Source organism: Pelobates fuscus, chromosome 2 (assembly GCF_036172605.1).
Source record: "Pelobates fuscus isolate aPelFus1 chromosome 2, aPelFus1.pri, whole genome shotgun sequence".
Taxonomy (NCBI): Eukaryota; Metazoa; Chordata; class Amphibia; order Anura; family Pelobatidae; genus Pelobates; species Pelobates fuscus.
Window position 1 is genome coordinate 321,476,388 of NC_086318.1, and position 287,288 is coordinate 321,763,675.

General features: G+C 42.2%; 1 protein-coding gene across 1 annotated transcript; it reads left to right on the forward strand.

Annotated features, from left to right (window-relative positions):
* Positions 1–51,207: 51,207 nt before the first annotated feature.
* Positions 51,208–188,117, forward strand: PREP (prolyl endopeptidase). The gene is made up of 15 exons (XM_063443545.1): positions 51,208–51,421; positions 54,688–54,762; positions 61,261–61,394; positions 62,545–62,675; positions 63,390–63,599; positions 67,985–68,106; positions 90,856–90,961; positions 107,510–107,701; positions 115,939–116,136; positions 120,819–120,922; positions 167,602–167,738; positions 174,061–174,155; positions 179,719–179,850; positions 182,559–182,715; positions 187,347–188,117. Exons 1-15 carry the CDS (start codon positions 51,368–51,370, stop codon positions 187,639–187,641), a joined length of 2,142 nt encoding a protein of 713 aa, XP_063299615.1. The 5' UTR covers positions 51,208–51,367; the 3' UTR covers positions 187,642–188,117.
* The last annotated feature ends 99,171 nt before the right edge of the window (positions 188,118–287,288 follow it).

Genomic DNA, 287,288 nt, shown 5'->3' on the forward strand with positions numbered 1-287,288 from the left:
AGTGTAATTCGATACTGAGACTCGGGGAAGAAGATCTTATTTTTCCGGCCATTGAGAAATGGGAGAAAGATTTGAAAATAAAGAAAAAATTGGATAAAAGCGAATGGAAAAAAGCTTGGGTGTCTGTGGCTAAACACATTAAATGCTTAAATTTAGTTGAGTTACATTTTAAGATTATAAATAGACTTTATCTGGTCCCTAATCGCATGAATAAAATGGATCATAACATATCAGCTACCTGCTGGAGGTGTGATAGAGCGACGGGAGACATGTTACATATCTGGTGGAGCTGTCCCCTGATAATAGAATTTTGGAAAATGTTCATAGGTAAAATCCAAGAAATAATCGGTAATAAAATACCCTTGTCTCCAGAATTACTCATACTACACTTAAATCTTAGCCAATATAATATGGATTTCCAATACTTTTTTACTCATGCTCTAATAGCGGCAAAGATTTCTATAGCTAGAAGATGGAGAACTAATATTATACCAAATTGGGAAACCATAAAAAATCAGTTAATCTTACAGCTAAAAATGGAAGGAGGCTTAAATAAAAATCTGAAAAAAAAAAAAAAGATGGATATAGATAAATGGCTAAATAAGTTGTGCGTATTTTAATTTAATAAAGAAATTAGGAAAAAAAAGAAAAGTAAGAATAAATGTTAAGATAATCAGCTAGTTACTCTAATTATTACTATGGGAACATTACTGAGGACCTTTGTCACCATCTATGTGTTTGTATTGTCTTCATGTTTTTGTTTTTGATAATGGAAAATATTAATGATGACTTAAGTACCATGGTCCGAACTACATGAACGGCAGCAGAAATTTATCGGCAGGTACTGTCTGAAATAAACAAAAAAAATAAATAAATTATAAATTGATTTGCATGTCAATGAGAGAAATAAGTATTTGACCCCTTCGACAACAAAGGAGTAGCTCAAAAAGAAGCACATTAAGGTCCTGGAGTGGAATAGCCAGTCTCCAGACCTTAATCACATAAAAAAATCTGTGGAGGGAGCTGAAGGTTTCACAAGTTTTTTTCATTCTTGATTAGTGATCCATGTCAGGGTACCTGTGGTCTCTACCTCTGAAAGAGGTAGAGACTTAGCTGTTCCTCCATCCAGACGGCCTGATGGCTCCCTTCTCCACGGTCTATCCGGTCATGCAAGGCCGGCCGCGAGGGAGTGACTGCCTTTTACAGCATCTAGGCAGGAAGTTGTCATCAGGACACTCCTCCGGAACGACCTGTCACTCAATTGCTGCAGGACCAATCAGGACGCCTCGGAGGCGTGGTTACTGCTCTGAACAGGGTATTTAACAGAGCTTCTTTCATTAGCTCATTGCCCTGTCGTGGTTCTAGCTTGTTCTAGTCACTCAGTGCTTGTGTATTCTATTATCCCTTTTGGTTTTGACCCGGCTTGTTTACCTTACTCTGCTTATCTCTGTTACCCTTGATTCGGCTTGTCTCTCGCTTACCTGTCTTCTGTTACCCTCGACCTCGGCTTGTCTTTGACCATTCTATACTGTACTACTTACGTTAGTCCGGCCATTCTAAGGTCCGGTATACATATCTGGCTACTGTTTGTACTCTGCGTGTTGGATCCCTGTCCCGATCCTGACATTACGACAGGGCCAATGGATCCTGCAAGTACAAACAGTCAGCTGGCTTCTCCTGATCCTAGGTTTGAAGCCATGGATCACAGAATGGATCAGATGGCGCTTGCGCTACAGGCTCTATTATCTCGTGCCAATAACCCACCAGAGGAGATACGTAATACCCCTGTTTCTCCTGTCGGTTCAGGTCTAGAGGTAGCCACAGTGGGTGCTTCTTCTCGCATTACCCCCCCAGTACGCTATGGTGGGGCTCCTGAGAAGTGTCGTGGTTTCTTAAACCAAATTAGTATCCACTTTGAATTGCAACCCCGCTCTTATCCTACAGATAGGGCAAAGGTAGGATTTATTATCACCCTACTTATTGAGAAAGCTCTGAGATGGGCCAACCCATTATGGGAGAACGATAACCCATTAGTTTATAACTATAACGCCTTTGTAGCTGCTTTTAGAAGAACATTTGACCCTCCAGGTAGAAAGGTTAATGCAGCCAGATTACTGTTGCGTCTTAAACAGGAGAACCGAACACTGGTGGATTATGCACTAGAGTTCAGGTCTCTGGCGTCAGAGGTCAAGTGGAATGAGCAGGCGTATATGGATGTATTTTTGAATGGCTTATCTGAAGTAATCCTTGATGAGGTTGCCACCAGAGAACTCCCCGAGAATTTAGAGGATTTAATTTTGTTCATCTCTCGTATAGATGAACGTTTAAGAGAGAGACAGAACACTCGAGAGAGGAACCGGAGACCTTCTTTTAGGTTAGCCCCCGCTTTTCCAAGTCCTTACTCCACGGTATCTTTGCTTCCTGAACCTATGCAGATAGGGTATACCCGCCTCTCTGAGGAGGAAAGACAGTACAGGAGAAGAGAGGGTTTGTGTATGTATTGTGGAGCTAAGGGTCATCTACTCTCGAACTGTTCTAACCGCCCGGGAAACGCTTGCACCTAAGTCTCTCTAGAGGACAGGCCTTGGGTGTTTCTATATTGTCCTCTACTCCTAATTATAAAGATCACAGGCTTCTGCTACCAGTTTCCTTAACTTGCGGGAGGGAAGTAGTAAGGGCTATGGCTTTGATAGATTCCGGTGCTGCTGAGAATTTTATCGACCAAGCCTTTGCTAGTAAAACCAATTTCCCATCCCAGCTAAGGGAGACACCCTTGGCCGTTGAGGCCATAGATGGTAGACCACTACTAGACCCTGTTATCTTTCGTGAGACCATACCCATTGATTTAAATGTTGGTATCCTACACGTGGAGAAGTTATCTCTTCTGCTCATTTCGTCTCCTTCCGTTCCCACAGTTCTGGGGTATCCATGGTTGAAAGAACATAACCCTATTATCGATTGGGAGTTAGGGGAGATACTCTCGTGGGGCCAGGGCTGCCAGGATCGGTGTTTGTGCAAGGTTTCTCCATTAGCTAATATTAACATACAGGAGAATCCTACTCAGTCCACAGAAAGACAAATACCAGACCTTTACCTAGACTTAAGGGCAGTGTTTGACAAAAAGAATGCCGATTCTTTGCCGCCACACAGGTCATTTGACTGTAAAATTAAGCTTCTACCCGGGACTATGCCTCCGAGGGGCCATGTATATCCTTTGTCTGTTCAGGAAAACTCGGTTCTAGAAGAGTATATTCAGGAGAATTTAGAAAAGGGATTCATCAGGAGGTCTTCTTCTCCGGCCGGGGCGGGGTTCTTTTTCATTAAGAAGAAGGATGGCACACTGAGACCTTGTATCGATTACCGAGGCTTGAATAAAATAACTGTCAGAAATGCCTATCCTATCCCACTGATTACCGAGTTATTTGATCGTCTTAAGGGCTCCAAAATCTTCACCAAGTTAGATCTCAGAGGGGCTTACAATTTGGTGAGAATCCAGCAAGGTCACGAGTGGATGACGGCATTCAATACCCGGTATGGCCATTACGAATACACTGTTATGCCATTTGGACTATGCAATGCTCCTGCAGTATTTCAGGATTTGATTAATGAGGTTCTTAGGGAGTTTCAGCATGATTGTGTTATTGTTTACCTGGACGACATACTAATACACTCTAAGGAGATTGAGACTCACCATAGACAGGTCAGAAAGGTGTTACACAAACTTCTGCAACATGGTCTATACTGCAAGTTGGAGAAGTGCAGTTTTGATCAGTCTCAGGTAGACTTTCTTGGGTACGTGATTTCTGGGGAAGGTTTTAAAATGGATCCTGGTAAACTCCAATCTATTTTAGACTGGCCTTTGCCCAAAGGACTCAAGGCTATCCAAAGGTTTATTGGTTTTTCCAACTACTATAGGCGCTTCATTAAGGGTTACTCCTCTATCATTGCGCCTATTACCAATATGACCAAACAAGGGGCTGATACTAAGTTCTGGTCTGAGGAAGCTCTTGGTGCTTTTAAGACTCTCAAGGAACTTTTTGCCTCAGCTCCCATTCTAGTTCATCCTGATACGACTCTGCCTTTCTTGCTCGAGGTCGATGCTTCTGAGACAGGAGTTGGGGCTGTTCTGTCTCAAAGGTTAGGGGTGGATAAACCGTTACACCCTTGTGGTTTCTTCTCTAAAAAAATTTCTGGGCCTGAGAGCAGATATGACATCGGGGAGAGGGAACTGTTAGCGGTCATTAAGGCTTTAAAGGAGTGGAGACATTTACTGGAAGGGACACTACACCCTGTTACTATTCTAACGGATCATAAGAACTTGTCTTATATTGGGGAGGCTAAGCGCTTGTCCGCCAGGCAGGCTCGCTGGGCCTTGTTCCTCACTCACTTTAATTATGTACTTACGTATAGACCTGGTTCTAAGAACTCTAAAGCCGATGCTTTGTCTCGTCAATATGAACCATCCACTATAACTGAACCACTTCTGTCCTCCATAGTTCCTAAGGGGAATATCATCGCGAACACGAATCTCAGGATTCACTCTCCATTGCTTTCTGAGATCATGAAGTTTCAGCATTTGGCACCCAAACAGACCCCTGGGGATCGACACTTCATTCCTGCCGCTCTCCAACTGGAGGTGCTACGCTGTCTCCATAACAGCAAGGTGGCTGGGCATCCTGGCATCCGCAAGACTTATGCGCTGGTCTCTAAAGATTTTTGGTGGCCTGACTTACACAAGGATATTAAAGAATTCATCGGGGCATGTGAAGTTTGTACCAAGACCAAGCTACCCCATTCGCTTCCATGCGGATTTCTGCACCCTTTAGAGGTTCCTGAAAAGCCTTGGTCCTGCCTGGCAATGGACTTCATTGTTGATTTGCCTATCTCTAAAAAGCAGACTGTCATCCTCACTGTGGTAGACAGATTTACTAAAATGGCTCACTTCATTCCCTTACCTAAACTCCCATCTTCGCCCGAGTTAGCGGAGATATTCGCCAGGGAGATTTTCCGTTTGCATGGGATACCTTCCCAAATTGTCTCTGACAGAGGCTCCCAATTTGTTTCCCGTTTTTGGAGATCATTCTGCTTCCAACTAGGCATCAAATTGAATTTCTCCTCTGCCTATCATCCTCAGTCCAATGGAGCTGCTGAACGCACAAACCAAAAAGTTGAACAATATTTACGTTGTTTCGTTTCAGAACACCAGGACGATTGGGTCGGTTTGATTCCTTGGGCGGAGTTTGCACATAACAATCTCATTTGTGATTCTACGCATTCTAGCCCTTTTTTCTTGAATTATGGCTTTCATCCTTCCATCCTTCCTTCGGAGTCTTCTTCTCAAGGGATACCGTCGGTGGATGTTCATGTTGCCAATTTAAGAAAGTTGTGGGATCAAACTCGACAAATCCTTCTGCACAATTCTACGCTGGTTAAAAAACACGCTGACAAACGTAGAAGGGCAGCACCGGTGTTTGTTCCAGGCGATAGAGTATGGTTGAGTACTAGAAACATTCGGTTAAAAGTGCCGTCCATGAAATTTGCTCCTCGATATATTGGACCGTACAGGGTACTGTCTCAAATTAACCCAGTTGCGTATCGGTTAGCGTTGCCTAATGCCTTACGCATTCCTAATTCATTTCATGTTTCCTTGCTAAAACCATTAATATGTAACAGGTTCTCCTCCACGATCGCCCCTCCCCGCTCAGTTCAGGTGGAGGGTCAGGAGGAGTATGAGGTCAATTCCATCGTTGATTCTCGAATCTCCCGGGGGAAACTGCAATATCTGGTCGATTGGAAGGGTTATGGTCCTGAGGAGAGAAGTTGGGTACCTCAGGAGGAGGTGCATGCTCCCCGTCTCCGCAGGGCGTTTCACTCTCGATTCCCTTCTCGCCCCGGTGTATTCCGCCCGGTGGGCGTATCTGAGAGGGGGGGTACTGTCAGGGTACCTGTGGTCTCTACCTCTGGAAGAGGTAGAGACTTGGCTGTTCCTCCATCCAGACGGCCTGATGGCTCCCTTCTCCACGGTCTATCCGGTCATGCAAGGCCGGCCGCGAGGGAGTGACTGCCTTTTACAGCATCTAGGCAGGAAGTTGTCATCAGGACACTCCTCTGGAACGACCTGTCACTCAATTGCTGCAGGACCAATCAGGACGCCTCGGAGGCGTGGTTACTGCTCTGAACAGGGTATTTAACAGAGCTTCTTTCATTAGCTCATTGCCCTGTCGTGGTTCTAGCTTGTTCTAGTCACTCAGTGCTTGTGTATTCTATTATCCCTTTTGGTTTTGACCCGGCTTGTTTACCTTACTCTGCTTATCTCTGTTACCCTTGATTCGGCTTGTCTCTCGCTTACCTGTCTTCTGTTACCCTCGACCTCGGCTTGTCTTTGACCATTCTATACTGTACTACTTACGTTAGTCCGGCCATTCTAAGGTCCGGTATACATATCTGGCTACTGTTTGTACTCTGCGTGTTGGATCCCTGTCCCGATCCTGACATTACGACAGGGCCAATGGATCCTGCAAGTACAAACAGTCAGCTGGCTTCTCCTGATCCTAGGTTTGAAGCCATGGATCACAGAATGGATCAGATGGCGCTTGCGCTACAGGCTCTATTATCTCGTGCCAATAACCCACCAGAGGAGATACGTAATACCCCTGTTTCTCCTGTCGGTTCAGGTCTAGAGGTAGCCACAGTGGGTGCTTCTTCTCGCATTACCCCCCCCAGTACGCTATGGTGGGGCTCCTGAGAAGTGTCGTGGTTTCTTAAACCAAATTAGTATCCACTTTGAATTGCAACCCCGCTCTTATCCTACAGATAGGGCAAAGGTAGGATTTATTATCACCCTACTTATTGAGAAAGCTCTGAGATGGGCCAACCCATTATGGGAGAACGATAACCCATTAGTTTATAACTATAACGCCTTTGTAGCTGCTTTTAGAAGAACATTTGACCCTGCAGCCAGATTACTGTTGCGTCTTAAACAGGAGAACCGAACACTGGTGGATTATGCACTAGAGTTCAGGTCTCTGGCGTCAGAGGTCAAGTGGAATGAGCAGGCGTATATGGATGTATTTTTGAATGGCTTATCTGAAGTAATCCTTGATGAGGTTGCCACCAGAGAACTCCCCGAGAATTTAGAGGATTTAATTTTGTTCATCTCTCGTATAGATGAACGTTTAAGAGAGAGACAGAACACTCGAGAGAGGAACCGGAGACCTTCTTTTAGGTTAGCCCCCGCTTTTCCAAGTCCTTACTCCACGGTATCTTTGCTTCCTGAACCTATGCAGATAGGGTATACCCGCCTCTCTGAGGAGGAAAGACAGTACAGGAGAAGAGAGGGTTTGTGTATGTATTGTGGAGCTAAGGGTCATTTACTCTCGAACTGTTCTAACCGCCCGGGAAACGCTTGCACCTAAGTCTCTCTAGAGGACAGGCCTTGGGTGTTTCTATATTGTCCTCTACTCCTAATTATAAAGATCACAGGCTTCTGCTACCAGTTTCCTTAACTTGCGGGAGGGAAGTAGTAAGGGCTATGGCTTTGATAGATTCCGGTGCTGCTGAGAATTTTATCGACCAAGCCTTTGCTAGTAAAACCAATTTCCCATCCCAGCTAAGGGAGACACCCTTGGCCGTTGAGGCCATAGATGGTAGACCACTACTAGACCCTGTTATCTTTCGTGAGACCATACCCATTGATTTAAATGTTGGTATCCTACACGTGGAGAAGTTATCTCTTCTGCTCATTTCGTCTCCTTCCGTTCCCACAGTTCTGGGGTATCCATGGTTGAAAGAACATAACCCTATTATCGATTGGGAGTTAGGGGAGATACTCTCGTGGGGCCAGGGCTGCCAGGATCGGTGTTTGTGCAAGGTTTCTCCATTAGCTAATATTAACATACAGGAGAATCCTACTCAGTCCACAGAAAGACAAATACCAGACCTTTACCTAGACTTAAGGGCAGTGTTTGACAAAAAGAATGCCGATTCTTTGCCGCCACACAGGTCATTTGACTGTAAAATTAAGCTTCTACCCGGGACTATGCCTCCGAGGGGCCATGTATATCCTTTGTCTGTTCAGGAAAACTCGGTTCTAGAAGAGTATATTCAGGAGAATTTAGAAAAGGGATTCATCAGGAGGTCTTCTTCTCCGGCCGGGGCGGGGTTCTTTTTCATTAAGAAGAAGGATGGCACGCTGAGACCTTGTATCGATTACCGAGGCTTGAATAAAATAACTGTCAGAAATGCCTATCCTATCCCACTGATTACCGAGTTATTTGATCGTCTTAAGGGCTCCAAAATCTTCACCAAGTTAGATCTCAGAGGGGCTTACAATTTGGTGAGAATCCAGCAAGGTCACGAGTGGATGACGGCATTCAATACCCGGTATGGCCATTACGAATACACTGTTATGCCATTTGGACTATGCAATGCTCCTGCAGTATTTCAGGATTTGATTAATGAGGTTCTTAGGGAGTTTCAGCATGATTGTGTTATTGTTTACCTGGACGACATACTAATACACTCTAAGGAGATTGAGACTCACCATAGACAGGTCAGAAAGGTGTTACACAAACTTCTGCAACATGGTCTATACTGCAAGTTGGAGAAGTGCAGTTTTGATCAGTCTCAGGTAGACTTTCTTGGGTACGTGATTTCTGGGGAAGGTTTTAAAATGGATCCTGGTAAACTCCAATCTATTTTAGACTGGCCTTTGCCCAAAGGACTCAAGGCTATCCAAAGGTTTATTGGTTTTTCCAACTACTATAGGCGCTTCATTAAGGGTTACTCCTCTATCATTGCGCCTATTACCAATATGACCAAACAAGGGGCTGATACTAAGTTCTGGTCTGAGGAAGCTCTTGGTGCTTTTAAGACTCTCAAGGAACTTTTTGCCTCAGCTCCCATTCTAGTTCATCCTGATACGACTCTGCCTTTCTTGCTCGAGGTCGATGCTTCTGAGACAGGAGTTGGGGCTGTTCTGTCTCAAAGGTTAGGGGTGGATAAACCGTTACACCCTTGTGGTTTCTTCTCTAAAAAAATTTCTGGGCCTGAGAGCAGATATGACATCGGGGAGAGGGAACTGTTAGCGGTCATTAAGGCTTTAAAGGAGTGGAGACATTTACTGGAAGGGACACTACACCCTGTTACTATTCTAACGGATCATAAGAACTTGTCTTATATTGGGGAGGCTAAGCGCTTGTCCGCCAGGCAGGCTCGCTGGGCCTTGTTCCTCACTCACTTTAATTATGTACTTACGTATAGACCTGGTTCTAAGAACTCTAAAGCCGATGCTTTGTCTCGTCAATATGAACCATCCACTATAACTGAACCACTTCTGTCCTCCATAGTTCCTAAGGGGAATATCATCGCGAACACGAATCTCAGGATTCACTCTCCATTGCTTTCTGAGATCATGAAGTTTCAGCATTTGGCACCCAAACAGACCCCTGGGGATCGACACTTCATTCCTGCCGCTCTCCAACTGGAGGTGCTACGCTGTCTCCATAACAGCAAGGTGGCTGGGCATCCTGGCATCCGCAAGACTTATGCGCTGGTCTCTAAAGATTTTTGGTGGCCTGACTTACACAAGGATATTAAAGAATTCATCGGGGCATGTGAAGTTTGTACCAAGACCAAGCTACCCCATTCGCTTCCATGCGGATTTCTGCACCCTTTAGAGGTTCCTGAAAAGCCTTGGTCCTGCCTGGCAATGGACTTCATTGTTGATTTGCCTATCTCTAAAAAGCAGACTGTCATCCTCACTGTGGTAGACAGATTTACTAAAATGGCTCACTTCATTCCCTTACCTAAACTCCCATCTTCGCCCGAGTTAGCGGAGATATTCGCCAGGGAGATTTTCCGTTTGCATGGGATACCTTCCCAAATTGTCTCTGACAGAGGCTCCCAATTTGTTTCCCGTTTTTGGAGATCATTCTGCTTCCAACTAGGCATCAAATTGAATTTCTCCTCTGCCTATCATCCTCAGTCCAATGGAGCTGCTGAACGCACAAACCAAAAAGTTGAACAATATTTACGTTGTTTCGTTTCAGAACACCAGGACGATTGGGTCGGTTTGATTCCTTGGGCGGAGTTTGCACATAACAATCTCATTTGTGATTCTACGCATTCTAGCCCTTTTTTCTTGAATTATGGCTTTCATCCTTCCATCCTTCCTTCGGAGTCTTCTTCTCAAGGGATACCGTCGGTGGATGTTCATGTTGCCAATTTAAGAAAGTTGTGGGATCAAACTCGACAAATCCTTCTGCACAATTCTACGCTGGTTAAAAAACACGCTGACAAACGTAGAAGGGCAGCACCGGTGTTTGTTCCAGGCGATAGAGTATGGTTGAGTACTAGAAACATTCGGTTAAAAGTGCCGTCCATGAAATTTGCTCCTCGATATATTGGACCGTACAGGGTACTGTCTCAAATTAACCCAGTTGCGTATCGGTTAGCGTTGCCTAATGCCTTACGCATTCCTAATTCATTTCATGTTTCCTTGCTAAAACCATTAATATGTAACAGGTTCTCCTCCACGATCGCCCCTCTCCGCTCAGTTCAGGTGGAGGGTCAGGAGGAGTATGAGGTCAATTCCATCGTTGATTCTCGAATCTCCCGGGGGAAACTGCAATATCTGGTCGATTGGAAGGGTTATGGTCCTGAGGAGAGAAGTTGGGTACCTCAGGAGGAGGTGCATGCTCCCCGTCTCCGCAGGGCGTTTCACTCTCGATTCCCTTCTCGCCCCGGTGTATTCCGCCCGGTGGGCGTATCTGAGAGGGGGGGTACTGTCAGGGTACCTGTGGTCTCTACCTCTGGAAGAGGTAGAGACTTGGCTGTTCCTCCATCCAGACGGCCTGATGGCTCCCTTCTCCACGGTCTATCCGGTCATGCAAGGCCGGCCGCGAGGGAGTGACTGCCTTTTACAGCATCTAGGCAGGAAGTTGTCATCAGGACACTCCTCTGGAACGACCTGTCACTCAATTGCTGCAGGACCAATCAGGACGCCTCGGAGGCGTGGTTACTGCTCTGAACAGGGTATTTAACAGAGCTTCTTTCATTAGCTCATTGCCCTGTCGTGGTTCTAGCTTGTTCTAGTCACTCAGTGCTTGTGTATTCTATTATCCCTTTTGGTTTTGACCCGGCTTGTTTACCTTACTCTGCTTATCTCTGTTACCCTTGATTCGGCTTGTCTCTCGCTTACCTGTCTTCTGTTACCCTCGACCTCGGCTTGTCTTTGACCATTCTATACTGTACTACTTACGTTAGTCCGGCCATTCTAAGGTCCGGTATACGTATCTGGCTACTGTTTGTACTCTGCGTGTTGGATCCCTGTCCCGATCCTGACAATCCATAAGTTTAAGGCCGAAGGCCTGTATTTGTGGGAGGAGTTAGCATTACTATATAAAAGCTACTCCCCCCTTCCTAACTTGCCGTACGCACGCTGTTCACTGGTCCTCCTTGATGACCTCGCACTTCCGGTTTCCGGCTGCACGTCCTGCCAGTTCAGAGCTTCCCCCCTCCGTTCGGGGAAACTCAGCCGAAGCACTTCCAGCGCTGGAACGCTGAATAAACGAAGGTCCAGGTAACCGGCGGGAATAGCCAAATTCGGGCTATTCCCACCGTTCGCATATATACAATTTACAGTATGTGCAATTAATCATCCAAAACGAATATCTTTCAGATCTGTCATTTCAGGTCCATTCATTATACAATCGGGCATTGCCACTTAGATTGAATATAGTTTAAAAAAGTTGTAATGCTGGCAGTAAATAGTTAAACCTGTGATGGCACTCAAACTGTGCCACACACAGAGCACGCTCAGAGCTCTCCCTCCAGGCAGAACATAATCACGGTGGGGGTAGATTAATATTTGGAGCCCGGCAAATACCTAATTGTGATTGATGGAGGTTTTAAATCAACCTTACTGCATATGAACATCTGCTCCATTACCTGTTCGGATCCTCCTATAAATACGTTTTTCGTTCGCATTCCAAACAACTGCCTCTACAAGGCCACGTTGTTACACGATTGGGTATTGGGGTACGAGGGCTTGATTCCTGCCTTGCCTCGTCAGACCACGGCTTCACTCAACAACTCGTCATACGTTCATTCAAACTCACTATCCATAACATTCGTCCTATTACTCACTACCTTGCTAATTTCACCCTCCTCTCTCCATCAGGTACTATCACGCTTTCTTGGCACAACGCCTTCCTACATCTCCCTTCAGGAATACATAGCAGCCATCACGAGAATCTTCAGCATCCTCGGGTCTAAGGATACTGTACTATCAGCTATATCTCCAAGAACTGCACTATACTGCATATAATTTTCTTTCCCTCGACCACAGTTCCTTTCCTCTTCTGTCTTCCTCCTTTTCCCTCCCTTCTTTTTTCTTTCTCCGACTGGGAATCTCCAGGTACCTATCATTAACCACAACTTGGGTTTGCCAAGCACATTACGTTACCCCCTTATCAAGCCCCCGTCTAGGGTCAGAGAACTGTCTATCTAGGGTTAGCTGTACAGCGTAGCTGGTCCCGCGAGGCCAACTCCCAAATCTCAACACGGAGATTTTCGCCCCTCGGGCCAAATCATAGTTAGAGCCTCGCATTCACCCACCTATCGGGTCTATAGTTAGGGCCTCACCTGACACAGCCACACGTTTTGGATCTTTTACTGTCACCGAGAGGCTGACACCCCACCACCACGCTAGTGGCTCGAGCCCCACGCCCAAATCACGCCCACGCCCAAATCATAACCACACTAGTGGCTCGAGCCCCACGCCTCTCACCAGCCGCTTGGCAACTAGCAGGGCCTCACTTGTCACGGGGTAGAGAGCTTTTCACTTCGGCACTAGTTAGCCAGCCAGTTCTATATTACTTAACCGTATTGTTGTTAATCAGTTCATTGTTGTTGTCATATTCTTTTTCAGTATGTCCTAAGAAGGCAACATTGGAAAAGGGATTGCAGCATTTACATAACTATTAGGGTTTACTGACCAAGAGACACTCGGTCTCGTACCTCACCCAACTCACAACACTCGAGCATAATCCGCATTTCAGCATCCCCATCCGGTCACCCGGCTATTGGGGCTCGACAACAAGTTAATTCCTATATCATTATTCGTTTGCACTAAGATACATATGACAGTCGTGACATTCTTCCAAGACTCAGTGGAACACAACATCCACAGGCATACCGATCAACTTGTATTCTTTTCTACATTTTGTGCCACCTTTCAGTCAAACCCTCATATAACAGGACATACTTGAAAACGAGAGAAATCTCAATGTATCTTTCCTGGTAAAATATTTTATAAATAATAAATAATAATAATAATAACACTATCGCACTATACCAATCAGAAATACAACAACACATTCTGACATGACTTCCAAACCCCGTCCTGTTAAACGCTTAACATAAGTGTTCAAGGTAAAAATAGTTGCTTCATCACTCTACAATTATATACATCCACAGATGGGAATTCCAGGCAGTATCAGACTCCATAAACAGAATCCGTACCACACATACCCGGTCTTAACCACTTGGGGACACATGATGGAAATATTCTGTCATGATTCCCCTTTTATTCCAGAAGTTGTGTCCTTAAGAGGTTAAACCTCTTTGCCTTTAACCTTCCAGGGTTCAGGGGCCCTACAACTTCACGATCACAGCTAATCAGTCTGGCAAGTCATGTCTCCCCAAGGGAATTAAGAAGGCACAGACACTACATCATGTCACGACAACATTCAAACCAGACAATCAAGACAATTGATCCACTAATATTCCGCTAACTACTTCTAAATGCGGATCTACATCAATACTCCTTGCATTAGATTAGGTTGAGACCTCTGGCTCCTATTTAGAACATCCTATCAACAAGTACAGCATCCAGTAGCAGTACGCCGGTATACATAATAATTAGTCATTGGAATCAGCAACGTTATACAGAAACATTCCTAACGGATAAGAGGTAAGGCAAACAAATCTCATGGGATAATTATATTGCAATAAGTGTGTTTTCTTGCATTTCCTTTTGCCCTCTTTTACAGGCCTACCCCCTACGTCGGTTCCGGCACATCACACCGACTTAATTACAATCACATGGTATTTCACAATACGATATTAACCGACCACAAGTTTAAGGCCGAAGGCCTGTATTTGTGGGAGGAGTTAGCGTTACTATATAAACGCTACTCCCCCCTTCCTACCTTGACGTACGCACGCTGTTCACCCCACCCACCTCTCCCTCTTATACAATCCATTCGGGGGCCCTCTTTTACAGGCCTACCCCCTACGTCGGTTCCGGCACATCACACCGACTTAATTACAATCACATGGTATTTCACAATACGATATTAACCGACCACAAATATTTTTTTTTTACTCTGCATGCTTTTTATTTTGCAGAAACTTTGTATGGGTCTATTTTAATTCCAACAAGTCACACTGCTAAAACCTTTCTGTTTTAGGCTAGTAATGAAAACATAGTGTTATAAAGAAATCAAATTTATTTATCAGTCCCTATCAGTTAAGTAATTTATGTATGCATTGATTTCACTATGCCTGTATAATATATTTTCCCCAACATTATAATTTTCCAAAGCTCTTACAATACAGAACTTTGTTCTGTAATAGAACAAAGTTCTATTACAGAACTACAAAATATGTTGTTGCTTTCTTAATTCGTAATAGCCACATTATTTTCATGTATATTATTCCTCCATTGTGTGACTTCATTCTTCAAACACGATACAGTGCCTTCGAGTAATTTACTCATATCTGATAACAGGCATATACTTATTTCCATTCTCTAACAAAGAGGCGCTTAGTAAAAAATGAAATGTGCCCGTGACATATTTTCATTAGATGGCTAACAATAGCCAGAGGGGTACCCTAATATGTCTTTAGAGGTGTCTTAATTTACTTTCTACTATACAAAGTCCCTATTCTAAATCAGTTAAGAGGAAAAATACTTTAACGCACAAAAAAAGTGTTTGAAGACAGTGCACGCCATTGAGAGAGCCTTGGTAGAGACAGGACATGAGGCATACTGAAGCTTTTGTGATGATAGTTGGAATACCTAAGGGGAAAGGAACAGACAGGTATGTGGTGAGGGATACATGCCAGGAGTAGGAATGGGGGTTAGGTGGGTGGAGAAAGGGCAGTAGTGAATAAGATGAAGGAGATCTGGAAGTCACTGTTTGTTCAAGAGATGGGACTGATATGGTCTCAGTGTGGTATGGAACGTGTGCAGTGACCTTTGAGCCGAGTTCCAATGGAGTCATCTTACAGCACCTGTCATTCTCAAACTGTGAATGCATGTGTAGAAAGTAAATCAACACAACGAAAACAGGGCAATAGGACATTTATATTTCTTGGCAAATGATTAGTTGCTATCAAATATAACTGGAAGTCGGCCCATTTAGGTAATTCAGTCGTTCTTTTCAAATAATTTTTAAGGAATGTAAGTTTATATTAATAACTTCAGATCATTTAAATTGTGTAATAATTTATGCTAGCAGCTATAGATTTATTTTCCAAATAGCCTAAATAAGTTCACTACCCCAAACAATGAATTTGCATTATTTACTAAAATAGCCGAGTTGAAAAATGAAAAAGCCAGGTACATTGTCAATCTGAATGTTTTGGTTTATATTTTGAAAATCATGTTTTTATTACACTATGATGCAATACCAACCAGCTCTGTTTGCCGGGGTCAGTAGGCTTGAGGGAAAGAGCGAGGGCTTGATTATAATGCTCTTGGTGGACTAGAAGTGAATAACAGAACCTTTAAATTTATACACGAGCGGGTCAGCGGTGCTTGACATATAGACTGTCATCTTAGAAGCAAGTCATGATGCCGAATCCCTCTGTGAGCTGACACTCTATCCAAAATTTTGCATCATGGACATACCCATTACCCATATGTAATGTTGAGATTGGCCGTTTAAATATGTTAAAAGTCTTTTAACAGTGTGAGGTGGGAAATGCAACGCACATGGTAGTCTTCACTAAACAGTGGACTGTGGCAAACTGAAAACCCCCCTGCAATATGAGGGCAAAATAACTGAGAACAAAAAATCTAATTCAGCTTTTTTGACTACTTGGGTATGTTACACTAGTTTTCACAATGCAATCAGTTCTCTGCAACTCATATTTTGTGAATAGAATATGCAGAATGATCCACTAAACTGGGAATTGTTGGCAGCTGACGAAAGAATGCCAATTGTATTTATTTTTCCAACATTCTTTATTTTGGTGTGGTTGGTACCACAACAGTTTGTTATGCTTTGTCAATCATATTGTTAAACACAAAATAAAATGAAAAAAGTTACATATGAAACATGTGAGGGCTTACAAGTACGACTCTCAATAATATAAGTCAAACAAAATCATAGGAATACAACCATAGGCGTGCTCAGTCTATTGCATTAGGGTGTGCACCCTAAGGCACAAGCACACACACCACGTGTATACGTATGTGTATATATATATATATATATATATCTATATATATATATATATATATATTTATAGTAAAAATATATTAAAACGTATCTCCTTAATCCAAATCTCAAACATACCATTTCATTCTACTACTTCAGACCAACAACTAGATTAGAATATATGATAACATGGGGAAAATAATTAGACACACAATATAAATTGGATGATTGGCTCAGTTTCCCCCTTGCCTTGAGAGGCATTACACAATGTGTCATCACTTTAAAAATCTCTATAGATGTTACCTAATTCATCAAGATTACATGAAATGAAAAAGATATGCCAGATTTATTTTGGAGAGAATGTGGTGGTTTTGGGCACAATGGCACACATATGGTGGCCTTGTTTTCTCCTACATATATTTATATACACTCACATATACATACATACGCTGCTGTGTGTGTGAGGGTGCTGTTAGTGTGCTCTGTGTGTGTGTGAGGGTGCTGTGTGTGTGAATTTGTTTGGAGTGATTGTGTGTGGGGGTGGGAGGGACAGATTAGGAAAGGTAAGAAGGATTTCCCCTCCCTTCTTACCTTTTGCCTGGGAGAGGGGATCCTTGCTGCCATCCCTGGAGGTCTTAGTGGTGAGAGTGAACTCTAGCCTGCAGGGTTAGAGCTCACTCTCGCAAGATCTGAGCATTGCCACGGCAACGCTTCAACCTCACGAGAGGAACCCGGCGGAGCTGCATGCTAGAGCTTCCTGGGTCCTCTCCTGCCTCTGGGCCTCCCCACCGGCCCATGGAGGTACACAGAGGAGGTATGCTCAGATAGCGCTGGCTCTGCATGGACTGACAGGGGAGATCCTGTGATCTCCCCTGCCAGGCTCGATCCGTGCACACGCCTATTAATTAAACTGAAAATTATAAAATTGGATCATTAATAGTTAATTTTCGTTGCTTTTCAGGTGAGAAAGTAAGTCCCATAATAGGTCCTTAAAGAACTGGTATGGGTGCCTGCTGAACCCCCGTGGCTTCTCCACCTTGGGGAACCCTCTGTAGGAAAAGTCCTACGGGGAATCCCGAAGCCACAGGGATTGTGATTCCTCAACAGTCCATGGCTCTGGGGCCACCACTGCCTGCTGCACTGGGATAGTTGGAGGCCTTTCAGAAACTCTGCATGGTTCTTGGGGGCCGGCAGAACATGTACGGCATCCCCACGTGGCACCACCAGGGTTATGAATGCCAAATTTGAAATGGAAAAAAAAAGCAATGTTGAAGAATATTTCTAAGGTGGTTATTTTGGAATAAATCAATTCATAGGTGAGTCTCCTAAAATTCATACATTAGTTGTTAATAATCCTGAGAGCTGTCTAATAATTCAGAGCAAAGGGGTTTATTCCTTTTCCTGGCACTATAGGGTTATTAGGTGTCCTCCCCTCCCTCGGAACCCCCCTCCCGCTGGGTTGAAGGGGTTAAAACCCCTTCAGCCACTTACCTTAATCCAGCGCAGGGCTCCCTCGGCGCTGGTGGCCTCTCCTCCCCCTGCCGACGTCCTCTCCAAATGCACATGCGCGGCATTCAAACCGCCCATAGGAAAGCATTAAATGCTTTGCTATGGACGTCCAGCGGAAGTTCAATGCGATTTTCACACTGAGAATCGCGGAAGCGGCCTGTAGTGGCTGTCAGAGAGACAGCCACAAGAGGCTGGATTAGCGCTCAATGGAAAAATAGCAGGTTCAGAGAAACTGCTATGTTTACATTGAGCGTTAAAACTAGGGGGACCTGGAACCCAGACCACTTAATTGAGCTGAAGTGGTCTGGGTGCCTTTAGTTTAAACAAAACAAATCTATACAACACCAAAAAGGAAGAGTATAGATCAAAGGAGGGGGTAGCTAATAAATACAGAAACAATACAACCTGTATAACAGGGAATATGGCGAAACAATCTGGGAATAATAAAAAAGCACACAATAGTGAAGTATGTAGAAAAAAGGTGACTCAAGCCCGGAGGTAAAGAACTTACAAGGTGATCTGCGCTTATCTCCCCTGAATATTTGATCTATACTCTTCCTTTTTGGTGTTGTATAGATTTGTTTTGTTTAAACTACATTGGTGTAAGTGAGGTACACTTTTGGGGCGTTAGCTTTTTCTTTTGGTCTTTCCTGGGTTTTATACAGTACATTTTTTGATATATTGGGTGCCTTTAGTTGTCCTTTAATTCTTAAATATATAGCTAAACTGTAAATGTAGCTGTCCTGAATAATTTTTCCTACTTTGGCCTAAATGTTGCAATTCCATTTTCCAATCATTAATCTATAAAATAAACACCAAAGAGATCAAATTAATACGTACATTCGCCAATACTGATTTACATAAATGTTTAAATTGTTTAGATTTGGACATTTTGAGCCTCATAGCATATTTTTTTTTACAGATATTTTTTTAAGAACACACACACAAAAAAAATACAGGATTTCTAAATACTTCTTAAAAAGGCATAATTTATTTTTTTTAAGACAAACTGGGGTTTATTCGCTAACCTTGACAACCTATTTGCAAAAGTTTGCACAAGTTTGCATAAGTTTGTATCCAAGTGAGAATTTTTGTTTTTCCTGATATTTGCAAACCTATTAATTTTGTCACAATGTTTCCATTATATAATTATTGTCAAAGAGAAAGTTAAAGAAAAACATTAAAAAAAAAATTACTCACGTAGGAGGAAGGATATCCTATAAATGTCTGGGAAAGAACTTGTAAAGATACCACCACGTTGCTTTAATAAAGAATGGGGTGTGCTGGACATGACAGATGAGGGGAGAATGCATTACTTACAGGAAGCAGGCTATACACCTTAAACTTCATATAACCTCAGCCATTATTCATCATATACAAGCTAGTTTTACATGTTTTTACTTGGACTGCGGTGTTCAATAAACAATGTTGCAATTTAACAAACAGAGACAAAATGTACAATAAATACAATTAATCACATAGCCTTTTCCTTTTGTAGAGGTGTTTTTTAAAGGGATTCTATAGTGTAAGGACAACAAAGTTGTATTCCTCACATATAGTTCCCTCTGCCCCCCCCCTTGTGCCCCTCCCCCCTCCAAGGCATCGACAGGGTTAAAAATCTCTTTCTATACTCACCCGTTTCCTGCGCAGATCTCTTAGATCTCCCTCGACACCGGGTCAGCACTCTACCTCCTTCAACATCCATAGATGGTGGGTGGGCTAATGCGAATGCAGCGAGCAGTGCAAGGGCATTAGGCCCTCCATATAGGAAAGAATATCTTCAATGCTTTCCAACGGGATTTAGCTGACGTTGGATGTCCTCTTGCAGAGCTTGAGGATGTCCAATGTCAGTTAAGTGATGAAAAGTCACCTAGCAAGCAACAAGTGCCTCAATCAGACAGCCACTATAGGCAGTCTTGGTCCTGCAATGTAATTATTGCAGTTTCTATAAAACTGCAATGTTTTACATTACATGACCAAGGCAGACAGGGACACTGCACCCAGACAACTTTAATGAGCTGAACTGATCGGGGTGACTATAGTGTCCCTTTAAAATCCCAGTGAAGGGGGCGGAGACTGACTGTGGAGCTGAGCAGACACACTTTCTGTGAGCTCCTGAGCCTGGGCCCGATTATCAGCTGTAATCATGGGCAAATCACCTCATCTTGAACCCCAACCTACCGCATCTTGCTACACAGAAGCTGGTGAATCGGGGGATACCGCACATGCCCAAAATGCCTGCTGGAACTGCCTGGTACCTACACTACGCAAAGCAGGGGAGAGGTGGCTGCTCTCCCGGCCCATCAACGCACACAGCATCCACGGTACTCAGCTTCCCCCCCCCCCTCTCAGGACTGGCGGGGGTTATGCCGGTCCCAATTGTCCCAATCCGCATACCTCCGTGGACTCCAAATGCTGGCACGAGCCCCAATCATGTACCATACCTGCAGGCCGCTCGACACTCTAAAATTAGACGCGCAGCCCAATGAGGTCTCTGTGCCTCCGGACTACCGTTACAGCACAAACAAGCCTCTAATCGCTCACTTGAAGAAGCTGTTTGATAAGTTCTGGGCACGGATTGAAGCTCGACACGCTGCTGCACAGACACAGCTGCATGAGAGCTGGAGCACACAATTGGAGAGCTTGTCTGCAAGGACAATTTCGGCGGGAAAATGTGGCATATAAGCCGTTGCGTAGTAACTGCGTGGTGCCAAAAGAAGAAAACATTGAAGTGGGCGCTATTAAAATATTATGCTGCAGTTGCTGCCCAGCCCTCTCTACCTATATATTTTTTTTTTGTGGTCTTTTATTAGTGTTATGGTCACATACCTAAACAAAGGGGGGGGAACTATATGGTATTGGTTATTGATATGTTTAAGTTCTGGCTATTTAGGGCAGATCTATGGTAAGAACTATGGTAAGTCTTAACTATGAGTTAAATCTCTGGGTGGTTTCAGAGGCCAGAGATTTTTGGTTACAAGTTATGTTGTTTTGAAAGTGAGTAAAGTTACGTGTTTGAAAACTAAATAAACGACCACTGCCTATTCTTCCACATATCTGTGTCGGTGTGTTTTTTTTATTACAGATATATATGTGTGGTTTTGATTGTATATTGTGCTAGATTGTATATTGTGTTTTGGTTTTTTTAACCCCTGCAGTGACATTCCGTGTATAAGAAGACCCCCAATTTTAGACTAAAAGCAAATTAGCAAAAAAAACATGGTAATTTTCACCATGACAGGTTCTCTTTAAGGTTCTTTAAAATTTGAAGTTGAATTATCAAAACAAATAACATACCCTAGTTATAAATGTATGTTCCACATTACCTAATAGGAGTCAGGGTTATACTCTAAGTCTTTTTAAAAGTTACTTATATCAGTTTACTTTTCATTATGGTGCTTTTACATATCTTGTAGAAAATGTAACTAATTAACTATTGACTGTCTTATCCTGTTTGTTCTAACAAGACATTGCCTCATTTCCTAAGGAAGGTACACTGGACATGTCCAATTCATAAAGTTTATTACCCTCTCTAAAATCTAGCGTTCTCGATAACGTAATGTCCTTGCACATTACACTTCATGAAAAGTAAACAAAATCTCTGCCGTCGCAAAATGAAAACATGCTGGATACTAATTTTTAAGTAATTAAACTGAAGGTCACTTTTGCTTCAAATCAATGAGTAACCCCAGTACATACAAATATGATGAAGTGGTGAATTTAATTTTCACTTAAAACAAGTGTTCCATCCGTTTCCATTGAATTTCTAACTATGTCAATAAAGATATAATTGTTTAAATCATTACCAAGCAAAATCATAAATTTCACATAAGTTTCACTTCAATATTTCTAAAAAGCATTAAAAATAAATTCTGCATGTTTTACTAAAACATTTTTGACTTTCTTTAAAGAGATACACAATCAGTTTCAACAAAATATTTATTGTGCATGTGTTACAAATAAAGATCATAGTTAGGAAATTGTGAACTGTGTCAAGCTGATGAAATTGTAAAAAGAACAGAATTCAACATTTAAAGTAACACTCCAAGCACCATAAGTACTGCAGCATGATGTAGTGGTTATAGTGTAAGCAGTGCACTGGTGCTCAACCAATATGAGTAGTCAAACAGTTTTCAAATGATTCACCACCTCTACTATTTCAGACAGAGAGCCTCTTAGCTAAGCCCAGCTTTGCAGAGCTTAGCCCATTGACTGAGAGCAATTAACTTGCAAGATTCTGCAGGACTAAGAAGAGCTAGAGGAAGCTTGTGCTTAAGAGGGCACTCATAGCACCATAAGCACTACAGCACACTGTAGTAGTTATGATATTTGGACTCTTCTTTTAAGTTATATTTTTTTCATCTCAATATTTTGGCTCATAGTTTGCTTTTTAATTGTCAGTTCTTGATAACTTGCTATTTTGTGTTTACGGCCTCTATCAAAAATCCTATGCTTTTATACATTGAGAAGGAAACATGGACCTAAAATATTTGCTTTGTTACAAAGCTTGTCAAGGCTTGTGTTACAATAATTTTTTTATTTTTTTAAAAAAAATCAGAAATATTTAATTACTTGCTAAAAGGGACACTAAGCAAAAAAAATAAAAAATAAAATTACTACAGCTTTACATGCTGTTCCTTCAGACTGGCAAATGTAAGCTTTGCCGTTTCCAAGAAAAGGCTGTGTTTAATTTTGCCAGTCTATGTGTCTCTAATGGCTGTCAATCAGAGAGCCACAAAGCACTTCCTTATGAAGACTGTAAATAAGTACAATCTTAACTTTTGCAGCTAAGACTGCCCATAAGGGTAGCAGTATAATGCTTGTTTATGAGATTAATCCTATTGGCATAGTGCATCAGTTGCCACACATGCACAGTATGGCCACCAATGTGTCTGTATGGAGAACCATTTGGCTGGTCCAGATCATCCACCCTTTCAGATGAGCTCATCAGTAGATTGAGTGGCGGCGGTCACTGCAAGACTGGATTCATAGTGCCTTTAACATTATTCATATAGTTTATACAGGGGGTCCCAAAATCTAAATGGGACCAGTGGCACACTAATGTTATGAATTCATATTTTTATTTTATAACATTAGAGTGTTCCTTCAAGAACCAAATTATGTTTGAAATTGTATTGTGGGTAAACGTGCATAATGAACATAATTTTACAAGCCCACAGGATTTCAACAGCAGGGGTTGCTTGGTTCCAAAACCACCTGGGCTTCAGCCCAAAACAAAGTGTCATGCTCAGTGATGGTTGTCATCTCACTGGGAGCAGAAGACAGGGAGCTTTATGTAGGTCCCCCAATTTGTTTTAATTTTTATTCACCCATTTTTCCAAACGTTTTTTTATTTAAAAGTTTTTGCTTTATATAACATGAGTATAAAAAGGGGGAAAAGGAAAATACATTAAGGGACACACAAAATAAATTAAAAAAACAATGACAAAATTACTAAAATAATTAGATAGTCCCACTCCATATCGGTATATATAATGTGGTCTAGATTTCAATGGTGGAAGTATACAACATACAATAGATTGATCATTGTTTGATCCCGTTGCATCTAAACAACATCTAAAAAGAAAAATAATGCATTAGTGGATTTGGTTGGAGGGCCATCAAAAGAAAAAAAATTCAAAAAGAAAAAAGGGTATGAAAAACAACCCCCCCCCCCCAACCCCCACAAAAAAGGTATATACAGAAAAAAGTCCGTAGGTGAAAGGGACAAAACCTTAAACAATCTTAATGTCCCTTCATCATAAACATTTTACAGGCCTCTTTGGGGGGCATAAGATTGTCGATAAAAAAGGTGTATCCTGTATACTGCGCCCAAAATTTATACATACATAGATCTTCAGGGGATACAATACTTTGGACCTCAGAATAATAGAAAAAACAATAATGGTGCAGTACAATATGATAAGGTACAGATTATACAAATAGCAACTATATGAGAACCACTCACATTTGATTGAGCTATCAAAGAGCTCTGCTGTATTTCGCGTGGATGGTATAATCCCCGTCTAAGGATGTATGATGGTATAGGCGGTGCAGGTGCTCCAAATGAAATGCAGGTATGCGTGGTATATAAGGAGGCAAAGAAAAAGCAAGAAAACTCCAATGGTATAGTAAGTACTGATAAATAAAAGTGAATAAGAAGTAATGTACTTACATTTACTAGAGCAAGACTTGCTCTAGTTAAAACAGCATCGGTAGTATAATCCCCACCTATGGATATACTGGTACAAGGTAGCAAAACAAAAAAACTAATAGCTATATAAAAAAGTAACTATTTATTTAACAAAGAGTAAAAATAGTAAGATAATCTAAATATGGGTATTGAAGTCCCACTTGACGCGTTTTGCCTGTCCAAAGGCTTTTTCATATTGTACTGCACCATTATTGTTTTTTCTATTATACTGAGGTCCAAAGTATTGTACCCCCTGAAGATCTATGCACGTATACATTTTGGGCGCAGTATACGCCATACACCTTTTTTATCTTCTTATTTCACAAGGTTTTGGGAATCCTTGTATTGTGTACCGCAGCCCTCACCAAAAAATCAATTGTACTGTAGTGAGCGCCTATTATCTTTGTTTTCTTCATAAGATTTAGTCGCCCATTCTAGATGCAGAGTGTGCAAAGTTATTGTTTATTGCTAAATGTTCTGTGTGCTCTCCTGTCCTGCTGATGCTGTCAATCAACTATGTGGGATTGGCTATGGAGCCTGTTCAGCGCCATCTGTTGATTGTGAGGATATTAAAGGACCACTATAGGCACCCAGACCACTTCAGCTCAATGAAGTGGTCTGGGTGCCAGGTCCCCCTAGTTTTAACCCTGCAGCTGAAAATACTGCAGGGTTAATCCAGCCTCTACTGGCTGTCTCCCTGACAGCCACTAGAGGCCGCTTCCGCGATTTACATGGAGTACATCGCACTTATTTGACGCAGGACGTCCTCACGGAGTCCAGTGTCAAAAAAGACCCTCATAGGAAAGCATTGAGTAATGCTTTCCTATGGGTGGGTTTGATTGCTAGCGCATGGGCATTCGGCTCCACTCAGAGCGTTAGGAATACATATTTGCTATAGTGTTCCTTTAAAACAGCTATAAGGACTACCTGAATAGCAAGGCTTGTAATTTGCATATTCAGGTAGATTTGCATGTTATGATATCTGCAGACATGGGAGATATTTTGTGTTAGTTATTGTCTTCCCCTTTATAAATATGTTAATGTGTTATTATGAGTTTATAGAGGTTAATTCATAAAAGTGTCAATTTCTATTAAAATGAAATAAAGAGGACGCACTCTTCAAACATAACACTTTTCATCAAGCTAAAGAGCTTTAGAGGTCTGGAGTGTCACCAGGGACCCTCAAGACCTCTAAAGGACGTAATCTTGCTGAAAAGCTTTATGTGAGAAGAGTGTTCCCTTTAATGCAGTATCTAATATTATTAATTCATTCCCTAATTAATCTCTCCTTATTATAGATACAGTAAATTTATATCTCTGAATTTACAAACATGATTCCTCCTTTAAAGTGGAACTGCCATGTTTCATGATTTTTTATGTTTTGCTTACAGATCCCTATATATATATATCAAATATGTAATTTGTGAGGTATAAAAATATTAGAATATATAGAAATACACACCTCTTTATCCTGCAGCCGGGTGCTTCCATAGAAGCTCCATGTCGATCATTCGTATAAGCTCTGTCCTTTGAACTTGGCAGTCAGCTAGAGAAGAGGAAAAACAATATTTCTATATCTCCCCTTCATTTGCAATATACAATGTCATTCGCTAATCCTTTAATATAAACTTAAACGAAATCAGAGTATCTCATGAGAAAAAGGCGAACACAAGTTCTAGGTTAAGGTTTTATGTAAATGTCAGAGAAGCGACAGTTCCCCTTTAAGCCCTGAATGTTTGCCTGTTTCTATTTTATCTCGTATCTTTTTTAAGCACTGTGGGTTGAGTTAATTTTTCTTATTGTATAAATAAAGAATAATATTTGTTGTTGGTACAAAGGCCGAGAATGAAATAACCAAGTTGGTTGTGGTGTGCTGAAACCAATGGTCGTGTAGACCTGTAGATAAAGAGGGCTCACCAAGTACGAATAAATGAATAACAAAATGGAGAGGGGTGGGACAATTGGAGCGGTGGCAGCCCTGGGAATGAGGCAGCCTGAAGCTATATAGCTGGGTAACCCCTCGGACAACTTCAGGCTACCATCTTAACTTGTTGTTGGGGACAAAGGTCGAAATTTAAATGACCAAGTTGGTTGCGGTGTGCTGAAACTTACAGTCGGGTAGACCTGCTGTGACGGACCGCCTGCCACCCTGACTGGGCACCTCCGTCAATCGCTGCTTCCTAGCATTTGCGAGCACCCTAAGCACTCTACTGGAACACCATAACCCCCGTAAGCCCCACGAACCGCCGCAGCTTGGTTGGTGTCTTGCTGTCCTCCACTCACCCAGGACCCAAGACCAGGATCCAGCTTCCAGTGGGTAGACCTCTCCTAGTCCAGAGATCGTAGCAGGAACAGCTCTTATAAGAGCTAGTGATTATACTCAGAGGAGTATAATGATTATAGCAATCCCCAGAGTGAATGTAGTTATCCAACCCCCTAAACATGAGCCAAGACTTCATGAAGGGGTAAACAAATCTCAGTTTAATGGGAGCCACACATGAAAACCAAAGAAAAAAAGTTCCTTCCTCTCTCCTTAATCCCTATGTATATTTAGACAAATGGATTTAGTTACTCCAATGGCCATTGGAGGGAATGCCCGCCTGCCAAAGTCAAGGCAGACCCCCCTAAGCGGGTCCTACACTAATCCTTCACCTTGCTTCCTTGAGCTTCTGGCAAAGATATCTCCACTGAGACAGAGAGGGGTATTTTTTTATATACACCCCTATATACTTATTAACCCTTAATAGGGAACACATGGGATGGGTGGCTGCATTGTAACCTAGCTGTGTGATACAAAAAGTTAATACAAATACAAAAAGAGAAGTCCTGCACTCACTTCCATCACTCCTGGGCGGCAGCAATGACCACAGTACACATCAGCCCCGATATATAGTTAAAAACCAAAGAAAAAAAAGTTACCTGCGCTCTCTCCTTAATTCCTATGTATATTTAGACAAATGGAGGTCATTTAGTTACTCTAACGGCCATTGGAGGGAATGCCCGCCTGCCAGCGTCAAGGCAGACCCCCCTAAGCGGGTCCTACACTGATCCTTCACCTTGCTTCCTTGAGCTTCTGGCAAAGATATCTCCACTGAGACAGAGAGGGGTATTTTTTATATACACCCCTATATACTTATTAACCCTTAATAGGGAACACATGGGATGGGCGGCTGCATTGTAACAAAGCTGTGTGATACAAAAAGTGAATACAAATGCAAAAAGAGAAGTCCTGCGCTTACTCCCATCACTCCTGGGCGGCAGAAATGACCACAGTACACATCAGCCCCAATATATAGTTAAAAACCAAAGAAAAAAAGTTACCTGCCCTCTCTCCTTAATCCCTATGTATATTTAGACAAATAGAGGCCATTTAGTTACTCCAATGGTCATTGGAGGGAATGCCCACCTGCCAACGTCTTTTTGTATGGGAGCCACACTTGGCCTTATTTGCAAGGGGTATGCCCACAGAGACCTTGTGGGGGACTAATTTGCAACTTCACAAACCAATAACAATAAGGTTATAATGCACGACACTCCCACACACAGCACACAATCCCTCCCCTCTGCCTTTTAAAACACCCCAAAAGTACTCTAAAAATACATAAAAAATGTCACATCCCCTGATAGCCCTGATCTTTGAGACCAATATCAAAAAATCACCCAGATCAGTTCAGGGGTTTAGGAATTTCCTGAAAGTCATTTATTTGACCGACCACAGGCATGGTCCCATATCCAAAAATGGTTCCAGGGCATTAGCGGCTAAGTTCCCCTGAAGTCTATTCGCAGTTTTGGTCCATGTGAACAAGATGGCTGCCACCTCATGGTCTTCCATAGGAATTGCGGCCACTCAGACAAACACTTAGATCACTGCGGTGGAAATTGCAACAATGTATCAATTAAGCTTAACAAGCTCCAGGGTGGTCTCCGGTTCATGCGGCTGTTTGGTAAACGAACCATATAGTCCCAATTGCATGAACAGGGCCTGTTTAAAGTATTTTAGCCAGGTCTATTGCAGTGTCCATAGTCACAGGGTAGGAGGCTGGCAAACGGGCCTCTCCAAAAAACAGTGGTGAGGTTACTTTTGCCACACCTGTAAATAAAGAAAGCAAAAATATTTAAACTTTATAAATGCAAAGTTACATCCTGAAATGTTTGTTTTAATTCCTTCGCAGGCTAATGGATATATTCATTATAAGTTATTGATTTCCAACAATTTATCTTTTAATCATGTGAACTAGGATGTTTTTGCTAGATGCAGCTAATGCTGCACCAATTCTAAAAGTCTGTCTTGAAAAAGAAGCCTAGTTTAACAAAGAGAGTTATCACATATGTAATAACCGTATATACTCGAGTATAAGTCAAGTTTTCCAGCACATTTTTTGTGCTGAAAAACCCCAACTCGACTTATACTCGAGTCAATGTCTGTATTATGGCAACTTACATTGCCATAATACAGACAAGGACCGCCAGGCTCATTACATGCCCGGCGGTCCTTTTGGGGGCTGGCAGAGAGCTGTTACTTACCTTTACAGCAGCTCCTGTCAGCTCCCTTCTCCTCCGGTCCGGTCAGCTCTCTTCTCCTCCACTGCAAGTCTTGCGAGAGCCGTGGGGTCAGAACGTTGCCACGGGTTACCGCAAGACTTTCAGTGGAGGAGAAGAGAGCTGGAGGAGTAGCCCCCCTCCTACAGCCCATCCACTGGACCACCAGGGAATGAGAGCCCTCCTCTCTGGCCAGGTAACAAGCAGGGAGGGGGAACGAAAATAAAATTAAATAATAAAAAAAATAATATTACAATAAAAAAAATATTAATAATATAAAGAATAAATAAATAATAATAAAATAAAAAAAATACCCACCCCCCAACAAGGCTCTGCATCACACACACAAACAAACTCTGCATCACACACACACACACACACACTGCACTCATACACACACACAGGGCCGGCCTTAGGCCTTTAGGCACCCTTTGCCGAAAATATTCACAGCGCCCCTCCATGGTCACATGCCCTCGTCCATCTTGTAAAAAGTGCTAAGCCTCCATTACATAGGTGTTACGTATTAATGTGATTTCTGGGCATATCATGCATATACACGTATATTAATACATTTGTAAATGTTATAGGCGTAATAACACATATAATAATAATAATACACCCATATTAATATACATGTATATTTAAATATTACTCTCAGAAATCATGCTAAATTGTACTTATTATGGTACACACAATTTCTGGTATTTTTTAAGAGCAGAACATTCTATATATATATATATGGGCTAAAAGAATTCCTCCCACATGTATAGATTTGCATTAGGAGTAAAAACAAATTTCTAACAAGTGTCCTGACTCCCTGAAGTTGCCATACCATTATGTTGTGTGTGGAATAGGGATGCAGTGTGTGTAGGGAAAATAGTGTGGTGTGGGATAGGGATGTAGTGTGTGTGTGTGTATAGGGGATGTAGTGTGTATGTGTGTAGGTTATGTAGTGTGTGTGTGTGTGTGTGTAAAGGGGATGTAGTGTGTATGTGTGTAGGAAACAGTGTGTGTATATGGTATGTAGAGTGTATGTGTTTAGGGAACATAGTGTGTGTGTAAAGGGGATGTGGTGTGTATGTGTTTAGGGAACATAGTGTGTGTGTAGAGGGAATATAGTGTGTATGGGTGCAAGTTCCGTAGTGTGTATGTATAGGGAGCATAGTGTGTCTGTACATTTTGTAGTGTTTGTGAGTTATCTAGTGTGTATGTGTGTAGAGAACATAGTGTGTTTATAGGGGATATTGTGTGTGAGTAGATTATGTAGTGTGTGTGTGTGAGTAGATTATGTAGTGTGTGTGTATAGGGGATGTTGTGTGTGAGTAGATTATGTAGTGTGTGTGTGTGAGTGGATTATGTAGTGTGTGTGTGTGTGAGTGGATTATGTAGTGTGTGTGTGTGTGAGTGGATTATGTAGTGTGTGTGTGTTATAGAGTGTGTGTAGTTAACACAGTAAGGGTGGGATAGTGATTATTTGTGGGTAGGAGGAGGTGACATAAGGCTTTAAATTAGGAGGTGGGAGAGCAATTTCAGGTTTTGTTTTCTTAAATTAATTTATGTTGATTCCCCCCTTCTGCCCCCCTCCCTCTTGCGTACCTTTGGGCAAGGATGGGAGAATACCGATTACCTGGTGGTGCAGCAGTCTCTGCCAGCTCTTGAAGTTCTGCACATTGCAGAACAGGAGCCCTCCTCTCGCGAGCTCCGCGTTGATAGTATGAGAACGTTGCTGCAGCAACAGTCCCAATGCCGAGCTCGCTGAGTAGGGCAGAATCAAAGCGCTCACTGCTTGCTCCCATCATCCAAACAACAGGACCTGGTTGTGCGAGCTGTGTCGGTTGCCCGGCACCCCTGTTGGCATGGCGCCCCGTGTGGCCGCACAGCTCGCACACCCCTAAGGCCGGCCCTGCACACACACACACACTGCACTCATACACACACACACACTGCACTCTTACACACACACACACACACTGCACTCATACACACACACACACTGCACTCATACACACACTGCATTGATACAAACACACTGCATTATATACACACACACACAGCATTGATTAGATACACACACTGTAAATAAATATTAAATTAATATAATTTTGGGGGGATCTAATTTTATTTAGAAATTTACCAGTAGTTGCTGCATTTCCCACCCTAGTCTTATACTCGAGTCAATACGTTTTCCCAGTTTTTTGGGGTAAAATTAGGGGTCTCGACTTATATTCGGGTCGACTTATACTCGAGTATATACGGTAATTTGTAGAATGTAATGGGTTTGCCATGAATAGGCAAAAGAGGCGTGTCTGCAATATTGTGCATGTGTGAGGCAATATTCATCTAGAACCTTCATGGGGCACCAATTATTGTGGGTTGGGTATAACGGAATTTCTTTTGGTGGACGAGTCTAATTGGTTTTAGAGTGCCTGAGTGTGAGGGTTTAGTAATCTCCTGTTCTGCAAATGTCTTGGATTTTTAGACATAGAGCCGAGTCCTTTTCTATGGTAAGTTCATTCGGGCGAAGGAAACCATAGTAAACAAAGTATATAGCTTTTTTGATAATAGAATTAGTATAATTCTGGAATTGGCTTTTGTCAAGCAAATCGAATAGTGGCTGGAAGTTAGGGCCATCTATAGGTTGGCATTTAAGTGTCTGTGGAAAGTCCAATCTTTGAATGCCTTTTAACATGTTTTTAATAGGGTATAAATACATAAAGGGTTTGTGATTGGGATGCATATTTAGCATATGATGTTGGATGCCACTGAAGTAAAGTTTAATTGTATTGTGTGACAAGTTGAGATTCTCATTTGGAATTTGGAGAACAATCGATTAAATAAGTTTACTGCTCTGTTGTAAGGTCTTTTAGTGTGCGACTGATGAGTCGCATTTAGCCAGGTTAACATCTTAATTAGTCTCATAATGGTTAAATAATATGACCGCCCTTTGTTGAATCTCACAAGCTGCTTGACTATCCGAACAACATTTGACTGATTGCCCATGCCATATATTTCCCCATACCTGTGCTGCTGCGACTATGGGATACATTTCAAACAGTGTCGATGTTTTATGAGTCTGGTAAACTAATAGTGTCAGAGGCCATTGGCTACTGAGCCTTTTCTGTTGAAATACAGTGCACAGCCAGTATATGTCCAAATAATAGGTGATTGGTCTGCAAGTGGGGGGATGAACATCTTGCCACATAGCCCTGGCATAGACATTGAGAGTGATTCTGCTGTCATCATCTGGAGGATTGTTCAGTAGGTGAAGTAGACAGGAAATGAAGGAGCGTCCCTGAGGAATATTTTTTTTTGCACATCGCAAAATGCAAGGAACCTAGGAGGGACTGCAGCTCTAAAGCAGGAACAAAGTGTGTGAAGTAGGTTATATCCTCCTGGATTCGCTGAACCGTTTATTCCCGGGAGGCTAACTTGCGACTTAGAGTCCAGTTGAATTCCTAAAAAGGTCAAACTAGTGGTGGGATCTTTGGTCTTATCCTGGAAAAGCATCACTCTTAACTCTGAGAACAAACTAGTAGTATTAGTAATACTTTGAGGAATGGTGTCACCCCTTTTGATGATTTGAAAATCATCTAAGTAATGGATCCCCACCGAATACCTGTACTTTAAGAAGGATCCAGCAGAGGGTTTTTCAAAAGATATCAAGATATCAAAGATATGGGCTTCTTTTTGTCCCAAAGGTAAGCCCAGTGGCAAAGTGGCTTGTGACTATGCCAATCGGTTATTGCACATGTAGAGACTGCAATGTCCTAGCATAAAGCCATTGTGTAATTTCTTATGAAGCAGTACATCTGCTTTGAATGATTTGTTGATGGCTGACTGCAAATTGTCACAGTCTAGTATTCTTGTAGGTAATGAGATAAGCTCCGTGTGAAAACCTTCTGAGAACCTAGAAATTACACTGAACAAAATTATAAAAGCAACACTTTTGTTTTTGCCCCCATTTTTAATGAGCTTAACTCATAGATTTAAGACTTTTTTTATGTACACAAAAGGCCTATTTTTCTCAAATATTGTTCACAAATCTGTCTAAATCTTTGTTAGTGAGCACTTCTCCTTTGCCGAGATAATCCATCACATTTTAGAGTGGCCTTTTATTGTGGCCAGCCTAAGGCACACCTTTGCAATAATCGTGCTGTCTAATCAACATCTTAATAGATTATCTCGGCAAAGGAGAAGTGTTTACTAACACAGATTTAGACAGATTTGTGAACAATATTTAAGAGAAATAGGCATTTGTGTACATAGAAAAAGTCTTAGATCTTTGAGTTCAGCTCATGAAAAATGGGGGCATTTATAATTTGGTTCAGTGTAGGAACTCCACTAAGTGTGTAGAGTGGTGTTTGCATCAGTAAAACATCACATTATGAACGTTAACTACGATTGTTTTGGAAATAACTGATGTGGGCACATGGTTCTAGCATGTGTTCTAAAACAAACAGAACAGACATTCAACAGCCTGCAGGTGCTGAACCCACAGCAACTTGCATCAAAATTGTTTCTCCAAGAACACAATAGGCATACCCAGTTTGTCTTTAAGCTTTTTATGCTCTGTTTTATTTGAAACAGATGAAGCTTGACTGGTAGTTTGTAAGTTAGATTCATTAGGGCACAGGTTTGTAGAGTAAAAACTGGACACACACAAAGCACATGGTGGAGGATTAAGACTGGCAAATGACTACAGAATACCTCCGTGTCAAGTTGGCACCAATCTGAGCAGAAATTATACTTGCCAGAGCAACGGCTGCCTTGGCTGAGAAAGACTTGCGGTAGTCGTAGAAGGTGGAACCACCATACTTATGCCCCAGGTCTACCAGATTCTGCATATATAGATACAGTTTCTTTCCAAATTGTGGGTGTGTGGAACTTATAACATCCCTATAAAGTCTGAAGGCCAAAATGAACTCAGGATGGTTATTTTTATTTTTATGTCCATAACTAGTGAAGTTGGGGTAGGTAAACCGGTAGTGAAAGGGGTCCTAAATAAAATGAAGAACATACGAAAAATAAATATAGGACCTTCACAGAACTTAACAGACACCATGCAATGGGAGGAAATAAGGCTACAGGCTAATTATGAAATGAACTGCAAAGTGATGAAACCCCAAATCTCCCTCCTTCTGGTGGAATTTATATAGTTAATTAACATAGAAAACAAGATTATTTCCACAAAATACAGTAGAGACCTGTATACTTGATATTGCTAGGTAGAGTCCAAATAAGCAGCTAAGCCTCAGCTAAGTTTTTATTTTTGCACTGCTTGATCATAAAACTATTTGCAAATATTAGATTTGTTTGATCTTCTGTGTAGAGGATAGAAATCATTTTTGTGATCTTTAACCACCTTTGCTGCTCCCACAACCTTGGTTTGACTAGAAGACAAATATAGGAGCACATGCCTTCATAAAGTTTTATTAGATTGCCTCAATTATAGAAAACAGGCTTGTTAAATGCTTCTGAAAATACATATTTCTTGAAAACATCCACTCATGGGACTCAGAGATTATATAAATAAACCTTAGATGAACAACAACACATGACATATTACACCTTATTTAACAAAAATAAAGCCAAAATGGAGAAAGCTTGTAGAACCACCTTAAGCAGCAATAACTTAAAATAATCATTCTCTGTATGACTTTATCAGCCTCTCACATCGTTGTGGAGGAATTTTGGCCCACTCTTCTTTACAACGTTGCTTTAGTTCATTGAGGTTTGCTGGCATTTGTTTATGCACACCTCTATTAAGATCCCACCACAGCATTTCAATCGGGTATAGGTCTGAATTTTGACTGGGTCATTGCAACACCTTTAAAGGGACTCTCCAGGCAGCAATTTTTACTCACCTGGTTCCAGCGCCGGGAGCCTCGTGAAGCCGCCCCCCTATTTCGTCAAAATGGCGAAATAGGCGGGCGCGAGCAGGGAGCAATCAGATGCTTCCATTCATGCCGCCCTCTGAAGTCCTGAGCGCACTTGCGGCCTTTGCCCGAGACCCTCCTCTGCTGACAGGCTGGAGAGAGAAGGCGCGCACACAGTGCATGATAGGAAGTCCCTCTGGTGGCCGTCTGAGTGACGGCCACTGGAGGTATTCCTATCAATCAATGTAAACACTGTATTTTCTCTGAAAATACAGTGTTTACATTAGATTGACTGCAGGGAGCTATAGATCATACCTGAACAACTACATTAAGCTGTAGTTGTTCAGATGACTAGTGTCCCTTTAAGGATAACTATAGTGTCAGGAAAACAAAGCGGTTTTCCTGACACTATAGTACCCTGAGGGTGCCCCCACCCTCAGGGTCCCCCTCCCGTGGGGGAGGGCTCTGGTGACCTCAGCGCCGGGCTCTGGTGACCTCTCCTCTCCCGCCGACGTCAGCTCCCCCGTCCGACGTCGGCGGAAACTGCTATGTTTGCATCTGAAGGGTTAAAACCTGAGGGACCTGGCACCCAGACCACTTCATTGAGCTGAAGTGGTCTGGGTGACTATAGTGTCCCTTTAATTATTTTCTTTTTCAGCCATTCTGTTGTGATTTGCTGGTGTGATTGGGATCATTGTCCTGTTGCATGATTCAATTTAGCCCAAACTTTTGCTGTCAGACAGATGACCTCACATTTGACCCTAGAATACTTAGGTACACAGAGGAATTTGTGGTCGACTCAATGACTGCAAGGTTATCAGGTTCTGAAGCTGCAAAACAAGCCTAAATCATCACTGCCACCGTGATTTACAGTTAGGTTTGAGGTGTTTGTGCTCATATGCTGTGTTTGGTTTTCGTCAAACTTGTTGCTGTGCATTATGACCAAACATCTCCACTTTGGTCTCTTCTGTCCAAAGGACATTGTTCTTGTTTTGTGGTTTGTTCAGATGCAACTTTGCAAACCTAAGCCGTCCTGCCATGTTCTTTTTTTTCAACTCTTTCAAAAAACCATACAGGTTCTCTTTTTTTTAATTGTACTGTCATGAACTAACTGTGGAGTCTGAGATGTAACTCTTGTGTTTTTTGTAATTTCTATGAGCATTGCACGGTCTGACCTTGGAGTAAATTAGCTGGGACGTCTACTACTGGGAAGATTGGCAACTGTCTTGAATGCACAAAGTATACAAAACGTATAACGAAAAGGAGAAACCTTAAATAAGTATAACCATGTGAAAAAAGAGGAATAGACAACCTCTATAAATAATAATAAATATGTCTGTAATGTCTATGTTTATGTCTATGTTTATGTCTGTAAATGCAACTTTGAATTACATGTGCTGTTTTTTTGTGTGCAATTTCTTATTTTAGTCATGCAAGAAAGTAACATAGCTGGTCCTGCAATGCCCCAACAGCATGTGCAAGTCTGGTATTAAACTTAACATACCGTATATACTCGAGAATAAGCCGAGTTTTTCAGCACATTTTTTGTGCTGAAAAACCCCAACTCGGCTTATACTCGAGTCAATAGTCTGTATTATGGCAATTTACATTGCCATAATACAGACTGGGGGCTGTGTGCAGTTACTTACCTCTCCTGCAGCTCCTGTCAGCTCTCTCCTCCTCCGCGGCGGTCCGTTCAGCACCTCTGTCAGCTCCCAGTGTAAGTCTCGTGAGAGCCGCGGGGTCATAGTGCGGCTCTCGCGAGACTTACAGTGTGAGCTGACAGAGGAGCTGCACGGACCGGCGCGGAGGAGAAGGGAGCTGACAGGAGGTGCAGCAGAGGTAAGTGCTCTCTGGCAGCCCCCCTCCCCCCCCACTGAACTGCCAATGCCACTGGACCACCAGGGAAGAAGAGCCCCCCTCCCTGCCATGTATCAAGCAGGGAGGGGGGACGAAAAAATATAAAAATAATAATAATAATAAAATAATAATAAAAATAAATAAATAATAATATAACAAAAAAAAAAAATAATAATAATAATAAAAAAAAAAATATTAAAAATGCCCACCCCCCACCAAGGCTCTGCATCACACACACACACTGCACTCATACACACACACACTGCATTCACGCACATACACTGCATTCATACACACTGCTGTAGGCCTGACACACACGCTTGAAGACAACTAACTGCTATTCAATCTATAACCGTGAAAAAAGTTTGGGTTTTTTTAAATGCACGCTATTGTGACACCAGATATGAGTGGCACTGTGCACTGGCAGAGGTTGGCAGAGTACATGCTGTAGGCCTGACACCCGCTTTAAGACAACTAACTGCTATTCAATCTATAACAGTGAAAAAAGTTTTTGGGTTTTTAAATGCACGCTATTGTGAGACCAGATATGAGTGGCAATGTGTACCGGCAGAGGTTGGCAGAGTACACGCTGTAGGCCTGACACCCGCTTTAAGACAACTAACTGCTATTCAATCTATAACAGTAAAAAAAGGTTTTTTGGTTTTTAAATGCAATCTATTGCGACACCAGATAAGAGTGGCACTGTGCACTGGCAGAGGTTGGCAGAGTACACGCTGTAGGCCTGACACATCCGCTTGAAGACAACTAACTGCTACTCAATCTATAACAGTGAAAAAAAGGGTTTTGGGTTTTTAAATGCACGCTATTGTGACACCAGATATGAGTGGCACTGTGCACTGGCAGAGGTTGGCAGAGTACACACTGTTGGCCTGACACACAGACGCTTGCAGACAACTAACTGCTATTCAATCTATAACAGTGAAAACAAGTTTTTTTTTTTAAATGCACGCTATTGTGACACCAGATATGAGTGGCACTGTGCACTGGCAGAGGTTGGCAGAGTAGACGCTGTAGGCCTGACACACACGCTTGAAGACAACTAACTGCTATTCAATCTATAACAGTAAAAAAAAAATTGTTTTTAAATGCACGCTATTGTGACACCAGATATGAGTGGCACTGTGCACTGGCAGAGGTTGGCAGAGTAGACGCTGTAGGCCTGACACACACGCTTGCAGACAACTAACTGCTATTCAATCTATTACAGTGAAAACAATTTTTTTGTTTTTAAATGCAAGCTATTGTGACACCAGATATGAGTGGTGGCACTGGGCAAGTGGGCACAGTATCCACTGTGAGCCTGACACAGAAGCTGGCAGGCAGGCAACTGCAATTAGATTACACAGGGAAAAAAAGCAGACTGATGTTCTAGCCCTAAAAAGGGGTGCTGTCCTTACAGCAGAGATCAGATGAGTCCTTCAGGACTGTAGTGGACACTGAATACACTAGCCTAGCTATCCATTTCCCTATCAAATGAGCAGCAGCTACACTTTCCCTCCTCTATCTAAGAATGCAGGTTCAGAATGAATCTACAATGGATGCTGTACAGGAGGTGGGAGGGTCTGAAAGGGAGGGTCTGCTGCTGATTGGCTTGAATGTGTCTGCTGACTGTGAGGCACAGGGTCAAAGTTTACTCAATGATGACGAATAGGGGGTGGATCGAACCACGCATGTGTTCGCCCGCCGTAGCGAACGCGAACACGCTATGTTCGCCAGGAACTATTCGCCGGCGAACAGTTCGGTACATCACTAGTGAGGAGGGTGCTTGTAGTCTGCGGTTTAATTTTGTCCAGAAGTCCTCAAATATTCTGTCAAGTGTGGTTGCTTGCGAGGTCCGGGTTATGCTGCGCACATGGCTTCTGCCATTTTGGTTAGGTTGCTGTGTTTACCGCTTTGGGAGGCCGAAGTGCGGTTGTGCCTGTCTCCGCCGGGATGCCTCCTAGACCAGAATATCCCCCACTGGTCCAGTGGGGGGTGTTACGGAACGCAGTATATTAGTCCACGATATCCGTTGGTATCCTCAGGAAATCCACAGTCACGACAGAAAGCACGGCAATATTCCCCATCCTCCCAATAACCGGACGAAACACAGTTTGGGAGTCAACTGAACTCGGTTTATTCACAGGCAGTATATTTATACAGTTCCCCATGCAAGGGGTTTCCAGACAGTAATTCCAGGGGATTTCTCCCACCATGCATCGTGACTTTCCCAACAGGCCTTGCTGCACGAGGGAGATACTCCCACTAAAATGGACGACTAAGTGGATTATCTCCTCGTGCAGCGAAACCGACAATTTATATTAAAATACAGAAATTACACATTATTCGGTACTTTGCAATAGTTGAACGTTCGGTAGATAGCTGGGGTCGGGGCGCACACTTTGGGAGAATACCGCTCCGATCCCAGCTGAATCGACCGAACGCCGCACATAATACAACAAAACATTAAAGTGCGTTTAAAAGCACCGAATAAGTACGGGACATACAATGGACCGAACGCGGGACTCCCGAACGTGCTGGAAGTCCAGCGGCGTTCAGGTCATCGAGTAGCCGTTTTCAGTTCCAGGCTCTCGACGACCGAACACCGCTGCAGGGACAAAGGATCCAAGATGGCCGACCGCCGCATGGTCGGTAGTGGATCGACGGCCACCTTGGAGAGCCCTTACTCACCGATTGCAACAAGGTTGCAATCGGTGAATTGGTACCACACGACTTGGGAATGTGTGGTCGACCTGGGGAGCCCGGATTCGTACGGCGAACGGCCAGGATAGCCGTGTTTCGTCAGATGACTGCTTGGTGCGCTGGCCGCATACGGCGGCCAGCCTGCGAACGGTCACAATACGGTACATACAGAGGTTAAACTACACAGTACATATCCAGCCTACGGACAACCTTTAATAACTACAGTCCAGAAGTGGCTAGTTTTGCCACACTGCTCCCCCAGAACCAAGCCGGCATACACAGTCTGATCCAAACGGATCGGCTTGGGGATGTCCGGGAGAGTACTCACAGATCACTTCTCGAGTTCAGTCTGTCTGGATAACCCGTCAGCGTTACCGTTTTGTTTTCCTGGCCGGTAATGGATAGTAAAGTCAAAGGGCTGCAGCGCCAAGCTCCAGCGCAGCAGCCTGGCATTGTCTCCAGACACACGGTTTAGCCACACTAACGGGTTGTGATCTGTGAGTAAAGAAAAAGGTTGTCCGTACAAATAGGGCTGTAACTTTTTAAGGGCCCACACCACGGCCAGGCATTCTTTCTCGATGGCGGCGTAGCTTACTTCGCGGGGTAACAACTTGCGGCTTAAGTAGGCTACGGGATGTTCTCCGCCATCGGCTCCCACTTGGCTCAGCACTGCCCCCAATCCAAACATTGAAGCGTCTGTGTGGACAAGAAATCTTTTAGTTGGATCAGGAGCCATTAACACAGGAGCATTAGTTAGTGCGGTCTTGAGCTGTTGGAATGCCTGCTCACACTCTGGGGCCCAGACAACCAGTCGGGGAAGGTTCTTTTTGGTCAGGTCCGTCAGGGGTTTGGCCAGGGTACTGTAGTCGGGTACAAATTTCCTATAATACCCTGCAGTCCCTAAAAACGCTAGCACCTGGGTTTTGGTCCTGGGGGTAGGCCACTTGGCCACGGCCTCAATTTTGGCTGGTTCGGGCCTCTGCTGCCCACACCCTACTCGGTGTCCTAGATACTGCACCTCGGCCATCCCTATGTGGCACTTACTCGGTTTCAGCGTCAACCCCGCTCCCCCAATACGATCTAGGATCGCCCCTATATGTTGGAGGTGGTCCTCCCACGTCTGGCTGAAGATGGCTATGTCGTCCAGGTAGGCACAGGCATAGTCTTGGAAGCCGTCCAGTAGTCGATCTACCATCCGCTGAAAAGTAGCCGGAGCGTTTTTCATCCCGAAGGGCATGACCTTGAACTGGTACAGGCCAAACGGGGTGACAAACGCCGACTTGGGGATGGCATCATCGGCTAGAGGAATCTGCCAGTATCCCTTACATAAGTCAATTGTAGTGAGATACTGGCCCCGTGCCATTTTATCTAGCAGTTCGTCTATACGGGGCATCGGGTAGGCGTCAGACACGGTCTTGTCATTCAGCCTCCGGTAGTCAACGCAGAATCGGGTTGTGCCGTCCTTTTTAGGCACCAGGACTACCGGTGATGCCCAGGGGCTATCGGAGGGTTCGATAACCCCTAACTGCAGCATTTCATCCAGCTCGGCCTTCATATGAGTCCGGACGGATTCCGGGACCCTATACGGGGCCTGCCGCATAGGTAGCTGTCCCGGGGTTTCAACTCGGTGGGTGGCCAGCGGAGTGTACCCAGGTAGATTAGAGAACGTAGCCCCTTTAGCTACGATCAGCTCCTGTATCTGGGCACGCTCGCGAGGGCTTAGCCGCTCCCCCAGTTGAACCCCCCGGGAGGGCTCTACCGGCTCTTCCTGTTCTAGCAGATCAGGTAGTGGTAAGTTCTCCTGATCTTCCAGGGCTGAGGCACAGATTGCCGTCACATCCTCTATCCGCTCGTGGTAGGGTTTGAGCAGGTTGACGTGAAGCATGCGTCTCTTCCCTACCCCGGAGCAGGGGCCAATCACATAGGTAGTGTCGCATCGCTGCTCCACTACCTGGTATGGGCCTTGCCAGACGGCCTGCAGCTTATCTGTGCAAAATGCCCAGAGGTTCCTCCGCCTGCACACTCCATAAATCCTGAGTGGCGGGGTCCCTCTGGTAATGGTGAGCAGCCGCCCTGGGTGCGGGGTTTGGACGGCCCTGATTCCAGGTGGGCCTGCTGCGATTCTGGGTGCATTCTCGGGCCATATGCCCCCATTGTTTGCAGGAATGGCATTGGATGCTGGCCCGCCCGTTGTATCTGGACGGTGGCGGTGTCTGTCCTTGTGAGGGACGGAACGGGGCAGCGGTGGGCGCTAGGGGTGTTGTGGCGCTAGGTAGTCCTGGGGGTCGGGAGTAGCTTTTGGCTACGGGTCCCTGGGGTCTCCGGGCATCAAAATGTTGATCGGCCAATCTAGCCGCTTCCGTTAGGGTAAGGGGTTTCCTATCCCGTACCCATTCTTGCGTCTCCGGGGATAATCCATTAAAAAACTGTTCCAGCAACATCAGCTGGCGCAATTCCTCCATGGTGGTGGCGTTGCTGGCCTGGATCCACCCTTGGGAGGCTTGATCCAATTTGTGTGCCCATTCTGCGTGCGAATCTCGCTCTGGTTTGCGTAAGTGTCGGAACTTGCGCCGGTATGCCTCTGGGGTAATGGCATACCTCTCCAAGATTGCACGCTTTACTTTGGCATAATCTTTGCTGTCCTCACTGGGTACAGCACGGTACGCTTCGGCTGCCCGACCTGCTAGTTTGCTCGCTAGCAGTTGCACCCATACGGACCGTTCTAGCTCATGCAGATCACACAGTCTTTCAAAGTCCTGCAAGTACCCGTCTATCTCGTCCTTTTCCTCGCAAAAAGCCCTGAAGGCCTGGTACGGGATCTTGGGCTTTACTGGGTTGTAGAGGGACCCTGGGTTTGACTCGGTTACCATATTTAACATGGCATCTGATATCGGTTGCGGCAAAAACGCTAGCCTGGTCCTCATTTCTCTTTCATAGAGCGTTTCCTCCATAACTACCGGGGGGTAGCGCTGCGGGCTTGGTCTCCCTCCATCAGCTCGGCAATGATTGTCGCCTTGTTTTTGCTGCTGGCTACTTTCCCTCTGGCTTCCAGTAGTTCCTTTAACGTCTGTCGCTTCAGTATGGTATAGTCAATATCCATACGAATTGCCTTTGCTTTCCTCGTTCGGTAGTTCCAGTTACACGAACTCCGTTTTTCGGCTGTAAGGTTCGGATCCCGTCGCTTGCCACCAATTGTTACGGAACGCAGTATATTAGTCCACGATATCCGTTGGTATCCTCAGGAAATCCACAGTCACGACAGAAAGCACGGCAATATTCCCCATCCTCCCAATAACCGGACGAAACACAGTTTGGGAGTCAACTGAACTCGGTTTATTCACAGGCAGTATATTTATACAGTTCCCCATGCAAGGGGTTTCCAGACAGTAATTCCAGGGGATTTCTCCCACCATGCATCGTGACTTTCCCAACAGGCCTTGCTGCACGAGGGAGATACTCCCACTAAAATGGACGACTAAGTGGATTATCTCCTCGTGCAGCGAAACCGACAATTTATATTAAAATACAGAAATTACACATTATTCGGTACTTTGCAATAGTTGAACGTTCGGTAGATAGCTGGGGTCGGGGCGCACACTTTGGGAGAATACCGCTCCGATCCCAGCTGAATCGACCGAACGCCGCACATAATACAACAAAACATTAAAGTGCGTTTAAAAGCACCGAATAAGTACGGGACATACAATGGACCGAACGCGGGACTCCCGAACGTGCTGGAAGTCCAGCGGCGTTCAGGTCATCGAGTAGCCGTTTTCAGTTCCAGGCTCTCGACGACCGAACACCGCTGCAGGGACAAAGGATCCAAGATGGCCGACCGCCGCCTTGGAGAGCCCTTACTCACCGATTGCAACAAGGTTGCAATCGGTGAATTGGTACCACACGACTTGGGAATGTGTGGTCGACCTGGGGAGCCCGGATTCGTACGGCGAACGGCCAGGATAGCCGTGTTTCGTCAGATGACTGCTTGGTGCGCTGGCCGCATACGGCGGCCAGCCTGCGAACGGTCACAATACGGTACATACAGAGGTTAAACTACACAGTACATATCCAGCCTACGGACAACCTTTAATAACTACAGTCCAGAAGTGGCTAGTTTTGCCACAGGGGGTTACTGGGCTCTGGGAGGTGATTTCCGCCGCTTCTCCAGGGCTCACAAGGCCGCAGGTAAATCAGTCTGCTCTCCGCATACGTTACGTTATTTTCAGTTACCGCTACAGAAGGTGAGCTGTCGTTGTGGTTATTTGTTGTTGAGTATTTGGGCAGAAATCTGCAATTTAGTGCTGAAAAGTCCGGAGCTTTTGCGAGACATGTCTGTCCGGCATGGCAGTCAGGCCCAGCCCCCCACATGTGCTGTTTTTTTATACATATTGCACTATGTGCCCTTCTCTTGTAACCTTTTGAGGAGCAGTATTGGAAGACACCAGTCCTTTTAAATATCCCTGAGGGGAAACAAGCAAACTCTTCCCAGTCTATTAAACCAGCATTGGAAGAGGATCCATTTGGAATACCCTTTTGGAGAGTGATATGCTTAATATTGAACACTGTCTTGTGAGTGCTCTACCTCCCCCTCCCTTGTCTCCATACCTGTAGCTGTATTACACTATATTTGGTTTTTAGGTTTATTATCAGGTTGTATTTAGTATTATTTATACAGGTTGTCTTTGCCTCTTTTTTCACATGGTTATACTTATTTAAAGTTTCTCTTTTTCATTATACTTTTTGTATACTTTGTGTATTATATTTTTAGGGTGTTGGTGGGACACTTCTTAGGAGATCATTTTTTCATTGTATTATGGTTAGTGGTATCTTATCTGTTTATTCAACTGTCTTGATGGTTTCCACTTCTAAATAATCTTTATCACTGTAGAATAATGGACTTTAAATTGTTTGGAAATGGTCTTATAACCCTTCCTAGTTTAATGGGCAGCAACTATTGCTTCTCTAAGAACATTGCTGACGTCTTTCCTCCTTGGCATTGTGCTAACACACACCTGAATGTTTCAGACCAGCACATTGCTAAAACATTGGCTTTCATATAGGCATTTGATTGGCAGCACCAGCCTACTACTTAGCCTCTTAATTCCAATTGAAGCAGTAAGGGCTTCTCAATTTGGGCTTTATTTTTGCTAAATAAATTATAGGGTGTAATATGTCATGTGTTGTTGCTCATCAGCAGGGACGTTTTAGCCGCGAGGCAAACAAGGCATTTTCCAGGGGGCGGTAAAAAAAGCCGTCCCCAAATGCCCAAGGCAAATACCTTGTTAGCCTTGCGGCTAACTGACAATCCGGGCGGGCTGCTGGGCGGGCGGGCGGGTGGCGCTGGCGAGGGAGCACTTCCCCTGAGCTCTCTGCTCAGCTCCCTCGCACGCCGCCTGCAGAGTGATACCGGGAGCCGGAATATGACGTTATCTTCCGGCTCCCGGTATCACTCTGCAGGCGGCGCGCGAAGGAGCTGAGCAGAGAGCTCAGGGGAAGTGCTCCCTCGCCAGCGCCACCCGCCCGCCCAGCAGCCCGCCTGGATTGTCAGTTAGCCGCAAGGCTAACAAGGTATTTGCCTTGGGCATTTGGGGAAGTCGTTTTTTGACTGACCAGCAGCCACTGGACCCTCAGGGAAAAGGAGACCCCCCCCCCCAGGATTCCCAAAGGTAAGGAGGCTGGGGGGGATGAATTTTTAAAAGAAAAAGTGTGTGTATGTTAGTGTGTGTCAGTGTGTATGTATGTTAGTGAGTGTGTGTGTCTGTTAGTGTGTGTGTGTTTCAGTGTGTGTCTGTTAGTGTGTTTCTGTTAGTGTGTGTATGTTAGTGTGAGTGTATGTTAGTGTGAGTGTGTGTCTGTTAGTGGTTTGTCTGTTAGTGTGAGTGTATGTCAGTGTGAGTTTGTGTCTGTGTCTGTTAGTGTGTCGTTTAGTGTGTCTGAGTGTGTGTCTGTTAGTGTGTGTCTGTCATTGTGAGTGTGTGTATGTTAGTGTGAGTGTGTGTCTGTATGTCTGTTAGTGTGAGTGTGTGTCTGTTAGTGTGTGTGTCTGTTAGTGTGCATGTCTGTGAGTGAGTGTGTCTGTGAGTGAGTGTGTGTTTGTTAGTGAGTGAGTGTGTGTCTGTTAGTGGTTTGTCTGTTAGTGTGAGTGTATGTTAGTGTGTGTCTGTTAGTGTGTTGTTTAGTGTGTCTGTTAGTGTGTGTGAGTCTGTTAGTGTGTGTGTCTGTGTGTGTATGTTAGTGTGAGTGTGTGTCTGTATGTCTGTTAGTGTGAGTGTGTGTCTGTTAGTGTGTGTTAGTGTGTCTGTGAGTGAGTGTTTGTGTCTGTTAGTGTGTGTCTGTTAGTGAGTGAGTGTGTGTCTGTTAGCTAGTGTATGCGTATCTGTCAGTGAATGTGTGTATTTGGAAGGCGGGGGAGGGAGTGGGGCGGCGGGGAGGGGGGTCGGTGGCGGGGGGTCTGAGTTTTGTCCTGCCTAGAGCAGCACAAGACCAGGATACACCACTGGATGTCGGGCTTAGCTCACTGGTTGTGAGTACTCAACTGATGAACTCAGATAAGCCTGTCCTGTTTTGATATGGCTTAGGTCAGGGAGTTTCCAATCTCTAGAGGAGGGGACCACTGGTGCCCATCAAACACAGGTAAATTGTCAAACTGATTCTAAATGGTTTGACTTCTTGCACAAGGTGGGCGTCAAGGGACTCCTAGCACTATATATACTACAGTGGGCTTAAACAAGGAACTCTGTTGGACTGAAAGCATGTAACATGTTGATAACTGTAGTTGTTGTAATGCACTACTGTATATTAGCAGAACACTCTATAAATAAATGGGATTTTGACATCTCTAAACGATAACTACCGTATCTATCGGCGTATAACACGCACTTTTTTCCCCTGAAAATAGGGGAAAAATCGTGGGTGCGTGTTATACGCCGATATCCCATAATTACTTACCTGTCCTGAAGCGTGGGCCGGCTGCACAATAGTGTGCACACTTCCTTTCAGTCCCGCCGGAAACCGGAACCTTAAATTAAAGTTCCTGTACCGCGGTGCGCGCTGTGAAGCCGGCCCACGCTTCAGGACAGGTAAGTAATTATGGGAGGGGAGGAAAGTACACTATGGGAGGGGAGGGGAGGGGAGGGAAGGGGGGGGAGGAAAGTACACTATGGGAGGGGAGGGGGAGGAAAGTACACTATGGGAGGGGAGGGGGAGGAAAGTATACTATGGGAGGGGAGGGGGAGGAAAGTATACTATGGGAGGGGAGGGGGGGAAGTATACTATGGGAGGGGAGGGGGGGAAGTACACTATGGGAGGGGAGGGGGGAAGTACACTATGGGATGGGAAGTACACTATGGGAGGGGAAGTACACTGTGGGAGGGGAGGGGGGGAAAGTACACTATGGGAGGGTAGGGGGGGCAATACTATGGGAGGGGATGGGGGGAAATACTATGGGAGGGGAGGGGGGGAGAATACTATGGGAGGGGAGGGGGGGGAGAATACTATGGGAGGGGAGGGGGAGAATACTATGGGAGGGGAGGGGGGAGAATACTATGGGGGGAGAATACTATGGGAGGGGGGAGAATACTATGGGATGAGGGGGGAACACTATGGGATGAGGGGGGAATACTATGGGATGAGGGGGGGGGAATACTATGGGAGGGGGGGAAATTTCCTGGAATTTCTTTCTAAAAATGAGGTGCGTGTTATACGCCGGTGCGTGTTATACGCCGATAAATACGGTACTACTTTCAATCCTTTGTTTTTTTCTGCACTTATCATCAGGTGTGCACGAATTCTCGTGTTCAGGGCTGAGTACGAATTTTCCATAATATATATATATATATATATATATATATATATATATATATATATAGTTTTTAGTGGACTTCCATGAATTTTTAAATAAAACAAAAGAACATCTCCTTCTCTAAGTCCATGAACCCGCATCTATAGGGGATATATAGTCCACATACAAACAAGCTCATTGGTCCAGTGCCAGGCTCAGACGCTTCGTCCACTGAAAGAGCCTTGGCTAATGGACCCAGCACCCACCCAGTCACTGGGACTGGAAAGATGTAAAAGACCTGTTACCATCAAGAGCCCCTGCTAACCAACTTGAGTACTGATCAAGATTTTGCTCATTACGACAGACTATGAGTGTATTTCCCTGTTTCTGTGTTTGTTACTTTAACATGCCTTCTAACGTCTGTAACAACTGAAACTCTTAAAATAAAGAATAATAAAATAAAAAAAAGATGAAAGATGTGTTTAATGTGTATATGCTAATACAATAATACAATAGGGAGTTTTAAACATTTATTTTCATCTTCATGTTTGTGCATTTGCCCCATTTTCTTGCACATACAGGAACACTCTTGGCACTATTACTATTCCATATCATTGAGTTGGCTATAGTATTAAGTGTTAAACCACAGTTTAACTAACACCGATTGAGAGTTCCTAGACGCCCACAGCCTAGCCTCCATTGGAGGTATGGCTAAAGCAAACTCACTTCCTTCTAGTCATAACAATTCATACCAATACAAGTAACTGTGATAGGCTGAAAGCAGTCAGCTGACACTCTCACTCTTAGCCAACCACCACTGCTCACTTTCCTTACTAGTCCAAGCAACACACAGTATGGAAGGGCAGCGCCACGGGAACCAAACACCATAACAACCGCGATGAAGCGGTTACTGTACCTACAGCGTACCTTCAAATTTGTTACTCTACAGTTATACTTTCTCTATAGTGTGTCAAAATAATCCATCTTTTCGAGAAAAAAAATCCTTTTTTTTTTTGCTGATCATTCTACCCTTTATTACATTAAAAAAAATAATAAAACAAATGAGTAATATTACTTGGAACACTGTGCAGTTGATGGATTCATTTATACATTAAATACAAAAATAACCTAAAAGTTGTTTTTTGTCACAGAAAACCCACTAATATACATCTGTATATACTGTATATTAGGAAAAACTAACTTGTGATAGGTCCTGTCCCACACCCCGGAAGAAAACAAGGAAATATAAAAGGGACATTTTGGTGCAAATATCTGAATAAAAAAGTGAAAGTGACATTATATATATATACATATATATATAGTTTTCTTTTTATATATAACCTTATTGTGTGATGAGTGCAAGGACAAAAATGTCACAACCCCACTCTCTAGTACCCCTATAGCATTGTTGTCCCAGAACTACAGTGATATGGCTGAAGCAGCTGCATATGGCTTTAGAACCCCTTCGGATCACAACAATAGCCATTTTAGTTTTGCACCTAAAGGCAAGTAAGGAAAAATTATAAATAGCAATTCTTAACCCCTTCAGGACGGAGTCAATAGTGCACGTTCTGATCAAAACAAAACGTAAACAAAAACTAGAATTTACTCTATATGTCTGTTCACCCGTAGTTCCCCTCTTTCGTATTATATGCACCCACACTTATTATATATCATTTTGTTCAGGAGAAACAGGGCTTTAATTTATCATTAACTATTCATATATGGAACATAATTTATTATGAATAAAATTAAAAAAAAGTGAGAAAATAAGATTTTTTTTTAAATTTGCATTTCCGTCTGACATTTTAACTGTGAATGTCATAATACTGTTTTACGGTTTTACTGCACAAAAATGCACATATTTGTAATCAGCGATGTCTCACGAGTACAACAGTACCCCCCATTAACAGGTTTTATGTTGTTTTGGAAAGTTACAGGGTCAAATATAGAACGTTCCATTTTCAAATAGAAATTTGCCAGATTGGTAATGTTCCCTTTGAGACGGTGTGGTAGCCCAGGAATGAGAATTACCCCCATAATGGCATACCATTTGAAAAAGTAGACAACCAAAGGTATTGGAAGTGGGGTATGTTTAGTCTTTTTTAGTAGCCACTTAGTCACAAACACTGGCCAAAGTTAGCGTTCATATTTGTTTTTGTGTGAAAAAAGCAAAAAACAAATATTTGGCCAGTGTTTGTGACTAAGTGGCTACTAAGAAAGACTGGACATACCCCACTTGCAATACCTCGGGTTGTCTACTTTTGCAAATGGTATGCCATCATGGGGGTAATTCTCATCCCTGGGCTACCATATGCTCTCAAAGGCAACATAACCAATCTGGCAAATTTCAATGTCAAAAAAATGAAATGCAAGCCTTATATGTGACTCTCTAACTTTCCAAAACACCATAAAACCTGTACATGGGGGGTACTGTTTTTCTCGGGAGACTTCACAGAACACAAATATTAGTGTTTTAAAACAGTAAAACATATTACAACAATAATATAGACCATAAAAGTGCCGTTCGTGTATACTACGTGTATACTAATGTAATCTTTTATGTAATTATATGTATTTATCTATATATATTTGCGGTTATTTGTATTTTATATATAGATAGATATATATAGAATGTCATTCTAAGTGTATTTTGTTACCGATATATATATATTAATAACAAAATACAGTTAGAATGAAATTACATATGCATATATAATTTATATTAAATTTTGTTTCAATATTTTATTTATTTATTTTATTAATGTATTTATTATTTTAATTATACGTATTTATATATAATATATATATACATCTATTATATACATACATATTATATATAAGTAACGTCATTCTAAGTGTATTTTAATATTAATATATATACTAATATTAATATTAAAATACACCTTGTATGACGTTACATATATATAATATGTATATATATATATATAATATATATACATATTATATATATATATATATAAAAATATTTTAGATTTATTTTTACACATGTTTAATATTTTTTTTGTATTACTTCCAACCAGCAGGGGGACTGTCTGACATTTCAGACAGCCCCCCTGCTGGCAGATCCATAGCCAGCTATAGGGGGCCATGTGATCGCTCTTTGAGAGCGATCACATGGCCCCCGGGGGCCTCATTTGCTGGAGGGGGGCTGCCTGGGCTGTCAGGCAGCCCGCCAGAAGAGGATCGCGGCGGAGGTAAGTACACCTCTCCCCCAGGGGCTCAAAGCCGTTACGGCGTTCCATGCCGTCGCAACGGCTTTAAAGCCCATTTAATGCGGGACGGCATGGAACGCTGTAACGGCGTTAACGGGTTAAAGGGACACTATAGTCACCAGAACAACTACAGCTTATTGTGTTTGTTCTGGTGAGTATAATCAATCCCTTTAGGCTTTTAAATCAATGCATCTCTATGTGCAGCCCTGAGCCAGGAAACCCCTCCAGTGGCCATCTAAGGAGTGGCCACTTGGAGGTGTCCCTAGGGGCAATGTAAACACTGCCTTTTCTCTAAAAAGGCAGTGTTTACATGAAAATGCCTGAAGCAAGCTAGTATACTCACCAGAACTACTACATTAAGCTGTAGTTGTTTTGGTGACTATAATGTCCCTTTAATCACATACAGGCGGCTCCCGGAGTGTGTAGCGTGCTATTAACAAAACAGGTGATAAGAAATTTGAAATTAAACATAATTTACAATAAAGGAAGTGTAAACATTAAATGACACTCTTTTTAAAGGAAATGTTTAGGAAGGTTGTATGAGCCACATGCAGGGAGCTATGCCTAGGGCAGCATAAACAAAGTTATTTAACTAGTAAATGGCAAAGAATTGAGCAGTGAGACTGCTGGGAATGATCTATACACCAAAACTGCTTCATTAAGATAAAGTTGTTTTGGTGAGTATAGTGTCCCTTTAAATAATTTAGTAGGGCGACTAGCGCCAATCAGGTAAAAAAAACAAAAAAACAAGAAACAACAATCTTACAGTTATGGCACATCTGTGATCCTTGATTGCGCTCATACCAGCACAGAAACGCTGCACCATGTAATTGTAAACGGAAATAAGTAGAATTAATTACTGAAAACCGTAGTATAATAAAATCACAACTTGTAGCTAGCTAGAGAGCTGAGTAAATACTCTCAGCGGCAGTGACATTCCTGCTTAGAGAACCACATCTGTAGAATAACTACTTTACTCGGAGCCCTGCAGGGGGCGCTCGTTATTTTGCTGTAAGTCCTTGAAGCGCCGGTCTCCCTTCTTGGTGAGATGTAAACTTAGCTCGTCCTATTGCCTTCGGTTCCTTCCTGACTTCCCGGATTGACAGAACGTTCTATTGTCTGTGTTCTCGTGATCCCTCTAGGCCTGTCCATAGCCGCTCTGCTGTCTGTCTCCTGTCCGAGCTGTGCTGTCAGTCTGTCCCCCGCCTCCTATACTCACCATGCCGCAGCAGCAGACCTTCCAGTACCCAGAAGCCGCCCGAGATGAGAGTGCAGTGAGTGCAATGAGTGGGGGCAGCACCTGGACTCCATTCATAGATCCCATCCCCTGCCAGAGCTGGCTGCATTCTGCAATATCTACAATAAAACTCATATCTGATCCACAGCCCAGTCATTCACTGTGTACATCACTGTGTACCTGTAGGGGTGGCTGTCCATCACTGTGTACCCGTAGGGGTGGCTGTCCATCACTGTGTACCCGTAGGGGTGGCTGTCCATCACTGTGTACCCGTAGGGGTGGCTGTCCATCACTGTGTACCCGTAGGGGTGGCTGTCCATCACTGTGTACCCGTAGGGGTGGCTGTCCATCACTGTGTACCCGTAGGGGTGGCTGTCCATCACTGTGTACCCGTAGGGGTGGCTGTCCATCACTGTGTACCCGTAGGGGTGGCTGTCCATCACTGTGTACATCACTGTGTACCTGTAGGGGTGGCTGTCCATCACTGTGTACCCGTAGGGGTGGCTGTCCATCACTGTGTACCCGTAGGGGTGGCTGTCCATCACTGTGTACCCGTAGGGGTGGCTGTCCATCACTGTGTACCCGTAGGGGTGGCTGTCCATCACTGTGTACCCGTAGGGGTGGCTGTCCATCACTGTGTACCCGTAGGGGTTGCTGTCCATCACTGTGTACCCGTAGGGGTGGCTGTCCATCACTGTGTACCCGTAGGGGTGGCTGTCCATCACTGTGTACCCGTAGGGGTGGCTGTCCATCACTGTGTACCCGTAGGGGTGGCTGTCCATCACTGTGTACCCGTAGGGGTGGCTGTCCATCACTGTGTACCCGTAGGGGTGGCTGTCCATCACTGTGTACCCGTAGGGGTGGCTGTCCATCACTGTGTACCCGTAGGGGTGGCTGTCCATCACTGTGTACCCGTAGGGGTGGCTGTCCATCACTGTGTACCCGTAGGGGTGGCTGTCCATCACTGTGTACCCGTAGGGGTGGCTGTCCATCACTGTGTACCCGTAGGGGTGGCTGTCCATCACTGTGTACCCGTAGGGGTGGCTGTCCATCACTGTGTACCCGTAGGGGTGGCTGTCATCACTGTGTACCCGTAGGGATGGCTGTCCATCACTGTGTACCCGTAGGGGTGGCTGTCCATCACTGTGTACCAGTAGGGGTGGCTGTCCATCACTGTGTACCAGTAGGGGTGGCTGTCCATCACTGTGTACCAGTAGGGGTGGCTGTCCATCACTGTGTACCAGTAGGGGTGGCTGTCCATCACTGTGTACCCGTAGGGATGGCTGTCCATCACTGTGTACCCGTAGGGGTGGCTGTCCATCACTGTGTACCCGTAGGGGTGGCTGTCCATCACTGTGTACCCGTAGGGGTGGCTGTCCATCACTGTGTACCCGTAGGGGTGGCTGTCCATCACGGTGTACCCGTAGGGGTGGCTGTCCATCACGGTGTACCCGTAGGGGTGGCTGTCCATCACTGTGTACCCGTAGGGGTGGCTGTCCATCACTGTGTACCCGTAGGGGTGGCTGTCCATCACTGTGTACCCGTAGGGGTGGCTGTCCATCACTGTGTACCCGTAGGGGTGGCTGTCATCACTGTGCTATTTATCTCTGACAATCGATAATCCTCATTAACTCACCTCAGATGACCTTATCCTCAATAGTATAATTCAGGTAGTGATTGTATATTCACTCCCCAAAAGTATAATCCAGGTACCAATGGTATGAATTCGCCCCGAATAATTAAATTCAAGTACCAATAGCATAATTCAATTCAGTATCAATGGTATAATTTAGCCTCAACCGTATAATTCAGCCCCAGTAGGATCATTCAGGTACCAATAGTTTAATTCAGCCCCATGTGTGGGGATTACTATGGAAAATGTGTAGGTGGACCAACATGAAACTAAAGGATATTTTAGCCAATTGTACAACGCTTAAGTCATTAAGTATATGGCTCAATCATTTCCTTTGGGTTTTTAGTAAAGCCCCAGACGTGAGTTACAGGTATTTTAGGTGTGTTACAAGTTTAATCCAGAATCCTGTTTGAGGTCATGATATATTAGCATAAATAAATAAATAAATATATATATATATATATATATATATATATATAGAGACTAGAGTAAGTTATTCCAAGCTAGGATAATTTATACCACCCTATAATAGTTTTCACTGTGGTATCACCCCTATTATATGCAAAGTACCATGAAAGTTGTAAACCACCAACTCAGCTAGACCATCCATCCCCTGCTGTACCCAGTGAGAGTCTTAGAATTTGTAGAAGCAATGAAACCTATGCTATTAGTGTTGTTACATTTCAGCCATAGCGTTAATGCCTAATGATGTTTATGAAATACATTTTCCGCCCATCTGTAACGTGGCTCACAAATATCTTGAGTGGCAGTATCAGCAGTCACCACCCTAATAAATTGTGTATGCGTCAAATCTGTAAGACTGGTTGAGCATCAAGGGAAATTTAGTTTACAAACAGTAAATTTTACAAACATGCCCGTGTTAGCCATTACCACCCATATCAGAGTTTGATTGAATGGTTTTGAAACAACAAAGCTAAGACAATTTTGAGCTGACACTTGTTTAATAAAATACATTTCTTTCTCTTGTGTAACCTGGGTGTGATAGGAAATGTAAGGTGTGCAACATTTGGCAAATCTCATACATTAAGATGTTTTGTTATGCAATATCAAAATCCCTAAAACAATGCTGATAATTCTGGAAATATTTTCTAGTGTTTAGAACATTTATTATTGGCTTTGAAAAAGGCATTATTAGTGCTATTTACACCGTAGCTTTATGTGTTTAAAGGTAGAATTGTAATCAACATAACCAGTGCAGTTTTGTTATGATGCAAATAATCTTTTAGATGCCATTTTTTTTTTTTTTTAGATGAGTGATGTGATGAAACTGGTATCAGCACTGAGAGCCCATCTACTAATGCTCAGTTAACTCTCAATCATCTAGCCTTACCATCTATGCCTTAGCCCATCATTACCTACTAAACTATGTGGAAGAGAAGCTTCCTTATTAGCAGTGTCAGAAGAGGGACCAGGGTTTGAGTAGTAATAGTAGAACCTAGTTTATTGTCCAACATGTTTTAACATTTTTTTTTTTTTTTTTTAAATCCAGCACTCAAAGCCTCTTTGCATCATAACTGCTTCAAAAAGTTGCAGTTGCTGTGGTGTCAGTTTCATGAGCTATTCCAGGATTGAATATGATCTGCTCTGTTTGACATTTTTATCTTGCTTATAAGCTTGAATAATGACTTTTCTTAAATCTTTTTTTTTAGGTTGATGACTATCATGGTGTGAAGATTTGTGATCCATACAGATGGCTTGAAGACCCAGACAGTGAGCAGACGAAGGTAATGTCGAAATACGGTTGGTAGTGGTAAACGGAATATTCCGAAAACGGTGGCTCATGGATAGCTCTATAACAGCATACTAGAAGTGGTAATACAATCACTTGGTATTGTGTGTGTGCGCAGAGGCGGACTTACTGCGGTTGCAGGTGTCGCAGTTGCAACCGGGCTCCATTACTCCAGGGGGCCCAGCCGCCCTTCTGGCCATGTGGTGCGGAACTACTGCGGGGGCCGCGCGTTGAGGGGCCCATTGGGTGGCCCATGCTCTTAGGTCCACCCGATGGCAATGTGTAACCAGGGGCCAGTCAGCGCTGCAGCGTTTTAACAGTGTGACCAAGCCCCGTGTGATGAGGTCAGCCTGGGTGGAAGTGACAGCCCCAGTCACTCCTCCCATCTTACACAAAGCGCTGCGCGAAAGGAGGAGATGCGCTAGAGAGGAGGTACTCAGAGTGGAAACTCTGACTCCCATTAGCCTGAGCTAGCCAGTGGACCCCATGGAAGTCACCCTCCTGCACCTAAAAGGTAGGAAACAAGAGGGTGACTTCAAAAATGTACATTTTGCATGTGTGTGTGCATCTGCGTCTGTATGTGTGTCTGTATGTCAGTGTGTTTCACTGTTTGTATCTGTATGAGTGTCATTAAGTGTCTGTATCTGCATGTGTGTCTATATGTATCTGTCTGTATATTATTTATTTATAAAATATATCTGTGTGTGTATATATATATATATATATATATATATATATATATATATATATATATATATATATATATATATATATATAACAATGGAAAATCCTTGCACACAGGCTGTAAATTTAACGGGTACTTGCCGGGTGCTTACCCTGGGACTTTCAATATCCAACAAGAAATAGTAATGGTAGCACTCACGGTCTTCAGTTTAAAATATCTTCTTGATCCTGATGAAAGTCCTGAGAGAGGACTGAAACGTTGATCCTGGAACCTATGTTTTAATTCTTGCAAAATAAAGAAGATATTTTAAACTGAAGACCGTGAGTGCTACCATTACTATTTCTTGTTATATATATATATATATATATATATATATATATATATATATATATATATATATATATATATATATATATATATATATATATATATATATAAAATTTGTTTGTATCTGTAGGATCTGAATGTGTATCATTCTGTGTATCATTGGGTGTATCTATTTCTGTATGTGCATTTGCATGTTTGTCAGTATGTGTATGTTATAAGGTATGTATGTCAGTATGTGCTTTCCGTTTGTCTGCATGTGTTTCAGTGTATGCAGCTGGTGTCTGTGTATCAGCCTCCTTCACCCTGCCACACTCACAATAACTCAGCCAATTCTGTCACTCACTCATGCTATACTCACCTCCCATCGCTCTGCCATACTCACCCTATCACACTCACCTTCTCTAGCACTCATCCCCCCCAACCCTGTCACACTCATTTTCCATCACTCCATCACTCTGTCACACTCACGCTATCACGTTAACCCCTCCAGGGCAATTTATGCACTGCGGCCCAAAGGTTTCTAGTTACTACCAACAGTAGAGGAAACTTGGTATATGCAGGAAAAAGTTATTTTATCAAGGCCAAACCTGAGCTTGATTCAAGTTAAAGGGACAGACTATGCAACATAACCACTGTAGCTTAGGTTAGTGGTTATGTTACTTAGTCTTTAGGCGCCATCCCCTGGTTTAATGTCAAACTTTTTATAAGAGCCAGTATATGGTGAAACGTGTGTCGGGACTTTTGATGTGGCGGCTTTTCTGTTATCAGGGACGGTGTTGAAATGTTGTAAGCCCACATCATTATTTTCTTGTTTTTTGTTTTTAACATTTCAGTATTATTTGGTTATTACATACAAAATAGATATCTACAAAGGGGAAGAATAAAGACAACTCATAGGGTAATAAATTCTAAATAAATGAATATCTATGGTTCAAGGTTGCACTCACACACATTAGTTGATTGTAGGCATATCAGAAAGGTATAATGCTGATATCGGAATAGTGTAGACTCCTCAGACTTCAAACCAAAGGGCATGTGGGAACAAAAATAAATACAACAATAAGTGCAGACTTAAAAGACCAGTAATAGCGCTGGTATAGATAACACTTACACACTGAAGGTGTAGTTCAGGCACATAGTTGCTCCAAGGATGGAAGATGACTCTTTGATAATAATAAAAGTACATTTATTAAGTATAACAAAGAAATAATAAAAAATGAAAATAAAACATAAATAAATAATGATAGAAGTCCCACAGGGGCCCAACCCTACGCGTTTCGTCCGGCAATCCGGACTTCCTCAGGGGTATCGTCTCAAAGTGAATTCTACACTATTCCGATATCAGCATTATACCTTTCTTATATGCCTACAATCAACTAATGTGTGTGAGTGCAACCTTGAACCATAGATATTCATTTATTTAGAATTTATTACCCTATGAGTTGTCTTTATTCTCCCCCTTTGTAGATATCTATTTTGTATGTATTTTCTGTGAGGACTGGGAGGAGTCCTTTATTTTCTACATTGTGGGAATTACATATAGGTAAAACTATCCTATATATTTTATTCACCAAGTGGTGTATAGAGCTTTCCATTATAAAGGGTATACCTATTTGTTTTGTTATTTGGTTATTGCAATTTGGTTTGGGGTATCCCTTCCTTCTATTAAATTAGGTTTTATTCATATACCTTAGGTATATGTTGAAAGGGGGGAGGTGGTACATTACAAGGGGTGCCCTTGAAGGGACAGATTAGGGATGAATTGCAACAATTGGCTAAAATACCCCTCTTCATATCCATTTGTGTAGTTACCTAGTGTTTTTATCTGTATCCATTTTCATACATATTTGAAGTTATATTGTTCCCTTCTTTTTTACCCTTAAAGGACCACTCTAGGCACCCAGACCACTTCAGCTTAATGAAGTGGTATGGGTGCCAGGTCCAGCTAGGGTTAACCCATTTTTTTATAAACATAGCAGTTTCAGAGAAACTGCTATGTTTATAAATTGGTTAAGCCTTCCTCCTAATCCTCAAGTGGCTGTCTCATTGACAGCCACTAGAGGCGCTTGCGTGATTCTCACTGTGAAAATCCCAGTGAGAGCACGCAAGCGTCCATAGGAAAGCATTGTAAATGCTTTCCTATGCGACCGGCTGAATGCGCGCGCAGCTCTTGCCGCGCGTGCGCATTCAGCCGACGGGGCGGAGAGGAGGAGGAGGAGAGCTCCCCGCCCAGCGCTGGAAAAAGGTAAGATTTACCCCTTTTCCCCTTTCCAGAGCCGGGCGGAGGGGGTCTCTGAGGGTGGGGGCACCCTCAGGGCACTCTAGTGCCAGGAAAACGAGTATGTTTTCCTGGTACTAGAGTGGTCCTTTAAGGGTATAGGAAGTACTTTTATTTGGCAAATTAGTATCTATTCTCTATGAAAAGCTTGGCTGTTACATTGAGCTATTATCGCTCTAGTGATGTAGCCATGTCATGTTTTATAAAATAAAGCAAAAAGCTATGCCAAACAAATCAATAAAAAATAAATAAAATAAAATTTTATTTTTTATTTATTTGTTTGGCGCAGCTTTTTGCTTTATTTTATTTATTTGTGTCCATAGGGTCTTGAGGGATTCCCTTTTAAAGTTGCTGCCTTGTTTTTTTCTGTTTTTAAGCGCTAACCCTTTCCACTCCTTTTATGTCATGTTTTATAACTGGATAGACGGTAACCAGACTCAGCCACACAGTCTGGTGATTATTGCTTCTAAGCACCTGTTCTACATTTGTAAGGATAGGAATTCATTAATTATATTTGCACACTTGTTGAAAGTTATGTTTCATTTCAAAATTTCTTAATAAAAAAGTTATATTTTATTTATTGGGGCAGCTTACATAGAAGGATTTTTCTCCTTTTCCCTTAACTTTTTCTTTTTGTCTAGAGTCTTTGTAAACGAACACGGGTTACCCCCATTTAGAAGCAACCTGACACATGGGTCTCCATTCACTGCCATCCAGGCTGGAAGTCAATAAAATGAAAGTGTAAATTTTGCATTGTCAATGTGGCCAAGGAAGTAGTGTTCTCCAGATGCTGTGGAGAAACCCAATATTTGTCAAACCACTTCTCAATGGTTTGATGTACAACTGGGGGCTACACCCATAGATTTTAATTAACAAAACCAGTGAGCTGTAGATGTGTTGCTGCCTAGTGTGCCCCTTTAACATAGTAACTTAAATATTTGCTTGAGTCAAGGTAGATAGAAGAGGCTGACATACTGTTTGAGAATCTCAAAGGGCAAGTTAGTGTGCAGGAAAGCAAATTAGTTATTGATTTACTATTTGAACATTCCAGTGACAGATTAATTCTAAGCTGTGAACAGGCAACAATACACATGATTGGACTAGATTCTAGTAGATGAGATAAGTTTATCTGTAGTAATTGAATAGCATTTTCCCATAGATATTAATGGGTAAAAACTGCTATTCAATAAGCTTATCTTATCTAATAGAAATCTAGCCCAGTCGAAAAACATACAAGATGCTGCTCAGTTAGTATTTGTCTTGTACAATGGACTATAGATTCTGTCTGCCCTTGGTCTAGATTATCTAGCACTGTTTGGCAGAGTATATAGTCTTAAAGGATATATAAGCCATGTATCAGTGTCAAGGCCTCTGAGATGCCCAAAAAATATATGCCCAAAAAATATATGGGGTAGATGTATCTCTCCTGTATATATGCGTGTATGTATAGATCTTAAAAAAAAAAATTTGTTGATCACCAATGTTATTGCACCAACAAATCTACAATTCAGAAGATGCATCAGTGCCATCCTTCTTTAATTGTGTGTGTGTGTGTGTGTGTATATATATATATATATATATATACACACCATATATTTATTTGGTGCCAAGTTTTAAAGGGTGATTTGTCATTTCTGCATGGGTTGTCAGCACACACTGCATTCTGCCGGCAAATTTAAAAATCTTCCTGTTGCAGGCAATTTCCCCTGCCTTCTTCTCTCTGTGAAAAATGGGGGGGGGGGGGGGGCGGAAGGGGCCGGTCTCTGGGGCTTCCACATACTCTGGAACACCTTGGATTTTTATATTCTTGCGATGGCTCAGATTGTCATAGTTGGTGAGTTTTTCAGATGCTCGTGTGTTGAGGCTAGCAAAGCTTTACTCTGCCTGACAAGATGTGCAGTTCTTCCTGTATAATGGAGAGCTCAGCCTGAAACAACTGGTAAGTATAACAGTATAAAGCTCTTCTTCATCTTATAAGGTGTGGTGAAGTCCCCCCCTTCCCTCCACCATGTTGAGGAAATCATCCAGTGTGTCTAGGAAAGGTTCCTCTGTGAAAGAGGAGTCCTACTCTGGCAGAGCCACAAGTTTAGTTGCTGATTGGGTTAGGCCTCTAACTATAAAATCCCTGATATTTTAGGATCCAGAGCCATTAGCGGGTTTAGACTTCTTGGAGCATTTTCCCATTTGTGGATCTTGTAAACCGTGTCTGTGGTGCAAGCAAATCGGAGTTAGCAAGATAAATATAGCTTATAAATACCACGCTCAAGTGAGACATGTCCATTTAGATCACATATCAGCCCTCCCCCTGCATGCTTCACTCTGAGCTTGTGAGAATGGTCCAATCAAATGCTTTTGATTGGAAATTGCGAGGGTGGTTGTGATGTTAACAGGGGCGTGGAAAACAGCCCGGGAAGCTTCACCCAATGCTGAATTACTGGGAAGTGTATTCCTTATTTAATAGGATTTTAAAGGTTCGATGATACTAGTACTCAATAGGGCATTATAAATTAATTTAATTAATATTTTCGCATAGCAGTATTCATGTTCTGTGACATCATTAAAGTGACAGAACCACCACAATCCAGAGGAGTGTCAATTTTCCGCATAGTCTCTGGGTGCCATACCCCTCCTAAACAGTTTTGCAAAAAACAGGGCTCCTCCATGCACCTGGAGACTGCCTCCTTCCTAGCTACATTGCATTGAATGATCTCATTGATTGCAACATTAATGCAGCCACTAAGGGTCGACTACCAGCCACCATTAAGCAATTGTACCAAAATCAAGGTGAAGGTTCTCAGAAGTCACTGGCCACACGAAAACCACCCTGAACTGCAATGGAGTGGTGTGCAGTACATATTACAGTGTCTTGGATGTGTTTTACAACATTGCGAAAATAATTTTAGTTGTTGAGAAAGCAACATTTGGCCTTATTAACCAAGTCTTGGACTTCAGTGTGTAGTTAGGTGTTTGTTTCATTCACCCTGTAATACCAGTAGAAAATATGTGAAGCTCTGCCAAGTTTAGATTCTGTCATAAGGTAGACTACTGCCCACTATCTGTTCTATCTTTTTGAGTGTACTCACACTTTATTTAATTACATGTCATAGACATCTGTTCACAAACCGGTGTTTTGTTTATTTTAGAACTAAACATACATTGTGATTATCATGAAAATTACTGACCAAATTTCTAAATGTTTTTAGGCGTTTGTTGAAGCCCAGAACAATATTACAGTTCCTTTTTTGGAGCGGTGTCCAGTCAGAAAATTGTTTAAGGAGCGTATGACAGAACTATATGACTATCCCAAGTACAGCTGTCATTCCAAGAAAGGCAATAGGTAACTAGCTTTCAATATAATGCTTTCTAAGTAAATGTTCTCTATCCTGTAACAGTGTTGTTTAAAATAATATGCCAAGCACCCTAATTACTACAGACCACTGAAGTGGTTATAGTGCCAGGAGTGCCTTGGCAACATCCCAGGGTAAATTGTCAAGCCGTTTGAGATTTGTTTGACAACTTTCCCTAGTTCTGTCTGGCAGGCCACAGGTAAGTTGTCAAACTGCTCGGAAATCTGTGTGACTATGAACTCTGAGAAGTTGCCAGGATGCACAGTAGGCTGTAGTGTTTATGGTACTTAGAGTGTTTCTTTAATGGATATGCAGTCTCTGCACATAACATTTCTAACACCGTTGCCTGCTTTGATCTATCTAGTTTGATTTCTTAATGCTTTTAACGAATCCAAGCATCGCGCAAACTTGAAAAATAATAATAATTTGGAATTTCAGTGTCCTTTTAAGGCTTTCTAATATGAGGCTCAGGCTAAAATTGCTAATCTAATTAATTTTCAAAATTGTGCTAATCACAAGTAGAATATTTCAGCTTTTATGATGACTGCCAAACATTTGGACTCTGCCCTGCCCATAATAACTACAGTGTTCTATAGCGAACAGTGTGCCAGTTGCCCCTGTAGTGGTCATGGTAACCATTTAATGTCAGAATTAAATGTTGTATTGTAAAATAAAATCCAATAGATATTTAGGCAGTTCATCGAATAAGACAATGGCTTGAGAGAAAATAACAAAACACACTCTAAAAAGGCACCAGGAGACTATATGATGTCAAAGCGGGACAACAGAAGACCATAGACTCCGCAAGTATTGAGAAATATAGATGTATGAATGAAACTGCAGAAACAACCTAAGAAGAGAACAGCGAACAAAATAAAATAATATGCTTTTGATAATCTATTGACAGCAGAAAACCCAAGAGATGGAAAAAGCGAGGCATATTGATGATCAGGCTTACAACAGTAGAACTGAAATGGGAACATTTACTGTGGTGTCTCAGAGACCTCGGGGTGGATGGAGAGAGGGTTTATAGATCGGTGTATGGTCAGAAAATGTCTAAAGATGACGTAAAGCCATGCAATATGTCATCCTTTCTATGACTGTGACCGATATACATTTTTCTTTCTCTTCATCCTGCAGGTATTTTTATTTCTACAATTCGGGTCTACAGAACCAGCGAGTGTTGTATGTGCAAGATACCCTGGATGCGGAACCCCACATTTTCCTTGATCCAAATACATTTTCTGAAGATGGCACAATTGCCTTGCGAGGTCTGTTATTTGTCCACTACTGCTTATTCACAGTTTGCAAACCTAGAAATGCTTATTATGTTAAGTAAAATAATTTAAAAATACGAACTGTAGGTATTACTAGGTATTGCACAATTTAAGGTTCTCTGTCATCTAGCAGTATTTTATAAAGATTATATCTTTATGAAGTACTGATGTTTTTATTGAAATTCCCATGCAATCCAAAGATACCGTAAGACAAAGTGGAAACTTCTTTGTCATATGGTAAAGCCTGAGGTTGGCAAAAGGCGAAGATCTGTCGTCATCTATTGTCCACTCCCAGCAACCATCACTCAGTTGTGGTATTAAGGAATTGTTTCAGTCATCGAGAAATGGGATCTAATGGAGGGTCTAACAGAATCCTCCATAGACCTCAGTGTTGTACTCTTGTGGCTCCTAGCAGATGAATAGGGTCCCCAGGAAGAAGATGGCATTGGCTGCGAGGGTCAGCTTCAGGTAAACCAATGCACCCCTTCAGGTAAACCAATGCACCGCAATGCCACAGAACCCTAACTATCACCTTTGGAGGTACAATTACCCCTGTAAGTGACAGATCTGCTTTAAATCTTGCCAATGTAAGAATTGTTAGAATCTAATGTGCAGATTTCTCCAAATGTATACAATATATTGCTATTGAATTTTTTATATAAGCCCAATAACGTACGTTTTCCCTGTATTTTATGTGCTTGTCACCAGGCTGTGCTTTCAGCGAGGATGGAGAATATTTTGCCTATGGATTAAGTGATAGTGGCTCTGACTGGGTAACTATCAAATTCATGAAAGTTTCCAATAAAGAACATCTCCCAGATGTGCTGAAAAGAGTGAAATTTAGCTGCATGTCCTGGACACATGATGGTGCTGGAATTTTCTACAACTGCTATCCAAAACAAGATGGTAAAAGTGATGGTAAGTTACAATTTGTGTCTGTTTATTAAATGGAAAAACTGTGCATTTGTACACTAAATTAGTAAAAGGGACACTCCAGGCATTATACCAGTTTGATTCCTGCATAGAAATATTCACAGAATATACATTAGCCAGCTTAAAACGCATGTTGGGGGTTGGTTAATGACACACCGATGTCCAAACCACATAAGCAGCACTTTATAGAGAAACGTTGCACATGCAGACACCAAGTTCCATGACCACTTCAGGGATTTGAAGAGATGGTTCTTGGAGTAACCTCAGGGCCGGTGCAAGGATTTTTGCCGCATTAGGCAAAACATTTTTTGCCATCCCCCCCCCCCAATATGTCCTGCCCACCATGTGACATCACAATGCCCCGCCCATATGCTCTGCCATATGGGCCAACGTCAGTTTTCACAAAGTGTCTTTTATCTGAAAAGACTGTGTTTACATAAAAAGCCTACAGGCACAGGCTATAGACACCAGAACCACTACATTATGCTGTAATCCATTTAATGTGAGGTAAATTAGATATTAGAACCACTAATAATATATTGGATTGCCTACTTACCACCAGATGAGGACAAGAGGCTGATGATGGGCTCAGTCTGGCTCCACAGGTCTGGTGTAGAAGAGGCTCTCTGGAGACTGTTTGTAATAGTGCTCACAACAATTAACGAAAAGGAAGCAGCCCCATTTTTTAGGGCCCCTTACACAGCTCAAGGTCTGGGCCCCCAGGGCTTGACCGTGAGTATGCCTACAATGCCCACCCATAAATACCTACATGGCCCACTCTTGAGTTTTCTCACAGGAAGTAGAGTGTATGTGTGTAGGGGATGTTTTATGTGTTATTGTAGAGGATGCAATGTGTGTGTGTTCTTATGGAATGTAGTGTATAGGGATACCAATTTGTGTAGGGGATGCAGTGTGTGTTTGCGTGTAAGGAATGCATTGTATGTTTCTGTGTGTGTGTGTGTGTGTGTAAGGGGTGCAAGGTGTGTTTGTGTATGTAATTGAATGCAGTGTGTGTCTGTAAGGGGTGCATTGATTGTGTAAGAGATGTATTTTGTTTCTGTGTGTAAGAGAATGAGTGTTTGTGTGAACGTAAGGGGTGCATTGTGTGTTTCGGGTGTGTGTGAGTTGGAATGCATTGTATGTTTCACTGTGTGTGTGTGATGCATTATGTATGTGTGTAATGAAAAAGAGAGGGTTTGTAGGGTAGGATAGGGACTGAGAGGGGAGCAGCTCTTTATTTAAAAAAAAAAAAAATGTCATAGTGCTCTCCCCTCCTGTCAATTATTGATTTCCCCTTCCCTCCTGTCCCTCCGTGTTCTCCCCTTCTGTCCCTTAGTGCTCTCCCTTGGCCCCCTGTCCCTCTGCAGTCCCCCCTTGGTGGTCTTCTCACTCCCCCCTCCCCCCTTAGTGGTCCTCCCTCTCCCAAACTCCTTAGTAGACCTTCCCCTCCTCCCCCCCCAGTGGTCATTACCCTCTCCCCCCCCCCCACCCCTTAGTGGTCCTTACCCTCCTCCCCTCTCCTTAGTGGTCCTCTGTCCTTACCCCCCTTTGGTGGTCCTCCCTCTCCTAAAACCCTTAGTGGTCCTTACCCCCCCCCTCCCCCAGTGGTCCTTACTCCCCCCCCCCCCCCAGTGGTCCTTACTCCCCCCCCCTAGTGGTCTTTACTCCCCCCCTCCACCAGTGGTCTTTACTCCCCCCCCCCCTCCACCAGTGGTCTTTACTCCCCCCCCTCCACCAGTGGTCCTTACTCCCCCCCCACTCCCCTAGTGGTCCTTACTTCCCCCCCCTCCCCTAGTGGTCCTTACTTCCCCCCCCTCTCCTAGTGGTCCTTACTTCCCCCCCCCCCTCCCCTAGTGGTCCTTACTTCCCCCCCCCCTCCCCTAGTGGTCCTTACTTCCCCCCCCCCCTCCCCTAGTGGTCCTTACTTCCCCCCTCCACTAGTGGTCCTTACTTCCCCCCCCTCCACTAGTGGTCCTTACCCCCCCCCCCCTCTCCTCCCCTAGTGGTCCTTACCCCCCCCTCCCCTCCCCTGGTGGTCCTTACTCCCCCCCCTCCCCTGGTGGTCCTTACTCCCCCCCCTCCCCTGGTGGTCCTTACTCCCCCCCCTCCCCTGGTGGTCCTTACTCCCCCCCTCCACTAGTGGTCCTTACGCCCCCCTCCCCTCCCCTAGTGGTCCTTACTCCCCACCTCCCCTCCCCTAGTGGTCCTTACTCCCCACCTCCCCTCCCCTAGTGGTCCTTACCTCCCCCCCCCTCCCCTCCCCTAGTGGTCCTTACCTCCCCCCCCTCCCCTCCCCTAGTGGTCCTTACCTCCCCCCCCTCCCCTCCCCTAGTGGTCCTTACCTCCCCCCCCCCTCCCCTCCCCTAGTGGTCCTTACCTCCCCCCCCTCCCCTCCCCTAGTGGTCCTTACCTCCCCCCCCTCCCCTCCCCTCCCCTAGTGGTCCTTACCAACCCCCCTCCCCTCCCCTAGTGGTCCTTACCAACCCCCCTCCCCTCCCCTAGTGGTCCTTACCTCCCTCCTTCTCTCCCCTAGTGGTCCTTCCCCCCCCCCCTCCCCTCTCCTAGAGGTCCTTCCTCCCCTCCCCTAGTGGTCCTTACCCCCCCCCCTCTCCCCTCCCCTAGTGGTCCTTACTCCCCCCTCTCCCCTCCCCTAGTAGTCCTTAATCCCCCCTCTCCCCTCCCCTAGTGGTCCTTACCACCCCTCCCCTCCCCTAGTGGTCCTTACTCCCACCCCCCCCCTCCCCTAGTGGTCCTTACTCCCCCCCCCCCCCCTCCCTTAGTGGTCCTTACTCCCCCCCCCCCCTCTCTCTTCCCCTCCCCTAATGGTCCTTACTCCTCCCCCCCCTCCCCTAATGGTCCTTACTCCTCCCCCCCTCCCCTAATGGTTCTTACCCCTCCCCTCTCCCCTAATGGTTCGTACCTCCCCCTCCCCTCTCCCCTAATGGTCCTTACCCTCCTTCCTGCCTATGTAGCGTGGCCGGTGGCGGCGGACTTCTGTTTCCTGTACCCGGCCGCCGGCGGACTGACAGGAAGTGCTCACTGTGCCTTCCTCCTGCCGGTCACTCAAACCTGGCCGCCCTCCAGTGCTGCGCCGCCTGGGGCTTGCTAAAGCGCTCAGGCAGCGCAGCATGAGGAGCCGCAGCGGGGACTCGGGCATAGTTCACCATTAAACTTTAAAAGGTTACACAGGTATCCGGCACCCCTGGCTAAAGTGCGCCCTAGGCTGCTGCCTAGGTCGCCTTACAGGTAGCGCCGGCCCTGAGTAACCTTTTAAAGTTTAATGGTGAACTATGCTCCCCAGTTGCCCCTCCCACTTAGTTTAACATTTTATTATTAACCTGAATGGCAAGGTGTGCCGGGACAGGATGAGAGCGTCCCATGACCGCTCTCAGCCAATCACTGATGCCAATTATTTGTATGGATTTCTATAGCCATATGAGGACCGGAGCCACTCCAACCACCATACCCACATTAAAGAGTGTTCTTTCAACGTAGCCTAGGTAGTTATGTTTTTCTGCAAAAAAAAGAGACAAAGAAGGGAATGGGAATAATAGACTCATTATAAAACTCATTGATCTTCAGCACCTCTGTTGATTTGTATACCCTTCATAGAAATGCTTCATTATGAACACACACACCAAATATCCTTCAACAATAATGTGATTAGCCAAATGGAATTTGCTTTGAAGAAAAATCATTAAAGGACCACTCTAGTGCCAGGAAAACATACTAGTTTTCCTGGCACTAGAGTGCCCTGAGGGTGCCCCCACCCTCAGGGACCCCCTCCCGCCCGGCTCTGGAAAGGGGAAAGGGGTAAAAACTTACCTTTTTCCAGCGCTGGGCGGGGAGCTCTCCTCCTCCTCTCCGCCTCCGTTCCTCCCCGTCGGCTGAATGCGCACGCGCGGCAAGAGCTGCGCGCGCATTCAGCCGGTCACATAGGAAAGCATTCATAATGCTTTCCTATGGACGCTTGCGTGCTCTCACTGTGATTTTCACAGTGAGAATCACGCAAGCGCCTCTAGCGGCTGTCAGTGAGACAGCCACTAGAGGAAATAGGGGAAGGCTTAACTAATTGATAAACATAGCAGTTTCTCTGAAACTGCTATGTTTATAAAAAAATTAGTTAACCCTAGAAGGACCTGGCACCCAGACCACTTCATTAAGCTGAAGTGGTCTGGGTGCCTAGAGTGGTCCTTTAATTATGTATGTTCAATTATTTGATAAAATGCTGATTTAAAAAAATAAAATAAATAAAAGTCAATTTTGTTTGTATAACCATTTATTTCATCCACGTTGAATCATTATTGATCATATCTTTTATATATGGTAAAACTATTTTATTTTTATTTTATTTGTTATTATTATTAAAGGCACAGAAACATCCACCAACCTGCATCAAAAACTGTTCTACCATGTCTTGGGAACAGACCAGTCGAAAGATATTTTATGTGCTGAATTTCCAGATGAACCCAAATGGATGGGTGGTGCTGAGGTGAGTAAAACGTTCTCAACATCATTTTCAGTGCCATCATCACAGGTTTGATATATGGTTTAAATAACTGGAAACTCATGCTGCAAGCTGCTATGGCTTCATGGTTAAAGGGACACTTAAAGCAGCATACCATTAATGGGTTATGGTACTTGAGTGACATATCTTGGATGTTGTGAAACTGTTCGCAAGCAGTTTGACAAAAAGACAATACTCAGCACCCCATCTGCTTTAGCATTCTAAATTTGCTGCGCTTACTACAGTGGAGCTTTGTAAACCCTTTTGATACTTGATAATTTTATGGCATTGCTAAATCTGTTGGGTGTTTCCCAGTTTAATATTTGATGTGATTACTAATTAGAATGAGATCGCAGCCTCTTCATAAATAAATGGGAACTGTAGTAAAAAATGCAGTGATAATAAACTGTGTACAAATCTGCATTTAAACTTAAAACGTATGATCCTACATCATTTTTATGAGAAGTAATGAATTTACTTTAATTACGTGCTCTTACTTTTGCTATTCCAAAATTTGCCAGCAAGGGACAGCATTAGTACATAAGCACACCCTTCAGTAAGTGTGTGACATACTCTGCTTGCATCTTGGCATGTTCCACAAAAAACCAATATAACCCCCAGCTAATGGCCATAGAGAATAAATGTGATCAGTGCTTAAGACTTGCTAGTATAAATATTTGATGAGTACATTATCTGTAGGCTTTTTTGAATAAACAATACAATCCATTCTATTACTTCCATGGTGTAGTATTGTTGCTTAGATCAATTTTGCCAGTTATCTCAAAATAAACATCCGCTCCTTTTTCCTAGCCTTACAGGTTTATTCTCCAAAATGGGAATTGTCCAGAATTCAAAGTGAAAATAACCAAACTGAAAACATAACTGGCTGTTGTTGAATTTTAAATTCACTTTGTATTATTTCTGATCATTATTACTTTAATGAATAACCCTATATGTTATCTACTTACTTACTTACCATCGTGATTTTTGAAATAATTTTCCAATTGTTCGCCCCCCCGCCATCACCCATGAGCAACAGGTGGAGGCCAAATGAAAAAATCACCCTTTCCCCCCCAGGTGACTAGGATTCCCCAAGCCTCTTGTCACCCCCTACACACCCCAAAAAAAAAAGCCCTACCTACCCCCCTCACCCTAAAATAGTGAGGGGGAACAATAAACCTGTAAATAAAAATAAAAAAACTTACCATTTGATGTCTTCTTTTTTCGAAACCTTCTTTTTTCAGCCTCAAAAAAAATCTATAATACCCGTCGAACTTATAAAATAAAATTAAATTAAAAACCCAAGCTTAAAAAAAAATAATCTTCACCCAGCAAGGGCACCACGCAGACTGAGCTCCGCAGGGTGGGGAAAGGCTTATAAAGCCTTCCCACCCCCCGCAACTTAACTCAGAGGGCTCTGATTGGTTGGTTTAAGCCAACCAATAAGAGTGCTCTGATGGGTAAATAGTGAGCCTTACCTGATTGGTATGCCCCCCATTGTCATTTAGGGCCCCCACCCGCCGCTCATGGGTGGGGGGGGGAGGGAAGGACAATAGGTCCACCCCCCCCGTTTTCATTTAGGGCCCCTACCCGCCGCTCATGGGTGGGGGCCGGGGGGAGGACAATAGGTTCCCCCCATTGTCCTTTAGGGCCCCCACCCGCAGCTCAATGGTGGGGGCCAAGGTGGACCCTATGTCCCCCGTTTAGTTGAATAGCCCCCCCCCCTCACCACTAGGTAATAGATGCCACACCATGGGGCCATTTTTTTTGGAGGGGGGGTGCTTTATTTATTTTTTATATACTTTTTTATATTTTTTATTTTTATATGCTATTTTATATTTTGTATGCACTCTTTACTTGAACTTGAATACTTTACTTAGTATTAGTAAAGTTGGCTGAAAGACCAATCTTGGTCTTTCAGCCTTTTAGTAGATAGCTCCCTAATTCCCATGGTATTAGGGAGCTATCTACTAAGCGGCTGCAAAATGCAGCCGCAGCACGGGTCGGAATTTCATTCTAATTAAATTTCGAATCGACCTAAAAGTACTGAATGTCGTCCTAACATGAATGAACAAATTCAGTAGTTTCGCCTGTGTTCTGTCTAAATGACAGGACATTCGGGAATAGTGAAAGCAGGCATCGCAAGATCACGAAGGAAAGGGTGAGTATTGTGGGAAAATTTCTGTGACCAACTTGAGCTGGTCAGGAGTAGGAAATATAATAAGACAAACAGTTCTTTGCCTGATGTTTTAAAGAAAACTAGAGCAGACAGGAAGAAATGAACAGATCCTGAGAGAGGAAGCGATTAGGGAAAGGTAAGTTCGGCATAACGGTTCCGCTTTAAGTGTGCTGCACATGGGTTACAATACACCAGGAAAAAAAACCCTTTTGTTTTAAACATACACTGATAGTGACATTTTTTAAAAAGAACCAACATGAATATAATGTGATGTTGGATTGGAAATTAGCATGGTAAATGTTTGTCCTGTTGCTTGACTGTATTGATGGCATGTTTTTGAAAGATTAAGAGTGGGCCTCATCAAATAGAATTAAATAATGGTATTACTCTACTCCTAGCCAGGAATTTCTTTTTATTTCCACCAAAAATACTGCCATAATTAGTGACATGCTGTAATTATTTTATACAATTGACAGACATTTTAGTTTGGCTGTCCTCTGGAGTGTTACCCTTTTCACTTTTTGTACTTTTTGCGTGCTGTTGGGGGAGCATACAATTGTGGATCTATTTTCACCCAAGTGAAAACGGCTAATTTTAAAGGGATTCCTTGAACTGTAAAATGCAGGCGTAATGGTCAGCTTCAGGTGCATACACATGTGTAACAGATTTATATGGTAGAATATTTTGCGCAGAAAAAGGTTGCTGAATCCTAGGAGAGATGCACAGCTCTAATCGGTTCACAAATACTTCATCTGACAACCCTTGCTCTGTAACCTTGAACTACAAAATGTGACTCATCACTAAAAACTACCTTTTTTCTAGTCATCAGGGATCCAATAGTTATACTTTGTAGCTCATGCCAACCATGAGATGTCAATAATTGCATGAGATGTCAATAATACATTTAAAAAAAAAAAATTTAATTGACTCTCTTGCCTTCTGCCCAGCTTGAGCAAGAGTATTCAGTGTACAGATGAAACATTAATGTCAACCAGATTAGCCAATAAATCTCTTGCTTGATTTTGCTGGTTACATTTTTACAGAAGTTCCAGAGTAGAATTGTATCGGTATTTGGGTGTTTTGTTTTGTTTGCTTATTGGCTTACTTCCATTTTTTTTTTTTTTTTTTGAGACAACAATTCACATTTGTTGGGTTCCCTAAGAATTTACACCAGATTTTCCCAAACTGAGGGCAGAAGCAATATCTCACATTCATAGATGTGTGATCTTTCAGAGCAAAAAGTGCATCTGCTTCCTTACAGTAATGTCCATTTTCACATAACCAAGAACAAAAGGTTGCCCATAGACATGAGCTGATTTATTTCTAAGTACACAGCTAAACATACACACTGTACTGCATCACTGCTGCTGCTGTAGGCACTAATAACTAATGCAAACTCACACTGACATGATTATCTGTTTGCATGACATTCTAACACACTTACAACTTTTTTCCATTTTCAATCACGCCATGTAAGTAAAGCTGTTACAGGGTTACTCCAACCATCACTGGATCTGCTTTTTGAAGTGGTCATGGTGCAAGTTGTCTGGATGTGCAGTGTTTCAGCTTGATCTACTGCACATCCAGAGTTATGTTTGTGTGTCTGGGCCTAATTGGACACATGACCTAGGCAGCCCGGAAAAGGCATTATTCAAAGAAGGCCATTATTTAAAGAACAAAAAGGATGGAGAAACCCTTTAAGTGTCCAGTGTTTATAGAGAGCTGGGGGAGTGTTTGCTAACATTTATGCAAAAGTCGCTTCTTACTCTTTCTTTATAAACTTTCTCCACTCACGTATTACGGTATTAACTGGTATGTAATAATAACTTGTCACTTGCCATGAGGTTTGTAGAGCTCTATTGAGCCCTGCATATTTTTGTTTGCTTACTAAATGATGATTTATTCGGCTTACAGGGACACTATAGTTACCAGAACTACAGCCCATTGAATTTGTTCTGCTGAGTAGAATCATTACCTTCAGGCTTTTTGCTATAAACGCTGTCTTTTCAGAGAAAATGCAGTGTTTACATTACAGCCTAGTGATAACTTCACTGGCCACTTCTCAGATAGCTGTTAGAGATCCTTCCTTGGTCAGAGCTGCCTAAAATGCATCCAAACATTCAGTATCTCCTCCCTCTGCATGCATACACTGAACTTTCCTCATAGATATTCATTGATTCATTTCATTTCTATGAGGAGATGCTGATTGGCCAGGGCTGTGTTTGAATCATGCTGGCTCTGCCCCTGATCTGCCTCCTTGTCAGTCTCAGCCAATCCTATGGGGAAGCACTGTGATTGGATCAGGCTACCACTTCTGATGATGTCAGCAGACTGTTTTTCTGTGTCTAACAGCATGCAGAGTTACAGCTTCAGGCTTGAATACAGTAAGATTTTTACTATATTTATGGAGGCATGAGGGGCCCAGGGGCGCTAGATGATGGTTTTAACCCCATAGGGTCAGGAATACATGTTTGTGTTCCTGACCCTATAGTGATCCTTTAATTGAGCTGGGACATTTGCTAAGGTTTAAGCTCAGCCAATGTTACCTTACATTTTAAACTCTCTTTTTAATTCTCTACAATTCTTAATTGGTGTGTTACGCTGCCAGCCTTGCCCTTATTCCTTCTTGTGTTTAATACTAGCAGTGCAACGTTTTAAATTTCCACCAGAGGGCAGTGTTAACTACAGCTGTTGTCTGAAGCTATAATGTGCAAAATGTACCAAAATTACACTGTGTGATCATTCTATTTTATATCTTGATTTATTATTTTCATTATTTGGATATCACGGCATGTTTCAATAGCAATGCATCACTTATTATTTCTTACGTCAGTCCCATTTAATTAAATACAGGGTGATAAGGGGCATTGCTAATATAGACGTTGTTTTATGCCAAAGGCAACTATTTTCATTTTATTTAGATTCTGGAAAAGTTAGAAGAAATAAATATTTAGTAGCTGTATTTGGATTAAAGTTTTGATTACATTGTGAGGATAATAGGAACGTCTGGACATTTGCACATAAATATATACCCTGTTTGTATTCTTTCCGTGTTTATATCAAAGCACGTATTCCCTGCTGTAGCTGCTTGATTCAAGCATTGGTACCTTTGTTTTAAAATAAGAAGGTTTTCTGGCTGTTCTTGCAAGCATCCTCGAAACAAATGTATATCCTTGTAGTATACGAATACTGGATATCCATCTGAGAGCTAACTACAGTTCTCATGAGCCTTTACAAGACGTTTCATGTTTTTTTTTTTTGGATGACAGATGACATGTTTGGAAATCATGTCTTACCTGTTATTGTGACTACAAAAAGAGAAGTCCTGCGCTCACTCCCATAACTACTGGGCCGGCAGCAATGACTACAGTACACATCAGCCCCAATATATAGCAAAAACCAAAGAAAAGAAAAAAGTTACCTGCGCTCTCTCCCCAATCCCTATGTATATCTAGACAAATGGAGGTCATTTAGTTACTCCAATGGCCATTGGAGGGAATGCCCACCTGCCAACGTCAAGGCAGACCCCCCTAAGCGGGTCCTAACACTGGTAACACAGTGGAGCAACTAAATGACCTCCATTTGTCTAGATATACATAGGGATTGGGGAGAGAGCGCAGGTAACTTTTTTTCTTTTCTTCTGTTATTGTGACTGCCAAAAAGATGTCATTTAAAAAAAAAAAAAAAATACACTCCCTTCATTCTTTTGTCATTAGAGAAAATATGCTATTTGCATGTATCATTTTCTGCTTTTGAATATTGTTTAATATTTCTGAATAGTAATGCTTTATGAGCCAATGGCGGTCACTCCTCTATTATTGCGATCTGTTTTTGTGTCTTGCTTCTGGGATTATCTGGATTCTGAATTTTTAGTTTTAATAGTTACTATACTAGTGCATGAACATAATTGCTATGCTAGACTTGTTTTAAGATGCTGAGCCCTTCTGCTCAGCGCACGTTGTGTTGTATAAATGCCATGTAAGATTGTGAAGCTCACCTCTTGCTGTTATTAAAGAAAATGTCAAGCAATTATTCAGTTTAAAAAGAATACTTTGCAAATGTTACTTAAAAAAACACAACATTCCCTCCTTAGCATTCTGCATCTTACCAAAGATAAATGATTCTTTAGGAACCCCACAAGAAGCATCCAGATACATGATATAAAAAATGGCTTGCATATGGGACTTTGCATTGGCAGTAGTAATACAGGTTTGGGCAAATATTTGTAGCATCCTAGCTTAATTTAACAGCCTATATGGGTTTATTGGACCAAAAGAAACATTATAGAGATGTGAAAATGGACTTGGCCCTTGTGTACTGCAAAACAAATGTTGTGCTTAAAGGATTAGTTCCAACAGTTTCAAATTTTCCTGAACAGTCTCGTTTTATGGCCCCTTGTACCTGTACCATTTTGGCCCTGAGGATCTCCTGTTAAAGCTGCAAAAGCCAAAGTAGCCATGTGTGGTACAGGGAAGCCTTACTTCAGTCTTCCTTGGCTCCCTGCCTTCATTTTCTGTATTAAACTGCAGGGGTAGCATTGGGGATGAGCCTACAGTCCTTCAAACCATCAGCAGTCGTGGGATGAACTCTGAAGTAATTTGCTCACAGAGATGGTACAGAGACATCATATCTGTAAATTTGGACTAAACTCGGCCCATTACATGACTGGCTAAAATGTGGTAATAGTTTGACAATGCAGAGAATGCTTTGTGTTCAATATAAATATGTATAAAGTGGGTGTAAAGTTGAATAGTGGTCCTGACCAGATTCCTTTTGGGTTGAACACCTCTCTCCATGTGTCCCTGCTACTTACATTTGTGATCACTAGAAAGGGGCCAATCTTTGCTCTCAACACTGGAACTTGTTTTTGAAATGCAGAGATACATATTGAATATTCCAATAGAGTAAAACATCAGCCAAAGTATAGACAAATATTCCACATATAACTAACAAATGACAGGCTGCACATTTTTTTTAAATTGGTAAAGGACATCAAGCTCACAGTTCTATCAGATAATAACCGAGAAATGCTATGATATAAAACTATTGAAGCCAACAAGAGGTAAGTGCCGCTGGATGGTTTAGAGTAAACTATAGCAGATGGTCGAAATAAGCAGAATAATAAAATAAAACAAAATATCCATATCTGACACTATGCTCAATTGAATAGTAAAACAGCCTTGCTGTAGATGGGATATGTTGCCCCCTCAGCTGATGCCTGTAGAGGGAGAGTCACTGCATTAGGAAACTGTATTACAGCCAATCTGATGACGTATCCCCACCAGACCCAAGCTTTAAGACACTCCGGCACGATGTTCCTTGGAATGCAACCACGTTCGGCAGCTTGAGCTTGTGCTTGCAATTGTCCAGTCCCACGCACCCAGTGTTGTATAGTTGAGACCTTCTGACTGGGTAGGCTGGGTTTGGGATGATGACCTCTGTTATCTCGCAGCCCAGGTGAGTGGGAGCAGGCATGGAAACCATTCCTTCGGTGTTTAGGCACCAGCTGGGGGGGGGCACACTTGTGCCTCCACCTTTGTGATGCAACGCAGGTGATGCACAGGAGAAACCCAGTCATGCAGTGTCGGCCAGCATACTGGATCCGGGAAGCCTTGGCTAAGCCTACAGGAGTAGTGATGAGTACGTGTACAGAGAGTTTTGCCAAAAATTGTGCACACAGGTGATCAAATGCTTGTAGAAGTGGGTCTACATGGATGGGTGGCTGTGGAAGGGCGCTTGTAGAAGTGGGTCTACATGGATGGGTGGCTGTGGAAGGGCGCTTGTAGCAGCAAGTCTGTGTGGCATGGCCATCTTCTGCAGTAAGTCTCAACCCTCCAAATTGCATATAATTTCAACGCCTCGTAGAGTATGCCAAGAGACTGCACAAGTGAGGACCGGAATATCCCCCATATGTCCAAAGAAAGGTGGGGGGTTCAAGAACAGCCTAGCTCTAAACCAAGGCAGAGGATTGGCCACCTCCCCTGCCTCGAGTATGTCTGCAGGACGCAGAAAAGCCTATCATGGGCATAGTATTCCTCAGGAGTATAAGCAGGCTTTTTGTCAAAAGTTTAACGATTATGTCAAACATTAGACTTGGTATGAGGTTTTCCCTGAGAAGCTCCATCCACATGCAACTGTCTCGGGAAGCTATCAGGCCCCGCCCCCCTGAGCCTGTCTTACACTTATAAGAGAGAGAGCGCATGTGCATTTTGGACAGCATTTACTTAAAAACAGGCTCTTCTAATGCTGACGAGAATACCAAGCTGAATATACAGAATTTATTTTATCATATACTATTTGAAAAACGTGGAAAGCTGCCAGCATGTTAAATACATTGTCCTACATAGAAGTGGTCACTTTGTTTTATTTGTCTGTTTAACATACAGGGCTAATAATGAAACACAGTTTTATCAAATTAAAGCTTTTATTGCAAACTGATAAAACATTAAAGAATATTGAAAAGGAAAAAAAATGTCAGTTCACGTGATCTGACAGTTTAAGGTGTGTGTGTGTGTGTAATGTGAATGAGAAAATAAGGATGCACCTCTAAACTGACTTAAAGAGTTAAACTAGCCTTCTTATCACAGCCTATTAAATATGTGCCAGTGATGGCTAATTACCTAGCCAGTTTCATTGCCCGTAGAGATTTAACTGAATTTCAGGGTGTCCATTGTGCTTCCAGCCTTACATTCAAACTGTGAATAAGTAACGAGGTCAGGACAGCTGTGCATTAGTCCCTATTAAATCCTAATGAAACTGCATCTATATTGAGGCATGCGCTGCTTTTTAATGGAAGGACTGGCAAGCATTTTCCCTCATGGAACTGCACAATATGTTGGTCTTAGGAATTTGCAAACTTGTTTGGAATCATGAGGTTTGCAGTGGTGTCTGTATTTGCCGTATCCTATATCGCAGCCACTTTATGAGCTATGCTTTTAATTTTTTTTAAATTAAATATCAAAATGTTCGCTTTAAAACAAAACTTAACCCCTTAAGGAAGGAGGCAATTATCCAAGTTCTGAACTTTGAGCAAAATGTATGTTTAAACATAATTTACCCCTTTCAAATAATGTGCACCCACGCCCTTTATATATAATTTTGTAAAGGGCAAATAGAGTTCCAAGTAAAGCATGGCATTTTTTTTTTCCTCTGTGAATATCGCAATGTTCCATGAGTACAACCGTGCCAGTTGTTTACAGGTTTGCTGGGTTTTTTGGAAGTTTCAGGGCCAAATATGGGGCAATTTCAGCCTTCATACATGTAAATTTGATACGTCTTTTCTGGGCCTCTGTTGCCCTTAATACAGTATGGCAGCTGTGCCATCATAAGGGTATATTGATTCCAAAAATAGACCATAAAAAAGCATAATTAACAGATTAGGTTGATCAAAGAATGGTCTGATCACAGACATGGTACAGGAATCAGACACAAGGGTTAAAAATGAAAATGGTTAAAACTGTCAAAAAGGATACATTTTTAAAGAAAAAGACAAAATATGAGTCCCAAAACCTGAATGGGACTACTGTTCTGATCAGACTGATCACATCAGTAACACTGTGATCAACAGTGAGAGGGTTTAAACTAGCATTTCCCCCCACAGTGAATTGCTAGAACACTTCAGAAGACTAGTTGAACCCTATGTGGCAATGAGCTCTCAGATCACATTGAGGAAAAAGAGAGGCAGAGTACAATGATCACAGCCATTGATTGAATTCATTTGCTGTAGCATTGTATCTGTGATTGCGGTCACAGGATGTGGTGGGGGTGGGAGGTGCAAGAATATTAGGACGTGCCATGACTCCATAACGTTGTTAAAGCCCTCTTTTGTGAGGACGGCATAATATGTCCTACCTTCAAGAAGGGGTTAAATATGAAACTATGATTCAACACATAAAAGCCAATATATACGCTTACAAGAAACTGGGCTGTTTGTTAAGCAGGTTTGGGGATACTGTAATACGAATACTATATATGTCAGAAGGTTTGATGAAGCAAAGAGAATTGAGCCGTGGACTGCATATTGCATGGTTCAGGGTCTGGCCAGTAGCAATTTACTAAACAGTGAAATGAGTTGTGCGTAAACTGATATAAGCGGAGGTATGGATGCTCTCCATTAATAAATTAATCATCCAATGTGAAGATTGGAACTGTCAGGAGAGGGATACATGTTCTTCTAAAACCCTGATTATCAAGAGATTATGGGATAAGATCAGTCCCCACAGACAAAAATGAAACCCTTTATTTGGAGTAAAAGTAATTGTTCTAGGTTCTATCAAGGTACGTATCCTTTCCATCAGTTTTCAAGGTATTTTTTTTGTATAATACTTTTAATGTTGGGGTTATTATTGGCTTAGACAATCCCTTTAATCATACAACTGCTAGTCAAGCAAAGAAGAATATGGTACACATTGAATTAACCATTTTGTTGTCTGGTAATAATGTCCACATTTTCTTTATTTTTCCATATTGTAGTTCTTAATAAGGCATGACCTTGTAATGTAAAGCTGCTTCATGTCTATTAAAAACAAGTTGCTTGTCGTTGCCTGTTACTTGAAAAAAAAATGTTGCAGACAAAACTTTTACTCGATGGATGAAATTAAAGGGACACTATAGTCACCAGAACCACTACAACGTAGTGGTTCATGTGTTGTTACTCCTGTGTCTGTCTCCCTCCAAGTCAACGGTGCTGCCATCAGCTCCACCACGCCAGCTCGCTGCCTAGGTGTTCTCTTTGACTCCGACCTCTCCTTCATCCCTCATGTTCAATCTATCGCCAAATCCTGTCATTTCCATCTCAAAAACATTGCGCATCGCCCCTACTTAACGCCAAATGCGACTAAGGTGCTGGTCCATTCCACTATCCTTTCTCGCCTTGACTACTGTAATCCGCTTCTCAGTGGTCTTGCGTGCTCCCAACTTGCGCCATTACAGTCCATAATGAATGCGGCAGCAAGGCTCATCTTCCTGTCCGCCCGCACCTCCCATGCCTCACACTTCTGTCAGTCCCTACATTGGCTTCCTATAAAATATAGAGCTCAATTTAAAATTCTGGTTCTTGCTTTCAAATTGCTACAAAATGCTGCTCCCACCTATCTATCCTCCCTTATTCACAAGTATGTCCCGTCTAGGCCCTTACGATCTGCTGAAAACTTACGTCTATCTTCTGTCCGTACTCCCACCTCTGATGCTCGCCTTGAAGAATTCTCGAGGGCTGCACCATTCCTGTGGAACTCGCTTCCCTCCTCCGTTAGATGCTCACCCAGTCTCCACTCCTTCAAAAAATCGTTAAAAACCCACTTCTTCATAAAAGCGTATCAATTAAACTGTTAATAGCTCCTGACTGATTCCTCTTCTGCAACTGTCACTAGTCTAATACTATCCTTACCTTTTTGTGTCATTTTACCCCACTCCCTCTAGCATGTAAGCTCATTGAGCAGGGCCCTCAACCCCTCTGTTCCTGTGTGTCCAACTTGTCTGGTTCCAACTACATGTCTGTTCGTCCACCCATTGTAAAGCGCTGCGGAATTTGATGGCGCTAAATAAATAATATAATAATAATAATGTGGTGTCTATAGCATGTGCCTGCAGGCCGTGTTGACATTTGTGCCTAGTAACACCTCAAGTGGCAGTCACTCAGATGGCCACTAGAGGTGCTTCCTAGTCCAGTGCTGCATACTGGCATTCACTGTCTCCACTCTTTGCATGGAGATGCTGAACATTCCTCATAGAGAGACGTATAGATTCAATGCATCTCTGCGAAGGGATGCTGATTGATGCAGAGAGACATTTTGCCATGCATGTGCAATAGCCTCCCAATGCTTACCTATGTGTAAAGCATTGGATTGGCTGAGATCAGCAAGACTGATGATCTCAGTCATGGCCAGCGGTGGCGAGACCGGCAAAGCTTGAGAGCATGATCAGTGCAGGAGTCACCTAACAATTACACCAGCACTACAGTGTCAGGAATACATTTTTTTTTTTTTTTATTCCTGACACTATCGTGTTCAGTTAACTTTTGTTACAGAGCATTAATCTCAATCTTTTCTAGTTTCATTCAACTCTCAAACGAAGCTTGGATTTGTCTGGTTTTTGCCTTATATTTGAAAAGGGGAATGGGAACAACTGACTTGTATCATATAAAATTTGAGCTGAGTCAAGAACGATTGTTGGTTTGTTTGTAGTATTTTGTTTTCTTTTTGTCCGTGCGTATTTGGGTTTTGTTTCAGAAAAAAAAAAAAAATCTTACACGTCATGTTCCTGGTTTGTCCCTTTAACGGTGGACATAGAACACGAGTAGGTGTTGACGATTTGTTCCAGGTCTTTAGACTGGTGACATTTTTCATATTGTACAAAAGTTATTCCTAGTTTGCAGAGCTCTGTTGGGGAAGGCAACCCGACCTACTTGCTTTTTGTAATTTAGGATAGAAAGCAAAGTGCTGCTGTAAGACTGGAGGTTATAGGCAAATGGGACAGCTGGAGGTAGCATATTGCTCAGGGAGAATGGGAGCCTATGAACTAGGCAAGACATATGAAGGGTATGTTTAAATTCAAGAGTGATTATTCTGATCGCAACTGTGAAAAATACACTTTAACATTGTCAAATACCCCACATTCTTGGTAGGTTAATATAATGGCACATTTATTTTGAGAGAGAGGGCAAGGACAAGGGTAAGGTGAATTTTGCCTGTTAGTAATACTTGTCCTTATATAAAAAAGTCATCCACAACACATTCATCAGTGACACTTTCCATTCCCTTGTGAAACACTTTCTGTTTAACCTCACGGGTGCCAGACAAAATATTGTACATCCCTCTGGCACTTAACTGGGAAATGGCTGTACCCGTCACCTGCAATCTGCTCATTTGATATGATCATTTGTTTCAGGTTTTAATTGTATTAATATTGCCTGGGGTTCCGCTCAGCATAATATGCAATGTTTTAAAACACATACAGCTAACAAGGTCTGTAATTGCTATAGCTCATATTTTACTATTAGTGATCCATTCATAATTTAATGAATCATTAATGCATATTATTTAGCTTACATTGAGATGTAACTTAGTCTTTTTGCGAGATTGTATACATCCATCGTTTCAAAGCTTTCATTTCTCTCTCTTGTAGAATTATGTTCAATTATTCATAAACATGGTTTTTGGCTTGTTTCCATGATAGGCTTCCCTGTTGTTGAACAATAAGCACATATTTATGTAGCTGGAGCACTGAGTAGAGAATAGGTTTATAATGTAAACCAGGGAACGGACTAATGAAGAAATGGCTAAACAAAACCTTGTGGTGAGAAGTCAGGGGCAGATTTGCAACTTTATTTAGAGTATGAAAGAAGTTAACTGTCCATTATGTTTAGTGCTTTAAAATCCATTTTTCTTTGAACAATATTCAGATTGTTTGTAACGAGGATACCGTCAAACAGGTATGCAATGTTAGTTGCTAAGGGTGGTTTAGTTATCTTCAACATAGAAAAAGCCTTCTATGGTTAATAATTGATGAGTGCTGCACTTAAATCACTCAAAGGTGGCATGGACTAATCAAATGCATTTGGATCAGAATAATTAAACATAATGTGGAGTTGTAATTAAGTGCTTCTGGTAAATATAAACATGCAATTGCTAGATGTTAATGAAAAGTCACACAATATGAATACATCTGTGTTTTAGTTAGTTTGTTCTACCATTCGCAACTAATACAAATACATTCCCCTAAATGTTAAGCAATGTTAAGCAATGTATTTAAAATAAACCACACATTAATGTTTCATGTTTTCAGTTTTGAAAAAGCATGATTAGTGCATATGAGAAAAACAAACCTTGATTTGCTTCTAGTTGTATTGATGAGGCTTTGTTTTATTTAATCAAGGCTTTCTGTGATTATGTAAAACATCTAAGACTCTTTAGCAAGTCTAGAGGTAGATTTTTGTGGATGTTTAGAATGTAAAATATCAAAGAAATTAGAAAAAAATGAACCACCATTTTTACAACTTTGCCAAAACATTCTCATTTCTAAAGTACAGTTTTTGACGATTGTTCCTTTGGTATAGTTTATCGCATAAAAACAATTGACTGTAATAATGTAGTATTTTGTTGTAAGACTTGCTAGGGTCATGTAAGCTGTACAGATTTGATCTAAAGACTTATGGGTAGGGGAGCATTTCTGATGCAGGATCACATCTTGAGTTTGAGTTGAGTAGTATTGGCTGAAGCCCGGTTTCTGTACTCGGTGCTTCTGCTGATGTCCGCTCATCGATTAAAACTTGTTGAATAAGGTGAATCAAGAGAATTCCTATCAATTTGTAAAATTACTCCGCTCGGCTTTTTCACTATGAATCGTTCTTAAAATGTCAGTTAAAAAAAAAAAAGGAAATAGGGAAAAACTACTCTTTTCCATAACTTCAAGATTTTCGGACGTTTTACATCTCTCGGTAAGAGCAAAGTGGATGCCAAATGTTCCTAGAGAAATCAATATGTGGGATACACCGGTGTGATACTCAATTTGGATCAAACTTCTGTATGTGCAGGTCACGTTAGCAGCAGTAAACTGACCACACGATCAAGCAAGAAATGTAATCTAAAACAATATAGGGTCATAGGAGAGCTTGTGGAAAGAGTCCAAAATGTAGAATCCAACAAGGCAAAGTGCAGCAAAGTGGGTAATGCAGTCCACATGAATCGTTCACATAATCAATCGATTAGGACAACTAAAAGGTCCCCACCGCAACACTCAAACATAAATTGAAGGTGAAAACCCATGGTCCTAGGCACCTATTTGAGACTCCAGGAGTCTCTAAGGGCTTAACCCTATAAAGAATATACAAAGAGGAAAAGTAATAATACACCGACCATCATACAAACATTGCATGAAAGTCGCTGTATTGCCTGGAAATATCTATAGTCCCAAGTAAATAAAAAGATAATGGGATAAAGTAGAAGGCCAAAATAACTATAGTACAACAACAAAATGTAATCACTAATAAATGAACAGCTATGCCTGCAAATATGTGTCCATTCAATGTGAGGGGTTTATATCCAAATAGAGGAAATCATTGAATAAAATTAGCTTTATTGTGTTGGCTCAGGAGAATGAGCCTCTATTTTATCTCCCAATAAGTGGATTACATAAAGAACACACCGAATCATCCCAGAGGTTATCAAGAATAGGGGTTAATAGTCAAACCCTCTGCCTTAACTGAGTAAACAGGAAAATTTAATTCCCAAATCAGGACAGGGTAGCCAATAATAGTAGGTGGATAGCTATAACTGAGAGAAATCCGTTAAACCATTCAGTATCGTATACCACTAGTAAATAAATTGGCATCCTAGAGATAAATCTGGGAGACAGGTGTTAGCCAGATATAGAGTATATACAGGAGGAAAGTAATAAAGAGTAAGCTAGTCAAAAGTTGAACTGGCAATATTAATCTAACACAGCCTCTCTCCCTGTTAAACTGGCTAGATAGGCATAGGAGGGAAAGATAATAGAAAAAGGATTACATTAAATTAATCAAACGTGCTAAATAAATGTGCAGTGCCCATAACCCATAAGAAAGAACGCCCGATGTGCGGTTCGGTGCAATACTGAGTGCACCTTTCATGCAATGTTTGTATGGTGGTCGGTGTATTATTACTTTTTTCTCTTTGTAGAATCATTCACATATGCTGTGAATTTTTTCTTTTACATTTTTTAAAAGACGAATACTCCCCCCTACAAGCTTATACAGTAACCATGGAGTTGACTGTTGATAGTTTGTTGCTTAACATTACACGTCTCCAGCCAAAACCAAGATGTATAATGGGCATTCAGTGGAAATTTTTAGTTAAAACCGCAATGTCGTTGCCATGCAGTGGCAAAATCTTTTATTTATATATAAATTTAAAACAAAATCTAAATTGCATTAAAGAGTAAATCTAATAGAAAAATTCAAATTAAACTAGGCATGCCAAGTAAGATCATAAACCCACTATCCACTGAAATACTATATGTACTAAATAAAATAAGTTGGGTAAAATAAATATAGGTTTAAAATTTATTTTATTTTTTTTAAAAAGGGATCCTTTTCAAACCTTTTTTCAGACTGATAAATCAAGGATGTCATAGTTGTAGTTATAATACATAAACTGATCAGCCACAACATTTAAACCACGGAAGGTGAAGTGATTAACATTAACCCCTTAAGGTCACATGACGTGTGACATGTCATGATTCCCTTTTATTCCAGAAGTTTGGTCCTTAAGGGGTTAAAGGGACACTATAGTCACCAGAACAACTACAGCTTATTGAATTTGTTCTGGTGAGTAGAATCATTACCTTCAGGCTTTTTGCTGTAAGCACTGTATTTTCAGAGAAAATGTAGTGTTTACATTACAGCCTAGTGATAACTTCACTGGCCACTCCTTGGTGGCTGTCAGAGATCCTTACTGGGTCATGGCTGCCTAAAATGCATCCAAACATTCAGTGTCTCCTCCCTCTGCATGCAGACACTGAACTTTCCTCATAGAGATCCGTTGATTCAATTCATCTCTATGAGCAGATGCTGATTGGTCAGGGCTGTGTTTGAATCATGCTGGCTCTGCCCCTGATCTGCCTCTTTGTCAGTCTCAGCCAATCCTATGGGGAAGCACTGTGATTGGATCAGGCTACCACTTTTGATGATGTTAGCAGACTGCTTGTTTTTCTGAGGCAAACAGCATGCAGATCTACAGCTTCAGGCTTGAATACAGTAAGATTTTGCTATATTTATGGAGCCATGAGGGACCCAGGGGGGCGAGATGGTGGTGCTAACATTATAGGGTCAGGAATACATGTTTGTGTTGCTGACCCTATAGTGATCCTTTAACAAGACTTGTCTTCACTCGTATGACTCGCTTCCTAAATTCCAACTCCCTCCTCGATCCTCTTCAATCTGGATTTCGCCCCCTCCAGTCTACTGAGACTGCTCTTACTAAAGTTACAAATGACCTAATTGCAGCCAAATCCAAAGGCCACTACTCTATACTAATTCATCTTGACCTCTCTGCTGCCTTTGACACTGTTGATCATGGCCTCCTTCTCCTAATTCTTCAACCTCTGACACAGCCATCTCATGGTTCTCCTCCGATCTCTCACAATGCTCCTTTAGTTTCTCTTTCTGTCTCAGTCGGAGCCCCTCAAGGTTCAGTTCTTGGTCCCCTTTTGTTCTCTCTCTATACTGCCTCTCTTGGCAAACTCATTAATTAATTTGGATTCCACTACCACCTGTATGCTGATGACACCCAGATATCTCTCCTCCCCTGACTTCTCCCCTGCTGTCCTGCAACGTGTCACCAAGTGCCTTTCTTCTATCTCTCACTGGATGTCCTCCCGCTTTCTGAAACTCAATCTCTCTCAGACTGATTTTCTTATTTTTCCTCCTCATAATACTGATCCTCCTCCTTTGGTCACCCTGCAGGTTGACGGTACCTGCCTCACCCCATCCTTTCAAGCTCGCTGTCTTGGTCTCACTTTTGACCTTGGCCTCACTTTTGCGCCTCTTGTCTAGTCTTTTGCTAAAACCTGTCGATTCCAACCTTAAAACATTGCCCGCATACTCCCCTTTCTTACGCAAGATGCTACCAAGGAGCTTGTTCACGCTCTAGTAATATCTTGCATCGATTACTGTAATTCTCTTCTAATGGGTCTCCCCAGAAGCCGCACCGCCTCCCTACAATCTGTGATGAATGCTGCTGCCAGTCTCATCTTTCTCTCCTGTCGCTCATCTCACACCTCACCCCTCTGTCGATTTAAAATACTAACCATTACCTATAAAGCTCTAACCAACTCTCGCCCCTCTTACATTTCTTCACTGATTCCTAGGTATGCCCCCACTCTCTTTCTCCACTCTGCTGGCGACCTTCTCCTGTCTGCTGCTCACACCCTTACTGCAATTACCACCATGTCTATTTGCTGTCTATCTCAATACCCTTCCTATTGTGTTTTTATACCCCACCTCTTCTAGACTGTGAGCAGGATCCTCAACTACCTATTGTTCCTGTTACATTTTATTGTCTCATTTGGTAAATTCCCCTTTTATTGTAAAGCACTGCATAGCTGGCACTATATAAATACCAATAATAAAAAATAGTATCATTTCAATGGCACCTGGCAATTAGTGGGATATATTAGGCAGCAAGTGGTAAACTCTTGAATTTCATGTGTTGAAAGCAAAATGGGAAAGCAAAAAGATCTGATTGACTTTGACATGAGCCAAATGGTGATGGTTAGAGACAACTGGGTCAGGGCATCTCCAAAACAGCAAGTCTTGCGGATGCAGTTAGTAACAGTCACATTTTTTTTTTTTTAGGGGTTCTATATTTAGAAGTCATGCATTTTATTCTCATATCTGCGGATATCTTTTATTTTAGGATTGGCATTTCGATATTTTTCTTGCTTATCCTGATCTGTTTCTCATATTGTCTTGGACCCATTGGCTTTCTTTCAATAGTCCATTATCACTATAAAATGGGAATGTTTACATGTGCATGTGATATCTGTTGTAAATCTGGTAGAGCTCTGCATATCTGTGTATGTTCATCTTTAGCACCTGCAATAATTAAATAAAAATGAAAGATAGGTATTCTAGTACGGCACCAGTTTTTAATTTCACCTGTTGTCTTTTTTTTTTTTTTCTTATTCTTCTAGTTCAGTATAGTCATCTTGAATCTGAACAGGCCCACTTTCATAATTATATATAACTATAGTTTTTCCATTGGGAGTTTGAGTGTGTAAATAGAGCTTAATTTTACCTTAACAAATTAATTCTGGGGGGAACAGAGCTCATGTTCCTAAAGCTATATTTAGGTAAATGATTATTTTCTGCCAATAATTAGGAAATCGTATTTAAAGGGAGATGGCCGCTTCTTAGTATTTGTAATATCATGTTTACTTATTGTGATGGAACCTCAGCCATCCGTTGAGACATTCTGTGGCACAGCACCATCCATTGGTTTGACCAATGTAATGGAACCACAACCACCCAAAGGGACTTTGTGTGGCAGTGATATCTATTGGTTGAACGTTCCTAGTCACCAATGTGTGTGAATGTATTTTGCATATAACTAATTTGCATAGTTACATTTATTATCCAATAGAGTTGTCTGCATAATTTTTCATATGGATACATTTCATGTATTAGAGTTGCTAAAAGTATAACTAGCTAGTTGCAGCATATCTATGCATTGTTTTGGCAATAGTTTGTATGAAGTTTTATTGTTTATATATATATATTTTTATTATTCTTTATTTTTGATGTGCGCAAAATGAAATAACACAGTTACTTGCACTGCCACGACAGCTAGTACAAGGACAGCATAGTGTAGTAGAGGAAAACAAGCATGGCATCAGTGTCAGCTGCACATATTTTTACATTTATATAAAACAACAATAAAAGCGTGATACGTTCAAGCTAGGTAACTTTCTAGGTGGGGTTAAGTCTAGGCATGAGTCGGTAAGATATTCCATCTGGCTTTTAACTGCATTGTGATCCTGCTAAAACCTGCATATCACCGGTAGAAACAGAAGGTAACAGTCTTGGCCCTGTGCCAATACTTGTTGATTGTAAAACAAAAGTGTGACATCGTTATTGTTTAACTGCCATGGCAGGATTGTATTAAAGCATTTACTGGCAGTTTGTGAAACTTAGTTCTGTTCTATTACATTGTTGGTTGTAAATTAATAGAAGTTTCTATTATTTGCGTATATCTCTTAGCTAACTGAAACAAAATCAACTATGGCAAGCTAAGACCGAGCAATAAACATATAACAACTAAATCATGCAAATCTGAGCTTTCCCAGCTTTCAGATGATCACAATGCTCGGCTGGACCGGAGTGGAGGTGTTGCGGCATGCAGTGGTGGGAGCCTGTGTGGACTGGGATGACCCCCCCCGGTCCAGGGGTGGGGGGGTGTCAGAGCGCCGGTCGGAGAACCGGGCGAGCGGCTGTCCCACCCAGGCTCAAGCTTGTAGGCCTCAGGCCTCTACCGGGTTACTTTGGTGCCGCTGGGGGTCTTGTCGGGTATCACCGGGATCCTCATCGCCTGAACAGTGCTGTAATCATATTTTCAGGTCGGTGTCTGCTTGTGGCCCGCAGTTAGCTCCGATATTTCAGCTCAGAAGCAGGAGCTCAGACGAAACACGTCTGATCCGACCGGCGGTCAGGCCCCGCCCCCTGTTAAAATATTTTTTGATTATTATCTGCCATCAGCCACTGATGGTGTAGAGATAAATAGAATGAATAAACCTGCCACTGGTGATCCACACATATGTACCTCTTAAAATGCTTGTATGCATCATCCTGCTTTGCATTCTGCACACTAAGCAACACTACATAATTAATTTGTGTGTACATCAATTTATGGCAGCTTTATTTAAAGAGACAGGAGCAAACACTTAGGGAGTATCCCAAAAACATGGTGTGTGTGTCTGGCGGTCGAAGAATGGAGTTTATCACATCTATTCTGTGACCCAAGAGACCATAGAAACTCTTGACATCTGAAACTGCAGTGGACCAATATGACTTTCATATTGTTCTACATTATAAATGATTTTTTTTTTTTTTTTTTTAATTCTTTATTTTTTCGTGTATTGGCAAACAAGATAACATAATTCGTGATCAGCAGGTAAAACATTTTTACAATACATGGATACTTTCGCCACTTAGCTTAGTCTACACAATTTTATTTTTAAATATGCGGGATTACCCAAGTTTTCCTGTCGTTTGTCCTCTAGCTCATGACTGGGTAGGGCGGTGATCTTGGGCCTAATGTGCCTTGTGGCCAGTGTACAATACGCCCTGGTAATTAAGCTATAGTGAGGCACTCATAGTTGGGCTTGGGTGCCCTCGAAGCCGGGTGTGAGGTCTCATTTTGTTAAGCTGTACCTGAGGGCGGGGGTTATGCTTTATGCACCCAGAGGGCTGCTGTTTTTGCGCTGGCACGCCGCTTGATAACGCTAGGGGGGGAGGGTGCTGAGGTACTGAGCTAGATCTAAGGCTTACGGAGTCGGCAACATAACATAGTAGTAATAGAATAACATATAGAAACATATAAGCAACTTTTGATCCCTTTTAGATAAAATGAAAAGGGGAATAATATGCAACATTTATAGGATTTGTGCGCGTGCATATGGTAGTGCACAGGCGACACTCAGTCCCAACGTTCAGGGTGGCTGTGCCGTTGTCTTGGGTGCGCTTCCTCTTGGCACGAACGGGGTGATGTCTGCTACATTCCAGGCTGGGTGGGCTGTAGTCTGTGGTTGTGCTGTCGGTAGGCCGAGGGCTTGCAGGAAGTTCGAGGCTTCAGCAGGGTGTGAGATAGCGTGTGTCTTCCCTGCCTTGCTGGCAAGTAGCCTGCGGGGGCCCCACTTGTAGGTAATAGACTGCTCCTGAAGCACTTGGGTTATGGGCTTAAGAGAGCGCCGCCAGGACAGGGTGTTTCTAGAAAAGTCTCGGTAAAAAACAAGCTGATCGCCTTCAAAGGGCACCGTGGGAGTACCCCTTACTGCCCCCATAATAATGCCCCGGTCAGCGTCACGTACCAGTTTGAGCAGGACTTCCTTAGGCGTCTCCTGGGCTGAAGTAGTTGTTTTATTAAGCCTGTAGCAGGAGTCCACTAGTATCTGTTTGGAGTGCTTGGGCATGAGAAGGGTGGCAAGAAGCCTCCTGCAGTAGTGGGGAAGTTCTGTATCAGTTATTGCATCCGGAATGCCTTTTATTCTTAGGTTGCGTGCCCTGGCTTTGTCTTCCAGTTGGCTAGTTGAGCCTGGTGATCGGTATATTGTTTCTGCAGTGCTCCTATGGCAGTATCTGTGGCTGTCTGGGCAAGCTTGTGGCCTGCCATGCTTTCCTCCATAGTGTGCATGCGGGTAGTGAGTGCGGATACCTCCTCCCGTAAGTCAGCCTTGAACATGGCTTGAATCTCCGCAACCAGGGCTTTGATATCTGCCCTCGTTGCGGGGGCCGAGTCCCCAAGCGCTGTGGCCGCCAGTGGCTCCGTTCGTCGCCTCGGTGGGGGAGAGAGGTCGGCTGTACTGCTGTCCTCGTCCGAGGACAGATGCGGGTAAACCTCCGCGGGCGCCATCTTGGCGTGTGTCGGCCTCGCTGCATTCCGCATGTAAGTGCCAATATCTTGCGAACCCGAGCCCGGGTCCGGTCGTAGCTTCTTGCTTTTTTTCCCCATATCGTCGGGGTTCAGGCAGCTGCCAGAGGAGGTCTGGTTGCGAGGGATTTTCGGGCTTTTCAGTCTTTTTCTCGGGCTGAGTATCAGAGCAGCTCCGAAACGCGTCCAGCTCGTTTGGGCGCCGGCTCCGCCCCCATTATAAATGATTTTAATTCAGTGGCACTCATTTTGGCATCTTTAACCTCTTAAGGACCAGACTTCTGGAATAAAAGGGAATCATGACATGTCACACATGTCATGTGTCCTTAAGGGGTTAATGTCATTATCTACCGAAAATATAAATCTTTCGTTTTAGGTACAAGCATTGTAGATATTTATAACTTGCACATTTAGTGACCATTTTTTTTTTCCAAATAGGTCTCCGATGACGGCCAGTATGTTTTATTGTCTATACGAGAGGGATGTGAACCGGTTAACCGATTGTGGTACTGCAATTTACAGAAGCTGCCAAATGGCATTACTGGTGAGTCGGTGCTGTTCTTATCTTAAATGCGAGCTTTCAAGACTCTAGAGCAGGCTTCCCCAAATTCCGGCCCACCAGATGATGCTGAACTCCAACTCCCATGATTCTACGAATGAAATAGGCTGAGAATCTTGGGAGTTGTAGTTCAGCAACATCTGGAGTGCCGGAGTTTGGGGAAGCCTGCTCTAGAGAATACTTATGCCCATCAGCAAATCTGTTGATTATTACTAAAGCAATCTCATTCTGCATTGATAACAGAAATATTTCTTGTTGTATGGCATGTCCCATTAATATAGTAATAATTTTAATATATCTGAGGTATGTATACATAAATAAGTGAAAGAATTACATTACTACCCATTCAGTCAGTGTGAGACGATGCTGTTTACGATGGGATATAACTATAATGGATATACATTTTATATATTACATTGTCAATAGGTTATTTGGTGATGACCTCAATGTGGTATAATTTTTTTTTTTTTTGCTCTTATATAAAGGCACTTTTCCAAGTATTGTTTGGTAAGATGACAGAGAAGAGCATTTGTTTCTTTGTGTATGTTAATTAGACAATTTCTCAGTGCGTTACGCAGTACATAACTCTGGCTTGCCCAGAGAATTCTCCTTTGCCGTTGCAGACTTTACTTCAGTGCTGCTGTTCTGTGCCAAAATTAGGAAATGTAAGTTGCATTAAAGTAGAAAATTGGATTGTATCCCTGCTGATGTTTTACATTATGAATTTTTTACTTCCTTGGTGTCTCCGGGAAGTGTTTAAACTTTCAATCTCCATTAAAGTTTGTTTGTTTTCATCTCTGAAACCAACCGAAAAAGAGAAAAATAAGCAAAACTGTTGATTTAATTATTTACTCCGAGACGTCATAACAAAGTACAGTTCATTAAAATTACAGTAGTGTTAGCACTATGTGGTTGAAAGTAACGTATTTCACATAAATGATGGAAAGCATTCCAGTTGATTTATTTATCTAATTTATGTTTGTGTGCTAATGAGTAGGTAAACTTCTAAATCATTCTCATTATTGAGAGAACCAATGTATAATTTCTAGTGTGTATTTAACCCACGAATGTCAAAACTGCTCATTGCCATTACAGAGCAGTTTGAAATTTTGCTTTTAGGTTTGGAGTGGGTGTGAAGGTTGGACGTTTAGAGCAGGGGTCCTCAAACTCCGGCGCCCCCAGATGTTGCTGAACTACAACTCCCATGATTCTCTGGCTATCTATGTAATTCAAAGAATCATGGGAGTTGTAGTTCAGCAACATCTGGAGGGCCGCAGTTTGAGGACCCCTGGTTTAGAGTATTGCAAAAGTGAAGGAGAATTAGATCATACATACTCCCGTTAAATCTATAACCTGGGCATCAGTGTGGTGTCCTGCAGATTGTTGATGGCAGACGTATGGATGATAAATAAAACAGATTAAAAATCCTGACATAACTTCTCACCCTCTTGTTGGAGCCTTTAAAAATTCTTGTAAATACTACGCATGTGTTTGTAATGGAACCTTGGGAAAAGTATGGTTAGCCTATATAAAAAGAAAGGGAAATGTTTTGAAATACAGTATGTTTATAAGCCTGACTTTTTGTATGCGTAGAGCCTCCACATTCTGGCATTGCCCCTCTTGATATTAAAAATGAGAGCAGTGTTGAAGCAAGGGAGCCCAAGTACCCTGTAAGTAAGGGTTCGAAAAAAATACCAGTTTTAAAAAAATAACAATAATTTGCAAATATATACAAAAATATAATTTGCGAAGAGGAATTTAACGTCTACAAATAATTGGCTCTCCTTTGTTAAACAATATACTCAGCTTAGCACTACAGCTTTAGTCTGAATAATTTTGAATAAAAGGAAGCGCAGGCAAACTGAAATGCATGGAAGGAACTAGCTATAGACTGTAAGCTCATTTGAGCAGGGTCCTCTTCAACCCTTTTGTTCCTGTAAATTTTCTTGTAATTGTCCTATTTATAGTTGAATCCCGCCTCTTATAATATTGTAAAGCACTATATAAATGGCAATGATTTCGATTCCTTTAGATTGTAAACTCTCGGGCAATCTACCTAAGCACTTTGTATGAAAAGCTTAAATGGCTAGATCTCAGCTTATGGGCAGGGCCCTCTCTAACTTTTGTATTTGTCTGTGTATATTGTATATCCTCCACTAATTGTACAGCGCTGCCGAATCTGTTAGTGCTTTATAAATACCAGTAATAAATAAATATAATAATAATAATAATAATAGAAGTATAAATGGTTGTTGTCTTTACGGTATGGACTGTAATAAAAGTAAACTATATAACAGGTGCAAAAACACGGTCCTAAAAAGCTTTTGCCAGCATACATAGTGTCATTAAATTGGTAATAGTAAAGGTAGATATCTTTAAATGCCGGAAAAATAAATATCAATCATGGAGCTTTGTCAATCAAAATGTAATATGTATGTGAACACATTATATTTACTAGAGAACAGAATATTGTTAAAGGTTGAGAATTACGACACCCGTTATATTCAAAACGTTGTTTACATTACTGTCAAGCCTTTGACTGCTCTGTTGGAGTCATGCTATGTGTGTGTAGGATATTTAATGTATTAGACTTCTAAATTTCCTAGATTTAGCCCACCATTGCTGCTTGACTGACCTATGGTGTTGGACGCCACGCAGTACCCGCTGTGTTCTTATTAAATGTGCTCCATGAACCATGGCCTGTATTTGTCGTGTTTGTTGCAAGCTGTCTGCGTCTCTTTCTTGCAAATACTATTGTAGAGTGCAGTTTGAATAGCCTGCGATCCCTGTAAAATGAACTCTTTCTTTTCATTATTTTATAGGCAATGAAAATATAAAACTAGAGAGCGATTTATTTTACAATATCTAAGAACTTTATTAATCTAATGCATTATTAGGGGTGGCATAATAGCCTATTTAAAAAGAAAAAATCTTGCATATTTCACTTTTTTCTTAAATCCAATAACTTAATATTCTTTAATGGCTAATTACTGCAAAAAGCTTTTAAAATAGAGCAGGTTTGATTTAGCCGTTTTTTAAAGAATATTGTTTGCGGTAATATTTGAAGCATGATTTCTGTGTGTTGATATAGTGTAGTCAAAGGGAAATAATTTGATAATGTCTGTTAAATTCACCATATTCCTTTAAATCAAGATATAGGAACCTCAAGATATAGGGACCTCTTTTTATCTAAATCCCTTTGTCCTGCTTTTCTAAGATTTTGTTGTTGTTTTTTTGTGTGTGTGTATAACGGGTCTTTAGAGCAATAAATCTTACTGTAAATATGTTCAGAAATTAGTCAACATTATGAGTGCACTTAAAGCCCTAACTTAGAAGTTTCCCGCTCTATTTACAAAGGGAAGGTGTCAGAGCACTCCTGGCACCATAACCACTAGAGCGAGCTAAATTGGTTATGGTGGTTGGAGTGGCTTGACAATTTATCTGAAGTCTGATGGGCACTGCCACGGGAACAGGCTTCAAAGGCAGGGGATGCACAGTGCCCCCTTTTCCTGCCAGAGCAGGCGCCTGCCTACCACCTTGCTTGCAGGGCAGCACCGAGCTCTGCAGCTGTGCTAGCGGTGATGGCGCAGAGGGACTTGCTGGGATCACTCTGCACTCATTTCCCAGGTTTTTCGCATGTCTGTATATAACATTCTAACCACAGAAATAGAACTGCACAGATAAGCAATCTGAAAGACTGAAAAAGGGAGAAATGGAGCCAGGGCGTTACGGCCCTCCTTATGGGGCATAACCCCGGTGAGAATTAACAAAAAAGAAAAAGGAGATGGAGGGGGCAACATTAACCAATAAATGATCCTAAATTGTTCGAACTAATAGTTTAATAGATAATTTTAAAAAATCTATGACTATGTATAAACTAAAAAGACACTTGTGCAAATAAAAAAGAAACTTGTATATCCTTCCTGTATATCCTTCTGAGCTAATTTGCGAAACACACGTCAGGGTGACTAGGGGTATCTAACAGACATGCAGTTACCTTCAAATAATACAAGTAGACAGTCCAAGAAGCAGGGCGACTAGAGGTACCTCACCGGAATATAGCACATCTTAGAATTAGGCTACCAGACAGCTAAAGAGCATTGCATATAACAGAATTATTTCTCATGGTTACTGGAGATATTTTACCGGAACAAAGTTACCTTACAAAAAAAATCAGTCGGTTTCAAACAATGTACTGGACAGATTTTACTATTTCTTCACGGTTAGGAAGACTGGGGGCATAAATCATAGATATCTAATACTCCTAATGCTGGATGAGTACAAATCTATAATGGCATTTACCTACATTCTATCTCTGTGATCTGGAATTCCCTGAATCACAAGAGTTACAGCAGTTAGCTAGTAAAGATTATCCAAGTGAGCACAGCACAGTAGGAGTTAATTTTTGCCGCTCAGTCTGGTATCTATCAATTGCTGTACTACCGTTTTAATATTGGGTGCGTTTATTATTTGGATAAGATATCTATAATTTTCTATCAGTGTTCTAGAATGGGGGATTTGCCACTCATGAAGATAAAGTGAGCCATTGATGTGGGATTACAGTAGGGCGAGAGTGAATGTATCTCTAACCCAAACCTCCTGTGTCTTTAACCGTCGCACATCCCTCCTGGGCACCCATCCTGATTATATCATTGTAGCATCGTAACATACTATATCTAATAAAGCTACCAAGTCCATTATTGTAGCAAAGAATGTGAATCTTTTACATCAGCTACTTTGTTATTTAACACAGTCTGATAGTTACCAATGTAACCTTGCCATAGAGGTGATCATTCTATATAGCTGTCTAGTAAACTATCCGATAGCAAATAGCTTTTCTGATTTGTCGTTAATACCAATTGAGGTGAATGTCCTCAGCATTAAACCTGGGTACCCTGCCGTACTAGTCAATACATTACTGGGCTATCTAGCAGTATAATCCTTATAATATGTAGGTTTCTGCCCGTAGCTGTTGGTGAAGTCTCTACCATTTTTTACCTCATTACCCCTAGTATATACACTATATATCCTATAGATGTGCATATTTTACTTGGGATATAGACATTATTAAGCTCACTGTAGCTATTTATCAATATACTTTTGTGAGCTGGCCAGTCGTTCATCTGTGTGTGTGTGTGTGTGTGTGTGTGTATATTTATATTTATATTTATATATATTTATATATATATATATATATATATATATATATATATATACACACTATTGAGCTAATTGCAGCCATCCATCTAAATAGAACAGCACAGAAGACGGTGTGGGGTAGGTGAGGTTGACGGTGTGGGATAGGTGAGGGTGACGATATAAGGGGGAGGTGAGGGTGATGGTGTGGGAGGGAGGTGAGGGTGAAGGTGAGGTTGGTGACAGTGAGGGGGGGGAGGGGTTATGGTAACAGTGGGTGGGATGTGAGAGTGACAGTATGTGGGAGGTGAAAGGCATAAAAAATATTTTTTTGAGGAAACTGGTGATCCAGTGGTCTCTTCTCCTTCCTTTCTCCCTGGTGGTCCGGTGGCTCTTGCTGTCCTCTCTGCAGGTCCACTTCTGCCGGCTGCAGACCATGCAGAAATAGTCCTGCGAGCTCTGGCACGTGAAGTATTACTGCGGTAACGCTCTGTGATTGGCCGAGCTCAGGAATACTGCATGGTCTGCAACTCTGCTCCCGGCGGAGGCGGAACTGCAGACTGGAGGGTGCGCAGGGCTTTCTCCCGGTTACAAAGGGGCCCGCACCCAGCGGCACTCTTTGCAAGCTGCTGGGCCCCCTCTTTGAGTCACCGGCGTGGGTCAGCATGACCCACCAAAATTCAGCCGGCGACCCATAGTTTGGGAAATAGTGTTTTAGTGGGTTTACAAAACAAAATTGGGGACATATCCAGCTCGTGTAACTATTCGCCAATTGTAGGTTATTGCCTTCTGCATTACCCAAGGAGCCAGTCTTTAGGTGACAAAGTTTGTTTGCTCATACAATTTGACACTAACAGCTTGGGAGGAAAGATCCCAACAACTCTTTGCACTGCAACTACTACAGTATTCCAGTACAACTACAGAACTATACAAAAGCTACAGAAAACCCTCTATGCATCTGACATGCTGCTCTAAAGTAGTCGTTTTGATTTGTGATGTATTTTGCTGTTCAGAAATACAAAGTGAGCTTCTATTTCGCTTTTAGAGGCTTTGCTTTACTCTTGTGATTTTATTTTCTTCTTCTTTTTTTATTTATTTTCTTTTTTTCTTTTTTTTTTTTTTAACAGACTGTAAGTGTGATTTATTAGACACAGCCTTGGCTGGGTAAAAAAAAAAAAATTAATGACCTCTTTCGCCTGCTGGAGAACTATTAATATCCACAATTTCATGCAGGGTATTAACACTGCCTTATCAGCAGGATTAAAAAGATGGTTATCTACACATGCTTAATGGCGTTGTAATTATGCCATTTGCACTTTTAGTATACATTTGTAATTTGGTTAATGCTATGGATTGCAGAGTATCTAGTATCTGTACAGACCTCAGGGTCCTGGCAGACTTAACACTGCATTTTATAATTCCGAGATTGTTAAAATATAAGCAGTTTAAACGGTAATTAACACCTGTACCTGAATACTGTCCCACTAAAGGCATTGCTGTCTTTTTTTTTTTTTTTTTTTTAAATGTTATTATTATTCAGCTGCTAGATCTTCGTCCTATTCTAGATGAACTGGAGTACAATTTTGATTTGTATGGAGAATCCCACAAGACACCGGAATTCTCCATAGACCATGTATGCCCATGTTCAAGAAAATGACTGACTTATTCCCACAGCCGTCACTGGTGACATTGGGGGAACGGACCAAACTTGACGGTGGAAGTTCTGCATTTTTTTTTTCAAATATTGTCACTTCAGGCTTGTCCATAAGACCTTGTGTTACATCTTTTGACTGCATTGAAATTTCACTGGAATTGAGGTTCTATCTTTATGAAAATACTCACAATGCGTTATGGCGACAGAGCCATTTTAAGGAACTATAACTGATAGATCAGAAGTTTCTTCTCAAAACATAAATGTTAAATCCTTGCTTCTAAAACCTCAGAAATTAGAAATGAATCTTTTGATGTTGCAGCTTGTGTTGTCAAACAGTGACTCTATGTCCGAAAACTTAAATGCCGCCTGTCAGTACATTGTATTGTAGGTTATTCTTCAACCGCTCAAAATGAACATAGCTAGTTTCAGCTTTTTTATGCGCCATTGAAGTCAATGCTTTGAGGTCAGTGCGAGTTTTCTATCTAAGAGCAACTGAATCAGTAACATTTTGCTAGCATTGTCCATAAAACCAAAAACTATTGTTACATCACTGTGCAATGCTTTGCTTGTTTTATTTAACTCAGTTGTATGTGGCTGCAAAAAATGAGGTGTGAAAATGACACTCCAAACACACACACATTCGGTGCAATGTGAAGGTTAGGTCACAGTTGATTATCCTGGATTTGTTTTATTTATATTAATCTCATGATTTTTATATATGTATGTTTTTTTTCTCTATAAGTCCACCCTTTCATTATCTGCTAACCTGCAGAGTTTGCCTTTTTGCTCCAACAGTATGGTGGCATGTCATGCCTTTTTATAGCTGTTTTATGCAGAAACATGCAAACACCACTGCAACTACCGTATACGGCCTCCACCTGTTCAGTGGATGGCTGTTGATCACATGTTGTGGGACATCCTTGGCACCTTTGGAAATATTGGTGGCATTTGTATATGCAGAGCTGCATGCTTGTCGGACCTGACCCCTCTTAAAGCATGTGGATTTGTAGAAAATTTAGGACATTTAATGTTTAATATTACTTTAAATGTTTTTTTTTTTTTGTTATTCTTTTTGAAAGCATTATCACAATATGAGGAAATTATGGCTAATTTATATTCTGAGATGTCACTTAAAGGGATATGTATCATTTTGAGGCAACTGTCTCATTCAATAGCTTTTGCCTCACTCAGCAGTCTGAAAAAGAAGGAAAATATGATTTTTTTTTTTTTATTTACATGCTTCTTCTTATGCTTTCCACGCCCACTTCAGGGGTGTGGACAGATGTAGCCAGTACCCATTTCCCCAGGAATGCTGGATAAGTACACTTGGCATGCCTGATATATTTACACACGTGCAGTTAGAACTCTTCACCTTGCAACATCCTTACAGGGGGAGAAGAGAGGGAGCCCGATCAGTGTGATCATGCAGAGCAGGCTCCAGTGTCTGATTTCTCTCTCCTGTGGTTGCACAATAATGCCCTGTTTCTGTCATTAGTGGTGTGATCTGAAACTGAGAAGGGTGGGTAAGGGGGCGGGGCTGTTGAGGCTGAAGAAACTCTTCTAGCTGGAGGCGCATCCAACAATGCAACTTGACCAAGTTTATAAACGTTTATTTCATACGTCTTAAAGTATTTCTTGCTTTATTTTAAATATGTATATTTGTTTAAATGTGTTTAGCTGGTTTAAAAAAAAAATGTGAACTGATTTGTGTCCTTATTAAGGTTTGTGTGTGTAAACAGAGTTAAATATGTTCACACTTATATGTAAAAGTTATAGAACTTGCTAATTTTTACTTTTACTACTTCAGGAAGGGCACGTTTTATAGCATACAGGATGCTATTGGTTCTAATATGTAAATATCAGGTCACAGATTTTAGGCCCTTTTTCTTACTGGTTGAAATCACTGTGCACTCGATCTGTATACTACTTTGTTTTCAAATGAGTCAAGTTATAGGTCTCTGATTGCTAATTTAATTACAGACTCTTTTAAACATTTACTTTGCCTGTTCAAGAATAAGCATTATATCACTCATGCGTTTTCTAAAGCATATGAAAGAGAATCTCTGAAAGTGCTTGCGTAAATTTGTTTCAGCATTGTCAAGCTTTATATTCGTAAAACAATGCGTCAGTATCCTAAAAATCACCCTGGAATTGACTTGAGCAAAGATTCTTTGGGGGGGGCTATTTTATATTCCATGACAGTTAATGAAAACATATTTATTATAAACCAAAAGATAATAATAATAATTTCACACCCGAGAGAAACCACAATCCTATATTAAAAGGTGTTAATTGTTAGTGATTAGAATTTTAACACTTTGATGAATGCCAAACCCTCACATGATTTTAAGCAACACCACTTTTTATTAACCCATTTTTCTCTCCTCACTCATTTTCCATATTTTTTGAGTTGTAGTTTTGCTGCTGATGACAGGGAGAGAGCTATAACTTTTTACCCTTCCTTAACCACATGTAAGGTGCTCCCTGGTCTATAATGTTGGATGTGCATACTCCTAGAAATTGGTCATCCATAAAAAAAAATAATTAATGCTTCATGCTTTAAAAAAAGGTAATGACTGGCTTGCCAAACGTAGAAAAACTCCTTTTTTTTTCTTTCTCTAACATAGATTTCTCTTCTTCTTGTTTGGTGACTCGCTATGATGCTAATATGCATATATATTAGAATTCTTCTGTGTGTCCCTTAGAATTTACAGCACGCATCAGACTTTGCTTTGTGCAGGTTTACTCTTCTTACAATTACGAATATAAAATAACATGTTACAGGAGGATTGATATTCAACTGCAGATGTTAATTGCAGGACTCGGGAAGCGAGAGACAGTCTGTTAAATAAAGGATGTTTGTAAAGAAGCATGTCTCTTGTGTGGTTGAACAAATCAAATACGAACATTCATATGATTCCAATTGGTTCAGATCCATATACCAGAATATACCAGAAAAGAAACCCATACTTATTGATGCCATCTCTTAATGCAGACACCCATATCTAATGTCAATAGAATAGGCAATATTTTACAGTAATGCAGAAGTATTATATTGGAAAAGAATAAAGAATTGAGTCCTATTTCTTCCTATCGATGTTTGGGATGGGAAACAAAAGTATTTTATTTTAGGGAACATTTTTTTTCTATTCCAGTGGCAATGGGCAGTCCATGGCACTGTTCTTGGAGGTTGAAGGGAATGGGCGACTCCATTTTGTTGTGCTTAAATGCAAAGCTCTTATTGAACAGTTGAGGAAACTGGTTATAGAACAGATGGGCATATTTTTGTCTATTTCTGCATATTTAAACAATAAACTCTACTAACATACATTGAGGGAAGACAAGGTAGCCACTAACGTTCTGTTGGTTATTAACACAGGAGATGAGAGAATATGCCATTTTCCTCTGTTGAGCACAATGTAAAGACCAATTTGTTATCTGTAAACGTTTACCATATCACTTTTTGCAGAGCCAGTAAATTAAGACCTGCAAGATTGTGCTCATGTCAAGTTGACTTCCAGTGTTTGTGAGGAAAACCAAAACTTTATGAACACTCGAGTTCATGTCTGTTTAAAGTGTCTTTTTGCTTTCCTTGCCTGACCCTCTCCTCAAATTTTTAGAATAAATGGTCTTTTTCGTAAAGCTCCAACACTCCCATGTAGACAACAAAAAAAATCCTAAACTATTTACCGTATATACTCGAGTATAAGCCGACCCGAATATAAGCCGAGGCCCCTAATTTTACCCCAAAAAACTGGGAAAACTTATTGACTCGAGTATAAGACTAGGGTGAGAAATGCAGCAGCTACTGGTAAATTCCTAAATAAAATTAGATCCTAAAAAAATTACATTAATTGAATATTTATTTACAGTGTGTGTATATAATGAATGCAGTGTGTGTGTATGAGTGCAGTGTGTGTGTACGCAGTGTTTGTGTGTGTGCAGTGCGAGTGCAGTGTGTGTACGAGTGCAGTGTGTGTATGAATGCAGTGTGTGTATATGAGTGCAGTGTGTGTGTGTGATGCAGAGCCTTGGTGGGGGGTGGGCATTTTTTATTATTTTTTAATGATTTTAATATTATATACACACATCTGCATTTTAGGTGCAAGAGGGTGATTCAGATTGATGGGAGTCTGACTCCCTGTATTTAATGCAGTGTGTGTGCATTAGATACACACACACTCTGTATATAATGCAGAGTGTGTGTGTGTGTGTGTGTGTATATATATAATGCACACACTGCATTATATAGAGGGAGTCAGAAATTGGAGTCAGACTCCCATCAATCTGAGTCACCCTCTTGCACCTAAAATGCAGAGTGTGTGTGCATATAATGCAGAGTGTATGTGTATATAATGCACACACTCTACATTATATACACACACATCTGCATTTTAGGTGCAAGAGGGTGACTCAGATTGATGGGAGTCTGACTCCCTGTATTTAATACAGAGTGTGTGCATTAAATACACACACACTCTGCATTAAATACAGGGAGTTAGAAAAGGGAGTCAGCCTCCCATCAATTGGGCATTATTATTATTTTTTTATTTTAATATTTGAATACTTTTTTAAATCATTTTCTTTGTCCCCCCCTCCCTACTTCATACTTGGCCAGGGAGGGGGGCTGTACAGGGGGAGGTGAGGCTGTCTAGGTGGAGGGGAGGCTGTCCAGGGGGAGGGGGGGCTGTCCAGCGGTAGGGGGGGCTGTCCAGGGGTAGGGGGGGCTGTCCAGGTGGATGGGGGGGGCTGTCCAGGGGGAGGGGGAGCTGTGAAGGGGGTCCGGTACTTACTGCCAGTCTCGCGGTCTGCTCCCACTGTAAATCTCGCGGCCCGCGTGTCTCGCGAGATTTACACTGGGAGCTTAACAGAGGAGCCGCGCGGACGTGCTGGGAGCTGACCGGAGCTGCTGTAAAGGTAAGTAACAGCTTCTCCGGCCCCCAACATGTCATGGTCTGTATTATGGCAATGTAAGTTGCCATAATACAGACCTAGACTCGAGTATAAGACGAGGGGGCTTTTTGAGCACAAAAATATGTGCCAAAAAACTCGTCTTATACTCGAGTATATACGGTAATTAGTGGTGTCAATAGGTCCAATTGTAATTAGGAAGTCTAAATTTTGCAGCTATTTCCCTTTTGTATTGCAAATTTTACACTATTAGTTGATTATAAAATGTCAACCATCTAATGGATAGTAACAATTTAAAAATGTAATTTTTTTTTTTTTTAAGTGCCATCTTTGCTTAGCTGTTTCCAAATTTCAACATCATTTCCATTATCTGGTATTTGAATTGATTGAAATGTTAATTCCAAGTTCTGCTTGCAGCATACAAATAGCATGTATTTTTTCCCCAAGTTTCTAGTCGGTGTGTAGTGAAGTATTTATATATATATATATATATATATATATATATATATATATATATATATATATATATATTTATCTCTGCCGGGATTGCATAATCGAGCACCACAAATTGTGTTAAAGGACCACTATAGGCACCCAGACCACTTCAGCTCAATGAAGTGGTCTGGGTGCCAGGTCCCCCTTGTTTTAATCCTGCAGCTGTAAACATAGCAGTTTCAGAGAAACTGCTATGTTTACAATAGGGTGAATCCAGCCTCTATTGGCTGTCTCACTGACAGCTGCTAGAGGCGCTTCCGTGCTTCTCACTGTAAATATCAGAGTGAGAAGACGCTGGACGTCCATAGGAAAGCATTGAGAATTGCTTTCCTATGGACTGTTTGAATGCGTGCGCGGCTCTTGCCGTGCATGCAATTTCAAAGCTGACGTCGGGAGAGGGAGGAGAGTTCCCCAGCATAGAGGGAACCTGGCGCTGAAGAAAGGAAAGTTGGCGGGATGGGGGCCATGAGGATGGGGGGGACCTGAAGACCCGATAGTGCCAGGGGAAACAAGTTTGTTTTCCTGGCACTATAGTGGTCCTTTAACAGGCATTCAAAATAAACAGAAAAAAAGAATTAACAGTAATCCAACAAAATAGTTAACTCAGTCTGTATTTGAGAGGGTCTGTAAAAATATAGAAAGTAATTTTGCTCATGAAAAGGTAAAATAATGGCCAGGTCAAAATTCTGTCAAGATTGCCCCATCCTTTTCTGTCACTCATGTCAAATTGGAGGTCAGCTCAGCAGCGAAGCAATCATGCAGAATACCAGCTACTCAACTGAAACATTTGGCGAATAAGAGCTTTGTTATGGGTGTCTAAAGATTGTATGTATGCTCCCAATATGTAAACAATTGAGACCTGTGCGCCTTATATATCTGGTGTAGATCCAGGGATACCCAGAAGGTAGATCCCCCGATGTTGTTTAATTACAACTCCCTTGAGGCTTTGCATGGTTATAGAATGCCTTTAGAATGACAAAACATCTCACAGAGAAGTTTGTGGACGAAAAGCACATACGCAGCATTCACCTCTCTATTATTCAAATGCCTTTTATAGAGAAGCAATGAACCCAGAGCTTCTCGATGAGAAGCACCACAGGATATTTTATATTTTCATTCAATGTGTGAGGAAGTTTAACATCAAGGACCAATTGGGTCTGACTGTGTTCTCACTGTGGAAGAAGCATCTAGTGTCTGTCGGAGTGATAAAAACTGGAGGTGTGTTTACCCCGCAATCTAAACATGATCGTATTTTCAAAGCAGCAATGTTTTACACAACAGGAGCAAAACACGGGACACCCGTATTCCGATTGTTGCTGTCTCTAACAGATTGTTGCTGTCTCTTTAAATAGTACTTATGATATTTAACATGTCCCTCTACCTGATGTATATGAAAATGCCTCACATTTTAACATTTTACACACACGGTTTCCATTTCAGCACCTTTTGTGCTGTGTTTTTAAAACCATAAAACCACTTACGCTTTTTATGAAATTATAATGGTTACAAATGTCACTGTTGGGGATTTTTTTTCAAAAGTATGGCAGTCACGTTGGAATCAACAGAAAAAAATTAAATTAACTTAAAAAAAAAAAAATCTCCCTCCATGTACTTTTATTTTTTTCTTTATACATTAAAAGACAATCTGGCAGGTAGACAATTCTAAGTGTATACACCTAGAGGGCATTCTAATGTGCCCTGTTCTTTATGCTTCAAGTTCCCAGCTGGCTCTGTTTTTATTTAATTTCACAGATTTTATTTTCTTCTGTTGTTATAGGCACGGCTGTGGTAATAAAGAGCAAAAAATAAAAGAAATCGCTTTTTTAATGAGATCTAGGAAGGGTATATGACATTATAAAATGGTTTAGGTCTTTTGCCAAGGCAAGTTTGTTACTGTAACAGATTTGCAGAGTACAACTTTGACAACTGCATACACAATAAAAATTCTAAAACAGTAAAACTTGCAGCGACACACTGTTAGTAAAATGTTTTGCCCTTACTATAATGAACATTTGCACTGCTTTGTTTTCTGAGTGGCAGAACATTCTAATGGAAACCTTGAATGTTATAGAAAGCAGGATAGAATATGGAGGTATTGTCAAATCTACTTTTAATAAAAACTGTTTAAGAAAAAATAAAGAACAAGCTCAAGTAGCACTTTATTAGCATCAGTACTGAATAAGGTCCCACCTCACGTAACATGTTGTTCCCTTGATATTTTTTCATGGAGCAGTTTTTTGGTTTTTTTTCTTCTTTTTTTTTTTTCAATTGGTTTATGTGCATGTAATACAGGTAGCACGTTAATTATAGTGAAAGGCAGGTGTGGTGTTTGTAAATGCAGTTGTTGAGGTTTGAAAGTTGTGCAGGGTTCCAAGGATTTAAAAAATTTACATATTCTGGCAAATAAATGATGCAGACACAGTTTGACCCTCCGAAGTGTAATACACATTATAAATGTATATATTATTATTATTATTATTATAATATTCGTATAGTGCCAACAAATTCCGTAGCGCTTTACAGTGGGTGGACTAACAAACATGTAGTTGTAACCAGACAAGTTTAACGCACAGAAAGAGTTGAGGGACCTGCTAGAGGAAGTGGGGTAAAGTGACACAAAATGTAAGGGAAGTATTAGGGAAGTAGATTGGTCGAATAGTATTCAATGAAGACTTAGTGTGTTTTTTGGGGGTTTTTTTTTTAGCCATTAACAGTTTAATTGATATGCTTTTATGAGTTTCACATAAATGGTGCAGCCCTAGAGAAGTCTAGAATGCGATCATCAGAGGTAGAAGTACAAACAGAGGATAGACGCAGGTCTTCGGCAGATCGCAGGGGCCTAGACAGGACATATATGTGTATTAGGGAGGGAAGATAGGTGGGAGTAGCATTATGTAGAGATTTGAACCATAATTTTATATTGAGCCCTATATGTTATGGGAAACCAATGCAGGGACTGACAGAGGGGTGAGGCATGGGAGGTGGGGCCAGACAGGAAGATGAGTCTCGCCGCCACGTTTATTATAGACTGCAATGGGGCAAGTTGGAAACATGTAAGACCACTAAGAAGCGGATTGCAGTAGTCGAGGCGAAAGAGGACAGTGGCATGGACCAGCACCTTAGTCGCATCTGGCGTTGAGTAGGGGCGGGTGTGTGAAATGTTTTTGAAATGGAAGCGGCAGGAATTAATGATCGACTGGACATTGAGGGGTGAAGGCGAGGTCGGAGTCAAAGAGAACACCTAGGCAGCGAGCCTGCTTGGTGGAGCTGATGGTAGCACCATTAACGTGGAAGGAGACAGAAACGGGAGTAGCAACTTTTGAGGGAGGAAAGACCAGAAGTTCTGTTTTGGACAAGTTGAACTTAATGAAGTGGGCAGCCATCCAGTTAGAAATAGCACAGAGGCCGTCAGAGACACTAGTCAAGAGGGGGAGGGGGGGGGGAGAGATCAGGAGAGGAGAGAGAGATTTGCGTGTCATCTGCACAGAAGTGATATTGGAAGCCAAAGGAGCTGATGAGTTTACCAAGGGAGGAAGTATAGATCGAGAACAGTAGGGGACCAAGGACTGAACCTTGGGGGACACCAACAGAGAGAGGTTGGGAGGAAGAGGTAGAGCCAGAGAAAGAGACACTAAAAGAGTGCTGGGTGAGGTAGGAGGAACACCAGGAGAGGGCAATATCTCGAATATCTCGTAGACCGAGATTACGGAGGATGAGAAGAAGCTGTTGATGATCAACAGTATTAAAAGCAGCGGAAAGGTGAATGAGAATTAGGATAGAGTAATGGGCGCGAGATTTTGCAGTGAGTAGATAGTTTGATACTTTGGTCAGAGCTGTTTCCACAGATTGCTAAATTGATACGCCATTTTTGTTCTCTTCAGCTTATGTCTATATTCTTTTCTTTATTTTTCTCTTTATAGAACTCTTTGCAAAATATAATATTTTGGATGTGGAATATTCACTTTTCCTTTTACCTGTTCTGTACTAAATTTGTCTTCCTCCTACAGCATGTTATTACACAGTAGTAACTTCCAAACACATAGTGACAGCTAAAAGAGACTTTGATATAAAGGAACAATGTCAACTTGTCAAAGCTCAGGGTTTCATCCTCTTTCTTAAAGGCCAACTCCATGTTCTCTCAAAACTGTCTGCCCTGTTTTATTCTTCTGCCATTTACTTTGACCTTGTGAGTAACAGTTTGAATGGTACATGTTGTGTTATAGATGCGTAAGAGAGGGAAGAGCATGTGAAATGATTTCTGTTCTTTAAAATACTATTGACTTTGATTGTGTAATTTTTTTTTTGGACTTGATTTTATATTTTTTTTTATTTTTCAGAAATTCTCCCGTGGGTGAAGCTAATAGATAACTTCGAAGGAGAATATGAATACATCACAAATGAAGGGACAGTTTTCACCTTTAAAACTAACCGCAATGCACCAAACTACAAGTTAATTAACATAGACTTCAATGATCCTGAAGAATCCAAGTGGAAAGAGCTTATTCCGGAACATAATAAAGATGTCTTAGGTAAGAATGTAATACAAAGGAAAGAAAATCCCTTTTAAACACAGTTTCACTTGTATAGTTCTACCTACTTAAATGTGCTTTTGAGGGGTCAGCCATGAATTTTCACTGATCATCATGCAAAATTCAGCCAAGATCAGAAATCATCTGTCTGCTTGTTCTGATTTTAATGGCATTTGATTGATATGTGATTTTACTGTGATATTCCGTGTGCTTTTGAAGTTTCCTTGCAAAAAACGTCCTGAGATGACACCTATTTTGGTACAACTGATTGCAATATTCCTTTAGTTACCCTTTGTGTTTACTAGTACTGATATATGGCTTTTTAACTTTGGCCATGCCAGTCTTATTCTTGTCATAGACAAGCCCACTTTCTAAGGATTCTGGGAGTTGGCAGCATGGCAGAAGTTGTGTATTAATCCACGTATTCGCAAATTGGGATCTCAATTCAATTTGTCTCTGAGGGAAGCATATTAAGTGCCAGTGGGGAGAGTGTTTGTATTGTTTTTATTTTTTTTTGCCTTGCTCACTCTAAAAAGACTTGAAGACTTGTTTCTTGCCTTAGCTGTATTTTTCCAAATGTTCAAATCAACCAAATGCTGACTAAGATTTCTTGATTTTAATGGATACTTTGTGATCTACTTCTAAGAGTCTGTTTGTTCATCTAAATACCAATGCTGGGGTTTGGCAAGGTTTATTCTGTCTGATCTGTGACCACCACACTTTGGCATGCAAATGTGCACTTCATTTGAAATACGCTAGGCTGTATCTCATTTCCTTACCGCAGATTTCTTATTCTGTGACGAAGCATCGTTTCATGATTTACAGTGCCCCCATAAAGATTTAGTATCGAAAATGAATCGCATAGTAGAAAAAAATTGTGGGTAAAAAAAACATGCATTGAAAACATTATTAGTCTCTTGTGCTCCATATTTTGATAGGAATATATGGTAAAATAGTTCTCATTTACATAGTTCACAGCACAACCATTATCGTGATTTATCGTTTTCCGTCGGTTTGCTGTATAAATGTTCATTTGTATCTGACATTGGTGCATTGAGAAGTGTGCTTTAAGAATTACACATCCCAAGAATTTCCAATTCTTGTTGACTAATTGCGGAATAAATAGAAATTAAATCAAGCTTCGTATCACCTTTTTTTATAACTTTGTTTTTTGTTTTTTTTCTGTAGACCTTCATAAGCTTATTTAAAAAAAAAAAAAGGTTTGAAAAATAGCATGAAGAATAGTGTGCAGAGTTGCATACTGTTTTTTCACATGCTTGATCCAGTGTCCATAATTTAAAGGACCACTATAGTGCCAGGAAAACAAACTCAGGGTCCCACTCCCGCTGCGCTGAAGGGGGAGGAAGGGGGTCAATCCCTTACCTTTTTTCCCTCTTCTGATGTCATCGGCTGAATGTGCATGCACGGCAAGAGCCACGCGCGCATTCAGCCAGTCCATAGGAAAGCATTCTCAATGCTTTCCAATGGATGCTGGCGTCTTCTCACTGTGAAAATCACAGTGAGAAGCGCAGAAGCGCCTCTAGCGGCTGTCAGTGAGACAGCCACTAGAGGCTGGATTCACCCTATTGTAAACATAGCAGTTTCTCTGAAACTGATATGTTTACAGCTGCAGGGTTAAAACAAGGGGGACCTGGCACCCAGACCACTTCATTGAGCTGAAGTGGTCTAGGTGCCTATAGTGGTCCTTTAATTCTTTGCTCGCTGTCTACCCTTATAAACAGGAAAGGCTATGCAGAATTCACAAGCATTGATGTAGTTCCAGACCCTGCTCAATCATGACCAGAGTTGGCAGGGCAATTCACTGAAGTCAGAATTCAGAGTGAATTTCAGAATTTAAGGTCAAAGTAGCCGATCCGTAAGCATAGCCAATTTAGAGAATTTTTCTGATTCGGCTTTTTGGCTTTTAACATTTTTAAATTCACTTTGATTTGTCACTTTATTAAGTAACACTGTGTGTGCTTTTACTTTTGCATATGTTTGAGGACCACTAATTAAACTATTAACTATTTACTATGTTACTGGTGAAAAAATTTGAATGAATGCAGTCATCACATGTTACCTATAAACGTGTCTAATTTATTTTTATTTGCCAAAAAATACTTACAGTAAAGTTAATACCGGTAGATACTTGCACATGGCATGCTGTATAGTTCTCCAGCAAGGTTGAATGTAAACTTTTGTAGTAATCGGTTGAAGGTACAAAAACAGTAGGTGTGCCTTATTTCTCTCATTGAAGTGTGCCTTGGTCTGAAAAATGTTTTGGGAGCCACTGCTATAGGGGGGCTAAGGGCAAGAGACATTAGAACTGAAGTTACTGGGGAGAAGAGTTCTATACATTGGGACTATTTGTTAAAGACATAGAAAGTTGAGTTCTAAAGAGCCAGCAATTTGCTGTAGAATCTTCTAGTTTAAAGGACCACTAAAGGCATCCAGACCACTTATTTGTGATTTAATGATGGTGCAGTGGTCCTTTCGTTTTAACCCTGCTGTGTAACACATTAGTGTTTTGTAGATACAACAATGCTTACGTTGCATGGTTAACTACGTCTCTAGTGGCTGTCTTCCTGACAACCGCTAGAGACGCTTCCACTGTGAGATCCGAGTCAAACTCTGTTCTCACTGCTAACCTCCATTTCATTGGAGAAGCACAGCTTTTCGTCCCCAATGCTCGTCTGTAAGGAGCATTGGAATGGATGAGCGAGAAGAGTAAAAATTACGTCACGGGAATCAGATCGAGCGGTTTCAGGAACTTGATCTCAGTCATGAGAAATAAAGGTTATTAAAACCCTTTTTTCCAATAATTTAGTTTTGGAGGGGGCATAGGAGAACACAATAACATTAAGAATACGAGTTTGAATTCCTAATGCTATAGTGTTCCTTTAAGAATTTTGATGGGAAATTGTTGTAGTTGCAGGCAGCAACCCTTAGTCTTTGCCCTTCATTTTCCCTTTTATAATTTGGAATGTTAATACAGGTGCAAATTCATATTGGTATAGAATACTTTCAGTGCCATACAGCTGCTATTTTCAGTTGTTTGGCACTGTCAGATTTTCTGGTACTGGATGTTACTGAGGTAGATGTGTTTTTGTTCCTATGTTAAATTAAGCTAAGAGACAACTAAGCAATTCTTTGATTGGAAAATGAATTGGAATCGACAAAAATTGTTTTACTTTAGTTCCAATTTTTTTTCTTTTAGATTTCTTACTGCCTAATGCTGAATGCAACAATCTCACATAAATTACCACCACAAGGTTAATCAAGGGATTAATCATTTGTATTCTCACTGTGGTGAATCAGCCTTTCCAAGGCAATCAAGCTCAGTTGGGGTTAATTAATTCAGCAGAGACTTGGGCTAAATTTAGAGCTCTTTGGAAGTGTTCAAAGGAAAACAAGTATGGTTTATAAACCTTTTAATAAAATTTATATTATAAAAATACTCTTCATGTATACAGTTTCTAATCTGCTAGTATTTAATTGTGTAAACATCCAGTGGCTTCATGAACATTGCACATTTGTTTGAATTGGCAATGATTGTATTTGTAACATTTTGGCACAATACTACAGGAGATTCCTAACCTTAAACCAGGGAAAGAGTACAAATCTGATTATCTTTAAGCCATTTCTGTGTTTCCTAATCCCTGGGACAGAACCCAAAACTGAGCCCCAGTGTTATTAGCAATGGTTCCTTGGTGATTGGAACAGTCACACTATATTTGTCAGGTTCCAAAAGAACTGCCCATAAAAGATTTGCAGTAGCTGCACAGTAGAGGAGACCTCTTTGACACAAAGTCAAATGAAGGTGGCCTGGGGAATTTATTTTTAATGTATAATATATTACAGTTAAAGAATAAGTAACCAAACTAATATTAATTAAAAATAGGTCACCAAACTTATGCCGTGGTTATGTTCCTGATCCTTGTAAAATCAATCAAAACATCACTAAGCTGAGTATTTCCTAGCCAGCAATGAAAAACGAATCGTTTAAGAACTGTGATAATTAAGGCTTGTTTGTTTATTTGCCCCCCCCTCCTCCACCCCCACTGTTTCTACATTTCTTCTGGAATGATTTTGTATGATGCCTGTATTTTTAATTGCAGTACGTGTTATTGATCCAAATCGATTGTCCAGCTATTTTTCTGGGACATGGATGGTTAGTTTTCCATAATGGCAAATCATCTTTCTTAAACTTCGTCCTTTAGAGACTAGATATGGACTTTTCTCCCTTTGTAGATTAAAGATCACACTTCAGAGCGGTAATTTGCTTTTTAGTATGTATTATACATTTATGTGGGTCAAATCGTCTGAAGATAAATAAAGGAAAATAGATAATAAATCACTGTATAATCTACAGTACAAGTGCATCTACAAGTAAAATACTATACATAGATTACGGTTTGTTTAAAGATTGGCTTTTGAATGAAAATTCATTTGATATCCACATTATACACTACCGTGGGGAAGCTCCACTTTTATAGTTTCATGAGGTCATTAATACACGTTGGAGGATAGCTGACTCAGGATTAATTTGCTAAAGTGCTATTTCTCGGAAGGTTTTTTGTTTAGCCTTACAGTGGTAGCAGCAGGGGGCAAAGACCGTATAGAAATGCTGATTGAATGCTTAATCATGACGACTTGGAAGTTGTCACAGGTAAATTAGATATTCCAATGTTTAATGCATGATTGTATCTATTGCCTATACTTACCTGGGCCCCAATAAACACTACTTAAAGGGTTGTAATGTCTGATTACCTGGAGAATGCCCCATGATTAGATGGTATATCTCCATCCCTTGGTGATCCGGAACCAAGGCCATATATCTGACTATACAAATCTTATTTCCTCCCCTCAATTTTTTTGTTGAATTAGTCTTCCTTAAACTCTGTGCTAGAATTTATGGGATCTTGATATTGGTTATAACTGGACTCATCATACCCTAAGTTTTGTTACGTTGTATTTTTTATTTGGGTGTAGTAGTAGACCTATTCTGCCAGGTTGATAAACAGACTCACTGTTCTATATAGCAACCTCATTCTTGTGTTGTAAGTACTGATTTCCCCTCTACCATACCCTATTAATTGCTTGACAGTTTACAGTGCTACTAGACAAATACTGAACTATACGACTTAGATCCAGTTTATTTTTTGTTGCAGGATATCTTTCTGCTGCTTGTTTTACGTTACTAATATGAAGGATGTTGCTCAGTTTGCATGAGTGACAACTTAAAGTGTTCTAGAACTAATAATTCTTTATTTTCCAAAGCACTTTCCTCAAGCAATTACTATTACCAGGAAATGTACTCCTGGGCTGAAAGTGGCGTCTCCACTGGGTGAAAACATTAACACACTGACTGTTATTAATATTTATAAGGCGCCACAAATTCCACAGCAAAGTACAATTGGTGTTATAAACCTCTTGTGACAAGTATGATGTTCGTACTTGTCACACAAGGTAATCAGTTGACCTTTAACAATCTGACTAGGAAATATGATTTAGTAAAGGTCAAACTGTTTGCTTTTACATTGCCATGATCTAACACACCTTGAGATCAGATTGACCATTCTTCAGACAGACTCTTCTAGCTCCAAGCGACTCTAGATAATAAAAAATATTGCTAAATTCACATGTAAAGGCCATTTGTTAACTGATGTTACTTTTTACTATAATGCTGTGTTGCATAGGTGTTTGTGTGCGCGTGTGTGTGCATACATACATACATACGTCCTTTTTCTCTGTGTTGGGAAAGCAGTTCGCTATCTGAGCTCATAATTGCAATCCAAGTAAATTACATACCAGTCCGTCAACAAATGCGTACATCTCTCTCTCTTTTCTACTGCCCTCTCTATCTCCCAGACTGGCGACGACTTCTGAGGCAATCAGTACCAACTGGGCGTCACCACAGTATGCTATCTCAACATCTCTATTGAGGAGGCATCTCTCAAGCTCTGACTATCTGTGCAATATAGTAATTTCTTTCAGGGAATGTCTGGAACATGTTGCATGGACCTCTCAAGGTGCCAGGGAAAAAATGCTTACTAAATTCCTGGCACCTAGTGCAACTTTTCAGTGGAAGGAAGCAGTGCCAGTGTGGGGGTTATTTCCAACATCCACTTTCTGTGTAATATGCAGGCATATGTTAAAACAAACAAATTGTTCTGGTGCTCTGATCAATTACCCGACTCCTAAGTTTACCAGGAAGGAGAAGGACCAGTTGTCTGATTGACCACACGCGGATGTAACAAGTTTAATATATGAGTTCCAATTTGTATTGAAATCTGCATTATTATTTTTTTTGTAAAATGGAGAAAAAAATAGAAAGGCAGTAACTATTCCATTCAAGTACTGCCGACAGCACTATGAAAGCATAATGAAAACTGATAAGAATCTAAGCTTTTTATTAATGAATGCTCTACACATTTGGCCCTTTGTGTTTTTTCATTTTGCTTGCACATACGGTATTGTACTATTTTCATCCTGTTCTATTCATAAATCTCAACCCAGATAATTTTTGACAAGGAAAATGCCATTTGTGAAGCCTCAATGGCAGTAATATACTTTGTGTTTTTTCAGGATGGGATAACTAGCATTGATCTTACAAAATTGATTAATGCTACTCCCTACTTTTTATTCATTTAAAAAAGCGAACATTACTTGAGATCACTGCACTGTTTAAAGTACTGGCAGAATTATATACGACACATATGGAGCTACAGTGTCATTCTATCGGCATGTTAAGATTAAATCAAGTCTGGGGTCAGTACAGGCATATAGGAGTGTAACTCTCATTTCATTGGTTGTGGAAGATTAGGTGGGTTTTGTGGGCAACAAAGACAAAAACGGCTCCAGCAATATATGAGCATATAAAACCTGACACTGTTATGCATAAATCAATGACTGCTTTTTTAGACTGATGAAATAAACAAGCTTTCTATAGATGAGGGTCTATAGAAGAGCTAACGTGGTTTCCTATTCATGCAACTGTGACTCCTGATATTCTCAGCCAGCCATACACACATACATTTCTATTTAATGAGACTGTGGAGCACCACAGGAAATTGCACAGAAACTGGAGAGCTACCTGGTGACACACACACACACACAAGATCTACAGGCTGTTTGATCTAAATTACGCTACCGGTCAAACGTTTTAGAACATTTACATTTTTCCATTTTTTTTTTTATTTAAAGGAACACTACAGCGTTAGGAATTCAAATTTGTATTCCTAACACTATAGTGTCTTCAAGCCATTTAAGTGACCCACCCACCACCAATCTCCAAGCGCATAAACAGGTATTTCACACGTAACTTTTACCCCACACCACAGTGCTCTCTCCACGGCCAGTGCCACCTCCATTGCTGAGATAATCATCCCTATGCTTTCGCATACGCACGTATTGAGAGGCTAGGGTGCCTGCGCAAAAAACAGATGTGCTGAGCCAATCAGATGGTCTCTGAGACCTTCTGATATAAATAATAATGTTTTACTCTGTTATTTGCACAGAAAGCACATCTAGTAACTGTCTGGGTGACAGCCACTAGAGGCATTTAAACCCTGCACTGTAAACATTGCAATTCAGCAAGAAATGGCAAAAATGCCATCAGCTTTAAATATGCATTTCTTGGGCCATCTCTGAAGACTTGATAAAGGTCTTGTAGACAAATTAATCGGAAACCGATCTTTCCACGCAATTTGGTATTAGGGGGTAGAATAAGAACTTTGTTGTTTCTGGCATACTTTTTATAAGAGTCTTCCGCTGAACACACTAGTGCACACGAAACCTGTTTGCTATCACCACTGATTGGTGTATTTGCCATTTGTGAGTTTAGTATTGTATGCTTGAATTGCCAGCACTCTATACTGCCTAGTAAATGACAAGTACTTTCTAATTCAATACTTACGTATATTAATGGTAAAATAACTTTCCAAACTACATTCGATTTAAATTGTAGAAAGAACTCCACTAATATCAACTATAATATCTAATATATCTAATAATATACTTTTTTTTAACTTTATTATTAAAGTACTTCAAGACATTAAACTGAATAAAATTCAACAAAATCTGGAAAAACTGAGGTGTTCTAAAACTTTTGTAAGTTACTGTAATTAATGTAAAATTTTCATAAGTGTTTAATGGCCGCTGTTGATGCCCCATAGACTGCTAATGCCTTTTATGATTTTATTTATTTAAAAAAAATGTTTTTTTCTTTTTTTTAGAGTGGGTATCATGCGTCCGTTCCAACTATCTTGTCCTATGCTACCTCCATGATGTGAAAAACCTCTTACAACTGCATGACTTGGCCTCTGGAAATTACTTAAAGACTTTCCCTCTGGATGTTGGCAGCGTTGTGGGATACAGTGGGCAGAAAAAAGACTCTGAAATATTTTACCAGTTCACTTCCTTTTTATCACCAGGTGAGTTTTAACCAATTAGCTTTTCCATCTTAGTATTGTTTACGGCATGCCTTTCTGGATGGATATGTAACTTTAGATGTTTGGTGCGCTGTTCTCTGTTTTTGTTTACTTCTAGTTGACTATACCTCCATTAATTAACTACTAACTAAATAAAGATTAATAGTCATGTGTTCAAGAAAACACAAAAGGGGTGTGAAAGTATCCAGTTACATTCAGGGAACCCAGTAGAGTCTATCACGCCTGGAGCACCATGGTAGGGATCTGCAGTCCATTAGAAGTATTCAAAATCAAATTCCAAAGGCTTTGCAGAGTAGTGCAAATAGGAATGAGGTTTATTCAGCCTCTATGAAACATTTCCGCGTCAAGCCTTAATCAGTACATCCTGCCCAATCATCTGTCAAAATAAGGTCATCTGACTAAAGAAAGTGAGGGTGTGAGATCAAAGAAGAGGAAGATGATCTTCACCATCTTCTGTAACGGTAACGGTTTACAATTTTTTTTTTTTACATATCATATATTTTTTTTTTAATCAAATAGAATTTAGCAAATTAAATTAAAAAAACAAAACAAACACAATTTGATTGAAATTACAATAGTTATATTACACTAATCGCTTGTGGTAGTACTGCTGCTGTTATTGTGTCCACTTGGTTTTTCCATTAAGTCATTTAAAAATAAAAAGTAAGACAATGACAATCACTTCCTCTCAGATTACAAATATTTCTAGCAAACAATTGAGTATACTGCAGCCAAGAACGGTAACTAGAAAGATGAGGCGTTACAAAGAAACATCCTGAAAAAAAGGTCAAATCTAATACACCGTTACGGGACTGCAGAATTACTACACACCTATGGCATCTCAGTTGCAGTCTGGAATGACCGTTCAGGGCTGCTAATGCACAAATTGCATCCATGCTGGCGACAGATGACCAGTGGCTGCACAGACCTCCCTCTATGCCACCCAAGTTCTCCCTGCAACCTTGTCCTCCACCTTGCTGCAGGTGGAGTTATGTCCCGAAGGCTGGACTGAGCTTGGATGGCATGGTGGGAAGACTTGAAGGCATTGGTCGTCCATCGTCTGCATGTTATGCATGCTGGCGACTGACTCTTATCTTTGCACAGAACTGACATTAGAAGTTCTTGTTCCATGCTGCTAAATGACACTGCCAGAGGTAGAGTTACATCTCCATTATCAAACGGACTAAACTCTATATGGGAGCTATAATCATTCATTTTTGTTCTTTACTGTGGTGCACAATTTTGTGAATTCTCATCGACTAATCATGAATCGACTAATCATCTGAGAATGATTGCATTTGTCTGTTGCGTAATCTTTAGGTGTACATCTCCCAGAATAAGCAAAAGCAACTTTAAATATGTATTGAGCAAGCAGTGGCCATGAACATCCTCCATGAATTTGCACGTAAACAGAATTTTAAAAGAAATTTATTGAAGGAACAAGCAGTCTGGCGAACTTTTCATCTAGATATTTCACAGATGTAATGAAAATATTGTTATCATCCAAGGAATAAGTGTTTCAGCAAAAAAGTTTGGCATGGTCAGCATATGTCTCAGTTTGCATCAAATCTATTTTGTGACAGCAGTTATCTTGCAAACTTTTATAAGCCTTGATAGTCTTCTGGATGAAGAATTGTCAGAAGTTACCAGAGACGCACCATTAATTGAGATACTAAAACGTGGAATTGTGGAGTTTCTACATTGTGCTTAATAAATCACATAGCCATCCTAATAAAAAGAGATTGCTATCATACAGCAAAAAAAAGCTTTAGTCTGTTCCAGTCAGCACTTTAGTGTACTAGATTTCTTCTATTAAAGGAACACTACAAAGTTAGAAAATTAATGCATTTATTTCTAATGTTAGATTGTGGTGAGATCAATTAAACTAAAATAGAAGTTACTTACTCAAATCCAACAGAGAGACCATCTTCATCTCTGCCCTAGGGAGAAGCACTGGTTTTGTGGAGAGTATGTTTGGCCACTCGAGAAGCCTACGCTTCCTCTTGACGTTAAGTAGAAAAGCCTCTAGGCTGTCTGACAGGTGTAATGAGGGAGATTTAGAAAAGAGCAAATTTATTTTGAAATATGCACTTTAAAAAATATATATATATATATAAACTGGACACATAAGCACTTTGGCAGATTTTAACGGGACACACCCAAGCACCATAATTACTACATGCTCTATAGTCATTATTTACCCAAGATTGCCCTGGCGCCATCCAACGGTATGATGTACAATCATTTTTAGCATGATTTGATAAATTACCTGGATCCTTATGGCACCTGTATTAGATCCACTGCATTTAATCTCTATCAAACAAAAGAAGCTGGATGTCAAACCGTGCCAAAATCGTTTCACCTCTTTTGGTGGGACAGCACCAGAGCAGTATTGGGACAATGACCACTACAGCTCGCTGTGGTAGTTATGATGGCCTGAGTCTGTGACTCTTAACATAGTAAGTAAGGGAACCATTTTAGAACAGTTTAAAAACGTTTTACTTTGTGTCTGCTGGGCACTACTCCTGCTCTATGACTTCCTATGGAGAGTTTGAAGCTCGCAAGTTAGAGCTTTAGTAAGCTCTCCTGAGCTAAGCACAGGAATGCATTGCCAGCTCATTGGCTGAGAGCGCCAGTTGATCTGCATTGCTTAGATCAGATAAACAGAGTTACTGGCTCTCTATAGGAAGTATTTGAGGTGGTATTTGAGGTGGGAAATGGCAACCGGCAGACCCGGGTAAGAAATCAAACCATTTTATTGTGCAAGTTCCTTCTGCACAATAGATACAGAAACCTTGATCATTTTTTGTCAGGGCACCCCAGGTGCAAGTCCAAAATAAGTCCCTGTCCTTGTGATGATTGAAGCTGTATGTTGTAAGATAACACACTAATTACCAGACAATTTTAAACATACTCAATAGCTTACAAGGTTTTTCATGGGAAATAGAATAACTTCTTAAATGGAAAGAGGCAGGGGTGGTTACTAGCAAAATGTATAGGGAACCAGCCCATTTCTGCAACTAGGTCAACAAAGGCTTGATGTATAAATTTCGTAGGTCACTGACTCCATCCAGTGTTTCAGGCCTGAAAGTCATTATTTAGTTTTGTGTTCCTGGTGAGTGTCAACACTAACAGACAGCTAGTGATTTTTAATAATAATTTAACCGTGACTGAAGTGCCGTTGTCATGTAGCAGCAAGAGAACCCTAAGGGTGTTCTAAAAACTAGGACAGTAAAATGCATAATCAGGTTATGTTTAGAGCCACAAGGACTCCTGAAGAGTTGAAATCCCTCAGGATTACTCTGCACCTGAAGCTTCAGGGTCCATTGTGAGGATTGTATAAACTCATGCCTGCTGGGTACCATGGAATATGTCTTCCCAGCATTACTACTTACAATATTCCGCTGTTACAAGGGTTATTTAAGCATTAAAGAATAGTGCATATATTTCTCAATACAATTAACAGACATATGCATTGTGATTTCTAAATTAACTCAATATACCGTTATCAAAATGTAACCTCACCTTATTTCCAACAAGAAGAAACCGCTTCTTAAACCATGTGGAAATATTTAGAACCCTTAAACAGAGAGTACGATAACTCTGGCTGCCATATCATATGTGTAGACTCTTTCCTATGTTTGCATATCGGACTAATTCCACCAGCTCAGGAATTTCAGATCCAAAATGCTGGTAAGTTCCTTCTGCACAATAAACATAGCAACCCAGATCATTCTGGCCTTCATTGACCCTCATCTAGTGAAGTGTAGCTGAGACCCCTCTAGGCCTTGTGTGCCTAGTTAATTGACATTTTAAGTCCAGAATCAAACATTAGGTTTACAATGCAGTTAATGTAGTTTATGGTTTAGAAACTTGGCAACTCCTACTCTATTATATTTTGCTTGTTTAAGCTGCTTTTGGAGAACCTTAAAGGGACACTGAACCCTAAAAAAAGTGTCTTAGGTGTGTAAAGTGTGTTCTCCATTTTTGTAATTTTTCAAGAACTGCATATTTCAATAGAACGCTGCACTTTTATTTTTTTGGAACCACTGATCTCAAGTATGGTTTTACCCTGGTTCCAATCAACCCTAGTAACCTAATAGATATCCAGCATTCATGTGCACATGCAGCTTTTTGGACATTTGGTAGCTCTGAAATCTGAATACCTGGAAACTGATAAGTTTTGCACTACAGCTACTTTATTTGGGTATGACTACAGTGGATGGATTGCATATTCTCCTTATTCCTCATTTAAAAAAAAAAAACGTAAAATATTAAAAGTAGACAGTTTGTCTTTAGCGTGTGATCAGCATCTGGCCTTTTCAAAATAACAATCATGCTTGGGTTAAGTCGTTTGCATTTAGATATACCCACTTATGTCATACATTATTTCACTTACTGATTTGCATTTTGAAAATGGAACATTGTTGAATTATATCCTTTATTTAAAATAAGGAAATTTAAGCAATCTGTTTAAAAAAAAAAAAGGCAGAATTTTCTTGTGAATAAGTGCTAATAAATTATTCACTGCATAAATGTACCCTGGGCTGATTTCAGCCATGGTTTAGCTTGTGCCATTTGTTATAGTGTGTGATGATGTGTTAGACACTGCTTTCCTGATGATTAATGTGTATCAAGTTGACATTCTGGACCTCTTGTTTTAGGTATTATTTATCACTGTGACCTGACCAGCGGGGAGTTGGAACCCAGGGTTTTCCGTGAAATAACCGTTAAAGGATTTAATCCATCCGACTACCAGACTGTACAGGTAATTAATGAAGAAAAAAAATACATTTTCTACATTTATATTTACTTCCTTATTGGCTTTTAAGTGTTTATTAACAATTATAGTTAGTTTGGTATTCTTTTCCATTCTTTGAAATTGACAAGTTTCTCCTCATTAATCAGCATCACCCGTGGTGCACAATCTGTCTCAACACAGACTGACAACTTAAGGCATTTCACTGCTCTGCTGCTTAATTTTACTTGGATGAGTATTTCTCTCATGTCCTGTCATTCCTGCGGTACATGGTGTAATCACTGTTATATAATGACACCTGTCAAGTCAAGGAAAGACTGAGAGTTAATAGATCAATGAGCAAATGTCAGAAGGTAATGACTTCTAGTACAGCGTATATTCATGCTAGCTGGTTTCTGAAACAAGATGATAGTCTGCTTGTTTTTTTAACTGATCTTGTGTTTTTTTTTTTGCTATTTTTTTTATTTTTTTTTTGCTCCCACATAAATATTGGGTCTTGTTTGTCATTGTAGCAGATTTTTGTCTTCATATGGTGCCACACGGTGATATGACCTATAGGAATGAAACTTTATGAAAACATCTGTCTTATCTGTCGTATGAGTACCCCAATAGCAAGAACAAAAGTTTATTGCCGGCATAACGTAGGTGCCTTTATGATTTCCATAAAGATATCTTGAAAAAGATTAACCACAAGCTGTGCCAGCTGACAGGATCTGGACATCAAGGATTTTAAATATTAGTGTATGGTGTAAAGGGTAGCTGTGAATAAGCACCAAGTTACAAGTAACCTAGCAGCTCTGTGGAAACTACAAAGAGGGGTCTTTAAAGGGATACTCTAAGCACTGAAATAACTTTAGCTTCATAAAGTAGTTTTGTTATATAGATCGTGCCCCTAAGTCTCACTGCTCAATTCTCTACCATTTAGGATTTAAATCATTTTTTTTGTTTCTGTACATGTTGCCCTAGCCACACCTTCCCTGGCTGTAACTCACCTGCATGAAACAAATTACATGCATTTAAAATTTACATTTTTAATCAGATGTTAACCTTTTTTTAGAAGTTTTTATCTCCTGCTCTGTAAATTAAACTTGAATTACAAAAAGGAGAATCCTGCAAGGTATAGCAAGCTATTAACAGAGCAGGAGATAAGAAATTCTAAATTAAACAGAATTTGCAATAAAGGAAGTGTAAACATTAGATCTCACATTACAAGAAGTGTTTAGGAAAGATGTACATGTTATTTGAAGAGAGTCTTGACTATGGCTGTATAAGCAACATGATTTAACGCTTAAATGGCAGGGAATTGAGCATTAGGGGAATGATTAAGACTCCTGGAGCATGATCTATACACCAAAACTACTTCATTACGCTAAAGTTGTTTTGGTGACTATAGTGTCCCTTTAAGCCAGGGGAGCTAAATTTACTTTACTTTCTCCCTGTGAATGTAAAACTACTTTTATTAATCTGTACTTTCCATTTACACTCCTGGATACAGTTTGTCTTACTGTGGTATTATTTGTTTATTGTTAAATATTTTTTCCTACGTGTTGCAAGTTACTAAGATACTGATCCACAGTTTCAGGCAGTATAAAAGTTTGTAGGACCGGAAAGCACAAACACATTCTTAGTTCATTTGATTAGTGTGATTTTTTTTTTTTTTCTTCAAGTTTTAAATATAAATTGTGTTGGGCTGCCTTTCCGTTCTCTTACAGCTGTTTAGTTAAGGGAACACGCGCGCACACACACACACACACACATACACTCTCTCTCTCTTTCTGGCAACCTATATTTGTTTTTGATCTAGCTCCTTTTATATAAACTATATTATTTCAAGTACAAAGTACCAGACACTCTTAAGCTAAGAGGATAATTAAAAAAGACAACATACAAAAAAATAATAAATAAAAAAATAAATAAATAATGAAGTAAGATGGAACTACAAAAGCATAGAAACATATAGTCATGGAATCATAGAGAAAAGAAATATAAAATAAAGAATTGAAGGGAAAAAAGGAGAGGTAAACGTTGACAAAAGTGATCAGATTCCTAATTGAAGTTGGTAACTGGTAGCAAGACCATATAGTCCTTCCGTTAGGGATGCACCGAAATGAAACATTCTGGGCCAAAACCGAAAATATAGGGATATAGTTTGTATGTTAGTAGGTTATGAAGAATGTGTACGGCACATAGTGTGGTTTGGCTAGGGATGTAGTGTGTGTGTAGGACACATAGTGTGGGGTGTGATAGGGGTGCAGGGCACATAGTGTGGGATCATAGGGATGTAGTATGGGTAGGACACATTGTGTGGGGTGGCATAGGGATGGCAGAATGAGGGTGTGACAGGTGGCAGAGTGAGGGAAGGAGGGGGTGACAGGTGGCAGAGTGAGAGGGCGTGACAGGTGGCAGAGTGAGGCGGTGGCAGTGAGGGAGGATGTGACTGATGGCAAAGTGATGGGGTGACAGAGTGTGGGAGGGAGCGGGCAACTGGTGACTGAGGGAGGGGGGGACAGTGAATGAGGGAGGTGGGCAACGATGACTAAGGGAAGGGGCGACTGGTGACGGAGTGAGGGGTGTTAGAAATACACTTTTTTTTTTTTTTTTCTTTTTTCTTCCTGGTGGTTCAGTGTCCTTGCTTCCTGGTGGTCAGGTGGTCTGTCTCTCCAGCCTGAAGCTCCGCCTGGTATGAGCTGCAGACTGTGCTGTATCTCGTGATATACAGAAGTCAGAGCGTTGCCGTTGTAACCCACGGTAACACTCTGATTGGCAGGAGATCGCGAGATCTCAGCGGATCTGCAGACTGTACTGGCTCATTCCCCGAGCAGACGGGAGGGACCTCGCACCCATCTGCACACAGGGCAAGCCGCCGGGCCCCCTCGCAATATCGGGTGCTCGGTCATGGACCGAGGACCTGACAAGTCACTCTGCTCTATTTTCGTCCGAAAATATCGACAGACGAAATTTCTGTGCATCCCTACCTTCCGTGGTTGCCAAATTTTATGAGGAGTTCGGAAGCTGCCCATGACCTCAACTGATAGTTTTTCCATTTTATAGATAAAACTGATTTTTCTCAGAAGGGTACCAGAGCTAGGGACATCTTCCATCCAACAATGCAGAGTCTAGCAGTGGTAGATATTTCAACGCAAAGTCTTAGTTTCCCAGGGATTAAGAGTGGAGAAGATAGAGCACCGTTGATGAGGGCCTGGGTGTCGCAATGACTTTCTTTTGGAAAAACTCCCCAAAAGAAAATTGCCCTTTCATACTGCTATGACATATGAAAATAAGAAGTGTCTTTCAGCTTACACCCCCTAAAACACAAAGGAGACCGATCTGGGAAAAGGAGATCCAGGAGAGCTGGTTCAAGATACTACCTGGCCACATTTGGAACCATTCTCTTGTATCATGGTGCAGATCAACAACTTGTAGCAATGGTGAAAAACAATTATTCCATCATTATCATACATCTTTGGTTTCCAAAGCTTCTAGAATTCTCTTTTGTTAGGGGGACATTTATCTTGAAGCACAGAGTAAACATTTAAGATATGGAATATATACAGTGAGGGAAAAAAGTATATGACCCTCTGATTTTTAACGTTTGCCCACTGACAAAAAATGACCAATCTATAATTTTAATGGTAGGTGTATTTTAACAGTAAGAGCCAGAATAACAAAAAAAAAAAAATCCAGAATAATGTCAATGAGTGAAATAAGTATTTGACTCCTTTGACTTAGTACTAGGTGGCAAAACCCTTGTTGGCAATCACAGAGGTCAGATGTTTCTTGTGGTTTGCACACATCTCAGGAGGAATTTTGTCCCACTCCTCTTTGCAGATCCTCTCCAAGTCGTTAAGGTTTCAAGGCTGACGTTTGGCAACTCGAACCTTCGGCTCCCTCCACAGATTTTCTATGTGATTACGGTCTGGAGACTGGATAAGCCACTCCAGGACCTTCATGTGCTTCTTCTTGAACCTCCTCCAACTCCTTTGTTGCCTTGGCTGTGTGTTTTGGGTAATTGTCATGCTGGAATACCCATCCACAGCCCATTTTCAATGCCCTGGCTGAGGGAAAGAGGTTCTCACCCAAGATTTGACGGTACATGGCCTTGTCCATCTTACCTTTGATGGTGTGCAGTTGTCCTCCATGTTTGCTCCTCCATGTTTGACGGTGGGGATGGTGTTCTTGGGGTCATAGGCAGCATTCCTTCTCCTCCAAACACGGTGAGTTGAGTTAATGCCAAAGAGCTTGATTTTGGTCTCATCTGACCACAACTCTTTCACCCAGTTCTCCTCTGAATCATTCAGATGTTCACTGGCAAACTTCAAACAGGACTGTATATGTGCTTTCTTGAGCAGGGGAACCTTGCGGGTGCTGCAGGATTTCACGGCGTAGTGTGTTACCAGTTGTTTTCTTGGTGACTATGGTCCCAGCTTGAGATCATTAACAATATCCTCCTGTGTAGTTCTGGGCTGTTTCGTTCTAATGATCATTGAAACTCCACGATGTGAGAATTTCCATGGAGCACCAGACCGTGGGAAACTGACAGTTATTTTGTGTTTCATCCATTTGCGAATAATCGCTCCAACTGTTGTCACCTTCTCACCTAGCCACTTGGCGATGGTCTTGTAGCCCATTCCAGTCTTGTGTAGGTCTACAATCTTGTCCATTACATCCTTGAACAGCTCTTTGGTCTTGGCCATGGTGAAGCGTTTGGAATCTGATTGCTTCTGTGGACAGGTGTCTTTTATACAGGTAACGAGCTGAGATTAGGAGAACTAACTTCAAGAGAGTGGTCCAAATCTCAGCTCGTTACCTGTATAAAAGACACCTGAGAGCCAGAAATCTTGCTGATTGATAGAGGATAAAATAGTTATTTCACTCATTAACATGCAAATCAATTCATAAATTTTTTGACATATGTTTTTCTGGATTTTTTATTTTTGTTATTTTGTCTCACTGTTAAAATACACCTACCATTAAAATTACAGACTGATCATTTCTTTGTCAGTGGGCAAACGTTCGAAATCAGCAGGGAATCAAATACGTTTTTTTTTTATCCTCACTGTATATAACAATATATATATGCCATCTTGGAGATTGTATACTGGAACATCTGCTCAGAATAGAGGCTGGACCTGAGAGTTGAGAATGACAGGGCTAAAAACCTGTGGAATTTCCAGATCCAATACTGGCCAACCAACCTGAAATCGTGGTTTTTGACAAGGAACTGCAGTAAGGGTGGGTGTGGCAATACACAGTGACTGACATCAGGAAGAAGGAACATGAGAAGATCGACAAATACTAAGGGCTGAAAGAAGAGCTAGAAAGGATGTGGAAAGTGAAGGCAGTAGTAGTTCCAGTTGTGATGGTAGCACTCGGAGCTGTGACTCCCAAGTTGGGGGAGTGGCTTCAACAGATTCCAGGTGGGATATCTGAGATCACTGTCCAGAAGAGTGCAGTTCTAGAAACCGCTAAGTTACAGCGCAGAACCCTCAGACTCCCAGGTCTGGTAGAGGACCCAAGAATGAGGAATAAATATACCAACCAGGAGGGGTGAGGAAATCAATTTATATATATATATATATATATATATATATATATATATGTGTGTGTGTGTGTGTGTGTGTGTGTGTGTGTGTGTAATATATATATATATGTGTGTGTGTGTGTCTGTATGTATATAAAAATATTTTTTTTTCCTTTTTCATATATAAAAAATGAGATTATGCCTTTTTCTGTATTCTCGAAACTATGATAATGGGGACACTGTATATGCATTGTCTCATCTTTGTGTGTAGCCGCTGCAACAATGAAAACACGGGTCACCAATGATTGGAGTGATCAGTGAAACAGAGGTCCTAAGTCCCCCTCTCAAAGCATACTTCCGCCACAGTAGGTAGTGTAGGTATGTGTAATATTAGTAAACCCTTGACATGTGCAATTCGTTTCGGTCCAAATGTGAATTCGGACGAATTTCGGTCAATTCGGGTACTTCCGAATGTCTGAATAGCTGAATTGGCGAAGTTCCAAAATTACCAAATTTACGAAGTGTCAAAGTGCCTAAGTTCTGAAGCACAGTATTGCCGAAGTACTAATATACTTACCCAGTGGAAGAAGAAGAATGTTACACTGTATACAATTTTAAATAAAAACAAACATAGCAAGGATTCAGCTGTAAGCATTTGCAACACTTACAACAATTAAGTAACACAAATTCATATAAAATGGAAGTTACTTAGCCAGTCAATGGAAAGACAGGAATGCATAAGTAGATAACTCCCTAATTCCCGCGGTATTAGGGAGCCATCTACTAAAAGGCTGAAAGACCTAAATTAGTCTTTCAGCCAAATTTACTAATACTAAGTAAAGATTAAAAAAGCAAAAAACATGGTGGGTGGGGCGGCGGATGGGGGCCCTAAATACTAATTATGGGGGGGGGGGGAGGAACCTAATGTCCTCCCCCTTGGCCCCAACCCTAAAAATAATGAAAGGAGTACCATTAACTAAGTATCTGTAAAAATAAAATCTTACCATATGATGTTTTCTTTCTTCTAAAATCTTCTTTTTGTCAGCACCAAAAAAGGCCAAATAAAAATTCATAATAACTGATGCGCAAAAAAAATAATCCATCTTATAAAGCCTTGCCCCGCCCTGAAATTAGGCTCAGAGCACTTTCCTTGGTGTGTTTAAGCCATCCAATCAGAGTGCTCTGACAGGTAAATGAAGAGACTGACAGGTAAGTCTCTACATTTACCTGTCACAGCACTCTGATTGGTTAGCTTGAAATCCACCAATCAGAGTGCTCTGTGTCATTTTACACAGCGTGGGAAAGTTCTTTGGAATTTTCCCATGCTGTTTAATTTGACTTGTAACTCTCTGATTGGTTACTTTCAATCCACCAATCAGAGTGTTATGAGTCAAATTAAGAGACTGACAGTCTCTTCATTTACCTGTGAGAGCATTCTGATTGGATGGCTTAAACCCACCAATCAGAGTGCTCTTAGCCTAATTGCAGGGCGGGGCAAGGCTTGCAGAGCTCAGTCTGCGCGGAGCCCTTCATGGGTGAAGAAAATTGATTAATTTTTTTATTATTATTATTTTTTTTTAAGTGCATCGGTTATTATGGATTTTTATTTGGCCTTTTTTGGGGCTGAAAAATATTTTAGAAGAAAGAAAACATCAAATGGTAATTTTATTTTATTTTTTACAGGTACTTAGTTAATGGTGTCGCCCCCCCCCCCCCCCCTCATTATTTTTAGGGTGAGGGGGGTAGGTAGGGGATAATTTTTTTTAGGGAGGGGGGTGACTAGGGGTTCCCTCCCCCCTTGTTGGTATTTAGGGCCTCCACCTACCCCTCAGGGGTGGGGGCAGGGGGGAGGATATTAGGTCCCCCCCCCTGTTGGTATTTAGGGCCCCCACCTACCCCTCAGGAGGCCAGGGGTGAAGACATTAGGTCCCCCCCTTATTCTAATTTAGGACCCCAACCCACCACTCAGGGGTGGGGGACAGGTGGGAGGACATTAGGTCCCCCCCCCTTATTCTAATTTAGGGCCCCCACCCTCCACTTAGGGGTGGGGGCCGAGGGGGGCAATAGGTCCCCCCTTTAGTTTAAAAGCTTCACTGTTTAATAGACATGCCCCTACTCGCAGTATAGCGAGTAGGGGCAAAATTTACTATTACTAAGTAAGTTACTTAGTATTAGTAAATTTGGCTGAAAGATGAATTTAGGTCTTTCAGCCTTTTGGTAGATAACTCCCTAATACCGTGGGAATTAGGGAGTTATCTACTAAGCGGCTGCAAAAGAAGTGCCGAATTTCGGAATGCCGAACTGAAAATTTTCCCCATGCACATACCTAGTAAACCCTGGCAAATACTTCCACATAATGGCATCAAACGTAAGGGCAGCTAGATGTCTAGTAGATCAGAAACAGTCTGTGTGAAAAGGGCTGCTCTAAAATCAATGTCAGATTAGGTACTCCTAGCCCTCCTGTAGCTATCGAGCGATGAGCAACTAAAGCTAATAGGTGCCTTTTCTTATCTGCCTACACAAACATGCATATTCCTCTGAAGTTTAGAGAGTGCCTCAATCTGGAGGGTCAGAAACAAAGCCTGAATCTTCAGCAAGATAATTTTTAAGTTATATGGAGTCCAGCAGGTGAGTAGAGCGTTTAAGTTCTGAAACAGAGGCGAATAATTGAAAGCATAAACATTGTGGTGCAGGGAACTGGGGCCCATTTCATTTTAAAGAAACTATTCTGCATATGTCCCTACCAAAAGTGGTGGTGAACATTCCCCCCTGGGTTAGCTTTTGGGGCTGGTACTTGGAAATTCAGAACGGATTGGAAAGGAATTGTAACTGCCTCAATGCTAAATTTCTAACCACTTTCATTTCCATATCTGCTAAATCCAGGGCAATATGCTGCTTTTGGAATTTATATGTCCATACAAAATAGTTTGACCATATAAAGTGCTACCATCACCTTACTTCTTTAAGAAGTATTTGTGCGGGTAAGGTATGTATCTGAAATTTAACATATAGAGCATTGAGGTTAATTAAATGTTACCCCTTGTTTAGCATGTAAGTCTCGAAGTCTATTTTTGTTAGATGCAAAAAAAGAAAACAATAGTTCACCTTTATATATTTTTCATCCTTTGAAATAAACATGCTGCCAAATGTAAGCTGGTGAATTCATTTTGTTGCAAGTATGTAAAAGCTAAAGAACATCTGCTCTGCAACTGTGTTTCTTAGCTATGCTCCCAGATTTTGTTTTCAAAAATTCTTTACACATTATAAAAATGCATGAGCTGCTTTGTTTAGGAAAACAAATATCTATATGCTGAATTTCATGCCTGTGCGAAGCTCCTACATCGAACAATGGAAAATGAGCGCTTGCAAAAGCATTTGTTGTCACATTGGAGCAGAGATAAGCCGTTCATCTGTACATTTTCATTCCTCGGGACAAAACAATTTATTCTCATGTGAACATCTCTGCTGCTTTCATGTTATCGATCTGTGGTTGTCAACATTTGTTCAGAAAAATGCAATGAAAATGAAAGAAAACACTCCTGAGAAAAATAAGATTTTAAAATCAGAAATGAAAAGACAATAAAGTGGATGCAGTACTTGGCCAGAGAGCACTCTACAGGAGCCAAGAGAACATGGGGAGAAAATAAAGTATAAACGATTATGTTGGAAAAATGTTTTTTATTGTGGGGCTTTTTTTGTTTTGTTTTTATCCCCATTTTGCCTGATATGTAATAATGAAAACCGAAAATAAAGTAGTAAATACAAACCAATTTATTTAAAACACACCTTGAATTTACTCTTAAAAGGACATTTTATTTAACATAGCCTAGATATGGTGTTGCTAATGTGAAAATGGAAATTAGCAGTACGGCATGCAAGGGGTTGGGACACTTTTTTGCTTAGGGACACATGTTTTGTTTTGGTTTTAACTACTTTAAAATCGGGGGGTTGGTGGCCATAGCCTACTAGCACCATAACCACTACAATAGCCTGAAGATTGTGCCCATTTATTTTATCTTCTCTGATTCAAAACATTTCCATAGTCTCATCATTTCGTCTTTAGCTGCCAATCAGTTTAAAATGTATTGTTTGTCTTACATTCCAGTGCAAAACTATACTGGTTAAAGCTTAATTAAATTTAAGCTTGGAATGGTCCTCTGATTCTCTCTCTAAACAAATTAACATTGCAGAATTAAAGGGACACTATAGTCACCAGAACTACTACAGCTTATTGCATTGTTCTGGTGCGTAGAATCATACCATTCAGGCTTTTTGCTGTAAACACTGTATGTGTTTACATTACAGCCTATTGATAACTTCACTGGCCACTCATCAGATGGCTGCTAGAGCTGCTTCCTATCTCAGTCTTGCCTAGTGTGCATCACAACTTATCAGTATCTCCTCCCTTTGCATGCAGACACTGAACTTTCCTCATAGAGACTAATTGATTCAATTTAGCTCTATGAGGAGATGCTCATTGGCCAGGGCTGTGTTTAACTTGTGCTGGCTCTGCCCCCGATCTGCCTCCTTCACAGTCTCAGCCAATCCTTTTAGGAGGCATTGTGATTGGCTCAGAACAGTAGCTTCAGGCTTGAATACAAATACGATTTTACTATATTTAGGGAGGCAAGAGAGGGCATGGGGGGCTATATGGTGGTTTTAACACTATAAGGTCAGAAATATGTTTGTGTTCTTGACCCTATAGTGCTCTTTTAAGTACTGCCCTTCATTTACTTAGACCGACATCTATTGTTTTTCTCCTTGGTTGATGAATAGCAGCATCTTTTAGTAAGTTTAGGTGTGATCTTTCAAGGAAGAATAGTGTTAGGAATAGAAGCATGTATTTTTAGCACTATAGTGTCCTGTCGATGTGTTGTGCTTTAGAAATGAGACTTACTTGCCTTTTTTACCTCATCATGCTCTCTCTGCGACTGCACTGTCTCATTGACTTCAGTCTTGATGATCTCAGCCAATCCAGTGCCTCCCCATAGGGAAGCAGCATTTCTTAGAAATGAGTTTAACTCTGTTCTCCATACAAGCCGACCCTATCGATGAATTAACACTGCAATGGAAACATTGTAGTTTCCTACAAACTGCAATGTTATTTACATTGCTGGGTTTAAAGTATAGGACCACTGGCTCCCAGACCACTTTATTGAAGTGGTCTTGGTAACTGAAGCAGTTCTTTAACTTTTACTGCTTAGTAATTTCATTATTTACAGTATATGTATCTTAAATTTAATATTTTCTCTGCACATCTTTTTAATCTTGATGATGTGTTTTGCATTTTCTGTTATGCAGTACGGATTTGTGAAATTTTCATCATGTGTCCAGTAAATACACAGAACAGCCTCAACATTAAAACCACTGACAGGTGAAGTGATTATATCATTACAATGGCACCTGTCAAGGGGTGGGATATATTAGGCAGCAAGTGAACAGTCCGTTTCTTGTATTTTATGTGTTGGATGCAGGGAAAATGGACAAGTGAATAGACAAGGGCCAAATAGTGATGGCTAGATGTCACAGCATCGCCAAAATGGCAATTCTTGTGGGGTGTTCCCATTATGTTAGTACCTACCAAAAATTGTGCAAGGAAGGACAACTGGTCGTAGGTGCCCAAGACTCATTGATGCACTTTTAGAGCGAAGGCTAGCACATCTGGTCTGATCAAACAGAAAAGCCACTGTAACTTAAAATGCTGAAAAACCTAATGCTGGGGGGACTGTCTGACAGCCCAGACAGTCCCCCCTCTGCAATTTAGAAAGAGCATTCACATGGCCGCAATAAGAGTCCATAGTGCTGCCTGCAGAGGGACTGCCTGAACTGACTGGCAGTCTTCCTGCTTCTGTTAAATAAAAATAAAAAAGTTAATGAATACATTTTAAAATAAAAATAAAAATATATATATATATATATCATATTATTATATATATTTTTTTAATAATAATAATATAAGTATATATGTAATTTTATTCTAACTGTATTTTAATATTAATATACATATATATTTATATCAAAATACACTTAGAATGAAATGTTTTATATATATATATATATATATATATATATATATAATCTGTGTGTATATAAATAAATAAAAATTTGAAATATACCATATACATAGATACATAAATAATTTCATAAATATACACGTAGACTTCAAAAATATAAATATATATATATATTTAAATTCATCTTGCATATTTGTGTAATATTTTTACATAATTAAGTAATTTTATTGATTGCAATTTATGGGACCTGCCTGACAGCACAGGCTGAAAGTCCAGAGAATTTAATTTGCTAGCATTATATTTAACCCTGTAACTTTCCAAGACACCCTAAAACCTGTACATGGGGGGTACTGTTTTACTCAGGAGACTTCGCTGAACACAAATATTAGTGTTTCAAAACAGTAAAACATATCACAGGAATGATATTGTCAGTAGAGATGTCGCGAACATAAAATTTTCCGTTCGCAAACGGCGAACGCGAATTTCCGCAAATGTTCGCGAACCGCCATAGACTTCAATGGGCAGGCGAATTTTAAAAACCCACAGGGACTCTTTCTGGCCACAATAGTGATGGAAAAGTTGTTTCAAGGGGACTAACACCTGGACTGTGGCATACTGGAGGGGGATCCATGGAAAAACTCCCATGGAAAATTACATAGTTGATGCAGAGTCTGGTTTTAATCCATAAAGGGCATAAATCACCTAACATTCCTAAATTGTATGAAATAACGTGCTTTAAAACATCAGGTATAATGTTGTATCGATCATGTAGTGTAAGCGTTACGCCTGCTTCACTGTGACAGACCATACTCCCCGTTTAACGAACCGCAAACAGTCCATTTGCACAACCGCAAACTCCCCATTTGCACAAGGTTGGATACCAAGCTAGCCATGTCCCGTTCCTTGTCCTCACTGATGTCATTGAAGGTCTCTTCCTCCACCTAGCCACATACAACACCAAGGGTCCCCGAAAGGTGACAACAAGCCCCCTGGGACGCCTGCTGTGTTTGGTCTTCCACCTCCTCAAAGCCACCTTCCTCCTCTGACTCCTCTTCTTCAGACTCCTCTCTCTGCGTTATTATAAGGTGTGTTAAGTAGTACTATTCCTATCAGTTTAATCCCTGTTACGTCCCTTATCAGGGGACGTGTATATGGCATCGATTTTAGGAACCGGGAGATGGAAAAAGATGCTTGGTTGGTCCTCCTACTTCAAATTTGGGGCACTGCGCGTGTAATCTAATGTGCCACCAGATAGGAGTGGTGTGTTAAGTAGTACTATTCTTATCAGTTTAATCCTTGTTATGTCCCCTATCAGGGGACGTGTATATTGCATCGATTTTAGGAACCGGGAGATGGAAAAAGATGCTTGGTCGGTCCTCCTACTTCAAATTTGGGGCACTGCGCGTGCAATCTAATGTGCCACCAGATAGGAGTGGTGTGTTAAGTAGTACTATTCTTATCAGTTTAATCCCTGTTACGTCCCCCTCATCAGGCCTTTTTTAGTCTAATGTATCGCCCACTGTGAGTCCCTTCGGGATCCATCCCTCATTCATCTTATTAAAAGTGAGGTAATCTAGACTTTTTTGACCTAGGCGACTTCTCTTCTCAGTTACAATACCTCCTGCTGCACTGAAGGTCCTTTCTGACAGGACACTTGAAGCGGGGCAGGCCAGAAGTTCTATCGCAAATTGGGATAGCTCAGGCCACAGGTCAAGCCTGCACACCCAGTAGTCAAGGGGTTCATCGCTCCTCAGAGTGTCGATATCTGCATTTAAGGCGAGGTAGTCTGCTACCTGTCGGTCGAGTCGTTCTCTGACGGTGGACCCCGAAGGGCTGTGGCGATGCGTAGGACTTAAAAAGCTCCGCATGTCCTCCATCAACAACACGTCTGTAAAGAGTCCTGTCCTTGCCGGCGTGGTCGTGGGAGGAGGAGGATTACTTTCACCTCTTCCCCTGTTAGATTCCCGTTGTGCTGTGACATCACCCTTATACGCTGTGTAAAGTATACTTTCTAATTTATTTTGGAACTGCTGCATCCTTTCCGACTTGCGGTAATTCGGTAACATTTCGGGCACTTTCTGCTTATACCGGGGGTCTAGTAGCGTGGACACCCAGTACAGGTCGTTCTCCTTCAGCCTTTTTATACGAGGGTCCCTCAACATGCACGACAGCATGAAAGACCCCATTTGCACAAGGTTGGATGCCGAGCTACTCATGTCCCATTCCTCGTCCTCCGTATTCTCACTAAAGGTATGTTCTTCACCCCAGCCACGTACGACACCACGGGTACCAGATAGGTGACAACGAGCACCCTGGGATGCCTGTTGTGGTTGGTCTTCCTTCTCCTCCTCAAAACCACATTCCTCCTCTGACTCCTCTTCCTCACAATCCTCGTCCAGCGTTGCCGCAGGTCCAGCAAGCGATGCTGATAAGGCTGTTTCTGGTGGTGATGGTGACCACATCTCTTCCTCTTCACGCTCATCTACGGCCTGATCCAGCACTCTTCGCAGGGCACGCTCCAGGAAGAAAACAAATGGTATGATGTCGCTGATGGTGCCTTCGGTTTGTCACCTCCTCAAAAGGGCGCATGAGCCTACAGGCATTGCGCATGAGCGTCCAGTAAAGTGGCAAAATAATTCCCAGCTCCGCAGAGGCTGTCCTAGCACCCCGGTCATACAAATAGTCGTTAACGTCTTTTTCTTGTTGGAGCAGGCGGTCGAACATTAGGAGTGTTGAATTCCAACGTGTTGGGCTGTCGCAAATCAAGCGCCTCACTGGCATGTTGTTTCGCCGCTGGATATCTGAAAAGTGCGCCATGGCCGTGTAGGAATGCCTGAAATGGCCACACACCTTCCTGGCCTGCTTCAGGACGTCCTGTAAGCCTGGGTACTTAAGCACAAAGCGTTGTACGATCAGATTACACACATGTGCCATGCACGGCACATGTGTCAACTTGCCCAAATTCAATGCCGCCAACAAATTTCTTCCGTTGCAACAAACCACTTGGCCGATCTCCAGTTGGTGCGGAGTCAGCCACTGATCCACCTGTGCGTTCAGGGCAGACAGGAGTGCTGGTCCGGTGTGACTCTCTGCTTTCCTGCAAGTCAACCCCAAGACGGCGTGATGGCGTATCCGGGATGTGGAATAGTACCTGGGGAGCTGGGGGGGTGCCGTTGATGTGGAGCAAGATGCAGCAGCAGAAGAGGACTCAGCCGAGGAGGTTATGGAAGAGGATGGAGTAGGAGGAGTAGAGGAGGTGGCAGCAGCCCTGCCTGCAAGTCGTGGCGGTGTCACCAACTCCTCTGCAGAGCCACGCATTCCATGCTTGGCAGCCGTCAGCAGGTTTACCCAATGCGCAGTGTAGGTGATATACCTGCCCTGACCATGCTTTGCAGACCAGGTATCAGTGGTCAGATGGACCCTTGCCCCAACACTGTGTGCCAGAAATGCAATTGCTTCCTTTTGCACAATCGAGTACAGGTTGGGGATTGCCTTTTGGGCAAAGAAATTTCGGCCGGCTACCTTCCACTGCGGTGTCCAATAGCTACAAATTTTTGGAACGCCTCAGACTCCACCAGCTGGTATGGTAAAAGCTGTCGGGCTAAGAGTTCAGACAAGCCAGCTGTCAGACGCCGGGCAAGGGGGTGACTTTGTGACATTGGCTTCTTACGCTCAAACATGTCCTTGACAGACACCTGACTGTGGGCCGATGAGCAGGAACTGCTCAAGGCGAGAGACGGAGTGGCGGATGGTTGAGAGGGGGCAAGGAGGACAGCAGTGGTTGAGGTGGCTGAAGATGCTGGACCAGGAGGAGGATGGCGGCTTTGAGTTTGTGTGCTGCTTGTACTCATGTGTTGATCCCATAGGTGTTTGTCATGTGCGATCATGTGCCTTCGCAAAGCAGTTGTACCTAGGTGGGTGTTGGACTTCCCACGACTCAGTTTCTTTTGGCACAGGTTGCAAATGGCATCGCTGTTGTCAGAGGCAGACACACAAAAAAAATGCCACACTGCTGAGCTCTGCAATGACTGCATTCTGGTGGTGGCAACAGCATACGTTGATTGGCGTGCTGTCTGGCTGACCCTGCGTGCCGATGCATGCTGTCTGACTGTGCCACTAGCTCCTTGCGATGACCCCCCCCTGCTTCCAACTCGTCTCCTCCTCCTCTCTGTCTCCCCATCTGAACTTTCCCCCTGTTCTTCTTCTCTTCTAGCGGGCAACTACGTGACATCCACGGACGCATCGGCATCATCAACCGCTTCACTTGTATCTGACAACTCAGCAAAGGAAGCAGCAGCGGGTACAACATCATCATCATCACACCGTACGTCCATGTGTGTAATGCTGCCTGACTGAGACATATCCCTATTATCTACATCCTCTGGCAATAATGGTTGCGCATCACTCATTTCTTCCAACTGATGTGTAAATAACTCCTCTGACATATCAAATGAAGCGGCTAGTATTGGTGGTGGCGTCAGGCAGGCGAGTGGTTACTTGAGAGGTGCCCAAAGCTAGGCTGGAGGAGGATGGTGCGTTAAGGTTCCGAGCGGAAGCTGTAGAAGATCGGGTGTCCTGTGTTAGCCAGTCAACTATGTCCTCAGAACTTTTCGAGTTCAGGGTACGTGGCTTCTGAACACTGGGCATTATTTTAAGGCCATAGGGAATCACAGCACCACGACCACGACGGCACCTGAGGGGTGGCCTGCCTCTGCCTGTCATTTTTTAGTGGTACTATGCGTGCAAGCTACTGTGACAACAGATATGAGTGGCACTGTGCACTGGCAGATGTTGGCAGAGTAGATGCTGTAGGCCTGACACACACGCTTGCAGACAACTAACTGCTATTCAATCTATTACAGTCAAAATTGTATTATTTTTTAAATGTACACTACTGTTACACCAGATATGAGTTGCACTGGTGTGACACTGTGACCTGGCAGGCCCTGAAACGCACACGCGTGAAGGAAACTGACTGCTATTATTTCACAGTCAAAAAAAGTGTTATTTTTTTTAAATGTAAAAAAAAAAAAAGCAGACTGATGTTCTAGCCCTAAAAAGGGCTTTTTGGGGTGCTGTCCTTACAGCAGAGATCAGATGAGTCCTTCGGGACTGTAGTGGACACTGAATACACTAGCCTAGCTATCCATTTCCCTATTAAATCAGCAGCAGCTACACTGTCCCTCCTCTCACTAAGAATGCAGCTTCCGAATGAATCTAAAATGGATGCTGTCCAGGAGGTGGGGGGGTCTGCTGCTGATTGGCTGGAATGTGTCTGCTGACTGTGAGGTACAGGGTCAAAGTTTACTCAATGACGATGAATAGGGGGCGGACCGAACATCGCATATGTTTGCCCGCCGTGGCGAACGCGAACAAGCTATGTTCGCCAGGAACTATTCGCCAGCGAACTATTCGCCAGCGAACTATTCGGGACATCTCTAATTGTCAGTGAAAGTGACGTTTATTGCATTTTCCACACACAAACGGCAAACTGGTCTTTCAGCCAAATGTACTAATACTACGTAAAGATTACTTAGTGTTGGTCAATTCTGCCCCTACTAGCTATATCGCGAGTAGGGGCATGTCCAGTAAACAGTGAGAAGCCAGTGGATGCACACTGTAAAAATAAAACCCAGGCCCAAGTGTCCCCAAACCCCTAGTCACTCCTCCACCAAAAAAACTTTAATAAACCCCTACCTACACTCCTCATCCTAAAAATAGTGAGGGATGAACAATAGAACTAAATCCCTGTAAATACAAAATAATTTACCATTTGATGTCTTTTTTCCTAAAATCTTATTTTTTCATCCCCCAAAAAAGACCAAATAAAAGTCCATAATGCTCATCGGACATTGAAAATAAAATAAACCAGAGCGCAAAAAACAGACGCTAAAATATAATCCTACTTCACCCATGGAGGGCACCTCGCAGACTGAGCTCCGGTGGGCGGCGAAAGTCTTATAAAGGCTCAGAGCGCACTAATTGTTTAGCTTGAAATCCAACCAATCAGAGTGCTCTGACAGGTAGATAAGGAGACTGACCGGTAAGTCAAAATTTACCTGTCACAGCACTCTGATTGGTTGGCTTGAAATCCAACCAATCGGATTGCTCTGTTTTATTTTACACAGCGTGGGAAAGTTCTTTGGAATTTTTACATGCTGTGTAATTTGACTCCATAACTCTCTGGCTGTTTGATAGCAACCAATCAGAGTGTTATGAGTCAGTAGATTTCCCCCCCCCCCCCTTTTTGTTATTTAATGCCCCCACCCGCCGCTTAGGGGTGTTGGCCGTGGGGTAGGACAATAGGTTCCCACCCCCCGTTTTCATTTTGGGCCCCCACCCGCCGATCAGGGGTGGGGGCCGGGGGGATGACAATAGGTCCCCCCCTCATTGTTATATAATTTTGTTTATAGTAAATTATGATTTATATGATGAAAATAATGGTATCTTTCGAAAGACCATTTGACGAGAAAAAACGTATATAATGTGTGGGTACAGTAAATGAGTAAGAGGAAAATTGCAGCTAAACACAAACACTGCAGAAATGCAACGGTAAGAAAATTGAAAAACGGTCTGATCACTAAGGGGTTAAGGTGACTGTATTGGATTGTTAGTGTAAACTTTTCCCAAGTCATTGCAAAGATTTGTTTATAACACAGACTTGCAGGTATGAATTTTATCATGTAGTTCTGCTTTTATTTATTTTTTATATAAAATATATATATATGTGTGTGTGTGTGTGTGTGTGTGTGTGTGTATGTATGTGTATATATATATATATATATATATATATATATATATATGCCTGACAAATCAATATTCCAAAAAGTTGGGAATTTGTACACAACTAAATATAAAAATACAATGAAGTGTTTATGAAATAACCTTTCCAGTTGTCAACCTCAAACTTAACGCATTTGTAAAAAAGGCAAACTAGATTTAACCTCATAAGTACTTTGCATTAATTTTATTTTTCTTTCCTCGTTAATGAGTCACATGTAGTTTGCTACATTTATGCTCATTTACACTATAGGAACAACTTGGATTGGAAATATAAAGTAATTGAAATACCTTTTATTAGTATGTCTTGCTACAAGATATTTTATGGTTTATTCCCTTGTGGACATTACAGCAAAGATTATGTTTAAAAATAGTGTTTAAAAACACAAAACTAGATTTATTTGTGATATATGTTCTACTTGTGCTTATATTTCTTTTGCTTTGGACTGTAATAATCTATACTCATGGCAGTTTTAAACTTAAGAGTAACTCGTGTCAAAAGTGCTGTTATTTAGTTTTGTAACAATGGTAGTTTAACTTGACTTTTATACCATTCAAAATAAAGAGTTTGAAAAACATTTGTTTTAAGAACTCATTTTCAAGTGTTTGAAAGTATAAAAAGTTGTCAAAAAAGAGAAAGTGATACATTTTGGTAACATGGTCTCAAAATCAGCTGGTTTGGAGATGAACTTGGAGCAGAACAGCATCCCTTGCAAACACAACCTCCCCAGGTACACCTGGAAGTGATACAGGACTGCGTAAGATCTATTGGGGCACGGGGTGCCTTAAAACACAGAAATGTACGACCTCGAGCATGACATCCTGTGATGGGACCAACCATCCTCCTACATGTGGGTTCCCCCAAAGCATAGACCGCTACCACCGCCCACCTCACTGGCGTCACTCATATGCTAGCCCAATAGGACAAATTAAACCCCAAATATGTTCTTTCCTCCTTTCTCTCACTGGTCGCGCCAATCTACTGAAACAAACTCTTCCCGCCCGATCTAACCCCAAAGAACTTTGTCAACTTTGACCAGAGGTGAAGTGATCACATATGACGACCTCCCAAATGCAGAATCCCTCAGCACTTCAGACTGCTTCTGATACCTACAACTAAGAGACCTAGCACAACAGCTCATGATCAAACAAGCAGGCACGTCACACCCGACGGCATTTGAGAAACAATACTTTGACACACCCTACACTCCAAACAGGTATCAGATATCTACATCACCCTCACAACACACATATACCAATTTAACCTTACATATGTTGCCTCATGGAAGATTGACCTCGGACCACCAGAGGAACCGATCGATTGGGCCAAAATATGGGAAGCAGTACGCTCACTAACAGTATGTGTCACCTATAAATGAGCAAGCCTACAAAACACTATACTGCTGGTACCTGAAGCCATAACAACTTCACAAAATGAGGAAACTGCCCAACGGCCAATGTTGGAAACAATGCAGAGAAACAGGCTCATACCTCTACTACTGGTGGCACTGCCCCAAGCTTAAACCACTTTGGACGGCAGTACACCAACTCATAGAAAAAATCATCGAAAAGACCATCACAGCAAACCTGTGGACCATGCTGCTTACCAAACCCACGGACTCTCTAACCAGAAGCGAGAACAAACTTGCCGCCAGGATAACACTGGAAACGCAATGGGCAATCGCGGAACTACGGGAAGACCAACGCATCCCCAAAATAAAGGAAAGGAAACACGGGACCTCGACGAAATCCCTGTACAAATACACGACAAATACAAATCCTTCCACAGGACCTGGGACCTCTGGGACACAAAATACCCAGGACTAAATCTAGGTACACCACATGCCAAACAATCCTCTGCCTACTGCCCCTTTCGGACCGTTGATGCTGAGATAGACATCCCCGAACAAGATAACCGGCCACGGCGACAAAGACCAACCCAACAACAGAGGCCCGCAGGACTCCGCAAAGTATAAGGATTGCAAACCAATGGACAACAAAGCCAGGAACAGCACAACCTAACCTCCCTTTACTCCCGTACCCCCCCCCCCCTTTTTTCCCCTCCTCTACCACTCCCCTTTCTCTCCCCTCTCACTTCTATTTTTTTCTCCCTCATCACTACTTCTCTTCCCTCTTCTTTCCTTCTCAGTCCCTCCCCCACTCCCTCCCATTCAGCTCCCCAGGGGCCCGGTGGGGGCAGATAGCAGAACCCACATCCCATCCAACCCTTCCAAAGCGAGGGCGGCACGCGGTATATGACCCCGACCGGGAACACCATGGACAAGACCCAAAACCCCCGAACAACACGCACCAAACTCAAACACCACTACATCATCAGCAACCCAGCACAGGGTACGCACCAAACGGGGTCCCCAAACACTATGCAAATGCCGGGCCAGATGCTGGATCAATAGCACTCCCCTCCCTCCATCCCTGCCCCCCCCGGCCCGGAGAACTGAACTCATCTGCTGTGTCCCTGCGGGGTCGGCCCATCCCCCTCCCCCATATCTCCCTATGACCATCACCCACAACAACATAAACTTAGAGACCACTGGACACCCTATCCAGCACAATATTCTAGAGGCCCCATGCCCTCCGAACAGCAGTGACAACTCACAACCCCATGCACCGCTCGATCGGAACCACGGTGGAATGGTAGAACACTCTCTGGGATAGCCAGGGGTACTGCGCCCCCCCAGGCCCGGACTGGCCATCGGGCACACCGGGCAAATGCCCGGTGGGCCGCGGTGGTCATGGGCCGAGGCCGGCAGGGGAAGGTCCCAGGACTTCCCCTGCCGGTCTAAGCAGGGCCGGCACTATCCCAGCGCCGGCCCCGCTGTATTCCATGGAGGGCCGGTGGGGAGATCAGAGATCTCCCTCACCGGCCCACTTGAATAGATATGCGGCCGCCGGCGGGGAGAGAGGGAGGGAGCCAGCCTGCCCGGAGAGAGGACCCGGCGGAGCTCTAACTTGCAGCTCCGCCGGGTTTCTCTCGCGAGATCCGGAGCGTTGCCATGGCAACGACCGGATCTCGCGAGAGTGAACTCTAGCCCGCAGGCTAGAGTTCACTCACCATTAGGACCACCAGGGATAATGTGCGAGCATCGGTCTCCCCCTCCCACTCACCAGCGTGCAGGTCCCCCCCTCCCAGGCTACAGGTAAGAAGGGAGGGGGGGACATAATGGCTGTTATATCATTTGTTTATTTACCTCCCCCCCCCACACACACACACACAAAATCCATTTTAACATTTATACAGCACTCTCACACACAGCACTCTCACCCACATCACACACAGCACTCTCACCCACATCACACTCAGCACTCTCACACACATCACACTCAGCACTCTCACACTCAGCACTCTCACACACATCACACTCAGCACTCTCACACACAGCACTCTCACACCCATCACACTCAGCACTCTCACACTCAGCACTCTCACACTCAGCACTCTCACACTCAGCACTCTCACACTCAGCACTCTCTAACACATCACACACAGCACTCTCTAACACATCACACACAGCACTCTCACACACATCATACACAGCACTCTCACACACAGCACTCTCTAACACACAGCACTCTCTAACCCATCACACACAGCACTCTCACACACACACTCTCACACACATACACACACAGCACTCTCACACACACACTCTCACACACACACACACACAGCACTCTCACACACACACACACACACACAGCACTCTCTCTCACACACACACACACACAGCACTCTCACACACACATCATACACAGTACTCTTACACACATCACACACCGCACCCATCACACACAGCACCCCTCACACACAGCACCCCTCACACACACATACTGCACCCCTCACATACACACAGAACCCCCCCAACACACTGCACCACACACATACACAATAGTTCCAAACACACACACACACATATATATATACACACATACATACACACACACTAGATTCCTTGTAAGCAAACACATACTACACCCCTAAACACACACTTTCTACAAACACTACATCACCCATACACACACTCTATAGCCTGTATGCACACACTTGCTACATCCCCTATACATACATTCTCTACAGCCCCTAGCCACATATGCATCACATTACACCACAAACACAACATGACTAAAACCAACCTTATTACACAATACCACACCACAATCAGCTCACTCTACACACATGCAATACCACAAGCAGACTCCAAACACATGCACAATGCTCTTTCCTGGCCCTTCTGTCTCCTGGTATCCATTTATAGAGACACCCGAGACAAGTTGCAAGGACACACAGTTTTTTCTCATGCTAGAGCTCTTCAGCAGAGCTCTGCACATGATCTGCCCTGGAAGAGCATTGAACCAACATGCTCACTTTGAGAGGGGGCGTGCTTGTCATTGGTGATGACAAAACACACCTCCTCTTAGTGGGCCGCTGTGATAAAAAATGCCTGGGCCGAATTTTTCTCCCAGTCCGGCCCTGGCGCCCCCTAACCCCAACTGGTGTCTGGACTTTATCATAGGGCAACAGGAAGCCTCCTCCAGAACGCTGACAACGGTCCATATGGAATCAACGATGGCCTCGACACACAGCACAAGACACTATGCCTTGTTGTGGGATGTATGGCTTTTCCTCTCTGTACAACCAAAATGACACAAATGTAAAGGTTTATTTTCCCTCTATGTAAAACCAAAAATACCAAAATAAAGAATTTATAAAAAACAAAACAAAAAAAAAACACAGAAATGCGAGGTATCCAAGAAAGGAGCAGATGGGAATCGAAGTCAGGCTGTCCAGAGCTCAAAGTAAGGATCAAAACTAAAGGTCAAAATATGGGAAATCTCTATACTGGAGGGAAGGACAGGAATCGTAGAAGTAAAGCACAAATCTCCAGTCTATAGCAAGGCAACAGAACAACCAAGCACTGACTGATGGAAATGCTTGGGTGTATGTATAGTCTGAGCCATTCACGTGACTGGAGCCCCCTGCAGCTACATAATGCACTCTGGAACTCGCAGCCATCTTGGCTACATCAGTCCTTCCCCCTGTCTCACCAAGTCGTCTATGGTTCCCCCCGATCCTACATGTCACCTTTGCGGTTCTCACCACCGAAGTGAGAGTTTAAGAACAATTTTAAATTAAAAGCAAACGTACACAAACTGAAAACGTAGCTGACTTAGAGAATATTTCTGCTTTGACCATTTTGACCTTACATCTTAAATTCACTTTGAATTCTCACTTTAGTAAAAAGCCCTGAAACTTTTTAAACTCCTAAATGGCAGATAATTGAACAGTGCAACTACAATGAGTGGTGTATATACACAAAAATACTTAATATAAAGTGATTGTATTAAATATGAATGACTGCTTGAACTATCTTGCTTTGCATGTAATGCGTCTATCTCATATATTTGTTTCCCTTTTTACGTTGCATTACTGAAATAAATGAACTTTTGCACGTTATTCAAATTTTTCGAGTATCACCTGTATATTGCCTCAAACTGGACTTTGCCGTACTTTTTGATGGCTAACTCTTGCTCTATAACCAGAGGAACGCACTGCCGATTATTTGGCACCTAGAAATTTGCAACCTGTTGATACAGCTATCGTCCGGTGGGGGATATCCTGGTCCTCACTGGGATGATGAAGTGGTTATCCTGACTGTCTTCAGCAGACCAGTGTACCTGCACACAACTCAATCTCACAAGGCGGCAGTGTTTTCTCCTTCTGGCCCAGAACATATGCAATCCTGTGTGGCACATCCTGACCCCATCGTCCAGTTCCTTAGGTAATTAGAATAAATATTTACCTGCACTGTCAGGGAGGAGATCTGGAGAGTGGGAGCCGGATGGTTAGGGGGCCTCCTTCCGGCTCTCACTCAAGACTAGCACGAGTACCCTACACTACTAGCCCTTCTGGACCGAGGATCATCAGGGGCAAATGCCCACTGCATCGTCCACACAGACGTATCACACAGGCCTTCCATAGGGTAAGGGTAAAGACTTAGACTCCATGAGAACCAGAGTCCATGGACCGAAGATGCAGGCCTGGGGTGGAAGGGATGCCCTACATCGTGCATCTGGCAACACTGATTATCCTTCTCTTCTCACACAAAATTGATGTTTCCCGACCATGGGAATTGGCTGAAACTTGGCTTGCCACCCAGGGCTTACATCATGGTACTTCACCACAAAGCTCCCATTGTGTCATGTCTGTATTCATTTTGCCAGCTCAGGGCGAAGGGGAAGTTAGATCTACTTAATCTCTACCTTAATCTCTCTTCTTCCTGACACACCAATGCTTCTCTTCATCTCTTAGCTTCATCCAGTGAAATCTGTATCACTGGTTTATCTTAGAACATGTATGATAGTACAAAACAGGACATTAGGAAATATTCAGCAGCACTGCAGATTCCCCATATCTGTTGTTATAAGCGCATTAACATGATATTTATTTTTATTGCATATCGTGTGAGAAGATGGCAGCTCTTGTTTGGAAACATGGCCTCAGAAACTGCTTTAAGCTCTGCTCATTGCCTTGTTTTGCCCAAATTAGGCTCAAACATGAATAGTACTTACTTTGTGTATTGGCCATATACATTGGAATTTAGTGACATTTGAATACAGTCAGTTTTTTGTAGCAATTAGAAAAAAAAATTAGCATTGTGAGTGACAGTGTTTAAGTATGTTTGAACGTAAAATAAGTTTGCCCCATCAGTACCATATTTTTCAGGCAGACATGCCTATATATTTTAACCAGAACATTGGGTGGGGGGAGTGGCATAACACAACACAAGGTTTTTTTTTTATTCTGTACATGGTCCAACAGGAAGCTGTTTGCTGCTTCCAATGAGCAGCTTCCTGTCAGACCATGTAGAAGATGAAGATCCTCTATGGTGGTCCACAGGGCAAATTACACGGAGTAACCCAATATTGCAAGGGTTGAGTGTTTGAATACAGTACGCAGGCAGCTTTTAACCACAAATTTAGGAATCAAAAAAAAATCCTGTGTCGTATTTTTAGGATTTGGCCCTCATCCTTCCATCTCTCTTTTCTGGGAGCAATAGAATTGTATGTGCTAATGAACATCTAACAGAACTTTACGGTAATTAGATTTACAATAATCCTTTATTTGGATTACAACAGATATGTTTAGAAATGTGTCACATTGAGTTTTGATATTGTTCTGTGCTTTTTTTTCATTTGTATAATTGGTTATCAGTATGCCAGGAAGTCGCCTAAAATATCCTGAGACAGCCTTATCCACTAACCACACTTTCAGTCACCCCCTGAAGTAAAGTTGTCCTACGTCGTCCATATTAATTATTGAGAGGTGTTTGACTGCAAATTTTATACAAATGCTATAATTGGCAGAGCAATAATACAGCAAGTATATAGACTATTATGAGCTTTGTTAACGCTATTAATAAAACATTCATTGTGTTAAGTGAATAGAAAAGGTAAATAAACAAAAAAAAAAGTATAATTTCTGTATTTATTTTTTCTTCAGCTGCACAGTGTTGCTTCCTACTTGACCATTAAGAGTCACTACATTCTCTAACTTCTATTGATCTCTGACTCTGGGTTAGCGTTTCCTTGATTTACCTCGGGAATGGCGGATTGTACAGACTTGGATTTGTTGTCTGTAGAACGTGAATGAAATGTGAATTATAGGAGCTCTTGTGCACAACTGCACCTGCCTTGGTGAATTGTCTTATAAATTCTTCACGATTTCTTCATAACTGAACCTCTACAGCACAAACCAAAGGAAATAACATTTCTGTAACACACAGATTTCATTTTAAGAATGATTAATGTTTGTGGGGGTGGCGGTGGAGTATACTGTTACAACTTAGAAAATTGTAAGAAATACAAGGTTAAGGCAATTTCATAACTTTCCCCCCTAAGTTTACTTAATTGTTAATTTTTTACAATTTAAACATACATGGAATATGTATTAAAATGTACTGAAGAGCAAAAAGCTGTTTCGAAGAACTATCACAACACATTTGAAAGTTCTAAGATGTTAGCTAGGCCTACAACTGACTCACTAGTACAAAACTCCTTAAGAAGCCTCTTAAGAACGGACATAGAAAGAATTGCATCACTGCCTCCTTAAAATGCTACTTCCTACGGTAGCCAAGATAAGGTTGCCAGTGTAATTGATATTTGCAGTCTTTAATGCTATACTGATGACAAGGGCTAAGGAAGTCATTAAAAGAGTGTGAATAATGTATTAGATGTAATATTAATCATGTAGTTAAAGAAACACTATAGGGTCAGGGACACAAACATGTGTTCCTTTACCTATAGTGTTAAAACCACGGTCTAGCCCCCCTCTTGCCCTCCCTAAATATAGCAAAATCTTACCTTTACTCCATACTGCTGCTTCTGACTCTGCCCCTGATATGCCTGCTTGGATGACATCATCAGAAGTGGTGTTCTGAGCCAATCACAATGCTTTCACATAAGAAAACTTTGGATTGGCTGAGTTTGTAAAGGAGGCAGATCAGGGACAGAGCCAGTACAAGCCAAACACAGCCCTGTCCAATCAGCAATCTCCTCATAGAGATGCATTATTTATACTCACCAGAACGAATACATTAAGCTGTAGTTGTTCTGGTTAGTGTATTGGCCCTATAATGATTAAAAAAATTAAAGGATCACTATAGTGTCAGGAAAACAAACTCGTTTTCCTGGCACTATATAGTCCTTCGGTCCCCCCTACTCTCAGGGTTTACCTTTATCCAGCACCGGGCCCCCTCGGAGCTGGTGATCTCTCCTCCTCCGAGGTCAGCTCTGAGTGGAGCCAAATGCACATGCGCGGCCAGAGCCGCGCGCATTAAAAACGCCCATAGGAAACCATTTCTCAATGCCTTTCTATGGACGTTCTGCGTGCTCAAATGCATTTAGTGTCAGGGAAGCGCCTCAAGCGGCGATCGGGAAGACAGCCACTGGAGGCTGGACTAACCCTGCAATGTAAACATAGCAGTTTGTCTGAAACTGCTATGTTTACAGCTGCAAGGTTAAAACCTGGGGGACCTGGCACCCAGACCACTTCATTGAGCTGAAGTGGTCTGGGTGACTATAGTGGTCCTTTAAAGTGGTACTGTCACCTCCTTGCAAAAAGAGCATTTTTTAAATATAGTCTTTATGAAATACTCTTATTGACTGTGTTGGAATTTCACTGAAATTACAACCCGACAAAATAGGGACTACTTTGTCTCTGTAAATTTCCTACACCTGACATTTCTAGCTACCACCTTCTAGAAGTGTCAATCGCCCTAGCCGTCTATGGAAATTTGGGAATTAGCTGTAAGAAGGATCCTACATACACCTCAGTGCTGTACTCTTGTGCATGCAGTGACGTCTCTATTTTTCTTCCGCTTGACACTGGGCGGAGCTACCACCGTCAAGCCCTTGTAATTTCCCCCAGCCATCACCAGTGACAGGAAAAGTAGCTCTTTCCACGCAGGATCCTCCATAGACCTCACTGCTGTACTCCTGCACATTCACTAAAGTACAGCAGTGATGGCTTCTCCGGGAGCAACAGGAAGACGATGGCGGCACCCTGGTCACCGGTTCCCCAGCGGCAATGTCACTGTAGGAGGTCTTTGCAGAATCCACAGACAGTGACAGATCTACTTTAATCTCAATAAAGTAAGAAGGGTAATATATCAGGAAGATCAGTCTCCACAGTAAATTACAAACTTTTCTGCAAATGTTAAACCGACAATTAAAGTTCTGCCATAATTTATGTTCCATGCTTGGGTTATGGTGGAAGAAACTTACTCAAATCTGTCTCCCTTTCATCTGTTGAATAAACTAAGAACAATTTGTAATACATGCTTCAAATACAAGCCAATTCATAAAAGTACTAGCTTGTTTGGAAAGTCTCATATCTTTCTATAAGTGAGACTGTACAACCACCACAGTTATCTGCAGCTGTGAGTAGGTTGAATAAAAACGTGAATTAATTTTCCCTTCTTTGTCTTACGTATTTATTTTTGCTGAAGTGCCATCGCTTTATAGTAGTAACATGGTTTACTGTCGTTTTGTGATATTTTCAAAAATAGAGAATGTAATGCCACTTACGTTTTCTCTTTTGTTCTGTGCATCTACTGTTTATATTTTCTAGAATAGAAAAACAATAGATATCCCAAAGTGCCTGTGTGGGTTGATTACTTAGACAGAGACAACATATTAAAACTTGGCTTATTTATTGCGTTACTTAAACGCAGTACATGATGCTACATATATAGATGCTCTCATGCCTGCTTTGTTCCTACCATTTCCCTAATCCGTGATTTGTGCTTGGGGATCTTTTTGATTTGTATTGCACTGTCTTTCTGGCCGCCCGAGCCCTTCAAAACACTGTCCTGTTCCAGAAAGTTAATGTATTTGGATGGAGCTCTACCTGTTTGAATATGTTAAATTAACATAGTCTTGAAGAGGTGAAATTGATTTTACATGGTGTATGTGAGTTGGTCATTTATGTACTTTCGTGCTGTCAATATTTTACCGTGACATATTGCTGGGCCTCTGCACGGAGTGTGAAATTGGCAAGCTCAATTCCAAACATGAAAGTTGAAATAATGAAACAGAGCTGTTGGATACATATTCCTATAGATCTTTTTCTATGTTGAACTAAAACGTTAAAGTATTTCCTTATATACGATAGACATTTTTCTTAAAGGGACAGTGTAGGCAGTCTAACCATTTTATCACACTGAATTGTTTAAAGTCACCCATCACAGTCTCTGTATATTATGGTTTATGGGTATGTCTCGGCACATGCAGGGAAACGAAACACCAACGTAAACGTCCTCTAGCTGTGTCCAGATCATAGAGAGATTGCTGGCTACCATTTATTTTGGTCTGCATGCCCAAGAACCAGGCTAGGTTTTCCAAAAAGAAAAACACTGGGCTTATGACAGCATATCTTCCTACCATTCCCTGGGGATTAACCCCTTAAGGACCAAACTTGTGGAATAAAACGGAATCATGACATGTCACACATGTCATGTGTCCTTAAGGGGTTAAAGATGCAGAAAATGGACCTCTGAGATGGAAATGTTTTGCCAAGGGCACCCCCATCTGAAACCATAGGCATATTCAATATGACACTCATATTCGCATTAGACTCGACTACAAAGGTGATAACTGAATAAGTATCATTATGATTGGCACTTTGAAGGCAACAAAGTTGAAGAGACTGGTAGAACTTATTTGTCCTGTATATAGAAAGCAGACAATCAACTGCATTAATTATGGAAAGCATGGGCTCATATTATGGCCACAGAGCTCTCTGACAAATCTGGACACACTGTAAACGGACTGTCAAGGAAAGCTGAAGATGGATATTCTGAGAATTTGAATTCCTGCAAAGGCAAAGCTTGGATATTTAAGGCTACTAAAATCCAGCCTAATTGGAGTCCAATGTTCTCTTCCCGCATCACCAATATCAAGAAGATTGGATGTGTGGGACACATCATGTGCCCCTTCGGTTGAAATAGTTAGTATGTCTGGGAATAACACATTCTCTGTTCTCTACTAGACAGTCTGAAATCTGCAGTGGCAACTACTGAATTTCCAGTGAAGGACACAAGTTAGCAGCTCCACAGACACATTTATGTTTAGAATAGCTAGTAACCTCCGCATGAGAAGTCACATTTGTAAAGTAATATGTTGGTCAAAATTGTTTCTGACATTTTATATTTAAAGACAATAAAGTGTTGTCCTGCCATATGGCGTGTAGTACATATTCATGAAATTTTGATTAGGAATACATTTGATCTAATATTGCTACATAATTCAAACTTAAATAGCACCAATAATAACAAGAAAAAATAACATAACCCTGAACAAAATTGTTAATGTTTCATTCCATTTAATTTCTACTTGGTAACGTTCTAAAGTCTGTGACCCATAGACATCTGGAAACGCCTTATATCTTCCTTGGTAATGCTTAATTGGATTCAAGTCACTAAAGTCAACACATTTCACTTGTGACTCTGAAGGACTCCAAGGCTGCTTTAGCCATAAATGATATGGGATAATTTTCATACAGCGAACAAAACAAAGTGGTTTGTGTTTACGTTTGATTTCACCCAGCTGGTGTTTGTAGTTCCATCATTTGTGAAAATTGAGCCAGTGGCAGCCATATATGTTCAAGCTGTAAGACCACCTCCACTGTGTTGCACATGGTATGTTTTGGTTTGTATGCAGTTTCACCACATCTTGCTCTTTCCATTCTGGTATAGTCTACCTACCATCTCATCTGTCCATGTGACTTGGTTCCAAATCACAGAAGATGACACTAAAGAAGAGAGAGATTTAAATTGTATGCACTTTTAAGCAAGCTGTAACTTACCCACTGTTTCCTTGATGTTAACCAGTGGTATGCTGTAACCCTGTATAGTAAATAAAAATACAAAGAAACTAGTCCTGCGCTCAAACTCCCATTACTCCTGGGCGGCAGCAATGAATATAGTACACATCAGTTAAAATGCATATAGTAAAAACCAAAGCGCAGGACTAGATTCTTTGTATTTGTATTCACTTTTGAGCGCAGGTTACTTTTTTTCCTTTGGTTTTTACTATATGTATTTTGGCTGATGTGTACTATATTCATTGCTGCCGCCCAGGAGTAATGGGAGTTTGAGCGCAGGACTAGTTTCTTTGTATTTGTATCAACCCTGTAAAGTAATGCTTTTGCAGTCTTTGGTTTATTGTTACTCAGATACATTTTTTTTTGTCTACATTCTGGATAATGTTCTTCAATTATTTGGTATTTGAAGTAGAAAGGAATTATTTGGTCATCCATCACAGCGGTCTTTTTTTCAATCTGCCAAGTCACTTGTGTTTGAAGAGTTCATCAATGTATTTTTACATTGTACCACACAGATTTTTAGGATGGATCTAATCTGTCCAATATTGTTGGCTGTTGGTACTTTACGCCTCATTGAAAGTTATGCTCTTTTAGAGCAACACTAAAGCATTAGGAATACAAACCTGTATTCCTAACACTTCAGGCTTCCTGTCCCTATTTATATAGATGTGTCCTTCCCTCTACCCCACCACGTGTGCAACTAAAAATAATAAAATAAAGGTTTTTACTTTTTCCAGCACTAAGGCTCCCTCAGTGTTGCTTACCTCTCCTCCTTTTGAAACATCATCGAGGAGACGTGACCAACCAATGCTCCTCTTAGAGAAGCATTGGGGACCTGATGCACATGCATTGTAATTAATGCATGTGCATCATAATTGTAGTGAAGAAGCAGAAACCCCCTTGCACTATCTTCTTTGCAAGGAGCTCAATTGGTACTCATACTTGGAGGGTCCTTTTATTTCAGAAATGGAGAAATATTTTGGGCAGTTTTAAAAAACGTTCACACTTCGAAGTTTATACACGAACGCCAAACTCTGTGTGGCAGCGAATTAACATCCAAAGGGCAACATTTAGCCTAAAACCACAGATCTGAAAGAATTCTCCAACTCTCAATGGCCGCAACCTAAATTTTGCACTTCAATCTGTCGATTTTCGGCTTTATTAGCTTACTATTTAAAACTTTAGAATTTTTTATTTCAAAGATATAAAATTAGCCTACTTAAATAGATATTCCACATCAAATTATGCTTGTATGGCGGACAATTCACTGATTTATTGTTGATTAATCATGTTTCTCTACGTGACTGTTTTATGAAATAGGAATAATATTTGCACAACTTTTTTTTTCTTTACTATAAAAGTGTGGTTAAGATATCAAAGTGTACTCATATTGTCATTCGTATTGAAGAAGTTACAGCACATAATTTGGCTGTGTTTAATAATGATGTCGCAAACATAAAATTTTCCGTTCGCAAACGGCGAACGCAAATTTCCACAAATGTTGCCGAACGGGCGAACCGCCATAGACTTCAATGGGCAGGTGAATTTTAAAACCCACAGGGACTCTTTCTGGCCACAATAGTGATGGAAAAGTTGTTTCAAGGGGACTAACACCTGGACTGTGGCATGCCGGAGGGGGATCCATGGCAAAACTCCCATGGAAAATTACATAGTTGATGCAGAGTCTGGTTTTAATCCATAAAGGGCATAAATCACCTAACATTCCTAAATTGTTTGGAATAACATGCTTTAAAACATCAGGTATGATGTTGTATCGATCAGGTAGTGTAAGAGTTACGCCCGCTTCACAGTGACTGACCAAACTTTGCGTTTAACGCACCGCAAACAACCGCAAACAGTCCATTTGCACAACCGCAAACTCCCCATTTGCACAAGGTTGGATACCAAGCTAGCCATGTCCTGTTCCTTGTCCTCACTGATGTCATTGAAGGTCTCTTCCTCCACCCAGCCACGTACAACACCAAGGGTCCCCGAAAGGTGACAACAAGCTCCCTGGGATGCCTGCTGTGTTTGGTCTTCCACCTCAAAGCCACCTTCCTCCTCTGACTCCTCTTCTTCAGACTCCTCTCTCTGCGTTGCCTCTCTCTGTGTTATTATAAGGTGTGTTAAGTAGTACTATTCCTATTAGTTGGTCCTCCTACTTCAAATTTGGGGCACTTCACGTGTAATCTAATGTGCCACCAGATAGGAGTGGTGTGTTAAGTGTTACACCAGATATGAGTTGCATCAGGCCTTATTTAGTCAAATGTATTGCCCACGGTCAGTCCCTTTGGGATCCATCCCTCATTCATCTTAATAAAGGTGAGGTAATCTAGACTTTTTTGACCTAGGCAGCTTCTCTTCTCAGTAACAATACCTCCTGCTGCAATGAAGGTCCTTTCTCACAGGACACTTGAAGCGGGGCAGGCCAGAAGTTCTATTGCAAATTGGGATAGCTCAGGCCACAGGTCAAGCCTGCACACCCAGTAGTCAAGGGGTTCATCGCTCCTCAGAGTGTCGATATCTGCAGTTAAGGCGAGGTAGTCTGCTACCTGTCGGTCGAGTCGTTCTCTGAGGGTGGACCCCGAAGGGCTGTGACGATGCGTAGAACGTAAAAAGCTCCGCATGTCCTCCATCAACAACACGTCTGTAAAGCGTCCTGTCCTTGCCGGCATGGTCGTGGGAGGATGATTACTTTCACCTCTTCCCCTGTTAGATTCCCGTTGTGCTGTGACATCACCCTTATACGCTGTGTAAAGCATACTTTTTAATTTATTTTGGAACTGTTGCATCCTTTCCGACTTGCGGTAATTTTGTAACATTTCAGGCACTTTCTGCTCATACCGGGGGTCTAGTAGCGTGGACATCCAGTACAGGTCGTTCGCCTTCAGCTTTTTTATACGAGGGTCTCTCAACAGGCACGACAGCATGAAAGACCCCATTTGCACAAGGTTGGATGCCGAGCTACTCATGTCCCTTTCCTCGTCCTCAGTGATCTCACTGAAGGTATGTTCTTCACCCCAGCCACGTACGACACCACGGGTACCAGATAGGTGACAACGAGCACCCTGGGATGCCTGTTGTGGTTGGTCTTCCTCCTCCTCCTCAAAGCCACATTCCTCCTCTGACTCCTCTTCCTCACAATCCTCTTCCAGCGTTGCCACAGGTCCAGCAAGCGATGCTGATAAGGCTATTTCTGGTGGTGATGGTGACCACAACTCTTCCTCTTCATGCTCATCTACGGCCTGATCCATCACTCTTCGCAGGGCACGCTCCAGGAAGAAAACAAATGGTATGATGTCGCTGATGGTGCCTTCGGTGCGACTGACTAGGTTTGTCACCTCCTCAAAAGGACGCATGAGCCTACAGGCATTGCGCATGAGCGTCCAGTAATGTGGCAAAAAAATTCCCAGCTCCGCAGAGGCTGTCCTAGCACCCCGGTCATACAAATAGTCGTTAACGGCTTTTTCTTGTCGGAGCAGGCGGTCGAACATTCGGAGTGTTGAATTCCAACGTGTTGGGCTGTCGCAAATCAAGCGCCTCACTGGCATGTTGTTTCGACGCTGAATATCTGAAAAGTGCGCCATGGCCGTGTAGGAACGCCTGAAATGGCCACACACCTTCCTGGCCTGCTTCAGGACGTCCTGTAAGCCTGGGTACTTAAGCACAAAGCGTTGTACGATCAGATTACACACATGTACCATGCACGGCACATGTGTCAACTTGCCCAAATTCAATGCCGCCAACAAATTTCTTCCGTTGTCACAAACCACTTGGCCGATCTCCAGTTGGTGCGGAGTCAGCCACTGATCCACCTGTGCGTTCAGGGCGGACAGGAGTGCTTGTCCGGTGTGACTCTCTGCTTTCAGGCAAGACAGCGTGACACTGCGTGACACTGCCGTATCCGGGATGTGGAATAGTACCTGGGGAGCTGGGGGGGTGCCGTTGATGTGGAGCATGACGCAGCAGCAGAAGAGGACTCAGCCGAGGAGGTTATGGAAGAGGATGGAGTAGGAGGAGTAGAGGAGGTGGCAGCAGGCCTGCCTGCAAGTCGTGGCGGTGTCACCAACTCCTCTGCAGAGCCACGCATTCCATGCAGGTTTACCCAATGCGCAATGTAGGTGATATAACTGCCCTGACCATGCTTTGCAGACCAGGTATCAGTGGTCAGATGGACCCTTGCCCCAACACTGTGTGCCAGACATGCCATTTCTTCCTTTTGCACAATCGAGTACAGGTTGGGGATTGCCTTGTGTGCAAAGAAATTTCGGCCAGGTACCTTCCACTGCGGTGTCCCAATAGCTATAATTTTTTTGAACGCCTCAGACTCCACCAGTTTGTATGGTAAAAGCTGGCGGGCTAATAGTACAGTCAAGCCAGCTGTCAGACGCCGGGCAAGGGGGTGACTTTGTGACATTGGCTTCTTACGCTCAAACATGTCCTTGATAGACACCTGACTGTGGTCAGATGAGCAGGAACTGCTCAAGGCGAGAGACGGAGTGGCGGATGGTTGAGAGGGGGCAAGGAGGACTGCAGTGGTTGACGTGGCTGAAGATGCTGGACCAGGATGAGGATGGCGGCTTTGAGTTTGTGTGCTGCTTGTACTCATGTGTTGATCCCATAGGCGTTTGTGATGTACGATCATGTGCCTTCGCAAAGCAGTTGTACTTAGGTGGGTGTTGGACTTCCCACGACTCAGTTTCTTTTGGCACAGGTTGCAAATGGCATCGCTGTTGTCAGAGGCAGACACACAAAAAAAATGCCACACTGCTGAGCTCTGCAATGACAGCATTCTGGTGGTGGCAACAGCATGCGTTGATTGGCGTGCTGTCTGGCTGACCCCGGGTGCCGATGCATGCTGTCTGACTGTGCCACTAGCTCCTTGCGACGACCTCCCCCTGCTTCCAACTAGTCTCCTCCTCCTCCTGTCTGTCTCCCCATCTGAACTTTCCCGTGTTCTTCTTCTCTTCTAGCGGGCACCCACGTGACATCCACGGACGCATCGTCATCATCAACCGCTTCACTTGTATCTGACAACTCAGCAAAGGAAGCAGCAGCGGGTACAACATCATCATCATCATCACACCGTACGTCCATGTGTGTAATGCTGCCTGCCTGAGACATATCCCTGTTATCTACATCCTCTGGCAATAATGCTTGCGCATCACTCATTTCTACCAACTGATGTGTAAATAACTCCTCTGACATACCAAGTGAAGCGGCTGTGGTGCTAGTATTGGTGGTGGCGGCAGGCGGGTGAGTGGTAACTTGAGAGGTGCCCGGAGCTAAGCTGGAGGAGGATGGTGCGTCAAGGTTCCGAGTGGAAGCTGTAAAAGATTGGGTGTCCTGTGTTAGCCAGTCAACTATGTCCTCAGAACTTTTTGACTTCAGGGTACGTGGCCTCTGAACACTGGGCATTATTCTAGGGCCAAAGGGAATCACAGCACCACGACCACGACAGCCCCTGCCGGGTGGCCTGCCTCTGCCTGTCAGTTTTTTTTCGATTAGTGGTACTATGCGTGCAAGCTACTGTGACAACAGATATGAGTGGCACTGTGCACTGGCAGAAGTTTGTAGAGTAGACGCTGTAGGTCTGACACACACGCTTGCAGACAACTAACTGCTTTTCAATCTATTACAGTCAATTTTTTTTTTTTTATTTTTTTTTAAATGTACACTACTGTTACACCAGATATGAGTTGCACTGGTGTGACACTGTGCCCTGGCAGGCCCTGAAACGCACATGTGTGAAGGAAACTGACTGCTATTAAATTACAGTAATATTAGTATTTCATTAAGATAGAATCTTTGATATACTCATTTTGACTGTGTTGTAATTCCAGTGAAATCCTCCTCCCCTCCCCTCCAGCCATCACCAGTAAGGGCTGCAGGGCATTGGTTCTTTCCTCCATAGACTTCAATGCTGTACATTGAAGACTATGCATTCAGTGACGTCACTCCTTCCAAAAAGTATTCCCTGTTTTGTCTCATATCTTTTGATTGCAATGGAATTTCAATAAAGTGGCTTTAAGCCCTTAAGGACCAAACTTCTGGAATAAAAGGGAGTCATGACATGTCACGTGTCCTTAAGGGGTTAAAGGGTCGGAAAATACATGAACACCTAATCCAAACTGGGTGAATTGTTTAGAAGGTATTAAGTACCACCTGCAGCATGTTTTCGTATCTCATTTGTATTGATTTATTGTACTTTTGAAAATATCAGAGTTTCTATCACAAAGCCTCCTATTACTGAAAGTTTGATTGATGTCTCTCTGCTTTGTCTAGGACACTGGCCTTGAGCACATTCACTCTCAGAAAGCAAGCTGGCTTGTGTCACTGTCTGCCATCAGCTGACGAGACCCAGTATGACTGATAGTAATGCTTTGGGTTTTTTCTACACCTTATTGCGTAAATCATTTCTCTTGTCACCTTAGGCTCCCATTGCTTCATTGGGCTATGTCTTCCTTTGGAGAATGTATATAGTAACACATTCTGTGCCGCTTTTCTTGATACATAAAGCACAAATACAATGCATAGCTTTTACACTCCGGGTATAAACTCTGCAGACATGCATCTGGAAAATTGCCTGGATTATTTCTTTGCTTGATGGCAAATACATGATTTTTGTTTTACTTTTGTATGGGATGGAGGGATATAAATGCTCCTAATTTCTTTCACACTTGTTCATTGTGACCAGAAGACATCAAGCAAGAAGCATACAGCACTCACAAGAGATATCTTATATCTTATTCTTGGTTGGCGTGAGCACTAGTGGAAGCTAGTAATGGATTGTGTTCAAGCTCACCTACCAATTTATTTCCTTTAACCCCTTAAGGACCAAGCTTCTATAATAAAAGGGAATCACAACATGTCACACATGTCATGTGTCCTTAAGGGGTTAAGCAGACAATTATTTAATGTATTTATCATTTTAAATAAATAAAATTGATTACAATGCTGATTTAAACATTAGCCATGATTGCAAGTGTTTCCATTCAATATTTTGACTCGGGGGCCAGATCTTGTTTTCAAGTTCATTATTGCAAGTTGTATGACTCGGCAGTTGGAATTAAAAAAAACTTAACACTATCAATACTGTACAGTGTGGTGAGCTATTAATCTCAGGGCAGCTTTGGGACATAGATGTCCAGATATAGGCATTATTAGTAGAAGTATTGTTAGTAGAAGTAACATTCCCAGGCAACAACTGCTATTTGCAGAAGCTGATATTATACTGTAAGAGTCTGAAGAGTAGCTGGGTCTACAGAGACATTGCAATTTTTTTCTCATCAGGCATATCGCTAAATGGAAGAAGCTGATTTAAAGATATACTATAGGCACCAAAACAACTTTAGCTTAATGGAGCAGGTAGGTGTATAGAACATGCCCCTGCAGTCTCACTGCTCAATTCTCTGCCAGGAGTTAAATAAATTTTGGTTCAATTTATGCAGTGCTAGCCACACACCTCCTGGCTATGACTGACACAGCCTGCGTGGAAACAGCATGGGTTCAATTTTGTTTTCAGGTGTTAACTTACTTTAGATGTTTTTAACTCATCTGTAAATTAGACTCATCACACACACAGGAGGATCCTGTCTAGAAGGGTCTAAAAGGCTTTTAACAGAGTAAGAGATAAATTACCTTTCCCCAATCGTTTCCTCTTCTCTTCCTCTGTCAGGATCTGTTCTTCATTTCTTCCTTTCTGCTCTAGTTTTCTTTAAAACATAAGACAAAGTAGGGACTACTTTGTCTTCTGGAGGTTTCCTACGCCTGACCAGCTATGACCAACGGAGGAGGAAAGTGTGCTTAATTTCCTGTGGTCAGAGAGATTTCCCACAATTCTCACCTTTCCTCCGTGATCTCGCAATGCCTCCTTTCACTATTCCCGAAAGTCCTGTCATTTTAGACAGAACGCCGGCGAAACTCCCGAATTTCGTCCTTACATAATTAGACAAGTTTCTCCATTCATGTTAGGACACAATTCAGGACTTTGTTCGGATCGGAATTTCATTTGAACAAATTAAATTCTGATCTGATTCGTACCACGGCTACATCTTGCAGCCGCTTAGTAGATAGCTCCCTAATTCCCATGGTATTAGGGAGCAATCTACCAAAAAGGTTGAAAGACCTAAATCGGTCTTTCAGACAAATTTACTAATCCTAAGTAAAGATTGCTTAGTATTAGTAAATTCTGCCCCTACTCGCTATATCGAGTTGTAAACACCGAATGGAGGAGCTATTGCCCTCCCCCCCTCCCCCAGCCCCCACCCATGAGCCACAGATGGGGGCCCTAAATGACAATGAGTGGCGGGTGGGGGCTTTAAATGATAATTGGGCAGGCCTATTGTCCCCCCGGCCCCCACCCATGGATGGCAGGTGAGGGCTAAATGTAACCCCCCCAGGTGACTAGGGGTCCCCAAGCCCCTAGTCACCCCCCCCCACCCTAAAGTTAGTGAGGGGGAACAATAAAACTAAATACCTGTAAATAAAAAAAAAACTTACCATTTGATTTTCTAAAACCTTCTTTTTTCAGACCCAAAAAAGGCCAAATAAAAATCCTGTCGAACCTTGAAAATAAAAAACCCGAGCGCCCAAAAAATGACTGGGAAAAAAATCCCGAGGCTAAAAAAAAAAATAATCCATCTTCACCCAGCGAAGACACCGCGCAGACTGAGCTCCGCAGGGCAAGTAAAGGCTTATAAAGCCTAACCATGCCCTGCAATTTGACTTGGAGCACTCTGGTTGATTCCAAGCCAACCAATTAGAGTGCTCTGACAGGTAAATGAAGAGACTGATAGGTAAGTCTCTACATTTTCATAGCCCCCACTCGCGGGGCACGGGTGGTAGCTCGAGGGACACTTTGTCCGTCCCCCCGCTCCCTCACTAGTTAATAGATGGAAATGGATTTTCCAGGCTTATCAGGGCTGTTCCTACAAGAGGAAACTTATGTTGTAGTCTAGTCCTGTAAATTGTTACTTATGCATTTATGTACAGTAGTTGGGTAATTTCATAATTTCACAAAAATAATTCAGTCTACCGGATAAATTATATTGTAGATTGATTTGGTGGTCATGCCCATCTTGGGTTTTTATTTTATAAGTGTCAGTAGAATAATTGGTTTCATAGATAAACTGTCAAATAACATTTTTAATTCTCTTAATTTCCCAATATGAAAACTCTTCTAAATATGTTATTAGCCCAAAAGAGACACTATTATTCAAATTAACCATGTGAAATGATGAGTCCGATAATTAGATGCTGTCCTTGAGGACAGAAAGGCCCAGTTCGAGGTTAAATGTGAAGGAGATGGCTGTTCCATAGTCTGTTCTCCTTAAAGGATTCCTTTTTCTATTAGATTGAGATGGTCCCAAAATCTAGATTGCCATACTCCCTACTTTCTGTGTATTGCCTTTTAGTTAGCGTGATGTAGAACTCAACTTTATAACTGGGACCTTTTTTCCAGTCCACAAAGTTGCCAGTGTATCCTGGAGCTCATTGCTATAATGCCAGATATTTATGCCTGTTGTTTTCACTTCTTTTTCATTTTTATTAAAAACAATTTGTGTCTCTGAAATTGTTTACAAAGTTGTTGCATCAGAGAATAAGATCACTTGGGTAAATGATATCCTCACAGAGTACTCCCGTAATCTGTGAACCAGAATAGTTTAAACAATGATAACTAGCTTCTTTGTGCATCTGCTAAGTCTCCTGATGTATTTTAATTATGCTTGCTTCAGCATTGTACAGCAATCTGCTACGTGATACCCACTGGGATTTGGGGTGGGAGATGTTCTTTGTTGTGATGTGCTGTGAGAATCTGTTGGCTTTTTGTTTGTCAGAACTTTGAGAACAATCATATTTTCATGCACTTGATTAATTGATTACAATTTTCTTCTTCAGTAAGCCTTTTGGGATTTGCTGTATAAAGGTCTGTTCCCTGAGTAAAACAATAAAAAAAAATTACCATTTATCCATCTAGTTTTCCCTCAAATAACACACTGGAATTAAAAATAGTTAATTACATTTTATGGTCCAGTGTCTCCGCTGTGGGCAAGGGGAAACTGCTTAGTGGTCTCTCCCTATACCCATCACCCAATATGCACAGGTGACATTAATAATTAGTGGAAGAAGAAAGGACCACAGGCACTCCAAATTGAAACCGTATGCAGATTTATTAGGAAAAAAATGCAACGCCAAGCAACGTTTCGACCAACAAAGGTTGGTGAAAAAGACCTTGAAAAAGACCTTTGTTGGTCGAAAAGTTGCTTGGCGTTGCATTTTTTTCCTAATAAATCTGCATACGGTTTCAATTTGGAGTGCCTGTGGTCCTTTCTTCTTTCGTGTATAATTCTGGGATTGCTGGTCCTGATCCGGAGCACCCTTGGCCGCTGGGATTGAGTGCGGTTCCCACCATCTACTTTGATTAATAATTAGTGGGTCCTCTATCAGTTCAAGAGAAGGTGTTTAGTAGGTCCCCATTCATTACCGCAAAGTGTAGCACATCAAGGGTTAGAAGACAGCAAGGCTCTAGTAGACTTTCATCTTAATCTGAGAAAGTCATGGGCTTGCTCATATTCTCTCCTCCATGTGCAGCAAGTTGTGGGTTAGTTAGGAGTAATGGAGAGGGAGGGCCTGCATCTTCCTCCTTAGAGTGTGCCCGTTGATGCCCAGTTCCCTCGTTTAATGTTCCCTAAGGTTGCAAATTATGTCCTTAATGAATATCCCTATGTGAGTTGCAGTGCATCTTATTCCCTGTAGTTTGGAAGTAAACAAATGTGGTGTAAGTCAAGAAATAAGGAGAATAAACAGGGCCTGCTCTCTGCTTAAATAGCATCACTTCTTTTCTTATGTCTTATTATAAACCGTTCTTTCAATGTTCTAATCTATACTATACAAGGACAAATCAAGTGCAGCCTTTCCTAGGTGTATAACAAGTGATCTTGAAGTAAAGCAGAGAGAAATAGCAGATGTTTTTCAAATCTCAAGAGCTTTTTTTTTTTGTATAATTAGCTCAGTGTAATCCCTATACCCAAAGCATTAATATGGTATATAAGGACCTCGTACAACAATTTACTGCTTGAGTTAAAACATGGAAAATCAGTTTGAATCTGGATGTTGCGTATACAAAAACACAATGTTTTAAGGTTTAATGTTACACTCAAGGTTCCAGCATTGTTGTTTATAGTTAAAGGAACACTGTTGGCACCCAGTACAGTTCATCTCAATAAAGTGGTCTGGGTGCCATGTGTCGTCCTTCCCGTTTCCCCCACCTCACTTTTAACCTTGTAGCTAAAAACATTACCGTTGTGCAAAGGTCTAAATAACCCACCTGGAAAAAACCTTTGTCACCTTTCTGTTTGGCTTCTCTGACCTTCAATTTGAAATTCACTTTGAACTCTCACTTTTGTAAATAACCCTGCTTGGATTATTATCCCCATCTTTAATAATTTGCCAGAATAAGGTTGTTGGTAAAGTTGAAAATGATTTAGAGCTTGTTTTATATCACCCTCTTCTCTTTAAATCTGTAGTTTCTTTACTATGCAGTAGCCTTGTACCAATGGCATACGATGGACAAGCTTGACACACTGACTACTAATTAATGACAGAATGTGAATGAGAAGCCTTGTACCTAGTTGCCATGGATGACGTAGCATCTTTCCATGTGTGCGTTATTATTTTTTAAAAGTTCCACCTCTCTGCAGTGAGTCTGAATGAGCAGTGAAAGGCAACTGCCATGGTTAAGTTAATTCACGCCTGATGAAGTTAATTTGTTGGGGTTTCAGCACTCGGTACCACTTGCATGACATCTTGGCATCAGTTGTCAACTTAACATTGACAGTCCTTAAGTATACAGTATAATAAACATCACACACAAGGGGTTGCCAAAAAGTAAATCCCTTGCTTTTGCAAAACTACAGAGCATCTGGAGAGCCAACATTTGTCCACCTCTACCACACACACACGTAACTACCCCTTCTAACAGACCTTTTATTTATTTTATTTTCTCATATCTGTTTTGACTTGTATGTATTTGGACAAAACTAAAATGTAAGAAGAGCCCAAGTAGATTAGATACATTGGGAATTGAGTGCTATAGCCATGACTACATTAGGCGTAGTTCCCCAGTGGATGACCGTACTAACTACCCCTGGTTAAAGGGAAACTCCAGTGCCAGGAAAACAATCTGATTTCCTGGCACTGAAGGTTCCCTCTCCCTCCCACCTCCCAATCCCCGGTTACTGAAGGGGTGAAAACCCCTTCAGTCACTTACCTGAGGCAGCGACGATGTCTCTCGCTGTCTCCTCCTAGCTGCTCCTCCGACTGGCTCCGTCGGCCGGGGGGCGAGACTGATCCCGCCCACCGGCTGAGGAGACCTAATGCGCATGCGCGGCAATGCCGCGCATGCACATTAGGTCTCCCCATAGGAAAGCATTGAAAACGATTTTCAATGCTTTCCTATGGGGAATTGAGCGACGCTGGAGGTCCTCACACAGCGTGAGGATGTCCAGCGATGCTCTAGCACAGGTTTTCTGTGCTATAGAGCAGGAAGTTCTCTCTAGTGGCTGTCTAGTAGACAGCCACTAGAGGAGGAGTTAACCCTGCAAGGTAAATATTGCAGTTTATAAAAAACTGAAATAATTACACTTGCAGGGTTAGGAGTAGTGGAAGTTGGCACCCAGACCACTCCAATGGGCAGAAGTGGTCTGGGTGCCTGGAGTGTCTCTTTAACTAGGCACCCAGACCACTTCAGCTTAATGAAGTGGTCTGGGTGCCAGGTCCAGCTAGGGTTAATGCATTTTTTTATAAACATAGCAGTTTCAGAGAAACTGCTATGTTTATTAATGGGTTAAGCCTTCCCCCAAATCCTCTAGTGGCTTTCTCATTGACAGCCGCTAGAGGCGCTTGCGTGATTCTCACTGTGAAAATCACAGTGAGAGCACGCAAGCGTCCATAGGAAAGCATTGTAAATGCTTTCCTATGCGACCGGCTGAATGCGCGCGCAGCTCTTGCCGCGTGTGCGCATTCAGGGGACAGGGCGGAACGGAGGAGGATCGGAGGTAGAGATCTCCCCGCCCACCGCTGGAAAAAGGTAAGTTTTACCCCTTTTCCTCTTTCCAGAGCCGGGCGGGAGGGGGACCCTGAGGGTGGGGGCACCCTCAGGGCACTATAGTGCCAGGAAAACGAGTATGTTTTCCTGGCACTAGAGTGGTCCTTTAAGCACTTGGGTCTCCATTACACATAAAGCCAGGTTTGCAAGGGTTCTACCTACTTTAAGTCATAGCTGTGCAAAACTCATGCCATTTGTGAATCCTTTTGCTATCACCCTTTTTAATTTGCCTTCTATATTATTTGGGATTGGTTCTCGAATGCAATCCACTGGCTCTTTCTCTGCATCTAACTGTGCATAGTAACCCACAACTAAGAAATTATAACTTTCCTGTCTTGTAATAAAATTAATAATTCTATGCATCAACAAACCTGTCTTATCACGATGTACTTTTATCTTAAAAATAGGAACATTTCTCATTATTGTGTATAAGAAAAGGCTTGGCACCATTCACTGTAGAGGACTGACGATGAGATTGAATTTGCCGTTAAGAGTTATCGGTTTCGAAGTCTTTCTAAGAGCATGATATCTGTGCAGCACAGTAATTGATCTGCTTCTCTATTTCTACTGGACAAGATAATCACTGCACTTCAGCTGATGGTTTGATTACAAGGAAGCTTATTTTTTGTGTTTAGTATACCAAAGGTCACACCATGCTAGGCAGACAGGTTAAATGTTTTCTTAAGATTTGAATCAATTTAGCAGCACTGCAGGAAAACCGTTCCCAAAAAAATAAGTATTTGAAGTGACAGAAACTTTCTTTTGTGTGATGAGTAAACTACCAAGATTCTTGTTCTAACGGGACACCAAAACCATTTGCACTGATTCATACACAACATTAAAAGCACTGACAGGTAAGTGTCAGAACTGGACCATGGAGCAATGAAAGAAGGTTGCGTGGTCTGATGAATCACATTTTCTTTTAGATCAGGTGGAGGACCAAATGGGAATCGTTTAAAGGACCACTCTAGTGCCAGGAAAACACTCGTTTTCCTGGCACTAGAGTGCCCTGAGGGTGCCCCCACCCTCAGGGACCCACTCCCGCCGGGCTCTGGGGGGAGGAAGGGGTTAAACTTACCTCTTTCTCCAGCGCCGGGCAGGGAGCTTTCCTCCTCCTCTCCTTCTTCCTCGCGACGTCATCGGCTGAATGCGCATGCGCGGCAGGAGCCGCGCTCGCATTCAGCCGGTCGCATAGGAAAGCATTCACAATGCTTTCCTATGGACGCTTGCGTGCTCTCACTGTGATTTTCACAGTGAGAATCACGCAAGCGCCTCTAGCGGCTGTCAATGAGACAGCCACTAGAGATTTTGGAGGCTGGATTAACCCTCAGTATAAACATAGCAGTTTCTCTGAAACTGCTATGTTTATAATAAAAAGGGTTAATCCTAGAGGGACCTGGCACCCAGACCACTTCATTAAGCTGAAGTGGTCTGGGTGCCTAGAGTGGTCCTTTAAGTGAGTGTCATTAGGTAAGAGATGGCAGCAGGATGCTTTATGGGAAGAAGGCTGGCAAACAGAGACAGTGTTATGTTCTGGGCAATGTTTTGCTGGAAAACCTGGAATCCTGGCCTTCATTTGAGAGATTACTTTGACATGAACAACCTATCTAGAGATTGTTGCAGACAACATATACCCCTTCATGGCAATGGTGTTCACTAATGGCAGTGGTCTCTTTCAACAGGACAATGTACCCTGCCACACTGCAAGAACTTTTCAAGAAATGGTTTGAGGATTATGATAAACCATTCAAGATGTTGCCTTGGGCTTCTAAATTCCCCAGATCTCAATCCGATTGAGCATCTGTGGGATGTGCTGGACCTGCAAATCCCATCTATTGAGACTCCACCTCACAACTTCCAAAACATAAATGATCTGCTGCTAGTGTCTTTGTGCCAGATACCACAGTACATGGTCTTGTGGAGACCATACTCAGCACATCTAAGCTGTTTTGGCAACAATAATAGGCAGGTGGTTTTAATGTTGTGGGTGATCAGTGTATGTGTCTTGCAAAACTCACTGTACAGGAAGCTCATTTTTTTGTTTAGCTTAATTTTAATCATTAGTGCAGGTTCAATTGCCTAAATTCTAAAGTCTCCAGTCCTTTAAGAATTCCCTCAAAACGCATCTCCTTTGGAAAACTCATAATTTTCCTGGGTAACTTACCCCTTTACATCACTCTGTTCTGGTCACACCTCACATAATTAGTGCTTTCACAGTCCACTCTACTCTCATCTATCCACTCTACAGGTTTTCCATTCTTTTTTTTTTCTTTCAAATATTTAGTTTGCTTCAGTTGTCCCATCTAGTCATCTCTCCTCCATTTTTAAAGAATGCTTTATACATACATACAGTCATCACTATAAATGTAATTGGGAACCACTGCCTCTGGTATTATTGATACGCTCCAATTGCATTGCAGATTAGCACATCTGTGCACGTGTGATAGGAAGGTCTATTGTACTGATTGTTTGACCATCTTCGATTGGTATTCCAGTAAGCAGAGCCCAGATTTCTCTTTTAATTAAATAACTTGCATAACTTGCCCAGGCTTTGCAATCAAAGCAAATACATTTGGAAAAAGTTATTTTGCTGTGCTTTCATCTGCCACCTACCCAAGATCAGAGCCAGCCATGTAATTTGTATAATCACTTTTACTTTACAATATTCAAGCCATGTGTAATGTTTATTTTGACCTAATTGTCTTGTAGGTTGGAAGCAAATAATTTTTCTTACAAATGTAAGAGTAGTAAAACATAAAAGGGATCATTTAAGTCATTTTAATGTTTTTTTTTTTTTTTAGACTTTTAAGTAACCTTTTTTTTTTCTTCTTCATGAAATAACATTAAAACCTTTCTCGTTCTCAGGTTTTTTACCCCAGCAAAGATGGAACCCAAGTACCAATGTTTATTGTTCACAAAGCAGGCATACACCTGGATGGTTCTCACCCTGCCTTTCTATACGGCTATGGTGGATTCAACATATCCATCACACCAAGTTACGAGTAAGATATGCTACATTGCCTGGTCCTGCTTCACATGTGTAGCCATAAACAGTGTATCCTCCAGCTTTTTAATATTTAATGGATGGCTAGGGAAAAATAGTTTAGATACGAGATGCTCTCCTAGTGAATCAGGTCTGTGAAAGGGGGGATTTTCTCAATGATTGGGTATTGTGGGTGCCTCATAATAGTATTTGGCCTCATTAATATGCTGTAATTTTTGCATATTAAAATCTTAATAGTCTTTGCGCAAAAAAATAAGTTTTTCAAAAAGCTGCTTTAAAGGCCTTCCTCCTTAGACATGCCCCCTCACACAAGAAAAATGTTTCCTTATCAAATGTATGTACACAGCCCAGCCGCTGACCTGATCTGAACTATAAAGCAATCTACCTTAGAAGGCGACGACATAAAATAAGGTTATCACTACAGGTTTACATTTTTTTTCTGACTGTCTGTAGCCGGGTTGTGAATTAAAAGCAGCTCTCTTAGTGCTGTCAGTGGCTGTGTGTATACCTTTGGTAAGGAAGTATTTCTTGTATGAAGGAGCATCACTAAGCAGGCATGGCTAAACATTAAAAAAAAATTGTGCAAAAACGATAAAGATTTGAACGTGCAGTATTAATTAGTTCAAAAGCTATAAAATACATTTAAGTAGTATTGATGCATAGACTGTCCCTTTTAGGGTTATTATAATTAGAAATATTATAATTTGACATTAAACTGCTCAGCAACATAGTTTATCACTTTATGTATGTATGGATGTGTAACGGACCGTTTTGCACACAAGAGGTTAAAAAACGTTTAGGCGGTATTCCCCTTTCCAGATGCACCGGCAGCTACTGTAAGCACCAATCTCCCGAACTGCAAACTACACGAATCCTCCAACTCCCGAACAGGAAACACACAAACCCGGGAAACAGCCGAACAGGAAAAGCATACAATCAGCTTACACTCCTGGCAATCGGCATACAATCCAAATCCCCCAATAACGAGACGACACTTCGGTTTGAGGGTTAAGCAGAATCTGATTTACTGGGGCTAACTGCCTGGCTTTTATGCAAGTCTCCCACCTGGTGGACACTCCCCTAGGGGACCAGATGGGAAACTGGGAAACATATTGGACATTGACCAATCACAGACATACACCTTTAAACACTCCCACAATGCATCACAATCCCTCCCTTCTGCCCTGGAGATAATTGGGAAGCAATCCAATTACCTCCAAGGACAGAGGCAAAACTCCATTAACCACAATTACATACGGTTACATTTAACACATAAAACATACACATCCTACATATCCCCAGATAGCTTAGATTTGAGCGCACATTCCTACCGAATGGTGCTCAGATCACATACATACAGTTCAATCGCCATGGAGCCAAAGTCTTTCCCCTAGTCTTTCGTTACACGAATAGGCTCCATGGCATGGCTATCTGGGGTGATGCTGTTCATACGGTTAAACTACTGAATGCAGAGGTAAGGAGGCTGGCGGCTCAGCGGTGTTCGCGCAAATAAGTGTCCGTTTTCAGTTTCATAGTTTTGGCGCTGAACATTCTGGCCGGGAGGTAAAATGGCCGCTGCCACGTGTTCGGCAAACGAACCAAGGCCACCTAGCATTCCTCAATTAAGCTATGGTTAACCGCAGCTTCTGGGCGGTCAATTGACGGCACACTCCAGTTCTCAGGTGGTCCATCGATCGGTAGTTTGTTCAGTAGATTGAATCTACCGAATGCCCCGGCAGAAGGCCCGAATAAGCCTTTCAGCAGGGAAAATAAAAGGTTTTAACTGCCGGGCCATAGTCTAAAGGGAGCAGGCGAGCAACCAGGCTTCTCCAGTGCACAGTGGCGAGGTTGGTTCCGCCACAGGATCTATTTTATTCTACGTTCAGCTAACATAGCAATTCTATCAATAATGAAAGTGATAAATGTGCTTCTTTGGAGCGGGGGAGGGGTAAGTAATGTAATGTTCAGAAGATGTGGCTGATCAGTGAGAAAGGTCTTTTGCGTGTACACATACCTTTGATCTGCAGTGTGTGGATTGTGAGACAGGCTATTGGAAAACAAGCAAGAGCAACCTTGTCCGTGGCTTCTCCTTGTCAGTGTGATGAGCATGTAAAGAAGCATACAGCTATATTTAGCCTTAGACACCTAATTAACACACTGTAACCCCCAAAACAATGTTGACCCTATAAGTACCAAGACTTTTTTTGAGTTGCGATTCATTTGTGACCAAGGCCTTTTTGGCATGCGCTCATTCTACCACAATTTCCCCCTTTCTGTATAAGTGCACGCATATTGTATATCATTTTTAAAAGGACAAATATGGCATGTATACATGTGTACATAAGACAATATTACATTTAAAAGGGAAACAACACTTTTTTTCAGTTTTACATTTAATAATTTTTACACACCAAGTGCAACTTAAGAAAACTAACTCAACATTTATTCTTTGCAGGGGGGACTGTGCCAGCCTGGAGGGGACGACACTAAATATTTATTCCCAAAATTATTTAAATTCATTTATAGTGGTATTTTCTCAGTTTGAGCGCTGAACATTGCTCTTTTGTCAGTCTGGGGCCACTAATTGTGCCCATGTGTCCGATATCTGGGCGTCCAAAATCACTCAGCCCCGGTATTTAAAAGGCTATCTGCAGCGCTCAATTCATCTGTCAGTCTGGTGCCACTAACTGTGACCCCAGCTGACAGAGGGAACCCTCCGGTATCGAATGGAACATGGTGTTCCTTGGAACCAGCAGCGATTTTGCCCCAGCTGGTACTTTTACTGCATGACGGCCTATGCCATCAGTGGGCTTCAAAACACTGCACTGCATGATGGCATAGACTGTCAATATTCCTTGACTGACACTGCCAGAGGTGAAGTTCCAAGTATATGTGCAGAGTTTCACAGTGAAACGCTGTACATATCGACTTCAGTCAAGATGACCGCTCAAATCACTGAAGTGGTTATGGCGCTTGGAGTACCCTTTAATATTTACATACTCCTTAATACATTTGTTTTAAATGTACAGCATTGCATTCTAAAGGTTTTCTTGGAAATCTCATTGTATTATTCCTGTTTACATTTTTTGTAGACATATTGGAATATTATGATTGCACAAGTTAATGCCTGCGATAAGTATTGGTCCAGAAAGGTTGTGTAGCTGTAAAGTTTTAAGAATGGGCTATGCATAAGGAAACATGGTACCTGTAGGTCAAGAGCTTCATTGGCTGCTGCTAAGTTACACTTTCTTAGCCTTGACATGCATTTAAAAAAGAGTGTCTGTATGGTCATTGTGTGTGTCTGTATGGTCATTGTGTGTGTCTGTATGGGTCAGTGTGTGTGTCTGTATGGGTCAGTGTGTGTGTCTGTATGGGTCAGTGTGTGTGTCTGTATGGGTCAGTGTGTGTGTCTGTATGGGTCAGTGTGTGTGTCTGTATGGGTCAGTGTGTGTGTCAGTTTGGATGGTCAGTGTGTGTCTACTTGAGTCAGCGTGTGTTAGTCTGCATGATTGGGTGAAGAAAATGGGGCAGCAAATATGTTTTCACCTAGGGCGCCAAAAATGCTTGCACCGGCCCGGATTAGAAGTGTTGAACTGAGCCAACTACAATGCTTTCTTATGAGTACATTTCAGTGTCTCCATGTAGAGGGTGGAAGCACTGAATGGCAATGCTGCACACTGTGCAGCACTGCCCCAGGAAGCACCTCCAGTAGCCATCTGAGGAGTGGCCAGTGGAGGTATTCCTAGGCTTTAATGTAAACACTGCCTTTTCTCTACTGCAACAATCCTGACGAGAATGATTATACACACCAGAACAAATACAATAAGCTGTAGTTGTTCTGATGACTATAGCGTCCATTTAAATCAACAGAACAGGAGATAAAACCATCTAAACTTGATACACGGTGCTATCAGATTTGATTGAAAATGAAACAAATGTTTCATCTTATCTGTTTGAGTAACAGTCAGGGGAGTTGTGGCTAGGGCACCATAAGCAGACACAAGTGATATAAAGGAATACTATAGGGTCAGGACAACAAACATGTATTCCTGACTCTTGCGAAAACCGCCATTTAGGTGGCTTACCCCTCCTTAACCCCCTTAAAAGGTAATAAAACTTATCTGGGCACTGTGCGGCCCCTGATTCACCTTCTTGCTGACATCATCAGAATATGATTTTTAGCCAATCCAATGCTTTCCCTAGGGGAAAGCATTGGATTGGCTGAAACCTGCAAGGAGGAGGGATTGGGGCGGGGCCAAATGCCAACTTGGCCAATCAGTACCTCCTCATATAGATGCATTAAATCAATGCATTTCTATGTGTAAAATTCTGCTTCTCCATTCACACTGTACAACACTGCCCCAGGAAGCACCTCCAGTGGCCATCTGAGGAGTGACCACTGGTGGTGTCCATAGGGGACAATGTAAACTGTAGTTGATTATAATGATTATACTCACCAGAACTACATTAAACTGTAGTTGTTCTGGTGACTATAGTGTCCCTTTATTTCCTAAATGGCAGAGTATAGAGCAGTGAGGGTACAGGGACATGATTTGCACTAAAACTGCTTCATTACGCTAGTTGTTAGACTATCCCTTTAAGATAGTTTTTTTTGGGGGGAGGGGGGGGGCGGTTTAGTGTTTGTTATGGATGAAAATGTTTTTTTTTTTGTTTTGTTTTTTAATCTTTGCTGAAAAGTACAGTCGCATAGTTCACTGTCAATGTGAGTTTTTTTTATCCTTTGTTTAGCATATGTCAAGTGGTTATTAATGTTAGGAGATGAGTGTTTGCCTTTAGGCGTATTGCATTTAATTGACTGTGCTTTCAAAAATCAATGAACCTATTTTAGCCTAACTCTTAGCTACCTTTTATGATATGATTTATTTTCCAAAGAGGTGATATGCAAGTGAAATTCTCTCAAGGAAAAGTTTCACAGAACCTATCAAATGATGCAAATATTCATGAGTTGAGTTATTTTAAAGAGACAAACTCATTACATCCTATTAAAACATATATATATTTTTTTTTATTTTAAAACATTACAATGTACATTTTCAATGTATATTTTCAAAATCCTACTTTTTCTTAGTGGCAGAACTTGCTTGGGAAGCTATGCTGATCTGCCCACTTGTTGCTCAATACCTGCTTTTTGGACACAAGGAACTTAAAATAATATGTATATGAACCCATTTAAAAAAAAAATATTTTAATATATTAAATATAAATTAGTTTAAAAAGTATTACTATAAAATATGACATAATGCTTGTTTTTGTTTTTGGAGGCTTGAGCTTGTTCTCATCTATGCTATTAGGGTATAGTTCAGTTCATCACAGTTTATTGGACACATCCCTATTGCAACTCCTATACAGGGAATAAAAGTTTATCCTCTAGACCAGTGCTCCTCAACCCTCTCTTCAAGGCACACCTAACCGTCCTGGATTTCGGGATTACCCGGGTGTGTCCGTGTTTTTTGTTTGTTTTTAAACAAACAAAAAACACGAACACACCCGGGTTTTTAAACACCCAGGGTTTAGTGGTTACCCACACACTTGGGTAACCACTAAACCCTGGACTGGTAGGTGTGCCTTGAGGAGAGTGTTGAGGAGCTCTGCTCTATACTGTAATCTTGTTTAAATATGGTCCTCATCGACCGATTGTTCCTGTAACATTTTGTAATGGTCTCATTTATTATTAAATTACCCCTCCTCTAATATTCTAAAGAGCTGCGGAATAAGATGGCACTATATAAATACTACAAGTAATAATAACGCTGCATTCAACACAGCAGTAAAAGACTATGCATGTGGCTTATCTGCGGATCTCCAAAAGACATGGCAGGCATCTCTCCCAATGTCTTCTGTGCAGTCATTGTAGGACGTTGCTATTGTCCTTTAGGGACAGACTGCTTCAAGCATAGAGGTTTGCATCTATTGTGGCTATCTTAGAAATGGGGTACAACTCTACGGTTTATAGTATCCATCAAAATGTATACATTAATTATATATCTCCCCTAAGGTGACCCTGCCGTGTACATATTCTTTAGATGACGTGTCCACTTTATACCAGCATCTATTATGTGCATACCCATTCTAAAAATACTTCCAGCAGGGGCAGGTTGACAGAAAATCAAAGCTGGTCTCCTGGAATATAAAATCTACAAACTGATAGAAATAGTACATTTGTCAGAGAAATTTAGAAAGCATGCTGGTGTTTTTTTTTTTGTTTTTTTTTTTCTCCTCTTTTCTGAGAAGCCTACAAAAAGCACTATTCATAATTTTACATATAAATGCAATAATTCAAAGTTGTTTTTAATTTTCAGTGTGTCCAGGCTTATCTTTGTGAGGCATCTTGGTGGAATTCTCGCTGTTGCCAATATCAGAGGTGGTGGTGAATATGGTGAAACCTGGCATAAAGGTAAGCCATGATTTTTCTCAAAAAGGTCTAGAGATATAATACCCATGTTATAGAACAGGGGTAAGCAAAGTTTGGCACTCCAGAGGTTGTGGACTACATCCCCCATAATGCTCTTACACCCATAATGCTGGCAAAGCATCATAGGGGGTGTAATCCAAAACATCTGGAGTGCCAAAGGTTGCCTATGCCTGTTTTAGAACATACATATGAAATTTATATTTAAATCGACTCTATAAATAGCATAACTCTAACTCCTGCAGCACAATGTAATGTTGATGGTGCCTAGAGTGTGTGGGTGAGATCCTCCAGTTTTATGTCAAACTGTTTATATGGCAGAAGTTTTAATACTTCATAATTAATGCAATGATCAATGTGGCTGAGTAGAAGGGTCGTTCTCCAGGTGCCATGGAGAGGTCCACAGTTTGACAGAAAACCACGTCACAGCACCAAAAGACTATATGCAACAGCGTAACCTTCACACTAATCTGGAATGTTTTGGTTTTTTTTTTGTGTGTGCTTAAAGCGCCCCTTTAACCCCTTAAGGACCAAACTTCTGGAATAAAAGGGAATCAGGACATGTCACACATGTCATGTGTCCTTAAGGGGTTAAAGGGATTCTTTAAGCACCAAAACAACTTGTTGCTAATTTTGGTGTATAGGTCATGCCCTTTCCTTCTTACTGTTCAATTCTCAGCCATTCATGAGTTAAGCTATTGTTTATGCAGCCCTAGCCACACCTTCCCTGGGCACGGCACACACTGCCTTAAGGACAGTGAGTTCTTATCTGTTGGCTGTTACCAGCTGTTGTAGACTCCAGTTTGACGGTGGGGATGGTGTTCTTGGGGTCATAGGCAGCATTCCTCCTCCTCCAAACACTGCTAATTAAGTTGATGCCAAAGAGCTTGATTTTGGTCTCATCTGACCCTTTCACAATACTTTCACCCAGTTCTCCTCTGAATCATTCAGATGTTCCTTGGCAAATTTCAGATGGGCCTGTATATGTGCTTTCTTAAGCAGGGGGACCTTGCGGGCGCTGCAGGATTTCAGTCCTTCACGGTGTAGTGTATTACCAATTGTTTTCTTGGTGACTATGGTCCCAGCTGCCTTGAGATCAATAACAAGACCCTCCCGTGTAGTTCTGGGCTGATTCCTTACCATTCTCATGATCATTGAAGCTCCACGAGGTGAGATCTTGCATGGAGCACCAGACCGAGGGAGACTGACAGTTATTTTGTGTTTCTTCCATTTGCGAATAATCGCACTAACTGTTGTCACCTTCTCACTAAGCTGGTTGACGATGGTCTTTTAGCCCATTCCAGCCTTGTGTAAGTCTACAATCTTGTCCCTGACATCCTTGGACATCTCTTTGATCTTTGCCATTGTGGAGAGTTTGTAATCTGATTGATTGCTTCTGTGGACATGTGTTTTTTATACAGGTAATGAGCTGAGATTAGGAGCACTCCCTTATAAAAGACACCTGGGAGCCAGAAATATTGCTGATTGATAAGGGATCAAATACATATTTCACTCATTGACATGCAAATCAATGTACAACTTTTTTTACATGTGTTTTTCTGGATTTTATTTGTTGTTATTCTGTCTCTCACTGTTAAATACACCTACCATTAAACTTATAGACTGATCATTTCTTTGTCAGTGGATAAACGTTAAAAATCAGCAGGGGATCAAATACTTCCCCCCCCCCCCCCCCCCCCCCTCAATGTAGATACAAAAGTGATTTAACTATTAAATGGCAAAGAATTGAGCTATAGAGACTCAGTGGTACACAGGGACTACCAATTTGGTCTCTAAAAGATAGTCTCTACATTATGCTTGAGGCATACCTATCAATAAGATTAGATTGATCTAATTAGTACTTGACGGCTGGATCAATTTGGGTATTTAATGAATAAGGCAAAGTGAGAAACAGTGGTTGCCACGTCTTGAAGAAACATCACCAGTTTCTCTATCTTTCATGGCTATTGTCAATTCTAAATGCATAAAATGTACAAATTGTCCTTTTACAGAGTAACCGTAAAATTGGATTAGGTTCTAACCAATGATGCAATATTGATTTTAAAGCAGCTATAACTAAACAATCTGTCAACTTCACTACTGACATTAAAGATAAATCCTGTAGCAAAAATGAAACTTTATTTTTATAAAGTGGAAAAGCTTTCTACCAAAATGCATAGAAAACATGCAGTTTCAGAGGTAATATATTAGGTTGGAGTCTGTAGGTTGCCAATCTTGGCATAAGAATCAGCGGTGAAAGATAAGAATGTTTAGCTACGATTGGCAGGATATAGCAAGGGATATATCCTTTGGGGATTTGGCAATATCTCGATAAATCATGATGAACCAGACATGTAATCAGTCATGGAAGTTTTAAAGCGGCACTGTCATGGCCACATCCGCTTTTTTTTGTTTTGTTTTTTTAACCGACTGCAATACATATTATTGTGCCCCTAGGCCCCCATTTTACCTTTTTTAATAACTGTAATTAATGTCCAGTCCTAGGTCCGGAGAGCTGCCATCTTTGTGTGGGCAGATGAAGGTCCTGTGGGACACGTCATCTGCCCACACTAGATAGCACTATGAAATTCCTGCGCATGCCCAGTTAAACACTTGGGCATTCGGACGGGAATTTAGACAATTCATTTATTCGTCAGAAATACGAATGAATGAAAAGAAATTCCAAATGAATGAACGAAGAACTCTTTGTTCGTTCGTTTACTTTATTACAAGGAGGGAGCTATCAGCTCGCGGCTCCCTCCTTGCAATATGTGAAATTAGAAGCAGCAGGGAGCAGTGCTACTCGTTATGCCAGCCTACTCGTTATGCCTACTAAACAGCGAACAGCCTGTGGCTGCTCACTGTTCTAAAAAAAGGCCCCCCACCCCCTGAATCAATTAAAGGGGGACCTAATGCAGGTTGTGGGGCATCTAGAAAAATATTTAACAGGGGCGGACATAGTATCCTCCCCTAGCCCCCAACCGTGCCCCATGAGTGGGGGCTATTCAATGGAACAGGAGACCTAGGGTAAATAAGAAAGGGGGGGCATACTGCCGGACCCCACCCATAAGCATCGGGTAGGTCCCAAAATAACAAAAGAGGAGGGGGTGGCATACTGCCTCCCCCAGCCGACACTCATGAGCGGTGGGTGGGGGCCAAAAGTAACAAAGGGTAGGGGACCTATTGTAACCTTTACTTATTATTGGTAAATTTAACTGAAAGCCCAATTTTGGTCTTTCAGCCGTTTGGTATTTGGGGAATTAGGGAGCTATTTACTAAGTGGCTGCAAGATGCAGCCCCGGCACGAAAAGGATTGGCATTTCATTCATCCAATGACATTCCGATCTGAATAGAAAGTACGGAAGGTTGTCCTAACACGAATGAACAAACTGTTCTCATTCTGTTAGGATGAAATTCGGTAGTTTTGTCAGTGTCCTTTCTATATGACAGGACATTCGGGAATACTGAAATTAGGAATTGAGAGATAATGGAGGAAAGGGTGAGTACTGTGGGAACATTTCTTTGACCCTCCAGGAAGTGGGTCAAAGCTGGTCAAGCGTAGGAAAAATACATAAATCCCTTTGTCTTACGTTTTAAAGAAAACTAGATAAGTTAGAAAGAAATGAATAACTGATCCTGAGAGATGGAGAGAAGAGGAAGCGATTGGGGAAAGGTAAGTTTATGAAGTATTTCTGGTACTCCCGATTGACATAGTCAGAATTAAAGTTGATATACATACAGACATTGCAAAAGAAAAATGCAGGGGAATTTTTAGTATTTCTTTCTAAAAATCATGTAAATTTGTCTTCCAATTACCTTGTCAGAAATCCCCTGACAAGTTTTAAATCTTCATTTTCATTTACGTGGTTTGTTAAAATAATTTGGCTGCTGTACAAATTTAGTAACTTTTTTATTTTTATTTTTTTAACTCATGATCTGAAAATATCTTAATTTCCATTCAGGTGGTTACACAAAATAATTGTCTGCATTTAGAAATGCAGTTTCGATATCTCCAATGTCTGTTTTTAATGTCTTGATTGCACATCTGTGGAGCTGATTTTCTTATCAATTAACTATTTCATGGGCCGATGTTTTTTGTCTGGCGGTATTTAAGATAATAGATAGTTTCCCTGTTGGCTAACAGTGGACATTTTATAACTGATCAGTTTTTTTTAACTTATCCTACAGTAATAATGAAGACCATGATATGCATTAAATGATTAAATGTGTCCTTCATGCAGGTTGACAGATGTTACAAGCATAAGTTATTTTAGGAAAACAATTAGAGCCAGTGTTCAATTTGCCCTTTGAATGTTTTTTTTTTTGTTTGTTTTTTTTTTGGGGAGGGGAGGGGAGTTTGTGTCTTTTTGGTTTTTAGTTTAACTAAATATATTTCAAAAAGAATATGGAAAAAATTATTTTAGATTACAGTAACCAGCATTAAGACGTTACATAAGGTCGAAGTCATAAATATAAAAGTTGTATTGCTATATTACACAGGAAGACACCATTTATAGGATCTGAAACTCAGAATGCCTCTTGGATCAGTGAAGCAAGTCACAATTTGGTTTACCGACCATGGATTTTTAGTTCAGAGCATGGATTCACATTGCATCTCTTTTGCTCCCCTCTGCCACTCATCAGACATAACCAGCTCATTGAACAAAAAATTTATTGGAGGTGCAAGAGTGAATATGCACCTCTAAGCACATGTTGACCGCATTCTTTGCATCAGTGCCTAGTTTTTGACCCCGTCTGGGTGATCTCTTTCGGAAAACACAGAAGCTTATGCTTCTTTAAGCTTGCCATAGCCTAATTTCTACATGGAATGGTTTCGAAGTCATAATGTAAATCAAGCATATAGGAAAAAAACAATATTGGCTGCTCCTAAAGCAATACTTCAGGCACCCTTAGAGGCAAGGTGCAATGTGTAGGTTAAGTTTTTAAAAAATTAGTATTAATAATCTAATTCAGTATATAAAGAAATAAACATTAACATAATATTAAGTTGGTTTACTCCAAAAGCCAAATTTTTCCCTACACTCCTTTATCTTGTAGTAAATATGTCATCAGACTTTTCAAAAGAGGTTTCTGAGTTATACTTCAGTGGTAAAACTCCTCAAACGTATCTGGTATGCACATAAAGCACTACTGTTCCGGGATGTACGGGGTAATCTTAACACTGCCATAGAATTTGCACTTGAATTGTGGAAGCCAAATGAATGCTTTATTATATCAGCTAAGGGGCCAGGGTATAGGTGCAGATTTTTTATTCAACTTTAGCTACACTTTGCAGATAACTGCCATTTGGACATCACCAATCTATATAACATGTTCAAATAAAGCAAGGATAGGTCAGCTCCAGTGTGATAATTGGCAGTGCTAACTGTATTTAAAGTAAATGGAAGAATAAGCACACTGGTTGAAAAGTGCAATTTCTGTAGAGCATTCAAATATGGATGTCTATCCCATTGGTAATTACAGTAAGCAAAAAGTAGTGAAGCTGCCTAATGTATTTGCCTTTTAATTTTGTTTTTTGTTTTTAAAGGTGCAATCCTTGGTAACAAGCAGAACTGTTTTGACGACTTCCAATGTGCTGCTGAGTACCTGATCAAGGAAAAATACTCCTCTCCGCAAAAGATAACAATCAACGGGGGCTCGAATGGAGGCCTGTTAGTGGGTACGTTTCAAGATTTGTAAACTCCCTACAATTATTGTCTCACCTAGTGAAAATAATTACAGTGCGGATATCTGTAGAAAAAAAAAAGAGAAACATGTTCTGGTATCTGTTATACTTGTCTTTTACCTTCATAAAAATGCTAGGATCGTTCGTTGCCGCTAGACTTCGTCCTTTGGGAGCTAGACCTACATTTTCATGTACGATACCATCACTTGCTACCTCAGCTGCTGACCTGTACGCATTTTCTAATTTGACATTCATCATACAATCCCTCATTATTAGGAAAGATGAGGCAGCAGAAGGTGTCTTGTATTCCCCATAGATTTAATTTTCATTGTTAGATTTTTTTTTTTTTCTCTTTGTATTACCCAATAGAATATAGTTACTTTTGATTTCCTTTCTGCCTTTTTTTTTTTTTTTAAATATATTATTAGAAACTAGTTCCTCTAAAAGCAATGATTTACTTTCAAATTCTACTCCCTTAGAGTCCCAGTAATGCAATGGGGTACATTTAGAAAAACTTACATGATACGGGAAACAAAAAATAGATTTATTAGTAGATTTTCAGAATGCTTCCCAACTGTGAAAGAAACAATGTGTTCAAATAAACACTATTGTATTTTATTATTCGTGTCATTCAGTTTTCAGTGCATTAAAGGGACACTATAGTCACCAAAACAACTTTAGCTTAATGAAGCAGTTATAGTGTATCGATCATGCAACTGCAGTATCACTGGTCAATTCTCTGCCATTTAGGAGTTAAATCACTTCTGGTTCTGTTTATGCAGTCCTAGCCACACCTCCCCTCGCTGTGACTCACACAGCCTGCGTGGAAACAGAATGTTTTTTATCTCCTGCTCTGTAATTTGAACTTTAATTACTTTCAATAGGCCCCTGCAGGGTAAAGCAAGCTATTAACAGAGCAGAAGATAAGAAATTCTAAATGAAACAGAATTTACAATAAATAAAGTATAACCATTAGATGACTCTTTACAGGAAGTGTTTAGGAAGGCTGTGCAAGTCACATGCATGGAGGTGTACCTAGGGCTGCATAAACAAAGGAATTTACCTCCGAAATGGCAGTGAATTGAGAAGTGAAACTGGAAGGGGATGATCTATTCACCAAAACTACTTAATTAAGCTTAAGTTGTTTAGGTGCCTATAGTGTAACTTTAAGTACGTTTGGCAACCTAATTAGCCTTAACTGATCAAATCCACTCTACGTAGATGTAGTAACCAGTTTCTATTAGTTTCACAAATTGGCTTGCTTGTTTGTATTATGCGGTGCCTTCTCTTTAGCTGTTTATTATGGGCTGGTTAGAGTGGTAGTAACGTCAGTGTCTTAGAACTGGAAAGCTCAAGTTTGAGTCCTCGTTAGACCATCTAGTGGTAAGTGTCCTTGGGCAAGAAATGAATGATATAGTCCCATAGCTTGTAATCTGGTTTAAGAAGAGCCTTCTTCACCCCTTTCCTCTATTGTAAAACACTGCAGTATATGTGAGCACTATATAAATATTAATAATAATTAATGAGCTCACAAAATAAAAGCTTGCTTTAAATGACCACTTAAGTTACCTGCAGGATTAATGGACAGACTCCGGAGTAGGGCATGTGTCCTCTTTTATATAGTGCGAGGCAGAGAAGTAAACAGCGCCAAGGGAACTTCAGCGCTGAAAAAAGGTGACTATAGGATGATTTTTTAGTTTGATAGGGACAGGGACACTAAAGTGTAAGGAATACATCATTTTATTCCTAACACTTTAGTGTTCCTTTAATTCCCTAAATGAGAAATATATAGAAGTTTTGTGATGGAATGGGCCTAGCAAAAATCTGCAATATCAGTCCGCAGCTGCAAAATGTAATCAGATATTATCCTGCATAAACGGTTTCCTTGCTTGCACTGCTCAATTACCTCCTCACCCATCCATGTGTAAATTGTATTAATCGAGCACAGTCACAACGTGTTTCCACTCACCTCTAATAACTAACCACCTGTCACCAACTGCTAATCGGTCAAAAAGCAAAATATAAAAATTAAGAGAACACCTCCATACGGGGATCTAATAATGCTTTCCTTTAAAATTATAGGTAACATTAAGGTATATACATCAGACATGAAAAACATATAATAGACCCAGACAGTGAAGAATCTATAAAGATTATTACCTATAAAATTACATGTTACCTCTGCGCAGTTATATAATAATAACCACTGTTGCACTCTCTTGGTTCACAGTAGACACACAGATGGGCAAGTGTAAAGCATTTAGGGAATGCTGTGTCCTACCTGGATTTATTGAAGGGCATAGTACACACATTTTGTATCACAGAATCTTTCTTACTGTACAAAGTGAGAAGATACCTGCTCAAGCTATCTCATAAAACCGTATATGATGATGTCACATACTGCTTACTGTAGCAATAACACTACAGGAAAGGATCAGGAAATCAGGACATTATGAAAAAATAGTTTTTTGACCTAAAATGATACACCATAAAGGTATAATTCAGTTGCCTGGAATGTCCCTTGTAATATGAATTTCAACATTTTTTGTAACTTGGCTACAAATATTGTCTTGTATTGGAGTAGAGCCCAGAACAGTAGTTACCAGAAGCCAGACTTTAAAAAGCACATAATGCATAATGTAGAACTGTATTTAAAGTTTTCATAGGCATGCAATTAACTTATACAAATTGTTGTTTTCAAGCTGCATGTTGTAATCAGCGCCCTGATCTATTTGGATGTGCAATCGCTCAGGTCGGTGTGATGGACATGTTGAAGTTCCATAAGTTCACAATTGGCCATGCATGGACCACGGACTTTGGATGCTCAGACAACAAAGAAGACTTCAAATGGTTACACAAGTATGTTGCCCCTACCCAGTGGATAAAAATGTGTCTCTTGCAATTGTAGCAAAAAATATAACCCTCGAAAAATCTGTAATTTAATTTTTTAGAGATGGCATTATCCAATGCATTTTTATGTGAATAAACAGTATATCACTTAAAATTATCAACAATACTAACTTATGTATACATTTATCATCATCTATACTCATTCAAAAGAAATTTGCTCTTCCAGTCTCCATTCCATTTCTCTGCTGTTTCTAACCCAGAAACATTGTCTCTGGGGGCAAGCTCACAGCCGCTTTTGACACCATTCCTAGTGTAGGCAGACATTGCATCTGGCAGTCAGGAGTACAATCTTGTAGCAATGTAATGGGAAACAAGAGATGGTTAGCTTATGGCCTATGTCTATGACAATCTGTGCTGACCTATTAACTTGGTCTTTGGCACAATCACAGTATGTGACAGTTATTTATCATCAAAAGCTCTATAGAGTCTTGTGAATAGTAAATGAACAGAAACACTTATGCCAGAGTACAACCAAATTGTCATTCTTTATGACAATCACATGTCCTGTACTGGTTAACATAGTATTTGGTAGTAACAGTTTGTCATAATAATCCACATTGTTTACTCCCACAACCTTCATTAAGATTGGAAATTACAAACAACAAGAAGAAAAACCCACAACAACAGCTTTATGATCACTTTCAATTAAGGCTTCTGTTGAGTAATCCTTTTATTTGGAGAATGAACATATTCCTTTAAGGGAGAATGGGATAAAATAACATATATTACACTGTATCTGTGCTGGAGTAATTCATTGGGGTAGAAAGAAGAATAGCATAGTGGTTAGGCATGAACTACCACTATTTTAAAGTAACTCACTATCAAGCACAGGTAGACTGACAAGTTGCTAGTGACTATAGTGTCCCTTTAAATACGGTAAAGCTAAAAAAAAATGATTTTATCATTAATGCATTGAAATAATAAAACCACAGTTTTGGTTTATGTTACAATTCACAGTATGATATGCTAGAGAAATTCCACACCATCTGGATTTATATCATTCCACAAGGCACAGACAAGTTGCTCATATGGGTTCAGTAATGAAATCCATCATAAGAAACTTGGAATAACATTAAACACACATGTTCCCTCCCGTAGTGTGTGTGTCTCATACATTCTTATCCTCCTTTTTTCTTCCAAGTGGATAAGCAAACCTGCTGAGAATCCAATATCCTTCAACAGTGAATTGAATCATAATGTATTTTTGAAAAACTGTATGCTAACACACGGGATTCAAATTGAGTTGAAAATGTAAAGACATGTTGCAACTTGTTTCTCTGCACTATTTGTATGCCTGCTGACAGTGCAGAGACTTACTGTGACTACACCTATTCAGGAAGCTGCTTTATGATAATCATTACTTAAAAGGACTACTAAAGGCACCCAGACCACTTTATCTCAGTAAAGTGATCTGGATGCAGTGTCCCCGCCTTTTCAACTAGAGATACTTACCCTTTGAGTACTGGGTCTGACTCCGTTCTCAGTCAGATGCTGCTCATACAGAGCATTTGATTGGCAGAGAGCGGCGATTGTAGTGCATGTGCCTGCAGCTCCTGTCAGCTCCCTCCTCCTCCGCGCCGGTCCGGTCAGCTACCCTGTTAGCTCCCATTGTAAATCTCGCGAGAGCCGTGGGGTCAGAGCGTTGCCACGGGTTATCGTGGCAACGCTCAGCGCGGCACTCGCACCGCGAGACTGACAGGGGAGCTGACCGGACCGGAGGAGAAGGGAGCTGACAGGAGCTGCAGGAATGGTAAGTTACAGCTCGATGCCAGCCCCCCTCCTACACAGCCCATCCACTGGATCACCAGGGAATGAGAGCCCCCCTCCCTGCCATGTATCAAGCAGGGAGTTGGGATGGAAAAAAAAAAAAAAAATGTAAATAATAAAATAAAATCTTAATAATAAAAAAATAATTAAAAAAATATTACTAATAAAAAAAAATATTAAAATAATAATTAAAAAATAATAATAAAAATGCCCCCCCCCCCCAAGGCTCTGCATCACACACTGCACTCATACACACACACACACTGCATTCATACACACACACACTGCATTCATACACACACACACTGCATTCATACACACACACTGCATTAATACACACACACACTGCACTCATACACACACACACACACTGCACTCATACACACACACACACTGCACTCATACACACACACACACACTGCACTCATACACACACACACACTGCACTCATACACACACACACACTGCACTCATACACACACACACACTGCACTCATACACACACACACACACTGTACTCATACACACACACACACACACTGTACTCATACACACACACACACACTGCACTCATACACACACACACACACTGCATTCATACACACACTGCACTCATACACACACTGCATTCATTATATACACACACTGTAAATACATATTCAATTAATATATATTTTTTGAGGATCTAATTTTATTTAGAAATGTACCAGTAGCTGCTGCATTTCCCACCCTAGTCTTATACTCAAGTCAATAAGTTTTCCCAGTTTTTTGGGGTAAAATTAGGGGCCTCGGCTTATATTCGGGTCGGCTTATACTCGAGTATATACGGTATATGTCCATAGTATTTGTCCTTTCATTTAAATTCCACAGCCTCACCACCTTTATAGAAATATTCATTTATCTTAAAATTCCTTGTAATCAAGCAATCAAGCACTGAGACGCACTCCTCTCTGCAAAGTGATCTGCCTGCGTTGAGATAATCAGTCTTGAACATCTCTGTCTAGTCCAGTGCAGTCAATTTCTCATATAGAAGCATTGTGGACATATCATGATCCACCAATTCAATGCTTATGTATGAAAAGCATTAGCTGCATTTGGCGGTGTTATGCTGTGCGTGACAACGCCATATGTGAAGTCCTTCAAACGATTTGAAGGAGGAAGAGGCTTTAGTGACACTAGAGACATGTTTTTGGCTGAATTGAAACATAGCCATTTGTGAGAGACAGCATTGTTTTACATTGTCCGTGGAAAGCAGAGCATCTATCCAATAAAACCACTACATTAAGATGTGTCCCTTTAAATACAACTGCATCAAAAGTCCCTGGAGGCTACATTTTTCTAAAAGTAAATAACCTATTATACTTTCCATTTAAAATCTGCAGATGTAGAAAAATGTAATCTGATACAGATGTATTTGCACAGATCTCCTTAACAGACTTATTGCAGAACACAGGGTTATTCTATTATGTGTGCTGATAAAAGCAGACGATGTTAAATCTCTTACTGTAAGCACTTACTGATTTCAGGTTTCATCAACGCGGGATAAAATATCACTAATACAGCAGAAAATAAATTCAAACTGTCAAGAAGGAAGCTGATAGTTTGTTGCAAAGTGCTAATGGTTAAACTGTCAATGCTATCTGTCTTATTAGCCTTTGCTTATTGTGACTACTCAAGTAATATGAGTAAACAAAAGGAATATTGAACTTTTAGATCTAACAATCAACAAAATATTTCCTAGAATTAAAGTTTAGCAATAAACATTTTTTTTTTACTCTGCGCTGGCTGGACCTTTTCAAATACATTGCGCAGACAGTGCATTCAGATAAAATGAATTGAGTTCAGTTATTGAGAAAGAAGACGTTTTCCACCTCTAAACTTCCCTTATCTGCTGCAAATCAGCAGCTTCTTCAAGGATCACGAAGTGGATCACTATTCACAGTAAATTCTCAGTGAAAGTTATGAACATGGACTATAAACTAATTTGAAAATACATGAATGAAGCTACTAAACTACCTTATAGAAACGTCAGTAAATGATAAGTGCAGGAACACCCTAGAGCTAATTACCAAAAAGAAGCATCATGTTTTTTGTGGGGTGTTATTTTTTATTTTATTTTTCTAAAATAAAAAATCGACATGGTAGATTGATAATGTAGTTTGGATATTGTAAATTGAAATTAGCAATTCAATATTGAGTTCTCAACAACTGACCATTCACTGAAAATCATTTATGTTGTGTTTCCTATTAATAATGTTTTGGGTTTGTTTTTTTAAAAAATTTTTATTGAAGCAGGAGTAAACATTTACACATTTGAACATATATAGTCTAAGATATAGATATTTATATATATATATATAACAGAACATGCTTTACCACTTAATGCAAAGATAGAAAACCAAATCTGTCTGTGAAACGCTAAACTCGATCACTACTATCTGAATAGGAGTATTGATTCTTCAAATATTCTTATCGTATCTACTTTATTACTGCTGAGTAAGATAGAGAAAAGGGGGGATAAGAGTGTAGGAGTGAGGGGAGATGGATGTGGAAAGGAAAAAAATGTTTTAGATGAAAGAAAACAAAAGAAGGGGAAGTAACTTCCATAGTTGGGTTGTTCACTATAAATGGGGTTGGGGAATGAGACAGAGGCTGCAATTATGTTTTGCTCGGTGACCCAAGAATGGTATTTTATGATATGGTGCTCTGTGCTTGTGCATTCTGCTTGTCCTGCTATGGAAATTCTATTTCATTGATGGTGTGTACTGTGGTTTGAAAAGTGGTAGGTTGACATATTTCTGTCTATTTTGCAGATATTCCCCGCTTCACAACATCAAGGCGTTAGAAGACAATGGAACGCAGTACCCAGCCACTCTGCTTCTCACAGCTGACCATGATGATAGAGTTGTACCTTTACATTCCCTGAAATTTATAGCTACTCTGCAACATGAAGTGGGAAAAAATAAAACCCAGACAAACCCACTCATGATTCACGTGGACACCAAGGCTGGCCATGGCGCAGGGAAACCTACTGCTAAAGTAATAGAGGAGGTGTCTGACATGTTTGCTTTTATTGCAAAATGTACAGGTCTTGACTGGGTTGAATGAGTTCAATGTATAAGGTCTGCTTATGAAAACAAGGGCTTTACAAACACAATCTAAAGATCAAATATTCATATGTAAACTTCACAGATGGAATTCATCAATCAATCATCTTTTTGCTTAATGTTATTGTTATGCCATCTTTTTAAACATATCACAGGTGGGAGGGTTGGATTGTTTATTTGAGCCGACATGTTCTGCAAGTTACACTGACTTGTCTATAAATTGTATGCATTTTACACGAATGCTATGGAAGTTGGTCATATGTACAATATATTTATGATCCATATCAAATTAATTCTTTCATTGTCTATCACATTTAATTTTATTCTTATTTGAAGGGAAAGACAGACCATCTGTGAGTTGTTTTTTTTTTAAATTCTTCACTTCGACTTTTTGTATTGTACCTTTAATGTGCTTGGGTAGTTGTTGCACAGTCCTGACATTGGCAACTAAAGTGGAATTAAAGCTGTTAAAACGTCTCCAGCATGAATGTATACAACTATTAACGTTAAGATGCAGTTGAATGACGAATTCCTTAACATGTGTATGGTTGTGACAGTGTAAGAGGAAAATCATAGTGACCATTATTATGTATATACCCAATACCATATTTTTTTTCAATATATAATTTGTATTGGTTTTCAAGACAAGGAATATAACAGTTACACAGTATGGGAATACATTATGGCTACACATCCCTGGTTAATGCACTTTTGTACAACATAGTTTAAAAATCTGTTTGCCATGCAACATCTGAAAGTCTTAGAGCCGTACATAGTATCCTATAGATTACATTGCATTAATCGTACAGATGCATATTCTGAATAGACGTAGAAGGGCACATCATCTCAAGAAAGTGTGATGAGCCTTCCCAGCTGTTGTAACCCTAAGGATCTGCATGATACCATAGTGTGATGAATTTAGGAACTTAATAAACTAAAAGGACTAAAAGAACTAGGTGTAAGGGGAGATAACATAACTCTATGTGATGTGGCAACGGAGTTCCCTTGCAATTGGATTACCGCATGGAATTACCGTACTGGAACAACTTCTACCTATCTCATGTGTGGAGTGCATCGGCTGTGTCACACCATCTATGTGAGAGGGCGAGGGCAAGGCCCCTTTATTTATGATTCATACCACCGACTTCCCTGCTATGAAATTAAATGGCTGGATGAAATTAAATGGCTGGCTGGATAGACCGGGAAAATGGCCTTGAGAGTGAAGGATACAGGGGACCAATACTCTAAGGCAGGGATAGGCAACCTTCGGCACTCCAGATGTTTTGGACTACATCTCCCATAATGCTCTTACACCCATGATGCTGGCAAAGCATCATGGGAGGTGTAGTCCAAAACATCTGGAGTGCCGAAGGTTGCCTATGCCTGCTCTAAGGTAATGCACCGGGCTATGAACCCGGCTTGCTGTTCATGCTACACATTATCACAACCGCCCCATCTACTGTCATACTACGCCAGGTTACCTTGCATGCAGTAGAAATTTTTTTCATAAAGGCTTAAGGAGTTAAGCTTTTGGGTGACCTCCCCCAGTTTCCAATGGAAGGATATACATGTTTTAGTGGAGATTCAGGAGTGCATGATCTATTTTTCTCACATTTCTTGTGGCAATTATATTTTTATTGCATAAATATGTGAATATTTCCCTGCTCTGTAGAGAGAAATCTTCTCTCAGCTGTGGAAATTACGTAATGCCTTCATAGTCTAGGAGGTGCTCTATTTTAGTTATGCCCTGTGTAATCCAATTTTTTTGTGGTAGATTTGGTGTTATGGATGCTAGTGTTCGTATAGGGGCAATAGACAGCAAGGTTTCAGACAGTAAGAAGGGTGTCTGCCACAATTGCCAAGATCTAAGCATGAATTTAGAGTTTGCTAAACCTCCTCTATCCAGGGTCTGTGAACTTGCCCATATGAAATCAACTAATGAGTCAGCCTGTGCACAGGTCGATTCCAGGGGTAGCCATATCGGACCTTTGCATTTTGTTATACGCTCCAATCCCTGAGCTTGCAAAGACGCTCTGTAGTATAGGTGAAAACATGGGATCCCCAGACCCCCTTTGTTAAATGGCAGGCAGTTTAGATTTGCTCTGACCTAGGAAGTTTTATTTTCCAGATGTGTGTGTATCTGATGTCTGCTATCAGTTTTGCATATAATTTAACATCTGCATTTAACAGGGAAATCGGGCGCAAGTTTGCCCCAGATGTAGGTGGTTTGTTAGGTTTGGGCAATGTTATGATGTATGGCTCCAACATTTCCGATGGCATATCGCCAGATTGTTTTATCACATTAAAAAGGTGCACTAGGTGCGGTGTTAAATATCGTTCAAATTTGATATAATAATAATTTGTGAGACCATCCGGTCCGGATTCTTTATGTTTGGACATGGATTGAATTGCTTCTCTAACCTCCTCTTCTGTAAAAGGAGTGTCTAAAGCCTCGGATTGTGAAGTGAGAGGCCCGGTAGCTCGACATTATTTAAAAAGGCTTGAATATCGGTAGATGCCGGGGTGTATACTGTTTTGTCCTCATTAAATTATAACGGTGAGTGTAGAATTTTGCAAGCTCCTCAACTATCATAGTGGGGTTGTAGAGTGTATCACCTGTGGAGGAGAATATGTAGGGGATTTTGGTTTGGCGATAATTGGTTTTTAGCTTATTGGCTAGTAACTTACCAGCTTTATTGCCGAACAAGTATTATTTTTTTTTAGTTTGCCTCATCTGTTTTTCCGTTTTATGTAAGTTCAGTTCTTGCAATTCCCTTTGAACTGCTCCTATTTGCTTGGACAGGTATTTAGATGGCTATGTTTTATTCTGCATTTCCAGTGCTACTAGTTCTTTGAGACATCTAGAACGATCCCTACTTCTCTTTTTTTTTTTACGCTGGGAACCTAGCTTGATCAGCAGTCCCCGCAATACTGCTTTATGGGCTAACCTTAGGGTAGTTTGGGGCATGTCTGGAGTGTGTGTCGGAATAGTAATTGTTTATTGCTTCCCCCTGCTTCTGCACAGTGTTTGGGGAATCCAGGATGGCCTCATTCAGGCGCCATTTACCCCTCCCTCTTGCAGGGTACAGGACCCTTATTGTAATCACTACAGGAGCATGGTCTGAAAACGTCCTTTGACCTATAGAAACATCCATCAGATTTGGCAGGGTTTGCTTATCCACCCAGCACAAGTCAATTCGTGAGTACACGAATAATCTTTAGGTCATGGGTGTGCAGCATTTTGGACACACAATGACTCATACGAAGCAAAGACCTGTGTGGGGCTCTATTCCTTTCTCTCATAATATCCAAATCGGCCTTCAACGTGCAGTTGAAGTTCCCGCATATGATTATATCGCCTGTTGCCATTTTTGTTATTTTTTTTAATAGCTGCCTCCGATAATGTATGTTGAGATTCATTGGGGGCATAGAAAGAGGCTGTAGTCACCTGAATCCTATTCAAGTCTACAACTTGAATCAGCACTCTACCCAGACAGTATGATAATTGTTTTACATTGGAGAAAGAGCACTGAAATCCCTTTTGACTTATGAGGGGCATAAGCGCGGTAGGCCACAGGATATTTTTTGGATTTAAGTTGTGGCGGGTTTCATTTGCAAAAATGGGTTTCTTGGATGCATACCACAGCTGCATTTGTCGCATGCATATCTCTCAAAGCTAGTCTCCGCTTATGTAGGCTATTTAATCCCTTGGCATTAAAGGAAAGCACTTTCAAGTGGTTATTTAAAGCCATTTTTTAATCAAATATGCCAGGCTCATAGAGTGTCATCACAGCAGTAGAGCGATTGGCTCCAATAATCTGAATGTAGCGTCAGGGACTGTCACGTTAGAGTGGGGCCTGGTTGCATTGGGCCTATAACTGCTCCAACTGTTATGACTCTGTGCGTCTATAATAGTCAATGGGTATTGAACAATCAAGATGCGTTATCCCAGAGAACTACATGGTAGTGAGCATATTTTTCCCAGAAAGAGTAAAACAAAGGCAATAACAAATAAAGCATTAATAAAACAAGTATATACATAACATTCTGAGTAAGTAGAGTGAAACCATAGGCCAAAGTAAGAGACACCACTTTTTGAGTGGACTACTTGTCAGTGGCCAAGGAGGGGTGAGCAGAAGGGAGATACATCCGGTACCCGATTAAGTTATAACATATTAGCAAATATTGCCATCTTATACGAAGAATAGCACGTGTCATAGTGTATATATATATCGGGAATACTGAACATCTAACAATACTTCACATCTATGATAAGGCTGTGGGCCTCGATAGCACCAAATTGCTAAGTAACCAGCTATACCTAAAAACCCAGTAAAAGTTTCATTTGTTTATTTTATTTTAATTTTTTTGTTCATACATTTTTTTTTATATATATATGCGTGTGTGTGTGTAAAAGGCCATAGGCCTGAATTTGTGGGAGGCGTTTTCCAAATAAAAGCTCTACCCCCCTGATTACCTATGCTGGTTTATGTTAGAGCCAGTGGTGTATCTTGGTACATATAATAATATAAAGTGTAAATTCAACCACTTTACAAAGATCAGTCATCCAGGTCAACTATACTATATTGATCACAGACACTCAAATTGTTTGAATTAGCACGTGGTCAGTCCACATGAGCAGTAACAGCACCAAGGCTTCAACAGCTGTCACTGGACATGCAAACACAATTTGTGTCATTCATACAAGACAATGCCACTGCACATATCAACACATCCAGTCCATTACACTACTTTAGCCATAGCACAGACTTTCACACACCATTTACTTACATCAATCCATCCATCCTGAAACTGACACGATGAGGTTTTTAATAACTTAGATAACTTTAATTACCGTATTTTTCGCTCCATAAGACGCACTTTTTTTCCCCTCAAAAGTGAGGGGAAATGTCTGTGCGTCTTATGGAGCGAATATGAAGCTTTACTTACCTGTCTTGCAGCGTTGGCCGGCAGCACAGGGCGCACCGCGGTAGTGGAACTTGAATTTCATGTTCCGGTTTCCGGCGGGACTGAAAGGAAGTGCGCACAAGCGGAGTGCGCACTTCCTTTCAGTCCCGCCGGAAACCGGAACATGAAATTCAAGTTCCACTACCGCGGTGCACCCTGTGCTGCCGGCCAACGCTGCAAGACAGGTAAGTAATTATAGGACAAGGGGAGGGGGACAGTATGGGAGGGGGATAAAGTCTATGGGGAGGGAGGGAGGGGGGGAGATGGAAGTCTGTGGGGAGGGGGGGGGAGATGGAAGTCTGTGGGGGAGGGGGGGGAGATGGAAGTCTGTGGGGAGGGGGGGGGAGATGGAAGTCTGTGGGGAGGGGGGGAGATGGAAGTCTGTGGGGAGGGGGGGGAGATGGAAGTCTGTGGGGAGGGGGGGGAGATGGAAGTCTGTGGGGAGGGGGGGGAGATGGAAGTCTGTGGGGAGGGGGGGGAGATGGAAGTCTGTGGGGAGGGGGGGAGATGGAAGTCTGTGGGGAGGGGGGGGAGATGGAAGTCTGTGGGGAGGGGGGGGAGATGGAAGTCTGTGGGGAGGGGGGGGAGATGGAAGTCTGTGGGGAGGGGGGGGAGATGGAAGTCTGTGGGGAGGGGGGGGAGATGGAAGTCTGTGGGGAGGGGGGGGAGATGGAAGTCTGTGGGGAGGGGGGGAGATGGAAGTCTGTGGGGAGGGGGGCAGATGGAAGTCTGTGGGGAGGGGGGCAGATGGAAGTCTGTGGGGAGGGGGGCAGATGGAAGTCTGTGGGGAGGGGGGCAGATGGAAGTCTGGGGAGGGGGGGGCAGATGGAAGTCTGTGGGGAGGGGGGGAGATGAAGTCTGTGGGAGAGAGGAGAAGACTATGGAAGGGGGGGAGATGAAGTCTGTGGGAGAGAGGAGAAGACTATGGAAGGGGGGGACACTATGGGACAGGGGAGAAAAAAAATATTAAGAAACACTATGGGACAGTTTGATCAGAATTATTTTTTTTCTGGGTTTCTTCCTCTAAAAACTAGGTGCGTCTTATGGTGAGGTGCGTCTTATGGAGCGAAAAATACGGTAAATATATTAAACTGAAATGCAACTTGTTGAATACAACAAATAAAACTGTAAACATTTCTGACTTAAAATAAGTGCAAACTGTTGAATATTAGACTATTAGATCTAAAGTGGCTTTCGCCTAACTCTCTGTGTGGCAAAGCTGTTGATGAGCTCTTCATAGTCCAAAGATTTTGTTAGCTCGGACTCTATTGCCAACACTGCCAGGGTACAGAGTTGTCTTCTGCAGAAGAACTTATTAGGTATGAATGAAAGTGGAGGCGCTCATCAACAAAACACTCCTGTTCCAAGTCTTTGCTGTAAGAAGAACAAAGGTTATTTGCATGCTGTGAAATTGCTGATGGCTCAGTTTTTGATAGATCAGTAATGAATTTAAACTTTCCAAAGAAAGAGTCATATGCTGTTTTTCTTCTCATAAGTTCAGCAACGAAGTTGTCACAAATAACCTAAAAGGTGTCAATGCGAACATTTTCTTGGGCTTCCTCTGCCTGTGTCTTGCTGGAAGTTGCTGAACCTTTCCTTGCTTGTACACCTTTCCTCTTAGTCTCATAATCCTTCACAACTGATTCTTCCATTGCAGCAGCTTCGAAAGTCAGCAATATGTCTCTGGTTTCTCGAACAAACTGGATCAGTGACTCATACAGCTCCCCTACAATTCCAACATCAATGCCAATGCTTTGGAGTTTTTTTTTGCTAACTGCACCAAATCTATCCAGGATAGTACCCCACAAACCACTCATAAGTGCAGTCTCCAGGCATTGTATTTTATTCAAAAGACCTTCAGCTTCCTTGCATGTTACTGGTGCCTCTGCTGTATTTTCCTTAATTTTTGTTAAGGCTTCGGTAACTTGAGTCCAATTTCAATTTAAGCTTTGACAGGCATCTTTTACACAATCAGTATATGTATAAAAAAATATAAAGATTGTGTAATACTGCCCCTCACCCCCCTCCAACAGCACAGAAATTAGCACAAATACATTAAATAAAATGGCTGCCTGTATCATTATTGCAAAAATTAAAAAAGCACACCTTCTGACAAATGTATTTTACAGATTACTTATTATTTTTTTTAAAAAACAATGTGCAGCTAGAGAGAGTACAGTATTAACCCCTGTCTAATCCCCCCTCCCCCTAACCACTCAGCTCCCTTACCCCATAAAACAACTAAGTAATTTATTTTTAGTTAATTACTGTAATTTAAGTACTTACAGTTTTTGAAGACAGCAGGCTCAGGGATCAGTGCATTGGGGTCCGGGGCCTGGGCTCAGTGTTCACGGTGACCGTGTGCAGCAGCACCGCAGCTGGAGGACATAAGGCTCACCCTAGCGTTGCCGGCCCGTGACTCTACCTCCATGTGACATCACGACGGTAACGCGCGGACGCAAAAGGCAGGGGAGGTCGGGAGGAAGTCAGGAGAAGGAGCAAGCAAGTCTTTCAACTCCGTCACTATGTGGCGCTGGCGAAGCTGCTTGCATAGTGAAGGATCGGATCGGTACTCAGGGCAAAAAAAATATTTAACATATTATTGTGTAACTATCACTAAGCAAACAAGGCATTTTGCCGCCCCATTGGTAAGTGCCAATGCCTTCTTTGCCTTGTGATAGATACACCCCTGGTTAGAGCGATGTTGCCATGATAACCAGCACTTCCAGTTTCAGCCTTCCCAGTTGTTCCAGCAGCCACGGACTCCACTGCAGCCTTTCCAACCCGACCTGCAGCTCCCCAAGCCGGCTTGCAGCTTCACTGAGGCCCCAACCGCACGCAGGGCCTTTGACCCGATCCTGACACCGGCTCCCGGCCGCTAGATGCAACATGCCCTTCGCGGCGTTCCCACATTCGGGACTAACAAACGTGGGGATTAGCTCCCTCTGTTTCGTATAATTCATGCCGTTTGTCAAATTCTGTTAGTTTATATTCCATTAAAATTGGTCACTCATTTAAATCATTTCGTGTAATCCTTCTCGTTTATATAAATTAGTTTAAAATCGTTTTCGTTTAAAGCTACTCGTTAATATATATTTCGTTTAAATCACTGTTAAAGCTGTTCCTCTGTCTCTTACAAATTAAGCCGTACAGTTGCACACTCTATCATTCGTACGTTTGCTATATCAAATGCCCATTAAATCCTAGAATACTTAAAGGCTACCACTATAATTTGTTTTTGCTAGTCGATTGGTAATTTTGCATATAGTCATGATTCATGTGGGGTATTTCACAAATTAGTACAGTTAACTGTTCGGTCTAAGCAGTTCCTAGATATAACTTAAATCTCACGGACACTTCAGTTTTGTTCCTGCAAGTATTTGTAGGTTAGTTCCCTAGATCTAACGAGCCCTGCACATTACTTTCCTCACTCTCCCCTGCTACACGGTTATTTAACTTGTGCACCAGCCTGCCCGGGTTACTAATATAAATTCCACCTGCATGTTAAAATGTTGCTCGCTATTTGGCTGGACTCTGTCTCACGGGATACTATTTCAAATAAATCTGTCACAATTGCTATTTAGTACATCTGTTAGATAACTTAAGCACAATCATATACTAGTCTTTATATACGAATTTTCCTCTGCACGGTACTTATATTGTCCTTATATCACACGTGTATCTTAGGTGCCCATTTCTATGGTTAGCAAGTTCCTGGTAAAACCTGGGACAGCGTTGTTCTTCCGGCCAATTTTGTTTTAGGTATTTCCATTTCCTCACGCTCATATTCAATCATAACCGGTACATCAAGGCCTCGTACTGCCTTTTACGTTTACACGTTAAGAGGCTTGTCTTATTACATCCCACTTTTGGGAACCTCTATACGATATCTTACAAATCTTCTGTTGTGCTATATGTTTCCAGCTTTGGTAAGCAATACCTTTGACAAACTTAAGACGCATAGAGTTACTACAACACCTATCAGGTAAAAAATTAATAATTTTGTTCCGTTATTACATTTATACATTACTACTTATTACACATATCCCCAATTTTTCTTTCAGGCGCACATAAGAGACTCTTATCACGTAAGAGTTCTCTCTCTTAGGCTCAATTAAGGGTATGTTTATGTATACATATATACACTGGGATATAACCATTACTCCACTTATCATTAGTTAATAATTGATCCTTTTTTTAAATAGGCATCTCTAAACCTGCATAATCCCTCCAGCTTTCTACTCTGGGTCTATCTCATCCTGTTATTAGGTACGTACGTTTACGCTGCTTTTCCATAAGACAAGCCCCAGCCAGGGATAGAGAACTGGCTGCAAGGGACAGGAGCTGCCCCTCATACTTTTTTTTTTTTAATCTTTATTTTTGTAGTGCATGGTTTAGTCAACAAGTACACAGTGACATTTTCAAGTGAGAAGTTTTTCCAATACAATGAAGTTAAGATCAAGTTGGTTGTGAAATGTCAGCAGTACAGCACTTTTTTTTTTTTTTAAACATGAAAGAACAGTGATGGAAACTATACAGTGCACATGAGTGGTTAGAAAACTAGTTTCGTTATAGTGAGTACATATAGGCACTGATACGGATTGCCCCCATTAATAGCAAGCTTAATCAAATACATATAGTGGAATAAAGGGGGAGTAAAGGTGAAGTGACCTCTAGATCTTGACGTTACAAGTAAGTACATGAGTTAACTATGTTAGGCTTATATCCTAGTTTAGCAGTACATTGCGAAAAAGATAAGCTTGACTACTTAGTTAGAACAGCAATGTAAAAGTAAAGGTAAAGAAAACAATTGATGCTTAGCAAAAAGGGCATAAAAAGCATTTGTCAGTAAATAATAATTAACAATATCATTACAAGCTAAACTAACTGACACCATGTGTGGGACTAGCCGAGGTGAGTAGTCAGGGTATGGCATCCGGATACCTGTTAGCTTAAGCTAAGGTGGCGCAATACCCATAGCAAAAATTGAGCAATGCAACAGTAAGACAAATGATCAGTGAACCCATTACAGGCTGGCCATGCATATACTGTAGGACTGCAGTGTTGAGACAGTAGTAGGGAAAAGCAATTTAGTAAATTAAAAAATGGAGATAATGAATGCAAACTGAGTTCAGCTGCTTTTAAGAGTCCTTTCTGCTGCAGACCGTCACCCGATGCCGTTAGTGTGTTTGAACAGATAGTCCATTCTTTGGCCCGGTTCCTCCTGCCGAGGTGAGAGTTGGCCATTCGGTGGTGGGTTGAGGCCCATGGGCATGCTGTTTAGGCTTGTGGGGTGTCGTGGTACTTTCTCCCGTGTGGTCTCTTGATTCGCCGCTGCTGTTTGGGAACATGGTGCTGAGCTGCTTAGGGCTCGAGTGTGCAGGTCAGATGGGTTGCTCCTTTGCAGTGTTGTATGCTTGGGTGGAGTGCTTGGGGCCTGCCCGGTTGTCTCGCTCTTCTGAGGATGATAGCGGGTGTGTGGGCCCAGGTCATGTGGCTTTGTTGCTCGCAATGCCGGCTTTCGGTTTCTGTGTGGTCGGATTGCCGCCTGGAATGCCCGGGATGGGAGCTCGTAATGGCGGCGGCGGGTTATAGGTCGAAGCCATGCGGACACCAGTGTAGCTGCTTGCCGATAGGGTACCCCCTTGCTCCGCAGTGTCATGCAGAGGCTCAGACACAGCCGGTCTAGGGCTTCGAGGGAGCGGGAGGGCTTGTAGCCGTCTGTGTCCTTTGTCTTTCTCCCTTGCTGGGAGGCTATCCTTCGTGTAGCTGGGTCGTTCCGCGCCGCCATCTTGGAGGCCGTCACCGCCACTTTACATGAGGGGCTAGTAGGGGCCATCGCTTGGTGTGGCGTGCGAGGTCTCCCTCCTGGCGGGGACCGGGATATCCCCCACCGGTCCGGGGGGGGGGAAGCTTTTTCCATACGCTTGTGGGTCACTGAGTCGGGCGGGAAGGCGGCCGTCCTTCCCCCTCACCTCCTCCGGTAGGCCCGAGCCGGCCACGGCGGTTTTCGGGCACGCCGGGTCCCGATTTGGGTGTCGCCGGGTGCGCAGACGCTGCAGCTTTCCAGTGGGCTTGTTTTCGGGTGAGTTTTGTCATTGTGTCCTGAGTTATCGGTTCAGTTAAGCCCCCACGGCCGGAGCTCATGGTGTGTGCGACTTGTTGGTTCGCCTGCTCGGCTCCGCCCCTCATACTTTTAAGTTCTAGTTCCCATGAGGCCTCCCCACCTCACACGGAGGTATTGCCCACATGGCCCAACGTTAGATTATTTGCCTCATATCTCCTTCTACAGGGGTTGTTAGAATGTCACATGCAACGACCAAACTTTTTTCTTTATACTGTCAACGAGAGGCCAACATCATTCGGTGGCCACATTTCCCCACGTGCCAAATCATAGGTAGAGCCTCTCCGTGCCACTTGGCAATTAGCAGGGATTCACCAATCACGGGTAGTTAAGTTCTTCGCCACCGGCACTAGCCTAGCAAGCCAGTTCTATATACGATATTTCACCACTGGCTCAAAGTTTTGTATTTACTAATCTCTTCATAGGATGTCGCAAGAATCACTCCATGAAGACAACTTGTCTCTACAGGGCTCTCCCCCCGGGCCCAATACACCCATTAGACCTATGTCACCAGCTGTATCTCTCATAATCGCTACCCCTGGGTCTCTGAGATCTTGGACCATTCCTAAATTGGCAGCAGAACTACGCCATAGGAACGTTCCTTTCCTGGCCACAGCTAGGAAAGCAGAACTCTTTAAGTTGTTAACAGTCCAGTCCAACGATCCCAGGTCCGGCACAAGTTCTCAGGAGTCCAATGTCAGCTGTTTGGGACAGTTTAAAGACACTTTGTGGTCCATCTTGTCAACCCTTCAGTCACTTAACGAGAGAATGACCAATATAGAAACCATAATCCCTATGGTTACCAGTGCACATCACACTCCAGGCCCAGCACCTGCACCTTCAAACATGCAAGTTAGGGAAATTACTATCACTCCTTCCACTTCACATGGCATCAACTCTGTAAATTCTGTTCCAGCTTCCATTAGGAAAGACATTCTGGATGGCAAGGATGTCAGTCTAGTCTCTCTCCTTATAGCTTCGCAGGAAAGGAGAGAATTTTTGTTTTGGTGACATGTCAGTGATCCACAAAACAAGGGACCAACCTCTTAATAAAAAGCTCTCCATCCCTGAATTTGTTCTCGGCTTCGGACTATACAGAGACGTCATCTGCTCTGTATTCCCTCAGAGGCAAGAGGAATTCGACCTCTATCTACACAAGGTGGTGGACCTGGGGCACAAGTACGGGGGTTTTGCCTTCTATGATTATCACAGGTCGGTTTCATCAAAGGCAGCAGCCGCTCTGGCCCAGTCCAACACTCGCATCGATTGGAGTCAGTTGGACACAGAGCTGTTCTGCAGGCATTTCGCCGGCTTTAGACCCCCGTCTTGTGTGGTTTGCTCCTCTACCTCACACTCCTACAACTTGTGTCCCTGCAAAGCAGAACACTCTACATCTCAGCCCTCCACTTCCTACCCATTCCCCAACCCCTCTGTCAGTCAGGATAGGGGACAGAGAGATAAGTTGTTGCATATTTGCTACATCTGTTTCAGGGCACATATAAAAGCCATGTGCCCTTCTAAGTTTTCCCCTAGGAAATCACTGACTGAGGTAAACATTGACACCTTAACTTTCCATTTACACACGCTCCCAACAGGCACACTGGAATGTCCTAATTTACTCTTGGCTACAAACGACCCATCTGCCGTTGATGAGTTGCTACAGAGAGAGACCACATCAGGCTTTATGATCGGTCCTTTTCCGCACCCTCCTTTTTCTACATGGCGCACAAACCCAGTGGTTCAGAGTGGTTACCAACAGCACATCTAATAAAAAAACGTTCTTAAATTCTTAAAAAAAAACCTAGTTTAAATTCATTAATACCGGCTGAAGAATTCTCTCTCCATTATGCCTCCGTGGATCATGCCATACAAGCTATACTACTGGCCGGCAAACAAGCCTGGCTTAGTAAGACGGATATAACTAACGCTTTCAAATTACTACCGATCCATCCGTCTTTCTGGCATATCCACGGCATTAAATGGAGGGATAGTTATTACTTGCCACCAGACTCCCTTTCGGTTCCAGGAGCAGCCCGAAGCTGTTCGATATATTTCCAGAAACTCTTTGTTGGCTGCTACTGAATACAGTCAGATGCCCCACAGTCATACTCTATTTGGATGATTTTTTACTCGTCGAGGCAGGATCCCTCACTCCACATAGTATCATTAGCACCTGCACTGTTTTCGGCACTAGGTGTCCCATTGTCCCCTGATAAAACAATAGGCCCCACAACACAGTTGGTATTCCTGGGTATCTCACTCGACTCAGTGTCTATGTAGGCACGCCTCCCCGATGTGAATGTGTTATGCATTAGACAAGAGCTGGACCAATTCCTGCAAAAAGTTACTGGTACTCGGCGGGATCTCCAGTCTCTACTGGGTTCCCTCAATTTACCATGCGTATCATTCCACAAGGGAGATCCTTCATCTCCAGGCTACCCTGCCTCCTACCCGGCGTGCCTGATGATGGCACCGTAGTCATCAACACGCCAGTCATAGCCAATTTAATCCTGTGGAAGCACTTTCTAGCAGAGTGGAACGGCATCTCCATGTTCGTTCCCCCACTGACCAAGCACTCTCCTGTTATTTGGACTGATGCAGCAGCCCACTTGGGGTTTGCTGCAATTTTTGATAACCACTGGTTCAGGGACGTGTGGCCTCAAGAGGTGCTTGCCTTACCAGCCTTCAGGGAATCTTCAGCCCTTTTCGCGATCTATCCCATTGCAGCAGCAGCTCATACTTGGGGTCAGCTTTGGGCCGGTAAGCCGGTAAATCGGTCAAGTGTTTCTCAGACAATTTGGTGGCTTGCGAAATCATTAATAAAGGGCGCTCTTCCTCCTTAACAATAATGCGGTTATTACGGAGATTGACCGCCAAACTACAATTCTTTCTAGGGTGCAAGCACATTCCAGGCATCCACAATACGGCAGCTGGCGCTTTGTCCCAATCTCACTTTCAGGCATTCTACAAGGTGCATCCCTTCGCCAACCAGCTCCCATCCAGAATACCGCCATTTCCAGAGTTAACAGTGGATTAACAAGATTATTGACCCACGCACAGTCACTCTCACGAAACGTTCTGTCTACCAACACCAAAACAGTCTACAACAGGGCGTTGACTGATTTCCACATATTGGGTGGGGAGTTTCAAGTTTCAGATAATTACTCTATCGAGAGCATGGGGGCTTTTGCCTCTTTTTGTCACCTACACCTAAAATTAGCACATAACACTATTAAATTACATCTTACAGGTATACAGCACCACGTCCTCACAACCTTTCCCAATCACTCCCCTTTTCTTTTCACGTACCCCATCAAATTTATTCTCAATGGTATCAACAAAATAGATCGACTTCCAACTACCAATAGATTACCCATAGACGGAACCATATTCATGAACATGTCAGACCTATTGGATACAAACCCCTTTAATATCCAGACTAACTCTGTCATCAAGTAGCCATTTACATCCCCTTCTACGACTTCCTCAGACCCCGAACATTCACTGTGGTCCGTCAAACGGATGTCAGCTCCTGTGTAAAACTATCGAACCTAACCAAACACAGTGACCATTACTTGATGTCTTGACACTCATCTAAAACCAACCACACAAACTACCCAACTACAATCCCTCTGTTTCCTACAGAGAACCTCTGGTGTCCCGTTAAAATACTCAACTTATTTATATCCACAAGCTTCAGTCTCCCACCTAACTTCAAAAGACTGGGAAGTAGAAATCCTCTGTTTACAGCACTTATACTCCACATCCTGAGAAAGAAAGAACTCAGGAAAGCCTTTAAATGTAATACATTATTAAAAGAAAGTGTGTTCTCTGCAATATGTTTTGCCCTCTTTATTACAGGCCTACCCGTACGTTGGTTTTGGCACAACACTACCAACTTTCCCCCTCTTCTCTATTTTCATATACGAATTAAGTTCCGACCACAAGTAAAACGCCATAGGCCTGAATTTTTGGGAGGAGTTTTCCCTATAAAAGATCTAACCCCCTGTTTACCGATGCTGGTTCCTGTTAGAGCGACCCCTCCTTCCACTCCCTCTAATAACTTACTATCATCATTACATTACCTCTGGTGGGCCCTCTTTATTACAGGCCTATCCGTACGTTGGTTTTAGCACACCACTTCCAACTTTCCCCCTCTTCTCTATTTTCATATATGTATTAAGTTCTGACCACAAATATATATATATTATATTTTTCTAATTCGCTCTGCTGGAAACGCTGATATGCAATACCATTTTTAAACTTGCATGCCCGGTCAGTTGTCACCACACAACTTTACCTTGTGTGATTGATTTTTGACTCCCAATGCTTTACCATGCAATTAAGCTAGAGACGTTAAGGCCTATCTACCATGCTCTGCATGCTATGGAGGCATCTCAGCTCAGGCCCAACAGTGCTATATTAAACAGCTATAGAAGAGGCATGCAAGGAGGCAATGTATAGTGGCCCTATGCAAGAAGGCATGTAACAACATAGCAGATACCTTTCTGTGGATTGGCACTTGAAGTGGCTGAGAGCCCCCAGTCCTTCAGTTTCTTAAAGCCGTCATCTGGATCTGCCATAACGTGTTCTGCCTTCCTTCCATACCAATAGCTTTGTTGGATATCCCCATTTGCACAGAATTCTCATGACATTGACAAATTCTCTCCATCTTGCCATGGTGGTCGCTGACAAATCGGCATAGAGAGTGATTGCTTGATAAGGGTCTGGCAGTGTAGGCGTCATCCTGGCTGCTGTGAGTAGTAGGCTCTTGTAGTGATAGTGATAACACTCGATCACATCCCTGGGGGTGTCCACAGGGAATCTCGACGGTCTTGGTAGCCTGTGCAGACGGTCAAATTGCCATGCAGTATCTGGTGCCTCCAGGACTACGACCTTGGAGATGGCTGTGATGTAGGCAGGAAGCGCTTCTTGCATAATATTTTCAGGGATACCCCTAAATCTCACGTTCTCTCGCCGCAACCCGTCTTCTATGTCCGCAATTTTGTTTTTTAATGCTGAATTTTCTTAAGCCAACTTTTGCACTTTGTCCACGACTTCATTGTGGGCTTCGCACAACTCCTCAGTGCGTTGCTCAAGATGGTTTGTGAGGTCCTCAAGTTCAGAGATATCCTTTCTAATGTCCTCTCAGAGCATCTTAAGGTCTGCAGAGATGGTAGCCTGCATTCTTTGCAGCATTCTGTCCAGGCACTTCTCTGTGACCACCTCATCTGTGTAGACTGGAGAGTGCGGGGGCTCTTGTCCTTTTTCGTGCCCCGGACTGGATCCATGAGTTCCGTCTGCTTGGAAGGAGCCATAGGTATATGCTTTATGATGTGAGCTATCGAGTGCTCAATTATATTTGCTAAATACTGCAAAATTATAGCATGCGGGTCCCGTGGTGCTCAGAGCTCTGACTCCATGCAAATGCTCACACTGGAAGTCGACTCCGCCCCCATCCCCAATACCATATTTTTTAAATCAGCTTGTTCTTAACTTAGCAGTCTTTTCTTTTTCTAATGTTTTTTTTTTTTTACTGGAGTGTGTTACATAATATTTTACATGTGTTAATTCCGGGGGCAGTCTAGACTTTGCCTTTCTTTTTTTTTTTTTTTTTTATACCCCAAGTCACTGACATGTTTAACAGTTATTATAGTATGTATTAGTATTATTCTACTTGAAAATAAATTGTTTGACATCTTATATGTATTCATCACATGCCAATGTAGAGACAGGTAATTTTTTGTTTATTTTTTAAAAATTCCTTGTATAATACTGACAAAGCATCATTGGAGTTGTTTTATAATAGTTGTTTGATCTACATTTTGGAGATTCTTGCCGAGATATTTACACTCCATTAATGCTTAGTTGCCCCATTCCGATATACATGTTTTAGTAATCAACACCTGATGTTTGCGAATAATAAAAACATGAAATACATGCAAATGTAAATTTTATATCAGACATACATATTAATAGCACAGCTCACACTGAGTGTAATTGCCACTATAAATAAGTCCAAGGAGATTTAGTTAAGAATTTAAAAACTCAATATTCTATTTCTCATTTTTTTTCAGGAGTCATAGAAAAAAAATCTCACTTGTGATAGTCATTTGCTCCATACCAATATATTGAAGTGCCATTACTCCAAATAGCTTTTCCTCTTTCAATTTCATTCTGCAAGTGTCCCTTGTGCTCGTGGCAATATCAGGTCATGCACGAATGTCCCTATTTTTAGACTGGCAGATTTAGCTACAGAAAAGCTTGACTCCAAGCGTTTTGTATTCTATAGATCTGTTTAATGGGCTTGGTACCTTCCATAGACTTTGGCAACTCACATACAAGTCTGCAGAAGCATGGTTTCATCTTAAACTTTAACTCTTTAATCTTTAAACAGAAATTCCTTTTTTAAATAGCTTTGATCAGGACCTCACAGCACGCTAAATTTCTTAAGAAAAAATATAATCAGATTGTTATGATGGATCGCATTTACCCTACTGATAATAAAAAGGTCATTCATTTACTATTTAATGTTATCTCTCCCCATGCAATCTTTACAAGAATGAGCAAATTCAAATGTTCCAATGTTCCTATCGCATAAAATTACACATTCAATTTATTTTTATTAATGTACAAAGTTGTAGATGGCATTATTAGATGATGCTGGATTTAAATAATGTGGCAGTCTTACCAGTTCAGTGCTATTTAATGTTTGAACATAACCTCCATTCCAGCAAGTATTTCCGATTACCAGCTATATGCTGTTTAATAGAAAAGCTATTTCATTTGAACTTGCCTAAAAATAGTTTGAAAGACAGTCTGATTCCGTTTTCCATTTTACGTTTAACAAGATAATCTTCATTCCTTTTTCACTGGTAACTGTTACACTTAGTGCGCTTTACTAAGTGGGAGTTTGTGAAGAATTGAAAAGGGAATTGATTGTATTAGAGCAAAATAACTGGCGTGGAAACGTTTTAAAGGGACTCTATAGGTACCCAGACCACTACTGTTCATTGAAGTGGTCTGGGTGCAGTGTTTCAGGCCCCTTAACCTTGCAATTGTAATTATTGCAGTTTTTGATAAACTGCAATAAATGCATTGCAGGGTTAACTCCACCTACCAGACAGCCACTAGAGGGACTTCAAGGTGGTTAGGCGACTTTTGATCACTTAAAGGGATCCTATAGTGCCAGAAAAACAAATCCATTTTCCTGGCACTATAGGTTTAAAAGGTGCACCTCCCCTCGTACCCCTCCTCCCGCGGGGCTGAATCTAGCGCCGATGTCCCTCGGTGTTGGGACAAGCCCGCTCGAGCTCCTCCCCCGCCGACATCAGCCGGCGGGGGAGAAATAAGTGCATGAGAGTTCCCCATAGGAAAGCATTAAAAGCATTATTCAATGATTTCCTCTGGGGAAAATGTGACGCTGGAGGTCCTCATGCTGAGCGTCAGGACGTCCAGCGTCAGATATGGTCCAAAGATTTTAGATTCTGGAAACGCCCCCAGTGGCTGTCTGGTAGACAGCCACTGAGGGCAGACTTAGAGCTGCAATGTAAACGCTATGCATCACCCAAAATCCCATAGGAAAGCATTACACAACTTTGTTTTCCTAGCACTATAGTTTTCCTTTAACAACTATTTTCTTTAATTTAGTCTGCAATTAGCAATTCCCTTTCAATTATCCACAAGTCCCCAGTTTAGTAAGGAATCTGGACTGGACTGTACTGAAATTTTTTTATAAAGTGAGTTGTTCCCACCATGAGACTCAAAGAATTTAGAGCACCCTTTAGTTTAATGCATCACTTAGCTGTCTTGTATTTCATGTAAGTTCCAGAATTTTTTTTTTTTTTTTTTTTATACAACTTCACTAAAAATAGCAATGATTCAGTGCATATGTGTATCCAGTTTGGCAAGTTTCAGCTTTGTAAACTTTTAGTCCTGCAATCTCAGGTCAGCCTATAGATGTAACAATTACAGGTGAGTAGATAAATGCATCCTCAGTATTTACAACAAATTAGTAATGTGCCAAATCTACCAGAACGTGACTCTTGTCCAGGCATCTCAAATTCTTATCTCTAGATGTTGCTGAACTACAAATCCCACAATTCTACGGTCATCTATTGCATTTAAAGAATTCTGGGAATTATATACGATCAACATCTGGGGGACCAGATGTCCTAGTCTGTTTGTCAGAGTTGTAAAACTGTAAAAATCATAAACCATGGCTATATGAAGCACACCACACCGCACAAGGGTATTCATGTAGTGAAAGTGCCATAGGAAGTACAAAAAAATTATACATTTTTATTTATTAAATATTGTGCAAACAGGAATTCACTGTCATGTCTTATGGAGCTGTAATAAACCAAGTCTTCTCTTCTCTAGATCAAACGACCTAATAAGTTTCACATACCTAGAGAACATGCAGCCTGTCTGATCATGTATGTGATATGCCGTGCAAATGTGTTAATTTGTGTAAATGTTCACTCATATGTACTGAATGTCTCAAAAGAATAATTGGGTTTTAAAGAGGGAGTATGCTAGGAAGGTACTGGTGAAGTAAATTTGGAGAGACGTGTATACCATGTGACTGCCTTTGAGATAAAGATCTGTATGAAGCCATGTAATAAAACATAACTGGGGGGAAAAACAAACTAGTGGTGTAATTTGCATAAATACATAGCAAGAATGATAAATAATATTATGAACTCCAGCATGGCATTAAACACCAAGGTTCCAAACGTATTTAAAATGCAAGTGAAGCATTCAGCCAGCTAACTTAAAACAGTGGCTAATAAAAATAAATGATGACTAGTACATATTGTCCCGAAACTGAAGGCTTGTTTTCTTTTGATTAATCTTGAGAAATTGATTTGTGCTGTATTAAAGAAAATGTATAATTTATAACCAATTTAAAGCAATGTCATAATATATAAAACCTTTAGTTAGTATGGTCAAACAAAAACACTACAGCTTCTTGCTTCATTTAACTTGGTTAGCCATAACTATAGTTATTGTTCAGGCTTTTGTTTTCTTGTTACATTAAATGTAAAAAAAAATGTTTTTACTGCAGAAGTTACATGGGAGCATTTGGCAGACGAAAGAAGCAAAGTGAGAAAATGTTATCTTGGGAGTATATTTCACTGTATAAATGTATGTTCTTTATCCGGGATTGCAACTAAACAAAAACCTCTAAAATAACTGTGTTCTGAAGTGGACAAACAATTACACAAACAATATTAACAAATCAAGACTGTCTTTTCAAACTATTTTTACTGAACAGTATTTAAACAAAATAATTCACATTAATTTGGTATAGAAATAAATCAACATTTAACAATAGACATGAGTAGAAATATGAAGGGAAGGGGAAAAAATTATCAAAAAGAAAAAAAGGGAGATGACGGATATTATCCAAATGTATAAAAATAAAATAGTGCATTTTTTTTTCCCAGTCAAAATAAATTACAGAAAGTAATATAACCAATTATGTCTAAATATATTTGTATATCAGTATGGAATTGTGGAATTCTGCCTCATTTTCCCAGGCATCCCTATGAAATTGCAAATTCACTTTTTGAGGTGAGGGTTGCCTCAATGCCAGTTTATACCTTTTGTTATCGAGTAATAAAATCAGTGCTTCCTTAACTGATGGTAAAGAAGTAGACTTCCAATAACAAGGTATGATCGACGTGGCCGCAATAAAAATGTGGCCTACCATGATTCTTTCTAATTTACTTGAGGTCTTTTGAATAAACCCATCTCTGAAGAAAATGTTATAATTTACCTATCTTTTTTTTTTTTTTTTTAATTCTTTATTTTTCGTGTGCAATGAAGAGTATATGTGCAGGGCCACAATAGCCTCCATACGACAGACATTATCATAAGCATTTTGCAAGATTCTAGGCACACATTTTTCTAAGTATACACAGTGTCAATGTTATAACGAGTGAGTTGAGGTGTAGAACTGTTAGGGTTAAAGGCACCCTTCTAAAGAGATCACCCTGAGTACTGCGGGGCCATTGGTGGAGGGGGGTGGGTAGTGACGGCTATGTCTGATAGCTATTCTGTTCCCCTGTCGCGTCTCACTTGCCGTGGGTGAGCTATGTGTCTCGTGGCCTCTGTGTGAGTGGGTGGGGCTTGTGTGGTGATAGTTGCGGATTCACTTTGTGTTGCCCCCTATCATGTCTAGGTCCCGTCTCGTGTCTCTTCTGATCGTGGTCATTAGTGTACTTCAGCGTGCGCAGTATTCTGGGAGTCATAGGGTGCTATGTAGTCCTAGGAGTGGTTGCGTGTAACGCTGGTCTAGTTTACTACTATTAAAGGTTGGGTCTAGTTGTGTGAAAGTCGCTGTGTTGCGTCTGGGTTGAACTGTGCCCTTGGGGCAAGAGGCTAGAAGTGTGTGCGCTGCTGTCCTTTCCCTTTAACTCCAGGGAGGGAGGGGGGGAGATGGTGTCACCGTGGCAGTGTTTGTCAGCTCCCTTGGGCCTTTTTGCCCGTTACAATAACCGTTGGGGTATGACAGACTGTTTGTAAAGTTATGAACAGTTGTGACATAAAACTTTTAAACTGTTTAAACTAAGGCCTATAAGGCTGTATGCAGATAGAGTTTGTTCAGGTTTTAGTGCCCCGGCTTGGTCCAGGTGTCATTAGTAGATCTGCGCCTGTTGTCCCTGGACGGTGTGCAAGCCTCGTTGTTGGAGCCTGTGCAGGGTTCAGGAGTCCCAGGGCGGCCATCAACGCTGGTCCCTCTGTGTGCGGATCTATCTTTTTAATCTGTGAATGTATTCCCTGCCAGAACAGTTGCAATTTTGCACAGTGCCACTATATATGTGAAAGAGTTCCAAGGCCTCCACAACCCCTCCAACACTTGTCTGAATGTTTTGTGAAGTCTTGAAGGGGCCAGGTGCCATCGGCATATAATTTTGTAGTTATTTTTTATTTGGTTGGAACACTTTGTGATCCCTTTGAGAGATGATGTGAATGCAAGCCATTCTTCCATGTCCCATTGCAGACCCAAATCTTTTTTCCAGTCTAGAATATAATCTGGACTTAAATCTTGAACTGAAAAAAAAAATAAGAGTAACATAAGGAGATCATATATTTTTAATTTGGGTGAAATAAATAATTTTTTCAAGGTTCAAAATTTAAACAGTTTCAAATTTGTGGTCAAGATTGGGATGTTAATTTGCTCTTGTAGGATCTCAGTAATTGTCGAGTACCGGGGGTCCCAACTATCATCCAAATCATATTTAATTTTACATTTTTAAAACGACATTAGCAAATCATTGTTGAAAAAATTATCAATATTGTTTATGAATTTGGAGCACCAATCAGTCAAATGTATTTGTGGATAATAATGATTTAGGATAGAAAGCAGCATAGCTCTTAACCAAGACAAGTTGGGTTTTAAACTTTTTTTAAACAATGCATTCAAAGTTTTTAAAGAGATTTTCGTTGATGGAAACATTGCAGATAATTTAGGTCTTTTAGAAATATTCTTTAATAGAGTATGGGTGTTATTTTTCTGTTTCCATCTCTAACCATCTTGGTTTAAGTGAATCTAGATTACATTTAATAGCAGCTGCTGCAGTGGCTGCATAATAGTATTTTTTTAAATCGGGCACTCCCAGGCCTCCCGAGCCCTACAAGCTCTGTAGAACCATTAACTTAACTCTGCACATTCTGTTCCTTCAGATAAATCCAAGAAGATCCAAATGTATCTTCTTAAAAAAAGACAAGGAAACACTTAAGATCTTGTAAAATATAAGACTTTAGGCAGGATCAGGGCTGCCATCAGAAATGTTGGGGCCCCTGACACAGCTCAAGGTCTGGGCCCCCCGGTGCCTGGACCCGAGTCCCCCCCCCCCCCCCCGCCCCCGAGTCCGCCCACAGGGATGCAGTGTCTGCAGGGCCGGTGCAAGGATTTTTGCCGCCCTTAGCAAAAGTAAAGTTTGCCGCCCCCCCATGTGACATCACAGTGCCCCACCCATATGATCTGCCATGTTAACTAACACAGTGCTGCAGTGCCGCCGCGTTTACAATAAAAGGCCTGCAGGGACAGGCTATAGACACCAGAACCACTACATTAAGCTGCAGTGGTTCTGGGGACTATAGTGTCCCTTTAATGTGAGGTAAATTAAAGATTAGTGCCACGAATAATATACTAGATTGCCTACTTACAACCAGATGGGGATGATGATGGGCTTCAGCTGCCCTCTGGCTCCACTGGTCTGGTTCCTCTTCAGCTCCCTCGCGCGCCGCGTACTGATGCCGGAGCCGGAAGATGACGTCATCTTCCGGCTCCGGCATCAGTACGGTGCGCGAGGGAGCTGAAGAGGAAGCACTCAGAGGAGAGTGCTCCCTCGCACGCCCGCCGGGTGTCAGCAGGGCCAGCCTCTGGGGGGCCCTGAGGTGACCGGCTGCTGGGCCCCCCAGGAGAAGAGGCTGGCCCAGTGGGAACATACCGGGGTCGCAGGGCCCCCTGCGACCCGGTATGTTCCCACTGAATGTGGGGCCTGGACGACCTGAGCAGTCCGGGCCCCCCAGGACCGCCGGGCCCATGACAACCGTTGCGGTTGTCATGCCCTGATGGCGGCCCTGGGCAGGATATTCATTTTGATAACTCAAGTTCAGACCATTTTACCAACTCTTTTTTAAGTTCTGGCCACAGCTTGGCGAGGTTAAATGAATGCATGTTTGACCGGTTCTTGTTCAAATTAATTCCTAAATAAGAAAGAAATTACTTTCTCCAATCAAACTGGTATCCCTCTATCAATTTTTCCAACACAGGCACAGGTCTTCCTGGAGTACCATCTCAGGAGGATTTTATTGCATTGTTCCTGCATTGAAATAGATATGTAAACAATCCTACGTCATCCAAAGGGAGGGACTGATGCACCGCAACTGCATTAGGCCCTACCCATAGGAAAGCATTGACTCAATGCTTTCCTATGGCAATTTCACTGATGGTGGATGTCCTCATGCAGAGCGTGAGGACGTTCAGTGCTATTTAGGCGACCCAGAGTCCGGTAAACTCCCGGAAGCACCTCTATTGGCTGTCTTAGTTCTGCAGTGTAAACCTATAAACATTGCAGGTTCTCAAGAACTGAAATATTTTACATTGCAGGACTAAGGGGGACAGAGACACTGCACCCAGATCACTTCAATGTAATGAAATGGTTTGAGTGCCTATAGTATCCCTTTAAATGCTGTTTTTGTAAATCCATAAGTGTCTTGAATAGATACATAAAAAATGTATATTAAGAAGCTCTAAAATGTATCCTCACATGGGTTTGGAGCAGTAACAAAGTGTTCTTTTTGTTTTTTGAGGAAAAAAAAACATATGGCTACTTAGACATTATAACTGGCCATTGAATTTAATAAGAAGTCAAAAATGTATATCACCAGAAGCTGAGCTGTAAAATGTAAACATCATTGACAGATAAAGAACTAATTTGGTTCACATACAATACATGTAAACATATATTTTAAATAAGAATCAAAAAACTACAAGTGAATTAACACTAGGGATGTGCATGGGCAAAAATTTCGGGACTTAGGCAATTCGGCACTTCGGTTCAGCACTTCCAAAATTCGGGACTTTGATTCGGTTCGGCACTTCCGAAAATCAGGAATTTGGGATTTTGGCAATTCCCTAACCCTACCCTTAACCCTACTAGGTTTGGGGTTAAGGGTTAGGGTTAGATTCCTGTCATCATTCCCTTAATTTTCCCTCCCTCTCCTGTTCTGCCACTTTTCAGAAACCCGAAGCACTTCAGCAATTTGGTTCGGTTCGGCACTTTGGAAATTCAGCAATTCGGACATTCGGAAGCATCTGAATGTCCGAATTGACAAAATTCATCCAAACTTACATTCAGACCGAAACTAATTGCACATGTCTAATTAACACTTGTTTTCATTCTACTAAATAAAATGTGGAAATGAAAACTCCCTTTACCAGTCATTATAAACAAAAAAAAGATTTTAGATCTTGCAAAATGAACCTGAGCTCATAAATAGTCCTAAATACAGTAACAATATCAATTTCTAATAGAAAAACATTTCAAACGAATTAAAATTCTGGATTCAGAACACAAGAGGGTCCACTCACCCCTCTCCCAAAGTCTGTTTACAGGATTATGGTCCAATCTCTCAAGCACACTTACAGACTTCCTTGATTTTAAACTGTTTGGGAGGGCATATGATGTCTGCAATGTTATTCTTCATCTCTTCAACAGAGACTGCCATCCAGATTGTTTGGAAGATATTATAAAGATGTGTATGAGCTTTCTTTAAATTAGACGATCAGGGTTCATTAATAAACTGTGAGTTGATGGAATTGGAATTAGAAAAGCTTGAAAACTGGTTAATTGGTAAATGCTACAAACCTGTTTGTCTCCTGTATTGATCTTAAATGGAACATTGCTCATTTTCTAGATTGATATGTGCCTAGGGAAAATAATAACAAAAATACAATTTAATTGAGTAATTTACTTACAATTGAGTAAAGCTAAATATAGAGGCTACTCAAGTAAAGCACCCTTATAGGGATGCTACGAACACTAATATTTTTATTTCATTGAATTATTATTATTATTTTATCATTTATATAGCACCATCAGATTCCATAGTGCTGTACAATGGGTTGACTAACATGTAATTGTAACCAGACAACTGGACGTACAGGAACAGAGAGGTGGAGGGCTCTGCTCAATGAGCTTACATTCTAGAGGGAGTGGGGTATAGTGACACAAAGGGTAAAAGTAGGGGTACGAAGTAGGTTGCTGGAAAAGTATTCACTGAGGGCTTAGTAGGTAATTTTGACAGTTGCAGGAGAGGAGTCATGGGGGTGGGGGATTAAAACTTCAGTTTAATTGATATGCTTTCTTGAAGAAGTGAGTTTTCAATGATTTTATGAATGAGTGGAGACTAGGTGAAAGTCTTACGGAGAAGGGAAGGGAGTTCCACAGAAGAGGTCTGGAGAAATCTTGGAGGCGAGCATTAGAGGTGGGAGTACGGACAGAGGATATACGTAGGTCTTTGGCAGAGCGTAGGGGCCTCGACAGGACATACTTGTGTATTAGGGAGGTTAGGTAGGTTGGAGCAGCATTATGTAGGGACTTGTAGCAAGCACCAGAATTTTTATATCTAACTGGAAGCCAAAGCAGGGACTGACAGAGCAGGGAAGGCGAGGGAGATGCAAGCGGACAGGAAAATGAGCCTCGCCACCGCATTCATTATAGATGATTGAGGGTTTTTCAGCACCTCCCATAAAAGCAGATGACTACGCTGCACCCCTAACCGAGTGAGCTCCGAATGAGGGGTCAATCCCTGCCAGAGAAAGTAACCAACGGACCCACCTCGGTAGAGTAGTGACCAAAAACCGGCGCATGAGGTCTGACATAGGAGATAAGCAATTGTCGTGCAGCTGCCGAGCGTATATACGCTGTCGCCGTCACATATGTCAATAATGTAGCAACTACACAAAGTTGCGGTTCCAATGAAAAAAATGGGTTAAAAAACAATGTGAAGTTAGATTTAGTACATCAGAAAATGCGGAATGCAACACGTTCTGGCGAAAAGGAGAAAGCATCTACGTCAAAAGCGCGTATATCCGAAACCCATCGGAATGAAACCAGGCACAGAAGAAGCGTCATCTTGGCCGTAAGTTGATGCAACGATAATCTGTCATTAGGAGGCCGATCCTTTTAAAAACTGGAGAACCGTGTTGACGTCCCCATAGCATCTTTTATTTAGGCATCGGTGGTCACCGAAGTCGAATACCTCTTAGCAAGCAGCAAATTAACGGGTTTTGTCCCACTGCTTTCCCTTGGAACAGGACGTGGGCGGCACAGATGGCTGAGCGGACTACATTAATAGAGCGGTATGACTTGCCATCCGAAAAGAGAGATGATAGAAAGTTCAAGATGGATGAAACAGGGGATGTAAAGGAATCGGGATTCCATCCCACACACCAATCGACCCAGCAGTGCCATGCAGAGAGATAACATTGTCTATTTTCTTGGGCCTAAGAGTCCCAGAGGAGGTCTCTAACTGTTGGCGATAATTCCTCGATATTCCAGGCACCCCTGAAAGACTACAGGCCACTAAAGAGAGACATCCATCTAGTAACATTGGATGAGGATTCCCTACTGGGTCCCTGAGTAGCAAATGGTCGCAGGAAAGGGCAAGCAGGTCTGGAAACCAAGGTTGACTCTGCCACCATGGCGTCAGGAGTAGCACCTTCACTTTTTTGCAGGCGAATGTGGTGTAGCACCCTCGCTATCATCAAAAATGGAGGGAAGGCCTAGGCTCCTTGGTGCGGCCATGTCTATAGAAATGCATCCACCGCTGCGCTCTCCGGGTCTGGTAACCAACTGTAAATGTTGGCAGTTAAAGGTTGGTGCAGGATACGAAGAAGTCTAACGTCAATGGTCTCTTGTACGTGTCCAGGTTTGCAAACATTCGGGGGTCCAGTTGCCAGTTGCTGCTGTCTCACCAGTGACGAGAGAACCTGTCTGCTGTGAGGTTTGTTTCACCTGGGGAGGTGTTCTGCCAACAATGTTATGTTTCGTGAAAGGCAATAGTCGAATATCTCCTTTGTGAGTTCTGTCAACGTCTGTGATCGTGTACCGCCCAGATGGTTGACATAGCTGACTGCAGAGACATTGTCCATGCAGAGGAGAACACTGCAATTGGATTTCGCTTTTGCCAGGCTGCATATGGTGAATGCTCCTGCCAGCAGTTCCAGGCAATTTATATGCAGGGATTGTTTCTGCATTGTCCACACACCACCCTGTTGACGTTCCTCCATCTGTAGCTCCATAGTCCCATCGACTGGCGTCAGATTCCAGCACAAAGTCCGGGCGGGTTCCAAAAATGGCCCGACCATTTCAAGCTGCCATGCACTCGAACCACCATGTGAGTTCTTGATGGGTTTCCCTCGTCATGGGAACCGGCTGATCGTAAGTAGGGTCTCTCTGAAGGTAGCGAGCTTTGAGCTTTTGCATGACCCGATAGTGCAATGGGCCCTGGAATATTGCTTGGATTGAGGATGACAGTAGTCCCATGAAGTCTGAGAGGAATAGTATATTGCAAATCTCCTTGCGTATTGCCGAGATTTTTGTGGAAGTTAGTCAGAGCATACAGGATTGAGAGTCCATTTCGAACCCTAGGAACTGAACACCTGTGTTTATTATACATTATCCTCCCATAGCCAGTAACCTGTGTTTATTATACATTATCCTCCCATAGCCAGTAACCTGTGTTTATTATACATTATCCCTCCCATAGCCATTAACCTGTGTTTATTATACATTATCCCTCCCATAGCCAGTAACCTGTGTTTATTATACATTATCCCCCCCATAGCCAGTAACCTGTGTTTATTATACATTATCCCCCATAGTCATTTATCGTTGGACCTAGGCAGCATGATGTCTTAGGCCGGCCCAGAGAGTGAGTGAATAATATAATATATATGTTCAGAAAAATATTAGTAATATATGTAAATCTGGTTCATGCAAAGAGGGTGAAAAGGTATTAAAGAAAAACACACTTATTGCATGAAATTTACAAAGCCAAACTTTTAAAAGCTTTCCTCATTTCTTTTTCGGGATGAGGAATATATCAGTTGTAGACTGAGGATTTCCATCTGCCCAATCTTTTAATAATATGCACTGGAGTGTCAGTGTTGAAGGAGACCGAAGCTGCCCCTATTCTAAATGAAAGACCCGAGACATGGATACAACCCAATCTTAGGAGTAGTGTTCTGATGTAGAAGATGAATTTAGCCGTAGTCAGAGGGATTCAGTAAGAGTAGTGGTGAAATGTGTGTGGCATGACTGAGTGTGGGTAAGTAAGAGTCAAGTATTTTAACTGGGCACTAGTTCTCGGTGGGATAAAGTGGTATAGCGGATGGATGAGTAGTTTTGTTAGTTTTAGAGGTTTGTAGAGAAAGTATATAGTGATTATGATTTTTAGCAATATCCAATATTTTTAAGGTGGTCCCAGTGCCACCACTCATATCTGGTGTCACAATAGCTTGCATTTAAAAAAAAAAAAAAAAAAAAAAACTTTTTTGACTGTAATATAATAGCAGTCAGTTTCCTTCACACGTGTGCGTTTCAGGGCCTGCCAGGGTATATCTGGTGTAACAGTAGTGTACATTTAAAAAATATATATATAGGGGGCTTGTTGTCACCTTTCGGGGACCCTTGGTGTTGTACGTGGCTGAGTGGAGGAAGAGACCTTCAATGACATCAGTGAGGACAAGGAACGGGACATGGCTAGCTTGGTATCCAACCTTGTGCAAATGGGGAGTTTGCGGTTGTGCAAATGGACTGTTTGCGGTGCGTTAAACGGGGAGTTTGGTCTGTCACTGTGAAGCGGGCGTAACCCTTACACTACCTGATCGATACAACATCATACCTGATGTTTTAAAGCACGTTATTCCAAACAATTTAGGAATGTTAGGTGATTTATGCCCTTTATGGATTAAAACCAGACTCTGCATCAACTATGTAATTTTCCATGGGAGTTTTGCCATGGATCCCCCTCCGGCATGCCACAGTCCAGGTGTTAATCCCCTTGAAACAACTTTTCCATCACTATTGTGGCCAGAAAGAGTCCCTGTGGGTTTTAAAATTCGCCTGCCTATTGAAGTCTATGGCGGTTCGCCCTGTTCGCGAACATTTGCGGAAGTTCGCGTTCGCCGTTCGCGAACGGAAAATTTCATGTTCGCGATATCACTAGCTACTACAAAAGACTGAACATACCCCATTTTGAATGCCCTGGGTTGTCTACTTTTACAAATGGTATGCCACGATGGGGTTCATTTTAATTCCTGGGCTGCTATACGGTCTCAAAGGCAACATAGGCCCAGCAAACCAATCTGGCAAATGTCAATGGAAAAGCCCTACATTTAACCCCTGTAAGTTTGCAAAAGCCCATAAAACCTGTACTTGGGGGCACTGTTGTCCTCAGGAGATGTTGCTGAACACATATTGGGGGTTTCTTTGTCAGCAACACATAAACAGAACTAAAAATCCAAAGGCTGGTGGTAGAATTAGTGCATGGAAAGTGTTAAAATACCACCATTTAAAAGTACCCTACGGTGTCTACATTTCAAAAATATATGGTTTGATGGGCGTAAATTATATTGTCCGGCTTCAAAAATGTCGCAAATGGGACATGAGTGCACGATGACTTACTGTGAAAATTCCAAGTTGGAAAACTGGAATGCGCACCCTCCAAATAAGATATTTTAGCCCCCAGAGAACCCAACACACCTATACATGGGTGGTATCCCTGTACTCGGGAGATGATGCTGAACACATATTGGGGTGTTTTTTGGCAGTAACCCTTAAAGTTCTCAGTACATATATTCTTAAATTGTTATGTGTTTCAAAAAAATCACCAATTATTTATTTTATTTTTTTATTTGGCATAGATTGGTGGTAAAATGGGTGCATGAAAAGATTCGGGTATTTTGAATACCTTAGGTTGTCTTCTTTTAAAAAACATATACATGTGAAGGGTTATTCCGGGATTCCTGACAGATATCAGTGTTACAATGTTACTTGCGTTAATTTTGAAAAATATTGGTTTGGAAATAGCAAAGTGCTACTTCTGCTTTTAGCCCTATAACTTTCCAAAAAAATGCTAAGAACATACTAACATTGGGCATTTCTAAACTCAGGACAACATTTTGAAACTATTTAGCACGGGTGTTTTTGGCAGTTGTAGATGTGTAACAGATTTTGGGGTTCAAAGTTCAAAAAAGTGTGTTTTTTTCCATCATATTTTATAATTTTGATATGATGAAAATAATGGTATCTTCATAAAGACCATTTAATGGCGACAAAACCAGCATATATGTTGTAATTTTGATATGATGAAAATAATGGTATCTTCATAAAGACCATTTAATGGCGAGAAAACCAGCATATAATATGTGTGGGTACAGTAAATGAGCAAGAGGAAAATTACAGCTAAACACAAACACCACAGAAATGTAAAAAGAGCCTTGGTCCCAGCGGCAAGAATTTTGAAAAACGGCTTGGTCACTAAGGGGTTAAACAGTTACCACAGAAAAACGTAACAATAGGTTAAAACAGTATAAAGATTAAACAATAATAGAATAAAATTATGAAATACAATAGGCAAGTCAAAGATAATGTAAGAACAAAATATTCTGACCTGACTCGTGATGGAGCAGCAAAGAAAGAGGAAGTGTCTTAAGGGGATGGGGCTTCTTATACTTTATCCTTACATCTGATTGTTTTTTGTTTTTTTCTATTCTTTGCTGCTATGGAGTAAATAAAGGAAGTTCGTGCAAAATATGAAGCCTCCTGTCATATGGTAAAATTCATACTTGCAATGGGCAGCTGTGAAAACTGCCAGCTGAAACCCTCAGCCAATCATCGCAGCTGCTATGACGCATGTTTCCTTAGACCACGTAGCGCAGAGGGGATATCGTTTAGCATTAAAGAACAGAACAACTCCAGCAATTATAACCACTTCAGTGAGACAAAGCTGTTGCAGAGCCTACAGTGTTCCTTTAATATTCCATCTCTCATTTGTTATTCTCTTCCTCTATTTCTGTTCACGCCAGGGTACATTAAAGGAATACTGTGTACACTATAAACATTTTATCTCATTGACATTGTTATAGTACCTGGAGTCCTCTGCACTGTCCCTCTTTTCAGTGTTAACCATATTTGAGCAGTTTAAAGCAAACAAAAAAAAATGGTCTCTGGCTACCCACAATTCAGCCTCCACTGAAGTTATACCTAAGGCAGTAGCTACACACCTCCTTTTAGCTATACCAACTCATAGCAGCAATGGGCGCTGTGATAGGCTGAGTGCGGTTAGCTGACAGCCCATCACAGCTACCAATTGCTGCACATGCTAATACACAGGGCCGGCCTTAGGGGTGTGAGAGCTGTGCGGCCGCACAGGGCGCCATGGTGCAGGGGGCGCCCTGTGGCTGCATAGCTCACACGGCATGTTTGTTAGCCGCAATGCTAACAGACATGCTGGGCGGTCGGGCGGCTGGCGAGGGAGCTCTTCCTCTGAGCTGTTTGCTCAGCTCCCTCGCCGGCCGCAGAGTGAGGCTGGGAGGCGGAGCCGGAATATGATGTCATATTCCGGCTCCCAGCCTCACTCTGCGGCGCGCGAGTGAGCTGAGCAAACAGCTCAGAGGAAGAGCTCCCTCGCCAGCCGCCCGCCCAGCCCAGCAGCCACTGGACCACCATGGAGGAAGAGACACCCCCAGCATTCCCAAAGGTAAGCAGGCTGGGGGGGGGGGGGTGTCTAAATACATTTTTAAAAATGTGTTAATGTGGGTGAGTGTGTGTGTCTGTTAGTGTGTGTCTGTTAGTGTGTGTGTGTCTGTATGTTAGTGTGTGTCTGTATCTGTTAGTGTGTGTGTGTGTGTATGTGTGTCTGTTAGTGTGTGTCTGTGTCTGTTAGTGTATGTCTGTGTCTGTTAGTGTGTCTGACTGTGTGTGTGTGGCTGTTTGCCTATGTGTGTGTGTGTGTGTGAGACTGTCTGCGCGTGTGTGTGACTGTCTGCGTGTGTGTGTCTGTCTGCGCGTGTGTGTGTGATTGTCTGCGCGTGTGTGTGACTGTCTGCGCGTGTGTGTGTGTGACTGTCTGCGCGTGTGTGTGTGTGTGTGTGACTGTCTGCCAGTGTGTGTGTGTGTGTGTGTGTGACTGTCTGCCAGTGTGTGTGTGTGTGTGTGACTGTCTGCCAGTGTGTGTGTGTGTGTGTGTGTGTGTCTGTCTGTGTGTGACTGTGTGTGTTTGACTGTTTGTCTGTGTGTGTTTGACTGTTTGTCTGTGTGTGTTTGTCTGTGTGTGTTTGTCTGTGTGTGTGTGACTGTGTGTGTGTGTGTGTGTGGCTGTTTGCCTCTGTGTGTTTGGCTGTCTGCCTGTGTGCTTGTGTGTGGCTGTGTGTGGCTGTCTGCCGGTGTGTGTGTGTGGCTGTCTGCCGGTGTGTGTGTGTGTGTGTTTGTGTGTGACTGCCTATGTGTGACTGTCTGGGCAGACTAGATGGGCCGAATGGTTCTTATCTGCCGTCACATTCTATGTCTGTGTGTGTGTTTGTGTGTGGCTGTCTGTGTATGACTGCCTGAGTGTGTTTGTGTGTGTGTGTGTGTATGGCTGTCTGCCTGCCTGTGTGTGTGTGTGTGTGACAGGGTGTGTGGGAAGGGGTAAGGAGTGGGGGGGGGGGGCGCTGTGAAGATTTTTTGCACAGGGCGCCCAAATGCCTAAGGCCGGCCCTGCTAATACATGAACCCAAGCAGCACAGAGTGGGTGGCCTGCAGAAAACTCTTATAAACACATTAAAATAGTTTAACACTGAATAGAAGGACAGTGCCAGAGGACTCCAGACACTATAACCACTTCAGTGAGATAGAGCAGTTACAGTGCACACAGTGTCATTTTAACCACTATGTAAACGTTGTCCCTTGTGGCAGAATACATAACTCCACCATGCTATCATGACTGAAAGATAGAAATGTGTTGAATAAACAGCATGTATGGTTATCTATATTAATAGACTTACACCAGAGAATCTGAACATCTACATTTTCCAGCACTTATTGGGATCCTTACAGGAATCACTCCATACGCCAAGGGCAAGGCACTCAGTAGGTCAATTTGAAGGAGCATTATCCCCACATCAAGGTATGGAATGTTTTTAGCTTACAACAAATTCTTCATCAAAAATGTACTCTCTCTCTGTCTGCCTTCCAGTATTGGATTTTATCCATCGTCATTTCACCATTCATCTGCAAAGTCCTCTAGATTCAGAAGTTATTTGTATGGCTTTTTATTTTGGAGGACACATTTCATTTTTCATACTTTTATTCGTTTCCGTCATTTATTCATTTGTGTATTATTATTTCCATGATTTATTCATTGTTTTGCTATGGTATATATATATATATATATATATATATATATATATATATATATATTATTTCATTTTCTAGCCAACACTTGTTCTAGTTGCTGTAGCAAGTGGAATGAATCTAATTTACAAAAGGTTACGGAGATTTAAAGAGAACATGCAGGGATTTGTTTTTATCATTTTGTAGATAAAAACAATAGAGCAGAGAGGGATTCAGAGCGGATATCATTCTAAATTATAAGGAGGTGTTTGTGTGAGAACAGAACTAGTATCTTCCAATTCCGAAAAATCCAGTTTCCAGGAGAATGTAATTTCAAATTTCTATGTAAAATATACATATTTACTCATGGGTTCTAAGGATGCTTAGCTACTATATTTCTATATTTTCTGTCTGTCCTATCTATCCCTCCATTGTACAGTGGTTTACAAGCTCTGAATATATATCTGCTATTAATTGAATAACAAACCCCTTATACACTACCTGAAGCTATAGGATATTTTTTAGGAGATCAATCTGCAATGTTTGCTCCCTTGTACATAATACCTTTTTATGAGTCGGAGCCCCAAGGACAATGATGGCATTACACCCACCACCAATTATGGGAACCAGTAAGCACAAGAGGACACACAAAGAAACAAACACTACATTCTGTGTCTGCGGAATAAACACATACTTTATATTTCCTTTTATGCCAGACCACGTGTTATAGTCCTCTAGTGCACCAAGAAAAGGGCTCAAATTATTAGAAATTACAGGAAGAGAATATGGAGTGAATGAGGAAGAGAGGATTGGTTTGAAGCACAAAGCCAGGAGTCTGAAAACTTGGGGTGAAGAGACAATGGTCTTACCAGATGGTATGCTAGACATTTTCTGAGGAGAAGATGTTAACATAAATTATATATAATATGCATCTTAGATGTTTAATATGTGCAGGTGTCTTCTTATCGCTTGCCCCCTCCCCAATGCGAGAGCAGCATATTCTAACACTGTCTATATAAATAATTCTTGATCATTTTATTTTACAAACATATCTCTCATCGTGCTGTTGCATTACATGTTTGTGCTTGCGCATAATGAAATGTTGAATGGCATAAGGAATTGATGGGAAATGAAAGCAGTGAGCAACAGATGCTTCTTGTGAAATGCATAATATCTAGCAGTTCAAAAGTGTAATTGCAGATGATAGTGATTTGATTAAATTGGGATCCGAACAACACAAGTCATTCGCTCTCCCTCTTAAACACAATTATAGATTTTATAAACATATATAACAGAAAATGAAGGGCAAAGTTCTGCTCAGTCATCTGTTGTTTGTTTTTTAATTTTGTTTACTAGTAAGTTCCCGATCATGGTCATCTGGTTAATTTTAAATCTATCCAAACAGCCACCTTACGTGACAAGTAAAAATATTCCACCTTCTCCTTCCCCATCAATTAGCAATTGATCATTCAAAACTGCAAATTGCTTGTCTTCTATATTCATCATTTTTTGGTTGATGAATCGTGATTGTAAGCTGTTGGCCTTCAGTTCTTCAGTGGACACGCACTGGCTAGAAGGAACAGATATGTCAGATTCATCATTCCCAAGGTACCTACCCAGAAAAGGTTTTCTCATTGTGTTTCCTTGATAAAGTAGGTCCCTAAGTTAATTTTAATTATATAACACCTGAAGACTGCGTAATGTAGTCAATGTTAAAAAAAAAAAGGTTAAGTACTATAGTGAAAAACTATGTTGACACATAGAGAATGTATTATGTCATGTACATATTGCTCATTACTATATAGTAAATCTAACCTCTCTAGTATATTGTGTATGTTCTTGCTCACTCTCTCTAGAATTAGGCTACCTTTCCAGACATATTAACCATGGGTTTGTCAGCCAAACTGGAAGTTGCAAACAAATGAAAACGCTATTGAAAATTCAGTCGAAAAGAGCAGGAGAAAAAATAGGTGATTTGAAGATTTTTTGTTTTCAATTTGACTGTCCTGGCCCAATAGCAATAAAAAGATAATCCAGATGTGGACCCCGAGCTCACTGTTTCTAGAGGGATATCCGCTCCACCCTGCTGATGAGGCCCAAAGGCTGACAAAGCTGAACCGATTTTCTGGGGCTGCTGTATGCAGATTGGTATATAGGCTAAACAGGGCCGGCCTTAGGGGTGCGCAAGCTGTGCGGCCGCACAGGTGCGCCATAGATCAGGGGGCGCAATGCAGCTGACACAGCTTACACATGGCCGGTGATAGGAGTGTAGGGGGGAGCTAGAGCAGATAACTGGGTGGAGGATTTAATTATTTTCCACCCGGGTCTATGGAAAAAAAAAAAATAGCAAGGCAGAGGGGGCGGAGCTTATCACGAGGTGGGGCTAACATGGCATCGGGGGTGGTTTTTAAAGCTCCCAGAAGCCCCTGGTAAGTGCTGCACAGGAAGGGAAAGCAGCCCTCGCTTCCCCCAACAACTAGACTACAGCTGCACTGCCTACACTCCTCCCTTTAAACCAATAATGAAAAGAGGTAAGTGTGTGTGTGACTGTCTACCTGTGTGTGTCACTGTCTGCCTGTGTGTGTGTCACTGCCTGTGTGTGACTGTTCACCTGTGTGTTTGTGTGTGACTGCCTGTGTAATTTTCTGCCTGTGTGTGACTTTGCCTCTGTGTGTGACTGCCACAGTGTGTGTGTGTGTGACTGTCTGTAACTGTGTGTGTGTGTGTGACTGTCTGCCTGTAACTGTGTGTGTGTCTGCCTGTGTGTGACTGTAACTTTGCTTGTGTGTGTGATTGCAACGGTGTGCGAGTGTGTGTGTCTGTGTGACTGTAATTAAGTGTGTGTGACTGTCTGCCTGTAACTAAGCTTGTGTGACTTTCTGCCTGTAACTCTGTGTGTGTGCCTGTCTGCCTTTGTGCATGAGTGTCTGTCTGTAATTGTATGTGAATGTCTGCCTGTTACTCTGTGTGTGTCTGTGACTGCCTGTAACTGAGCGTGTGTGACTATCTGCCTGTAAATGTGTGTGCGTGACTGCCTGCATGTAACTGTGTGTGTGACAATCTGCCAGTAACTGTATGTGACTGTCTGTGTGTGACATACTTAGTCTGTCCCTCTGTAATGCAGGGATGCAGTCTGGCACCTCTTGCCTGCACTTCTGCTGGCTACAGATCATAAGTAGCTGTGTGTGTGTGTGTGACTGTCTACCTGTGTGTGACTGTCTGTCTGCCTATAACTGAGCAGTCTGTCACCTTTGGCCTGCACTTCTGCTGCCTGCATAAGTAGCTGTCTTCCGAGCCCCGACCAATCAGTGGGTTGCTGTGGATAATCACAGCTCTGACACTGTAAATGCCTGAGCTAACGAGGCAGTTACTCAGTCTGCACCACGGTGAAGGGGCAGACCAGATTCCCAGCACACTGGAACACCATAGATCAGCATTCCCCCTCTCACTGCAAGGTAACAACCGGGAAGGGAGAATGAATATTTGTGTTTAAATTATTAATATAATAAATCCCCTATACAAAGACACGTACATGGATGAAGATGTATGACTGGGGGTAGGGAGGTACTCGGAAGATTTTTCGCACATGGAGCCTAATGGCCTAAGGCTCTAAAGCTAAATACTCAAGGCATGCTATTTGCCAAAGACCAATACTATAGAGTTAGTACTCTCACTTTGCCTCTTGCTAATAAAGTAATACTGTAACTAAGAAATGAAGAATAAAATTAAAATAGACACAGCAGGATAGGGAAAATTGTCAGGAATGGTAAATAATTTAACTGAAAGCCTAAATAGCTGAATTGGAAACATTCTGAAAATCAGCTAGGCTTCCAGTTCAGCTATTTTGGTTTAAAACTTTTAATTCACTTTGCATTCTCTTTGAATTCTCGACACTTTTATCTTCAGTAAATAAACCTGTAGTTTTTCTTTTACATGTGTTGATTATTTCAGTTTGAGAATGTCTCTAATGTAACTTTGTATGCAGCAATTGCATGTGGGAGATTATTATATAGATTGTGCTTTATGGTGGGTGGGCAGAGTGACTGGTTGGGCACATGTGTACCGCCGTGCACTGTGTACATTGCATCATTCATCTTACACATTAAAAAAAGATTTTCAAGATACGTCTCAGTTTTGGCATACAACTATGAGCCTTGGCTTGAAAGCTAGGAAATTAGTCAATGTAGGAGCACACAACCTAATACAGACAAGTACCTGATTAATGGGTGCAAAGAATTGGGTCAGATCACTTCCCCTAGTGGTCCAACATGAAAACTACAATAAATAATCCCAAAAGGACACCAATAGCCACAAAAATAACAATGATCTTCATGACATTCAATCAATGAAAAATATATCAGTGTGGGTCAGTATACCTCCCTCCCAGACTGGAAAGGGAGATCAGAAAACTACCTAACGTTTCAGCTAAACACGGCTTTGGCAAGGGTTCTTTATCAAATCCTTGTTTAGCCGAAACACTTTAGGTGGTTTTTGTCTGATATCCTTTTCCTGTAATATTTTGTATTACATATTAATCTATGTCAAAGCTCAGGGTTGGGAAACCCAGCATTGGTAGACTGAATTTGAGAAAGACCACAGCTGCGTTGCCAGTTGTGAGCGCTGAGAGGTCAGTAAATTTTTGTTTTCGGAAATAACTCGCTCACTTTGCACATTGGTTGAGGAAAGCACCTGGGCTACTATGGAAAAGGCAGGCCATACACTTCTTGTCATCCAGGTACCGCAGAGGGTCTCCAGTAGGGGGCAACGGTAGTTATCCAAGGTTTGCCTTGCCATTTTTTATCCTCCTTTCTTTTCCTCAGTCGGTCCAACCAAACAATCCTGTACCTAAAATAGAGCTGTTCCACTCAGCCCTTTAGTGCTGTTGCTGCCACTAGGAGTTGCAGAAATATTGGACTCCTGCTGCTGAAATTCAACCTCAATCAGAGCAAAACAAAAATGTATTATTGCACTTCAGTACAATAAATATATCCCAATATATATAATTCCTGATAATACCATAGTGCTTAAAATATTTCACAAAATTATCAGCTTATACACATCATGTGAAACTTGTCCAAAAACACACTAAAATATCTTGTTCCTAAAATCCGAAGTAAGGGGGGCGGGGCCGGACCGCCGAGCTGGATGGCCGCAAGACAGATCAGCTCCAACAACTTAGCTAAATTTCAACCATGAAACTATGATCCTGGAAGGCAATACTGACCCGCAGCGGCAGCTCTCGATGAGTGGGGGACACTGGATCCAGGGAGAGGCTGGCTCCTTGAGCTGCAGTCCCTTGGAGGAGAGACCTTCGTTACCCCGGTGGAGGCCTACTCCGGCGGTGAGCGGGACAGACGGCCGCTGCTCCGCTATCCCGCATAACGGTGCCCACCCAGGGACCTAAACACACGAGGTACCGGCCCCGTTTCCCCCCCTCTGGGCCGGGGGGGGGGGTGATCCCGGCCCACGCCCCGGGGCCCCGACCGCTACAAAGCATCCAGGGCAAAAGCGACATCACCTCTGTGACCCGCAGCCTCCATTAAAGATGGCGGAGGCCACGTGCGCCAGAGCCTATGGAGAGGGACAAACGTTCTCCCTGCACCACTTGAAACCTGAATGGCTCACAGACATCGCCAGACTTAACACCAGCAGCAGCCAGCCTGGCACACAAACACAAGTGCCCAAGCATGATGCACACCTTATGACACTCACCATCAGACACTGGAGCCAGGCGGAGGGGACAGAGACACAGCCTAGCGCCACACATCGCCCACACAAACCAGCCTCCCATGCTAGATGCTGCAAATCACCCTCGGACAGCCATAAAGTATCACCCGTCGAAAACTCCTCAACGACCCTGGACCCGACGTACAGACCAGCTTCTTCCACTGCTAACCGGGCGCAGAGATCCGAAATGCCTCACTGTGATACAGAAGCCCAGGATAAAAACGGAGGGCATCAGGGGCATGCATCACCAACCTGAGCAACCAACTCTGCCAAGGACATTTTACCTACTACAACACACTCCTCTTCCCGAGCCTTGGAATCGGCTGACCGGTGACTCTCTAATGGGCATAAGCCTGCTGTCTAATTCTTAAGCGTTGAAAGTGTTTAGATAGCCACCAGTAGATGTACCATGCCCTTGTGTATATGCTATTTACTTATTAACTTAATTTTGTCAGCTGGCATTGTGCAGGGACCAGTGATAAGGTGAACTTTAAGCTCTAGACCCAGCCTGTTCTCCGTCTCATGTGTTACATAAAGCATAGTTCTCCATGTGTAATGTGCTATATACACAGCTTTACCTTCATTATGATTTAAAACGCCAAAATAGTGCTGCCAATATCGTATTATACTGTTGTCCAGCATACTGAATGTCGCCAGCCTGGGACCCCCCTGGGAGCTTACTCTTGTTTCCAATCTTTACTTACCACTCTAATTAATCTGCCTTAGACCTTCTCAGACACAGCTCTATTTGCCCTAACTTACTGATGAAAGCAGGTCTTAAGATATCAACTGTTGTTATTCTCTATAATATAAAAATGTGCTGTCTTGTTATGCCATGTCAATGTTTGTTACTGCATTGCTTGCTCCAGCTGTCGTGGCGAAGCAAAGCTGTTTGTTATTCTAAGCACAAAAAAATAAAGAATTAAAAAAAAAAAAAATCCGAAGTAAGGGGAGCACTATTTAAATAACAATTGTGCTTATATATACTTATCACCAATATGCCTGCTTTTTCGTCTTCAACAAAATTCCTTAAAAAATATAAACAAAAGTTACCGGTGAAACTGGCCCAGAAGCTGTTAAGTTAGAGCTAACTTAGTAGCTTTACCTTTGTGAGCTTTCCCAATATTGAGTACAGGGTGTAGATACACTGATCAGCCATAACATTAAAACCACTGGCAGGTGAAGTGAATAACATTGATTATATTGTTACAACGGCACTTGTCCAAGGGTGGGATATATTAGGCATCAAGTGAACAGTCAGTTCTTGAATTTCATGTGTTAGAAACAGGGTAAATGGGCAAGCAAAAAGATCTGTTTAACTTTAAAAAGGGCCAAATAGTGATGGCTAAATGACTGGGTCAGAGCATCTTCAAAAAGACTCACTTGTGGGGTGTTTCTGGTATGCAGTGGTTAGTACTTAACAAAGATGGTAGGAAGGACAATTAGTGAACCAGCATTGGGGTCAGGGGCACCCAAGGTTCATTGGTGCATGTGGGGAGTGAAGGCTAGCCCAGTGGCGTACATACTGCGGTCGCAGGGGTCGCAACTGCGACCGGGCCCGCCTTCTGGACCCCTGTGACCGGGTACCGGCCGCCATCTTTTGCAGCCCCGGCCAACGCGGCAAACCGCCGGGGCCGCCTGATGGAGATGGATTTCAGGGGGCCCGGTCAGCGCTGGGCGGTTTAACAGCGGGCAGGGCCGCCACCAGAAATTTTGGGGCCCCTAACTCAGCTCAGGGTCTGGGCCCCCTGGGGCCCGCCTCCAAATACCGCCCACTGGGTCCACACACAGACACAAACGCACACACTGATACAAAAGGACACAGATACATACTAACAGACACACATACTGAAACAGACATACATACTGACACACACATACTGAGACATACACACAGGCATACATAGTGACAGACAGACACATACTAACATACATACAGACACACATGCAAGAGGACATAAAGACACATACAGACACCGACATACATACATACACACACACGCAATCATACATACAGACACTGACATCCATACACACATACATTCATAATGGCATACAGACATACATTCATAATGGCATACAGACATACATACATACATACAAACATACTGACAGACATACATGCATACAGACATCCATACACACATGCACACAGACCTACGTTCATAATGATATGCAGACATACATTCATACTGACATACATATATGCATATATAATGACATACAGACATACATATATACATACAGACAGACATACATGCATACAGACATACATACATATGGACAGACATACATGCATGCAGACAGAAATACATACATACACATACATGCATCCAGACACACAGACATACATGCATACAGACAGACATACACGCATACAGACAGACATACATACACATACATGCATACAGACACACAGACAGACATACATACAGACATAGACATACATGCATACAGACATACAGACAGACATACATACAGACATAGACATACATGCATACAGACAGACATACATGCATACATGCATAGACAGACATACATGCATACAGACACAGACATACAAGGTAGGTGTCTACTCTGCTATAGTGCAGACCTTGTGAGGTGCCCTATGGGTGCCAGCTGACTGGCTCTTGGTTCCCTGTGATGGGCAGAACACAGAGGACCTGGTTGCACGCTCAACTTTAGTGACCCCTATTGTTCCGCCACTGGATCCAGCACAGAGGCCTATAATTGGTATATTCCCTGGCACACACTTTCCGTTTTACAAGCTGTTTTTTCTTATACCCTCCCCCCCCAGAAAAATGCAGGGAAAAAAATATGCATGGATATATCTACTAAATTGTTAAAAATAATAATAAAAGGAATCGTTAAAAAATAAAAAAATGTTTTAACTGACTCCAACCATGCAATATGGGGAAAGATTAGCTTTTTATGGAATTTTGCAATCTATCTTTTGTATCTACTGAAAATGAAACCTTGAAAAAAACCACTACACATTATATGTTCTATGGAACCTGTTGGAGAGGAGCTGATTTTATTATATGAAGAATATTTTCAGGTCGTCAAACTAAAGTTTTCAAGACACTGAAGTATTGACAGCACATGATGTACCATCCTGCTTTCGCCCTACTTCTGCACCGGCAGGGCACTACTCCCTACCAACACAACATGCTTATCGACACATCTCACCGAATAACATAAACCGCCCAGGGCAGAGCAATCATAGGTTATTAGAATCTGTACAACAAACCATAGACACGAGAGACAGTTATGCAGACTTATGTAACAAGATAGGTGTGAGCATGAACCAGCGCGTTCAACGGAGGTAACCAACTTTCCACGACCTTACGTGATAATGAGTCTGATTGAACCTGTCAAAAACATAGCACCTCCACGTACTCTACTAAAAAAAAAAAAAAAAAATGTACTGTGCATGTCTTATTATATACCCTAATGTACTGAATGCTATTGTATTGCAAGAGGATTGCCTTTGGGGTACCTCATATGCACGTGTTACCTGTTTACGTACTCCAAAAATAAAGAATTTAAAAAAAAAAGAAAGTGTTAATTGTCAGGAATTAAACGTGAATTTAAAATTTTAGGTCAAAATAGTCAAATCTTTTAAAAAGTCAGTTATTTTTAGTTTGACTATTTTGGTCTCATACTTGATATTCACTTTGAATTTATTTTGAATTCCCCACAATTCTCACTTTAGGGTTGACCACCGTAAGAATATGTAGATCACTGCACGTTTTATATCTAAGCTGACATATTGACAGGTACATTGTACCTTACTCACACTGATCATTACATACCCCTTAATTAATATATATTTTAATCTTGACTAAGCTTTATGGAATGGGACACCATTGTGTGGAAACCATGTCCAACTATAGGTTGGAGGTAATGCTATAAGCTTGTATTACATGAGGTGAGTTGGAAGAGATTTATGGAACGGAGAGAGACCTTGTGCCAGACAGATGTCATGAATTATAATAATAATAAAATAAATTTAATTGTGGAACAGCAGGAGGTTTAGGATTAAAATTTCTTAGCTGGCTAGTTAATGAAAACTAACAAGACCTACTGGTTTTTATATTGAAGATTTTCATAGCCACATACTGACCCTACATACCCATACAGCCATTTGAAGGCAGTAAAAAGTTTATATTACCATGCTATGAAAAAAATATTTGCACCTCCTTAATTTCCTTTATTTTTGCACATCCCTACCCTAATAATTTTTACTTCAAGATTTACTAAATTTTAAAAAATACTCTTTGCTGGTTCTTTTTAGAATGCACTTAGAGAGTGTATAAACAGCAAATACTTTGTGTTAACACACAGGACTTGCATACATACATACATGCACACACACAGCTCATTTTCCAGCCACCCTCTTGTCTCTTACCTTTTCTTTGCAGGAGGGTGGCTGGGGATGATGGGAGTCAGCGTGGCTCCCTCTTCACTGCCTGGCTCTCCCTCTTCACGGCTGGGCGCGCGCTCCTCCCGCGCGGAGTGAGCTGGGAGGAAGTGACCACTTCCTCCCAGCAGCACTTGCGGGTGCTTTTTTTTTTTTTTAAAGGGGCCCGGTCGCGCTATACAACGGCCACAGCGCTGACCGGGCCCCTGAAGGAGGGGGCTCATCGGGTGGCCCTAAGTGTGTGGGCCACCCGATGGGCCCCGGGCGGCCGGGCCCCCAAGGGCCGCCGGGCCCGTGACAACTATTATGGTTGTCACCCCCTGATGGCGGCCCTGACAGCGGGACCCCTGTGATTATATCACACGCTGGGAGAAAGTGACTGCACGTCACTCCTCCCAGCTAAGACACATAGCCCGCGCAGGAGGAAGCAGAGGAACTCTGACTCCCACCAGCCTGAGCCACCACTAGACCACAGAGAAAGTCACCCTCCTGCACCTAAAAGGTAGGAAACAGGATGGTAACTTAAGCATTTTGTATATGTGTGTTTGTTTGTATGTGTTTGTGTGTCTGTATGTATGTGTGCCTGTCTGTATGTGTGTCTGTCTGTCTGTATGTGTGTGTCTGTCTGAATGTATGCCTGTCTGTTTGTATGTATGGATGTATGTGTGTGTGTGTATGTCTGTCTGTATGTCTGTTTGTATGTATGTGCCTGTTTGTGTCTGTCGGTCTGTATGTATGTGTCTGTATGTGTCTGTCGGGGGGGGGGGAGGGAGTGGAAGGATCACGGGGGGGCACAAATCAGTTTCGCCCCGCCCTCAGAGATTGTGTGTACGCCACTGGGCTAGCCCATCTGGTTCGATCACACAGAAGAGCTACTGTAGCTAAAATTGCTGAAAAACATAATGCTGCCCATGATATAAAGGTGTCAGAGTACAAAGGCAACCCAGAAAGGCTTAAAGGGACATTATATTTTGTGGTTGGTCAGGGATATCCGAGCATGCGCCCGGACTTAGCCAAGGATTGTGTCAGCTGGCTCCTGTGAGCGCATGTGTGTACCTGGAAATAAGTGTAATGAAACGCAGCTTTCGTTCCACCATGGCATCCACAGGGAAACCTGTTTGGCGGTTCTTCTCATATATGGTCAGTAACTTGTTTGAATTAATTTATGCTGATTATCAATGCAGATTAATTACTATTGACATTGCATTATGATGTACAGCTGTCACTTGCCTGTCAATTATACTCATTCACATGTGTGCTGTATGTTATTTGATTGTTTACATTTACCTATATATTGTGTTAGTTGGTGTATTTGTTAACTTGATAAAGACCTATATGGTCAAAACGTTGCTGTGGTTCTAAAAAAGTGCCTGTCTTGAACCAAGGAGTGTCTGGACCTTCTTTCCTTTATCTTAAAGGGACATTATAGGCATCAGAACCACTGCAGCACAATGTCCCTGCAGGCTCAGCAATGTATATGCTACCTTATCAGAGAAAAGGTAGTGTTTACATTGCTGCCTAGTAACACTTCTGATAGCTGTCACACAGACAGCCACTAGAGGAACTTCCTCGGCTAGGTCCTGCAATCTTTGCAGGATCTATGTTCAGTTTTTCTATGTTCTACATGGAGACACTGAACGCCTGTTGATGCACCACCACTAGTCGCATTCTCATCAGACATCTTGGACTGCCATCAATGTGCTACCAGAGACAGAAAAGCATACTGGCCACAAAGAGCACTCAGTGGTGAAGTGCATTGACAGACCACCAGCATTCGCATGCTACCCATTCAGCACTGCAACACAGGAAGTAGAGAACATTTCTGAAAGTGCTGCATGAAGGAAATTGGTGTTTGGTTTAAAAAGGGCCTTCATCAGCTGCTTGAAAGGCTCTCATTCAAGCTTGATGAGTTACTAGCTGACCAATCCGTTAAGTAATTTCCTGGACTGCTATCTAGCTAGTTCCTAGAGGGAAATCCCCCAAATAATTTTTAGGATGTGCAGGACATCAATAATGATATTATTGCCTCTGCTGACTGGCACAAGACTAGTCTGCTGTAGTGGTCGTAGATCTGGCCAGAAGTGCCTTCTAAGGTAAGTAGTAAACCCATTTTCAAATGGTTTATGATATCCTCTGAACTAAGCCTTGTGATGCTCTGTATTGTTGCTTACAGCACCGAAGTTGAATGTGACCAGCGCTCAGTGGACCTCAGGTAAGTTGTTAAACATTTTGCAAATGTTTTGACTACTTACTCTTGGATGGTGTCAGAGCACTCCTGGCACCATAACAACTATTGCAAGCTGTAGTGTTTATGGTGCTTGGAGCATCCCTTTAGTCTATTTTATTCTCATTATTAATTTACGATGATTTATGGAACATAATATTCAGGTGATAGTGCAACTTTAACAGCAAAAAAAAACATAGGGTTCATACTAATGCAGTCTGTATGGAAAATTGATTTGCTTCATAGCTGTAATTTTGAACACAGTATGCAATTAAAAATCCATCAATTTCATGTAGGTAAAACTGTAACTGATTCATTGTATTTCATGCTTACAGTACTGTTACATATTAAAATAAGGCATCAATGTTCAGTCAGATACGTTTGTTCCTATAAATTAACAGGTAAATAAAACACATCACATCACATCACAAAATGTAGCATGAAAATAAAACAACCTTATCTCTTTTAAAAAATTATTAAATTACATCTGTACATTGTGCTAGCAGTTTTGCTACCAAAAGTATAGATTGGAAGAAAAACCAATTCGAAAACAGTTTCTTTCTCCCATCTGTCAATTAATTATTCAGCAAAGACTCTATACAGAAGAATTGATTAACAATGGAGAGCAGAAGAGAACTCCAACAGGAACACCCATAGCAACCACAGTGCTTTGAAACATCCTAGCTGGCGCTGCTATTGCTGAATAGGGAGTGTTGGAACGGTGTCACATGACGCCAGTGTGACATGACCGAGAAGGGTTGACCTATTTGGTAAATCAGTGAACAGCAGAAGAGAAGCTCGGGCTGACCAGATGTGGGTGCTACAGACGTGTAATACCCACCTCTGTACGAAAAATGCGGTAAGGAAGCTGAGGATCAGGTAAGTAGTTACAGGCAGGTTCCCTTTGCAGACGTTTAAAAATAATAGCTGGGGGGCGTGGCTTGAACGCTGATGGCGCCGGCCCCTTGATCTCGGAGCTCCGACCCGCGCAGCGATAATAAGGGCACATCCCGAAGCACAGACTCACCAAACGCCCAGACGCTCCACAGACACCCAGGGGGCAGTTGCCCGCTTCACAGAGCGGACCGCTGGACGGATACCTTCGCACGCCGTTGCGACCGTCCCAAGCTGAACAGGGCCCCAAGATGGCCGACGGGCCGACCACGCCACCGGAGGGGGAGACCCTCTCGCTAGCAGACATCAGGGCGGACATAAGAGCCCTGACTACCCTGACTGCCAGCATGGTCACTAAAGCGGACCTAAAGGCCTCATCCGATACCTTACATGAGGCTATTCGTGCCGAGGTCGCAACGCTGGGGAATGACCTAGCAGCGCAGGGCACCCGTATACTGGCCTTGGAAGCAGCAGAACAAACAATGTCGGGCCGCATAGAAGCTAACAACCTGGCTATAAGCAGACAAGGTACCATCCTCTTACACCTTAGGAGACAGGCGGAAGACCTGGACAACAGGGGCCGCAGGTCTAACATCAGGATACGTAACCTCCCTGAACCACGTAATGAAGAGAATGTGGAAGCTACTCTCACTGCCCTATTTACAGAGATTTTGGGCCCTGATTCACCGCCGACCTTCAAATTCGACAGGGCACACAGAGCACTCCGGCCCCGCAATGCAGACAATTCACCCAGAGATATCATTTGCTGCCTACACGAATTTAGGGTGAAAGATCTCATCATGTCAAAAGCCAGATCCAGACAAACCTGGCTGTTTCAAGGAGCCGAAGTCGCCCTCTACCAGGACCTCTCACCCCTCACACTAGAAGCCCGCAGAGCTCTACGACCTGTAACGCAATTGCTCAGAAGCAGAAATATACCATATAAATGGGGATTCCCCTTTAGCCTGCTAGCTCGCCATGAAAATGAATGGGTACCCGTGAGGTGGCCAGACGAGGTCCCCGTGTTCCTGAGGAAACTAGGCCTACCGCCGACCGAAGTTGCGGACTGGATACTGGGACCCCTTGAACAGCGACCAGGTCCCGTCGCTCAGAGAGCCGCTAGGAGACGCAGAGAGGACTCGCCACGCAGATCCCCAGCACACAGGCCGCGCAACCCGGCCCCGCATGCTGAGTAATAGCCGAGCGGACCAGCTTGACCGGAGTGACTCTCCCCCCTGCCCTGTGGTCCGGAGATGATGCCGCATCTGATTATAGGACCCAGACGTCATTCCCCGCACAGAAACAGATAAGTACTTTCCACCCCCTCCATTTTGGGCTGCACACTGACTGATAACTTTCTGCGATAGACATACACCCGTCCCCCCCCGGGACCTAGCCCACCACGAGGTATGACCTCTACTGGTAGCATGCACCACACCCATAGTTGCAGCTAAGATAGCGGAAACACCACACACTGTACAGTCGTGGATGAGCACTGTCCACCACCCATAATGGGTCGTTTACCAACTGCTACCCTCACACTCGTGAAAGTGACTCGTCCCCCCGGGGACCCTTCCCATCATGGGGCATAACTTTTGATGGAAACACACACACTAAGGAGCATTATGTTGCCATGTGGACACTTTGGGAGGGGGGACTGGGGGTTCCCGCATGGAGACGGGGCACTGAGCTGAGTGGGGGGTGTTCTTCATGGACCCTATCTACATCAGCGCTACAGCAGTACAGCGGAAGATTTATGGTGGGCCACACACACTAACAGCTCTATTAATGGATTGCACAAGAACCACGACAATATTGGGTGGGAACACATGTTGGGGTGGGAGGGGTTCCACTACAATGGGGACAAATGTGCCACAAGTCATCCTGATTATGCTGAACTGTCTGGTTGATAATACTGAACGTTATAACTTGCCCTATGTATATGCAATATTCTTCACCTGACGGGTGGCCGGGGATGTTTGGCTGGGCTGGGTGGGGGGTGGAGGGGGGGGGGGGAGCTATACATGTTTATGTACCTTAGTTCATATGTTTTTGTTGCTTGTTATGCAGTATTGTGGGAAGGTGGACCATGCTGTTTCCCTCGCTCCCCCCCCCCCCCGCCTCCCCTCTGCTCCCGAATGACATGCTCACTACTTTATCTGTATGCTTAGATGGCCCTACCAGCTATCATGATGAGAGCCCGGACTACGGGAGACAGGGGGACCACATTGGTACGAAACACACTTGACGGACGACTCAGGCCCCAAATGGAGAGTACGCATTGGCACTTGACCCGATCGCTATGTGCACACCTACTGACACATGCTTAGCGGAACCGGAACCCGACCCATAAGGAACACACACACCTGACCGTCGCCACTAGGCGAGAGCCACGACCCGACCTAGACCCGAGTACACCAGGACTACTGGGGGAACCGCGCTTGCTGCCGCTCCGGTACTCACCGTGTAGTGGTACAGCGTAGGCCGCCCACCCAGTTACACGGGACTCTGCCTGAAAAAGGCAGTATCAACCCCACACGTTGGGATACTTTGGGGTAACTACCCTCACACATTAACACACATCAGGATACTAACACACGAGGAGCACAGTAGCTTCTGTGGGAGGACCAACACACACACCTTTGCCTCACACCCTCCCCTCCTGGGCCCCCAGGCGACCGCTACCCCCCCCCCCCCCACCGCTACCCCCCCTCCTTTTTCTGTCTTCCTGTGCAGCTGGTAGTCCGGCGGGGCTGGGCCCCTGACCCGTGCACCGGCGGATCGACACCGACACCCCCCCTTCCCACGATGGCCTACTCCCCATCACCCTTAACTGTTCTCACGCAGAACTGCAGGGGACTCAATGCCCCGGAAAAGAGATCCCATCTCTTGAGGACCCTCAGGAGCCAACACATCTCAATCGCGCTCTTACAAGAAACCCACCTAAGGGCGGCAGCGAATCCCCTACTCAAGAACAAGTACTACCCGAACAACTTTTATAGCAACCACCCCTCAATGAGAAAGGCAGGTACTGCTATACTGATCGCGGCCCATCTCCAATTCACAGTCTCCGACCAGATAGCGGATGCCGACGGCAGATTCCTGTTCGTGAAAGGGGTGATAACAGGGAAAAAGTATACGTTCGCGAACATCTACGCCCCAAATTCGGGACAGGCGAGCTTTATCCGCAGAACACTGTTGAAGCTAACCAAATTCGTGGAGGGAGTCCTGATCCTGGGGGGGGACTTCAATGTCCCGTTGGACCCCCTGACTGACACATCCACGGGACGGAGCAGTGTGCCAAGCTCGACAATCAGGACCATCCTGAAGGCCCTCAGAGACCTTCGGCTCATGGATGCGTGGCGAGCACTACACCCAATGGAGAGGGACTTCACATACTACTCCACGCTACACCGTCGATACTCCAGAATTGACTATATCTGCGTACAACAGGAAGGACTGACTTATCTCAGGTCAGCTGCTATCCAAACTACACCCTGGTCGGATCACAGTGCAGTGAAAGTGGAGATGGAGTCACCCTTATACTGCCCGACAAAAAGGACATGGAGACTAAATGATGCCTTGCTCTTAGACGAACCGACGAGAATGCAAATTGCGGGGCACATCCGTCAATTCTTTGAGGAGAACGCGACAGAGGAACTGACAGACATGACGTTATGGGAAGCGCACAAGAGTGTCCTCAGAGGCCACCTAATTCGGATAGCAGCACGGAAAAAGAGAGAAGAAGGGCAACAGATACGCGACCTCACCGAACAGATAGCGGCCTTAGAGCAGAGCCATAAAAGATCTCAACAAGATCAAACTTTTAAAGATCTTGTCACACAAAGGAGAAGACTAACTGACATCCTAGAACGCAAATATACGAGACAGTTACAACGCTCCAAAGTTTTCTTTTACAGGCATGCTAACAAAGGGGGTAAACTGCTGGCCCAAATGTTAAGAGGCCCACAAAATCGGGCCCAAGTACACACTCTGCGCACCAGACAAGGAGTACTGACGCAATTCCCCGAGGCTATCGCAAAGGAATTTGAGGTCTTCTATACCAACCTCTATAACTTGGACAACTCACCTGAGGGCCCCGCTGCTGCACGCAAACAGAGAAACACCATAGAATACCTAAGGGACTTCAACCCCGATACACTCACCCCTGAGGAAGCTGAATCACTCGACGCACCGGTGACTGAAGAAGAGGTCAAACTCGCCCTCAAGGTGGGCAAAAATGGTAAAGCGCCAGGTCCGGATGGCTTTCCGGTAGAGTATTACAAGAAGTTCGGTGAGGAATTGGTTCCGAAGCTGGTCAACGCACTGAACAGCCTCCGGGAAGGCGCATCCTTTCACAAGGAGTCCCTAGCGGCAACGATAACGGTGATCCCGAAACCGGGTAAAAACCCAGAACAGGTTGGTAACTATCGCCCGATCTCGCTTATCAATGCTGACATCAAGCTCTTTTCAAAAGTCCTGTCCTCTCGACTACGACAGTACATACCGCGACTGGTCCACCCGGACCAAACGGGATTCATCCCGGGCAGGGAAGCCAGGGATAGCACCCTCCGGCTCTTCGTGGTCCAACATGCGGCGAAACTCTATCGGAAGAAGCTACTTCTGCTATCTACGAATGCAGAGAAAGCATTCGATAGAGTGGACTGGCGATTCGTGATGGAAACGCTACGAAGGACAGGCATTGGTGACCAAATGAGACACTGGATCGGGACGCTATACCACCGGCCGAACGCTAAAGTTCGAGTGAACGGGGCACTCACAGAGAGCTTCAACATAATGAACGGGACCAGACAAGGCTGCCCACTCTCACCGCTTCTCTTTGCACTCACCTTGGAACCGCTCTTGGATAAAATACGTAAAAACCCCAGGATACTTGGCCTTAGAAGTGGGATGCAGGAACACAAGGTCGCTGCGTACGCAGACGACATGATGTTTTTCCTGGCTGAACCCCTTGAATCAATCCCTCACCTTCTGGTGGAATTTCAGACATACGGGGCTATATCAGGGCTCAAACTCAATATGCCCAAGTGCGAGATCCTAAACGTGACGGTGCCGGAGGAGGAATGCGGGCAGCTAAGGCGACAATTCCCGTTCCACTGGTGCGCAGACAGTATGCAATACCTAGGACTCCAGGTTACCCCTGCAGCGAAAGATCTCTACGCACGCAACTACACGCCCCTTCTGTCCGCAGTATTGAAGGACCTTGGGAGATGGAACTACAACCACATCTCCTGGCAGGGGCGAATCGCGGTGGTGAAGATGAATATCCTCCCCAGGATACTCTACGTCTTCCACACGCTCCCATGCCCCATACCCCAAACCTTCTTTAAAACGCTCCGAACAGCGATCCTCAAATACATATGGAAAGGGGATAGAGCCAGGATAGCTCACGGTAGGCTGAGCCTTCCCAAGTCGTGGGGGGGACTCGCCCTGCCCGACTTCAACAAATACCACCAGGCTACGGTGCTGCAGCGTATTAGGGAACTCCATGTAGCCACCCCTCAGAAACGGTGGACCACACTGTGTAAAGACCTCACCCGAAACCAGCTGCTCCAATACATCTGGCATGATGGAAACGATGCCACAACCCCGATGGGGGATGAATCTCCCATCACTCATATGCTCAAACCATGGACCAGACTGAGGAGGACACCCTACATCTCCCCCTCTCCCAGCCCACTGATCCCCATCACCCACAACTCGCACATAGGAGATAACCTCCCACCATCAGCGTGGCCATTGGAGGCCCATGAAGGCTACATCCCGCTGCATCTGGCGCTAACTGATTCTGGATTGCGAACCATGCGAGACTTATCGGACGAACGGATAACCACTCCCCTACACCAATTCCATTATGCGCAACTTAGGCACTTTTACCATAACCTCCCGAACAGAAACAAACTACACAGAGGCCTAACCTGGTTTGAACGTCTCTGCCTTCTGACGCCTGAATCGAACGTCTCGGTCTCGATTATATACCAAAAACTGATAACGGGAGAAAAAGACACAAACGATCTGTTTAAAAGGCAGTGGGAAGAACTGCTAGACACTACATTCACGGAAGATCAATGGGAACAGATCCTATTGCGGCAGCACAAGAGTTCATCAAACACCACTTACCAGGAAATGAACTATAAGTTACTATCCCACTGGTACCGTACGCCATCCCTCCTCCATCGAATTAACCCAAACATACCGGACACCTGCTGGAGATGCGAATCTGGAGTGGGAACCATCAAACATATCTGGTACCGAGATCCGGCCGTTTTGGAACGAACTTGAAACGGAGATACGTGAAGTACTGAGGGAACCCGCAACCTTAACGGCGTGCCTAACCCTATTACACCACACAGAAGGCTCACTGTCGACTTACAAGAAATCGATTCTTAGACACCTGCTGAATGCAGCTAAGGCTCTGATACCGCTATTCTGGAAAACACGAACCCGCCCGACCATCGGACAGTGGAGACTTAGGGTCGAGGATATCCACAGAGCCGAGTCTACGATAGCCTGCCTGATGGGGAGACAGGAGAAACACGCAGAACAATGGGCGCCATGGTACCTATACTGCTCCTAGGCCTTGACTATCACCTGGCAGGGGGATCGAGCTGCTGGTGTGGGGGTGTTGGGACGCCCAGAATCGCCGGACACAGCTCCCCGGGTCGCATCCAGAACCCCCGCAACCTACCGTTCAAGTCGCACTGGGGGCCTAGGGGGGCACACACCCAATTCAAATTTCACATGAGTAACTAAATAAGACCCCAACATTAGACAACAGGGTCATGTCCAGGCTCCTGGGCGGAGATCGGGAGACAATTTCCCTAGCCACCAAAGTGAACACCAATCAGGCGCACTCCCACTCCCACGATCCCATCTCTGCTCCTGAGACCTTTACGATGAAGGGCCCCACTAGCTTGCAAAGTATACATCTTACCCCACCAGGCATAGCACAAGCCTAATGACTACTCATATACCTACATAGCTGTTTGTCACAGGTGTGCACTAGAGACCAAGGAGAGGACAGGACACCCGTGACAGATCTAACCCTACCCCTCCCCACCCCCCCTCCCTTTCTCCCCCCGCCCCCCCCCTTAAGGACCAATCTCTGGAATAAAAGGGAATCATGACAGGTCACACATGTCATATGTCCTTAAGGGGTTAAATAGTATTTTTTATTTTATTTTTGTATTTGAGCAGTGGAATCTCTCCTTAAGTCTGAGTTGCTCCTGTGTAAAGTTGATTGTTTTTCCAACACATATTTTTTTTTTTTTTTTTTTAAATTATCAAATTTACAAAGCTAGTGTCTTTGAAGTTCTTTGCTTAATCATAAAACGGAAACAAATGAATACTTAGTTTTCATTATATAATCCATTTTGCATTATTCTAAACTCAACTAATTTACATGTCATTTAATGAAAGCTGTTTGAAATAAATTAATTTGTCACTTTCATAATGTTTAATCACAAGTAAAACAACAAAACTTTTTTTAATTTTTTTTTTGCTTTATGCTCTTGCATACGTTAAGACTGAACAAGATTAATTTATTAGACTGACAGGTAAAACAGTAACACATTATCAACCCTACTCACAGTAATTTTATTCATTTTCATGTATGATTGCACTAAGTATTGTTCTGTCTAAACATGTTATTAAAAATGATTCATTAATAAACAAGCTATGCATGAATTATTTGATTAATAGCTTGGTCTCTACTGACAATATATCAAGCAGAAGTAGCTCTTTGTTCATATTAACATAGACTTTTACTGAAATGAAAGCTTTTCCTATCACAAAGATTGCAGTTTCTATGAAAGGGTTGCGGATTCTAATTAAAGGGAAACTAAACTGCCAGAAAAACAAAGTTGTTTTCCTGGCACTATAGCTCTCTACAGTGCCCCCCCTCCGTCTCCGGGTTAAAAATTCCTTCTGTCACTTACCTGATTCCAGCGACAATCTACTTCAGTGCTGGGTCAGCCTCCGCTTCCACTCTTCCCCCACTGATGTCAGCAGGCGGGGGAGACCTAACGAGCATGCACGGAGATGGCTGCGGTTTTGGGTGAAGCTGCAGAGCATGAGGACGTCCAGCATCAGGCGACCAAAAGTCGCCTAACAACCCGGAAGTCCCTCCCTCAAGTAGACAGCCACAAGAGGTGGAGTTAACCCACAACATATAATAATTGCAGTTTATTAAAAACTGCAATAATTACCCCTGCAGGGTTATGGGATCTGGGACAATGCACCCAAACCACTTCAATAAGCTAAAGTTGCTGGATGCCTATAGTGCCCCTTTAAGAAACATTTGGTTAAGATCGTACAAACAAATGTACAAATATTTATTAATGGTTCTTAAGTACACAGACAGACATTCTCAATGACAGACACACAATTTCACTGATTTGAAACACTCACACTGACAGACACACACACTAACAGACACACTCTCAATGGAAGACACAATATCACTGATTTAAAACACTCACTGACAGACAAGCACTTAGTGACATACACACTCATACTAGAGTGTCAGCTAAAGACTTACAAAAGTCACTGGCAAATGCTAAAATCCCTGTTAGCGAATCTACAATACGTAAAACACTAAACAAGAATGGATTTAATGGGAGGATACCACAGAGGAAGCCACTGCTGTCCAAACAAAACATTGCTGCACGTTTACAGTTTGCACAAGAGCACCTGGATGTTCCACAGCAGTACTGGCAAAACATTCTGTGGACAGATGAAACCAAAGTTGAGTTGTTTTGTGTGAGAGGAGTAAACAGGAAGTGAGGTCACTTCCTGGCCCCGCCTCTCCCCATCACACAGATCCGCATGGGACAGGAAGGAGACCTGGCAGAGAGCAGATAATGCTGCCATGTCTCATTTGAGGAGGGGCGAGGGAAGGTGATGTACAGAGCAGTAAGCTGTGGGGCCCTGCGCTGCATCAGGGGCCCCAGCAACCTATTAAAAGGAAAAAAATTATTTTTGCCATTCCAGTTGGAGAGATCTGATACCTCCGCTTGGAGCTTGGCTGTACGGCCAGGTCCCTGGCTGTTTAGGGCCCTCTGTCCATGACCGATGTGCCCGAGTGGTCAGTCCACCGCTGCAAACACACACACATAATATTTAAGTCACCCTCCTGTTTCCTACCTTTTAGGTGCAGGAGGGTGACTTTCCCTGGGGTCCAGTAAAGGCTCAGGTTGATGGGAGTCAGAGTTCCCACTCTGACTCCATCTGCTTCCTCCCGGGCGGGCTCTCAGTGATTGCTGGGAGGAGTGAATGAAGAATGGGGTACATTGACGTTGTGGCAGGCTTATGCAATATATGATCATATAATGTATGTACTAAACCCCCATTATTTTTTGCCAAGGTGAGGTGTTTTTAAATAAAACTAATACAATCTGTGAGATTTGAAATAATTGTTTAGTGAATAAGCGAGTGTGCTGGATTGTATACACACATATGTACATGTTTTATAATTGCCCCCCTGGAGACGTCACTGCCTTTGATATACTGTTAAAGGGAAACTCCAGTGCCAGAAAAAACAATCCGTTTTCCTGGCACTGCAGGTCCCCTCTCCCTCCCTCCTCCCAATCCCCGGTTGCTGAAGGGGTGATTCACCTCCCTCTGATTGCGTCGGCCGGTGGGCGAGACTTATCCCGGCAATGCCGCGCATGCGCATTAGCGCTCCCCATAGGAAAGCATTGAAAATGCATTTCAATGCTTTCCTATGGGGAAATGAGCGACGCGTGAGGATGTCCAGCGGCGCTCTAGCACAGGTTTTCTGTGCTGTGGACAAGGAAGTGCCCTCTAGTGGCTGTCTACTAGACAGCCACTAGACGTGGAGTTAACCCTGCAATGTAATTATTGCAGTTTATAAAAAAAAACTGCAATAATTACAGTTGCAGGGTTAAAAATAGTGGTGGTAGTTGGCACCCAGACCACTCCAATGGGCAGAAGTGGTCTGGGTGCCTGGAGTGTCCCTTTAACCTGAATCTGGCTAGCTTGTGTGTGTGTGTGTAAAAAACAAAACAACAAAAAAAAAGATACAATTCATATCTTGTAATACCTTTTTTATTGGACTAATACAGCTACAATCTCTACTTGAACACTATATATATATATATATACAGCTCGACAAATCCCAGGTGACGGGACGCCATGCAACTTGAAGTTTTGCTCTGGTACCTGGGATTTGTCAGCCCTTTGCAAAGCCACGCAGTTTACATTAAAGCCGGCTACCGCAGGGAGTAAACAAGCTGACTGATACACACGCTTACTACAGACAAGCTCACTGACACACAGAAGCTCACTACATACGCGCACTCATACACACACAAGACTCAGTAGCAGGCACATTCACATACAAGATAACTGTCATGCTAAGTTTTGGAAGCCTACCTGGCACTGGAGGCTGTGGCTGTGGGAGAACTGGGAAGCCATTTTCAGGCCTCTTTCTGCAGCAAGGTCTTCTGCTAGAGAGTGGGGGAGAAGCTCCATGTGGGGGCAAAGCTTGCATACGGGGAGGCGATCTTCCATGTAAGGGCAGAGCTTGTGTACCGGGGAAGCTGCTGCACCGTGGCAGAACTAACTGTCAGGGCTTACCTGAGTTGGAGTCTGTAGCGCAGAAATATGTGCTCACCCTTGCAAGTAAACACAGGCCAAGGTGGTCAGGTAAGAATTCACCTGGCCTGTGAGTCGGGGCACGGGGGATGTGCAGGATGATGCTCCAAGTCGCAGTGCAGATACGGACCTTTGGTAAGCCAAAGGTCAGTGGGTGCCAGAAATCAGGATAAACCAGTAGAGAGCCGAGGATGATAGAAGTCAGGGTACACGAAACAACAAGCCAAGGTCAGGAATCAACAGGAGAACACTGGAACACAAAACAGCAATACTTGAACCAGAGTCAATGAACTGACACTGCCCTCAGGGAGAGGCAGTGTCTTATACCTGGCTTATCAGTGATCAGCCACAGGTGAACCATGAGTGACAGGAGTAGTCTCAGATAACGTCCAGCCCCCTGTGCCCCCCGTGCTGGATACATGGCAAGAGTAGACTTCTGGAAATTTCCTGAGCTGTATGGTGGCTCAGAGGCAAAAAACAGCAGCCCCAGCACTGCAGAGTAACCAGGTTCAAATCCCTCATTGAGTACTTCTGGGGCGACCTCGTCTGACAGTCTGGATGTCATGGTGAGAACCGTGACACTAACGTAGAGAGGGCCCTGGTGCAAAACATTTTGGGGCCCCTGAATACACATGCCTATGGGGTGGCCCTAAGTGCACGGGCCACTCAATGGGCCCCCGGTGTAACCGCAACACCAGCACTGCCTGTAGTTCCACCACTCTGCCTTCCTTATTACAGGCAAGACACCTTTTCACAGAAACTGGAAAACCTTTTCAGGAGATGCAATATCATCTTCCATGGTGTTTAGAATGGGCTGTGGTGAAGTGTGTCTATATAGGTGTCTGTTTATGGTGTACTATGTGTAACTAGTAGGAACATGTGCTCATGTATAGGAGCTTTTGAGATTGTGTGTTTGTGCCGAGACGGCCTGTAAAGTGTGTGCGTGGGCATCTAGGGACTGCAGTGTGATGAATGTGTATTAGGGTTGTATTGTGTGCTTATCAAGGAGCTGTTGTGTGTATGTGTGTATGTAATGGGGTGTGTATCTGTGTATGATTCCGTGTGCAATGAGGTGAAGTGTGTGTGTGTGTGTGTGTGGGGGGCTGAATGCACGTGGGGATAAAGCGTGTATGTGGGTGAAGAGATGATGTGTGTAAGGGGTGCACTGTGTGTTAATGCAGAAGTGTACTCTGTGTGGGTGGGAATGTACCGTATGTGGGGGTTCACTGTCTGTGAAGGTGTATTGTGTTCTTTAATAAGAGTTAAAAAAAAAATACAAATAAAATATTTATATATTTTTTTTTTTCCTTTTCACTGGTCTTGCAAAGAGGGGTGGCACAATCATCTCAGGAGGTGGTTGAGAAGGCTGCTTATCCTTCAAGTACAGGGGAGGTCACAAAATGAAAGTTATCTCTCTTTGAGCTCAGGTACTTACACATACTGACCCATGCAAACCCACAGACTGAACCACACACACACAAATTTACCCCCCCACACACACACACTGAACCATACGCATATACAGACTGCCCCCCACACACAGACTTCCCCCCCACAGACAGCCCCATACACACACAGACTGCACCATACACACACACACACACAGACTGTTCCATACACACACACACACAGACTGTTCCTCCACACAGACTGACCCATACACACATACACCCTTACACACACACTGATGCCTTATTCCCCCACACTCTGTGCAGAGCTAAACTTCTTCTCCCTGTCTGTCCCCTGCGCTGCTCTCTGTGACCCAGGATGATGTTCCTCCCAGTACAGTGCCCCCTTTGGCTGCATGTGGGAATACCACCCTCTGTGCACTGCTGCTGCAGCTTGTGTAGGGAGACAGTGCTCCCTACTTTTGTTTTTTGGAGATGCCTCTGTTATGTTCCCCATTGTTCCTCTGTGAGGTACGCCTCGAAGATGAGGCAACCTGAAGAGGAGGAGGTCTTGACGCTGGAGAAAAGGTGAATAATTTGTTTATTTTATTTTTTCGCTTTTATTTTTGTACAGGTGGGGGGAGGGAACTGATAAGGGGCACCTGGACTGTAGGGCGTTTACAATACAGAAATGTATTCGTAACGCTCCAGTGTACCTTTTACTCTCAAACATAGCCTATCAGGAAGATAATTTTTAACTGGGGACAGTATTATGAAACGCCTAATTCAGGGTTGTAATGGAATGGAAGGAGTATTCTGCTTGATGCTCATTTAATAATACCGGTTATACTAATGATGCTTTGAGATTTCTCTGTAGGTCCCTCTAATTAAAGCAGTGAACGGCAGCCCTGATCAGAAACTCAAGCACAGGAAGCATGGAGCTCCTGGTAAGTGTATTTTGCTGGTTTGTACTAAGCCAATTAACGTTGTGTCAATCCCTAATGGAATACTTTCCAGGAAGACTAGAAACAGAAAGAGAGGACACTGAAGGAACATTGTTCTGTTAGTATACCCAGGTGTGCTGTATGTTTGCATATCATTCTATGTGTCTTTTCAGCCTTGAGGTCTTGCCTTACATTCACTAGTAATATTATAGGATATTTGCAAGTAATCGTTCTATGTATTGTAAGGAATGACTTATGTTAAATGGTTAAAAGAACGCTGTGAACAAACACAAAAAATATGTATTATTTTATTAGATGTTATTCTTTTTAGAAAACATGGTCAACCTTTATTTAAAAAAAAAAAAAAAATCTTTAAAAATTGCTAGCTATTAAACTTATCTTTATTCCGATACCGAGACAGACCACTCGCTGCAGCCCAATCTTTCTTCAGTGACCTCGTCAATACTGATGACTTTTGTCCGATCAAATCCTTCTCATAGACAAGCACTGAGGACAAATGATGCATGCGCAGAAATCAGTTCAATCCACCAAGCCAGTGCTTCTGTATGAGAAGTACTGAATACAATGTGTTAGTAAGCATCGGACACATGCTGTGTGTGGAGTCAGCATAACTTGCCTGCTTACTCCAGATATCAAGTAGTTTCAATTACTGAATCTATTGTAGTTTGACGTCTGTAGTGGCTTCATCATAATGTTGGTGCTTAAACTTTCTCTTTAAATGGATGTGCATAATTTTGAGACAACTGTCTCATCCAAAAGCAAGTTGTCTCGATCTGCAGTCTGAGAAAAAAATCAGGTAAACACGATTTTGTTTTTCATATTTTCCTTCTTCTTTCTTATGCTTTGCACACCCACTGCAGGAGGGACACTGATCTAACTAATTAGTGTTGTATCCCTAGGAATACTAGAAAAGTGCATTAGGCATGCCTGACAGATTTACATATGTGCAGTTGGAAGATCTCTTAACCTTACAACATTCTGACGGGAGGACTAGAACGGAAGTCTGATCAGTGTGATCATGCAGAGCAGGATCCAGTGCCCTTCTTCTCTGTCTTGTTGATGTACAATAATGTCATGTTCCTGTCATTAGTGGAGTGGTCTGAAACTCAGATGGGTGGGTAAAATGAAGAAGGGGACTGAAGAAATTCCCCTAGCCCAATAATGCAAATTGACCAAGTTTATCGTAAATAAATAAACGTTTATTATATACTTTTCAAAAGTTTGTTTGTTTTTTTGTTTTGTTTATTTGTTTAAATGTGTTTGCTGCTGGTTTAAAAAATAATTGCCAAATTATGTATGTCACTTTAAAGCACTGGTCTAACTCATTCTATAACGTTCTGCACAACATTAGAGGAAAGATTGACTGTAAAAAATTGGATATATTTTGATATGTAAGTAATCAAAATAAATATAGTGTATTGGCCATAGTTGCTGTGATAACTCCTCAAGGAAATATGCATCTTCTGCTTGTTATAAGAGCATATGGGAATGGCAATGAGGCCTGTGTCTGTGTCGGTTATTATGGCTTTTTATTTGGCCTTTTCTGGGGCTGAAAAAAGAAGATTTTAGAAGAAAGAAAACATCAAATGGTAAGTTTTATTTTATTTCTTTTCAGGTACTTAAATGGTCCCCCCTCATTATTGAGGGGGGTATGTAGGGGGGTAGGTAGGGGTTAATTATTTGGGGGGAGGGGGGTGACTAGAGGTTTGGGGACCCCTAGTCACCCGGGGGAGGGGGGGTTATTTTTTTTATTTAGGGCCCCACGAAACGCACAGGGGTGGGGGCCAGGGGGAGGACATTAGTTCCCCCCTAATTAGAATTTTAGGGCCCCCACCCACTGCTCTGGGGTGGGGGCCAGGGGGGAGGACATCAGGACATTCTAATTTAGGGCCCCCACCCACCGCTCAGGGGTAGGGGCCAGGGGTTGAGGACATTAGGTCCCCCCACCTCATTAGTATTTTAGGGCCCCCACCCACCGCTCAGGGGTGGGGGCCAGGGGGGAGGACATTAGGTCCCCCCCCTCATTCTAATTTAGGGCCCCCACCCACCGCTCAGGGGTGGGGACCAGGGAGGAGGACATTAGGTCCCCCCCCTAATTAGATTTTAGGGCCCCTACCCACCGCTCAGGAGTGGGGGCAGTAGGGGAGGACATTAGGTCCCCCCCTCATTCTAATTTAGGGCCCCCACCCACTGCTCAGGGGTGGGAACCAGGGAGGAGGACAATAGGTCCCCCCATTATTTTACTTAAGGGCCCCCACCCGCCGCTCAGGGGTGGGGCCGGGGGCGCAATAGGCCCCCCTTTAGTTTAAAAGCCCCTACTCGCGCATCGTGGGTGGGGGTTCGGGAGGGGGGAATTCTTTGGAATTTTCCCATGCTGTTTAATTTGACTCATAACACTCTGATTGTTGGATTAAATAACCAATCAGAGAGTTATGAGTAAAATTACACAGCGTGGAAAAATTCCAAAGAACTTTCCCACGCTGTGTAAAATGACACAGAGCACTCTGATTAGTGGATTTCAAACCAACCAATCAAAGTTCTGTGACAGGTAAATGTAGAGACTTACCTGTCCGTCTCTTCATTTACCTGTCAGAGCACTCTGATTGGATGGCTTAAACCCACCAATCAGAGTGCTCTGAGCCTAATTGTAGGGCGGGGCAAGGCTAATAAGGGGGGAGGACATTAAGTCCTCATTCTAATTTAGGGCCCCCACCCATCGCTCAGGGGTGGGGGCCAGGAGGGAGGACAATAGGTCCCCCCATTATTTTACTTTAGGGCCCCCACCCGCCGCTCAGGGGTGGGTGGCGGGGAGAGGACAATAGGTCCCCCCATTATTTTACTTTAGGGCCCCCATCCGCCACTCATGGGTATGGGCCGGGGGGAGGACAATAGGTCCCCCCCCCCATTATTTTACTTTAGGGCCCCCACCTGCCACTCATGGGTGGGGGCCGGGGGGCAATAGGCCCCCCCTTTAGTTAAAAAGCCCCCACTCGTGCGCCGCGGGGGGACCCATTTTTTAACAGTGCTCCCGACTTTTATGTTTTTTGGAGATGCCTCTGTTATGTTCCCCATTGCTCCTCTGTGAGGTACGCCTCGAAGATGAGGCAACCTGAAGAGGAGGAGGTCTTGACGCTGCAGAAAAGGTGAATAATTTGTTTATTTTATTTTTTCGCTTTTATTTTTGTACAGGTGGGGGGAGGAAACTGATAAGGGGCACCTGGACTGTAGGGGGTTTACAATACAGAAATGTATTCGTAACGCTCCAGTGTACCTTTTACTCTCAAACATAGCCTATCAGGAAGATAATTTTTAACTGGGGACAGTATTATAAAATTACTAATTCAGGGTTGTAATGGAATGGAAGGAGTATTCTGCTTGATGCTCATTTAATAATACCGGTTATACTAATAATGCTTTGAGATTTCTCTGTTGGTCCCTCTAATTAAAGCAGTGAACGGCAGCCCTGCTCAGAAACTCCATTATTTTACTTTATTTGTTAAAATAATATTGATACCTTCTAGGATGTAGCCAATTTGGGCATCAGAAATCCGTGCTTCAGTTTTTAAAATATTCCTCATAGCTTCACAACCTATATGGTTGGGGATTATTGTGTATAGTGACTGTACGTCACATGTTACTAAAATGAGATTGAGGTTCCAATTAAAATTGCTTAAAAATCTTAAAAGTGACATAGAATCTTTTGGGTATGATTTCATCAGACGTACTAATTGCTGTAATAGAATATCGACGTACTGTGATAAATTGCATAAAAGACTATTCCCTACACAATTGGTCTCCCTGGAGGTTTGGTCTCATTTTTATGAATTTTTGGCAGGAAATAAATGACAGGGATTTTTGGATATTTAATGTTTAAGTAATTAAATTCTTGGTTATTTAGAATCTTCAGCTCAAGTTCTTTGTTTAAAATAGTGAATAAAATTTGTTGCATATTAGGTGTAGGGTCATAGGGTAATTTATCATAGACATTAGTATCGGTTAGTTGTCTAAGGGCCTCCTCTATATAGGTTTCGCTAGATAATATAACCAGTCCTCCACCTTTGTCTGCTGGTTTGATAACTATACTTTTGTCATCCTGCAGTTGTTTTAATACTATTTTTTCTGATTGTGTTAGATTATGTGGAGCACCTTTGTGTTTAATTTTTTCAAAATATTTTAAGACTGATTTTTTGAACATTATTAGTGGTGCCGTTTTAAAACTGGAAGGATCAAATTTAGATTTTTTTTTACATTAGTGTGGATAATTTTAGTTTCACTTTGAGGAATGTTTGGAATTGAGGTAGGCTGGTTGGTGCGGTCATTTTTGTCTAAATAAAAACTCTTTAGAGTGGCCTTTCGTACAAATTTGTTGAAATCTAAAAATGCTTCAAATGGTTTAAAAGAATTGGTAGGGGCAAATATATGACCTTTGCTAAGAACAGATATTTCTGAAATGGTTAAAAAAAAATTGTGATAGATTAAAAATTCCACACTCTTTTTCATTGGGCATAGTTATAAACTTTCTGATCTTTCTTTGTTGTATTCGTCTACCGCTTCATCTTCCTCTAGGCTTTGATTTAAAATTCTATTTTTTGCTCTTGGGGGGTATGGTGTTTGTGTAGTTGTGTTGGGATGGGTTAGAATTTCTAAAAAATGTTCGTCATTCTCGATCTCGGAGTTCAGTGACAATATTTGATATCTGTTTGGGTGATTGATCTCGGAGTTCAGTGACAATATTTGATATCTGTTTGGGTGATTTGGGTGATTGGGTGATTTGTGGTGATTTGAGTAATATTCATTTTTTTTGTACATGAGGCGAGATCTTTGTGGTTTAGGTGAGTAATATTTATCATTTGGACTCAGAGCGTCGTAATAATTTGGTGATGGTCTAGATTTTATTGGTGCTCGATATGATATTTTGCGATATCTTTGTTGTGGTGGGTAGTGTTGATTTTTTATGGGTTGGTACTGTTTGTACTGGGGGACATAATGTTGATTGGTTTGTGCTTTGTAAAATCTTGGTTTGGGTGGAGAATAGTGGGAGACATTTCGCGTTGGTTTAATGTAGTGATTGAAAGTGTTGTATTGTTCATGTCTATTTGTGCGGTAGTGTAATTGTCTTAGTTGGTTAGTAGATTCAGTGTCTCGTTCTCTAATAGGGGGTATAGCAGAGACATATTTTTTTATTAAGGTGATAAGTTCTAACTTCACACAAACAGACACAGGCACACATACATTGTTAGACATGATCACACATAGATGCACATATTTGCATATAGTACATAAATACATGCTAGCACACATTCATGGGTACACATAAATTCATCCACACATACATACATACTGTAGCGGATTGTATTAAGCCTGTCCTGTAATCTTCACATAAGACTGCATTTGTTTTATTGTACTCGTCTATATCTGTAATAAATGTGTAATTTTCGTATGTGGGTTCGGTAGTCTCATGGGAATGAAACTACCGAACCATCAGACCACCCCAGTGAGAAGTGTGCGCCTCGTTAGGCGTTCACACTTCTCCCAAACCGCAGCTGAATTGTTAATGCCTGGGTGGCCGCTGTTCAGTATACGAACCACGCGCGGCGGCCATCTTACACATAAGATGACCTCCAGAGCTCCGTAACTACCGAACGGAGGGACCAACCGACCTCCCATTCGGTAGAAACAAAGTACCGAACCAGGGAACTTTAATGCAAGTAAATTTAAGTGTGGATGGCAAAGATTGCTATGTGTTCTTACTGCCGAACGGAGACCGACCGCAGGGCCCAAACACATGGAACCCTTTTCGGATACTACCTCGTGTGCAGTCGGTCAAACTTCACCCTCCATCTAACTCCCGAACTCCTGGTCCGATCTGGGTGAATTTTGGATATATTCTTCACCCAGATCAGGGTTACCTGGCGGTACCCTAATATTTAGGCTATGTAATGGTTTAGGGGTACATCCAGGTTTGGGGTAAATGTACAGTACAGTTAAGAGGATTATGAGTCACTCTGAGGGGAGGAGATGTGTGGGAGTTAACTGTTACTGTATTGGTTAATGTCTTAATGATTGCAAATCCCTCCCTTGCATGGGAGAATGTCTTAAAAATAAGCTGTGGGAATAAAAGTTGAGTTCTGCTCCTGATGCTGTGTGTCGTCCAGTTATTGGGAGTGCTGTTGGGATATTGTTGGATTATTTTGCCTGCTGGAATCACTACTCTATGGATTTATAATACTTGTTCCTGAGCCTCACTGGGATCTTAAGTGGAGAATAGCTGTGGAATATCAGCTCTCCGCTACATACATAGACACACCATAATATGCAAAGTTTGTAAATGTTGCCTTTCTAAGAGGTGTATAAGGAATGATGAAGAATGTTCCTCAGTAGTAACTGAACTGCACTGTTTGCTGCTTAGAACAATGCAAATATGGCTTGATGTATACAGTGTAGAAAGCTACAACTCAGCAGTTGGTACATTAAGGTAACTTTTTCATTAAAGGGACAGTGTAGGCACTGTAACTGCTTCATCTCTATTAAGTGATTATAGTGCCTGGAGTCGTCTGGTGCCCTCCTTTCTTTCAGTATTAAACTGTTTTGAATGTTTTAATGCTATAGGAGAGTCCCCAGCAGCACATCCCTTTGTACTGCTTGAGAATTAGCCTGAGCAGCAATTAGTGGTGGTGATTGTCTGACAGGCTCAAGGCAGACCCTTCGGTTTATCCCAGCCACCATTGCTGATATGAATTGGTATATCTAGAAGGAAGTGTCTAATTTCCTGCAAGGAGGGCTAGGCTCTAGGAGGGCAAAGATCCACATTCACGGCTAAACTGCTACAAAATGGTTTATTACTGAACGGAGAAACAGTGCCAATGGACTATTGATAATATTACCAATTCAATTAGATGAAATGGTTATGGTGCCTTGAGTGTCCTTTTAAATGAAAGACCCTGGTATTTGGTGACTTATAATAATGTTTTGCTTTGTGGGCTTTTCATAGCAAATGCAATTGTACATATGGAGTAGTGCTGATTGACCACCTGCTATGTTTATTCCTAGAAAGTAAAATAGGTTCAGTCTTTTAATGCTGTGTAGATAAAACAAAAAAAAACATCATTATTGGTGATATGCCAGACTTAACCTTGTCCATATTTTCTTAAGAATATCTGAACACAATTTATCGTCAAGAGAGTGTTGTAAAGCATCTTAGTGCAACGATGTTTCCAATTCTCCAGTGGGAAGCCATTGTAACAGTAAGTACCATTAGTGAATACACAAGGAGTAATGTGCTAATCCTTCATGCACCATATTCATCTTCACAACAGAATTAAAACTATGCTCAGACAATTAATGCTGATACTACAGAAAGCACTAAGACTTTAGACCATAAGTAATGAAACCCATAAAATAAGATACTTTGCTTATCAGTTTAGCTTAATGTCTATAATCACAAGGCACTGCCTACATAACCCTATAGATCAATACACGTTATTCTTTTATTATGTATAATGGACTTTTTCCTATTGGTTATTTAATAATTGAACTGAAAAGTTTAGACTAAAGCATAAGCTTTAGAAAAATAGCTAACTTTTAATAGTGAATCTTTGCAATTCAACATCCTATGGAGGTTTGACATGTTAAGAGTGAAATTAAAATTTAATATATATATACATACATACACCTTGTTCCAAATTATTATGCAAATTATATTTTTCTCATTTACCTAAACTGATGTAAATAACAGTCAGCATAATTTTTTATGTTATTAACTATTAAGAGTACAATTCAAATTTTATTGAACAAACCTCCTAATGATAACAGTATTTTTTTTATACATAAAAAACTTACAATGCACTATTCCAAATGATTACGCACAGTAAGTTTCAAAACACTTTATAGATTGTAAAGAACTGAAAATTGTCATGTGTTGTATTTGCAGCATATTTACTGAAATCAAAAGCTATTTCAATCAAACTTGTAACAACATTTTAACTTTTTAAACATTTTAACAGGTCACGTTACCTTTTAACATTGGACCCCTTATTTGATAGCAGTTTCACAAGTCCTGCATCCATTGAACTTGTGAGTTTTAGGACAGTTTCTGCTTGAATTTGTTTGCAAGATGTCAGAATAGCCTCCCAGAGCTGCTGTTTGGATGTAAACTGCCTCCCACCCTCATAGATCTTTTGCTTGAGGATGCTCCAAAGGTTCTCAATAGGATTGAGGTCAGGGGATGGAGGATGGAGGCCACACCATGACTTTCTCTCCTTTTATCCCCATAGCAGCCATTGATGCAGAGGTATTCTTTGCAGCATGAGATGGTGCATTGTCATGCATGAAGATGATTTTATTACGGAAAGCATAGTTCTTCCTTCTGTACCAGGGAAGAAAGTGGTCAGTCAGAAACTCCACATACTTTGCAGAGGTCATCTTTACACCTTCGGGGGACCCTAAAGGGTCCGACCAGCTCTCTTCCTATAATTCCGGCCCAAAACATGACTCCACCACTGCCTTGCTGACGTCACAGCCTTGTTGGAACAGGGTGACCGTCAGGGACGTTTTAGCCGCGAGGCAAACATGGCATTTGCCTTGGGCAGCATTTTCCAGGGGGCGGCAAAAAACGCCGCCCCCAAATGCCCAGGGTAAATGCCTTGTTAGCCTTGCGGCTAACAGACATCCTGGGCTTCCGGTCGGGCTGCTGGGCTGGGCGGGCGGCTGGCTGGCGAGGGAGCACTTCCTCTGAGCGGTCTGCTCAGCTCCCTCGCGCGCCGCCCGCAGAGTGAGGCTGGGAGCCGGAGTATGACGTCATATTCCGGCTCCCAACCTCACTCTGCGGCGCGCAAGGGAGCTGAGCAGACCGCTCAGAGGAAGTGCTCCCTCGCCAGCCGCCCGCCCAGCCCAGCAGCCACTGGACCACCAGGGAGAACGAGAACCCCCGCCCCCCAGCATTCCCAAAGGTAAGGAGGCTGGGGGGGGGGGGGTAAAAAAAAAAGTGTTAGTATGAGTGAGTGTGTGTGTATGTCTGTTAGTGTGTGTGTCTGTTAGTGTGTGTGTGTGTGTGTGTGTGTGTGTGTTAGTGTGTGTGTGTCTGTTAGTGTGTGTGTGTGTCTGTTAGTGTGTGTGTGTGTCTGTTAGTGTGTGTGTGTGTGTCTGTTAGTGTGTGTGTGTCTGTTAGTGTGTGTGTATGTCTGTTAGTGTGTGTGTGTCTGTTAGTGTGTGTGTTAGTGTGTGTGTTAGCGTGTGTGTTTGCCTGTTAGTGTGTGTGTGTTAGCATGTGTGTTTGCCTGTGAGTGTGTGCGTCTGTTAGTGTGTGTGTGTGTGTGTGTGTGTCTGACTGTGTGTGTGTCTGACTGTGTGTGTGTCTGTTAGTGAGTGTGTGTGTCTGTTAGTGAGTATGTGTGTCTGCTAGTTTGTGTCTGCTAGTGAGTGAGTGTGTCTGTTATTGACTGTGTGTTTGTCTGTTAGTGAGTGTGAGTGTGTCTGTTAGTGTGTGTGTGTTTCTGTCAGTGAATGTGTGTGTGTATTTAGAATGCGGGGGGGGGGAGGAGGAGGGCGCCTGAGTTTTGTCCTGCCTAGGGCAGCACAAAACCAGGATACACCACTGGTGACCGTCCACCAACCATCCAGTACTCCATCCATCTGGACCATCCAGGGTTGCACGGCATTCATCAGTGAACAGGACTGTTTGAAAATTAGTCTTCATGTATTTTTCTGCCCAATGCAGCCGTTTCTGAGCATTGGTTAGTGGTGGCCGAATAGAAGGTTTATGCACAGTTGCTCTGGAGGACTCTACACCTTGATGTCCGTGGGACTCCAGAGGCACCAGCAGCTTCAAATATCTGTTTGCTGCTATGTAATGGTATTTTAGCAGCTGCTCTCTTGATCCGATGCATGCATCTGGCAGAAATCTTCCTCAATGTGCCTTTATCTGCACGAACCCGTCTGTGCTCTGAATCAGCCACAAATCTCTTAATAGTGCGATGATCACGCTTAAGTTTTCATGAAATATCTAATGTTTTCATACCTCGTCCAAGGCATTGAACTATTTCACTCTTTTCAGCAGCAGAGAGATCCTTTTTCTTCCCCATATTGCATGAAAATGGTGCTCTGCTTAATAATATGGAACACTCCTTTAGTAGTTTTTCCTTAAATTGGGCTCACCTGGCAATCTAATTATCACAGGTGTCCAAGATTGTTTTCAGTGATCAAAAGAGCACTGGGACACAATGCCATCCATGAGTTAAACTGAAAAACAAAATATTTAATTTTTTTGACACTTAAATAGAATTTGCATAATAATTTGGAACAGGGTATATATATATATATATATATATATATATATATATATAAATAAATAAAGTAATGATAGCACTCCAAGATCAACTCCAAGATCAACGTTTCAGTTCTCTGACGAAAGTTCCTTAGAGAACTGAAACGTTGATCTTCTGTGGCAGATGCCTGAATAAAAGCTAAGTTTTTTCACAATATTTTCGAAGTCCTTGGAGTGCTATCATTACTTTATTTCTATTATTTGGCTGTTAAGCACCGGGCTTTTTACTATTAATCCAGGAGTGCAAGCAATTGGAACTTTGTATATATATATATATATAATTTTAACTTATATTCTGTCTGTAACTTTACCAACTGTGTCAAATGTATGAGATTTATCCAATAAAGAAAAATCGCGGTTATACTTTATCTGATCGTTCTTGAAAAAAAATGTAAAATGTTCTCTCTTGTTTGGAGCCGAAGTGTCCACATCTGTATATCATTTCTATGTCCTTGCGATAGGGCAGGAAGCCATTTTCTTCTCTTTACTTTACATAAATTCCAGCTATATTTTGAACTTTAGTTATCTCACCAATTCCTCTTAAAATAGGAAATAACAAGCAATCATACATTTTGTATTTCATTAAACAAAGAAATAGCACTTGGGATCATGCTACCATACACCATGTTAAACACATACCCACACTGTAATTGTGTACAAGAACATATGATGTACTGCAGCAGATAAGTCCTATTGTAGAAGCTTATTTAGTGTTTGTTTTTTTCTGAGGTTCTGTCTCTTTGGACACCAGATAAATGTGTTCATATACTGTCAGGATCGGGACAGCGATCCAACACGCAGAGTACAAAGAGTAGCAGATACGTATACCGGACCTTAGAATGGCCGGACTTAACGTAATACTACGTATAGAATGGTCAGGGACAAGCCGAGGTCGAGGGAACGAGAAGACAGGTAAGCGAGAGACAAGCCGGGTCAAGGATAACAGAGAAGACAGGTAAGTAATAACAAAGCCGGGTCAGAACCAAAAGACAAGAGAATACAAGAGCACTGTGTGACTAGGCAGGCTAGAACCACGACAGGGCAATGAGCAAATGCTGAGAGCTCCCTTAAATACCCTGGTTCTAGAGACTAATCACGCCTCCGCCGAGACCTGATTCGTGTCTGGGATTTGACTGACAGGTCGGGCTAGAATAGCGTCATGACGTCGACTATTGAGCGTCACGTTACAAAAAGGCATAGTTCTCTCGCGGCCGGCGTTTACATGCGCGAGGGGACCGCGAGGAACGGGAGAATCATGCCGTCTGGATGGAAAAACGTCTAAGTCTCTACTCGTCTCAGGGGTAGAGACTACAGGTACCCTGACAGTACCCCCCCTCTCAGAAACGCCCACCGGGCGGAAGGAACCGGGACGAGATGAAAAGCCCTGCGAAGACGAGGAGCATGGACATCCTCCTGTGGTACCCAGGTCCTCTCTTCTGGACCATATCCCTTCCAGTCAACCAGGTATTGGATTTTCCCCCGGGAGATTCGAGAATCGATGATGGAGTTGATTTCGTACTCCTCCTGACCCTCAACCTGAACAGAGTGAGGAGAGGAGACCTTGGAGGAGAATCTGTTACAAATCAGGGGTTTTAGCAAGGAAACATGAAAGGAATTAGGAATACGTAAGGCAGAGGGGAGCGCTAGGCGATACGCAACAGGATTAATTTGATTCAGGATCTTATAGGGTCCAATGTAGCGAGGAGCGAATTTCATAGACGGTACTTTCAAACGAATGTTTCTAGTACTCAACCATACCCTATCACCAGGGACAAAACTAGGAGCCGGCCTTCTGCGTTTGTCAGCGTGTTTTTTATACAGTATAGAATTATGTAGGAGAATTTGTCGAGTCTGATCCCACAACTTCTTCAGATTGGCAACATGAGTATCAACCGACGGTACCCCCTGGGAAGAAGGAACCGAGGGAAGAATGGAAGGATGAAAACCATAATTCATGAAAAAGGGGCTAGAGCGAGTTGAATCGCAAACAAGATTATTGTGTGCGAACTCTGCCCAAGGAATCAGACCGACCCAATCGTCCTGGTGTTCAGAAACAAAACAACGCAGATATTGTTCAATCTTTTGATTGGTACGTTCAGCGGCTCCGTTAGACTGAGGGTGATAAGCAGAAGAAAAATTCAATTTAATGCCTAGTTGAGAACAGAATGATCTCCAGAAACGTGAAACAAACTGGGAACCTCTATCAGAAGTAATCTCGGAAGGTATCCCATGTAAGCGAAAGATCTCTTTAGCAAAAATCTCCGCTAATTCAGGTGAAGTCGGAAGTTTAGGTAAAGGCACGAAATGAGCCATCTTGGTAAACCTATCCACCACTGTGAGAATAACAGTGTGCTTTTTCGAAACAGGCAAATCCACAATAAAATCCATCGCCAAACAGGACTAAGGTTTTTCTGGAACTTCCAGGGGATGTAAGACCTCACAGGCTCCGATAAAATCCTTAATATCCCTCCGTAAAGAAGGCCACCAGAAATCCTTAGAGATCAAGGAATATGTTTTGCGAACGCCCGGATGACCAGCCACTTTACTCTCGTGAAGACACTGTAAGAGCTCCAGTTGGAGTTCAGGAGGAACGAAGTGTCTAGACGCAGGAGTCAGTCTAGGTGCCAGATGCTGCAAGCTCCTGATCTGATCAAGAAGCGGAGAATTGATTTTGAGAGTTGTGTTAGCAATGATATTACACTTAGGTACTATAGAGGATAAAACCGGCTCAGATATGGCAGAAGGTTCATGTTGGCGAGACAAGGCATCAGCTTTAGAATTCTTAGAACCAGGCCTATATGTGAGTATGTAATTGAAGTGAGTGAGGAATATAGACCAACGGGCCTGTCTCGATGATAATCGTTTAGCCTCCCCAATATAGGATAAGTTTTTATGATCCGTCAAAATGGTAACAGGATGCAAAGTCCCCTCCAATAGATGTCTCCACTCCTTTAAAGCCATGATAACCGCTAGGAGTTCCCTGTCACCAATGTCATATCTGCTCTCAGTACCCGATAATTTTTTGGAAAAATACCCACATGGATGTAATGGTTTATCCACACCCAACCTTTGGGACAGGATGGCACCTATACCCGTCTCAGAAGCGTCAACTTCGAGTAGGAAAGGCAGAGTAGTATCAGGGTGAACTAAAATTGGTGCGGAAGCAAACAGCTCCTTGAGAGTCTGAAAAGCCAGAAGTGCTTCAGTAGACCAATTCTTAGTGTCAGCCCCTTGTCTGGTCATATTGGTGATAGGAGCAATAATAGAGGAGTAACCCTTAATGAAACGTCTGTAATAATTAGAGAAACCAATAAATCTCTGAATGGCCTTGAGACCCTTAGGTAAAGGCCAATCTAAAATGGATTGGAGTTTCTCCGGATCCATTTCAAACCCCTCTCCAGAAACCACGTAACCAAGAAAGGTAGTCTGGGATTGGTCAAAGCTACATTTCTCTAATTTGCAGTACAAGCCATGTTGAAGAAGTTTGTGCAAAACCCTTCTGACCTGTCCGTGGTGAGTCTCAATATCCCTGGAATGTATAAGTATATCATCGAGGTATACAATAACACAGTCATGTTGAAACTCCCTAAGAACTTCATTAATTAGATCCTGAAATAACGCCGGGGCATTGCAGAGACCAAAAGGCATTACAGTATACTCATAGTGCCCATAACGAGTATTGAACGCAGTCTTCCACTCGTGTCCCTGCTGAATTCTCACCAAGTTATAAGCACCTCTGAGGTCTAACTTAGTGAAAATCTTGGAACCCTTTAATCGATCAAAAAGCTCGGTGATCAAGGGAATCGGATAGGCATTTCTAATGGTTATCTTGTTCAAACCTCGGTAGTCAATGCAAGGTCTTAAAGAACCATCCTTCTTTTTAACAAAAAAAAATCCAGCCCCAGCAGGGGAGGAGGATCTCCTAATGAACCCTTTGTCTAGGTTTTCACGAATATACTCCTCTAAGAGTAAGTTCTCATTCGTAGACAAAGGGTATACATGGCCCCTGGGAGGCATAGTACCAGGAAGTAAATTAATTTTGCAATCAAAAGGCCTGTGTGGTGGTAAGGTATCAGCCTTTCCTTTGTCAAATACTGCCTTTAAATCTAGATACAAGGACGGTATCTGTACTTTAGTAGAGTCGGTAGAGTTATTAAGTGTGTTAACAATACAAAGGGGTGACACTCTCTTTAAACATCTCTCTTGACAACCCTGACCCCACAAGACTATTTCCCCTGATTTCCAATCTATAATGGGGTTATGTCTCTTCAGCCAGGAGTATCCCAGGACTATGGGAACAGAAGGAGATGAAATGAGTAGTAGAGATATCTCCTCCTTGTGTAGAATACCAGTAGTTAAGAGGTGTGGTCTCCCGGAAAATCACAGGCTCAACTAAAGGTCTACCATCTATGGCCTCAACAGCCAAAGGTGTCTTCCTTAACTGGGATGGGATAGCGTGTTTGGTGAGAAAAACTTGGTCGATAAAGCTCTCAGCAGCTCCGGAGTCTATCAATGCCACAGTCTCTAAAGTTCCCTTCTCCCAAGTTAAAGAGACGGGTAATAGAAGCCTGTGTTCTTTGTAGTTATGAATAGAGGACAAAATAGAAACACCCAAGGCCTGTCCTCTAGAGAAACTTAGGTGCGAGAGTTTCCCGGGCGATTGGGACAATTCAAACGTAAGTGACCTCTGACTCCACAATACATACACAGTCCCTCCCTTCTCCTGTACTGTCTCTCCTCTTCTGAGAGGCGAGTAAGGCCTATCTGCATAGGTTCTGGAAACTGTGGATTTTTGGTTTCAGGACTTTGAAATGAAGGAGCTAGTCTAAAGGAAGGTCTACCGGTTCTATCTCGAGTGTTCTGCCTCTCTCTTAGACGTTCGTCAATGCGAGAGATAAAGGAAATTAAGTCCTCCAAATTCTCGGGAAGCTCTCTCGTCGCTACCTCGTCAAGTATTACATCGGATAATCCGTTTAAAAATACGTCTATATAAGCCTGTTCATTCCACTTAACCTCTGCCGCCAAAGACCTGAACTCTAGTGCGTAATCCACAAGTGTTCGGTTCTCTTGTCTAAGGCGCAGCAGTAATCTAGCTGCATTGACCTTTCTGCCAGGGGGGTCAAAAGTTCTTCTAAAAGCAGCTACAAAGGCATTATAGTTATAGACTAATGGATTATCATTCTCCCACAACGGATTAGCCCATCTCAGAGCCTTCTCAATGAGTAAGGTGATAATAAATCCCACCTTTGCCCTATCAGTAGGGTAGGAACGGGGTTGTAGCTCGAAATGGATACTGATCTGGTTCAAAAAGCCACGACACTTTTCAGGAGAACCAGCATAACGTACAGGTGGGGTAACTCGGGAAGAAGCACCTACAGTGGCTACCTCTAGCCCTGAACTCCCAGGGGGAATAGAAGTATTACGCATCTCCTCAGGTGGATTATTAGGACGTGATAGTAACGCCTGTAGTGCTAGTGCCATCTGATCCATTCTATGATCCATGGCGTCAAACCTAGGATCAGGAGAACCAAGCTGACAGTTTGTACCTGCAGGATCCATTGGCCCTGTCGTAATGTCAGGATCGGGACAGGGATCCAACATGCAGAGTACAAAGAGTAGCAGATACGTATACCGGACCTTAGAATGGCCGGACTTAACGTAATACTACGTATAGAATGGTCAGGGACAAGCCGAGGTCGAGGGAACGAGAAGACAGGTAAGCGAGAGACAAGCCGGGTCAAGGATAACAGAGAAGACAGGTAAGTAATAACAAAGCTGGGTCAGAACCAAAAGACAAGAGAATACAAGAGCACTGTGTGACTAGGCAGGCTAGAACCACGACAGGGCAATGAGCAAATGCTGAGAGCTCCCTTAAATACCCTGGTTCTAGAGACTAATCACGCCTCCGCCGAGACCTGATTCGTGTCCGGGATTTGACTGACAGGTCGGGCTAGAATAGCGTCATGACGTCGACTATTGAGCGTCACGTTACAAAAAGGCATAGTTCTCTCGCGGCCGGCGTTTACATGCGCGAGGGGACCGCGAGGAACGGGAGAATCATGCCGTCTGGATGGAAAAACGTCTAAGTCTCTACCCGTCTCAGGGGTAGAGACTACAGGTACCCTGACATATACTCAGCCTGAGCAAGACATTCAAGACGGTGCTGAATACAAGCATACCTCTGGGCATATCTACACATATAAGTGTATTCCAGTTGGTCACCTTGGCCCACATACCTACTCAGATGATACTTTCCGTTCCCCCTTTATGGCCACACGTGTCAGTACTTCTATTGCGATGATCTCTTCCTACTAGTAATGCGTATTGCCAGCAGCTTCATTACGGTTGGTGTCACCCAATGTAGTGACTCCTGGTGTCGACCCCTCTATGGAACTTCTCCCTAATCAGACCATATTAGATCCCTTGTGGTCCGGTGGTGAGCTCTTCTGGTTATTTATAAGAATAAGATTTGAAATTCTCTGCCTACAAAGACAGTCGTATAAATTTCTGTAGTTATTTTCAAATATCTGGATTTTTGGGGGGGAAATAAAAGATTTAAGGATATAATAGTTAATATGTGGGGTAAGAGCCTGTTGATCCAGAGATAAATCAGGATGTTATTTTTTTTGGGCTAAATAATGATTAATTCCTCTTTTTATCACAATTGGAAAAAGCTTCAAATCGGGCTTTTGTGCCTTCTTTTTGATCAACGGTAGAAAAAACATTGCATAAAAGGCTGAACTTCCATTTTATATACACTTCTTTCTTTAATAACTTAATATGTTCTGATTTATGTATCCTTATTTCTATTAAGAATTTATTAAAATACCTGACAGTGTCAGGGGCTCACTGTGAGGTATATCTCGACTTCAAGGCTATATGTATAATTCTGCCTCTGTTGTGATTACCTCAAAATACTGGATTCCTGTGTACTGTAACTTTTTGTACTACCTGTCAGTCAAAAATAAAGAATTGGGAAAAAAAGGCCTAACTTAAAGGATCACTATAGGGTCAGGAACATAAACATGTATTCCTGACCCTATAGTGTTAACACCACCATCTAGCCCCCCTGGGCCCATCATGCCTCCATAAATATAGTAAAAATCTTACTGTATTCAAGCCAGAAGCTGTAACTCTGCATGCTGTTAGACTCAGAAAAACACGCAGTCTGCTGACATGTGGTAGCCTGATCTAATCACAATGCTTCCCCATAGGATTGGCTGAGACTGACAAAGAGGCAGATCAGGGGCAGAGCCAGCATGATTCAAACACAGCCCATGCCAATCAGCATCTCCTCATAGAGATTAATTGAATCAATGAATCTCTATGAGGAAAGTTCAGTGTCTGCATGCAGAGGGAGGAGATACTGAATCACAGGATGCTGTGCACAGTGCTGCCCTGTGCTCTGCTGACAGCAGATCTGAGTGGATGGAGGCATATTATGCCTCCATCAACTCCGAAGTCCCTCTGGTTCACTCTGAGTGACTGCAACTGGAGGTGTTCCTAGCTTTCAATGTAAACACTGTATTTTCTCAGAAAATAGAAACATAGAAACATAGAATGTGACAGCAGATAAGAACCATCTAGTCTGCCCAATTTTCTAAATACTTTCATTAGTCTCTGGCCTTATCTTATAGTTAGGATATCCTTATGCCTATCCCACGCATGCTTAAACTCCTTTACTGTGTTAACCTCTACCACTTCAGCTGGAAGGCTATTCCATGCATCCACTACCCTCTCAGTAAAGTAATACTTCCTGGTATTATTTTTAAACCTTTGTCCCTCTAATTTAAGACTATGTCCTCTTGTTGTGGTAGTTTTTCTTTGTTTAAATATAGTCTCCTCCTTTACTGTGTTGATTCCCTTTATGTATTTAAATGTTTCTATCATATCCCCCCTGTCTCATCTTTCCTCCAAGCTATACATGTTAAGATCCTTTAACCTTTCCTGGTAAGTTTTATCCTGCAATCCATGAACCAGTTTAGTAGCCCTTCTCTGAACTCTCTCTAAGGTATCAATATCCTTCTGAAGATACGGTCTCCAGTACTGCGTACAATACTCCAAGTGAGGTCTCACCAGTGTTCTGTACAATGGCATGAGCACTTCCCTCTTTCTACTGCTAATACCTCTCCCTATACAACCAAGCATTCTGCTAGCATTTCCTGCTGCTCTGTTACATTGTCGGCCTACCTTTAAGTCATCAGAAATAATCACCCCTAAATCACTTTCCTCAGATGTTGAGGTTAGGACTGTATCAAATATTCTGTATTCTGCCCTTGGGTTTTTACGTCCAAGTTGCATTATCTTGCACTTATCCACATTAAATTTCAGTTGCCACAACTCTGACCATTTTTCTAGTTTACCTAAATCAAAAGAAAAACACCAACTGCTTGGGCTCGTTCGGGATACAGTGTTTACATGAGAAAGGCTGCAGGGAGCTATAGTTCTCACCTGAACAACCTCATTAAGCTGAAGTAGTTCAGGTGACTATACTGTCTCTTTAACAGTCTTCAGTCAGCCAATATTACTACGCACAGTAACTATAACTACTATGTAATTATGATTCTCCTAATATTGATATCATGTTACTACCAACTGTTCAGGAGACACTGACTAAAGAGGAAATTGTGTTACTGTGTGGTGTGTGGTGAGAAAAGTTGCATAGTGATTTAAGGTATCATATGCCTATTCCTGTCATGTGTCAGTCACATCTGCTTGGCTGGGCTAGACTTCTGTAAAGCTTCGCAACCTGGCTCTGTGTTGGGGGAAGGGAGAGAGTCCAATAGGTTTGTTTGTCCTCGCAAGGATGCCACTTCTCGGAGAACACTGAAAACCTTCTTTTCACCAGCATTCTCACAAAATCAAATTAAGTTGGATCCCTGTCACAACGTTTGTTATTCTATCAGACTTGAGCAAGAATAAAGAAAGTCATAAAAGACTTATCATAGCATAAGACAGGAGATTTACTGCGTGCAGATAACCGGTGGTTAAATGAGACATTTGTATTGTTTTTCTAAAGTAGCACCATATCTGCAGGCAAGAGCTGTATTTTAAATTATAGTGATACTACAAAAGCATATTTTTATTCTGTGAATATATTTGTTGAGAATGTACCCATTAAAAAAAATAAATATATATATAAATATATATATATATATATACATTTTTATATTTGAATTTAACAACATGACTGCATAGTATCTGGACCATACTTCACACCTGTAATAATCATGACCTTGTTCTGCTAAATTTGTAAATATGATCATATGATAAACTATCATGAATTATTTATGGAAATCATGGAACCATGATATGGCATACTACCAAACATTTTTAAATGAAAAAGAGGGACAATTTAAAGGGACACTAGTCACCAAAACATATTTAGCTTAATGAAGCAGTTTTGGTGTGTAGAGCATGCCTCTGCAGTCTTACTGCTCAATTCACTGCCATTTCACATTCAAATCACTTTTGTTTCTGTTTATGCAGCCCTGGTAATACCTCCTCTGGCAGTGACTCACAAAGCCTGTGTGAAAAGAAAATGATTTCACTGTCAATCAGACAGAGGTGGAGATAAGAAATTCTGAATTAAACAGGATTTTCATTAAAGGAAGTATAAACATTAGATGATTCTGTACAGGAAGTGTTTAGGATGGCTATGGCAGTCACATGCAGGGAGGTGTAACTAGGACAGCATAAACAAAGTTATTTAATTCCTAAATGACAGAGAATTGAGCAGTGAGACTGTCCCTTTAGTTTTAGGGGTGAGAGCAGCCAGGGGCGGGCTGTTAGCAAGGCTTTTGCAAGACACAATTTTAGAGTTTATAGCAAACAAACACAATATACCCCCAGATATATTTCACAAAAGTTATTATTAGAATCACTCCTGGAGGCAATAGGTTTTGGTTTCTTTAAGTTCTAGGTATATGCAGCCCCAGATGTTCTCAAGTATGAACTAGGCAGCAGCTGCAAATATCACAGGCATGTAAGTGACAAGTAGCTGTTTCTTGGCAGCAGATATGGGACTCAGTTAAAGCTGGACAGAAAACTTAGCTGAGTATGAGAAAAAAAGCACTTTATTGGCACTAACAAGAAAGTCACAAGATTCAACAACACAGGGGAAACAAAACCAAAACCGAAACCCATGTCAAAGCTGTGTCTAGAATCCCTGTCTATGGTATGATTCCACATCAATCTTGATTGCTGAAAAAATTTGCAATCATGGCAAATCATCTGTATATTTTAAATGTTGATCCATCCTGCCAGAGCTAAGTTTTTTTTTTGCTACAAAAGTGATATTTGTAACTCCTGGAATGCAACTAAAGAGGGACAGGAGGCCTGAAATGAGGAGCACTTGAGAGTGCCACTTCTGTCCAATGTATGCTTCCCCACCAACATAATTGATTCAGGATCATCATAACCATACCAAATACCTGGCAACGCTTGAATTCTTGTGTAGAATGTCTCTGTAAAATTTTAGAAAAAAATATGAAATTGTGGCTAGATTCTCTTAACAGAGTAAGGGTTTACTCTGCTTTTTGTATTGCAATTTCCCTGTAAAAGACTATTGGAAAATTACTATTCGATAAGTAGAATTCAAAGGGCTGTTTCCTAAAGTGAGAATTTATAGTGCATTAAAAGTGAATTTCAAAGTTAAAGGGACACTATAGTCACCCAGACCACTTCAGCTCAATGAAGTGGTCTGGGTGCCAGGTCTCTCAGGTTTTAACCCTTCAGATGCAAACATTCTCCGGTTATTTTCGGCACTTCCGAGAATCACAGAAATAATGGAGATCAACTGTGAACACTTGGGAATGTGATCTCCAACGGACGAAATTCATCTACACAAGACCAATGAGGAAGGACAGAGAGGCACATGTGATCAATTACATTTAGGGATTAGCCCTATTTAAAGGACTTGGGGGTGGAGGGGTGTTAGGCTGCTTTTTTGATTGTATTGCATTGATTGTTATTTTAATATTGTGGTCTCTGAGGAAGTCCCATACTCTACAGAAGGGACGAAACGCGTAGGACCTCTATTTGTATTTATTTATTTTATATATTTTTATTCAATTAAAGCCGCTTTTTTCATACCTTCACCCGGAGTCCTGCATTTTGAGTGGAAGTGTCCAGGGGATTCCCCCAGCCCCCCATATCATCAGGGGTGGCACCATATATGCCTGAACTGTCCAAGATTCTGTGAGTGCATTTCATATTGCGCAGTGTTAATATTGTAAAACTGTATTACACTATATTTCTTTTTATTTATCTTTATTTAGACAACCAGCCGGTTCCCTCGTTGTGTTTTGTATATTCATGTTTCAAATTGTGGCTTAAATGGAACGTATCAGTTTTATAATGACAATTTTACATGATTTGGAAAAAGTAAAAAAAAAGCCTTTGTTGATAATTTCACAAACAAAAAAGCTATGCCTTTTCTACCCATGCATTTAATATAAATGCAAATCCTATTGTATTCACTTATTTATTCATTTGCATTCCGTATAGTGATTTTTTTTTATATGTCAAAGGTTATTCAGGAGATCAGATTACATTTCTTGAAACTACCGGGTCTTTAAAAAAAATACGCTTACAATTTGTGTTGATATTTAAATACAGAATTTTTTTTAACATGTTAATAAATAACTTTTAAAGCACTAATATATATAGGGGAAACGTATGTATAATCACACCTGTTGATGTTTTTGAAAATGAAGTAAATGTAAAAGCACAACACGTTAATGGATTTAATGGTTTGGAAAATAATTCTCACAGTGCTGAAATGCAGTTTATTAAAAATTCAAGAAAAACCATTTTTTTGTATTCTAAGTAATGGCTTTTTGTTGTAGCATTTGGGATCCACAAACAATTTTTATGTTCGTAAACACCAGTCATGTTAAATACAAAACATGTTGCATGCATGGTTAACTCACAAAAAACAACAAAATGTCAGTAGATGTCTGAGCTATTAACCATTACGCTGCTATTTGTTTTAATTTATGTTTGTTTATTGTTAACTATTTGCCTAAATATTCATTCAGGAAATAGTGCTGACATTATACTGCTATTCATTCTTAAAGGAACTGTATAGGTAAAAGATGCATATCCTTGTTTTATCCCCAACAGTAAACTTAGTATCACTGAATGTTTTTTGACCCCTAAATAGTGTAAAAATGAGCTTTAGAAGTACCTGTTACATGACATATGCATAGTCGCCTTTTCAGCATAATGCGGTTTTAAACAAACCCCAAAACCCAAGGATACTCGGACACCTTATGTTTGGGAAAATTATCACAGCTTTATTAATAATTACAATATATATACAATATTAAGGGTCAGTGTCAACATATTTAACATAACATTTCAGCCCCAACTCTTTTAACAATTCAACCCTGACAATGACCCCCATAAACAACAATATTAACATATATTAACATAAATAACATCTAACCACTTAAATCATGGCCACCGAGTGCATGATATTCCATGTTCCAACATGTAAGGGTATACCAAGATACACCCTACACACACCAGGTTCGGAGCTACTGACGAGCTTGTACCAACCAAAATCTAACCAGCAAACTAAACTATGTTACATCTGGACAAACAACCTATACCCCAACTTGTTTATCCATCCCCCACCGCAGCTCAGAGCTTGACACCTCAAACTACTTGAGCACCCCACCAAAAACAGAGCCAGCTGCAGTCCTTCCTGAAACCCCAACACCAAAAATCAACACCCACATCAGATAGGTGCACTCCATACTGCCTATAATACCCTTCCAGCTGCTCCTCCAACTCCCTATGCCGGACCACAAACCGTCTAACATAACCTTATTCACCTTCCCCCTACTCTTAGCCATCTTAACCGTGGCACCATCTCGGACCAAATGGCAACAACGTCAGGGATCAACTGCCTCAGCCTCTCCAAATCCCTCTTCATCCCGCTAATTAAGTCTCTCTAAGAGACTAACCCAAAATCGTTTCCGCCTTCATGAATTAAAATAACATTCGGCATATGATCTTCACCAAGCAATCTGAACAGCTGAGAACAGACCCCTTGCCAACCAGCCCCCCTTAATTCAAACCACTTAAGTTGCACCAATGAGCGCGGAAAGCCGAACTGTGCGCCGCCGTGACCACGAACTGCAGCCCTCCGGTACACCCAATACACATAAGAGTGTCCCAGCAACCAAGTGGTCCAACCTAGGGGAGAAAACACGTTAACAGGGAACAAAAACAACAATCCCCCCCCCCCCCGTCTAACCAAAATTTAAACTAAATGGTTGGGCCTCACATAAGACCTGAATCTTACTGATTCCCAACTCCCGATCATCTTAACCAGCTCATCACCCAAACCTAGCTGCGAAGCCTCCGTCACAGCCTCGATCCGGAATGAGTGCGTACTGAACTGAGCGGCACTAAGCCCCAGGCGCCCCAGCGCCAACCCAGAGACCCGAAGGAACTGAAACTTCGACAGGGAAGAACCATCCGCATGTAACAACAAGGAACCGCTGCCCATGGCCCGAACCGCCTTAAAGCCCAACCAACAAGCCACCATGCATGCTGCCAACCCAGGCACTGCGAATAGCGTAACCGCCGAGCCTTTACCAAAAACGTCAGTCTTGGAGTGACGTAGATGAATCACCACCCGATTGTCCCAGAGTTCCACTTCCCACTATAGTAAAAACAATATCTAGACGCGTTTCACCTAAAAAAAGCCTTTTTTAAGCGAAACGCGTCTAGATATTGTTTTTATTATATTTTAATAAAGGAATTCTTTTGGCAGAAAATTCTTTAATTGCCACATTCCTTTTTATAATATTTATTTTATTTTAAACATCTTTACTTGGCTACAATGATATTCACCGCTTATTAAAGAAGCACAAAGAATCCGTAGGTGGGGATTGTTCCACCCATACGCTTACACCGAGCAGTATAGCCTGCTCTACATATTGTGAGTACATTTCATATGTTTTATATCTCTTTATTCATAAAGACACAGTAAGCACTATATTTTATTCTTTCTATTTTGGGCTTGGTCACACATATATTGGACTACTGATTCATCTTAAACACCTGCCAACCAGCACCACTTCACATTTCCTTGAGTGGGGATTATTCCACTTCACGCGTTCAATACCAGAGCTGGATTTTAGCTCTGGATATTGTGAGTAGTACTTATTATCATTTTTTTTTATCATTTTATATTGTCTACATACTGTACCATTGGAGTCCTGTTTCTGTGTTTTCTTTCCTCATATGCTTCACTGAATTTCAAGTGCATACCCGTGAAGACCGATTCCATTTTTATTGTATCTCAAGAGTTCTTCCTATAAGCGTGGACTGTACCATACTGGATTTATGATAAGTAATTTGGACTACTATTATTTTTATTCTTTTTAAGGCGCACCCTTTTCTGTTTTTTGTTATTTTGTATTATACTTACCAGAAAATACTTTGTTAAATCCTCCCAATCATTGAGTTTAAGCAGGAAGGCCAACGCTGTCATATTGCGCCCCACCGCCGACGGGGACGCCCCCTCAGCAAACAAGCGGCAGAGGAACCACAACAAAGTGTCGAAATGCTCTGTCCTTGAAAGATGTACCCCCAGTACACCCCACAGCATCGTCCCAGTCATTCCATACCTTGACGTATGCCATCCAGGTGGACGGCGCCAGCGACCCCTTTATGAGTCCTCCAAGCAAGAGGTCCCGAGTCGCCACACATCTTCCGGACATCGCATACCTTCCTCCTCTGCGCCCAGAGCCGCCTCCCGGAATCTGTACCACTGAAATCAAGAAAGCGAATCAGCCACCACATTCAGCAACCCCGGGATGTGCCGCGCGCGAAACACAATATTAAACTGCATGCAAACCAACACAAAGTGGCGAAGCAGTCGAATGAAGGAATAGAGGAAGCCGACAATCCATTAACTGCCTCCACCACTGCTGTATTGTCGGTGAAGAAGATAACTTTTTTCTTGCTCAACAGCGACCCCACAACGCTAACACCACCACCAAGGGGAAGAACTCCAAAAAAGCCTAATTGCGAATGAGGGAACTGGCCCTCCACTCCTTCGGCCACAGCTCCGTGCACCAACACCCTGCAAAAAACGCCCCGAACCCAATACTCCCCGAGGCACAGTTCCACGTCAGGCGAAGACACTGCCAGTTCCCGAAAGTACACCGACCGTTACATTCCCAAAGAAAAAACACCCAGACATCCAAATCAGCCTTCATGGAGGCCAACACCCGTACGAAATGATGGGGGAAGCAACCCCGCTAGTAGCTTTGGACAGGAACATGTTAAAAACTAGGCATGTGCATGGGAAAAATGTTCGTTTCGGTTCGGCATTCCGAAATTTGGGACTTCAGCAATTCGGGACTTCAGCAATTCGGGACTTCGGCAATTCGACACTTCGGAACTTTGGCACTTCGGAACTTTGGCACTTCCACACTTCGGTAATTTCAGAACTTCGGCATTTCTGAACTTCGGCAACTTCGGCACTTCGGGACTTTGGAACGTCTCTTGCAGCCGCTTGGTAGATAACTCCCTAATTCCCACGGTATGGGCGGTGGGTGGGGGCGGTGGGCGGTGGATGGGGGCCCTAAAATACTAATTAGGGGGGGGACCTAATGTCCTCCCCTCTGGCCCCCACCCTAATTAGTAAAAAAATAACCCCCCCTCCCACAAGTGACTAGGGGACCCCAAACCTCTAGTCACCCCCCTCCCCCAAACAATTAACCCCTACCTACCCCCTCACCCTAAAAATAATGAGGGGGGACCATTTAACTAAGTACCTGAAAAAAAAACCAACTTACCATTTGATGTTTTCTTTCTTCTAAAATCTTCTTTTTTCAGCCCCAAAAAAGGCCAAATAAAAAGCCATAGTAACCAACACACTTTTTGGGGCGGGGGGTGACTAGGGGTTTGGGGACCCCCCAATTAGTATTTTAGGGGCCCCCACCCACCGCTCAGGGGTGGGGGCCAGGGGGGAGGACATTAGATCCCCCCCATTACTTTACTTTAGGGCCTCCACCCACCTTTCAGGGGTGGGGGACGGGGGACGGGGGACGGGGGGGGGGGCAATAGGTCCCCCCATCAGGTCAGGAGGGGGAGGAGGGACTTTTTTTTTTTTTTTACAGTGAGCAGCCACAGGCTTTAACCCCTTAAGGACCAAACTTCTGGAATAAAAGGGAATCATGACATGTCACGTGTCCTTAAGGGGTTAATAGACATGCCCCTACTTGCGATATAGCGAGTAGGGGCATAATTTAGTATTAGTAAATTTGGCTGAAAGACCAATTTAGGTCTTTCATCCTTTTAGTAGATAGCTCTCTAATACCGTGGGAATTAGGGAGTTATCTACTTATTCATTCCTGTCATTACATTGACTGGCCAAGTAACTCACATTTTATATGAATGTATGTTACTTGATTGTTGTAAGTGTTGCAAATGCTTACAGCTGAATCCTGGCTATGTTTGTATACTTTTTATTTAAAATTGTATACAGTGTAACATTCTTTTTCTTCCACTGGGTAAGTATATTAGTACTTGGGCAATACTGTGCTTCGGAACTTCGGCAATTCGGCACTTCGGCAACTTCGGAACTTCGGCACTTCAGCACTTCAGAACTTCGGCACTTCGACACTTCGGAAATTCGGTAATTTCGGAACTTCGCGACCTCGGTAATTCGCCACTTCGGCAATTCGGACATTCGGAAGTACCCAAATGTCCGAATTCCCTGAAATTCGTCCGAATTCATATTCGTCCTGAAACGAATTGCACATATCTATTAAAAACCCGCCACACAGGGATAACCGGCACGCAAAATTTAGACGGCCCACCAGTGACTGAAGCGCCCGCAAGGTAACCTTCTTGGCCCCCGCACCTCTGCCACTGCCTACCAATCTTCCATTCTTCAATACAGCAGCACCTGAAAGACAGAAAAGGAGACACCACACAGACCTGCCACAAAACAGGTAGGTGAGGATTAATTAAGATGGCCCTTGATCTAAAATGGCCACTATATGTACTCCCATAATCTAAAACCCCACCCCCACTTTCTATAGACAAACTCCCCATATTAGCACCTCATATGCCTGTCTTCTAGCACTGTCAAGGCCCATTCCACCAAGCTGAGCTGCTCCATGGGCTACAATCTTTACTTTGATCAGATTGTCTGCTTCTCCTGTGACTGCATGTCATATTCCCCTTTGCTTTTTCCCAGCTTCCTGTATTTCAGCTGGACTGTCCACTAGTGGCCATGCTCCAGTGATTCTCTATGAGATTCAGTAATGACACACCTTTCAGTCCAACCGGACTTTTATATATATATGAACAGCAGCAAAAAAAATGGCTGCGCCATAAAAGTACAGGAATGACAATAAAGTGCCATTTTCAATAATATACAGCAGGTGTGTGTAAATAAAATAGTACAAAGCAATCTTAAAAATAGTCCAAAATAGTCTATAAATAATTATGAGTGCCCCTTTAAAATAAATTTTGCATTGGAATAGGAATACTTGGGTAGGAAGTAGGTCTTTGTGTCAGCGAACATGATGGGTAGAAGATTTCTTAGTGTAATCCATATATATAGCAAAACAAGAAAACGAGAAAACCAATAGTGCAATATGTCAACTAATATGAGTAATAGGTAATAAAACAACGGTAGCTTACTCCCAGTTGGTGGAGCTATGACCAGCTCCAGTTTTGATAGCGTTTAGTGGTATAATCCCCACTTACAGAATGTGTTGGTAGAAGATGGTGTCATGGGATCCAAAAGGACAAAAATATAGAAAGCAGATAATAGTGCTCTCTATTACAATAAAATTGGTAAAATATTAAAAATAGTAAATACTCACAAAGTTAGAGCAGGCAAACTGCTCTATGGATAAGGTGCTGGTGGTATGATCCCCACCTGGGATTTCTTTGGAGTAGACAGGAGACGAGATAGCCAGGAGCTAAGCATATTTAAAAAAAAATAAATAATGGGCTCTTAATCCAGCCGTGACCTTAGTAGGCGTGCCAGACCTTCATAATGCAATTTGCATCACTCAACACATGCCCTCAATGCCTGCCCAAGAAGTACTCAACCTAAGTTGCACTATAAATACAGTACTCAGACACTACAATTTACATAACACACACACACATTTCCTCATTACATTAGGTAATATAAAAAGACAGACAACCTCATAAAAACCTATACAGCTTTGCGTTCTATCTATCTATCTGTCACGGCTTCCGCCTCCTCTGCTGGCGTGGCTGCACAAAAACTAAGCAGCCACGCCGACAGAGATATTTCTGACTTACCTTGGTCCCAGCAGGCAGCTGCCCGGTCTCCCTCCGTTCTGGTCCCCAGGGGGTGTGATGTTCTTAAGAACGCTGGCTGCTGCGTTTCGGATTTTTATAGGAAACTTACCTTCGCCCACATCAAAGATGGCGCGAACGTGCGTGCAACGTCACGTCATATACGCGCACGCACGTTTTGGGGTCAGAGGTCAGAGACAGCCAATTACAGCCTAAGGAGGGTTATTTAAACCCAAATTACCTTTTTTGTCATTGCCCTAGCTGGTTATCCGAGAGACTGACTTTGAATTTGGCTTTGTTTTGACTTGCCTGATTTCTGTTATCCTTGACTTCTGGCTTTTCTCATCGTTGTCTCATTCTGTGTCCCTACCCTCGGCAAGTATTTTGACTATTCTCAGGTATGTTAAGTCCAGCCATTCTAAGGTCCAGTTAGACGTTATACTTAGTCCTAGGTGTGATACTATTCTGCATGCTGGATCAACTATAATCCGGACATTACGACATGGCTGTAGATCCTGCAGATTTGTGTCAGCACATAGTTTCTTGCGAAAGAAAATGGTCACCTTATGGATCAATTTGCCGAGGCTTTCAATACGCTCTTAATACGTATGGCTCATTTGCAGCCTGAAGTTCCTCTGACAAGTACACCCCTGCCTACCGTACCTACACCTATAGTGTATAAGGCACCTACTATGTCCCTATCTCCAACCCTGCATTTTGAAGGTAATACTCAAGAATGTTGGGGATACCTTAATCAAATTGAGTACCATTTTGAAGCCTCACCTGGGTCCTTCCCCATGGATAGAGCTAAAATTGGATACTTAATGAACCAACTGATAGGTAAAGCCTTAGCTTGGGCCAATCCATTAAGGGAGAGTAAGAGACTATTGCCTATAATTACCAGGAATTCCTTGCGGAATTCAAATTAATGTTTGAACCATTGGGAAGGGAGAACAACGCTGCCACTGCCCTAAAGCGTATCAAACAAGGGAACCATTCTGTCTCAGATCATGCCATATAATTCCACACTCTGGCTTCTGAGGTAGACTGGACTAATAATGGATGAATCACTGCATTTGCAGAGGGATTATCTGAAGCTATCCTTGGTGAAATTGCAGCCAGATAACTACCAGGGAGGTTAAATGAATACATCACTTATATGATGCATATCGATAACCGACTTAGAAACAGGGAGATAACTAGAAATAGAATCAGAAGTATGAATATGTCACTGGCACCTTGCTTCTCCAATACTGTTGTCCCTGGCTCTTCTGTGCAGTCTGAACCTGAACCTATGCAGCTAGGGGTTATGAGACTGAGACAGTTCAGGAGAAAATAAGGCCTCTGCTTATACTGTGGCAAGAAAGGACAGATAAGAAATGCTTGTCCCATATGCACGGAAAACGTGGGCACCTAAGAACCATCCTTAGGTGTGATGTATATGTCTCCTGGTACCACCCAAAGTATATTTCTCCTTAGTGTTGCTGCTCAATACAATAAGATAGGTTTTACGTGTAACATCTTGATTGAATTTATTGACATGCAATTTGCCAGTAAACATCTCCTACCCATCAAGAATAGATCTTTACCCCTGGACGTCGAGGCCATTGATAGGAGACCACTCTCTCAGCCTCTTATTACCCATGAAACACTGCCTATAACTATCACGATAGGAGCGTTACATAATGAACTAATCACATTTCAGATAATTGCTTCCCTATCTTGTCCCATTATACTTGGATTTCCATGGCTTGCTAAGCATAATCCCCGTATTGATTGGGCCAAACGGGAAATACTGGAATGGGGTAAAGAATGTAGAGAGAAATGTATGTTATTTATTACTAAGAGAGTAGGTATTGTTAATCGACCTAATCATAACGCCTCAGTCTACAGAAATTCCTTTGCATTATAGGGACGTTAAAGAAGTGTTTAATAAAATTCACACTGATACACTACCCCCTCACAGATCCTATGATTGCTTCATAGATTTGTTACCCATCACTATACCAAGTGCCGGCTCTAGACTTTATGAGGCCTTAGGCGAAACTCAAACATGAGGCCCCACTAACAAAAAAGTGTCACATATACACATTGATGCACAGCTTACCTGTGTATGTGCCTGAGAGTGTGTCTAACAGAGTATCCTTGTGTGTGAATGTATGTCTCTGTGAGCATGTTTGCGTTTTTGTCTGAGACCCTATGTGTATGGGGTAGCTGCTTGAAGTGTGTTGTGTGTATGGGGGGGTGATGGTGAGAAGGAGAGGCGGGTGATGGTGAAAGGGGGTGATGGTGACAGGGAGGTGATGGTGTGGGGTGTGATGTGAGAGGGGTGATGGTAATGTGAGCATGAGGGGGCTAATGTGAGAAGGGGGGTAATGTGAGAGGGAGGGGGGGGTGATGTGAGAGGGAGGGTTGGTGATGTAAGAGGGAGGGGGGGGTTGATGGTGAAGGGGGGTTGATGCTGAGGGTGGTGGGGGGTGATGCTGAGGGTGGTGGGGGATGGTGAGGCTGAGGGTGGTGGGGGATGGTGAGGCTGAGGGTGGTTGGGGGTGATGCTGAGGGTGGTGGGGGGTGGCGAGGCTGAGGGTGGTGGGGGGTTGTGGGGGCTGATGCTGAGGGTGGTGGGGGGTGGTGAGGCTGAGGGTGGTGGGGGTGGTGTGGGGGGTAGTGGGTAGTGAGGCTGAGGGTGGTGGGGTGAGGCTGAGGGTGGTGTGGGGGGTAGTGAGGCTGAGGGTGGTGTGGGGTGAGGCTGAGGGTGGTGTGGGGGGTAGTGAGGCCGAGGGTGGTTGGGGTGGTGATGCTGAGGGTGGTGTGGGGTGTAGTGAGGCTGAGGGTGGTTGGGGGTGGTGATGCTGAGGGTGATGTGGGGGGTAGTGAGGCTGAGGGTGGTGTGGGGTGTAGTGAGGCTGAGGGTGGTGTGGGGGTAGTGAGGCTGAGGGTGGTGGGGGGTAGTGAGGCTGAGGGTGGTTGGGGGTGGTGATGCTGAGGGTGGTGTGGGGGTAGTGAGGCTGAGGGCGGTGGGGGTGAGGCTGAGGGTTGTGGGGGTGGTGAGGCTGAGGGTTGTGGGGGGTGGTGGGGCTGAGGGTGGTGTGGGGGGTAGTGAGGCTGAGGGTGGTGGGGGTAGTGAGGCTGAGGGTGGTTGGGGGGTGGTGATGCTGAGGGTGGTGTGGGGGTAGTGAGGCTGAGGGTGGTGGGGGGTGAAGCTGAGGGGGGTGAGAGAGAGCCTACCTTCATTTCCCTGGTGGTCCAGTGGGCTCCCTGGTGGTCCGGTGGCCACTGCTCCCGGTCTGCAGCTCCGCAGAGCTGCAGACCATGTAATCTCGCGAGACCATCAGAGCGTTGCCATGGTAACCCGGCAACGCTCTGATTGGCCGGTTTTCGCGAGACACATGGTCTGCAGCTCTGCTCACTGCGGAGCTGCAGACCGGTGTCTGTGGTGGCTGGCCGGGCTGCCAGCGGCATACCTGGCAAGCTGCCGGGCCCCCTCCTGGTGTCAGGTCCTCGGTCACTGACTGAGGACCTGACACAGTCTGTCCTCAGGCTGTTTAGGCGGCCGCGAGGCCCCAGCCAGTGCGAGGCCTTAGGCGGCCGCCTAAACCACCTAATTAGAGAGCCGCCTCTGACTATACCCCCTAAAGGGGGAGTATATACCTTATCACCACAGGAGAGTCGAATTATGCAGGAATACATTAAAAAGTCTCTACAAAAAGGACACATACGTAAATCTTCTTCGCCTACAAGTGCAGGGTTATTTTTTGTGTCATGGAGATGCTAAAGGGCTGTCTTCTAGACAAGCTAGAAAGTCATTGTTCTTGTCATGGTTTAACTTTATCATCATGTACAGGCCTGTTCCTAAGTACGTTAAGACGGACGCCCTATCTAGGCAATTTGACCTGGAGGCGGAAGAAGAACAAGAAACCTCTCCCATCATACCACCTGAATATATCATTGCCTCTATGGTTCTTTCATTGTCTTCTCCTCTTCTTTGTGCTATAATGGTAGCTCAGACTCTGGCACCTAGTGATAAACCTCAAGATAGATTGTTTATTCCGTTACTGGAAAGAAAGGAGGTACTAAGAGTGTTTCACAATAAGGTGACAGCTGGTTATCTATGTATTAATAAAACTGTGTCCGTTGTCTTTAGGTCATTTTGGTGATCATCTCTTAGAAAGGACACCAGAGAGTATGTGGAGGCATGTACTATTTGTGCGGTTTCTAATGTTACCCATAAACTACCTTGTAGGCTATTACAACCGCTTCCTATACCCAATATATCATGGTCTCATTTGTCTATGGACTTTATTGTGGAGCTACTGATTTCTAAAAGATACAACCATCCTAATGGTTGTTGACCGCTTTCCTAAAATTGCAAACTTTGTTCCGCTTAAAAAGATACCTTCTTCCCAAGAGCTGGCTCATATATTTATATTTATATTGTCAGATTACATGGTATTCCACTGAATAATGTGACAGACATGGGTTCCCAATTTGTGTCACGATTTTGGAGAGCATTTAACAAACAGTGGGGTATAGAATTATCATTTTCGTCATCATACCATCCTCAAACCAATGGTGTGGCTGAGAGAGCCAACCAATCATTGGAACAATATTTGAGATGTTTTATTAATGGCACTCAGGAAAACTGGTCTGATATGCTACAATGGGCTGCATTCGCCAGATATAATGCAACCCATGACTCATCTGGACATAGTCCATTTTTGTTAACAACGGACGTCATCCTACTGTTCTCCCTGCGGTATTCTCTGACAGTGCTATTCCCGCTCTGGATGACCATCTCACATATATACGTGAGACTTGGACTAAGGTCCACATGGCTTTAGAAACAGATGCTGCTCATTTCAAAATGCAAGCTGATAAGAAGGGTAGTGCCAACTCTGGTTACCAGGTGGGTGACAGGGTATTGCTCTCCACACGGAATATTAAACTCAAGGTTCCTAGCATGAAGTTTGCACTCAGGTTTATTGGCCCCTTTAGAATAATGTGTAGGATTAATCATGTGTCTTTTTCTCTGGCTCTCTCTGCGTATTCCTAATACGTTTCATGTATCCCTCCTTAAGCCTCTTATCTGTAACAGGTATACCACCCCTTTTGTCCCTCCTCCTCCTTTGGTTGTTTCTGGACAGGTGGAGTACAAAGTCTCCTCTGTTATCAACTCCAGGTTTTCTTGGGAGTCTTTGCAGTATTTGGTTGATTAGAAGGGTTATAGGCCTGCCGATAGTTCTTAGGTTTCTGCTTCAGGCATACATGTGGGCCGCAAAATCCATTCCTTCCATGCCAGGTTTACCCTTAAGTCTGGTCCTGCCCACATGGCGGGTAGTCTTCAAGTGGGAGGTACTGTCACTGCTCCCGGCTCCTTTGCCAGCTTGACTGCACAAAATCTATGCAGCCACGCCGACAGAGATATTTCTGACTTACCTTGGTCCCAGCTGCCCAATCTCTCCCTTCATTCCGGTTCCCAACGGGTGCGACATTCGGATTCGGATTTTTATAGGAAACTTACCTTCGCCCACATCAAAGATGGCGCCAACGTGCATGCCAACGTGTCTCATTCTGTGTCCCTGACCTCGGCAAGTATTTTGACTATTCTCAGGTACGTGAAGTCCGGTCATTCTAAGGTCTGGTTAGACGTTATCCTTAGTCCTTGGTGTGATGCTATTCTGCGTGCTGGATCAACTATAATCTATCTATCTATCTATCTTTATTTATCTAATTATCTATATATCTATCTATGGAGGTTGACTAACAGGGGCTCGAGGGGAAGAGGTTAAAAGTGGGTAGGGTGGTTGACTGACAGGGACTGGAGCTGGATTCCAGGTAAGTAAAAATCTTTATTTGCAGGATTCGAAGAGGGGGCAACCCAATTAATAGTGCTTAATAGGGGTTTGTCCTCCCCAAAAATGAGTTGGTGCTTAGTTGTAATGGTGTACTCACTGCTATAAAGAATGGGCAATAATGTGTGTTAATAAAAGAAAAAAGTAGGTGTGAATGACACTGTCTACTTACTTGTTCTCATATTGCTATTTGGGGGTGAGTACAATTAATAAAGGAGTCCACAGGTTCTTTTAAATGACCACAAACCTAATGTGCTGTAAGTAAGGGGATAGCATACAGAGGAGGTTTGTGAAGGGGGAGTGTGGTGTTAGAAAGTGGATGCACCTTTAGCTGATAAAATTAGAAATAATAAAAAAATCAATGGTTATAAAATAGCAGACATAGAACAGAAATTAAGTCTATATGCTGACGATATCTTAATTACCATAACTAATCCTGATACCTCATTGAATTATCTAATGACAGAAATTGAAAGTGACAGCAAAATATCTAATTATAAATTAAATATAAATAAATCTATGATTTTGGATATTAATCTGGATAAACAAATCAAAAATAAGATAAAAGATAGATATATTTTTTTTATGGGTAGATAATAGCATGGATTATCTGGGAGTTAAACTGACTAGAGACGTAAATAGAATTATGGAGATAAACTTTCTAGATCTATTACAAAACCTTAATAAATGGCTAAAAATTCGAAGAAACTTAGAAATATCTTTTTGGGGTAGAATAAATGTAGTAAATTCATACGTTATTCCAAAATGGAACTATATGTTTCAGATGCTGCTATTATATATTTCAAATCACTGGCTGGAACTAATCCAGAAAAGCTTTACCCAATATATTTGGAAAGGCAAAAAGCCAAGATGGAGCCAGTCAATATTATCTCAAAAACTAAGTAGAGGAGGATTAGTTTACCCCTTAATATAAAACAACTATAGAGCAGCTGTAATCCTACACATATATAGGATGCAAATAGAAGAAAATAAAAACGAAGGATGGTATAAAACAGAACTCATTGCAGGAGGGGCTTCGTGTTTGGACTGCTTAATTTGGAACACCAACAAACCCCCTTTAAAAGAGTACCCCAATACAATCTTAACACATTTAATGAATAGCTGGTCCAAAATAAAAAACATTCTAAAAATAGAAAATAAAATCCCAAGCTATTTAAAATTGGAATTTGTTGAACAACAAGTTGTGGATATAAACCTTAAAAATTGGAAACAAGCAGGAATTTTGCGTCTGTCTCAATTATTTACAGAAGACATAATCAAAACCTTTGTTCAATTAACACAAGAATATAACTTACCATCAAAAGAGTTGTTTAATTTTCTAAGACTCAAAAGTTTTTTGATGTCACATTTAATAGTATCAAAAGCAAGTTTGAACACAGCGATAAATATTCTTTTTAATACAAATAAAATAAATAAACCACTCTCAAAAGCTTTGACATTAAGCAAAATGTGCAATAAAGAAAAAATACCATCAGCTATAGTCACCTGGAAAGAAGAATTAAACATAGACATTAATATTAGACATTGGGGTTCTTCATTGATAGAAGTTTCAAAGAACATTCATTCGTTAAATTTACTAGAAACCCATTTAAAGGTTTTAAATAGATGGTATTTAGTTCCAGATAAATTAAATAAAATGTATCCCATAATAAATCATTTATGTTGGAGATGCGGTACAGTCACAGGCACTTTCAAGCACATTTGGTGGGAGTGTAGCAAACTGAACAACTTGTGGAGTAACATACAAAGGTTTGTGTCTGTAGCTTTGAACCTTAAGCTGAAGCTCTCTCCAGAGGTCGTCCTACTCCATCTAAACTGGCCAGTAATGGCACATGATTTGAAAATTATTCTTATTCACCTTTTTTTAGCAGCCAAAATTGTGATTGCTAGAGGATGGAAAAACGACAGGGACGTTCCTTGGGAGCATGTTAGAGCTCAGCTTAAGTTTCAAATAAAAATGGAATTATTGCTAAGCAAACAAAAACTAAGTAGAAAAACAACTGTTTGGATGAAATGTTGGGAGCTGATCAACAAAGAGAGTCCCTAATAACATTGGGTCTATCAAAATTTAATTTTTACATTAATTAAAAGTGAATCCGTGTTTGATTGTCTATACCTTGGATAATATAAACTATAAGACATACACTCTTACCCGATATGTTTCCTCCCCTCTCTTTTGCTGCATTGTCTTGTCTATGTAGACTTGTAAGTTAGAGTATCGTTTGTCTTTGGTCAAATTTGTATGTAATTATTGTAATGTAATGTACTGTATGTATTGTCTTTTTTGTACGAAAAAAAAAAGAGAAAAGAAAGGGTAATACCTTTACAATAAAGATTATTATTTAAAAAAAAAAAAGTGGATGCAGTAAATGCAGTAAAGTAAAAGAAAATTGAGAGCCTGGCTTCCATGCTCCTGTGGTCAGGGCCGGCGTGCCCATAAGGTGCCATGGGAGGGGGGGTCCAAAATTCGAATCTCCTGCCTCTGGCTGTGTGTGTATGTCTGTGTGATTGTGTGTGTCTGGCTGTCAGTGTGTGTATGTCTGGCTATCAGTGTGTGTCTGTGAGTGAATGTGTGTGTGTGTGTGGGGGGGGGTCAGTGAGTGTGTATATGTCGGTCAGTGAGTGCGTGCGTCTGTCAGTCTGTGTCCAAGTAATAGTGTGTGTGTATGTCATTGTCAGTGTATATGAGAGTGTGTGTCTGTCAATGAGTGTATGCGCCTGTCAGTGAGTGTGCGTCTGTCAGTGAGTGAGCATCTGTCAAAGTGCGGCCTTGACAGGAAGGGGTGGGGAAAATTTAAATTGGGGGGCGGGTGCCCGAGCACCGTCCTGCCGAGGGTAGCCCAAATCCTGAATACACCACTGCCCTAAGCCCCCTACTACAGCCCGTATCCCCCACTACATTTCCTAAGCTCCCAATTATAGCCCCTAACCCACAACTACAATCCCTGACCCCCTCCTTCCCACTACGCCCCTAACTCCATAATTACAGCACCTATTACCCCACTACAACCCACTACCCGTTTCCCTCCCGAGATTAGGTTCTGGATCTGCCCCTGCTCTGTATGTCTCTGTACTCTGTATGACTTTATGTCGGTGTATGGCTGTGTATGTAAGCCTGTGTCAGTAAGTCTCTATATGACTGTGTCCGTATGTCTCTGTATGCCTTGTTCTGTATGTCTCTGTATGATTTTGGCCATATGTCGATGTATGCCTTGTTCTGCATGTCCCTGTATGCCTTGTTCTGTATGTCTCTGTTTGTCTTTATCTTTATGTCTCTGGATGACTGCGTCTATGTCTCTGTATGACTGTATGTCTGTGTTTATATATCTATGTATGACTGTGTCTTTATTTCTCTATATGATAGTGTCTGCATGTCTCTGTGGGGAAAGTTATTTAATAAGGATATTGACCAAGGGACAGGTCAGGGTGTCTCCTACCAACTAAAACCATAAGTTGGGGAAGGCCACTGACTGTATCTCCTAGACAAAAAAGAGGTCACCTAGTTGTACTAGATAAACAGGGGATACCCCTAATTACTAATAACCGCCATACCCCACAGCCCGTAAACTAGCATATGTCCCTAATACCTCAGCACCGCACAAAGCTAGTGTCTACCTGAACCAAAGACCATATATATATATATATATGTAACTCCAACACAAAAAAAATAAAAAGGTGCTACCTAACAAGTACAAAAGTGCATATTAAAATAATTTGAGCCCGACACGCGTTTCAGCGTATTATAATGCCGTTGTCAGGGGCAGAGTGTGTGAAAAGATCTGTGGGAAAGAAAGAGACAAACAAAGGGAATGGGGGGGAGAAAGAGATACACAAGTGGGTTGTAAGAGACACACAAGGGTGTGTAAGACACACTAAAGGGGGTATAATATTCAAAAGGGGAATTGCGAGACACTGCTGAAGATGCATTTTTATTTGGGGGGGGGGGGGATGGCAACATGCATCTTCGCATGTGTAGCCAAAAATCCTTGCACCGGCCCTACCTTTGGTAATACCCTAATATATGTGCATACAGTTAGGGGTATGTCTTGTTCACTCCATGTGGCACTATTAGTGCTAACACCCTCTGCCCAGTTCCTTGATGGATTTACCTTACCAATAAAGTCCATGCCTCATTATGCCTCTTTATATACGTACACATTGGTGGGGTACTTGCAGTATACTTCCTGTCCATAAAACAAGTTTTAAGTTATAAAATCCATTGTAGTCAAACTTCTACCCATTGAAATAACCATCTTTAAAACTAATATCTCTGTGTTTTGGATGGAGGTATTGGGAGATCAAACGAAAAGAAAATTGTTCAGACCTTTACATTTCTATTAATTTGTAAGTTAGCCCCAGTTAAGAGCTATTGTGATAAACTTTGAATACATTTAGACTAATTATATTAAGGTTAGGCTGCTCTACGTTTTTTAAATAAAGCTAAAGAACAGGAAAATGTAGAAGCTTTACAAATTGCTCTGAATCATTTCTCAATTTAAATAAAATATATACATTCAGTACTTTGTGATTAATCTTGTTTTCCAAAACTATTCCAAACAATGCATCATTTACATCTGCATTTGCAATAAAACCATGGAAAATCTTGCATAAGATAGACATGGGCTATTGCTATTCAATAAATCAAATGTCCTACTACTGACATATATTGTAATATCCAATAATGTAATCTCACTTGAAAAAAATCCCCACCACTTTCTGTATGTAGAACATTACCTTTTGTACAGAGCTACAGTATATGAAGGCACTTTATGAGTAATAAAAATAGTAATAATAATAATAAATATATTACACTAAATACTTAATAAAACCACACACACGTTAGGCTCCTTTATTCTATTTTGTCAACATTTCACAAACCTGATTTTT

What these genes read in the sequence shown, in the direction of transcription:
- PREP (XM_063443545.1), top strand. Translation starts at nt 51,368, where the DNA reads ATGCCGCAGCAGCAGACCTTCCAGTACCCAGAAGCCGCCCGAGATGAG. An exon ending in TGGCACAATTGCCTTGCGAG is followed by an intron (nt 62,676 to 63,389) that starts GTCTGTTATTTG and finishes GCTTGTCACCAG; the next exon opens with GCTGTGCTTTCAGCGAGGAT. An exon ending in AATGGATGGGTGGTGCTGAG is followed by an intron (nt 68,107 to 90,855) that starts GTGAGTAAAACG and finishes TTTTCCAAATAG; the next exon opens with GTCTCCGATGACGGCCAGTA.